General features: G+C 46.9%; 8 protein-coding genes, 2 long non-coding RNA genes and 1 other non-coding gene across 14 annotated transcripts; 3 read left to right on the forward strand and 8 right to left on the reverse strand.

The window, feature by feature from the left end:
* The first annotated feature begins 18,062 nt into the window (after positions 1-18,062).
* SNTA1 (syntrophin alpha 1) lies at positions 18,063-45,885 on the forward strand. The gene is made up of 8 exons (XM_045444877.1): positions 18,063-18,945; positions 22,897-23,082; positions 38,286-38,490; positions 41,359-41,566; positions 41,710-41,840; positions 43,862-44,058; positions 44,996-45,183; positions 45,268-45,885. The coding sequence occupies exons 1-8, from the start codon at positions 18,636-18,638 to the stop codon at positions 45,358-45,360; spliced, it is 1,518 nt and encodes a 505-aa protein (XP_045300833.1). The 5' UTR covers positions 18,063-18,635; the 3' UTR covers positions 45,361-45,885.
* Positions 45,886-50,503: 4,618 nt separating this feature from the next.
* CDK5RAP1 (CDK5 regulatory subunit associated protein 1) lies at positions 50,504-134,293 on the forward strand. 2 transcript variants are annotated; one of them, XR_006703238.1, is made up of 16 exons: positions 50,517-50,628; positions 53,443-53,757; positions 56,805-56,908; positions 57,665-57,699; positions 58,613-58,713; positions 61,290-61,500; positions 63,188-63,308; positions 67,874-68,104; positions 69,761-69,858; positions 71,254-71,309; positions 73,121-73,251; positions 75,916-76,065; positions 84,636-84,776; positions 87,616-87,776; positions 134,025-134,099; positions 134,198-134,293. XR_006703238.1 is itself a non-coding variant. In XM_045444878.1 (14 exons), exons 2-14 carry the CDS (start codon positions 53,466-53,468, stop codon positions 87,694-87,696), a joined length of 1,752 nt encoding a protein of 583 aa, XP_045300834.1. In that variant the 5' UTR covers positions 50,504-50,628; positions 53,443-53,465; the 3' UTR covers positions 87,697-87,894. The 2 variants fall into 2 exon arrangements, 1 of the variants encoding a protein (XP_045300834.1); XM_045444878.1 differs by lacking the exons at positions 134,025-134,099; positions 134,198-134,293 and having other exon boundaries at positions 50,504-50,628; positions 87,616-87,894.
* LOC123581778 lies at positions 81,631-81,767 on the reverse strand. Its single transcript, XR_006704008.1, has one exon. It is a non-coding gene; the product is annotated as a small nucleolar RNA SNORA42/SNORA80 family (small nucleolar RNA).
* Positions 99,226-111,374, reverse strand: LOC123580302 (vomeromodulin-like). The gene is made up of 13 exons (XM_045444879.1): positions 111,116-111,374; positions 110,689-110,790; positions 109,050-109,205; positions 108,062-108,140; positions 107,671-107,728; positions 106,900-106,970; positions 106,312-106,458; positions 105,330-105,452; positions 104,699-104,766; positions 104,384-104,414; positions 102,739-102,799; positions 101,510-101,589; positions 99,226-100,238 (listed from the first exon to the last, which is right to left on the reverse strand). Exons 2-13 carry the CDS (start codon positions 110,757-110,759, stop codon positions 100,215-100,217), a joined length of 969 nt encoding a protein of 322 aa, XP_045300835.1. The 5' UTR covers positions 110,760-110,790; positions 111,116-111,374; the 3' UTR covers positions 99,226-100,214.
* LOC123580303 lies at positions 111,488-117,595 on the reverse strand. The gene is made up of 3 exons (XR_006703239.1): positions 117,486-117,595; positions 113,878-114,154; positions 111,488-111,599 (listed from the first exon to the last, which is right to left on the reverse strand). It is a non-coding gene; the product is annotated as an uncharacterized LOC123580303 (long non-coding RNA).
* Positions 134,294-151,712: 17,419 nt separating the features above from the next.
* Positions 151,713-172,184, reverse strand: BPIFB1 (BPI fold containing family B member 1). Its single transcript, XM_045444880.1, has 15 exons — positions 171,293-172,184; positions 170,098-170,239; positions 169,384-169,491; positions 168,094-168,243; positions 167,257-167,338; positions 164,239-164,302; positions 162,382-162,467; positions 161,208-161,387; positions 160,225-160,278; positions 159,551-159,709; positions 157,664-157,731; positions 156,886-156,931; positions 155,964-156,027; positions 154,951-155,027; positions 151,713-151,814 (listed from the first exon to the last, which is right to left on the reverse strand). Exons 1-15 carry the CDS (start codon positions 171,405-171,407, stop codon positions 151,782-151,784), a joined length of 1,428 nt encoding a protein of 475 aa, XP_045300836.1. The 5' UTR covers positions 171,408-172,184; the 3' UTR covers positions 151,713-151,781.
* Positions 172,185-200,287: 28,103 nt separating this feature from the next.
* BPIFA1 (BPI fold containing family A member 1) lies at positions 200,288-205,189 on the reverse strand. The gene is made up of 5 exons (XM_045444881.1): positions 203,733-205,189; positions 203,396-203,555; positions 201,814-201,921; positions 201,522-201,671; positions 200,288-200,665 (listed from the first exon to the last, which is right to left on the reverse strand). Exons 1-5 carry the CDS (start codon positions 203,890-203,892, stop codon positions 200,569-200,571), a joined length of 675 nt encoding a protein of 224 aa, XP_045300837.1. The 5' UTR covers positions 203,893-205,189; the 3' UTR covers positions 200,288-200,568.
* A 6,991-nt stretch (positions 205,190-212,180) lies between these two features.
* BPIFA3 (BPI fold containing family A member 3) lies at positions 212,181-220,803 on the reverse strand. Its single transcript, XM_045444883.1, has 7 exons — positions 220,487-220,803; positions 217,431-217,581; positions 215,489-215,596; positions 214,704-214,853; positions 213,377-213,461; positions 212,897-212,960; positions 212,181-212,399 (listed from the first exon to the last, which is right to left on the reverse strand). Exons 1-7 carry the CDS (start codon positions 220,599-220,601, stop codon positions 212,365-212,367), a joined length of 708 nt encoding a protein of 235 aa, XP_045300839.1. The 5' UTR covers positions 220,602-220,803; the 3' UTR covers positions 212,181-212,364.
* LOC123580309 lies at positions 219,919-280,025 on the forward strand. Of its 3 annotated transcripts, XR_006703242.1 has the most exons (7): positions 220,876-220,941; positions 236,752-236,996; positions 239,161-239,279; positions 239,453-239,587; positions 243,822-243,996; positions 274,945-275,044; positions 278,724-280,025. It is a non-coding gene; the product is annotated as an uncharacterized LOC123580309 (long non-coding RNA). The 3 variants fall into 3 exon arrangements; XR_006703241.1 differs by lacking the exons at positions 220,876-220,941; positions 274,945-275,044; positions 278,724-280,025 and adding exons at positions 219,919-220,420; positions 246,590-247,842; XR_006703240.1 differs by lacking the exons at positions 274,945-275,044; positions 278,724-280,025 and adding an exon at positions 246,590-247,842.
* Positions 235,119-243,392, reverse strand: LOC123580307 (latherin-like). The gene is made up of 7 exons (XM_045444884.1): positions 243,293-243,392; positions 241,979-242,108; positions 240,274-240,378; positions 239,226-239,375; positions 237,011-237,092; positions 236,314-236,377; positions 235,119-235,174 (listed from the first exon to the last, which is right to left on the reverse strand). Exons 1-7 carry the CDS (start codon positions 243,390-243,392, stop codon positions 235,119-235,121), a joined length of 687 nt encoding a protein of 228 aa, XP_045300840.1.
* Positions 256,050-266,216, reverse strand: BPIFA2 (BPI fold containing family A member 2). The gene is made up of 8 exons (XM_045444885.1): positions 265,448-266,216; positions 263,357-263,501; positions 262,588-262,695; positions 261,267-261,419; positions 258,832-258,913; positions 257,708-257,771; positions 256,794-256,874; positions 256,050-256,238 (listed from the first exon to the last, which is right to left on the reverse strand). The coding sequence occupies exons 1-7, from the start codon at positions 265,602-265,604 to the stop codon at positions 256,834-256,836; spliced, it is 750 nt and encodes a 249-aa protein (XP_045300841.1). The 5' UTR covers positions 265,605-266,216; the 3' UTR covers positions 256,050-256,238; positions 256,794-256,833.
* Positions 280,026-282,866: the final 2,841 nt, after the last annotated feature.

A 282,866-nucleotide genomic window follows, 5' to 3' on the forward strand; every position in this document is an offset into this window, starting at 1 on the left:
GGGTGGCTCAGTCGGTGAAGTGCCTGACTTTGGCTCAGGTCATGATCTCCTGGTTTGTGAGTTCAAGCCCTGTGTCGGGCTCTATGCTGAGCAGATTATGCTTCAGATCCTCTGTCCCCCTCTTTCTCTGCCTCTCCTCTGCTCATGCAACTGCTCTCTCTCAAAAATAAATAAAGTTTAAAAAAAGAAGTAAGAAGAACTGAATCGGTACTATGCATTTATTCAATGAGACACTGTGCTAAGCACTTTCAAGTTATTCATTTCACCCTTACAAATCCCGTCATGGGTAGGGACCACTGTGATCCCAGTATTTTGGATAGGAAACTGAGGAACAGAAAGGCTAAATGCCTGAGACCCCACAGCTAGACAGCTGTGGTGGTGGAGCCAGTCTTCAGATACTGGAATTTTGCTTCCTGTCTCATTCCAGCCTGCTTTGGTAAACCTGAGGAGGGTGGTTAGTGACCTGAGTGAGCAGTGAAGACTGCTCAGGGGAGAAATAACTTTAGGGGAGCCCAGCACTTCTTTGATTTTAAATTTACTGAGCATTTACTATGTGCATTTGCCGTGTATTGTCACATTAAAATTTTTTTTATTGTTTATTTATTTTTTTTTTTTAATTTTTTTTTCCACGTTTTTATTTATTTTTGGGACAGAGAGAGACAGAGCATGAACGGGGGAGGGGCAGAGAGAGAGGGAGACACAGAATCGGAAACAGGCTCCAGGCTCTGAGCCCTCAGCCCAGAGCCTGACGCGGGGCTCGAACTCACGGACCGCGAGATCGTGACCTGGCTGAAGTCGGACGCTTAACCGACTGCGCCACCCAGGCGCCCCATTTATTGTTTATTTTTGAGAGAGAGAGAGAGAGAGACAGCGCGAGTGGTGGAGGGGGCAGAGAGAGGGAGACACAGAACCCGAAGCAGGCTCCAGGCTCTGAGCTATCTCACAAAGTCGGACATGGGGCTCAGACTCACAAACTGCAAGACCAAGAACTGAGCCGAAGTCGGATGCTTAACTGACTGAGCTACCTGGATGCCCCTGTATTGTCACATTTAAATGTCACTTTGTGGAGGGTGCTGACTGGCTCAGTCGGAAGAGCATGTGACTCTTGATCTCTGGGTCGTGAGTTCAAGCCCTACATGGGGTGTAGAGATAACTTAAATAAATAAAACTTAACAAAAATAAATAGGGGTGCCTGAGTGGCTCAGTGGGTTAAGTGTCCGACTTCGGCTCGGGTCATGACCTCACGGTTTGTGAGTTCAAGTCCCCCGTCAGTCTTTGTGCTGACAGCTCAGAGCCTGGAGCCCGCTTTGGATTCTGTGTCTCCCTCTCTCTCTGCCCCTTCCCCACTCTCACTTTGCCTCTCTCTCAAAAATAAATAAACATCAAAAAAAATTTTTTTAAACAAATAAATAAATGTCATTCTGATCCTCTAGGTACCACAACTATCCCTATTTTATAGATGATGCAATGAGGCTCAGAAACAGGATCAGCTGCCCAAGGTCACATAGTGAGTGGCCCAAGAAAAATTTCAAGCAAGGCAGCAGGAATTTGGAATCCTAGCTCTTAATCCAGATAGGCAAACCCTAGACTTGGTGGGGACCCACCCTCATAGAGAGGTGCTTTTACTGCTTCCTGTCCATTTGGGACACCCACCCTGTGTCCCCAAGCTCCCAGGATAGGACCACGTACAGAGTACGCACAGAATGAACGTCTGTCAAGTGCCATTAATAACATTTGTCTAAATAGAACAGTCTAGGGGCACCTGGGTGGCTCAGTCGGTTAAGCGTCCGACTTCAGCTCAGGTCACGATCTCGCTGTCCGTGAGTTCAAGCGCCGCATCTGGCTCTGGGCTGATGGCTCGGAGCCTGGAGCCTGCTTCCGATTCTGTGTCTCCCTCTCTCTCTGCCCCTCCCCCGTTCATGCTCTGTCTCTCTCTGTCTCAAAAATAAATAAATGTTAAAAAAAAAAAAATAGAACAGTCTATGGAAACCAGAAGAAGGAATTAAAATTTAAGGAGGCTTTCCCATGTGGCAGGCACCTTATACAGGGCCATTTCATTCTCTCAGAGCCCTTTAGCCTTTTGTTTTATTATCCCCATTTTACAGATGAGGAAAGTAGGACCCAGAGAAGTGATGTGTTTGAGGTCACACGATGTTAGTGGAAGAGCCAGGGTTTGAGGCCAAGTCTGCCTGACCCCCAAACGGGTTCTTTTTCTATTGGCTGGGTCAGTGACTGAGAGGTAGGGGTGCAGAGATGGGATGGGCTCAAAAAATGGTGGATGGTATAATAATGGTAACAATTATTATTATCACCCTGTGTGAAATTGATGTATAATCCTCACATGAGGAGGGGCGCCTGGGTGGTTCAGTCAGTTAAGTGGCCGACTTCAGTTTAGGTCATGAGTTTGAGCCGTCTGTGGGTTCGAGCCCCACACCAGGCTCTGTGTGGACAGCTCAGAATCTGGAGCCTGCTTCTCTTTCTCTGCCCCTCCCTTGCTCACACACTCTCTCTCTCTCTCTCCAAAATAAATAAACATTAAAAAAAAATTTTTTTTAATCCTCACATGAGAAAGGGAAGAAAGTACTTGCCCCATTCTAGACTCCCATCTTTCTTCTGCCAGGGCTGGGGGGTCAGCCTGCCTAAGACCCTGCAGCCCTGGCTCTCTGCTGCCCTCTGCTGGCATCAGTCAGATGTGGTAGCCATGTGGAAACCATGTGGCCCCAGCATCATTAGTTGGCCTCCAGCTCATCAACAGTGTGGTTTTTGTTTTTGTTTTTGTTTTTGCCAGTGACCAATACTGGGCTGGTGGGGAACAGGGCTAGTGAGGCTCTCTAGGGACTCTGTGGGGGGCCCAGGACTGGTGAGGCTCTTAAGGGCCTCTGGTTCCTCCCTTGTGAAATGCTAAATTTGGGACTAAAAGCTCTCAGACGCGACTTTGACTCTGACTCTGTCTTCTGCCAAGTGTGACACCTTCCTGGTTCCTCATTATCTCGAGGAAGAAAGCCAAACCTGTTGCCCTGGTTCCTTTCCCTTTTACTTCCAGCCTCTGAAACCTTCTTGCTACTCACCTGAGCATTATCAAAACCCAGTTTGAACCATTATCATCCCCCTTCAAGTTTTATTTTTTTGCTGGGGGGCTAGAATTAGAGCCCCAGGACGCTTGTCTGGTTTAAGAGTAAAAACCCTCTCTTAATCCCCACTCAACAAAACACATCCAACAGCAAATGTCCTTCTCCCTGAGATGGTTGTTTAATCTTGCTCTCTCCTCTTCTGCTTGATTTCTATGTCAGGGCTCAGACCTTGGCTCATTTTTCTTCTATCTCTGTTCTCTTCCTAGGTTATCTTCCATCATCACACACTTTCAACTGCTGTTGACTCTCTCTGACCTCCTGCACCTAAGACTTTAGCAAGTCTTATCCATCTTTCCTCCTCAATACTTCTTATTTAGATTTATTCCTCTCCATCACCACTGTAGCCACTCCCTAGACCCAGTAGCCACCATCTGCCATATGGCAACTACAACAGCCTCTGTGCAGATTGGATTTTCCAAAGATGATCATCATAATAGCTCCCATCCCATGTACTCTTCTAGAATCTTCTCATTCTTCCATCAAGAGGTGGAGTCAAATTCCCCTCCTCTTAAATTTGGGAGGACACTTGTGACTGTCTTGACCAATAGAGCACAACAGAAATGATGTTATGTAACTTTACAGCCTAGATCATAAGAACACCATGACCTTCCACCTTGCTTCCTTGGGACACATGATCTTGCACCCCAACCACCATGCTGTGGGGAAGCCCAACAGCGCTTGAAGAGGAACAGAAGCCCCTAGGCCCCAGCCCCATCTGGCCTCCCAGCCAAGAGTCCATATCAATTGGCTAGGCATGTGAATGAGCTGTCTTGAAAATAGATCTTCCACTCTCCAGAAAAGCCACTGCATCTATGCTATGTGAGATAGAGATGAGCAGTCCGCACTGAGCTCTGCCTCAGTTGCGGAGACTAACACAATTGACTGCCACTGTTTTAAGCCTCTGAGTGGGGTTGTGTTTTACACAGTAATATATAGTTTTTTAAATGGTCTCCTTGCAGGGCGCCTGCGTGGCTCAGTTAAGCGTCCGACTTTGGCTCAGGTCATGATCTTATAGTTCATGGGTTTGAGCCCCGTGTCAGGCTCTGTGCTGACAGCTCAGAGCCTGGACCCTGCTTCGGATTCTGTGTCTTCCTCTCTCTGCCCATCCCCCAGTCACACTCTGGCTTTCTTTCTTGCTCAAAAATAATAAACATTTTTTAAAATTAAAAAAAATACATAAGTAAAATGAAAATCTAACTAAACCATGGTGATAGTTATATAAGTCTGTAAGTATATTAAAACCAGGCTTTCAGCACAGATCCTGACCCATGACTTGAACCCATAACTCCAAGGTTACAACCTGAGCCAAAATTTCACACTTAACTGACTGAGCCACCCAAGTACCCCTATATTTTCTTTTTTTAAAAGAATTAAAAAAAATGTAATGTTTATGCATTTTTAAGAGAGAGAGTGAGAGACAGAGTGTGAGCAGAGGAGGGGCAGAGAGAGAGGGAGACACAGAATCTGAAGCAGGCTCCAGGCTCTGAGCTATCAGCACAGAGACAGATGCGAGGCTCGAACTCACGAACGGCGAGATCATAACCTGAGCTGAAGTCCAATGCTTAACTGACTGAGCCACCCAGATGCCTCTCTCTTTTTTTAAATATTTTATTTTTAAATAATCTCTACACCCAACATGTGGCTTGAACTCACAGCCCTGACATCAAGAGTCACGCGCTCTACCAACTAAGGCAGCCAGGCACCCCTCGCTTTATATTTTCATCATCTCTAAAAGGAACTCTTTACCACTTGGCAATCCTTCTCCCCTCCTCCCCGTCCATTCCCTAGGCAACCACTCGTCTATCTTCTATGTCTGTAGATTTGCCTATTCCATACATTTGCCTATTCCTTTCATATAAGTGCAATCACGCAATATGTGATCTTTTGGGATTCACTTCTTTCACTTAACATAATGTTTTTGAGGTTTATCCATGTTGTAGCATGTATCAGTACTTCATTCTTTCTTATTACTTAATAATAATCTATTGTGTGATTAGACCACATTTTTTAGACCACATTTTAAAAAAATTTATTTATTTTGAGAGAGAGAGAGAGAGAGAGCATAGGTGGGGGGAGGAGCAGAGAGAGAGAGGGACAGAGAGAGAATCCCAAGCAGGCTCTGCACTGCCAGCTCAGAGTCCAATGTGGGGCTAAAAACCGTGAGATCTTGACCTGAGCCAAAGTCAGATGCATAACCAACTGAGCCATCCGTCCAGGTGCTCCTATTTTTGTTTTTATCTTTGGAAAAAATGTTTTTTTCTTTTTATATAGAGAGAAAGTGGGTGAGGGAGGGGCAGAAAAAGAGGGAGAGAGAGAATCTGTTAAATTTTTTTTTAATGTTGGGGCGCCTGGGTGGTTCAGTTGGTTAAGTGTCAGACTTCCGCTCACGTCATGATCTCTCAGTTCCTGAGTTCGGCCTCCATTTAAAAAAAATTTTTTTTTTTTTTTAACATTTATTTATTTTTGAGACAGAGAGAGACAGAGAATGAACAGGGGGAGGGGCAGAGAGAGAGGGAGACACAGAATCCGAAACAGGCTCCAGGCTCTGAGCTGTCAGCACAGAGTCCGACGCGGGGCTCAAACTCACGGACCGTGAGATCATGACCTGAGCCGAAGTCGGACGCTTAACCAACCAAGCCACCCAGGCGCCCCCCCCCCCAAATTTTTTTTAATGTTTAAAAGAGAGAGAGAGAGAGTGCACATATGTGCGCAAGAGGGGGAAGGGCAGAGAGAGAGAAGGAGAGAGAGAATCCCGAGTAGGCCCCTTGCTGTTAGCACAGAGCCTGATGTGGGCTCCATCTGACAAACCATGAGATCATGAGCTGAAATCAAGAGTTGGATGCTTAACTGACTGAGCCCCCCAAGTGCCCCTGTTTTGTTTTGTTTTTTTAAGTAGGCTCCATGCCCAACATGGGGCTTGAACTCACAACCCTGTGATTAAGAGTTCCTTTCTGTACCAACTGAGCCAGCCAGCCACCCTGGATAGACCACATTTTGGTTATCCATTCATCAGTTGAGGGACATTTGGGTTGTTTCCACCTTTTGGCAATAATAATAATCATTGTCATAATAATAATGCTGTGAACAATTGTGTATAAATTTTTGTGAGGTCAAATATTTTCATTTCTCTCAGGTATATACCTAAGAGTAGAATAACTGGGTCCTTTGATAACCCTATATTTAACATTTAAGGAGCTGCCTAACTATAAAACTAGAATCACTTGTTTAAAAATTTTTTTTCTCAGAAATAAAATAAAATAAAATAAAATATTTTTCAGGGCGGTGTTGCCTGGGTGGCTCAGTCAGTTGAGCATCCAACTCTTGCTTTTGGCTCAGGTCATGATCTCCTGGTTTGTGGGTTCAAGCCCCACATCGGGCTTTGTGCTGACAGCTTGGAGACTGTTTCCAATTCTCTGTCTCCCTCTCTCTTCCCCTCCCCTGCTTGCACTCTCTATCAAAAATAAACATTAAAAATTTTTTTAAGGGGCGCCTGGGTGGCTCAGTCGGTTGAGCGTCCGACTTTGCTCAGGTCACGATCTCACGGTCCGTGAGTTCGAGCCCCGCATCAGGCTCTGTGCTGACAGCTCAGAGCCTGGAGCCTGCTTCCGATTCTGTGTCTCCCTCTCTCTCTGGCCCTCCCCCCGTTTATGCTCTGTCTCTCTCTGTCTCAAAAATAAATAAATGTTAAAAAAAAATAAAAAAAATAAAAAAATAAAATTTTTTTAAGTAATAAAAAATTTAAAAAAAATTTTTAAAGTAAACTCTACCCTCAACACGGTGCTCAAACTTATAACCCCAAGATCCAGAGTTCTGCGCTCTTCTGACTGAGCCAGCCAGGTGCCCCACACATGGCTCTTTTCTTTCTTTCTTTCTTTTGTTTGTTCGTTCTTTCTTTCTTTCTTTTTTTGTTTATTTTGAGAGAGAGGAAGTATGCACGTGAGCAGGGGAGAGCAGAGATAGGGAGAGAGACAGAGAGCGAGGGCTCTGCACTGCCAGCATAGAGCTCGACATGGGGTTTGAACCCACAAACTGTGAGATCATGACCTGAGCCAAAGTCGGACACTTAACCGACTGAGCCACCCAAGCCTCCAGGTGAATAGGTTTTTTTTCTTTTCTTTTTTTAAAATTTTATTTATTTTGAGAGTGTAAGAGAGAGCCCAAGTAGGGGAGGGGCAGAGAGAGAGAGCAAGAGCAAGAATGAGAGAGAGAGAGAGAGAGAGAGCGAGTGCACTGTCAGCTTGGAGCCCGATGTCGGGCTTGAATCCATGAACCGTGAGATCATGACCTGAGCCAAAACCAAAAGTTAGACGTTTAACCAACCACACAACCCAGGCACCCCTCTTTTTTTCTTTTTTTAAATTTAAGTACAATAAAACCTTGGTTTGCGAGCATAATTTGTTCCAGAAACATGCTTGTAATCCAAAGCAATTTTATATCAACCGAATTCCCCCATAAGAAATAATGGAAACTCAGATGATTCATTTCACAACCCAAAAATATTCATATAAAAATGATTACCATACTATAATATAATACAAAATAATAAAGAAAATACAAACTGTAAAGAAAAATAAACAAATTAACCTGCACTTACCTTTGAAAAACTTTGTGGCTGGTGTGAGGGAGATGAGAGAGGAGGCTTACTGTGTAGGACGACTTTCACTATCACTGACAGAATCACTGCTCTCTGTTGGCTTAACGGAATCTTTTTCTTTTCGTGCAACTTTAAAAAGGAACTTATCCAATGACACTTGCTTTTGCTTCCTTTTGAGGATTTCTGGGAAATGTGACATAGCATTGATGATCACCCACAATCCTACAGCGAGAGAGGGGGAGAGAGAGAGAGAGAGAGAGAGAGAGAGAGAGAGAGAAGAACCATTGGCTCAGTTATGATCATGTGACGTTTGACATCACACAGGTACAACTCGTCTTGCAAGACATCGTTTGTCAAGTTAAAATTTATTAGAAGTGATTGCTCATCTTGTGGAACGCACACAGAAGAAGTCACTTGACATCCAAGGTTTTACTGTAATCTCTATGCCCAAGGTGGGGCTGGAATTCACAGCCCTGAGATCAAGAGTTGCCTGCTCTACTGGCTGAGCCAGCCAGGGCCCCCAAACTTTTAATGATTAAAACAGTTTTAAATTTACCAAAAATAATGAGAATATTACAGAGAGTTCCCATACATTTCACGTCAAGTTTTCCTTATTAACAATATCTTATATTAGTATGGTACATTTGTCACAATTAACCAATGTTGATACATTATTAGTATCTAAAGTTCATACTTTATTCAGATTTCCTTAGTTTTTGCCTAATGTCTTTTTCTGTTCCATCATCCTCCAGGATACTACACTACATTTAGTTGTCATGTCTCTTTAGGCTCCTCTTGGGTGTGGCAGTTTCTCAGACTTTCCTTATTTTTGATGACCTTGACAGTTTTGAGAACTAGTTATGTATTTTGTAGAATGTCACTCTATTAGGATTTGTCTGATGTTTTTCTCATGATTAGACTTAGGTTATAGTCTTTTTTGTTGTTTTATTTTATTTTTTTGTTTTTAATGTTTATATATTTTTGAGACAGAGAGAGAGAGAGACAGAGTATGAGTGAGGGAGGGGCAGAGAGAGAGGGAGACACAGAACCTGAATCAGGCTCCAGGCTCTGAGCTGTCAGCACAGAGCCTGACTCAGGGCTCATACCCATGAGCTGTGAGATCATGACCTGAGCCAAAATAGGTTGCTTAATCAACTGAACCACCCAGACACCCCAGATTATAGATTTTTTAAAGAAAGACCAAAAGACAGATTATCTACAAAAGGAAGGAGTATTTGACTGACAGCAAACCTGTCAATGGCTTCAATGGAAGACCGAGAAGACAGGGCTGAGGGAACATGCTGAGGGAAAATCTGCCAACCGAGAATTCCCACTCGGTGAGATTATTTTTCAAGAACAGCATAAAATAAAAACACTTTCAGGTAAAGAAAAGCAGAGATTTTCGTGTCTTTGGCGCTTTCCTTTCTTCTCCCCTTTGGGCTGTGCCTCATCCAGTGCCAGCTGGTCTGGGAATCCCGGTTTGCTACTGTGTGTGGTTAGTGGGATCAAAGGATACAGTATGGATTTTGGAGGAGGGCATCGCTGCTGGGCCTCAAAGAGAACCCAGGTAGACATCTACAGCCTTGGGTCTCTTCATCTGTATGATTTACTGTTGGCAGAAAGCAGATTTTGAGTGGACCGGGAGTGGTAAAGGGCTGGTGGGGAGCACTGTGAGCCACAGGGCAGTAGGTACATTGACTGCAGCCTGATCTGCCTGGTCTGTCCTGTACCAGGAGTTTCTCAACTACGGAGCTGGATACAGGCTTCTTGAAAACCATTGACCCTGTGCTTTCTTGAGAAAGGGGAATTAATAGTTTTTGTTGAATCAGTCTCACGAGGCTTTTATGTAACTTGAGGACTGTCTAGAGACCTGTGCCTGTTTTGAAGAATCAAGGATTACTGTTGTTTGTTTTTTTTTTTTTAATTTTTAAATGTTTATGTATTCTTGTGAGAGAGAGACAGAGCACGAGTGGGGGAGGGCCAGAGAGAGAGGGAGACAGAATCTGAGGCAGGCTCCAGGCTCTGACCTGTCAGCACAGAGTCTGATGCAGGGCTTGAACCCACGAACCATGAGATCATGACCTGAGCTGAAGTCAGACGTTTAGCTGACTGAGCTACCCAGGAGCCCCAAGGATTATTGTCAAACTTTGGTAAAATTTCTAGCTTGTATCTTTCCTATCTGGAGAAAGAAAATAAAATTCTTTAAATCTAAAAAGGGAGAGAGAGACAAAAAGAAACTTTACCATTAGTCTGCCCTTTTTCACTGTGGAAAATTCTAAAGGATATAATTCAGAGAGAAGGAAAATAATCCCAGAAGAAAGTTCTGAGATGTAAGAAAGAGCAAAAAGCAGAGAAAACACGTAGGTAACTCTGAAAGAATGTTCACTGTGTAAGGCAATGATGATATCTAATTTGTGGGATTAAGGGGAAAAAAATGAGCACCAAAATGCTAGATAAATGCAACAAATAATTTGGGAGAGAGTCATAGAAACAATAGAGTTAATACAATGAGAGAATATAACTTCCAATAGTAGAAAGAGAAGAGTCCATTTGTAAGATGTTTAAAAAATAGCAAATATAAACAATAGCTTGTTTAAGATTCATACATACACATTACCACTGCAATAAAATACAAGGACGTGAGTATAACAGAATTCATTAGTGGTAGTCACTGGATGTGGGAAGGGGGAATGTGATCAGGGAGGGGGGTCAGAGGCCTCAGATGAATTGATCGTGTTCTGTTCTTTATTTTAGTATGTATGTATATATGCACATATTTATTTATGATCATGTTCTATTCTTTATTATTTATTTATTTATTTAAAAAAAATTTTTTTTTCAACGTTTATTTTATTTTTGGGACAGAGAGAGACAGAGCATGAACGGGGGAGGGGCAGAGAGAGAGGGAGACACAGAATCGGAAACAGGCTCCAGGCTCTGAGCCATCAGCCCAGAGCCTGACGCGGGGCTCGAACTCACGGACCGCGAGATCGTGACCTGGCTGAAGTCAGACGCTTAACCGACTGCGCCACCCAGGCGCCCCATCATATTCTATTCTTTAAACTGCATGCTGGGTGCATGATTATTTTCTTCCTATTCTTTGTACATTAGCAAGATGTTTTAATTACTTTAAATTTATTTATTTATTTATTTATTTAATGTTTATTATTTTTGAGAGAGAAAGTGCGAGTGGGGGAGGGGCAGGGAGAGAGAGGGACAGAAGATCTGAAGCCGGCTCTGCACTGACAGAAGAGAGCCCGAGCGGGGCTTGAACCCACAAACCACAAGATGGTGACCTGAGCCGAAGTCAGACACTTAACCAAATGAGCCACCTAGGCGCCCCTCAATATTTTTAATACTTAAGAAAATTAAATGTAATCCTATCAAACCAACCGTGTTAGTTCTCCACTGAAACCCTCCAGTATCCTCTAGCTTGGAATAAAATCTCGGTGTATTTCCTTGTCTCAGAGGATCTGCATTGTTTGGCTCCTGTGACCTCTCCGCACCTTCTCCCTTGGTTTTAAGCTAGAGCCATCCAACGAAGCCAAGGTCTTTCCTACCTGAAGACCTTCGCACGGACCCTTTCCTCCAGGCATAATTGGTTCCTTGTCAATTTTTAGGTTTTAGATTGAATATACCTCCTTCCCTGACTACCTCCCAGAAGGTTGTCTTGCCTCTTGTTATCCTCTATTATTGTCCTCTGTTTATTTGTTTTCTTCAGGCACACATCAGTTTGATAATTATTTTATTTATTTCGTTTGTTTGTTTAAGAAAGACTCCCCCATTAGACCATGTATTCCACTAGGGCAGGACTGTATACATCTTATTTATTTATTTAGAATGAGTGGGGAAGAGGGGCAGAGAAAGAGAGAGAGAGAGAGGGAGAGACTCTCAGGTAGGTCTCGATCCCACAACCCTGGGATCATGACGTGAGCTGGAATCAAGAGTTGGATACTCATGTGACTGAGCCACCCAAACGCCCCTATTTATTTTTAAGTAGACTCCACACCCAGTGTGGGACTTGAATTCATGACCCTGAGATTAACAATCACATACTGTACTGACTGAGTCAGCCAGGTGCCCTAGGACTGTACATATCTTGTCCATGGTCTATCCCCAATACATAGCATAGCACCTGCCTTAGAGTTGGGACTGAGTAAATATTTTTGAATGAATAAATAAATGAATTGATGTCAGATTGAGAGAGGAGGCCCAGGAAGTGTTTGTTTTATTAGAAAGTATGTGATTTTCCAGGGTGCATGGTTGCGTCAGTCCATTAAGCTATTGACTCTTGATTTCGGCTGAGGTCATGATCTCGTAGTTGTGAGACGAAGCCCCACGTTGAACCCTGCATGGGCTCTGTGCTGAGTGTGGAGCTTGCTTGGGATTCTCTCTCTGTGTCCTTCCCCTGCTTGAGTGGGCGCTCTCTCTCTTAAAAATAAGTAAATAAACTTAAAAAAAAAAACAGAGGGGCGCCTGGGTGGCTCAGTCGGTTAAGCATCCAACTTTAGCTCAAGTCATGATCTTGCTGTCTGTGAGTTCAAGCCCTGTGTCGGGCTCTGTGCTGACAGCTCAGAGCCTGGAGCCTGCTTCAGATTCTGTGTCTCCCTCTCTCCCTCTGACCCTTCCTCACTCATGCTCTGTCTCTCAAAAATGAATAAATGTTAAAAAAAAAAAAAGATGTGATTTTCCACACCTACCCTAGCCCCACTAAACAAAATTTGTTGAATAAGTTAAAGTAAGATGCAAAGAGGGGCACCTGGGTGGCTCAGTCAGTTAAGTGTCTGACTTCTGCTCGGGTCATGATCTCATTGTCTGAGTTCGAGCCCTGCGTTGGGCTCTGTGCTGACAGCTGAGAGCCTGGGGCCTGCTTCAGATTCTGTGTCTCCCTCTCTCTCTGCCCCTCCCCGTTCTCTCTCTCTCTCTCTCTCTCTCTCAAAAATAAACAAAAAAATTAAACTAAAGTAAGAAAGAAAGAATTCCAGCTGTGGATGGCATTCTTTTAAGTAGAAACCAGAACTCTGTTCTGCTGTATCATTCATTCATCAAACATTACTGGACTTTTACTCTTTACAGGTCTTGTTCTGGGGGTTTAATGGTGGGCAGTGCAGGGCCTGCCCTAACAGTGGCAGATCACTGGGTCCTGCCTAAAGACATGAGGTGCTGAATTCAGCTCTTCTCCCAGACTTCAGCCTGGAAGACCATCTCTCTATCTTGCAGGGACCTAAGCTTCTTTTCCTCTCCCTCACCAAGCGTTCATTCATTCACTCACTAATTCATTCATTTACTTAAGAGATATTTATAGTGCCAGGCACTATGCTAGGTGCTGGGATTATAGCAATAAACCAGGTAGATAGAGTTCCTGCCCTCACTGGGTGTCCAGTCTAGTGAAGAGACAGGTGATAGTCCGGTAAACAAACGCGTGAAGCATGGAGTACAAATTGTTATGAGTGCCATGAAGAAAATGAACAGGATGGTTGTGGGAGAATTACATTTTTTCTCAGCTTTAATTTGAACAAGCATTTTAAGGAGGCAGACGGAGTCTCCTGCACTGAGACAGGAAGATTAAAAAGTGTGTGAGTTCCCTCTCCCTACCTTGGCATGGGTGGTGGGTGTGGCCTTTTACCTGGAATGGGCTGCCTTGTGGAGAGGTGAGGTCCCCATTAGTGGAGGCATCCAAGCTCAGGCTAGAGGCAGAGCTCTCAGGGATACTCTAAAGGGGCTTCTTGCTTAGGGTAGGGTGGGGGAATTGGAGTTGGTGACATCTGATGGGTCCTCCTTTTTTTTTAATGTTTATTTATTTATTTAAAAAATTTTCTTTAATGTTTATTTTTTAGAGAGACAGAGAGCAAGCAGGGGAGGGGCAGAGAGAAAGAGAGAAAAAGAGAGAAAGAGGGGGAGACACAGAATCTGAAGCAGGCTCCAGGCACTGAGCTGTCAGCCAGAGTCTGATGCAGCACTCGAACTCATGAATTGTGAGATCATGACCTGAGCCGAAGTTGGACACTTAACCAACTGAGCCACCAAGGCACCCCAGATGGATCCTCCTTCTAATCACCAAGACTCGAAGATACTAACATACATTTGCCCTAAGTTCCACATGCCTACATTCTGTGCATCTGACTTTGACTAGGATCCTAGGTAGCTCAGTAGAAAGGGCCAAAGCTTTGGAATTAGAAATAACTTGGTTCATATTCAGGTTCTGCTGTTTATTTAGCTGTATGACTTTGGACAAATCCTGTTCCCTCTCTGAGCCTTGGTTTTTCCCTCTGCAAAATGGAGATGATAATGCCTGTCTTAGAAGGCTGCGTTGTAGATTATAAGGGAAGCACTTGGTTTGGTTTCCATCCCACAGGGCTCCATGGACTCTTAGACATTGGAAGCCTTTCAACCTCCAATAAGCTCCAAACCTATCCTGGGGTCCAGTATGGTGTCACAGTGAACCCTGGGGCCAGACTGACTGAGCTTATCACTTTATGTTCCTGAGCCTCAGTTTCCTCATCTGCCTAATGGGGATAACAACAGGACCTACTTCCTAGGTTGTCTTGAAGATTGAAGGAGATGATCTATGGAAAGCAGTTACGTTAAGCAGTGGGTCATGTAAACTTGCATTATTGCTGCCATCATTGGGTCTGCTTCCTGCCTTGGAGCCCGTGCATAGAGACCTCTCTACTTGACTAGGACCCCAGACTCTAGGTCCAAGGGGTTGAGCCTGCAGGGCCTTCAGTGGTAACTTGAGACTAGTAAACTGGGCAACTCCCCTTCCTCTTTCCTTTGCCCTTTCTCCTCTCATCCCTTGGGGCTGAACTGGTTTCCTCTGGGAGCTCTGCCCTGGGGTTTGGTGGGGAGCCAGGCTTGTGTGTGTGTGTGTGTGTGTGTGTGTGTGTGTGTGTGTGTGTGTTTGGAAGGATAATTTCTGAGCCACAGCAGCAGAGAGACATCAGCTGACCACAGTGGTATTCCTCCAGGGAATTGGTACAGGGTTCCTGGGGGCAGGCTGACTGGGTCACAGCTGATCGGCATTGCCCATACTTTGTGATCACAGACACACAGACACACAGACACACACACACACACACACACACACACACACACTCACACATATGCACATAAAACACCTATGCACATACTCATATATATACACACACACATACACATGTACATATACACATGCATACATCACTCTTTTTTTCTGGCTCTACATCCTCTTCCTTCTCTGCTAGCCTCCTTTTATTCTGTACACATTCACCCTTCTTCCTCCCTTTCCATTATAACCATTGAAAATAGTCCCCTAGGGGAGGAATTCTGTATTAGGGCTCTTTCTCACCAAGTTTGTCTGGGGCTCATTAAGTCTTTTTTAAGCAGGGCAATACGTGGGGGGACTTTTAAGGATCTGGCTCCAGGCTTTGGTCCTGGGAGAGGAGTCTGGTCTCTTGCCTCCTGCTTGATCCCTCCTCCTCTCCCTCCCTACCTTCTGAGTGAAGCTTCCAAAGGCCAAGTAAGATGTAGTTCTCATTTATCATAAGTGTTTACTTTTGTCAGTAACTTACTTTTGTAAGTGTCCCTAATTTTCTCAGGTGGTTTCATCATCTTTAGAGCATAAAAGTCATACTTAAAAAAATTTTTTTTTAAATTTATTTTGAGAGAGAGAGAGCATGAGCAGGGGAGGGGCAGAGAGAGAGGGAGAGAGAAGATCCTAAGCAGACTCTGAGCTATCAGTGCAGAGCCCCACATAGGGCTTGAACCCATGAACCATTGAGAGCATGACCTGAGCTGAAATCAAGAGTCAGATGCTTAACCGACTGAGCCACCCAGGTGCCCCTAAAAGTCATACTTTTAAAATAGCGATGCGTAGGGGCACTTGGCTGGCTCAGTTGGAGGAGCATGTGACTCTTGATCTCGGGGTTGTGAGTTTAAGCCCCACATTGGGTGCAGAGATTGCTAAAAAAAATAAACTTAAAAAAATATCAGTGCATAACACTATATTTCCTTCTTTCTTCCTCCCATCCTTTCTTCCTCTCACTTTGTTTGTTTTTCATATTTATTGAATATCATACATATGTCAGACCCTGTGTGTGTGTGTGTGTGTGTGTGTGTGTGTGTTAGTTGTGTCTTTTCTTTTTTAAAAGAAAATTTCAAAGTTTATGTATCTTTGAGAAAGAGCGAGAAAGAGCAGAGGAGGGGCAGAAAGAGAGAGAGAGAGAATCCCAAGCAGGCACTGAACCATTAGTGCCAAGCCTGATGAAGGGCTCAAACTCAGGAACAGTGAGTTCATGACCCGTGTGGAAATCGAAAGTTGGCTGTTTAACCAATTGAGCCACCCGGTGACCCTAGTTGTGTGTCTTTCTGTTTTGATACTTATCACTCTAAATTAAAGCTATTTGATGCCTGTTTTCTAAGATAATTATAACTCATTTTTTGAATGCTTACTATGTACAGGAATTGTGCTAAGCAGTTTGCTGGCATTATTTATTTATCCCTTATAATAATCCCAAGGATAGTAATTTTAATATTATCATTTTACAGATTATGAAATGGAAAGCTAAGGGGGTTAAACAAGTTATTTAGGACCATAGAGATAGAAAATGGAAAAGTTCTTCACCACCTTGGGATCCTGCCTCTCAGTGGGCTGTGTGTCCTGTGAGGTGAGCCCCTGTCTATCTTGTTTACAACTACCTGTTTACAACTATCTTGTTGTAACTTAGTGCTTGTATACCTAGCACTATGTCTAGCATATAGGGGGTATTCAATAAGTATTGTTGAATGAATGAATTGTAAGCTTGTTCTTTGCTGCTATGTGGCTGTGGGAGTGAATGGGTTTGGAAACCAGACAGAGTCAAGTTGGAATAGATGTCTATTCTTACTAGTGCTGTGTCTCAATTTCCTCATCTATAAAATGGGAATAATATACACGGCTGTGCAGGATGTGTGAGATTTAAATAACAAAGTCTATAAATCAGCTAGCTCATATGCCAATGTACAGCAAGCTGAATAAATGACATCTATGTATTATATGTACGTGTATATATAATACATATGTATTATGTATGTGGCCTCAGTGGGTTTTCAGTGGTATGGAGCCATTCCCTTATAGTTGGGACAGTTGGGTTGGTCTATAGTTATTTGCAAACATAAATTTTCTGTGGACAACTTGTGTATGTACCTGTTTTCTTGTGAGTTTCCTTTTTCCCTTGATCGTATCTACCTGAAGGTGCAGAGAGTCTATATTATGATGTGGCCCTAAGGATTTATTGCCCAACACGTCCCTGCTAGGAGTGAAAGCTGGAGATGAGGGGCAGATATGAAGGCTGGGTGAGGTGTGTGATTTAGGAGGGGGGATTTTTCTGGTAATGATCCCACTTCACCTCTGTATTTGGCAGCTGTTTGGCAGTGGTTCACGGCCTAGTCTCTGGTGTCAACAAGTCAAGGTTTGAGTCCCAGCTCTGCCCTACTCACAAATGTGTGACGGGGGGCCAGTTAGACCTTCTAAATCCAAGTTTTCCCTTCTGTGTAATGGGAGTGTCCTTGACTGTAGCTACTCCGCGAGGCTGCTGTGATGTTGGGATAACACAGGAACATACTCGGATAGACCTGGCCAATGGTAAAGCGTTCAGTAAATAAAAACTGCCATATTGATTGCGCAGAAGCCACAGTTTACAATGCATTTTCGCATTGATTTAATCCTGACACAAACTCCATGAGGTAGGGATTATTGGGACCCCCATTTCAAAGATAAAGACACTGAAGCCCAGAGAAGTGAAGTGACGAGATCAAAGTTGACATAGAGCTAACAGAGCGATGTCCAAACCCAGAGCCCCACCTTCCAGCCCTGTTTCCTCACATCAGGAATTCTGGGTTCTCCTCCAACCAGGTCTCTCAGTGTGGGACTTCAGGCTTTTCTCTATTCGACTTTTTTTTTTTTTTAACATTTATTTATTATTGAGAGAGAGACACAGAGCGTGAGCAGGGGAGGGGTAGAGAGAGGGGAAGACACAGAATCTGAAATAGGCTCCAGGCTCTGAGCTGTCAGCACAGAGCCCGACGCGGGGCTTGAACTCACAGACAGTGAGATCATGACCTGAACCGAAGTCGGTCGCCCAACCAACTGAGCCACCCAGGCGCCCCAACCCTATTCGACTCTTAACAGAACAAGGGGTTAATCTCTTAAACTCCCAATTTCGACGTGCGGACCCTGTCCACCACCTCCCCAAGACCTAAGCAGAGACTGCAGCGTGCTCATCCCGGTGGGCGGGACCCGTCAGCTTTAGAAGCCACGCCCCAGACAAGCCACGCCCACAGACCAAAGCCCCAGCTGGGAAACCAGCTCATTCCAAACCCCAACTGAGAAGTCCCTGAGGGCTTGATGCCAGCCTTTTAAACGCAAGCCGTGTCCCTGGAAAGCACCTCTCCGCCATACATAGCTCTGCCCCGACGCCCAAAGCCTCGCGCACCAGGATCCATGGTTCTCATCCACGTCGGAGAGCTACAGTCCTGCCTCGACGTCCTTGCCCAGCTAAGAGTCTCCTCGGCGGGATCCTGCTCCGGACACGAAGCACCGCCCCCGTATAGCCCCGCCCATCTCCCCACTCAACTTCTTCTCTCCTTACCTTTTGACCCCTACCCCACCCTGCATCCTTACGACCGCAACCCCGAAGTAGTCCCACACTGCATCCTTTAGATGCAGGGTGCAGCCCCAGTCCTCCAGCCAGCATGCCTGCGGCCCCGCCCCTCGCCGGTAGCCACACCCCCTGACCAGCCCCGCCCCCGAGGCTCCACCCCCAGCGGCCGGGGGTAGGGTGGCGGCTGGCCCAGCCGGGCCCCCGCTGCCCTCTGCCCTAGGCGCTCGGTCGGAGCGGGCCGGGCACTGCGGGGCTAGGCGAGCTCGGCGGCCCGGGGGCTCGGAGGCGAAGATGGCGTCAGGCAGGCGCTCCCCGCGCACCGGGCTGCTGGAACTGCGCGCCGGGGCTGGCTCGGGGGCTGGCGCCGAGAGGTGGCAGCGGGTGCTGCTCAGTCTGGCGGAGGACGCGCTGACCGTGAGCCCCGCCGACGGCGAGGTCGGCCCGGAGCCCGGCGCCCCGCGGGAGCCGGAGCCCGCGCAGCTCAACGGCGCCGCCGAGCCCGGCGCGGCGCCCCCGCAACTGCCCGAGGCGCTGCTGCTCCAGCGGCGCCGCGTGACGGTGCGCAAGGCCGACGCCGGCGGGCTGGGCATCAGCATCAAAGGTGGGCGCAGGGGCACCGGGGGCACCGAGGGCACGGGGTCGCGGTGTCTGTGGGGCCGCCGAGGGCGCAGAGGTCGCGGGGGCTGGCAGCGTACGGAGGACATAGAGTTGGAAGATTTCTGTCTGGGGGCAAGGAGGGTGTCTGAGGGGACAGAGGGAACGAGGACACCTGAGCACCAAGGTCGGAGGGGTTTTGGGAGTCGGAGGCCTCCTCCGGAAAGCACAGGTGGAGGGGGTTGGGGAGCACCGAGGACAGGTGGGTGGGGAGTTCTGTGTGGGGGCATAGAGATGTCAGGGGTTGCATGGACATGAAGGATAAGAGGAGCCCCAGGGGAGCAAAGGATGGAGAAAGGGGATTGAGGCCTGGGAAGCTCCTAGGCAAGGAGGAGGAAGTCCCTGGGACACAACCAAGGTGGAGGGGAGGGGTAAGGCCCCGAGTTCAGAGCACAAGGGTGGTTTGGAGACCTGGGTAGACAGGCTGGGCTCACAGACCCGGGTCCAGAAAGGATCTAGAAATCTGAGGGTCCGGGGCCCTGTGTACCTAGGTGGAGAGTCCTGACAACTGGGTTTGAGTTTCCTGATCCGGCCATCTCCACCTGGCCCAGAATTGAGAGGGGGTGACCATAGAGTTGCCTCTCTGAGAAATCTCAGCCCCAATACAGAGAGCTTTCTTTAGGTTGCAACCAGGTTATGTTTGAGTCCTGGATCCATATGAACTTAGACAATCACTTCCCATCTCTGAACTTTAGTTTCCTTACTATATAATGAGGATGATGATAGAGTTGTAATGATTCTCTGAGAACAGGAGTCTGAAGTACTCACCCTGCCAACACATAGTAGGTTCCTGGTTAATTTTTGGTGTTAGATGAGAGGAAAAACAGAACCCAGGAAAGACTCCCAAAGCAACTAACCATAGTGCTTAAAATCTCTGCATACTCCCAGCCGCTGGGTTTACCATTCCTACCCATCTGCTTCTCAGGTTGCTATCTGTCTTGGGAAGGGGTGTCAGCCCTTGTATCATCTTGGATATGCACTGGTCTCTCTCCCTGGTGCTGGGTCTTATTCATTGGTGTCTCCAGACCCTTTGGCCTGGGTATCTCCAGACCCTTGGCTGGGGATGGTAGTGACTCAGCTACCACTGTGTGCTGAAGGCTGTGCCCAATACTCTAGGTTTATGATCCGTTTCATCCCAGCAAGAAATGGTAACAAGTGGGGAGCATAATCTCCATTTTGCAGGTGAAGAAAGTGAGACTCACAAAAGTAAAACAATTTTCCCACACTCACCCAGTGAGTGACAGTGCTGGGATTTGAACTTCAATTATCAGGCCTCTTAAGTGCCGAGGGGTTTTGGTTCTTCCCCGCGGAAGGGCAGATTCCTAGGCAGCCAACCAAAGGAATCTAAAAGGGAGAAATGGGGAAGACAGAGAGTGGGCACCAGTCTTGTCCCTAAATTCCAGAATGGGAAAGGGCAACAGATAAATCCAGAAATTGCACACTCAATATGTCAAAGGAGGGAAGAACTTAGAGTTAATACAGAGTTCTATTTTATAGATAGACTAGCTGAGACTTGGAGAGAACGTGGACTTTCCAAGGTCAGGTAAAGTTACGCCCTAGCTCCATAGTTCTAGGTGGGAAGGTACTTTTAGGAGGGGTCAAGGGAATAAAAAAAAAAGAGGGGTCAGGGAAAGTGTCAGCTCCATTCAGTTCTTCCTTGGTAGAGACTGAGCTCCTGTTGCCATGATAACCTCCCTTCCAGGGTCCAGACCAGCCTGGGGCAGCCTAGAATGATCATAGCTTCAAACTGGACTGAAGTCCCTAGTTTCAGGTGGAGAAGAGCAGGTATAAATAGAAACCCATTCCTTTCTAGGTTTCAAGCTCTGTGCAGTGCAGTGAGCCTGTGTGGGGGTCAGGAGAGGCATTCTAGTCCTACCTTTGCCATCAATTTGTTGTGTGACCTTGAAATAATGACCTTCTTTCTATGGGCAACTAGTTCCTCATCTTCAATATTTTGGGATGGACCAGTGATATGATATTTGAGGGCCTGCCTTGCAGTCCACCATAGGGTTAAGAGTGTTGGTTCTGGAGCCAGGAGACCTGGGTTCAAGTACTGCTCTGCAGCCACTAACTAGCTGGATGACCTTGGGCTTCTCTCCATACCTCATTTTTCCTGATAGGAAACTGAGCATGCATGTGTCATTGGGGTGTTGTAAAGATGCAGTGAGACAACAGTGAAAGCATTTAGCACAGTGCTTGGCACTTGGTATGTGGAACAAATGTGAACTATTATGACGATTCATATTTTATTTATTTATTTTTTTTCAACGTTTATTTATTTTTAGGACAGAGAGAGACAGAGCATGAACGGGGGAGGGGCAGAGAGAGAGGGAGACACAGAATCGGAAACAGGCTCCAGGCTCTGAGCCATCAGCCCAGAGCCCGACGCGGGGCTCGAACTCACGGACCGCGAGATCATGACCTGGCTGAAGTCGGACGCTTAACCGACTGCGCCACCCAGGCGCCCCGACGATTCATATTTTAAAATGATATTCAAGGGGCGCCTGGGTGGCTCAGTCGGTTAAGTGTCCGACTTCAGCTCAGGTTTCTCACAGTTTGTGGGTTCAAGCCCCACATTGGGCTCTGTGCTGACAGCTCAGGAGCCTGGACCCTGCTTCGATTCTGTGTCTCCCTCTCTCTCTGCCCCTCCTCTGCTCACACTCCGTCTCTCTCTCTCAAAACTAAATAAACATTAAAAAAAAATTAAAAAAAAAATAAAATGATATTCAAGAATTTATCATTCAGTAAGATGTATTAGCTTTCTTTGCACCAGAGATGCAATTTGGATAGGCTTTTGAAATCTAGACTTAAAAATTTTTATTTTATTTTATTTTATTTTAGAGAGAAAGGGGCGCCTGGGTGGCTTAGTTGGTTAAGCATCCAACTTCGGCTCAGGTCATGAACCTTGTGACTTTGAGCCCCACATCAGGCTCTGTGCTGACAACTCAGAGCCTGGAGCCTGCCTCAGAGTCTGTGTCTCCCTCTCTGTCTGCCCCTCTCCCACTGGCGCTTTGTCTCTCTTTCTCAAAAATAAACATTAAAAATTTTTTTAGAGAAAAGAGAGAGTGGGCGGGGGAGAGGGGCAGAAGGAGAAAATCTTAAGACATGCTGAGCGTGGAGACTGACGTAGGGCTCAATCCTACGAGCCTGGGATCATGACCTGAGCTGTAATCAAGAGTCATATGCTCAACCAAATGAGCCATCCAGGCATTCCTGAAATCTAGACTTTAAGGCCTTAGTTTTCAGCTGGGTCCTAGATTGTCAAACTTTCTGATTGCTAAAGAGGACCTTGGGGGCCATAGCAATAACTGACTTCTATCTTTATTCCAGATTAAGGAGTATCAGTGGGTTCCCCCATTATAGGAAAATTACTTAAAATCTAAAATACTTAAGAAAAAACTATTGAAGCACTTTGTAAGTTACTCAAACACTGGCAAACACCCAGAGCACCAGTGACCAAACTACATTATGAATTTAGAAAATGATTTATTAGTGTTCCAGACTTCTAAGACTAATTTCTGAGATTCTCTTAACTCTCCCATCACCACCTTCTTGGCACTGGGCTGGGCACTGAGGTAGGCCTTCAGAGGGAATTCTGCTTTGGGGCACCTAGGTGGCTCAGTCGGTTAAGCAGTTGGCTCTTGGTTTTGGCTCAGGTCATGATCTCACGGCTCACGGGTTTGAGCCCTGCATTGGGCTGTGCGCTGACAGCATGAAGCCTGCTTGGGATTCTTTCCCTCCCTCTCTCTGCCGCTCCCCTACTCATGCTCTCTGTCTCTCTCTCCAAATAAATAAACTTAAAAAAAAAAAAAAAGGAAAAGAAAGAATTTTGCTTTCGTGTGACTCTCAAGCATTGGAGCATCTGCCTCAGTTTTTTCCTCTTGCTGTGCCTGTGCAGGGGGCCGAGAGAACAAGATGCCTATTCTCATTTCCAAGATCTTCAAGGGCCTGGCAGCCGACCAGACTGAGGCCCTCTTCGTGGGGGATGCCATCTTGTCTGTAAATGGGGAGGATCTCTCCTCTGCTACCCATGATGAGGCGGTGCAGGTCCTGAAGAAGACGGGCAAAGAGGTGGTGCTGGAGGGTAAGCACTGGGGACCCCAAGGATGTTCACTTCTTTCCTATTTCCCCCAGGCTTCAAGTGGCCGCAGCCCAGCAGTGGGGGCTGGGAGGTGGGCAGAGACGAAAACAGAGACAGAACTTGGGGACCTGCCTTGAGACAGTATGGCATGGTGGTGGGAGAGCCGGCCCAGAGCCAGACAGACCTAGTTTTCATTTTCTCTCTGCTGTTCATTAGCTTTGTGGACTTGGACAAGTCGTTTCATTTCCCTGAGCTTTAGTTTCCTCACCTGTAAAACAGAGATTTAACTTCTGGGTTATTTCTGTAACCCTTGCTGGGTTGTGTGACCAGGACAAAAGGTACATGGCAGGATCCTCCACCCAGTGAGTGAATCAGGGAAGGAGGGGGCAGGGCCTGGGGAGGAGGCAGCTAATATTCTTTCTTGAGGAAACTGGAGAGCTCCCAGCTCTAGGGTCCTTAAAACCCTGAGACCCATCCTCCCTTGGGAGAGGACTTGGCCTTTACGTTGCAGGACATGAGATCCTTCCAGCAAGGATCAGAGAGAAGTTTTGGAAGAGGGACCTTGGTGGTTCCTCTCCACTATCCCCGCACTCTGTGGTCTTGGATGAGACCTTTGTCTTCTCTGGGCCTCAGTTTCCCCATCAGTTGTTGTAAGTCTCTTGCTGTGACTGTCCCATATCTGCCTTTTGCCATCTCACTCAGGAGGTTTCTGTTCTGCTCAGCCCTTTCTTCAAACTCCCCTCTGTCAGTTCCGGAAGCTGTGGGGGCCTGAGGAATGTGTGTTTGGCTCTTGGCCCAGAACAGGCACAGGGAGATGGCGGGGGTTGATGGAGAATGCCATGGCTAGCAAAGCTGCTGAGCTGAGCCCCAAGCCTGAATCCTGATAGGTGGCCCTTGTTTTCCCAAACAGGTCTCCAAGAGGCCACAGAAACAAACAGGCTCTGGGTGATCTTTGGCATTCTTGTGGCCCTGACCTCAGTTCTTTCTCACTTTTGTTTTTATTTTTACATTTTCGATGTATCTATTTAAATGCCACTGGTGCATTTTTTAAATGTACACTTTAAAAAAGTCAAGTCTGGGGGCGCCTGGGTGGCTCAGTTGGTTAAGCCTCCAACTTCAGCTTGGGTCACGATCTCACGGTCCGTGAGTTCGAGCCCCGCGTTGGGCTCTGGGCTGATGGCTCGGAGCCTGGAGCCTGCTTCCGATTCTGTGTCTCCCTGTCTCTCTGCCCCTCCCCCGTTCATGCTCTTTCTCTGTCTCAAAAATAAATAAACGTTAAAAAAAAAAAAAAAGTCAAGTCTGCAGTATTGGCCCTTGAAGCTTAAGTATAACAGTCATAGTTTAACAGCAAGGTTAAATAACAAGATCACTCATAAATGATATGGGTATAAAAGACTCAGCTACCCTATGCCTCATTACTTTGGTATTTATAGCCAGTAATGCAGTTGAAACTCATCAAAATGTCATTCTTTGGTTGACTTGAGGAGCTCTTTTAGTTTCTGCTATTTGAAAGTTTAATCTGTAGATGGTAAAATTTCTACTGCAGACACATTTCTAATCCACGCTGAGGTCCTCCTCCTGCTTTCATCTTTGGGGTGAGAATGTCTATCTGGGCTCTCAGCATGAGTCATTCTGAGAAGGTAACATCTTTGAGTGTTAGAAGCTTGAGGTATCTCCTGGCTTCAGGAGCTAATACCCAAGCCTTCTGTATAATTCTTGTACTCCATTCCTGCCTTACTAAGCCAAGAAACATTTATAGACACCTACTGTGTACCTGGTGTGCAGAGCACTGGGTCAGAAGCTAAATCAGACCCAGGTTTTCTCCTGCAGGAGCTCACTATCTGGTGGAGGAGATAAAACATAAACACTGTCTCATTCATACAAATATTTATTTATTTATTTATTTATTTATTTATTTATTTATTTATTTATAGTTTACTTATTTATTTTGAGAGAGAGAGAGAGAGAGAGAGAGAGCGTGCAAGTGGGGAAGGGGCAGAGAGAGAGGGAGAAAGGGAATTATAAGCAGGTTCTGCACAGGTTCCGTGCTGTCAGTGCAGAACCTGATGCGGGGCTTGAACTCACAAACCATGAGATCATGACCTGAGTCAAAATCAAGAGTTGGATGCTTAACTGACTGAGCCACCCAGGGGCCCCTCATAGAAACTATTTAAAAATCAGTTTCTAAAATTCTCTCTGGGTGATAGGTACTAAGGAGGGCACTTGTTATAATGAGCACTGGGTATTATATGTAAGTGATGAATCACTAAATTCTACTCCTGAGACCAATATTACACTATATGCTAACTAATTAGAATTTAAATACAAATTTGAAAAAAAATAATAAAAATGAAAAAAAATCTGTCCGCTCTGTGATGAATCTCTGGCCTTGGGTAAGACCCTTGTTTTCTCTGGCCCTCAGTTTCCCTATCAGTTGGGATTAGACCAGATCAGAGATGATCAGTAGCTTTCATTTTGAGTGCCATCTTCCCTGGTGGCTAGTGGGAGTCACGTATTTGGAAGGATTGGGACGTCTTGTCTGGGCTCAGCAGAAAGGAGCTGGAAGTGATTAACAATGTCTATCATGGATACAGTAGGGAAGAGAAGTGTACCATTCCAAGACTGGGAGTCCTCAGCTGTTAACGTTTTTTGAGACTTTTCCCAGGGTAAGATCTTTCCTTGGCAAATCTTGCCCCAGGCCTCTGGCTGGAGCTTGGCCTATCTCTTGCCCCAAATAGGATGTGGCACATAGTAGGCACTCAATAAATGTTAGTAATTACCCTCCTGTCCCATCACATTTATAGAGAATTGATATTATTTCTTCATGGAATGTTTGGTAGTATTCTCCAGGGAAGCCATCTTTATGGAAAGGTTTTTAACTGCATTTCCCATGTTCTTAATAGGGCAATTTTGATGATCTGTTTTTTCTTGAGTGAGCTTTGGTAGTTTGTGTCTTTTAAAAAATTTGTCCATTTCATCTAAGTTGTCAAATTTGTTGGCATAAATTGTTTATAATCTTCCCATATTATTCCTCCCTTTTGGATGAGAGTGTTCTCTGCTTTCTCTTTCCTTCTCCTTTTATACTAGTCTACTCAGTGGTTTTGAGGGGAATCTCAGTCTAGTGGGGTGGGGGGACAGCTGAGCAAAAATGCTAGATTACCAACGTGTCACAGGTGCTGAGATGGGAATCTGTCCATGGATCAGAGGAGACAGTGGTTACTTCTCTCTGGATAGTCAGGAAAGACTTCCTGGAGGGGCGGGGGAGTGCTGGCACTTTATGAACCATAAGCAGATGTGGGTATGGGGTTGGGAAAGGACATTCCAGGCAGGGGAGCTGTGTGAACAAGGCCTCAGGTCTTGTCAAGTCAATGACTCGACTTACCTGGGGAGCTGCCTGGGAAGTAATTAGCTTTATCCTGAGCCTAGGGTATAAGGAAGGGAGTGGAGAAAGAGGAGAGTATCCAGACTGAGAGACTTCAGAGCCTTGAATGCCAGGCTAAAGGCATTTGGACTTCCTCTGGAAGGAAACAGAGAGCCATTAAAGGGGATTCAGCAGGAGCAGCACATGGGCAGATCTGGGTTTTAGCAGCACCAGCCTGGCACTCCCTTTGGAGGGAGGCAGAAATGGATGCAGAAAGGCAGTGAGGAAGCTGGGGCCGTGAACAGGAAGGAGATGGTGATGGTTTCACCTAAGCAGGCTTGGATAAGAGGAAGAGTCTGGAGGTTGTGGCCTTCTTGTTGTTTTTTTTCCAGCTTTTTCTTATTTGAAGTCTCTTTTAAGGTGCTCTCCTAGTGCAGCATATTTGTGGAAGGATAATTCCACCCAAGGCAGAAAAGGCGTGGGGGCAGGCACTGGGGTCAAGAGTCTGAATTGCAGGGGTGACCTGAGAAGCCTGGAGGACATGAGGCAGCCAGGATGCTGGCATGTGGTTGGTCCTTGAGATCTGATGGAGCTTATGGAGAAGGTAAGGGTCTGGTAGCTTCACCAGTCTGGACTCAGGGTTCCTGGGACCCTCTCTGGGCCTATGTTCCATCTTGGAGCCTAATTACTAGCCACATCGTTCAAAACTTTCCCACCCCCATTCCAGTCCTGGGGCCACTTCCAAGGGGCCATGGAAAGATGGCTTTTCCTTTGGATGTGAACCTGGCGGGGCAGCTGGGCATCTTTCCTGAGGCCTGGGGTTCAATGGGTACAGAGTCCCCAGAGAATGTCCTAGAAGGACAGATATCACTAGCAAACTCTGGGTGCCAGACTTACTTCTCCGACCTAAGTCAGGGGTTCAGCTAGGCCTCGGTAACCCTAGCCTGCCTTGTAGACCTTTTCCCCTGCTAGTTCAGGGGTTTGCACAATGTCTTCATCTTATTCTCAGCCACAGGGATGTGTTCGCAATCGGAATCTGGGCCCAAGCTGGCAGCCAACTGTCTGCTGCTTAGAGAGGCCCATTGTGTCCACGGACCTGGAGCCTGGGAGACAGGCCTGGGAGCAAAGGGAGAGAAAGCCAAATGCCTCCCCTCCCTCCGCCCACAGTGTGTCTGGCATGATGGGGACAACAGTGACCCTGTGATGCCTTAAAAAATAATACTAAACGACAGGGGTGTCTGGCTGGCTCAGTTGGTAGAGCATATGACTTTTGATTTTGGGGTTGTGAGTTGGGTGTAGAAATTACTTAAATATAGGGGCACTTGGGTGGCTCAGTTGGTTGGTTAAGCATCCGACTTCGGCTCAGGTCATAATCTCACAGCTCATGGGTTTGAGCCCCACATCCAGCTCTGTGCTGACAGCTCTGAGCCTGGAGCCAGCTTTGGATTCTGTCTCTTCATCTCTTTCTTCCCCTCTCCAGCTCATGCTCTGTCTCTCTGTCTCTCTCTCTCTCTCTCAAGAAAGAAAGAAAGACATTACCTAAAAATAATTTTTTTAATAAGAGGTTTTTTAAAAAATTAATTTATTTATTTTGAGAAAGAGAGAGAGAGCAAGCAGGGGAGGGGCAGAGAGAGAGGGAGGGAGAGAATCCTAAGTAGGCTCCGTGCTGTCAGCACAGATCCTGACTCAGGCCTCGATCTCATGAACTGTGAGATCATGACCTGAGCTAAAATCAAGAGTCAAATGCTTAATTGACTGACCCACCCAGACATCCCAAAAATCAAATCTTTAAAAAATAATAATACCAGAGGATAGTAAAAATTAAAGTCAGTTTCAGTACTTTGTACAAAGTAGGGAAGGTACATTCCACATAACGATCGAGTTTTAAAAGATAACAGGTGTAGGAGCCCCTGGGTGGCTTAGTTAGTTGGCATCCGACTCTTGATTTCGGCTCAGATCATGATGTCATGGCTTGTGAGATGGAGCCCTGTGTTGGGCTGTGTGCTGACAGCGTGGAGCCTTCTTGGGATCCTCTCTCACCCTCTCTCTTTGCCCCTCCTCTACTCTCTTTCTCTCTCTCTCTCTCTCTCTCTCTCTCTCAGAAATAATGAATTTAAAAAAGAATAACAGGCAGAGAGTAGCATGTCCATAAATATTCATGATAAAAGGCAGTATAGAGTGATAGGAATTGCTATAATTCCCATTTTACAGACAAGGTCACCAAGGTTTGTTGAGAATAAATAACTTTCTTCAGGTCGTACGACTAAGAAATTGACAGAATTCAAACTGAGCTCTGTCTGGTTGCAGAGGCCAATATTGTTTCAGCCTTGGGTAATACCTGCCTTGCATGATTATTTGCAAGATTAAAAAATAAAACACCAAGGGCAGTGCTCATAGTTGGTATTTGATTATTTAGTTTATTTGCTATTTTTAAGGATGAGACAATGCATTTGGAGTGTGTAGCACAATGTCTTTCACATGCAAACATTTAGTGAATGTCAGCCTTTATCATCTTTATATCAGCAGCAGCCATCATTACTCTTTTCTCCAGTATACTTGAAGGTCTTTCAGGGCAGGACTCATGTGTAGTTTGTCTCAGAGCCCTATGCCTGGCACACGTTAGCTTTTGGCCAGTAGGGAATGATCTGTGGGGTACATCTCTGACCCTTTCTACTTTACCTTAACCATGTCAGTTTCAGTTGACTTTCCTAAATGTTTAAGATGGGGCTCAAGGCTCAAGCTGGGCTTGACTAAGTCCTGAGAGTATTGGTTATAAGTCCTTGGAACTCCTGCTGGGTCCTCCCCTGGCAGATGGGGACTTCCAAGTGTCCTGCCCCAAATTTGGCTTAATATATCACTACCGTTAAAAGAGGGATGTAATTAATGGATGCAACTAATATGAAGCTATCCTGCTTGGCTTAGCCAAATGATGCTGTGCCCCTGAGGTGCCTGAGAGATTTCTGACCTGGGAACACAGTCACGAATGGAGCCCCCGCCTAGTCCTCCCATGGCCACAAACACCTATTGTTCCAATCATTGTTCTCAAGGAAACATTTATTTGGACACACACACACACACACACACACACACACATGCACACACACGGCTTTGGGCCATGTGACTCCCTATAGATAAAACTTGGCTTAATCTCTGCCTGGATCTTGATTAAAATGCCAGTGGGGCTCTGGAGACAGGTTCTGGCCCCAATTAACTGCATGAGTCTGGCTGCTGATGGTGGTGGAAGAAATAATAATGATAATAATAGTGATGATGGTGTCTGCTTTTTATTGAGCACCTACAGTGTGCTAGGCACTGTGCTAAGTACCTTCCATATATTTTCTCATCAAATCCCCAAAACGACCTCTATGAATTAGGTTTGTTATTCATCCCACTCTGCAGATGAGAGCACTGAAACTCAGAGAGATAAAGCTGTTTTCCCGAGGTCAGACAGAGATGGAATTTGAGCTCAGATCTGTTAGATGCAAAAACTTATGTTCTTAAATATTTATACTGCACTGCAAGTCATGTTACATAAGGATCCAGACCCTTCTCATTGAACTGTTGCAGTTAGGTGAAGATGTTTTTGTGAGGGTCAAGTTTGGTGGTTGGTCCACAGTGGGCACTCAGTAAGTGCTTCTTTCTCCCACTACTAAGGTCCTGAAACCCTTTGCTTATTGAGTTGATGAGGGCTTCAACTCTGAATCCTTCTTAGATGGTTTGGGATGAGGTGCTATGTATTTTTCTTTAAAAAAATTTTTTTTTAATTTATTTTTGAGAGAGAGTGAGAGAGGGTGAGCAGGGAAGGGGCAGAGAGAGAGGGAGACACAGGATCTGAAGCAGGCTCTGCGCTGTCAGAACAAAGCCTGATATGGGGCTCGAACTCATGAATGGCAAGATCACGATCTGAGCCGAAATCAAGAGTCGGACGCTTAACCGACTGAGCCCCCCAGGCGTCCTGAGGTGGTATATTTTTTGAAGTAAACTAGATTTTTAAAAAATATAAAAAGTGGGGCGCCTCAGGGGCTCAGTCGGTTAAGTGTCCGACTTCGGCTCAGGTCATGATCTCACGGTCTGTGTGTTTGAGCCCTGCGTTGGGCTCTGTGCTGACAGATCGGAGCCTGGAGCCTCCTTCGGATTCTGTGTCTCCCTCTCTCTCTGTCCCTTTCCCACTCACTCTCTGACTCTGTCTCTCTCTCTCTCTCTCAAAAATAAATAAACATTAAAAAATTATAAAAAATATAAAAAGCAATATATGCTTAAAAAAAACCCAGGAGAATGTAAAGCAATTCTCTTTTCAAAGAGATAACCATAGTTGATATTTTCACACTTTCAGAAAGTTTCCATATTTGTTTTTATCATTTAACAAGTTGAGGAGGACATATTTCCAACTCAGTACATGTAGCTCTATCTCATTCTTTTTCTTCTTTTTCTTTCTTTCTTTCTTTCTTTCTTTCTTTCTTTCTTTCTTTCTTTCTTTCTTTTGAGAGAGAGAGAGGGAGTGAGGGAGGGAGGGAGGAAGAGAGAGAGAGAAGGAGCAGGGAGGGTCAGAGGGAGAGGGAGAGAGAGAATCCCAAGCAGGCTCCATACCCAATGTGGAGCCTGACATGGTGCTTGATCCCATGAGCCAAAATCAGGAGCCGGACGGTCAACTGACTGAGCCACCCAGGCACCCCTCTGTCTCATTCTTTTTAATGATTGGGTAATATCCCATTATTGGGATTCATATATTTATTTAGCAATTTTTTTTTTTTTAAGTAGGCTCCATATCCAGTGTAGGGCTTGAACTCATGAACCTGAGATCAAGAGTTGCATGCTCTACTGACTGAACCAGCCATGCACCCCCATTTAACAAGTATTTACTGAACCTCTGCTCTGTGCCAGGACTCGATGGAGGCACCATGGATATAGCCATGCACAAGACTGAGCGGTCTGCTGATCAGGGAGCTCACGTCTTGTATTTAGCCACCCCTGCTCATGGACATTCAAGTTGTTCTTACCCTTTTGCCCCCAGACAGCGGTGCTGTAAGCCCTCTGTGCACCCGTGAGCATTCATATGAAGCGGGGCTCCTGCAAAGGATATTGTTAAGTCAAAGGGTTCACATGCCTTTAGGATCTTGAGAGATGGTATCCCCTGTACTGCACAAGGATGCATTAAGGGGAGGTTTTTATGCCCCAGAGTATAGCAACTCAGGCTCTGTTGGTCAGCCCTAATGCAGGGCCTGCCAGGGGCTGGGAACTATTTATAACCTAGCCTTGCTAGACCAGCAGGACCTTAAAGGTCACTCCTTCCAGAGCCTGTTGGAACCCCATGTCCTCTCCACACCATCTTTGGTGGGCTAGTGGGCAGCCTGGACACTAATCCCCATAATACCTTACTCTGAGAGTTGTTGCATCAGTGCCCATTATATAGGTAAGGAAAATGAGGCTCAGAGAGACCTTGGGACTCGCCAATGCCACATAGCAAGTGACAGGGCCCAGATTAAAATCTTTGCCTATCATGCTTCCTGTGCCCTTCCCCTTATACAGTCATACTGAGAACAGCCGCGGAAATAATAACCACACTGCTGTTCATTGAAGACTTACTCTATGCTAAGCAGGGCAAAGTGCTTTGCAGGTATTGAGTCTCAATACCCTGGGAGGTAGGTATATTTTACTCCTATTATAATGATGAAGAAATGGAAGATCTTGGATATCAAGTCACTTGTCCAGGGTCACAGAGCAACGAAGTTCAACCCAAGCCTCACTTCAGAGCCCGCATTCAATGTTTTCTTTCCAGGATGAGAAGCCTCAGGCCTGTCTATATTCATTCATTTAACAAATCTCATACTTCCTGATTACCTGGTACTATATGTCAGTACCTGATTACCTGGTACTATACTAGATTTTGAGGATCCTCTAGTGAACAAGAAAATAGGTCCCTGCTCTCATGGAACTGACATTTTGGTTGGAGGAGAGAGTATAGCCTAGTAAACAATTGGATAGGCCGTGTACTTTCTGGTAGGGGCAAGTAAGTGACCACCCACTGAACAGACAAGGAACAGCTTGAGCTTAGATGGCAGGCTTCAGCCAAGACTCATAGCCAGCACATTCAGTCACAAACATTTATTGAGCACTGGGATACGTGCTGGGAATACTATGTTGAGCCAAAACAGATGTATCCCTGAAGCACATATGTTCCCTCCCAATTGTACTGGGCCAGGTGAATGGTCCTGCCCTGTCTCAGTTCCTTGTGTTTCTAGTAGAATCTTTTGGGGCCAGGGCTGGGGCCTGTCTTTTGTTGGCAGAGCAGGAAGTCCCTGGGAACTGGGGCCTCTGCAAGGAGCAGGGTGTTCTATGTATGTCTTAGCTTTCTTGGGGAGGAAAAGCCCATGTGTCACTGCTTTACCAGACTCCTGGGGCTCCTGGGCCAGGAGCTTGGCTGGGGAGGGTGTAGATACCAGCTGGGCTTATCTTTGGAGTCTCAAGAATGCTGACCACAGGGCCATCAGCTCTCAGGCCACTGCTTTTGGATAGCCCCACCCTGCCTGGTCGGGTGACTCAGACAGAAATCAGAGCAGGGAGGAGGCCTCAGAGCTGGGCTATTTATGGCCATACTCTGGGGCCCCCAGCACCCCACCCCCAACTCTGGGACAAGCCAATTAGTTTGTGAAACCCAAGCCTTGTTTTGGGCACCGGCTGGTAGGCTGTCCATTTATAGTATGTTTCTGTGGGAAAGGAGAAGGAGGACCCAGTTCTGGGATGGCCCAGACGGGTGAGCAGGGGCTCTAGCAGTTTCTCTGGCTTCAAAGTTGACAAATGTTCATCTGCTGAACACGTAGCATAGGAGATCCCTGCTGGATTCTGGGGACACAGAGATAAGTCAGATGAGGTCCCTGCCCTCACAGTGCTCCCAGCCTGGTGGGGCCCACAAACTCCCACACAGACACATAGCGGAGTGTGGTCTAGGGGTCTGCAGAGTGATGGGTGTGGTGGATCCAGAGTGGGCATCTGGAAAGGCTTCCTAGTGGGGTGACAGGACTGGGCTGGGCTGGGCTGTGGCACCTTCTCCCTCTTGAATGAACCTGTCCGGCCTGGCATTCGTTTCTCCATTCATAGAACATTAACTCTGGGTTCAAATCAAGTCCAGCTTCTGTCCTCTAGGAGCTTCCATTTTGGTGAGAGAGATAGTCCCAACCCACAAAATCACAGCAGAGTTCTACGAAGGGCAGGGGTAGCTAATAGGTAAGAAACTCATGTTTCTTGAGTCCCCGACTTGTGCCACATGTTTTATGGCATCTCATTTAATTCTAACATCTCTCTGAAGTAGACATGGTTATTCCTCTGTTATTAACTTGCAGACAACTGAATTTCCTTGTCCGTGGTCACACAGCTAGACAGTGCTGGAGCTGGAATGCAAACTCAAGAGTGCCTGTCTCTAAACTACGTACTAAGGGCATTCTGTGCAAAGGGAACTGCATTTTGAAAGGTGTGGACCTTTGGAAATTCATACAGTTTCTTTGAGCTCTGAGAAGGCCAGGATGATTAGACTAGAGAGTGAGATTTGGGATGTGGCAGGAGGTAAAGCCAGGTGTAGGAAAGGCCCAGGTCCTGAAGAGTCTTGGATTTTGATGATGGGAGCCAGGGCAGGACTTTGGTCAGGGGAGGGATGTGGCTGGTTACAGCAGGGGGATATATCAGTTGTAGCCTCCCCATGTGGTGTAGGGGGCGGGAAGACTGTATCAATCAGGGTGCTTTTCTCTGCAAGTAACAGGACTCAATTCAAAGAGGTTTAAACATTGAAGGAAACGAGTTTTCTTCCAGAATACCTAAAAGCAGCATGTCCGTAGGGTAAATTAATTTAACACCTCACCATTCTTAGTGTGTTTAAGCATGCTTGTACTTAAAAAGTGACTATTGGGGCACCTAAGTGGCTCAGTTGGTTGAACGTCTGACTCTTGATTTCGGCTCAGGTCATGATCTCATGGTTTGTGAGTTCGAGCCCCATATCGGGCTCTGAGCTGACAGTGTGGACCCTGCTTGGGATTCTCTCTCTCCCCACCCCTCTCTCTGTGTCTCTCTCAAAATAAATAAAATAGTAAATTTAAAAAATTAAAAAAAAAGTGACTATCATTGCTTTGGGACCAACTTCCCTCCCAGCAACTTTTAAAGGCTAGAGGAGAGGAAGGGCAGGGAATACACTTTCCCTCACTTCTCATTGGCCAGAATTGTATCATCTGCCTCTATCTAAACCAATCACAAGCAAGAGGGATGGAAAGATCATGATTAACTTTGACCAATCATGATTTTCTTCCTTGTTTGGGGAGAAGCCCAATCTGTAGGGCTCAGAATTCTGTTAGCAAAGAAAGGGGGAAATGGTTTGGCTGTCAGATAGGCTGTGATGTGTCCCAGCTCTATCACCCCTTGAGACATAATCCAGTAGTCAGTCCTGGGGTAAGTCACTGCTGTAATGATGAGGATGAGTCATTGAGTCAATTTTAGTCCTAGTTCCCAACTTTCAGACCTAGTCTTGGTTCTCTCAAAAAAAAAAAAAAAAAAAAATCCTGCACTTATTTTCAACTTAACTGCTCTTCCAACCCCAATAGGGTTTGTAACTCCCTTTCATTCTCACTGCTATTTGTCTTGGATCCTGTCTGAACCTGAGGGACAGTCTTCCGTGATAGAAATAGCTTCTTATCTGTTTTTTCCAGGGAGCTGGGCCAAGAGCTGCTTCCTCACCCCTTCTTGGCTTGTCTGCTCTCAGGCAGAGCATACTGGCTGGGCTTTGACTGCAGAAGTCAGATGGCTAGCAAGTCAGATGGCCATGAGGGCATAGTAGTTGAGGGGAGAGTAAGGGAGGCTTCCCAAGGGCTAGCAGGCATAGGCACCTCTTAGTGGATGAGGAGACTGCTACTCATCAGAATTGGGAAAGTGGTGTCTGGGTTGCTCAGTCTGTTGAGTGGCCGACTCTTGGTTTTGGCTTAGGTCTTGGTCTCATGGTTTGTGGGTTCAGGCCCCACATCAGGCTCTGTGCTGACAGTGTGGAGCCTGCTTGGGATTCTCTCTCCTTCTCTCTCTGCCCCTCCCCTGCTTGGTCTCTCTCTCTCAAAATAAATAAATAAACTTAAAAAAATTTGGAACAGTCCAGATAGTAGGGCAAATCTACCAACTATTTCCCCTTCTTCCTTGCTAATAGAAGCCTGATTTTATTGGGTGGAAATATGCTCAGCTCCTGAGGCTGAATTGTGATTGGTCTAAGTCATGACTATTCCCTTTTACTAATGATTGTGCTAGAAGTGGGCATGGAGCCCAGTCAGGCCAATGAGATAAAAGGCTTCATGGGAATATTTACCTCTCTGATAAGGGAGTTGTGAGGAGAAAACCTTTTACTGCCTGTCTTCCCCCTTCCTGCTTTGGGTTTTGTCATGTAAGGAATGATTGGCTTGAGCTGTGGCAGCCATCTTGTGGTCATGAGGGGAAGGCCAAGAGAATGGCACAGAGGTCTACCCTGCTTTCAATTTAATTGAGTCACTGAACCAATCCTAGATTGCCTTCCTCTAGATTTTTTTAAATAGCATTTTATTTAATTTTTAATTATTTGTATTTTAGTAGACTCCACACCCAACATGGGGCTTGAACTCACAACCCTGAGATCAAGAGTTGAATGTTCTACCAACTGGGCCAGCCAAGTGCCCCTAGATTTCTTGTTATGTGAAATTATAAATATCTTTATTTCTTAAGGCACTTTTATCATATATTCTATTATTTGCAGCCCAACTCATCTAATAAATATAACAAGAATGACCAAAATATTTTATTACCAATTAGCCTTGATGGATTGGTAATGGCTGCCATAAAGCACTATGATTGATTTATGGTGTCTTCCATGAGCAAGGGACAAAGAAAGGGTAGCGCAAGTGCATATGTTTACCATTCCAGTCCTACCTAGGGCCAGTCCAATACCTGGCACATGGTAGGTATTCAAGAAAACTGACTTGTTTCTGAATCTGTACTCCCACAGGCTCTTCTTAGATCAACCTTCTCATCATGTTGCCTTTCACTTGTAGCTGCATTGTTAGCGAGATCTGCCTTTTCTAAAAAGGCATTGGTCGAGGCCCCAATCAAGACTCTTTTGGTTGCAAATATCACAACTCCTGTTGGGATGGAAGTTTGACATTCTAAAGGATGAGTATCAGAAACAAGAGCGTTAACCAGTGATTGGCAGGGCCTTCCCTCTGTCTCTCAACATGCATATCCACTAATTTTCTCTCTTATAAACCAGCTTTCTCCTCTTCACAGCAGAAGGTGGTTGCCCCCATAGCATTCAAGTTTGTTCAAGATACCAGCCGAGGATCTCTCCTACTCTCAATTTGGGTATACTAGTGTGGGTCAGGTGTTCACTCTGGTCCAGGTAGCATATCCAGAAGGGCAGGATCACATATCCGAACGTGAATTTCTGGGTTCGTTGGGCAGAGAAGTAGATCAAAGCTGTTATCCTAGAACTCTGCTGTCCAGTGTGGCCACCATTAGTCCCAAATGGCTATTCGAATTTAATTTTAAACTAAGATTAAATAAAAGTAAAAATTTAGTTCCTCACCTGTACTAGCCACATTTCAAGTGCTCAATAGCCACATGTGGCTAGTGGCTACTGTATTGGACAGTGTATATATGGAACATTAACATAATCACAGAAAAATCTGTTGGACGATGCTATTTAATTTTTTTTTTTAACATTTATTTATTTTTGAGACAGAAAGAGACAGAGCATGAATGGGGGAGGGTCAGAGAGAGGGAGACACAGAATCTGAAACAGGCTCCAGGCTCTGAGCTGTCAGCACAGAGTCCAACGCGGGGCTCGAACTCACGGACCATGAGATCATGACCTGAGCCGAAGTCGGCCACTTAACCGACTGAGCCACCCAGGCGCCCCTGGACGATGCTATTTTAGAAGGTGTCTACTATACTTACTCAATGATGTTTGGTCAGAGCTAAGAGCACCTATATTGGTTAGGGTACAAGTTATGCTGCTTGTTTCTTATGCTATGTTTCTTAGGTAACAGTCCAAGTCTGACATGGCATCTCCAAGGGCCAGCATCCATTTGTTTCTGTTTTGTGGTCAGCCTCCCTTAGACTGTGGCTCATGTCCTCATGGTCAAGATGGTGCTTCACCAGTCTGTGTCCCAGCTAGCTCAACTCTGTCAGGGGAAAAGAGGAGGAAAGGAAGGGTATGCCCCTTTCTTTAATAGGCAGAATGTGGTAGCAGCACACATCCCTTCTGCTCTCATTCTATTGGCCAGACTAGACCACATGAGCACGTATAGCTATAAAGGAGCCTGGAAAATGAAGTCTTAAGCTGGGAGGCTATTGCTATATCAGATGACAATTGCCAGCCTGTCCCACAGGACTATCTCATTCAATGCCTCCTCTTTGCAGATGAGCAGGCTAAAGAAATAGAAGCAAACAAGGGGCCTGTGGCAGAGCAGTCACATCTCCTGACTCCTGTTCAGTGCTCTTTCACTGCCTTGTTGTAGCTGTTGTCCATTCCCTTTAGGCAGTCATCCCCCAAATCCACACGCTCCTGCTTACTTGGTTAGATTTAGTCACATGGCCACACCTAACTGCAAAGGAGGCTGGGAACTGTGGTCTTTCTTCCAGGTGGCATGGATCTATAAACCAGGGGAAACATGAGAGCTTGGATGTTGGCATGCATCCAGTATTTTCTACCACACTGCTCTGTCAGAGACTTTGGCCTAGAGAAGGATAGTGATATTGGACATAAATTAAACCCTTATGAATTACTGACAGTTGTGATATGTGCCACATGGGAGCCCATGTCACAACAGTAACTACTGACCTGTGCTCTGACCAGTCAAGTACATGAAAGAGGTCTCACCGTATTTCAAGAACTCTGCCGGCGGGACTTCGGTTGGCTGGGACTCGCCTCCTGCTTCACCCCTTCAGCGACAGCTGTCTTCCCCTGGCCCCCCACCCCGGGACATCAGTGATGCCAAACACATATCCTTGAAGATGGCATATGTCTCGAGGAGGTGCACCCCCACTGACCCGGAGCCCAGGTAAATCTGGGGTGGGGAGCAGCTCAGACGGATACGCCTTGGTGTTAAGTGGTGGGGCCAAGGGAAAGATAGCCCTGTGTTGCAAGTGGGCAGTACAAAGTCTGAACATAGTGGGGCTTGAGAAATGTTTGTTGAATGGATGTAAGAGTGAAGTTAAGGGGATGATGGTATGCTTTGCTTCCCTCTTCTTCCTCTGAGCAGTTCACATCTGAGAAGGAGCTTGGTCTGCGGAAGAACCCTGGGCTCCAGTCCTGGTTTTCCGTGGACTAGTCCCTTTTCCTCACTGACCTGTAGCTTCCTCACTGGGAAATAAAGTTTTCAGACCCAGTGGTCCCTTCAAGTCTCTTCTAACTCTGCTGAGGTTCTTAGATGTCTAGTAACATTCGTGTCAGGGCCATGGAAAATACCATCCTTCACATATGAGCAGCCCTTAACAGGTCACTGATGGTAAGATTGGTAACAACCAACAATATTGAGTGTTTACCATGCACATTTTAATTCAACTCTCACAGCGACCCTATGAGCAAAGTCCTATTATTTCACCCCCATTTTGTAGATGAGAACAGAGAGAGGAAGTAACCTGCCCAAGATCACACAACCAGGAAGGGATGGAACTTGCCTCATTCCAGGTAGCCCTCTCTGCTTTAGAAATTGTAGGTGCCTGAGTGATGGTGGTGGGTGAATGGAATATATGTTGATCAAGTGGGGTATGCAGTATTGGGGGTAGTGTGTATATGGCATGAGCATAAAAGGCTTGTGCTGTGGGTCCTAGTTACAGCCGGGGTCAAGGCCAGACAGATGCCCAACATTGACCTGGAGGTTCAGCTCCAAATCTTTTAGCACTACTCGATGCCCCAGCCCCAGACTGCCCCCATGAAGCAAGAACTGGTGATTCACAGGTCACTTAAGGTGTTCCACCAAAGGGGCCTTTTGTATTGAGTGAAGGTAAGGTGGTATTCGTCCTTCCTGAGACTTACTTACATGATTAGGTTAATCGTGGTTTCCAGCCTGATCCCAGATATCACACATTTCTGTGTGTGCACATGTAGTTGACGTGTAAACGCAAAAACTTTGTGTGTATATGTACGCATTTGCATGGCTATGGGTGTAGATTTGTGCATACGTGTTGGTGCATGTTTGTGTTAATATTCATATGTGTATGTGCATGTATGCACACGTGCTCGACCACGTGCACACATGTAACGTGTGTAACATGAATATAACTGTGGTTCCATATTGACACAATGTTCCAGTCAAAGGAACACAATCTGGTAACCAAAATAAAAATGAAAAATATTTCAAGCTTTTACTAAGTTTTAGGATTATGTCGGGCTACAAGTATCAGAAATGCGAATCTGCAATGACTTAAATAAATGAGGGATTTATTTTTCCACATGTTTAAGAAACATGTGCAAGAATGCCTTTGAGGAACCAGCCTTCCAGCTTCTTCCTCTGCCATTTTTATTGTGTATTTTCTTCTTGGAGGCAGAATGGTGGCTGCATGCCCAAACATGTGCCCATGTTCCAGATGGGAAGAAGGCAAAAGGCAAAGGAAATTTTCTCCTTGCATTTTGTTCTTTTGCTGCATAACAGACCATCCAAAAATTGAGTGGCTTAGAAGATAGCGGTTTATTATTTCTTACAATTCTGTAACCCGGGCTGGCTCGGCTGGCCAGTTCTTCCGCTCTATGTGGCACCTGCTGGGGCTGGAAGTACAAGATGGCCGCTTTGCCCCCATGTCTGCTGCCTCAGCTGGAACGGTTGGAACAGCTAGGGGCTGGCTGAGCATTCCTCTTTCCAGAAGTCCTTTCCACATGCCTTGTTTGTTCTATCTGGGTAGTTGGTCCCTGGGTACTTGGATTTCGTGGTGGCTCAGGAATGCCAGAATGTCACTTCTGCCACATTGTATTTGTCAAACCATGTTACAAGGTCAAGGAGAAGAGAAATAAGCTTCACCTCTTGATGAGAAGAGTGGACTGGATGTTCAGAGAGGGATGGATTTGGTGGAGGCCATCTTTGGAGAGTAACCACCACATCTAGGGAAGCTTTACCTTCCCTTGGGAGGGGGCACCCTCCCCAGAGACTTCTGGCTGTATCTCATGGTCAGACCTGGGTCCCCTGGCCAGCCCTGGTTGCAAGGGAGGTGGGAATTCAAGTATCTTGCTTCCTCACTCTGCAGTGGAGGGAGGCAAAGGTGAAGGGGGTTGGGTATTGTGTGAGCCATCTTTCAGATTCTGCCCTGCTTCATCTGTTACAGAAAGGCCAAAGAGGAGCGAATCTTTAATATTCCACATAACATTTTAAAATCCTTTCCCTGTCACTAGTCCTCTTGGTACCTCCCTGAAACTCTTCCCCCACACTTGTCCACAATCCCTCCTCCCTTCTTCCTCCTTCACTCCTCCAGCTCTAGCTCTTTCTGTGTAGACTGACTTGGCCTCTCAAGGCTCTCCAGTTTCTGTGCTCCCCGCCCCCCTTGCAGTATATCACTTTGGTCCTGTGCCACAAAGGAAAAGCTGGGAGCTGGGAGCTGGTCTAGCAGGAGAATCCTTCTCCTTAGAAACCAGGAGAAAAGAGTAAGATCACGAATCCTCACACAGTGATTTTGGCTCCTATCACACATGTTTGAGTATGTGTTTAATTCGTATGTGTATGGTTCTGTGTATGTGTGTCATAGTCTCTTGTCCCTAGACCCCATGAAGCCCCAGTTTGGGCTGGAGCCCCAGCAGTGAGTATCGCTCCCGACTGTCTCGTGGACACCCTGTGGTTTCTCCTGGTCTTGCAGCGAATGGGGTTTCGGGCCAGATTTCAAGGTTGGGCAGCTGCAGCCTAATGGACTTGTCCTCCCCTCCGTTCTATTTGTGCCTGCAGGTATTTGGAGATCTGTTCAGCAGATGGCCAAGACACCCTCTTCCTGAGGGCCAAGGATGAGGCTAGCGCAAAGTCGTGGGCAGCTGCCATCCAGGCCCAAGTCAACGCTCTGATGCCTTGGGTCAAGGACGAGCTGCAGGCACTGCTGGCAGCCACCAGCACAGCTGGGAGCCAGGACATCAAGCAGATCGGCTGGCTGACTGAGCAGGTGCCTGCTGGGCCAGGCATCTGTCCGCTACCTCTATCCCCTCCCCTGGAGCTAACCCCATTCCCATTTATCATCTCACTCCACCCTGGCCCTCTGACCTCTCCCCTCCCTGCCCCACCTCACTGTTGCCTTGCCCCCTGCAGCTGCCCGGTGGGGGCACGGCACCTACCCTGGCCTTGCTGACCGAGAAGGAGCTGCTTCTCTACTGCCATCTACCCCAGACCCGGGAGGCTCTGAGCCAGCCAGCCCGTACTGCCCCACTCATTGCCACCAGGTATCCATGGGCAGGCAGGGGTGTATGTCTCACCCAGAGGTTGGGGGATGATGCTCTCGACGGGCCTCAGAGGTGGGGGACCCCAGCCCCACTCTACCCTGAGTTATTTCCCACGTGACCTGAAGCAAACCTCTATCTTGTCTGGGCCTCAGTTTCTTCATCTGTAAGATGGCGGTTTGCAAGAGAAGGATGTGAGGTCCCACCAGTCACTCACTGATTGACACCTACTCTGCCCAACCTAGTGGAGCATAGTTCAGGGGACAGGGAGCTGATCCCAACAGTCTGCCCTCAGGGAGTATCCAGTCTGGTGGGGGAGGCTGACAGCCTTCAAGCGTGGAGGTGAAGGAACCACTTAACTCTGCCTGGCCTGATGGGGAAGGCTTTAGCTGGAGGTGATATTGAGCTGGACTTTGATGGTTGAATAGAAGTTTGCTCTTTAAGAGAGCACCGAATCCTAACCACTAGACCACCAGGGAAGTTTGCTCTTTAAGAAAGAGTGGAAGGTCATCTCACACAGAACAACATGGTCAAAAGTACAGAAGTATTAAGGGCTGGTGCATGTTCATAGATCTTTGAGTGTGCTATAGCTAGTATGTAGAATCTGTACAAGAAATGGAGAGAAATGAAACCAAGAGTTGTCAGGGCCTGATCTTACAGAACCTCTAGTCCCTGGTTAAGGAATGCTAGTTCTATCTTAAGAGCTGTGGCGGAGTGGAAGGGTTTTAGCCTGGGAGTGAGGTGACTTGGGTTGTGTTTTAGAAGACTCTCTGTGGTTGCCATGTGGAAAATTCAGTGGAGGGGGCAGGATGGAAGCTGGGAGGCTGGTGCAGTCATGCAGGAGAGATGGTGGAGGTGGGTGGAGGCAGCAGATGGAGAAGAAAGGCCGCATTTGCATTGGAAGACACATGGGTGGTAAAATTAACTGGGCTTAGTGTTTGCCAGATGGGGAGGGTGAGGGAGGTGGACAGGATGAATGGATGAATGGGGGGGGGTTGAAGTTGGGGTCCGGTGGGCAGTGGGACTAGGGGTGAGAGTGCAAAGTGGGGAGGCTGGAGCAAGATGCTCCAGTGTGTTGGGGACAGAGAGGGGCTTAGATAGGAATCTTGGGGACTTGTGGGTTTATAGTTCTGGGCTGGAAGATGGAAAACTGGGTGTCAGCAGCAGCTCTGGGGGGAGCTGAAGCTACAAGAGAGAGTGTGTGTGGAATGAGGAACTGAAGAGGGCTAAGGGCCAGAACTCTGAGGCTGTTGCCCAGAGAGGGGCAGTAAGCTGCCCAAGGTTACACAGCAAATGGGAATGAAACTGAAGGCCCAGGCCTTTGCTGCTCATGCCTTTTCCTCTGGGTGGGGCTCTGGCCTATGTGTTAGGAGCTGCCTGTCTGCCAAGGACAAGCAGGTCATGGATTGCCAAACTAATCAAGTGACTCATGAATTCAGGTCACAAGAGTTTATTTAAGATCTACTATATGCCCAGCATTGGTTTAATTGCTGAAAATAGAGTGGTGAACAAATAAGACAAAAATTCGTATCCTAGAAGATATTCTAGTGAAAGAGACAATCAGAAACCAATGGAAACAAATAAAGAATAAGTATAATTTCTGGTATCATGATGAAAAGTAAGGCTAGTGAGTGCCAGGGGTACTATTTTAGACAGGAAGATCAGGGAGGGCTTCTCAGAGGAGACGGCATTTGAGCAAAGATCTGAAAGAAGTGAGGGAGTGAGTCGTGCGGATAATCGGGGAAGAGCGTACTTGATGGAGGGAACAGCATATGCAGAAGTGCTGAGGCAAGAATGTGCTGGGTGTGTCTGAAGACACTAGTATGGCTGGAGCAGAGGGATCAAGGGGGAGGGTGGCAAGAGGTGGGCTCTTGTGAGTCAATCGGGGCCCTTCTGGAAGTCCTGTTCCCTGATTATATGGTAAAGGAGTCACAGGTCCCTTCCCAGGTCACCACCCCCTTGGCTCAGAACTATTTCCTGACTGTCTGAGGCCTTATACTTAGCCCTCTGCCCCCTGCCCCTAGGCTGGTGCACTCAGGCCCCTCCAAGGGTTCGGTGCCCTATGATGCAGAGCTCTCTTTTGCCTTGCGCACGGGCACACGTCACGGTGTGGACACTCACCTGTTCAGCGTGGAGTCACCACAGGAGCTGGCTGCCTGGACCCGCCAACTGGTGGATGGCTGTCACCGGGCTGCCGAGGGTGTGCAGGAGGTGTCTACAGGTGGGCTGGGTGGACCTGGGAGTGCCTCTCTGGTAATGAGCCTCTTACCCCCAGAGGCATTCAAACTTTCTTCTTCAGGTGCTTCAGGAGGGGCATATAAAGTGGGGTTTGGGGTCTCCGGTCTCTTTTGTTTGGCTGTGCAGGTGCCCCAGTGGGTAGTGAGACCCTTTTCCCTGGGTTTTCTTGCCCTGGCTTTGTGATTACAGTGGTGAAGTTGTGAGAGATTGTGCCTGGAGTAGGGTTGCCAAATAAAATATAGGACGCCACTTAAATGTGAATTTCAGATAAACAACAAACACCTTTTTAGCATAAGTATGTCCCAATTATCCATTGTTTATCTGAAATTCACATTTAATGGGGCAATTCTACAGGTCTCTAAGGTCTTCAAGGGCCATGCTTGGTGGGTCTACTGATACATTTACAGGGAGGGAGGGAATGGGCCTTCTGTACATGGCAGAGTTTAAACTTTCCACTTTTTTTTTAAAGTTTATTTATTTATTTTGAGAGAGAGAGAGCAAGCGCAAGTGGGGGAGGGGCAGAGAGAGGAGAGAGAGAATCCCAAGCAGGCCCCACGCTGTCAGCACAGAGCCTGACGTGGGGCTCAAACCCACAAACCATGAGCTCATGACCTGAGCCGAAATCAAAAGTCCGATGCTTAGCCGACTGAGCCACCCAGGTGCTTCTTTCTGGTTCCACTTTTGTTGTTGCTGAAAGTGGGACTAGAAGTGGGGTATTGTTTCTCTGAGGGCCCATTTTCTGTATTTTAGGGTGGGGGCAACTCCATGCAGGGTGAATATACAGATGACATAATAGGCAGTGAGCTTCCCATCCCTGGTGGTATTGAAGCCCCATTTTCGGAGTTGCTGGTGAGGGTTGGAGGTGGGGCTTATGGTCCCTGAGGTGCTGGCTGTGCCTGTGCCCACATGCCTCCCTGCAGCCTGCACGTGGAATGGCCGTCCCTGTACCCTCTCTGTGCACATCGACAAGGGCTTCACGCTGTGGGCGGCTGAGCCCGGTGCGGCCCGAGCTGTGCTGCTCCGGCAGCCCTTTGAGAAGCTGCAGATGTCCTCAGATGATGGTGCCAGCCTCCTTTTCCTGGACTTCGGGGGTGCTGAAGGAGAGATTGTGAGTAGAGGGGGTGGGGGGCTTTGCTCTCCTGGAGGCCAGGCCGGATGGGGCTCCTGACCCTTCTTTCCATCCACCCTGCAGCAGCTGGACCTGCATTCGTGCCCCAAAACCATGGTCTTCATCATCCACTCCTTCCTCTCGGCAAAAGTCACCCGCCTGGGGCTTTTGGCCTAGAGATCACCGGATGCACTAGCCCTGAAGAGAGGGTATCTACCACATGGCCTGACCTGGCCCTCCGCTGACTGCCTGCTCACCACTGGGCTGAGGGAAGGGAGAGGAAAGGAACAAGAGTGCAGAGTCCCAGCTTCTAAGGGAGGCTGGGATAGTCTTGGGACTGGGACCCAGACTCAGGACACAGTGGATCCTGCCTGTGATGGGGTAGCCTCCCAGGTGCCCCATCATCCCCACACCAGTGCCTTTTGCAGAGAGATATTTTGTGTACACAAAAGCCATTCCGAGCCTGGGACCTGCCCCTGTGGGGATCCTGACCCCAGACAACAACTGCCAGGCCTCCTAGAGGCCCCTAAGCCACCCTCAGAGGCCTCATCTGAAGGGAGTTCCCTGGGGTCCATGGCAAGAGAAAGAGGAGGAACCTTTCTGTTCATTTCTCCCCTCAGCTCCACCACCTTGGGGCATCTGGTTTTTCTCTTCATCCTCTCTCCTCCTTACTCTTGGATAAATAAACAGCCTGTGAGTACATAGGCAGCCTGGCCTAGTGTTTGTGGTTTGTGCCTTGGCCTCTGGACTCTTTGGTGGCTCCCACAGTCCCAAGATGGACCAGACCCAGGAGTGGGACTCCTTTCTCTGGAGGAGAGCAGACTTTAACCACAGGGCCATAAAGAAAGTCTATTTGTTATCTGTTATTGTGTGACAAATGACCCCCAAATCTAACAGCTTAAAACAGTGAATGTTTATTATTTTTCAGGTTCTGTGGATCAGGAATATGTGAAAGGCTAAGCTGGGATGTTCTTGACTCAGGGGCTTTTACGAGGTTGCAATCAAGGTATTGGCTGGGGCTGCACTCATGTGACAGCTTGACTGGGGCTACAGGACCCATTTCTGACAATGCTCACACATGTGGCTGTGGGAAGGCAGCCCCAGTTCCTCACCACCTGGGCCTAACCATAGGGCTGCTTGAGTGTGCTTATGACAATTAAATTAGCTGTATATCAAGTGCTCAGTAGCCAGGTGTGGCTGGTGGCTATTGTGTTGGACTAAGCAGTTAAGACTGACAGGTCCCCATGCACAGGCAACAGAAATTCAGTAGGATCTCCCACAATCAAATGTGTGATTCAGATTGGGCAGACGTGGAAATAACAGAGGGGCCAGCGGGGACCTGACCTACTCTAGGGGTTTACAGGAGGTTTCTCTCGCCAAGAGACACGGAAGCTGGTGTTAATCTAAAGGAATATGCTAAAATTCAGCTCTTGTTGCAATAATGCTGTGGAAAAAAATACCCAGCCTCAGGGGCCACAGCCACAAGCATTTATTTTCATGCTCCTGGGGCTGCATGCTCACTGAAGTTTGACTATTATAAGCTGGGCTTGGCTGGGGGTGTCACCAGGGAAGGATAAAGGTCATTGTCCACCCGTGGCAGTGTGAAGGCTTCCTCTCTCAAAAGAACTCACACTGGGATATAGACGCTGCCACCATGGTGGGGCTCTGTGTGGCACCGGTGCCCCTGTGTCCCCTGCTCCATGGCCATATTAGGACAGGACATCTTCCCTTTGCAACTTGACAGTAAACCTGAATATTTTTCTAACTGGAGTATTTAGATCCCAGAGTATCCAGGGACTTGTCTGTAGAGTTTAAGCATTTTCCAGGAATTCTGGTATACTTTCATAACACTGATAGTTACCCCAAATGATCAGATCACATTCTAGGTTATTTGGAGAACCACAGTCAAAATCAAGAACCATGATACGGTTTTCAGCCTGTGTTTGCCTTTGTATTTTTGACTGAATTGGTAGCCAGCAGTCATCTAAGTAGACAGTGTGAGCTTAATTCCAGTATATCCCAAACTCCTGAAATCCAGGTTTGTTTCCATCATCCTCACCGCCCAAGACAGCACGATGGTCCGAGACTCCAGTCTTTGGGCAACTGCCACAGCCTCCTAAATGCTCTCCTTATTTGCCTCTTCATCCTCTTACCCCCAAAGCAGTGTATTCTCTACATGGCAGCCACTTAATAGGCAAAGAAACTGGGAATCAGCAGGGATGACTAACTTGGCCTTGACTATCATGGTAAGTGTCAGAACCTCAATGGGAACCCAGCCAGTCTGACTTTCACTTAGTCAGTCAGTGGTAAGAATAGCATTTTGGGATCAGCCCGGCCTGTGGGTGGATCCCAGTTCTGCTGTGCAGTAGTTGTGTGAGCTTCAGCATGTGATCACCTTTTGTATTTTCACTTTTCTTGCCTTAAAGTGCGCTAATAATAACCTCATAGAGTTCGAGTGAGGAGTTAGAGAAGTCATTGCAGCGGGGGCTGTCAGGGCCCCCAGAGCCTTACAGTTCGGAGTGTTGGGGCCAGTGCCTTATCGACACAGGACTTTCTTCCAAACCACAGATCTCCTTGCCCAGACAGAGCTGAAGTGCTGAGGAACTAATATACATAGGAGCATCTTTCTACCATGACTGCTGGCATATAACTAGTCTAGCTTCCTCTCCTCTTGGGTGTAATAATTCTGAGGTATGTGTGCTACACGGTTTCCCAGAACTCCCCAACAGAATTAAGCCCCAGATGGCCACCATGGTAACATTCTTTATTGGCCATCTCCCCTACCCTGTCTCCTTCCCTGACTACCCTGTCAATGTTTCCTGAGACCTCCTACCTGCATTCAAATCCTTGTCTCAGGGTCTGTTTTTGGAGAACCCCGACTAAAACACAACGCAATCATTTATTCATTTAACAACTATTTATTAAGCTCTTCCATGAGTTAGACTCTCTGCTAGATCTTGGGGATGTTGCAACGGACAAGACAGAATGTATCCCTGCTCTCAGGCAATGGCAAGTAAATAAATAATGCCATCATTTTGGATAGTGACAAGTACCGTGAAGAAAATGATGGGATAGTGATGGGAGCAGGTTATATGGAGTGGTCAGGGAGGGCCTCTCTGAAGAGCTGATATTTAAGCTGAGACCTGAAGAATGAGAAGGGACCAGCCAAGAAACAATTTTGGGAAAAAGCATTCCAGAAAGATAATTGTTAAGTAGACTCTGACATAAACATGTGCTTGGAGTATTTATTGAAAGGAGCAAAATAAAGTTACAGAGTTGAGATGTAGTCAACTAGAGAGAACATGTTAGAAGTAAGTTGGGGAAGTAAAAGTAAGCAGAGGCCAGGTCATGCAGGCCCTAGGACATGGTAGGAAATCTGGATTTTATTGCAATGGCAATGACAAGCTACCCAGAGTTTTCAGCAGAGGAATGGCATGATCTTAGCCAATAAAACACAAACAAACCAACAAATTCTGTTAGGCTCGGTATGGGAAATAGTCTGTAGGCGACAAAGGCAAGGGCAGAAGCAAGGAAACTTTGCTGGCTATTGCAGTAGTTTCTGATGAGATGTTGGTGGCCTGGGCTAGAGTTGTAGCACAGGAAGTGGGTAAATTTTAGACATTTTTAAAATGTTTATTTATTTTTGAGAGTGAGAGAGTATGAGCAGGGGAGGAGAAGAAAGTGAGGCAGACACAGAATCCGAAGCAGGTTCCAGGCTCTGAGCTGTCAGCACAGAGCCTGATGTGGGGCTGGAACTCACAGTAAGATCATGACCTGAGCCAAAGTCAGACGCCCAACCCACTGAGCCACCCAGGTGCCCTGAGACATTTTTGAGTTAGAGCTGGCAGGACTTGCTGACGGATTGAATCTGGAGGTTGAGGGAGAGGAAACAAAAATGGCCCATTTCAATTTCTCCTAGTACAACTGGGAGGATGGTTGGGTCATGTACTGAGATGGGCTACCCTGGCAAGGAACAAGTTTTGGGTGAGGATGTGAGTGTGGAAATGAAGAGTTCTGTATTAAGGTAGAGTCGGTCATTAGATACCCAAGAGGACGTGTCCCTGTAGGCAGCCGAACTATGGATCTGTAACCACCCTCTCAGGGTGGGGGTTCAGGCTGGAATGGCAATGGGAAGTCTTTAACCTCTAGCACAGCGCTGTCCAATAGAAAGAGTATGTGGGCCATGTATACAAATTATTCTTTAAACATTTATTATTTTTTAAAAATATTAATTTTGGGGGAGAGTGTAAGCGGGAGAGGGGCAGACAGAGGGGGACAGAGGATCTGAAGTGGGCTCTGCCCTGACAGGCTGATGGCAGTGAGCCTGATGTGGGGCTTGAACTCACAAACTGTGAGATCACGACCTAAGTGTAAGTTGGAGGCTCAACTATTTATTTATTTTTGGGAGAAAGAGGGAGTGGGAGAGAGCGAGAGGGAGAGAGAGAGGAGGGGCAGGAGGGGAAGACAGACGGGGACAGAGGATCTGAAGCAGGTTCTGCACTGACAGCAGCAAACCCACAAACCATGAGATCATGACCTGCGCGGAAGTTAGTCGCTTAACGGACTGAGCCAATATACAATTTAAAACTTCCCAGTAGCCACAGTAAAAAAGTAAAAAGAGGGGCGCCTGGGTGGTTCAGCCGGTTAAAGGCCAGACTGTCTCAGGTCAAGTCATGATCTCACAGTTCCTGAGACTGAGGACTGCGTGGGGTCTGCGCTAACAGCGCGGAGGCTGCTTGGTATTCTGTCTCTCCCTCTCTCCCCCAAAATAAATAAATAAACTTAAAAAAGTAAAAAGAAACAATTTAAATTATGTTTATTTAGCCCAGTATATCCCAAATATTATTTTAACACGTAATCAACATAAAAATGGTTGATATTTTGCAGTCTTTCTTCCACACCCGCTGTGTATTTTTTTAAAAAAAGTTTATTTATTTTAAGGGGTGGGGGGGGGGCAGAGAGAGAGAGACAGAGAGAATCCCAAGCAGAGGCTATGACAGCGCAGAGCCCCATGCCGAGCTCCATCTCATCCATAGAGAGATCGTGACCTGAGCCAAAATCAAGGGTCGTATGTTTAACCCAGCGAGCCACCCAGGCGCCCCTCCGGTGTATATTTTACATTTAGGGCACATTAACTCGCACTCACTCCATTCCAAGCGCTGGGTTACCGCAGGCCAACTAGGGGCAAGCAGACAGGTCAGCACCGCAGCGGTTCCCCAAGGCGGGGGGCGGGGATGTGGGGAGCCGGGAGCCGGGAGCCGGGAGCCGGGAACCACCCGGCCAGCACAGGAGGAGGCGCTTCCGGTGCACCGTCTGGGACGGAAGCCGAGGCGGACCGGAAGTCGCTTGTGCGCGCGCTCCGCGGCGGCGGAAGGCGGAGGTGGGGGTCCAGGCCGCCTGAGGGCAGCTCCTGTTGCCGGTTGCTGGGTTTTCGGGCTGCGGGAGGTGAGCGGCCGGGGCGGCGGAGGTGGCCAGTGTTTGGGGCAGGAGGGCGGCGGGGCCCCGCAGGTGCGCGGCGTTCAAAGGGAGATGGCGCGGGCCCTGGAGTCAGGCTGTCGGGGTTCGCGCCCCAGCTCCGCTGCCTGCTCGCCTGTGACCTTGGGCAAGTCACCCCTCCTTGCCCCCAAGCGTTAGCCTCTTCACCTGTGAAGCGGGGATGATAGAACCTGCTCTACGCTGCTGCTGTGAGGATTAAATACTGTAATCCATGGGAAGGGCTAAGCACCGCGCCCGAAGCCTGGTAACCACACAAGAAAATGTTTGGGATGTTTATCGTTTATGTTCACTTTTGTTGAAGTGAGGTTGCCGTCTTAACGTTATTGGCGACTACCAGTTTTTGAGCCCCGCCCCCCCCAGCCCCTACATTGTGTTCTGCAGACATTTTGCTTACGTTATCACATTTGATCCCCCCAGCATTCGCAGAGATGGGTGCTATTGAGAAATGGAAGCCCTCCGAGTTTAAGAAGCACCCCAGGTGCCCAAGGTTACCTGGCTAGGCAGCATGTGGGTCAGACTACGACTCCAGAGCTCATGCTTTTAACTGTATTGCTCTGTACCTCCCAGGAAAGGGAGTGTGGGCTGCAAATGTGCAGTTATTGAAGACTTACTGTAAGCCAAGTTGGGTTTTTAATATTTCTTTAATTGTCACAACACCTCTGGGACACAGGTACTGCTTTGAATCCTTATTTTACAGATGTGGAATTGGCAGCTCAGAGATGGGAATTTGACTTGCCCAAGGTCACACAACAAGTAAGGGGCAGAAAAGAGTGACTTTACAGCTCTCTCTAAAAGACTGCTGTTCTCTGATACTTGAATGTAGCTTAGCATTGCTCCTGCCTGAAGTGCGGGTAGCCTATATGGCAGGTGATCAAGTGAGAGAGGTCATCGGCCACATCTGCTCATTTTACACGTACGGCTCCTGCCAGGAGTCAGTTACTGAATGGGAGATGCTGAGAATGTAGAAATGAATGAGATTTGTTCCCTGCTTTTAGGAACCTGTCTGCCTGTAAGGGATGGCAGAAGTGTAAGTAGTAACTAACAGCAGAGTGTGATGAGTCTTGAGATAGAGATTAGAAGGAGGCTTCGGGAACCCAGAGGAGGACCCCAGCCTAGACTTTGAGGATACAGGCTTCTAGGAGGAAACAGATCTAAAAGCATAGGAGTTGGCTCAGTAAATATATAGAAGATATACTGGGCAGAGAGAACAGTGTGTATAAAAGCCTAGAAGCTAGTGAAGATCAGTACAGAAATGTCTGGTATGACTGGAGTGAGGCAGTCAGGCTGGAGACCCTGAAGGGGTCTGAAGTCCGTTAAGGACATGTGGTAGAAAGAATGTCTCCATCTCATACTTTGAGTCATCTAGGTTACTTCTGGGAGGCATCCACTGTTTCTTTAAAAAAAAAAAATTTTTTTTTTAATGTTTATTTATTTTTGAAGGAAAGAGAGCGAATGGGGGAGGGACAGAGAGAGACGGAGACACAGAATCCAAAGCAGGCTCCACGCTCTGAGCTGTCAGCACAGAGCCTGACCCAGGGCTCGAACTCACGGACAGTGAGATCATGACCTGAGCCGAAATCAGACACTCGACCAACTGAGCCCCCCAGGTGCCCGCAACCACTGTTTCTTATGCATTCTGTAGATACTATGTTCATTTATAAGTGTGTACCTTAATATTGCCTTCCTTCCCCCACAGATTAAAGTACAGCATATTATAGGTACTATTGAACACTGTGCTTCCTTGTTTTTGTCATGTATGGATTCAGCCTTACTTTCCAACAGTTGCATTTTATTCCATTGTAAGGATGTACCATGTCTTATTTAACTAGTTCCCTTTTGATGGCATTTAGATCTTTTCCATTCCTTTGCTATTAGAAACACTGCTGCATTGAATATCTTTATACATGGGGCATTTTGTACATGTAAGACTGTATCTGTAGGATAAATATCTAGGAATGGAACTGCATCTGTAGGATAAATATCTAGGAATGGAACTGCTTGGTCAAAGTGTTTGTGTAATTTTCATGGAAAGTGGCAAATCACCCTGTATAAAGATTTGCAATATTCCATCCCCCCAGCTGTGTGTGAGAGGGCCTGGGTAGGAACTTTGAAGGCAGCAATTTGAGATTCTTGGAGGGTGGGAGGAGTCACTGATCAGACATGGTGCCTCATGTTAGATACTTACCATTTGAAGGAACTCAAAGGAAGATGCCTTTAGACAGTGGTTTTCATAGAAACAGGCATTGTAGCAAGGTGGCTAGGAGCGCCGGCTTTGTAGTCCTATAGACCTTCATTTGAGTCCTGGCTCTGTTGCTTAGGTGGAGCTTAGGTAAGTTCCTTAGCCTCTCTATGTCTGTTTCCTCATCTCTGAATGGGGTAACAATGGTGTCTATTGTCTATTTTGCCAAGGATTGCTGTGAAGATTTAATGCATTATTACATGGAAAGCCCTTGAAACTGTTCCTAGCACAAGGTGCTACTTTGTTATTTTGTCACACCATCTCCTCTCTCTACCACCCTTTTGTTTTGAAAATTGCCTGGATTTGTATCTTATCTCTGGCATCCCTTTGTGTGATCTTGGGTAAGTTGCCCCAGTTTTTTTGTTTTGTTTTGTTTTTTGTTTTTAACCTGTAAAATAGGGATAATATTAAGAGTATCTTCTTGGGTTTTTGTGTATTAAATGTATTAATACACTGGAAGTGCTTATAGCGTTGCCCTATATGTCATGTTAGTAAACATTGGCGATACTGTTCTTCTTTTGCAGGCTTTGGCTGTTGGTTTAGTGCCATGCATCCTTTACAATGTGTCCTGCAAGCACAGAGATGGGGCCCCTTGGCTTCTGTGACCTGGCTGCTGCTCAGGACCTGCAGGGCACAGAGTAGTGTCCACGGCACCACATGTCCCAGTCCAGAGAGGCAGCAGGAAAATGGAGTTCGGAAGGATTTCAGCTCTAGGCTGGCTGCTGGCCCGACTTTTCAGCATTTTTTAACAAGTGCTTTAGATCCTCAAGAGAAGCCTGATGTGGAGGACCCACCCCCCTATCTCACAGTGGATGAACTTTCTGGGAGGCAGAGAAAAGGTTGGTTTTATTTTTCTTTTCTCTTTGGACTTCTGCTGTGCTCCTTTCCAACATTCCTGATTCTTAATTGTTCTTTTATTGCAGACCTGGCTCTGCAGGGTTAATAGTATGGGAAGGCTGCTGGCTTATGGAATTGTCAGACTTTATCAAGTAACATTAATATAAAGAAACATACTTTTGGTCCATGTGACTAGGGGTGGAAGTCCTGGGGAGTCCTCTCTTTGGTTACTCTTGGAAACCCTATAGTCTCTGTTCTGATTTTTAGATCGTCTTAAGTCATAAGGCACCTTTCGCTATTGGTGCTGTAGAAATTCACTTTTTATGCTTCAATAAAGGTTTTCTGAGAAACACTATACAGTCAGTTAAAATACCTTTTCCTTTTTTCTTTTTCTTTTTTCTAAAGTTTATTGGGAGAGACAGAGAGACAGAGAGACAGGGAGAGAGAGAACTAGTCGGGGAGGGGCAGAGAGAGAGGGAGACAGAGGATCCAAAGCTGGCTCTTTGCTGACCAGAGAGCCTGATGCAGGGCTTGAACTCACAAACCGCGAGATCATAACCTGAGTAGAAGTCAGACGCTTAACCAACTGAGCCACCCAGGTGTCCCAAAATGCCTTTTAAAAAAAAAGTTTGAAAAAATAAAAAACAAGTTTGAAGAGACATTGAAGGGCAACCAGATCTCTCCCCCTTTGCTCTGTTTCAAAAAAAATATTTCCTTCTATAATTCTTTTTTTTCCAAATGTTTAACTGTTTGTTTGCTTGTTTATTTTGAGAGAGAGAGAGAGAGAGAGAGAGAGAGAGGGAGAAAGTGTGTGTGCGTGAACAGGGCAGGGGCAGAGAGAGAGAGGGAAAGAGAGAATCTCAAGCAGGCTCCATGCTGTTAGTGCAGAGCTGGATGGGGGGCTCTGTCCCACAAACTGCGAGATCATGACCTGAGCCAAATCAAGAGCTGGATGCTTAACTGAGCCACCCAGGTGCCCCTCCTTCCATAATTCTTAAAAGATTTGGTTGCAATCATATAGCACAAATCATTTGTAACTTGATGTTTTCATTTGACACTTTTGTAAATACTGCAGTCTTCATAATCAAATTTTTAAAAATTGGTACAAAATACTACATTGTGCTGTACTATGATGTACCTGTTCCCTATAGTAGGACATTAGGTTGTTTCAAAAGTTTTTATAAGTAATGCTATAATATGTATCTTTGTATATATACACACACACATATACATATAAGTGGGTGTATATATTCTAAGACCTTTTTTTTCAGAGTAAATATCAAGGAGTTGAATTAGTAAATCAAGGAGTGTGTACATCTTATGACTCCTGCTAGGTATTTTGTAGTCTCTTTTTTTTTTTTTTTCTTTTTAAATGTTTACTGATTTTTGAGAGAGCGAGCACAAGTGGGGGAGGGGCAGAGAGAGAGGGAGACAGAGGATCTGAAGCAGGCTCCAAGCTGTCAACACGCAGCCCAATGTAGCTCAAACCCAGGAACTGTGAGATCATGACCTGAGCCAAAGTCAGGTCATGACCTGAGCCTCAACCTGCTGAGCCACCCACACACCCACTAGTCCTCTTTTTTTAGACAAGGAAAGTGAGCCAAAGAGCATTAAAAAAAACCCAAAACCTGATGTTTCTTTCTTTTATAAATTACTGCTGTTTTCTGTTGGTTTTCATAGGATTTTTTGTCATCAACTTTTAACTTCATTTTGACTTTATTTGGGTCTGTGGATTAAAGATTGCCGGTGGAGGCAGGGGTTGATAGAGGAATTTAGTTTGAAAGGGCTTGCCAGAGTGTGAAATTGATGTTCCTATTTTTTTTTTTTTAAGTTTATTTATTTATTTTGAGAGAGAGAGAGTGCAGCCAGGGGAGGGGTGGAGAGGGAGGAAGAGAGAGAGAATCCCAAGCAGGCCCCATGCTATCTCATGAACCATGAAATCATTACCTAAGCCGAAACCAAGGGTCTGACGCTTAACCGCTTAATGGACTGAGCCACCCAGGCACCCTTTGATGTTGTGAAAGCTTTGGGTGGCTCAGTTGGTTAAGCATCCCACTCATGATTCCAGCTCAGGTCATGATTTCATGGTTCGCGAGTTTGGGACCTGTGTTGGACCCTGTGTTCACAGTGCAGAGCCTGCTTTGGATTCTCCCTCTCCCTTTTTCTCTCTGCCTCTCCTGCACACTTGCTCACATGCTTTCTGTCTCTCAAATAAATAAACATTAAAAAAGAAGCTTTATGCAAATGTGTTTTATGTCATAATACAGCCATACTTTTTTTTTTTTTTTTTAAAGGTTTTATTTTTAAGTAATCTCTACTTCATCGTGGGCTCTACTTCAACCTGGGGCTCAAACTTACACCTGGAGATCAAGAGTCCCATGCTCTGCTGACTGAGCCAGCCAGGTGCCACAATGCTTGCTTTCATTTGAGATGTATGTTTGTAGTTTGTAGTTTGTTTGTAGTAGGAAGTTACCTCATTTTTATTTTGTGGCTTTGTGTATCCTCCTGCCATTGTTGTTATTTTCAGAGGTTGGAGAACCTTGTTTTGAGAAGGAGGAGTGTAATGGATTTAAATTTATTTTTGGGGCGCCTGGGCGGTTCACTTGGTTTAGCCTCTGACTCTTGATCTCAGCTCAGGTGTTGATCTCCGGGTTGTGAGTTCAAGCCCTGTGTTGGGCTCCACACTGGGCATAGAGCCTACTTAAAAAAAAATTTTTTCCCCCTAAGTTGATAATCAACACTATCAGCTAGTCCTCCCTTTTCTGTTTTTATAACCACGTTGCCTTGATTCTCAGGTGCATGTTTCCCCTGTATTTTAAATGACATGGCCTGTAATTATGTATGTATGTATTGCAGTATTTCTTTTGTTCTGAAAGGCTGTTGTTAATTTGGCAGTACCTCTGGCAGTTAATGGTATCTTAGAATTGAGGCAACAGGGGACTTGGATAACTGGTTGCCTCAGATGTTTCTGGGGCATTTGGGAAAGAGACCTTTTGAGACATACGGTCCCTTTTAGTCTGCCTACTGTGGAATCCTCCTCTCATTGCAGTCTACCTGGAGACCTATGGCTGTCAGATGAATGTGAATGACACAGAGATAGCCTGGTCTGTCTTACAGAAGAGTGGCTACCTGCGCACCAGGAACCTCCAAGAGGTACGTGGGGTTTCTGCTTCCCTTGTTTCCTGGGCCTGGATGAGACTCTGCATTTGTGCCAGGACTTATTTTTTTAATTTTTATTTTTTTAATGTTTATTTATTTTTGAGACAGAGAGAGACAGAGCATGAACGGGGGAGGGTCAGAGAGAGAGGGAGACACAGAATCCGAAGCAGGCTCCAGGCTCTGAGCTGTCAGCACAGAGCCCGACGCGGGGCTTGAACTCACGGACCGTGAGATCATGACCTGAGCTGAAGTCGGTCGCCCAACCAACTGAGCCACCCAGGCGCCCCTGTGCCAGGACTTAGATACAGCTTTAGAAACAGGGTATGGCCTGGTGAGAGTGGGTTTCCTTGAGTAAAGTGTGTAGCATGGGACTAAGGTGTATTTTTGTTCTGGTTATTTTTGAAACTTTTATGGTGGTGCTCATTTTTAGGCAAGGATCTAGGTTAAAAATGGGCTGTGAGGTGGAGGGGAACGGAGGAGTTAGTGTTTAATCTCTGAACCCAACAGAGGAGATTTAGTTGGGGAATATGAAATGATTCTGGAGCTTGATGGTGGTAATGATTGCACAATAGTGTGAATGTACTTAATGTTCCTGAACTGTACACTTAAAAATGGTTAAAATGGTAAATTTTATGTATGTTTTTACCACAGTAGTAGGAATAATAGGAAAGAAAAAGCTGTGGGTAGTGATTCTACAAGGCAGATTTCAGAGATTGTAATTTTCCCTTTTTTTCCTATTTTTCCACTCAGGCTGATGTGATCCTCCTTGTCACATGTTCTATCAGGTGGGAGTTTGTTCTTTACCTAGAGAGCGAACGTGTTTTGATGGAACTGGGCTGACATTTGCCGAGCACGTGCTGTGTATCCTGTCTCGTGCTGAGCACTATACATACACTGATTTAATTCTCACAACCACCCTATGGGGTAGGTGCTATAATCAAACCCATTTTATAGATGAGGAGTATGTTGAGGCACCCAGCTTTTCCTAAGGTTTCTCATGCAGGTAATGGCACTTGTTTAGGATGTAGCATCATGAGGGTTAGGGTGCAGTCAGTGGCCGGGGACAGGGTTCTTCTGAACGGAGATGGGTGGCATCCATCGGAAGTAAACATATTCTGTTTCTTACTTTGTTTCTGTGTACAAGGCACATTTGTGTTAGTGTTTCCTTAGTGTTAATGGAATCCAGCATTTTTGTTGGGGGTGTTTCTGCTGTAAGACACTGAACTAGATGGCTTTGGGAGATTCAGAAATGAACCCTCCTCCATGGAGCCTTGCTTTAAGGAGCTTAGTCTGATATGGGAACTAAAGCAGAGACACAAATAGCTCTAACATCTGGCAGAAAGCACTATATAAAAAATCAAACAATAAAAGAGAAGTTGCTAAGTATAGGGCAAAGTATAGTTATAAGGCAGTTAAAGGGCGGACAGACTCTACGAGGCTTTGTGAAGTAGATTCTGAGTTTGACATAAAGGCTTGTCAGGTGTGGAGATATGCAGGAAGGGTGTCATTGTGGGAATGGTGAATTGTAGCAAGTGGTGCTTCTTCAGTTGGCTCCCTGCCTGTCTTCCCTTAACTTAAAAGGTAGATATTCATTTAAAGGGTTGAAGTTTCTTTTGATTTTATTTCCGTTGCCCCACTCTTTTAGCTTGTGGTATAGTTGATTTTCAGGTTCAGTTATACCTCTTTTGATCTTTGTAGGGAGAAGGCTGAACAGACCATCTGGAATCGTTTACATCAGCTTAAAGCCCTGAAGACAAAACGGCTCCGCTCCCGAGTGCCTCTGAGGATTGGGATTCTAGGTATCCGGTAATTTGGAGATTTTGTGTTTTGATACTTGGGCTCCATGAAAATTAAAAAAAAATTTTTTTTTTTTATGTTTATTGATTTTTGGGGAGAGAAAGAGAGACAGTATGCAAGCAGGGGAAAGACAGAGAGAGACAGAGACACAGAATCTGAAGCAGGCTCCAGGGTCTGGGCTGTCAGCACAAAAGCCCGATGCAAGGCTTGAACTCACAAGCTGTGAGATCATGACCTGAGCTGAAGTCAGATGCATAACCAACTGAGCCACCCAGGTGCCCTGAAATTTTTTTTTTTAAGTTTATTTGTTTATTTTGAGAGAGAGAGTGCATACACGTGCAAATTGGGGAGGGGCAGAGAGGGGGAGGGGGAGAGAGAATCCCAAGCAGGCTCTGTGTTGTCAATGCAGAGCCTGATGTTGGGCTTGATCCCATGAACCTTGAGATCATGACCTGAGCTGAGATCAAGAGTCGGATGCTCAAGTGACGAGCACCCAGGTGCCCCTTCATGTAGCTTTGTATGCTAGGGTTTCCGTTAGATGCTGGATTCCCAGCGTTTGAAGAAATGTCATGCGTCCCATGTAACTTTTGTATTTGTTGTCAAAGGCTGTAGCATGAAATAAGCTAAAGCTCATAAAAAGGGCTTTCCATAGTGCCTTGAAGTCATGGGTACTCAGAATATATGGTCTGTCCTTGTTAGAGTTTAATGGGGCTGATGGTGGCAGAGTTATGGATAGGAGAGAGTTTGGCGTCTGAAGGAACAAAATGAATTTAAAGTGTAGGCACCTTTCGTCTTGACTCCTGAAGTAGAGCCAAGTGAGGATCTAGATCTGCACTGACCAGTATGGTAGCCGCTAGCCACATGTGGTTATTTAAATTTAGCTAAAATTAAATAATATTAAAATTTACTGTTTCACTCTCACTAGCCACATATTGACTTCTCAGTAGTCACACTTGACTCGTGGCTACCATTTTGGACAGCACAGATAAAGAATATTTCTATCATTTGAGGAAGTTCTGTTGGACAGCTCTGATCTAGCTGAAATGTTTTGTTTCTTTTTTTATTTTTTATTTTTTAATGTTTATGTATTTTTGAGAGACAGAGAGAGACTGAGTGTGAGCTGGGGAGGGACAGAGAAAGAAGGTGGCACAGAATCCCAGATAGGCTCCAGGCTCTGAGCTGTCAGCATAGAACCCGATGCGGGGCTCAAACCCACGAACTGAGAGATCATGACCTGAGCTGAAGTTGGACGCTGATCTAACTAAGCCCATCCAGGTGCCCCTGAAATGTTTTGTTTCATTTCAGTTCCTTCATTATAGAAGCCCCTGGCTATATCTTTGTTAGGAATTTCAGAAATCCCCCCAATACTTTGTTTTTTTTATTGTGGTAAAATATAGGTAACATGAAATTTATCATTTGAGCTCTTTTTTATTTTTTTTTAATTTTTTTTTTTTCAACGTTTTTTATTTTGTTTTTGGGACAGAGAGAGACAGAGCATGAATGGGGGAGGGGCAGAGAGAGCGGGAGACACAGAATCGGAAACAGGCTCCAGGCTCCGAGCCATCAGCCCAGAGCCTGACGCGGGGCTCGAACTCACGGACTGCGAGATCGTGACCTGGCTGAAGTCGGACGCTTAACCGACTGCGCCACCCAGGCGCCCCTGAGCTCTTTTTTAAAATGTACAGTTCAGTGGCTTCAAGTTTATTCATATTGTTGTACATCCATCGCCACCATCCATTTCCAGAACTTTTTCATCTTCCCCAACTGCAACTCTCTACCCATTAAATAACTTCCCATTTCCCTTCTCACCTTAGCTCCTGGCAACTTACCATTGTACTTTCTGCCTCTATGAATTTGATTATTCTCGGTAACTCATACAAGTGGAATCATGGAATATCTGTCCTTTTGTGAGTGGCTTATTTCATTTAGCACAATGTCTTCAAGATTCATCCATATTGTAGCATATATCAGAATTTCCTTCCTTTTTTAAGGCTGAATAATATTCCATTTTATGTATACACCATATCTGTTGATGGACACTAGGGTTGCTTCTACCTTTTGGCTATTGTGAATGATACTGCTATGAACATAGGTGTATAACCAAGAATAGGTTTTTTTGTTTTTTTTGTTTAATGTTTATTTTTGAGAGAGGGAGAGAGGGAGGGGCAGATTGATGGAGGACAGAAGATCTAAAGCGGGCTCTGTGCTGACAGCAGTGAGCCCAATGAGAGGCTCAAACTCATGAAACCATGAGATCATGACTTCAACCGAAGAAATCAAGAGTCAGACCCTTAACTGACTGAGCCACCCAGGTGCCCCTGGATGATGGCTTAATTTTTTTCTGAGCATTTAATTGATTTCTTTAGTTGCTTGCTTCCTTTGGTTTTCTCATATAGGAAGATGCAGGTTCCAGTGCTATGGAAGAATTGGGCAAATTTGGGGAATGATGATGCTAAACTCTTAGAGAAGTTTCTGTGCCCTGGTCTCTGAATGTAGCTGGAGGTAATGTGTACTGAGAAGAAACCACGAGACCAGATGCATTTGTGAATGGGTACTTAATTTTGTTTTCCTTCCTCAGGCTGCATGGCTGAGAGATTGAAGGAGGAGATCCTCAACAAGGAGAAAATGGTGGATATTTTGGCTGGTCCAGATGCCTATCGGGACCTTCCTCGGCTGCTGGCTGTTGCCGAGTCAGGTCAACAAGCTGCCAATGTGCTGCTCTCTCTAGATGAGACCTATGCTGATGTCATGCCAGTCCAGACAAGCCCCAGTGCTACATCAGCCTTCGTGTAAGACACTGCCCAAGAGACAGGGAGTGAACTTCTCCTTTCTCACTCTTAAAATAATGTTAATTTTGCTACACTAAAGCAAATTAATACATGCATATAGGACAAAACATAAAAAACAAAAAACTGATAAAGTCAGACTCCTTCACATCTCTTCTCCCCGGTCTTGTAGGCCACCTCAGAGGCAGCCATGTTAGTAGTTTCTTGTATAGTCCTTTTAGGAGTGTTCTTTCCATATCCATTCATACATGTAATATGGGATCTTTCCTACCATTCTTTCTGTATTCTAATTTTTTACTTAGGAAAATATCTTCAGCTTTCTTATTCCTTTTTTTCTTCCCCTGAACTTTAACTGAAATAAAGTAGTAAAATCTGGTGACAAAATAGTTCATATTTGTTGAAGAATACGTGGAAAAGATAAAAAAAAAAAAACATAAAGAGGAAAGTAAGAGTCACCTATATTCCAACCACCTAATGATGAACACTGGTATCATTTTGCTATATTACTCCTGTCCTTTCCTGTGTGTGTATGCTTTGTACCTGTGTTTAGTTGTAAAAATGGGCTCTTGATATACTTGGTTTTATAACCTTACTTTAAATGGTGAAATATTTTAATTTTATGTAATTAAATTTTCTATAACAGAGATTGACAAATAGGCAAAAAAAAAATTACAGCCTGTGTTTTGTAAATGAAGTTACTGAAATAGAGCCTTACCATTTGTTTATATATTATCTGTGGCTGGTTTTGCCATTACAGTAGCAGAATTGAGTAATCGTGACACAGACCGTGTGGTCTGCGAAGCCTGAAATATTTACTGTCTGTTTCTTATAGAAAGTTTGTCAACCTCTGTCATTTTAATGGCTATACCACACTTCTTGGAAAGCTTAATAAAAACAATAGCTAACATTTATTTAACAGTTCTTCAGTGAACATCTTTGATATTCATAATTATTTTCTTAAGGTAAATTAATGTTTTCATATACAGGATGCAAATGGAAGAGAGTGATTTAACTTAGAAACCTAATAATTGGATCAGGAATGAGTGAGAACTATGAATTCCTGTTTTAAATCTGAAGTTTCTCAGGGGCGCCTGGGTGGCTCAGTCGGTTGAGTGTCTAACTTCGGCTCAGGTCATGATCTCGCTGTCCATGAGTTCAAGCCCCATGTCAGGCTCTGTGCTGACAGCTCAGAACCTGGAGCCTGCTTTGGATTCTGTGTCTCCCTCTCTCTCTGCCCCTCCCCTACTTGTGCTCTTTCTCTCTCTCTCTCTCTCTTTCTCTCTCTCTCTCTGCAAAAATAAAAAAAAAAAATAAAAAAGAAATCTGAAGTTTTTCCTCCCCATACACACTTCATAATATATATATTTTTCTGGTGTAGATGTAAGAAGTTCAAACGTTTTCTATTTATGGGGTATACTCCTGGTACATCTGCACCCTTTTCCTCACCACTGTGCTTCCTCTGGGTAACTGCTCTATCTACCAGTTGCAATGTGGTTTATATCATGTGCTTAGATACTAGTTTTTAAAGATAAAAAATGTCTGCCTTAAAAATGTCTCAGATTGGTCCAGTGTGAATATGGTGCCAAGAGGATTCAGAGCCAAAGGATAACGTCTAGGGAACTCTGACCTGCTCCTTGGGTGGGAGCAGGTGTCCCATTCCTCTTACTAAGTTTTGGTGCTTTTCCCCCAGGTCTATCATGCGAGGCTGTGACAATATGTGCAGCTACTGCATCGTCCCTTTCACTCGTGGCCGGGAGAGGAGTCGGCCTGTTGCTTCCATTCTAGAGGAAGTGAGGAAGCTTTCTGAGCAGGTGAAAAGTTCTGTTGGCTTTCATCTTAAAAGTGTGTTTTTAGGAGAATGAGGACAACCTTTCTAGTTTTGCTTCCTGTGCTGTCTCCGAGCTGTAGAAGTTTAGAACCATACCTGGCCAGGAAGAAATACTTGGCTGAACATCTTTGATTTGCTGCCCATGTGAAGTTTGCTTCAGAGGCAGCACAATGGAATGCAGAGAGCATGAGTTTACAGTCAGATGACTGAGTGTGAATTCTGGCTGCACCATTCTCTGGTTTAGTGCCCTGGCACAGGTCATGTAACTATCTTCTTTTAGTTATTTATGAAAAAAAATTTCTTCTTAAGTTTTGTTCATTTATTTTGAGAGAGAGAGAAACAGAGTGTGAGCAGGGGAGAGGCAGAGAAAGGGAGAGAGAGAGAATCCCAAGCAGGCTCCACACTGTCAGTGCAGAGCCTGATGCCAGGCTCAGACTCACAAACTATGAGATCATGACCTGAGACGAAATCAGGAGTCAGATGCTTAATCCACTGAGCCACCCAGGCACTCCCTAACTATCTTCTTTTAAACACAGTTTCTTAATCTATGAAAAGAAGATAAAATAGTAACTTCCATTCTGGGTTATTGGAAGGATTGTCCTAATTTAAATGGTTTTTTGTTTTGTTTTTAATTTTTTTTTTTTTTTAACATTTATTTATTTTTGAGACAGAGAGAGACAGAGCATGAACAGGGGAGGGGCAGAGAGAGAGAGGGAGACACAGAATCCGAAGCAGGCTCCAGGCTCTAAGCTGTCAGCACAGAGCCCGACGCAGGGCTTGAACCCATGGACCGTGAGATCATGACCTGAGCTGAAGTCGGACGCTTAACCGACCAAGCCACCCAGGCGCCCCAGTTTTGTTTTGTTTTTAAAGTAATCTCCATACCCAGCATGGGGCTCAAACTCCCAACCCCAAGATCAAGAGTCACATTTTTGGGGCGCCTAGGTGGTTCAGTCGGTTAAACATCAGACTCTTGATTTTGGCTCAGGTCATGATCCCAGGGTTGTGGGATTGAGTCCCTCACATTGGGCTCCATGCTGGGCATGGAGACTGCTTAAGATTCTCTCTCTCTCTCTCTCTCTCTCTCTCTCTCTCTCTGTCTCTCTGTCACTCTCACTCTCAAATTAGAAAAGTCACATGCTCTACTGACTGAGCCCCCCCATAGTTAAAAACTTTTTTAATGTTTGTTTACTTATGTTGAGAGGGAGAGAGAGAGAACGAGAGCACACACGCACCCAAGAGGGCGTGGGGGAGGGGCAGAGAGAGAAAGGGAGAGAGAGAATCCCAAGCAGGCTCTGGGCTGTTGGCGCAGAGCCCCACATGGGGCTCAATCTCATGAATTGTGAGATCATGACCTGAGTTAAAATCAAGAGTTAAACGCTTAACTGACTGAGCCACCCAGACACCCCAGTTTAAATGCTTTTAAACTACCTGGCACTCAGTAAATTTTCAGAGAATGCTTTATCTGTCCATTCTAGGAAACCTCCCATATCTCTTGTTCATTTTATCACAGAGCCAGCTCACTAGTTGAGGGACAGAGAACAGATGAGGGTAGTGAATCCCATCAGAGGCCAGAGGGGAGATAATTGCTATTTTCCTGCTATTGGGAGCTTGTCTCTCCCCCAACTCTAGGCCTGGATCTGCTAGCCCTGAAAAAGAGGACAGTAGGTGGGAATATGGAGCTTTTCTTTCATTAGAGTCTCCCTGTTTCCTTGCTTGGCTCGGGAACTGTGGGAGGCTAGCCTCTGCTCCAGTTTTTAGTCAGCAGTTTCTTCTTACAGTCTGGCAGTGCTCTCTTCTCATCTCCATCCCTTAGTTCTCGATTCCCTGTTTGGTCCCTGGCTGCTCTCCATACCCCACCTCTGCAAGTGCTTCCTGGTCTCCAGTTGTCTCCTTCTCCCCTTCCACCTCTCCCACCATAGCAGAACTCTTCAGGATAGAGACATTCTGTTTATTTATTTTATTTATTTATTTTTCAAATTTGTTTATTTATTTTGAGAGAGACAGAGTGTGTGAGCAGGGAAGGCAGAGAGAGAGGGAGAGAGAATCCCAAGCAGGCTCCACGTCATCAGCACAGAGCCTGACATGGGACTCGAACTCATGAACCTCGAGATCACGACCTGAGCCGAAACCAAGAGTTGGATGCTTAACAGACTGAACCACCCAGGCGCCCTTAATATCTTTTTATATGTGTGTGTATTTTCCTTAGTTTTATATATATATATATTTTTATAATATAATATTAATATGTAATATTAATGTTAATTGTTTATATATAAATATATAATACATATAATATTGTTATATATTATATATGTAATATATATAATATACATAATATAATGTATTATACATAATATATACACATAATATATATAACAATATAACATAATATATAATATATAGTATTAATATATAATATTAATATATAATATTATTGTTTAGTCACCTCTAATATTAAGGCACTCCCTTAGTCATGCCATTGTTAAACCAAATTAAAGAAAGTTACAAAGGACATTATTTGGACCGTTGTTAAAAATTTGATTTATAGTATGTGGATATTTAGGGGCAAAAGAGCATGTTGTTTGTAACTTGTTCTCAGAAGGCTCAGAAAAATATGTGCTTGCATGTGTATGTGCAGAGAGAGGGTGTATCTGAGTGTGAGCATGTGAATGATAAGCAGATGGTGTGCAGTGTTAACCGTGAACCTGGGCAAAGAGTATATGGGAGTTCTTTTTACTATTCTTGTAATTTTTCTGTAAGTTTGAAATTGCATCAAAATAAAGTTAAAAAAATAGTCTATTTATAGCAACTTTTTTTTCTTAGTGAAGTTTTATAATGCAAGTTTTCAAACAGATAATTTGAAAGTCTAGTACAGTAAGCACAGTTGATAAACTTGTCATATTTGCTTTATCTTCCTGTCTTTATATATGCATAAATACATGTTTTCTTGAAACATTTCAAGGCTGAATTGTAGATATCAGGCTTCTTAACCCTGTATATTTCAGTATGCATCTTCTCAGAATAAGAGTTTTTCCATTCATAATACCATTATTACATGTAGAAAATTGAACAACTAATATTATATGATATGTAACTCATATTCAGAATTTCTCTTTTTTAAAGTTTATTTGTTTATTTTTAAGTAATCTCTTCACCTAATGTGGGGCTTGAACTCACAATCCTGAGATCAAGAGTCACATGCTCTTATAACTCAGCCAACCAGATGCCCCTCAAAATTTCTTAATTGTCCAAAAATATGTATGTATGTATGTATTTATTTTTAGAGAGTATGAGTGGTAGAGGGAGGGAGAGAGAGTCTTAAGCAGGCTCCAGTGTGGAGCCAGACATGGGGCTTAATCTCATAACCTTGAGATCATGACCTGAGCCAAAATCAAGAGTTGGATGCTTAATCTACAGAGCCCTCCAGGCACCCCAAGAATATCTTACTGCTTTTTTATTTTCAAACTAAGATCCAGTCAAACTTTGTGGTTTTATTTGTTTTATTTTTATTTTTATTTTTTTTTTAATTTTTTTTTCAACGTTTATTTATTTTTGGGACAGAGAGAGACAGAACATGAACGGGGGAGGGGCAGAGAGAGAGGGAGACACAGAATCGGAAACAGGCTCCAGGCTCTGAGCCATCAGCCCTGAGCCCGACGCGGGGCTCGAACTCACGGACCGCGAGATCGTGACCTGGCTGAAGTCGGACGCTTAACCGACTGCGCCACCCAGGCGCCCCTTATTTGTTGTTTTTTATATTTTTTCATTCTCTCTTAATTTAATTTCATTTTTTTTTTTGTTTGCTTTAAATGATACATTAGGTATTTGAAGAGATCAGATACATCTGGATTTGTCTGATTGCTTCTTAATGTTGTCATTTAAAATATTCCTCTGAATTCTGATAAACTGGAAGTTAAATGTAAAAGCTTAATTCAATTTAGACTAAATACTTTGGGAAGAATACTTTATGGGCAGTGATTATATAATATTCAACTGGCAGAATGGTGTCATAATTTGATTTATAGTGTTATAGATTAACCATTATTACTGAACATTGAATTTCATCCAGGTTTTTGCTATTCTGAAAAATGCTTTGGAGATTAATTTTTATGTAAGGTTTTATTTTTCTAAAAATTAAAAAGTTCTTTTAAGGTTTATTTATTTTTGAGAGAGAGAGAGAGAGACAGTGCAAGCAGGGGAGGGGCAGAGAGAGAGGGAGACACAGAATCCGAAATAGGCTTCAGGCTCTGAGCTGTCAGCACAGAGCCTGACGCAAGGCTCGAGCCCACGAACCATGAGATCATGACCTGAGCCGTTGTTGGATGCTTAACTGATTGAGCCACCCAGGTGCTCTTGTAAAGTTTTATTCTGAAGTTCAGTTCTTCAGACAAGATGCCCAAATACGAAATTACTGGGTTAAAATACAGAGTAGAATACATTTATGAATGGCTCTAGGTGGGTTGAACTAATATCAATTAGTGATTTGGCATGAAACTACCAAAAAAGTTTTAAATTGCTTCCAATATATTCACTTTCCTTTCTCAGGGGCTGAAAGAAGTGACACTCCTTGGTCAGAATGTTAATAGTTTTCGGGACAGTTCAGAGGTCCAGTTCAACAATGCAGTGTCTACCAACCTCAGCCGTGGCTTCTCCACCAACTATAAACCCAAGCAAGGAGGCCTTCGATTTGCTCACCTTCTGGATCACGTCTCCAGAGTAGATCCTGAAATGAGGATCCGTTTCACTTCTCCCCACCCCAAAGACTTTCCTGATGAGGTGAGTATCAACAGTGAACCGTGCCAAGCTGTTATCAGTATGTGTAAGGTTGCCAAAGGCTGGACCCAGTGGGATACAGCAGTCCTTGAATCTTGCTCAGGGGATCTTGTGGTGTATTGCCCTTTGATTCCCCCAGAGTTAAAGTCCACCAGTGTTGGGGCAGAGATAGGACTGATATATTTAAAAAAAAAAAAAAAAAATTATTTTTTTTTTGGGATTGATGTATAGTTGACACACTATATGTATATGATGTATAGTTTCAGGTGTACAACATAGTGATTTTGGCAAGTTTTATGTTATGCTGTGCTCGCCACAAGTATAGAGATAGGACTGATATTCTGGGAAGTTAAGGTCACCTGGGACCATGAGGACTCTGCGGAGAGAGGTTTTATTACAAGATTTTATGGGAAGGACAGAAAGGGAGGCGATATGTTGGAGTGGGAAACAGTCCAGACTTTGGCCTGTGACAAGACGTGAGTTAAATTAAATCCTAGCTCTTCCATTGCTTTATTAGTAGGTATGACTGTTTCATCTTGTCCTCTTCGTCTGTAAAATGAGGTTAATAATAACCTCCTGCTTTTTGGGGGGGTTGAGAAATAGGTATATTGTATGGAAGGTATTTACCAAGTGCTTTAATAAAGCATAGACTGTATAGCCTACATGTGAAACCTTTCTTTAAAGTTTTTAAAAAATTAAAAAACTTTTTTTTTTTTTAAATAATGTTTATTTATTTTTGAGATACAGAGAGACAGAGCACAAGTCGGGGAGGGGCAGAGAGAGAGGGAGACACAGAATCCGAAATAGGCTCCAGGCTCTCAGCTGTCAGCACAGAGCCTGATGTGGGGCTTGAACTCAGGAACCACGAGTTCATGACCCGAGCCAGAGTCAGACGCCCGACTGACTGAGCCACCCGGCGGCGCCCCTTAAAGTTTTTTTGATTTGGTGAAACATCTGTCTTTTTGCCCCACTGCTACTTTTTTCTCAACTGGATTGTCTTCTTACTGAGTTGTAAAACTTTTTTTATGTATTCTTGGTACAAATCCTTTGTCAGTGTATTTTTTCAAATATGTTTTCCTCGTTCCAGTTTCTTGATGGTGTCTTTTAAAGTAGCTAATTAGTTTGGAAGTTAGATGAAACAAATACCAGTTTTCCTTTTTGTCCATGTCAGCCCATGGCTTGAATCTGACCTCTGCTTGCTTGCTTCACTTTTTGAAAGCGGAGATGCCATCAGGGGAAATGTCTGGGACAGACAACATGGCTTGAGCAAAAGTAAAGGATTTGGGTAATTCATGTGTTTGGTTTAATCAGCCTGTTAAGAGGGGCACCTGGGTGGCTTAGTCGGTTGACCATCTGACTTCAGCTCGTGTCATGATCTCACGGTTCGTGAGTTTGAGCCCCACGTTGGGCTCTGTGCTGACTGCTCAGAGCCTGGAGTCTGCTTTGGGTTCTGTGTCTCTGTCTCTCCTGGCCCCGCCACTGCTCACACTTTGTCTCTTTCTCCCTCAAAAATAACTAAATGTTAAAAAAAAAAGAAAGCGTGAAAGTTCTTTAAAAAAAAAAAATGTCAGCCTATTAAGAAACAGTGGGGGTGGTATTCCTTTATGCAGGATTCTTTGGTGAGACTGTGATGACCTTTAATGTGTTCTGTTGGATCAGGTTCTGCAGCTGATTCATGAGAGAGACAACATCTGTAAACAGATCCACCTACCAGCCCAGAGTGGAAGCAGCCGTGTATTGGAGGCCATGCGGAGGGGGTCAGACTTGCTTGGGGGAGGGAGCATCCTGCACCTTTCCATGTTTTCTTAAGGACCACAGAGTGTCTAAGAACCAGCATAGTGTATAGCACATAGTAGCTGCTCAGTCAATATTTGTTATGTGAATAAACCCATGGACATTATAGCCTGTTTCTATTTACTCACTAAGTATAGACTAAGGACTGGATCACTCATTTCATTTGTTTAGCATGTTTTTTATTAAGTATTTACTGTGTGGCATACTCTTTGAAATATTAATCCTGAGCCTGGGGGGCTCAGTCATTTAAGCTTCTGACTTAGGCTCAGGTCATGATCTCACGGTTCGTGAGTTTGAGCACCCCATCAGGGTCTGCACTGGTGGTTGGAGCCTGCTTGGGATTCTTTCTCTTCGTCTCTCTCTGCCCCTTCCCCACTTGCGTGTTTGCTCTCTCTCTCAAAATAAATAAATAAACTTAAAAAAAGTTTTTTTTAAGTGTTAGAATTTAAACGCATCTCTGGTTCACTTACTTTGGGACTAATACGTACTGTAGAGATAAGACTAAAAGGATAAGGTGACAAATGGCAGGCTGTGTGGAACTAGTGCTTTGCCTTGTTTTCCACATTGGCAATTTTAGAGATCCTTTTTTTTTTTTTTTTTAAAGTTTATTTATTTTGAGAGAGTGAGTGCGTGCGCTCGGGCATGGGATGGACAAAAGGAGAGAGAGAGAGAGAGAGAGAGAATGAGAATCCCAAGCAGGCTCCAGGCTCCATGCTGTTAGTGCAGAGCCCCACACAGGACTTGATATCATGAACTATGAGATCATGACCTGAGCCCAAACCAAGAATCAGACACTTAACCAACTGAGCCACCCAGGTGCCCCTAGAGATCCTCTTAAATATTTAATCTGTCTTCACTTATTAAATCAAAGGCTATTGGGGCGCCCAGGTGGCTCACTCAGTGAAGTGTCCAATTTCAGCTCAGGTCATGATCTCACGTTTTGTGGGTTCAAGCCCCACTTCACGCTCTATGCTGACAGCTCAGAGCCTGGAGCCTGTTTCAAATTCTGTGTCTTCCTCTCTTTCTGCCCCGCCCCTGCTCGCGCGCGCATTCTCTCTCTCTCTTTCTCTTTCTCAAAAATAAATAAACCTTAAAAATAAAAGGCTATTTATTTATATTTTTAAAAAGGCTATTTAAAATAATGTATGTTCTTGAACTAAAGAATCATAGGCTCTAGATTAGGTTACACTACAGGATTAGCATCAAAAGGACTGTTCTGGATACTTTAACCTACACCTGTACTGTCCTATGTGGATAAGAAGTGATTATATGTGGTAATGCATAATGTTCTCTTTTTACAGCATTCATTTAAAGAAGATTGGTTCATCTAAGCCTTTTCTTTTTGTTCCTTCTTGCAGATATTCAAGAGAAGCTTATGTGGAGTTAGTTCATCATATCAGAGAATCTATTCCAGGTACATTTAAGAAATGTATTCTGCTGAGCACATTATTGTACCAGTGACCACAATGCTTTTTTCAGATGCAGGCAATGCCTGTGGTACTACCTTAATGAAAAAAAGGGACTACCTTTTATACTTCCGTTCCTCCTCTTCATTTTTCTCTTTCTTTTATTTTACTCTTTTTTGTTTTTTTAATGGCTTGGTCTTGCTAGATATACTCAAAGGTGTCAGCCTGTGGCCTCAATGCTAAAGAGATTTCTCTCTCTTTTTTTATTTATTTTTATTTTATTAAAATTTTTTTTTAAATGTTTATTTATTTTTGAGAGAGAGCGAGCAGGGGAGGGTCAGAGGGAGAGGGAGACAGAATCCCAAGCAGGCTCCGGGCTATCAGCACAAAGCCTGATGTGGGGCTTGAACCCACGAACTGTGAGATCATGACCTGAGCCTAAACCAAGAATCAGACACTTAACCAACTGAGCCACCCAGGCGCTCCTATTTTTTTATTTTGAGAGAGAGAGAGACTGTGTGCAAGCAGGGGAAGGAGAGAAAGAGAGACTCCCAAGCAAGGCTGCATACTGTCAGCACAGAGCCCAATGCGGGGCTCGATCTTACGAACCGTGAGATCACGACCTGAGCCGAAATCGTGAGTCTGACACCAACCAACTGAACCACCCAGATCTCCCAGAGATTTCTTTTCTACAGTATTTGTGTTTCTGAACATATGGGAGAGACCTTGTTCCTTCTTTGTTAGCTGGCAGGTATGGTCTACATTAGTTCTGATTTGGGGACAGTTGATATCTTTAAAACTGTCCTTAGAGGTAATTCCTTTCCTATTATCATAACTTTTTCTCTTTTCCCTTCTAATAGTAGTCTTTTAATTTAGATTTGGTTGACAATGTTTACATTTGTTTCCAACTTTCTAATTATTGTTAATTTGTATTATGCATAAATACTTTTCATTTTGGAGGGGCAGGATAGCGTGGAGGCTTTCTGGGCTGCAGTTTCCTCATCTATCAAACAAAGTTAATAAGGGGTGCCTGTCTGCCTCATTCGGTAGAGTAAGTGACTCTTGATCTTGGGGGTCTTGAATTCAAGCCTCATGTGTGGTGTGGAGTTTACTTAAAAAAAAAATAGAGTTGATAGTATGTTATTGGATTGTTGGAATAATTAAATATATTAAATAGAAAAATATAGCACTTAGTACTGTTTAGTAACTAGTAGTTATTGTTTATATGGTCTTTTAAAAAAAATTTTTTTTTTAAGTTTATTCATTTATTTTGAGAGAGAGACAGCGTGAGCAGGGGAGGGGAAGAGAGAGAGAGGCCCAAGCAGGCTCTGCACTGTCGGAGCCTGATGCAGGGCTCCAACTCATGAAACCGGGAGATTATGACCTGAACTGAAACGGAGAGTCGGACGCTTAACCGACTGAGCCACCCAGGTTCCCCTCTATGGTCTTAAATAAACTTTGTGTTAAACTAGCTTCAAAAGTATATGTTTATATGAGATATTGCAAAGTTTTCACCATTAAAAGCAGGACCAGTTTGAAAATGTGGAGTTCCTGCTGTGTCCCTAAATCCAACATGTGAAGTAAAAATATCTTTTCTTGTGCTGAGGGGAATATAGACTGAGAAGCCAGGCTTTGGCATGGTAACATTCTAGATAAGCACGCCTTGCTCCATAATGACTGTTCTGTCACTTGCATATGGACTGTCACTTTGTACTCCAAGGAAGGTGTACCATTGCTGTCTCTCTCTGTAACCCACAAGTGAAAGGCTCCTCTTGAACATAAGCTGCAGTGACATGTTGTCTTTTGTCATGTGTTGCAGGTGTGAGCCTCAGCAGCGATTTCATTGCTGGCTTTTGTGGCGAGACAGAGGAAGATCACCTCCAGACGGTGTCTTTGCTTCGGGAAGTTCAGTATAACATGGGCTTCCTCTTTGCCTACAGTATGAGACAGGTCAGCCCTGGGATGAGGGAGAAGCTACTTCTGTGCTGGCACTGACAGAATTCCTGACCGGTGTCTGGTTGATTGTAGACAACTGGGAAGAAAAGAAAGTGGCAGCAGAGCAGTCCTTGAGAAGCTACAAGGATCTTACCACTCATTCTTTTTTTTTTCTAGTCAGCCTATTTTATATAATTCAGCAACTTGAGATGAAAGTGGATCAGTTGTGACAATATTTGTCTTCATTAAAATATTTTAAATTATGTTTAGATCGTCTAGAATTTTAATATGAAGGGAGGGATGCCATTGTGGAGGGGGGACGCTGTTCTCTTTATAAGGGTAAAATAATTTCTCAACATGCAGAACGTTTTTGACTTACAGATGTGATTTGTCTTACAGATGCATTTTGTTGCCCTCCTAGCCATCCTCAGCTATTTTTAGTTTTCATTTTTTTAGGCCAAGTGAACCTACTGATACCACTTTAGAGTTTTTCCTGTAACACAGATTTCCAGGAAGACAAAGCAGAAGGATATAAGGAAGGAATGGGAGAGTAATGTGTATTTCTTGCAGACAGGGGATAGTTCCATTCTGCTGCCATTTTCTTGATGGTAGGGATGAATTTCCATGGGTCATTCCTCATCCCTCCAGTCAGCTCAGGGGTGTCTTTCCTTGTGTTTGGGCTGGAGGCTGAGGAGGATGGCCGATCAGGAGGGCTGATTGATGAATGATGGAACTCATGATCTTCGCCACCACTGTCATTCAGCTGCCATCAGCCAACCTAATTCATGTCTTTTATTTATTTTTTATTTAAAAAAAAAATTTTTTTTTTAACGTTTATTTATTTTTGAGACAGAGACAGAGCATGAACGGGGGAGGGTCAGAGAGAGGGAGACACAGAATCCGAAACAGGCTCCAGGCTCTGAGCTGTCAGCACAGAGCCCGACACGGGGCTCGAACTCACAGACCGCGAGATCATGACCTGAGCCAAAGTCGGCCGCCCAACCGACTGAGCCACCCAGGCGCCCCCTAATTCATGTCTTTTAAAGCCCACTGCCTAGTGTTCTGTAGGCAGTGTAAGTAGGCCATTGTATATATTTAGGTCTCTTACATAATTATTTCAGAGATGAAGCTTCAGAGTAGATGTTGGGTTCCATTTTGTTACTCTTCCATGGACATAAATATGTAAGATAAATTTTTTGTAATGCTAGAGTTGGGAAATGGGTTTTCATTGTGTGGTGGAAGCATATCTTATGGGCATTGAATACGAATGTTTACTTTGGGATCTAATTTCTAGGTTAGGATTAAGGTTATAAAGATTGAAGTCGTCTAGTGGATGAGAGCAAGCACTCAAATTGTACCTTTCTCACTTAATAACTGTGTGATCTTGAGAAAGGTCCTTGGTCTTTTCACCTGTGGAATGAGAATAGTGCTTGGTAATGGTAAATGCACAATAGGGGCAAGTTGTTGTTAATAAGACAAAATAGAGTAAACCCATTCGCCATTTTCCTCTGTGGATTTGGTAGTTGTCTCAAAGGCCAGTTGGTTTAAATGTCCACACTTGGATGTATAGGTTTTCCTCTTATTCCATACTTTTATCTAGCTCAGTGGTTCTCCCAACTGTGTTATATAAGCTTGTGTACGTAAAACCTTAAAAAAAAAAATAGGTGTATACACACACATATACACACATGTATGCATGCCATGATTTTAAACAATTTAAAGGCTTTTCAAGGATAAATTTCCTTTTTTTTATAGGTACTTTTTTTTTTTTTTTGAAATTTATTTATTTTGAGAAAGAGAGAGGAAGAGAACCAGTCAGGGAGGGGCAGAGAGAGAGGGAGACAGAGGGTCTGAAGCAGGCTCTGTGTTGTGAGATGATGACCTGAGCTGAAGTTGGATGGTCAACTGACTGAGCCACCCAGGCGCCCTTAGGATAAATTTCCTTTTAAAAAATGTTTTGGACTAGGTAATATGAGCTCATTTTAAAAAATTCAAAATAGTATGCAATGAAAAGTTCTTGTTCTTCCTTCTTCCTAGGTTGCCTGGTTTTTCATTTCCTTCCCTCAAGGCCATCACTCTTAGGAATTTCTTCTGTAAACTTCCAGAGATATTTCATATATTTATAAACATATTTATATGTTGATCTGTATCTTATTTTTTTTAAGAGTATGTTTTGGAAAGCAATCATATCAATACATATGGAATTATCACAGTCTTTTTACAGTAATGCAGTATTCTGTTGTGTGGATAAAGCATAATTCATTTACTAACAACCTATCGGTAAACGTTTAGGTTGCTTTGCATCTTGTGTCTTATCTATAAACAGTGCTGCTGAGTAACCTGGTACATGAGTTATTTAGTATATGTTAACATTTGTCTAAAGCTTATATTTGTATCCTATAAATACATCAAGATCAATTTTGAGTCTACAATTTTCATGTGCTAAATTTAGAATTTAACCCTTACAAAAATGTGACTTTATTGCATAGTAAACTTCTTGTCTTAGAATGCTCTTAGAGCTAGAGTACCCTCCTGGTGTGGCTTGGGTTCTTGTACATATGTCTGTAACTTACAAGTGGAATGAACCTGGTCCTCTGTACCTTAGAATGGATTCAGTGGGGGGAAAAAAAGGATTCTGTGAGTCCTTGGTGACCTCCATCTCTCTTTTTACTTTTATAGAAGACCAGGGCATATCACAGGTTGAAAGATGATGTTCCAGAAGAGGTGAAATTAAGGCGTTTGGAGGAACTTATTACTGTCTTTCGAGAAGAAGCAACAAAAGCCAACATGGCCTCTGTGGGTTGTACCCAGCTAGTGCTGGTGGAGGGGGTAAGGTCATATGTATATACATATATATTTTTGTGTTTTGTTTTTTAAAGTTTATTTTTACACTTGATCTTAGCCAAAAGGCCGAGAAGCGATTAAAGTTTATTTTTGAGAGAGAAAGAAAGAAAGAGTGCATGCAGGGGAGTGGCAGAGAGAGAGAGGGAGAGAGAATCCCAAGCAGGCTCCACGCTGTCAGTGCAGGGCCGGATGCTGAGCTTGAACCATGGCCTGAGCCCCGATCAAGAGGCACACCAATGTTTTTTGTTTTAAAACACAATATGTCTCCCTTTTATTTAGATCATCTTTGATTTATCAGAGTTTTTGTAATTTTCAGTGTACAGGTCCTATATGTATGTATTTTGTTAGATTTATACCTAAGTGTCTTTTTTTTTTTTTTAAGCTATTTGCTCCAATAGCAAATAGCTAGTTGCTATTGTATTTTTAATTTCAGATGTTCATTATATTGTACAGAAATAATTGAATTTTGTATGTTTATCTTGTATTCTGTGACCTTGCTGAACTCAATAGTTCTAGGAGTTGTTTTGGCAGTTTCTTTGGGGTTTTCTACATAGGTAATCATGTTTTTATGTTTTTTTTTTCCTTCCTGATATTCCAAGCTTCCTTCTTTTATCTTTTCCTGTCTGTTTAGACAGCTTTTAGACACTCTGGCAGCAGATTCTCTGTTTTTCTTCATCTTAGAATGTCTTGATTTTTCCTTCATTCTGTTTTTTTTTTTTTTTTAATGTTTATTTTTGAGAGAGAGTGAGAGAGTGTGGGGGAGGGACAGAAAGAGAGAGGGGGACAGAGGATCCAAAGCGGGCTCTGTGCTAACAGTAGAGATGTGGGGCTCAAACTCATGAACCGTGAGATCGTGACCTGAGCTGAAGTTGCCACTTAACCGACTGAGCCACCCGGGCACCTCTCTCCTTCATTCTTTTTTTTTTTTTTATTTAAAAAAAAATTTTTTTTTTTTTTCAACGTTTATTTATTTTTGGGACAGAGAGAGACAGAGCATGAACGGGGGAGGGTCAGAGAGAGAGAGGGAGACACAGAATCGGAAACAGGCTCCAGGCTCTGAGCCATCATGAGCCATCAGCCCAGAGCCCGACGCGGGGCTCGAACTCACGGACCGTGAGATCGTGACCTGGCTTAAGTCGGATGCTTAACCAACTGCGCCACCCAGGCGCCCCTCTCCTTCATTCTTAAAAGATATTTGGGGGCGCCTGGGTGGCGCAGTCGGTTAAGCGTCCGACTTCAGCCAGGTCACGATCTCGCGGTCCGGGAGTTCGAGCCCCGCGTCGGGCTCTGGGCTGATGGCTCAGAGCCTGGAGCCTGTTTCCGATTCTGTGTCTCCCTCTCTCTCTGCCCCTCCCCCGTTCATGCTCTGTCTCTCTCTGTCCCAAAAATAAATAAACGTTGAAAAAAAAAATTAAAAAAAAAAAAAAAAAAGATATTTGTGCTTAGCAGCAGAAAGATTAAGGAAAAGTATGTCTGCTCTATCTTTCTGGAAGCAGTATCATATGTATGTTTTCAGAATCAGTTTGTCTGTAATCCTTCTTTTTTAATTTTTTAAAATGTTTATTTATTTATTTTGAGAGAGAGAGTGTGTGTGCATGCATGCATGTGAGTGGGGAAGACAGAGAGAGAGAGAGGGAGGGAGAGAATCCCAAGCAGGCTCTGCACGGTCAGCACAGAGCCTGATGTGGGGCTCAATCTTAAAAACCATGAGATCATGACTTGAGCTGAAATCAAGAGTCAGATGCTTAAGCAACTGAACCATCCAGGTGCCCCAAGATCTTATTTATTTATTTATTTATTTATTTTTTAAGTAATCTCTACACCCAACGTGGGGCTCACCCACAACCCTGAGATCAAAAAGTTGTATGCTCTACCAACAGAGCCAGCCAGGTGGCCTTTCAATCCTTTTTTAAAATCACATTTTCTTAGAAGTGTACTGTATTTCAGAAAGTTTGGGGTTCCTACAGGCATCTGTGGTCAACCTGGGGAACCTAACCGTCAGAGCACTAAACACATGGAATAAGGGGTAAGTTTGGGAGCTGACCTTTTATGAAGCTACATGCTGCAGCCATTGGAGAGGAAGGGAAGGAGAGAGATGGGCCCTTTCTGTGACTCCTAAGTCCTGGATTGAGAAGAGAGAGTCCTGTTTCATGCCTTAGGATATGGTAGCATCAAAGCCACCAGTTACCTGGTATCTGTGTTTGTTAGGACTCTTTAGTAGTGAGTAACAGAAATTTCTTTAAGCCATTCAGCCTAAGCCAAAAAGAAATCTTCTTTTGTATAAGACTTCAGGGGTGTCTTGTGGAGCCCAAGGGCAGGAATACTGTAGGTGTCTAGAAAGGACTGTACCCAGTCTGGGAAGCCCTTCCGGCTTTCTTGTCTACTTAGAGCAGCTTTTCCTGCTTCCTCATCTTTGTTGCAGAGTGAGTACAGCAGCTGTGTAGTTCCTATGTTTACATGTTACGGTTCTCGTTATTCATGGGTCACAGTTATGTCTCTCAGCCCCAGCTCAGATTTCCAGGACGGGTACTTGGTCAGCTCATCTTGGGCTAGGGGATCTTCTTGTGGTCTAGACCAGCAGTTGGCTGATTGGTGATGCTGAGCTAGTGTAATACCCCAAAAGGTTTTTGCCTCACTAAATACCTTGTGATTTAGGGTGTCAGCTGTGATTCTGGAGATAATGTACATGTCTATTAGCAGTCTACATTTTATCCAGTAAGAATTAGGTCTTGTTGTATTCCCAGCTCTCTTCACGGAGTCTGGCACAGAATAGCGTACTTATCTTTTGAATGAATGAATAAGTACTCAAAGTTTACTATTCTGTGTCCCTGACTTCATTAGCCTTGCAGCAAACCTGTCGTAACTAAATAAATCAAAACAAGATTCTTTCTTATGCATCCAGCATAAGCCATGACTCGGGGTTAGAGAATAAATGGATTTTTCAGGGCTAGCAGTTGGGAGTCTTTACTTTCTCTTAGAGGAGACTTTCTGTCCTCTAGTCCTGGCTGGTTTAAAACATCAGGTTGCTATCTCCAGAGTGGCAGAGAAGTTGATGATAACTCATGTATACTGAGCATTTACTGTCTGCCAGGAACTGTGCACTTTATGTCGTTGGTACATTGAGTCCTACCACGGTTTTGGAGGTAGTGCTAATTATTAGTCCTTTTATGAGATGAAGAAACAGAGACTCAGAGAAGTGGAATAACTTTCTGAAGGTCATACAGCTTGTGTGGCAGAGCCAGAATTTGACTCAGGGCTATTTTGTTCCAGAACCTCTAAACAACAGCCTTCCCCCTTTTTTAATTATGGGGAATTTAAAACATATATGGGTATAGAGAGAACAGTATAATGAATGCCCACATACCCATTAACCAACCTCAACAACTGTCAATACAGTGTTAATTAATCATGGCTAATCTTTTTTCATCTTTACTGTCCCCATTGGATTGTTATTTTCTTTTAAACCTTTTGCTTTTATTTATTTTTGTTTATTTACCTATTTGGACAGAGAAAGTGTGTGTGAGCAGGGGAGGGGCAGAGACAGAGGGAGAGAGAGAGAATTTAGCCACCCAGGTGCGCGGATTTTTTTTTTTAAGTTTATTTATTTATTTACTTAGCCCAACTGTGAGTTGGGGAAGGGCAGAGAGAGAGGGAGTGAGAGAATCCCCAAGCAGGCTCTGTGCTGTTGATGCAGAGCCTGACGTGGGGCTTGAACCCACGAACCATGAAATCACCACAATCAAGAGTCTGAGGTCTAACCAACTGAGCCACCCAGGTGCTCCCCTTTCCCCCAATTTGGATTGTTTTGAAGCAAGTACCTTATACTTATACATCATGTTATACATATACATTGTGTTTTGTCAGTAAATATTTCAGTATATATCTCTCTAAAAGAGAAGGACTCTAAGAAAAAAACTCAACATTAGGATTAGGCTATTATCCATATCTGAAATAATCGATAATTGTTTGTTAATATTGTCAAATATTTAGTCAGTGTTCCAATTTCCCTTTTTGTTTCATAAATGTTCTTTTATGGTTGGTTCAAATCATGGAATCATGCCGTCTTTTTAAAAATTTATTATAAAACAATCATAAGCTTGCAGAAAAGTTGCAATACAGTACCAAGAATTTTTTTTCCTTGACTCATTTGAGAGTTAGTTGCTGACCTGATGATGCCCTCACCTCCCCTCTAATACTGTAATATATATGTCTCTCTTATAAACAGGGACATTCTCCTACATAACTATAGTGCAACCACCAGATCAGGAAATTTACCTTGTTAGATTTCTGCGATCCAGTCCCCCCACCCTGTTTAAGTTTCTCCAGTTGTCACAGAACTGCCCTTTATAGGAAAAAGAGTTTGTTCGGTATCATATGTTGCATTAATTTCATGTCTGTCTGGTCTCCTTCAGTCTAGAAAAGTTCCTCAGTCTTTCTTTGACTTTCACAATCTTGACACTTGATGATTATAAGCCAGTTATTTATTTACTTAAGTTTTTAAATTTATTTTGAGAGAGAGAGCGAGAGTGTGTATGCTCACATGAGCAGAGGAGGGGCAGAGAGAGAGGGAGAGAGAGAGAATCCCAAGCAGGCTCTGTATTGTCAGCATGGAGCCCAATGTGGGGCCCAAACTCACGAACTGTGAGATGATGTCCTGAGCTGAAACCAAGAGTTTGACGCTCAACCCACTGAGGCACCCGGGTGCCCCTATGGGCCAGTTATTTTGTAGAATATTCCTTAATTTGAGTTTGTCTGAAGTTTCCCTGTGGTAAGATTGAGGTTATGTATTTTTAGGCCGGAAGGTTAGAGAAATGTGTTCTTATTTGTGTCCTGGGTGGTGTACGGTTTTGCTGGTCTCATTGCTGGTGATGTTAATTTTAAGCATCTCATTTTGAGCGTTTTGTTAAGGTTGTGTCTGCTGGGCTTGTTGACTGTAAAGGTGCTCGTTTTCCTTTTGTAACTAGTAAGTGTTTTGTAGGGAGATAGTGGGAAATCTTTTTAAATCTTACCTGACTGCCGTTTCCCTAAAGTAGTAATTAGTTTAAGAACTAAACTCCTTCCTCTGTCTTTGGTTACTGAAGAATATAGCATGACGTTGGAGCTTGATTTTCTAAGAACAGATTACCTTTTGGATTGTCTCTGGCCAATTGTTTTTTTTTTTTTTTTTTTAATTTTTTTTTTTTTCAACGTTTATTTATTTTTGGGACAGAGAGAGACAGAGCATGAACGAGGGAGGGGCAGAGAGAGAGGGAGACACAGAATCGGAAACAGGCTCCAGGCTCTGAGCCATCAGCCCAGAGCCTGATGCGGGGCTCGAACTCACGGACCGCGAGATCGTGACCTGGCTGAAGTCGGACGCTTAACCGACTGCGCCACCCAGGCGCCCCTGGCCAATTGTTTTAACCCCAGACAGGGCATCACCTCGCATGTATAATGTAAGACCCTTAAAATAATATACTTCTATCCTTTTTTTCCCCTTTTGTGCTATCGTTGTCATAGATTTTTACTTCTGTGTCCCAAAACATGTTGATATTTTTGCTTTGAATAATCAACTGTAGAGCCCCCGTCAGTGTTCACAGCCCATCAGTCAGGAGGCAGGGCAGTGGTTCAGGGCTGCACACTCCTCTGGCGCGGGTACGCTGTGAGAGGCCCACAGAGAAGGGCCCGCCATCAGTCCATCACCGTGTACAATACTCAGTTGCTTTAAAAAAAAACTTTTTTAAAAACAAGAAAAAACTCTTTCCTGCGTCCCCACTTATTTATTGCTTCTGTCGTTCTGCATTCCTTGTGTACATTCAGGTTTCTGTCTGGTATCATTATCTTTATGCTTGACAAACTTCTTTGAACATTTCTTGTAATGCAGATCTTTTTGTGATGAATCCTCTCAGCTGTCTTTTGTCTGAAAAAAATGTCTTTTCACTTTAAAAAATATTTTTTCATTAGGTATGAAATTTTAAGTTGATGTTTTTAAAAGTATCATTCTGTTGCTTTCTGACTTACTTGGTTCTGACAAGAGGTTTGCAATCATCCTTCTCTTTCTTCCTGTGTACATAAAATTCCTTTTTTCTCTGGCTGCTTTTTTTTTTTTTTTTTTTTTTTTTATTTTTTTATTTTTTTTTTTCAACGTTTATTTTTTGGGACAGAGAGAGACAGAGCATGAACGGGGGAGGGGCAGAGAGAGAGGGAGACACAGAATCGGAAACAGGCTCCAGGCTCTGAGCCATCAGCCCAGAGCCCGATGCGGGGCTCGAACTCCCGGACCGCGAGATCGTGACCTGGCTGAAGTCGGACGCTTAACCGACTGCGCCACCCAGGCGCCCCTCTCTGGCTGCTTTTTAAAGATATTTACTTTATCACTGTTTTTAGAAATTTGATGTGTCTTGGCATGGCTTTCTTTGTGTTTATCCCTTTGTGTTTTCTTTAGGATTTGTTGAGGCTTCTTAGTTTGTGAATTTATAATTTTCATCAAATTTGGAAAATTTTCATCTATTATCTTTCAGATATATATCTTTTTAAGTTTATTTATTTTGAGAGGGGAGGGGGAGCAGAGAGAGAGAGGGAGAAAGAGAATCCCAAGCAGGCTCTGTGCTGTCAGGGCAGAGCCCAACGTGGGGCTCGATCCCACAAACCATGAGATCGTGACCGGAGTCGAAATCAAGAGTCGAATGCCTAACCAGCTGAGCCACCCAGGTGCTCCTTCACATATTTTTTCTGTACTCCTCCTGCTTCCTGCCACCCACCCCCCACTGCTTCTCCTCTCCTTCCATGACTCCAGTTACATATATGGCCAACCACTTATAAAAAGGTTTTTCTGTAGGTCATTGAGGTGGTTCATTTTTTTCTGCTTTTTATACCTTTGTGCTTTGTTTTGGATAGTTTCTTTGGCTCTGTCTTCAGGTTCACTATTTTTTCCTTGGGCAGTGTGTAATCTGCTATTACCTATTGAATTTTTAATTTTAGATATTATATTTTTGGTCTGTATAAGGTCCATTTAGTTCTTTTCAAATACCTTCTATTTGTCTCCTGTATTCTTGTTTTCCTTTGAAACTTAATTTCCTTTGAATGTAATCATAAAAACTGGTTTATTATTTTTGTGATAATTCCATCATTGCTATCATTTCTTGGTCTGTTTCTTTTGATAAACTTTTCTCCTATTATAGGTAACATTTTTTGCTTCTGGGCATATCCACTGATTTTTGATGGGACATTTAACATCGTGATACTAATTTTTAAGGTCTGGATTTTGTGTTGGGCTTTGTTCTGATAGGTGATTATGTTACCTGCAGTTCAGTTTGATCCTGTCAAGGCTCGATTTCAGGTTTTGTTAGGAAAGCTTTTTTATCCCAGGAATAGTTTAGCCTCATTGCTAAGAGGTGGCTTTCTGGAATTAGTACTGCATGTCCCAAGGAATCAATGAGGACTGTCATTAATTGTGATTGTGGTAAGTTGTGATTCCCAGCCCTGCATGAGCTCTGGAAACACATCTGCTGACAGTTCCCCAGTTACTTTTTTTGCCTGACTTTGTGGAGTTTCACTGTGATAAACATTCAGCAAAGACTCAAGGGATCCCTGTGCATGTTTCTATAGCTCTTTTTCTGCTTAGCTCCCTCGTCTTTAGGACTTGCTCCACAATTCCTATCTATTGGAGGCTCCCTGAACTCTGATGTCTTTTTCCTAAATCCAGAGAGAACCACTATGGTGTGCATCAAGATCTTCCTGCCTGCTTGGCATGCCCTGGTCTGACACATGCCTTCTGGCAAAACACAAGGGTGATTGGAGGGCTCATCTCATTTGTTTTCCTTTTCTTGGCTTCACAGTCTTGCACAGTCTGTTGTTCAGTATCTGAAAATAGCGATTTCATATATTTTGTCCAGTTTCTGTTTAAGGCCAGGAATAAATTTGATTCTTGACATTTCATCATGGCTGGAAGAGAAAAACTTGTATGTATTCTAGAAGTTAGTACCATCATACTGGTTTTATTATTGTCCTGACCCTGTCTTCTGTATGTTGTGATGGAGACTCTGGCTTCATGTCTGCCTGTTCATTAACGGCAAGTAACCTAGGCCAAACAACCCCAGAACATTCCTGAGTGGTTACTATGAGACTGGATAAAGTGAAAGTCAGTTTGTTAAGTGTATCACCCATGTGTTCTTGCTTTTAGGACTATTGGAAGTCCATTCCTAAGGAAGGTAATTCTGCAATGAAAGACTGATTGAGTCATTTATTAACAGATAGTTAGCAAAATTTATGGAGTCTCTCTAGTGTGCCATGTGCTGTCCTTGTTGCTGAGCAGCAGTAAACATGTAATCTTTTTTTTTTTAAAGTAATCTCTACATTCAACATGGGGTTCGAACTCAGAACCCCGAGATCAAGAGTTGCATATTCCACTAACTGAGCCAGCCAGGTGCCCCTTTGTAGTCTTAAGTGATTCTTTGATTAAGGAATGCTCTTTGAGTAAAACCCTTAGGGTTCTGAGACAGAGAAGGTATAATTTCTGCCGTTTGAGAACTGATAACTGAGACAGATTCAGAAACTCTCTTCTCTTCTTTTTGCAGCACAGTAAACGCTCTGCCACTGACCTGTGTGGCCGGAATGATGGAAACCTTAAAGTGATCTTCCCTAATGTAGAGATGGAGGATGTTTCTAACTCTGGGGTCAGGGTTAGAGCTCAGCCTGGGGACTATGTGCTGGTGAAGGTAAGGTGTCCTTTTGGGCTTTTGGCCTGCATTGTGAGATGGATGCTGGGTTGGATAATTTGGGGGAGTGAAATTTCTTCCAGGAGAAATTTTTTTTTTTTGTGAGAGAGTGCAAGTGAGCAAGGGGCAGAAAGAGAGAAAGAGAATCCCAGGAGGGAGAGAGAGGGGGAGAGAGAGAGAGAGAGAAAGAAGCAGGGCTCACCCGAAGCGGGGCTGGAACTCACGAACTGTGTGATCGTGACCTGAACCAAAGTCAGATGCCTAACTGAGCCATGCAGGCACTCCCAGGAGAAATTCTTTAGTAAAATAAAAATCTCTTCTCAGTCTGAACATCGAAAGGGCACCTTGAGTTGAATAAAAAAAAAAAAAAAATTTTTTTTAGTGTTTTTTTATTTATTTTTGAGACAGAGCATGAGCAGGGGAGGGGCAGAGAGAGAGGGAGACACAGAATCTGAAGCAGGCTCCAGGCTCTGAGCAGGCTGTTGGCACAGAGCCGGATGTGGAGCTCGAACCCATGAACCATGGAGCTGAAGTCGGATGCTCAACTGACTGAGCCACCCAGGCGCCCTTGGAATGAATTCGTTACTACACCTTTCTTCTTTTCAAGCCCTTCCCATCCCAGTAAATGGCACACTCAGTTGCTCAAGCCAAAAATACAGGACATGTCCTAGATACTCAACTTTCCTGTACATCTGTTTCAGCTCACTTCTGGAATATATCTTAGACCTACCCATTTCTTTCCATCTCCAAGCCACCATCATTTCTTGGCTGGGAGATTTCAGTAGGCTTCTTATGATTTTTTGCTTCTGTATTTTAAAGATGAATTATTTTATTGAAGCATGTCATAAATGTAGAAAATTGCCCATATTATATACTTGATGAATTATCACAAAGTGACCCTATCCATGTAACTACCACCCAGATCAAGAAATAGAATATTTTCAGAACTTCACTCATGTTCCTACTAGTTACTTCTCTTCCCTACATTCTAATTTCCGATACCATTGTTCAGCTTTGCCTATTTTTTTTTAATTTTTAAAAAATATTTATTTATTTTTGGGAGACAGTACAAGCAGGGGCGGGGCAGAGGGAGAAGGAGACACAGAATCTGAAGCAGGCTCCAGGCTCTGTCTGAGCTCCGAGCTGTCAGCACAGAGGCTGATGCAAGGCTTGAACCGATGAAGCGTGGGATCATGACCTGGGCCAAAGTTGGACGTTTAACCAACTGAGCTGTCCAGACGCCCCTGCCTATTTTTAATTGTTATAAAATTGAATCATACAGCATGTAGTTTTGGTGCTTGTCTTCTTTTCCTCAGTCTTATGTTGTGCAGTACATTTGTGATTATATATATCCATGTTGTATGAATGTACCCACAATTTGCTTATGCATTGTACTGTTGATGGTCATTTTGGTTGTTTCCATTTTAGAGCTGTTAGGAATCGAATTGCTGAGAATATTTCTGTACATGTGTTTTTGTGCACATATGTATTCATTTCTGTTGGGTATATGGCTTAGAATTGCTGGGTCATAGGGTGTATGATAGAACTAGCCAAAAGTAATTGTACCCTATTGCACTCCCACCAGCAGTGCATGAGAATTCCTAAGGCTTTAGATTCCCCACTTCCATTCTTTTTTTTTTTTTTTTTTTTAATTTTTTTTAATGTTTATTTTATTTTTAAGAGAGAGACAGAGACAGAGTACGAGACAGAGTGCACGAGCAGGGGAGGGGCAGAGAGCCCCTCTGGGCACACTCAGTTGCTCAAGCCAAAAATACAAGCCCACTGTGGGGCTCGAACTCACAAACCTTGAGACCATGACCTGAGCCAAACTCGGATGGTCAACCAACTGAGCCACCCAGGCTCCCCTCCCCACTTGCATTCTTGCCCTCCTCTAGTCTGTCTGCACTACGGTAGTCATGGTCGCTGGGGTCTTTCTAAATCAGATCACTCATTCCTCTGCTTAAGCCCTCTAGTGGCTTCTCATCAGAGCCAGCATGAAATACACCATGTCTAAGGCTTTATATGATCTGTCCCACCCACCTTTCTAACCTCATGTCCCCTCCACTCTTCTTACTCCTCTCTTCTCCAGCCTTGGTGTCCTCTTTTTTGCCCTTCAGACTAAGTTCTAGTGAGAGGCTTTGCACATGTTGTGTTATTTGGGAGACTCTTGATTTTTACATGACTGCCATCTTTTTAACTTTCAGTTTCTCTCTGAACTGTCACCTCCTTGAGAGGCCTTCTCCTTAGGGAAGCTAAAGCAGGTTCCCTCTGCTTGCTCTTGTCATTATTTATTACATTAGCCCATTTTATCATCATAACACTTTTCAGTGTCTGTTGTCATCTTTGTTTACATATTTGTTTTCAGTCTTCTCTTGAAATCTCCTTTGGGGCCACATGCATTCAGCTCCCAGGGAGGAAAACAGCTTTTCTCACCAAATTTGGGCCATAAATATCTTAAGGAAGAATTTGCCTGGTAAGCCTGGATCAAAGCTTTTCCCTGGGGTTAGTTAGGAGGACAGGATCTGTGATGGGCAGCCCACACCAGAAACTCATGGTTGCTGCTGGAGAAGAGCCATCTATCTCCCAAGAGAAAAGGGAGAAGTAGCAGTTTGGACCTGAACTAATTTAGACTTCTTCAATGATACATATTACCATTGCATTAGATGTTAGATATCTCTTCCTTCCAGGATTGGGGGCACATGGGAACCATGCAGTCTCTGTTGGCCTGATACCACCTCCATTAGATCTCTATTGGCGTCCTCTCCTCTGGAGGCTCCACATTAAGTCTCTCAAGTGCAGTCCTGCTTACTTTGTCTTCTCCTGACTGATTATCTTTCAGATTACGTCCACCAGCTCTCAGACACTTAAAGGACATGTTCTCTGCCGGACCACCCTGAAGGATTCCTCAGCATATTGCTGACCTGAGTGGATGGCCTTAGAGTTGACATGGGCTGTCCTTCCTGACAGGAAGGGAGATAGGACTGGTCACTAAAGAAAGAGGTAATGACGCTCTGGAGACAAGCTGCAAGTGGTGAAGCAACTTCATGTCAAATGGAAAATGTGTCTCTTTGCTGTTATGTGAACAGCTCTTATAGTCATTAAATTTACCGCAAGTAAAGTGGTTCCTTTGTCTCTCTTCTTTTACTTCACTTTTGTCTTGGTTAGTGTTTCTGGGATTTTCCCTACAGTCTGTTCTGTGTTAGGTGTTTCCCAACCCAGTTCTTGCTGTGGATACTGCTAACCTCTCTGATTTTGTACCCTGGGCCCTAGGAGTTAGAGACTGAAGGGGGGGAAGATGGAGGGAACTCTTCAGGAAAAACTGCTCTAGATCTTTCTAATATTTCGGTTTAATGAATTGACTCAGCTGCCTGTGTCCTTACTTTATTCTCATATTTTACCTGAGGATTTCCCTCATGGACCTTTTTTTTCTGCCTGTCAGTTCATTCTTTGCCCTTAGGTCTGGCATCACTTGGGTTGTTTTTGTTTTCTGATTTTTTATAGTATGGTTTTATTTTATTATTTTATTATTTATTTCTTTTTGTTTTTATGTTATTTTATGTTTTTGTTTTAATTCCGTTTAGTTAACTGTTATATATAACTAATATGTTAGTTTCAGGTGTACAATATAATGAATCAACACTTACATACATTGTTCTGTGTTCATCACAAGTGTACTCCTTAATCTCCATCACCTTTTTAATCCATCCCCCTACTGCTTCCCCTCTGGTAGCCATCAGTTCTCTATAATTAAGAGTCCTTTTTTTTTTTTTTTTGATATGTCTCTCTCTTATTTTATTCCCTTTACTTGTTTTGTTCCTTAAATTCTGCCTATGAATGAAATCATACAGTGTTTGTCTTTCTTTGACTGACTTATTTCACTGAGCGTAATACTTTCTAGCTCCATCCATCTCGTTGCAAATGGCAAGATTTTATTCTTTTTTATGGCTGAACAATATTCCATTGTATGTGTATGCGTGTATATATATACACACATACACATACCACATCTTCTTTATCCACTTATCAATCAATGGATGCTTGGGCTGCTTCTGTATCTTGGCTATTGTAAATAATGCTGCCATAAACATAGGGGTGTATATACCCCTTTGAATTACTGTTCTTGTATTCTTTGGGTAAATACCTAGTAGTATAATTTATAATTGCTGGATCATAAGGTAGTTATGCTTTTTAAAAGTTTTTATTTATTTATTTTGAGAGAGAAAGCACGAGCAGGGGAGGGGAAGAAAGAGAGGAGAGAGCAAGAATCCCAAGCAGGCTCCACACTGCCAGCATGTAGCCTGATGCAGGGCTCAGACTCCTGAACCATGAGATCATGACCCGATCTGAAGTTGGACGCTTAACCAACTGAGCCACCATGCTCAGGTAGTTATATTTTTAACCCTTTTTTTAAAAGTTTATTTATTTTGAGAGAGAGCACAAGTGGAAGAGAGGCAGAGAGAGAGGGAGAGAGAATCCTCAACAGGCTCTGTGCTGTGAACATGGAGCCCGATGTGGGGCTTGATCTCACGAACTGTGAGATCATGACCTGAGCCGAAATCAAGAGTCAGATGATTAACCAACTAAGCCCTGTTTTTAACTTTCTGAGGAACCTCCATACTCTTGTCCACAGTGGCTGCACCAGTTTGTATTCCCACCAACAGTACATGAGTGTTCCTTTTTTTCCACATCTTCACCAACACCTGTTTCTTGATTTTAGCCATTCTGACAGTCGTGAGGTGACATTTGATTATAGTTTTGATTTGCATTTCTCTGATGATAAGTGCTGATGAACATCTTGTGTCCATTGGTCATCTGTATGTCTTCTTTGGAAAAATGTCTATTCATGTCTTCTACCCATTTAAAAAAAATTTTTTTTTTCAACGTTTATTTTTTTTGGGACAGAGAGAGACAGAGCATGAACGGGGGAGGGGCAGAGAGAGAGGGAGACGCAGAATCGGAAACAGGCTCCAGGCTCTGAGCCATCAGCCCAGAGCCCGACGCAGGGCTCGAACTCACGGACCGCGAGATCGTGACCTGGCTGAAGTCGGACGCTTAACCGACTGCGCCACCCAGGCGCCCCTGTACCATTTTTTAATTGGATTATTTGTTTTTTTGAGTGTTGAGTTTTATAAATTATTTATGTATTATGGATACTAACCCTTTATGTGTATGTCATTTGCAAATACCTTCTTTGATTCTCTAGATTGCCTTTTAGTTTTGTTGATTGTTTTCTTTGCTATGCAGAGGCTTTTTATTTTGATGTAGCCCCAATAGTTTATTTTTGATTTTGTTTCCCTTGCTTCAGGAGATATATCTAGAAAGAAGTTGCTACAGATGATGTCAAAGAAGACTGCCTGTGTTCTCTTTTAGGATTTTTATGGTTTCGAACCTCACATTTAGGTCTTTTCATCCATTAAAAAAGCACAGCACAGAGCCTGACGTGGGGTTCAAATACACGAACCATGAGATCATGACTTGAGCCAAAGTCAGATGCTTAACCAACTGAGCCACCAAGGCGCCCCATCATCCATTGTGAATTTATATTTGTGTGTGATGTATGAAAGTGGTCCACTTTCATTCTTTTGCATGCTGCTGTCCAGCTTTCCCAGCACCATTTGTTGAAGACACTGTCTTTTTTCCCATTGGTTGTTCTTCCTGCTTTGTCAAAGATTAATTGACCATATAGTTGTGTAGTTGTGGGTTCATTTCTGGATTTCCTATTCAGTTCTATTGATCTATGTGTCTATTTTTGTGCCAGTACTGTACTGTTTTGATTACTGCGGCTTTGTAATATAACTTGAAGCCCAGAATTGTGATGCCTCCAGCTTTGTTTTCTTTTTCAAGGTTGCTTTGGCTATTTGGGTTGGTTGGTGGTTCCCTGCAAATTTTAGGAGTGTTTGTTTTAGCTCCGTAAAAAAAAAAATGATGTTGATGTTTTTTTTCCTTTTGAATTTTTTTTTCTTTTAGAGTTTACTTTCTATAATTTTTTTTATAATTTACATCCAAGTTAGTTAGCACATGGTGCAACGATGATTTCAGGAATAGATTCCTTAAGCCTCTTACCCATTTAGCTCATCCCTGCTCCCACAACCCCTCCAGCAACCCTCTGTTTGTACTCTATATTTAAGAGTCTCTTATGTTTTGTCCCCCTCCCTGTTTTTATATTATTTTTGCTTCCCTTCTGTTCATCTGTTTTGTATCTTAAAGTCCTCACATAAGTGAAGTCATATTTGTCTTTCTGACTAATTTCGCTTAGCGTAATACCCTCCAGTTCTATGCACGTAGTTGTGAATGGCAAGATTTCATTCTTTTTGATTGCCGAGTAATACTCCATTGTATGTATATACCACATCTTCTTTATCCGTTCATCCATCGATGGACATTTGGGCTCTTTCCATGCTTTGGCTGGTGTTGATAGTGCTGCTATAAACATTGGGGTGCATGTTTCCCTTGGAAACAGCATACCTGTATCCCTTGGATAAATACCTAATAGTGCAATTGCTGGGTTGTAGGGTAGTTCTATTTTCAATTTTTTGAGGAACCTCCATACTATTTTCCAGAATGGCTGCCCCAGTTTGCATTCCCACCAACAATGCAAAAGAGATCCTCTTTCTCTGCATCCTCGCCAACATCTGTTGTTGCCTGAGTTGTTAATGTTAGCCATTCTGACATGTGTGAGGTGGTATTTCATTGTGGTTTTGATTTGTATTTCCCTGATGATGAGTGATATTGAGCATGTTTTCATGCATCAGTTGGCCATCTGGATGTCTTCTTTGGAGAGGTGTCTATTCATGTCTTTTGCCCATTTCTTCACTGGATTATTTGTTTTGGGTATTGAGTTTGATAAGTTCTTTATAGATTTTGGATACTAACCCTTTATCTGATATATCGTTTGCAAATATCTTCTCCCATTCTGTCACTTGCCTTTTAGTTTTGCTGATTGTTTCCTACGCTGTGAAGAAGCTTTTTATTTTGATGAGGTCCCAATAGTTCGTTTTTGCTTTGGTTTTCCTTGCCTCTGGAGATGTGTTGAGTAAGAAGTTGCTGCAGCAGAAGTCAAAGAGGTTTTTGCCTGCTTTCTCCTCGAGGATTTTGATGACTTCTGTCTTAGGTTTAGGTCTTTCATCCGTTTTGAGTTTATTTTTGTGTATGGTGTAAGAAAGTGGTCCAGGGTCCTTTTTCTGCATGTCGCTGTCCAGTTTTCCCAGCACCATTTGCTGAAGAGACTGTCTTTATTCCATTGGATATTCTTTCCTGCTTTGTCAAAGATTAGTTGGCCATATGTTTCTGGGTCCATTTCTGGGTTCTCTGTTCTGTTCCATTGATCTGAGTGTCTGTTTTTGTGCCACTGTTGGTGTTTTGACAGGGATTGCTTATGTATAGAGTGCTTAGGGTAGTAGAGACATTTAACAATCTTTGTTCTTCCAAGCCATGAACATGGAATGTCTTTCCATTTCTTTGTGTCATTCAGTTTCTTTCATCAGTGTTTTACAGTTTTCAGAGTATAGGTCTTTCACCTCTTTGGTTAGGTTTATTTCTAGGTATCTTATATTGTTTTGGTGCATTTGTAAATGGGATTGATTCCTTAATTTCTCTTTCTCCTGCTTTGTTATTGGTGTATAGAAATGCAACAGATTTCTGTATGTTGATTTTATATCTTGCAACTTTACTGAATGCGTTCATCAGTTCTAGCAGTTTTTTGGTGGAATCTTTGGGGTTTTCTATATAGAGTATCATGTCATCTGCAAATAGTGAGAGTTTTATTTCTTACTGATGTAGATACCTTTATTTCTTCTTGTTGTCTGTTTGCTGTGGCTAGGACTTCCAGAAGTATGTTGAATAAAAGTGGCAAGAATAGATATCCTTGTCTAATTCCTGACCTCAGGGGAAAAGCTCTCAGTTTTTCCCCATTAAGGATGATATTAGCTGTGGGTTTTTCATATATGGCCTTTATTATGTCGAGGTATGTTCCCTCTAAACCTACTTTGTTAATGCTTTAATGCTTTGTGTAATGTACTTTGTCAAATGCTTTTTCTACATCTATTGAAAGGATTACATGGTTCTTAACCTTTCTCTGATTGATCTGATATGTCATATTGATTGATTTGCAAATAGTCAATCATCCTGGAAGCCCAGGAATAAATTCCACCTGATTGTGATGGATGATTTGCTTCAGGTATTGTTGAATTCAGTTTGCTAGTATTTTGTTGAGAATTTTTGCACCTGTATTCATCAGGGATATTGGCCTGTAGTTCTTTTTTTTTTTAATTTTTTTAATGTTTACTCTTTGAGAGAGAAAGAGAACACGAGCAGGGGAGGAGCAGAGAGACGGAGACACAGAATCTGAAGCAGGCTCCAGGCTCTGAGCTGTCAGCACAGAGCCCGACACCGGGCTCGAACTCAGGAACCATGAGATCACGACCTGAGCCGAAGTTGGATGCTTAACCAACCGAGCCGCCCAGGCACCTCTGTAGTTCTCTTTTTTAATGGTGTTTTTATCTGGTTTTGGTTTCAAAGTGATAATGCTGGCCTCATAGAATGAATTTGGATGTTTTCCTTCCTTTTCTGTTTTGGAATGGTTTGAGAAGAATAGGTATTAACTCTTCTTCAAATGTTTGGTAGAATTTGCCTATGAAGCCATCTAGTCCAGGGCTTTGGTTTGTTGGGTTTTTTGATTACTGGGTCAGTTATTACTTGGAGTTTTTGAAATGTCATTACCTATTAGTAGGCACTGAGCAGTCATTCTTGGACCATTCACTACCAACATTATGTCATTCTGTGGGTATCATGAAAAAAAACCTAAAAGATGTTAACATAGAATATTGGAGTCAGTCAAAGTAACTTGAGTAGTTATTCTTTTTTTTTTTAAGTTTATTTTTTTATTTTGAGAGAGACAGAGCAGGGAAGGGGCAGAGAGAGAAAAAGGGAAAGAGAGAATCCCAAGCAGGTTCCATGTGCAATCAGCGTGTAGAGCCTGACACAGGGCTCAAATCCTGAAATCGTGAGATCATGACCTAGCTGAATCAAGAGTCAGTTGCTCAACCGACTGAGCCACCCAGGTGCCCCTTATTCTTCTGTGCCTTGGTTTTCTCATGTGATGTAAGGCTAAAAAATGCTTATCTCAAATGAAGTTCAGTGAGATTATAACTTGTGAGGGGGTTTAGCACTGCCTATGAAATAGTGACTACTTATTACATGGGAATGATCATTGGAAGATTTTGCTTCTAAAAAAGACTGTATATTAGGGTATGTTGAGGCTTTTATTGCATGTCTGGCCATGATCTCATTTAGACCCTTTCCACTCACCTGCGTGACAGCCTTTGGGAACTCTTCCTCAGATGCTGGTTCCGCCCAGGAAGATTGGTTTCTGCTCGTAAGGTCCATTTATGGAGGAAAACATTTGTTATGGCTCTTCACCTCAGTTCTTTATTCAAAAGGCACTTTTTAAAAAGTTTTGAAATTTGAAATTTGACATGTGAAGAAGTAAAATATACATAACGATAAGTAATTCAAACAATACAATAGGTATCTATAATTGGTCAGCTTCCCTCCTGTCACTTTCTCCTAATCTAGATCCTTTTATGAAGGCCAGCACTGTCAGAAGGTAGAGGAGGGACACTAAAGTATCTTCCAAACTGAGAAGGCATTTTGACACTGGAAAATGAAGCAGGCCACTCTATACAGTTAACACCAAGTTTTATTCAGGGTAACTTACTGATGGGATTGGGCAGGTGACAGTCTAGGTATCGCATGGCTATTCTCTGCAAAGCCTGGACTTTAGCCCACAGATTTTATAGAGCGAGGGTTTGTGCAGAAGGCATCGTGATGAGGTCAAAGTGTCTGACACTTAACAGACCTCGTGGTGCCACCTGTGTGCCAGAAAGTGGGGGAAGAAACTGCGTTATCTCTACTAGTTATATAAACAATTTTAGGGAAGACCAGAACCAGCCTTGTCACGTTCCAGTCCGGGCATAGATTAACCTCTAAGGGGCCTGGGAACATGCAGCCTTCAGGGAGGTCATCACGCAGACAGGAACAAGATAGGGGCCAAAGATGGAGTCAGTATTGTCAGCACTCCTAAAAGCACTTTTTTCATTTCCTATTAAGTCTTTTCAGAAATAGTCTCTGTATATACAGTGATTAGTGTCTCTTTGTTTTTACACAATGTTTACATATAACACTATTGATAGCTTTATTGAGATAGGTGTAATTAACATACAACTGATATGCACATGTTGAATGTGTACAATTTTTTTAGTGTGTTTATTTTTGAGAGAGTGTGTGTGTGCACGCATGCACGTATGAGCAGGTGAGGGGCAGAGAGAGAGGGAGACAGAGGATCTGAAGACGGCTCTGTGCTGACAGCAGAGAGCCTGATGCATGACTCAAACTCACAAACTGTGAGATCATGACCTGAGCTGAAGTCGGACGTTTAACCGACTGAGCCACCCAGGAGCCCCTGAAAGGGTACAATTTGATAAGTTTTAACGTATACACCCATGAAACCATCCCTAAATCAAGAGAGTATATCCATCACCTCTGAAATTTTCTCATATTTCTTTGTGGTCTGTCTCTCCAGCAATCCCTTATTCCCAAGCTACCATGGAATTTCTTCCATGTATTTTGACATGTTATATTTTTATTTCCATTAATTTCAAAATACTTTCCAATTTCCCTTTTGATTTCTTCTTTGACCCATGGGTTATTTAGAATAAGCTTCATTTACAGGGTGCCTGGGTGGCTCGGTCGGTTAAGTGTCTGACTTTGGCTCAGGTCATGATCTCACAGTTAATGGGTTTGAGCCCCATGTTGGGCTCTGCGGTGACAGCTCAGAGCCTGGAGCCTGCTTCAGATTCTGTGTCTCCCTTTCTCTCTGCCCTCCCCCGCTCGTGCTCTGTCTCTCTCTGTCAAAAATAAATAAACGTTAAAAAAAAAAAAAAAAAGATTAAGTTTCATTTCCACATATTTGGGGGTTTTCCTGAGATCTTTATGTTGCTGATATGTAATTGAATTCCATTGTGGTCAGAGAATATACTTTGTCTTTAATCATTTGAATTTATTGAGATTTATTTAGTAGCTCAGAAGATGATCTGTCTTGGTAAATGTTCACTGTACACTGGAGAAGAATATTCTATTGTTGGGTGTAGAGTTCTATAAATTTCAGTCAGTTTAGGTTGTTATTCAAGTCTATAATATCCTTGCTTGCTTCTATCCAGTTCTTCTATCAACTGTGGAGAAGAAGGTATTGACATTTTTGAAAATAATTATGTATTTCTCTTTTTTCCCCTTGTAATTCTGCCATTTTTTGCCTCATATATTTTGAAGCTCTATCAATAGGTGAATAAACATCAAGGATTTTTATGTTCCTTTGACTAATTGACTCCTTTATCATTATGAAATGATCTTCTTTATCCTTGGTAATTTTTTTTTTTTTTTTTAAGATTTTAATCTTACCTAATCTCTACACGCAGTGTGGGGCTCAAACTCACAATCCTAAGGTCAGGAGCTGCACGCTGCCCTGACTGAGCCAGCTAGACACCCCTCCCTGGTAATATTTTTTGCTTTAAAATCTACATTGTCTAATATTACCATAACCACTTTGGCTGATTTCCTCCCTTTCTCCCTTTTTTATTGAGATGTAATTCACATCCCATTAATTTCACCATTTTAAAGTATACGGTTCATTGGTTTTTAGTATATTCATAATTGTGACCATTTTTCATACTTTACTTATTACTGATGACCTTGACAGTTTTGAGCAGAACTGGTCAGATGCTTTATAGAGTGCCCCTCAGTTGGTTTGTCACATGCTTTTCTCATGATTAGACTGCAGTTACATGTTTGGGGGAGGAAGACTACAGAGATAAAGTACCATTCTCGTCACATCATAAGTGTACATTCTGTTAATATGACTTAACACTGTTCATGTTAACCTTGATCACTGGCTTGAGGTAGTGTTTGTCAGGTTTCTTCATTGCAAAATTGCTCTCCTCCCTTTCCACACTGTGCTCTTGGGACAAATGTCACTGTGCAGCTGAAACTTAACTAGTGGGAAGCTCTGCTCCACCTCCATGAGGGTGAAATAGCTATGTAAACCAGTTAGGGATTTTCTGCAGAGGAGATTGTCTGTTCTCCCCCCATTTATTTACTAAATTTATTTTTATCGGTATAGACTGCTGGATATTCATTTTGTACTTTGGGTTATAATCCAGTACCACTTTATTTTGTCGGTCCCATTGTTTCAGCTTTGGCAGCTCTTCCAGTTGCCCCTGTAACCCTTTGACATACTCCCATCATTGTGGTTTTCTTGAGCACTTTCTTACTTTCAGTAATTAATAAGATGCTCCGGAGTCATCTTTTATATTTTCTTTCTAGTCCTTTCTAGTCTCTAGATATTAGCCATTTCTCCCAGGGGTCCTGATTACTTTTATAGAGAATGGTATTAGAAACCAACATCTGGGTGGTTAGTTGCTATTGTGGCTGGGAAGGTTTTTATTTTGTATGACCTCCCAGCTCTTCTAGAGCTGAGCCTGCTGATTTTTATAGTTCTAGGTCTTAAACTCCTCTGATGGTAAGAACTCGTCAAAATCAGCCCCTCTGGTTTTCATAGCCAAATATTATTGGGATTTGTCTTCCTAGTCTCCCTGTGTGGATTCCCCGTGCCTGGGATGCCTGGTGCGAGGGTCTGTTTCTCTCCCCTCTCAGCACCCACACCTTCGTCATCCCTCCCTCCCATGGACAGTCCTGCAGGTCCATTTATCTCTCCACCATTTCTCTTCCCTTCCTACCCTCCTCATTGTGGCCTCTTCTCTGCATTTAGTTGTGGAGAGTCATTCTTCCACGTCTTCGGGTCATTTTCTGGGTTATTTACACTGATGTGGGTGTTACCTAGTTGTATCTGTGGGATGAGGTAAGCTTAGGGTTCTCCCACTCTGCCATCTTCCCTGGAAGTCTCTGTTTTGTTTAGTTTCTGTTTAGAACTCTCTGTTCTATTTTATTTTTTTTAACGTTTACTTTCAGAGAGAGAGAGAGACAGCACGTGCGTGAGCGTAGCACGCAGATGCCCGAGTGGGTGAGGGGCAGAGAGAGCGGGAGAGAGGGAGAATCTCAAACAGCCTCTGTGCTTTCCGCACAGAGCTCACGAGATTGTGCCCTGAGCTGAAATCAAGAGTCCAGCACCCCACCACCTGAGCCACCTAGGCATCTCTAGAAGTCTTTGTTTCAGATGGAGGTGTGGCATTTAGTACATTCACAGTTTTGTGCAACCTCTGTCTAGTTCCACAATATTTCCATCACTCCAAAATAAAACCCCATATCCGTTAGGCAGTTATGCTCCTCAGCCACTCCCTGCCTTCCTGGTAACTACCATTTTGCATTCTGTTTCTGTGGATTTACCTACTTTAAATATTTCACATATACTGAATTGTACAATATATGATGTTTTGTGCCTGGCTTTGTTCACTAAGCATAATCTTTTCAAGGTTGATCCACATTGTAGCATGTATGAATACTTCATTCCTTTTTATGACTGAAGCATATTCCTTTGTGTGTGCATGCATCTGCGTGTGAGTGTGTGTATGTGTATACATACCACATTTGTTTATCCATTCATCTATAGATGAACATTTGAACATCTAAAATGTTGAGGGGCGCCTGGGTGGCTCAGTCGGTTAAGCGTCCGACTTCGGCTCAGGTCATGATCTCACAGCTCGTGAGTTCGAGCCCCGCGTCGGGCTCTGTGCTGACAGCTCAGAGCCTGGAGCCTGTTTCAGATTCTGTGTCTCCCTCTGTCTCTCTGACCCTCCCCCATTCATGCTCTGTCTCTGTCTCAAAAGTAAATGTTAAAAAAAAAAAAAAAATTAAAAAAATTAATAAAATGTTGAGTTGTTCAGATGTTTTGGCCATTGTGAACAGTGGTGCCATGAACAGTCGTGTACAACATTTGTTTGAATACCTGTTTTCATTTCTTTTGGACATATACCTAAGAGTGGAATTACTGAGTATATGTAAATTTTATGTTTAACTTTTTAAGGAACAGCCAACCTGTTTTCCATAGAGATTGAACCATTCCTACTTGTAATGCATGAGGGTTACGATTTCTCCATATACTCACCAGTGGTTGAAAGGTTTTTAAGTAGGGAGCGTGTGTTTTATAAAGATACTCACTATCTTATAATTTCATTGTTGTTTTATAAAGAGCACTCTGGCTGCCAGTTGGGGAATGGATTGTGGGTGGCAAGGGCTGAAGCAGGGAGACCAGTTGCCCTGGTGAAAGATGATGATGATGACTTGGACCAGGATGGTGGTAGAAGCAAACAGATGAGAGGTGTTCTTGAGGCAGAATCTATAGGACTTGGTCTGTTGGTGAAAGAGAGAGGAATCAAAAATGATTCCACGTGTCTGACTAGGGAACCTGAGTGGATCATATTGCCATTTACCGAGATGGGATTGACTGTGGGAAGTATGGCCTGGGGAGAAATCAAGACCTAAGGTTTGGGCAAAAGGCTGAAGGTAATAATGTGATTTGGCCTTTATTTTATGGGGTGCTGCTCCTTGCTGTGAGGTGAGTCCTGAATCTGGCCCTGCTTCCCCTATCTGTCTTTGTGTCCACAATCTGAGTTCTTTTGGTTCCAGAACAGACACTGAGCACAAGCCATAGTCTTTGCCTGGTGTAGAGATCACAGTGATGTTTCTCAGTATCCTTCTTCTTTACTTTTCTGGCATTCTTTGTACTTACTGGTCTCCTTAAAAGGAGCTTGGCTTAGCTTTCCTCTCACAGCCACTTGGCATGGTCTATAGTTACCGAGCTGGGATCTAGATCATTTGCTGCCCTGTTCGTGGTATTGCCAGGCTCTTACCTGCTCTTTGCCATCCAACTTTTAGCATTTGGACTGTGCCTCTCACTGTTTAGCATGTGATGATGGGGGAAGTTGGATTCTAGCCCCTGTGTAATTTTCATGTTGGGCCATTAGGCAAAAAAAGCATTTGGAGTTGGAGAGGGGAGGGCAGAGATACAGGAAGAAAAGTCATTGTCAGGATTGTCCCTTAGTGCACTAGATAAATGAAGTCTGCGTTTTGTTGCCTCATCATTCATACCGTTAACTTTTATGTTCCTGGTAAGTAGTTCTTTTACTAATTCTAAGCATAAGACGAAATTCCTATTTGTATGAATTGAAGACAAGTCATTTTTTTTTGCACGAAAACAGGTTAATTATTAAAGAAGTGATTACAGAATACCAAAAATCCCTGGATTCTTGCTTTTCTTGCGCTTGTTAATTCAAGGTATTGTTGGTGAGATTCCAAAGAATAGTTGACATGTTCAGAACACTATTCTACGTGGCTCCTTAATGATAAATAAGGATGTCCTTGGCTCAATATTTCTTAGAGAAGTTTTAGAATGCTTTCATTCTGGAAAATTCTCTGGCATCAAGTGCTGGGTTAGTTTGCTGCCTGAAGATCGTTCTGTGAGGAGATAAGAGACAACTAGTTATATACTTTTAAATACACAAGCTGGCTGTGGGCCCAGACTGAGCTACTGGTGCACTCCATCCCCCTGCCCATAGTGCTTGCTTCAAGGATGGAGATATGGAACAAGTCAGGTTAGTGGGAGCCCCAGAGGTTATTTCTGGGTCATTGTTTGAGCTATTCCAGAAAGAAATGGAGAGTGAAGCTCCTGGTAGGTAGAGACCTCCATGTACAGCCCAAACAGAGCCCACCCAGAAATAGTAGAGGCAAGAGATAGATTCTGGTGTCATCGTTTAGGCCCTGCATCAGGCCACTGCTGAAGCTAGTCTCATCCCTGGATGTTCACCACTTATAATTTTATCGTTGTTGCATAAACCAGTTCTGGTTGGGCTATCATTTGTAGCTGGAACACAGTTGACATTCATCTAATCCAATCCTTTGACTCAAGACTGACTTTGGGACACTAAGTGGTATGTCGAAGGCCACTCAGAGCCATGGAGTGTAAGAGCAGGAGGTGGAAAACCAACACTGAGGCAAATGCTGATTTACTTCACTTAGTACTCTAATAATTGATTTGGCCACAGATTCGGGGAAATTTGGAGGTTAAGTAAAAACCTGAATATATAACTTCTGAGGTTTGAGCCAAAATAGAAGAATTTTCCTTGGTTAGATTATGTACTCAATAAGCATGTTTATCATGAATGGAGTATCTAAGGGTGATGGAGATTCTAAACTTCTTTACTCTCATATATCTTCCCTAGTTCCACCGTCATAATTTAACATTTTCCTGGTGACAAGTTTAAATAAAAATCCCATTCTTTTACATGTTTCTTAGGAAGCAAGTCCTCTTTGAAAATTTCTCTGGGTTTAGGGTTAGATAGATGGGAAGAAGGGGGAAATTTGAGTCAGGATGACAAAGAATGAGAGGCTCTAGCACACAGAAGGTGACAGTGTGGATGAAATGGGCATGTATGGTGGAGATGTTTCCAAAGAAATGTTTGAGGCATATTCAGAAAAGTATGAGAGTCCTCATGGGGACAGTGGATAGATTATTTGATTATATATAACCAAGAGTATCTCAGTGTTAGGACTTGTGACTAAAGTAGGCAATGAATCCGCCTAGGGAAGAGTGGGGAGATTAGTTGGAGTCAGTAGGGCGGCCTGGAACAGACTGAGGCTGAGGCCTACTGGCCCCCTTCATTCCTGTGAAGATTGAAGTGCACAGTAGGCCTTTGTGCAAAAGAAAAATATTGGTATTTCTCTCTTACCAATTTAAGTACTTTAACCTTGGCATTGGTTAGAGGATTTGAGGTTAGTCCTGGAGGAACATTCCATGCACTTGTCAGTTCTGAAATAAAGAGAGAAAATGTGATATGAGTTGAAAGAAACAATGGCCAGGCTGGGTTGTTTTAGCCACAGCCAGCTGGAGGGATCTCTGGTTAGTGCACGGCTCTAGGAGAAATCTCTCCCTTGCCCATCCAATGGACAGATTTCAGACATAGTCTCTTAGTCTTGTGTGTGTATGAGGGTGAGTTTACAAAGATCAGAAAAGACCTTAGAATGAACTGGAAACCAAGTGGGTATTCTATGTACAGAGAATTGATATTAAGAGACATATAGGCATGTCTGCCTTTACTAGCTGAAGAAGAAGACCCTCCTGTTTTGGTGTCATTTGCACTATTTTGAACCCCTTTAGAGTTCACCACAAATATGTACAGATAGCATTTTGTACCATCATCTCTTGGTGGTTATGAAGTTTATGATCTCAGTCTCAAGTTTCTCAAACTCCAGCATCTGTGTGACTAGGTGATCCAGGTCCATTTTCCTCCAAGTGGTAAGATGACCCCTACTGAGCTAGATTTCATTAGGACCCATAGAAGAGGCATTTAGATTTAATTTTCATGTTTTGCCACCTCAAGATGCTGAAGTCCCTACCTGAAAACTAAGAAGTGATTTTCAGTCCAGATGGTGATTGGATGATACTGTGCTCAGTGCCATGGAATGTTCTGTAATGTGGTTTCGCACCCTTGTCCCTTTCTTATGACTCTTCTCAGTGTTTACATTATTGTTTTTTTAATAGATATTTTTAATTTTTTTTAATGTTTATTTCTTTTGAGACAGAGTGCATGCAAGTGGAGGGAGGGGCAGAGAGAGGAGAGGCTCTGCGCTGATGGCATGGGGCTCAATCTCATGAACCGTGAGATCATGACATAAGCCAAAAACAAGAGTTGGACACCCAACCGACTGAGCTACCCAGGCACCCTTTAACTAATTAATTAATTTTATTTTTTGAGAGTGTGCAAGTGGGGGAAGAGCTCAGGTAGAGGGAGGGAGAGAATCTTAAGCAGGCTCCACACACAGCACAGAGCCTGACGTGGGGTTTGATCTCACGACTGTGTGAGATCATGACCTGAGCTGAAATCAGGAGTTGGGCGCTTAACCAACCGACTGAGCCACCCAGGTGCTCCTAAGTGTTTAAATTATTAATTCCACATACCATTAAGGGCAGACAAAAATTTCTTCAGAACCTCAAGCAATATATCTTGCACTTCTGCTTCCTGGAAGAGATGGGAGGAGCATTTTTATCAGTACGTCTTGGGTGCCTCTCATATGTGGGTTTTTTCCTAGTGTAAGAAATCTATTACTGGACAAGGCTATATGGGGAGGTGGATGTTGGTCAATCTCTCAGGCTTCTTCGTTGGGGGTTTTCCAAAGCCCTTCAGTAGGTTTTGATGCCTTAGGTGGCTCCTTGAACAAATGTTTATGGGGTCATATTACGTTCTAGACACTGCTGTAGGTAGGCTCAGTGGTGCAGCTGCATACTTTCAAGACAAAGGTTGAATTCAGTATTGGGAAGGACTGGTTGTTGCCGAGCCTGTCTCCTTTGCATTCCCTCCAAGGGCCTCCCAGATCTGCTTGTCTCTGCTGGCACTCTGCTTACCTTTCCCCTCTTCAAAAGGCCTATGATTCTGTGATGCCTGCCTTTGGCACATTCTGTTTCCTCTATCCCGTACACACTTTGGGTCTGTGCTAACTTCTGCTCCTTCTTCAAGGCTAAGTTCAGGCATCTTCTCAGGGAACCTACTGTCTGCCTTCTAGTTGGTGCTCTCTCTACTCTGTCATTTTTATGCTACACTGACAACTTTCTGCATAAATGTCTGTGACCCCTGTCAGGTGCGTAGTTACATGAGGCTAGGGACCATGCCTTCTACGTTCCTTCCCCTGCATGGAACCTGGCATGCTACATAGCAGCCCAGAGGTAAAGATGAGATGAAGAATCACTGGACTTGCGATACCTCCCAGAGTCTGCCTCTCAACTGACTCCTTATTGTCTCAGGGCTGACATGACATGCAGACGGTCCCCGTAGTCACCCATAGTCATAAGGTTGCTCACTTCAGGGTGCCCATTGTATGCCTCCACCCAGTGTGTGGCTCCTAGGCTCTTAATGATTTAGCTGATTTATTTGTGATTTTCAGCTGTCTCTGTTTTCCTACTTAAATTTGAGGGTCACTCTTAGAATCAGGGATCTCATCACTATTTCATGTTGTATTCTAGGGCTGGGGACATTGTGGTGTTCCCTGAACATTTGTTGAATGAAGGCATGAACATGTACAAGAACAAATATCTTAAATGAGGGCGTGGTTGGTGAACCTCCTGGGAATTTCCTGGAACCTGTTCCCTGGGCCCTGCCCTCTCTCTCCCCCCTTCTCACTTCCCAGGCTCTCGTCTGGTGATTCCTGTGCTCACTCGGGATTACTGATGGGAACTACCAATGGGAAGGTGAGGCTGGGTATATTTGTGAGCAACTCTCATGAACCCAGGCAAGATTAGAATCTAGATCACCTTTTCATTCTTCCAGTGGACTCCAGGACTTCCTTGTGTGTCAGAATCACCCACAAAACTAAAAAATCAGGGATTTAGGCCTTCCTTAAGTCACTGACTGAATGTGGGATTCTAGTCATGGCTTTGGGAACTAGCTTGAAGAACTCTCCAGAGAGGGTAAAGGTTTGGAACCTACTCCACATTGCATCTGTGATCTAGTCTGTGTGACCTTTTCCTTTCCAGAGTCCCTGTGTCACTGAGCATCTGGCATTAAAATAATTTCTCACATACAGATATTTTGAAAATTGAATTGACTTACAGCCTCAGAGGGTGTCACCTTGTCTTCAGAGCTGTCAGGAAACAAGTACAAGGAAAAATTATTTTCACATAAAAAATATTAACCAATTCTAGAGTTTAGGTATTAGTTCACTTCTCAAAGCCACTTATAAAATGTCAAATACAGAGGATAAAGCAATTTTAAGGTGAGTAAAACTCCATTTTAGCTTCCCTGTAATTATGCAGGTATTTCCCAAGGGCCTTTTCTGTTATTTTTCTCGTGTGATTTGAATTGGGTTCTTGATATTTATTTTTATACTGACAAATGTCAAGAGGACTTTGTAGTTATGGACAGTACCTCATAATCTTGAAGTCTGGTATCAATTTGTCTTTTGAAATCTTGCTGTCATGGGAGATGATTGAGGTCTGCATTAATATAAAACAAATATGCATTAAAAATAATACCTTGAGGGGGATCTGTGTGGCTCAGTTGGTTAAGCATCCGACTTCGGCTCAGGTCATGATCTCGTGGTCTGTGAGTTCGAGCCCCGTGTCGGGCTCTGTGCTGACAGCTCAGAGCCTGGAGCCTGCTTCAGATTCTGTGTCTCCCTCTTTCTGCCCCTCCCCCACTTGTGCTCTGTCTCTCTCGGTCTCTCAAAAATGAATAAATGTAAAAAAAAAAAAAAAATTAAAAAAAAAACAAAACAACCTTGACCTGATTAGTCAGCGAATGTATCACATTGTGATATGGCCAATAAGATCACAGGTAAGGACTGGAGTGGAGACTCCCTGGTTGCAGGAGACAGCCTGTTTATCTCTTCTGCCCTAGGGGCTGAGCCCACCAGCTGCCCTTGTCATAGGGGTACCCAGGCACTTGGGCCCTTGGGGATTTGGCCCCCTCCACTCCAGACCACTCTTCTTTCCGTGTAACTTGTGCTCCTATTAGTTCCTCCTCACAGCTCAGTCCTGATTTGTTACTCAGTACTCACCCTTTCCACGGTAGTAAAATTCTCACCATCCTTTTCCACGGTAATCCACAAGGTGACTTGGAGTTGGTTGCCTGACTTGAAGGAGTAGGCTATTTTGGTGATGCTTGCAGCCAGGTTATTCATCTGTTGTGAAGAAGTCATCATTTAGAGTATGGAGAAGAAGGAGGACTGCAGAATGGTGCCTTATGAGATACCTGTGCATCATTCAGTTCATTTATTCAGATATTTATTGGCTCTCTAGTATGAGTCGATCACCTAGGTCGGTACTGGCACAGTGGGTGTGACCACAGCAGATAGGGTCTAATTCCAGATATTTTCCTATATCTCATTTCCTTTCTCAGAAGGACAGTAGGTCATTTAACACATAAAATTTTGCTTTTCTGTTACCCCTCATCCAGCTTAAACCCATTTCTTTCTATGCTCTTTTGGCAGACCACTCTGCACTTAATCATTTTGGAGACCCTGTTAAGGAAACATTGTACATTGCTGAAACAGAGCCTGGCCCATAGGAAGTTCTCCATGATTATTATTTTCTTGTTATTATTGCCTCTATTCCTTCTATCACCCTTGGGGCCAGAAGCAAATGAATACCTCAGATGTCGATAAATCCACTCTCTTGCTCATACTGTGACTGTTGGTAAAGTACTTCTCTCACTTTGGTTTTCTGTAAAATGGGCACAAGAATCCCTACCTCCTGGTGCCATTGTCAGGATGAAATGACACCTGGCTTTGTACTTGGTTTGAAGCAGGAACTCAGAAGACATTTATCCTCCTCTGCCCCTGCTCTCTGCTCTCCTTTGGTGTCAACAAATATCCATTTAAATGATCATCATTAAGGGTAAAGCTGTATCCCACAGCATTTCCTCTTATTTACCTCTGGAAGAATGTTCTGGAACCCACTGCATTTTTACCTTTCTCTCAAGAGTTTGACAGACTAAGCTTCAGCAAAGAGGAGAATGGTGTCAGGGTAGATGAGGCTTACCTTGGTGGAACTCTGCTTGACACTCAGTGTGATGATAACGGTGAGTAATTTATGGGACAGAGTTAGGGAAATGTTGGCATTTCTAGGATCTGGTGGAAGGGGACTTCCAGGTACAGGGACTATATATTTGTTAAAGAAGGCTTTAGCCTAGAGAAAGAAAAGCAGAAAAATCCCTGTTGTCATGTAAGACTAACATCAGTTTCTATGTCTTTGGAGCCTGGCTGAGATGTTGAGGAGTGAGGTGGCCCCCATGAGGACTGCAGTGGACAAGCATGATGACAGACAGCAGTAGACACCCCCCCACCCCAGCCTCCGTGTTGGGGGTCTCTAGGAAGTGGTGGGGTTTGTGGAGATTAGAGAGTAGAAACCTTTTGTAAAGGAGGAAGCACTGCTCTTGTCCAGCTGATTAGCCCTGATGCAGTCCAACTTAAGGCCATCAGACCTCTGATTGTCTAAAAGAAGCCATAAGTCCTCATTTTTGAGGTGAATTCCCCCATTTAAGTGTTCTTGAAGTAGCATATATTTCATGAATTCAGGGATGTCTGCAGCCCTCCTATGGAATCCATTGTAAGCACAAAGAACACTTACACAGTAGAAGACTGAAAGACCTTGTGCAGAAGTCCTGGAACTTTTAACATTGTACTTGAACAAGTCAGTAGCTGCAGGTGAGAGGAAAGAGAACATCTGGAGACCCCCGTAACCCCCGGGCTCTTGGTGGCTCTGCCCTCCAGATGGGGGACCAGTGTGGACACCTCCCTCTTTCTCAGTCTTAGGCAGAAAGCTGCTGCCCTACTGTGTTTTCCAGTTTCGGGGAGGAAGGCAGCATGAGGGCTTGGCCCTCTCCTTGTTGTGCCAAAACCGCAAATGAGAGAGAGAAGCTTGCTGCCAAGGTGCCAGTTTCATCTACTCTGGGACTGGAGAAATGTTACCAGTTTCCTGCTTTGGCTGTCCTGGCAGCTGCTGTCCCACTATGTCCTATCATTCCTGTCTCCCGGATATGTTTGAGGACATTGGAGGGAATTTTTGCTTCTCAGCTTCCTTGGCATGAGGCCTGGAATCCTCCTTGCTCCGACTCTGCACACATGTGCGCTTGGCAAACCATTTAGGTGGCGGGCTGCCACAGAGACCTCTAAGGGGCTCTTCGCCCTGCTCTGTCCTGGAGAATGTGTCATAGTGGTTTAGGGAAGCCAGTAAGTTACCACATGTTCTCTCTTGAGGTGCTGAGGAGGGTCTGTGTGCCTGGAGGCTCAAGGTATTGTAGCTCACAGCCGCCCACTCTCCTGTCTGTCATCTGGTGAGATCCCCAAGGAGTCCTCCATTGACCCATGACCCCCAGGGAGCTCTGGTGTTTGTACTCACAGTTCTTGCATTTGCTGAAATCACTGAGATCAATGTCACACGATTCTACTTCTTGAAGCTGTGAAATCACCACCAATGAGCTTTGCTAAGGAAGTGCAGCAGGCCTGTCCTCCTCCCCTTCAGCCCAGCTCATCTTCCGCTCCTCCCCATCCTCTTCCCCTTCTCCCTGTTTCTTGGGCTTCTCTATGGCAGAACTTATACTCTCCCTCTCCCAGTGTGAGGCATTATCCTGTCCTGCTGCTGGGGTCTTTTGGGCCAGAATGGCTCTAAACTTGGGACTCCTGAAGGCCTGATGTCTCCTTTTGGAGTCTCGCCCAGCATCAGGACCAAATCGCTTTCCCCCAGTGACCTAGACCTCTGAGGTGGTGCCCTCCTTTTTCCCAACACTTACCTTCTCTTTCATAGCTACTGTCAACACTTGAGAAACGATTTGGTCCAAAGGCAGAGGCACTGGCAAAGTATTTGTGACCCTGGGAAAGATATGTGGAGGACTATGTGATTCTTGCATTTCTGGATTTTGCCCAGGCATTGGAGAAAACCCATCTATTCATGAAACAGCTGCATGATGTTCTGCTTCTTAATTTGTACCAACACCCGAGCGCTTTTGTCTACAGTTTCAGTCATTAAGGAAGATACTACAAGGATCCCTGGGAAAATTACCAATGCCTGACATCTGACCCAGCAATCCCATGTAGAGGGATTTATTCTTCAGACACCTGTTCATGTTAGTGAACAGACCTGTCTGGGACCTTACTAGTTGGAGTTGGGTACAAAAGTTAACAGTTGAAAAACACAACTATTCCTTGATAAGGGACTATTAAATTACAGTGCATCTTCATAATGGAATACTAGGCCATAAAAAATGAAGAAGCTATTTATATATTGATGCAACAGATTCCAAGCTATTTTTTAAGTGAGGCAATCAGAGTCCAGAAAGGTGTATATGGTATTCACCCCTTTCTGTGTGTGTATACACACACACAACTGTGCACATGCAAATAGTGTCTCTGAAAGCCAATGGAAGAGACTAGATCCTTTAGTTGCTTCCAGGGAGGAGTATTAGCCAGCTGGTATACATGGGTGGGAGGAAGACTTTTCATTGTATGGCTTTTTGTATCTTTTGGATTTTGATTTAGGTGAATGTATTGCTTAAGCAAAAAGAACAAAATACAAAGAGTATGCTTAGCAGAATGCAGGCAGAGTGAGAGAAGGTTGTTTTCAAATGTGCTGGGCGTTCCCAAGCAAAGACCCCTGACTGGGACTCCCAATTACTGATCATTCAAACCATTGGGTTGGCCAAACTCCACCCTAAGGGTGGTATCAACGGGGACATTCTGGCACATATGGATATAGAAAATGAGAAAAATGGTCTCACGTACGTTTCCACTACTTGAAGGGTCACTTTCTTGAACTTGATGTCCTTGTCCTGGACTTGGAGGTTGATGCATTGGGTATTGTTTGTGGAAATGCCAATTTTCAGAGTTACATCGCTGTGTACTTGATATCCCAGTAGGCTGACTACAGGTCCTGCTAGGCTGTAGAGAATAAGATGTAGGTGAAACCAGGCCTAGCTCCAGGATTTCAGGAGCCAAGCAATAGGCATTTTGGGAGTAAGCCTTATGTGTTTGTCTAGATTATTTGAGAGAGGGAAAGTTTGGTGCTCTTCAAGTGAGCATGCCTCAAGGTTGGCCTTCTCTTACACAGGATTTAGATCCTGGTTCACGGGAGGCATTTATAAAATCACTCTCCTCACCAGCCTTCAAGAAGTCTTCTTTTGGGGCATCTGGGTGGCTTAGTCCTTGAAGCGTTTGACTTTGGCTCAGGCCATGATCTCGCAGTTCATGGGTTCGAGCCCTACATCAGACTCTGTGCTGACAGCTCAGAGCCTGGAGACTACTTCAGATTCTGTGTCTCCCTCTCTTTCTGCCCCTCCCCTACTCTGTCTGTCTGTCTCTCTCTCTCAAAAATAAACATTAAAAAAAAAAATGAAGTCTTTTGTTGGTGGCATGAGGCCGACTTGTAATGAGAAGCTCATTACAAGTTCACTTTTGTGCCCAGCATCCCCAGCTGTGTGTTGTGTGGGTTACAGCATAAGAAAAACCCACCATTTACCAAAACCAGGCCTCATTAAAGTCAGATGTTCTCGAGAAGACAAATGGCCCTTCCTGCTACTGCTAACTGTAGTGGTCACAAACATGGGCTCTGGAGGCAAAATGCCTGGATTTGAACCCTGTCAGCTGTATGTAACTGGTTTTGGTAGTCTAAACTGGTTTCCTAGTGTAGAAATAGGACTGCTTTTCTGATGAGGTTGTCAGGAGGGTTCAGTGAGTTCAGAGCGCCTCAGTTAAGTGCTTGGCTGGAGTTTGCTTGGTGAAAGGTTTTAGTGCCATGTGTGTGATAGTCCAGGAAGCTGCCTTCTCCCCAGTGTAGATTGCCTGTCCTCATGTCTTCCTGTGTGCCTTGGACCTACACTGCTAACCTGTCCTCCCCCACCTGTTGATGTTCACTGAGGACAGGGACTGCCATTACTCCTGTGCCCAGCACAACATCTGGTATAGAGATGTGTATTAATTACCCATTAGGTGGATGACTGATGCATGCATTTTAATAATCTATGTCCACCCCCCCCCCCCAAATGCCTGGGACAGTGTTTGTAGAGTGGGCTGATTCTTCTTGGAGGGTCCAGATTATTTGGAGCCTTCATTTCCCGTAATACCAGTGTATATGTCATTTTCTGAGGTTTTTCTCTTCACTGCCCATGTATAAAATTGTGCAGATTTCACATGGAGATCTGGATTTCTGGCTGTGCTTACACTATTTGAGGATGGGGCTTCATGGGGTCATTCTCCTGCATTGGTCCTTTGGGGCAGAAGAGACAGGCAGCTATTCCTGGTGCCCAGTTTGCCCCACCCTCAATCATCCAACCTTATTCTGTGTTGCCTCTGCCTGGCCCTTGGACTCTGGCTCTTAAGTCCCCAGGCTAACTGTCTTGGCTGACTGATTTGGAAACAGGCTCACCCTTTTCCACCTATGAAGGCGGTAGTTGTGGTAGAGACGAGGATCCCATCACCTGTCATGGTTGATGTCATACTCTCCACAGTCACTTCTTGAACATTTAATCTGCAAAGTGACAGCATCATGGGTCAGTCCTGGCTCCACAAATCAGCCTGGGCAGCAGGAGAGGTACCCCTGAAGCAGCCATTTAACAATTTACCAACCCATCTATTCCCAGGACTCCCTGGCTCCCTTACCCACTCTGCTCTTTAAGCTGAAGAAATCTTGGTCGTATTTCCCTCTGAAAGGGCACCCTTTCAGCACAGAACTAGAATATTGCTTCATGAAAATGTGGTTGTCCCTTTCCATGGTATTGTTGGAGGTTGAACTTCGTGTCCCCAAACAGCAGCTCTCTTCTTGTGTCAGACCTTAGGATCAAGGAAGCACTTACCCCAGTAAGAGTTCTGCTAGGTCAGCATTTCTCAGCAGGCCTGTGACTGCATCACTAACACCTACTGGCACTAGACTGTTCAGCACACCCTCGGTGGATTCTGTGAGCTTGCCGGCTTGGTTAACGATATCATTCAGAGGCTGGGGGAGATTTGGGAGGTCAAGGGTGTTGACAAGTCCTTTTACAGGATTCTTCTCTGCACCAGTGGGTAGTAGTCTGCCCAGAGTCTCTTGGATATTGAGGGCATCAGTGGCTGTTGAGAGCAATGACAGTGGGAGCTTTGGGGACTGGCCACCACTTTCCTTGCCCAGGATACCACCAAGAACATCACTTCCAGGTATGTTGAGGGATGAAGTGAGGTCTAACACAGACAGTAGGTTGGAGTTAGACAATGTAGATATCACTGTCCCAAGCACACCAGCTAGATCTATCTCCTCACACATCAGCATCTTCTCGATCTGTGGGGGCAGCGTGGCGTTCAGATCTGAAAAGGGTCAAGAGACATGATCTTGCTGTTGGGTGTCCAACTGATTCAACCAGAGGAACCTTCCCAGCTGGAGAGCCAGCACCTCTGAATTGTTAGGCCCTTAGCTACTGTATATCATGCCTTCTGGATATATCACTCCCTCCCACTGCCCACCACAGGACAGCCTGGTGATACAGAGATAACCTGTCCCCTGTTAAGAGTTAACATTTGTTAGCCACCTACCTGAGGCCAGCCTAGTGTTGAGTATGTTACTCTAAAGTGGTTTGAGCATGGAATGAAAGAATTTAGTTTAGCTCTGGAGCCCAGTAGCCCCAAGTATATAAGGTCTAGACACTTCCTTGAAGTCCAAGTGGCCTGGGGCAGAGTATTCTCTTTCCTGAGCCTCAGTCTCTGCACCTGTCTAGGAGTGATAGAACCTGCAGCACGGGTTGTTGGGCACAGGACAAATGTTGAGCTGGTTTTAAGTACTCAGTAAGGTTGAGGTGGCTAGCGAAGAGGTAGTGGAGCTCACAGACCTGGGCTCCTCTGTTCTCCATCTGTGTGACTCTGTGTGAGTCTCTTCTCTTCTCTAGGCCTCGTTTTCCCCTTGTGGGTCATCGGGAGGTCTTGCCGCCTTTGACAAGCTGCCCATACTAAGAGACCTCCTGCATCAGCACTGATCCTCCAGCATTTTTATCATCAGGGTGGAGGAGATGCTCACCATGTCTTTGCCTTCACACTGGAGACAAGCAGGGCAGGGAGAAGTGGAATCCCAGAAGATGGTGGGGAAGGAGAGAGGGTCAAGAGCCAACTTGGAGAACTGTGAAGTCACAGGGGTCCTATCCTATCCTGCTCTCAGTGGCCTGAGAAAGGAACTCAGAAGAGGAGCTATTACATCTGGCTGGTGGTCAGCCCTGTCTACCTCAGCAAAGAGCTTAATTGGGCCAAAGGACAACATTCCTATTCCAGAATAGGAATAGCCGCATGTCACGACATAAGAGAAGTGGCGAGGGAAAAATAATCAGGCCAGAGGTCTCCTCCAGGGGGAGGAGGAGAAAGGGGGAGAGGGAGGCAGCCCTGCAGGAGCCTTGGGGCCCTCAGCCCTATGGCCGGGTTTTATTCCTTAAACTCAGTTGTGAGTACAAGAGTATTTGCTATATATATATGTGTGTGTGTGTGTGTGTGTGTGTGTGTGTGTGTGTATATATATGTATGTATATATATATGTATGTATATATACATATATACATATATATGTGTGTGTGTGTGTGTGTATATATATATATATATATTTTTTATGTCTGACAAAATTAACAACCACCACCACCACCACCACCAAATCACTGTTTGTTGGGTATACAACTGTTATTTTTTTCTTTTTTACCACTGTCTGAACTTTTCTATATATTTCAACTATTTTGTCATAAGGCAGAGTGGTGGGCAGAGTGGAGGAAGTGTTCCTAAAGAGGCAAAGCAGTGGATGTGTGAGCTGTGGGGCTGGGTACCATGATCACTAGGCAGCCACCAATTTTCCCTCTGTCACCCTGTCCTTTCATCCTGGAAGGCTGGCTGCAGAAGGCTGTTGCAGGGAGCTTTGTGGACTTGCCTATTGGCCTTCATTTGCTCAAGAGTCCTACTCCCTTCTTGGTCCCCAAAGAGAGTCACTTCTTTGCCAAGCCTTGTAATTCCTGAGCTCCTCTGCTCTCTGGCCCTAAGAGACTGCCAGAGGACAGAATTCCACATCTCTTTAAGGAGGAGGCTGAGACTCAAGAAGGGTGTGAGAAGGGCGTTTGGAAAGAGCAAATCTGGTCAGGGTGTTTGGTACTGGATTTGGATCTCCCATTTCTTGGCTCTTTGTCAACCAGGTTGATGCTTTAAGTACGTGTGGGTGTTTGGGATGAGCTGTGGGGCCCAGCATTGGGAAGCCATGAGAGGTCCTGGCAGTGTGCAGGTGATAAGGGTCACATAAAAGGCAGGTAGCCATTTGACTGGATCCAAGAGTTCCCTTCTCCAGGGTTGCTTTGACCAGTCCTTCCCCATGTGTGGACTATAGACAAGTAGCTTCAACATCATCTTGGAGCTTATTAGAAAACCAGATTTTCATGCCCTCTGCAGTATTGCTGTATCACAATGTGTGGGAGTGGAGCCCAGGCAGCTGTTTTGTTAACAAACTCCCAAGGTGATTTTGATGCCTTCTCCTTATTGAAGGTGTAATCAGCTTTTGGGCTTGGAAATGAGAAGTGTGTGTGAGTGGGTGGAAAGTCAAAGGTGAGCAGGTGAAACAAGTTTTACTTACATTCTTCGAGTTTGCTGCTAGACATGAAGTACCTGGCCACTGGTAGACACCTGCCTCCTGGGGTCCTAGTTGGATGTTTCTTAGATGGAGAATCTTTTGGGGCACTTCTGAACAGTGGTCTGGGTGGCAGATTGAGAGGGGCTTTTTTGGTGACCTCAAGGGCTAATTGAGGGAGATTTCCCAGCAGCAAAGATGGATTCTGCAGGTCAAGTGCTCTTGCCTGGACCGTCAGCATGAAGACCAGGGCCCAGAGGGTCAGCATCTTGGTGACTGATATCTGCAAAAGCAAGTTCTTTTAGAGACCACGCTCCCAATGGATCATAGGGGTGCCACTATGTTTGTATTAGACATGCACCTGCAGGGGCCCTCGCTCTTGTGGAAAGGTTCCACTCACATTGTTGACATTCTAGTCTGTATATTGTATTCATCAGACAGTGTTCCATCATATGGCAAAGTCTTGTTTTCTTCTACTTCTTTTTCAGCTCTGCATGAAGATATCCACAGGCTGGTGGCAGTCTTTGAGTACAGGCCAAGCCCTGCCAATAGCCTTACCTCTATGGTCCACATCCTCCTGCCAGGTTTCCTTTTCTCAAATGCCCTTGGAGCCATCTCAGTTACCAACTGGGGAATTCAAGAAGTTTGAATGATCCAGCTACAAAGGTTATTGCTCTAATGGTGGTCAAGGTCTCTCCCAGCTTTTGGTCAACTAATATAAAGCACTGTCCTTGTTGGTATGAGCTTTCCATGTGCCAGTCCCTTTGTGGAGAGTAAGCGGACATTAGCTGCTCTAAGCTCTCTACACAACCCTGAGAAGGAGGGTCTATCTTTATTTTATAGATGGTGAAACTTGTGGTACAGAGCAGGCAATATGCTTGCCTGTGCCCACTGGCCAGCTTCCAGCTGCTAGTTTTGCCCAATCAGAATGAAATCACCCAATGAATCAGACCCGAGCTTGGTACCTTCCACCCATTTGGTCATTGGGCTGTCCTGGCATTTCAGCTCAGTGTGCAGAGGCCAGAACCATCCTTATGTCAGTATGACCATCTCAGGCCCTCTCTTGTCTTTTTAAAGCCTGTTCCCATGTTCTGGGAGAGCATTAGTGTGGTCTAGTGGTGGCATTGGACCATCCTCATTATTGTGTTGGTGGCTGGCACACAGGAGGCTCCTCTGTGTGTGGATCAATGATCAAGTTAACCCATTTCCCACTTTCTGTAGCCTCTTCTATTGTAGGGCACTGGGTGGTCCTAACGACCATGGGGCATGTGGCTTCTTTTTCTTGGCCAGGGTTGAGCAGCCATAACTGTTGTGAATGTGTAAACTTATAAGTCCTGACTTTACCTCTCTTTGTTGGGATGTATCCATACATATCTACGTATAGAGTACTGGTCTGTGTGCTAATTATTTCATCCACAACATCTTTTATAATTTTCGCAGCAAATCTAGACACTCGATAATATTATTACCCCATTTCCAGCTGAGGGGCCTTAGCTTCAGCAAGAAGGCAGAGAGCTGGGTCCACCCAGGCAGAAAACCCATGTTTGACTCTTGAGCTCAGTTGTGTGACCCAGTGGTGATTGTTTCCCTTCTCTGGCTGTCACATTCCTCCCTTACAATGATTCTCTCAAGTCTTTCTCTCTCTAATGTTTAAGGTAATACAGAGGTTTGTGTCTTGGGGTATGTTCTGTCAGTAAAGCCAGTAGACTCTGGGGTTCCTCTCTGCATTTCTTACCTAATCAAGTTTTATAAAATAAGGCTTATCAACCTCTGCTCTTGCCATGCATAGGCATTGTCCAAATCAAGTTGCCTGCCATTTATCAAGACTGAGGAGAATTGGGCACCTGGGTGGCTTAGTCGGTTAAGCGTCTTGACTCTTGATTTCGGCTCAGGTCATGATCTCACAGTTTGTGAGATTGAGCCCTGTATTGGGGTCTGTGCTGACAGCATGGAGCCTACCTACTTGGGATTCTCTCTCTCCCTCTTTCTCTGCCCCTCCCCTGCTTGCACTCTCTCCCCTCCTCTCTCAAAATAAAGAAATAAACTTAAAAAAAGAAAAAAAAATAACTGAGAAGAACTGCTATTGATGAAACGTTGGGAAAGACATAATGGGAAGCCAGTGACATCTTTCATATGGGACAAGTTAGACTTTAGGAGAAAACTCATCACATTTTCATTACTTTTCTCATTTTACCCTTACCTGTGAGAAATTGGAATTTAGTGTAAAGGTGACTTTAAGTGTTCTGTGAGGGAAAAAATAACAAAATTCTCTGCCTGTGACTGAATTTGTGGCAGCATTATTAGATGCTGTCTTGAATGGAATCATTAAAAGAATCTCAGGAAAGATCCCCCATTTTAAAAATTAATTAATTAGTTAATTTTTAAATTTATATCCAAGTTAGCATATCGTGAAGCAATGATTTCAGGAGTAGATTCCTTAATGCCCCTTACCCATTTAGCCCATTCCCCCCTCCCACAACCCCTCCAGTAACCCTCAGTTTGTTCTCCATATTTATTAATCTCTTCTGGTTTGTCCCCCTCCCTGTTTTTATATTATTTTTGTTTCCCTTCCCTTCTGTTCATCTGTTTTGTATCTTAAAGCCCTCATATGAGTGAAGTCATATGATATTTGTCTTTCTCTGACTGACTAATTTTGCTTAGCACAATACCCTCTAGTTCCATCCACATACTTGGAAAGGGCAAGATTCTTTTTGATTGCTGAGTAATACTCCATTATGTGTATGTATGTATGTATGTGTATGTATGTGTGTGTGTATACACACACACATACATACATACATACATGCATGTCATCTTTATCCATTCATCTGTTGATGGACATTTAAGATCCTCCCTTTTTTAAAAAAGATTTTATTTTTAAGTAATCTCTATACCCAATGTGGGACTTAAACTCACAACTCCAAGAACTGAGCCAGCCAGGTACCCCAAGAGATCCCCATTTTTAAAAAAATTTTTTTTTTTCAACGTTTATTTATTTTTGGGACAGAGAGAGACAGAGCATGAATGGGGGAGGTGCAGAGAGAGAGGGAGACACAGAATCGGAAACAGGCTCCAGGCTCCGAGCCATCAGCCCAGAGCCTGATGCGGGGCTCGAACTCACGGACCGCGAGATCGTGACCTGGCTGAAGTCGGACGCTTAACCGACTGCGCCACCCAGGCGCCCCGAGATCCCCATTTTTAAAAGAAGTTACATACCAGGAAATTGTTAATGCCTACCACTCTAGGTACAGTGCTGTGCATTTCAGTAGGGAGAGGCATTGCTAAAGAGATTCTAAATGCAAAACCCTAAGTAGGTCTCTTTTCTTGAACTGTCCTATGCTTGTTTCTGTCTCAGAGTTTTGAATTTCTCTTTCATGAAGTTTTAAAACTATTTATTTTGAGAGAGCGAGTGAGAGCCGGAAGGACAGAGACAGAGAGAGAGAAAGAGAGAGAATTCTAAGCAGGTTCCTCACTGTCAATGCAGAGCTGGACGTGGGGCTCCATCCCACGAACCATGAGATCATGACATGAGCTGAAATCAAGAGTTGGACACGTAACCAACTGAGCCACCCAGGCACCCCTCTTTCGTGAATTTTGATGTAGCAGGTTCTTACCTTGTCCAACGCTGATGGGTCGATGTTGATGGGAGAACGTTTTTGGAAGCTGCCTCCCCTCCTGCTCTTGCTTGTGAACTGTCAGAGGAAAGCTACATCTCATTTTATAGACCAGTGTCTCTCGCAGAAGTTGTCAGACATGCAGGGACGTGATCCAAGTGTGCTGATAAGGGTGGCATGATATAGGCTGACTTCCAAGATCAACACCTGCTAATGGTTGTGACATTTGTCAGCGTCTTTCTGAGAGATGTTCAAGGTGCTTGGAACTTTTTTGGAGATGCAGCCAGGCCAAGTATCTGTCCCTTCCTTATTTTAAACCTTCACAAGCCTGTTATCTTTGAGTCAGGTGGGTACTGGGTGAATGGCAAGAGTAGAGGGGTGTTTAAGGCTGGCAGGTGCCAACCCAGTGAGAGTCCTTTATGGTGCCAGTGCCATGCCCTGGCCATGGTTGGCACTTAGCATTGACCAGTGCTAGGGTGGGGATCTGAGGGAGAGGGGATGGGATCCCTCCGGAAAGGGTGTTTACGGACAGACTTCTGGTCAAGTGACATTTTATATGAGATGTGTGCAGTTAGAAGCATCCAAATTTGCCAAGATTTCAGGGAGAAGTGATGGAAGTAGGAAGGTTGGAATATATACAGTGTCTGCAGTGGGTGAGAGCATGAAGGCATGTCTGGGGGATTTTAGGCATGGGAGTTATAAAATTTGCTCAGTCCCCTTTCCTTTCCCTAATCGCACTTGGAATGAAACTTGAATAGTGGTGCTCATTTGTATTCAAGAATTCTAGGCTCTTTCTCATCTGTCATCTCATTTAATGGCTCCTAAAACTTTAGAGACTGTTCTCTGGGCCTCTGGCCTCTATTTCAGAGAAAGCCTAGTCATCTGTTAGGTTCCTACCACTTGAAATTTTGTGATTTTGTACATCCTATATGATCAGCCTGTGGTGTTACTACAGCTTTACAGTGCAAGAATATGGGAGAGGGAGATAATTTTGACTAAGGGGTTGGTTAGTCAGAATCATCTCTTACCTCTGTCTACCTGAAGCTTAGTCCAGAATTATTCCGGATCCCTGCCCTGAAGCAAGCTCAGCATGTTTGCTGTAGCTGTAGGGTCCTCTTCAACCCCATGGGAGTTCCCATACTGTGAATCTCAGCTATGGTTTCATTTGCCAAATGTTCCATTTGGGGCTTTGCTGAAATGTCAGATGCAAAGAACAAATGACAGTTGACCTTTTCTCAAAAGGCAGAACATAGAGTTTTATATATGATAAGTAGAAGACAAAACTCAGCTGCCTTGGGTCTTATTTTTCTTGGGCATCTGAGGGAAATTGAGTCATCTTTTAGGCAAAAATTGTGACATCGGTTGGTGGATGTGGCCCTTGCTTTTACTTCCTCTAGTGGTTCTCTGGACCCAATGAATGACTCCAACTCCAGGGGTTAGGAAAGGGCACATCCCGGATGCAGCCCCTGATGGCCCTTGGGGCCTCCCCATTCTTTGTCTTTCTCTCCTTCAGCCTTTGGAGGTGGGGCAGTCATTGGATTCTGCTAATCCACAATCTATGGGAAGCTCTTTCACTCACAGTGGCTTATCACACTGGGCAAAGGGCCTGCTTCTTCCCAAGCCCTAAGTGATTTGACCTGCTGACTCTTGAAAGAGAGGACCCTTTCAAGGCTGGCCAAGGCTTGGCTGAGATCACAATTGCAGATGATAAGGCAGGTACTAATTCTTAATGGCCTCTGTGTGAGAATGTCTTCATAGATGTGGCTGAGCTGTGCATGTCCTGCTGACGGGCATCAGGATTTTGACCTTTCACAGGTGTTTCTTTAGTGATATACACACACCTGTGCACACATTTATATGCTTGTCTATGTTTTTCTGATCCCTGGAACTCAGTGGTCTTGTCTTGCCTCAGTTTCCTGCTCTGGTATAATCAATCTCAGATCTTGGCCAATAACAGGAATTCACAGGGACCTCCTGCAGGGAACTTGTATCCCTGCATACTCTTAAATCGCTTGTAAAATTTGGGTCAGTTTTCATTTCTTAGGATACATGTCTCTTATGAGATTTTCAGTGGGCTTTGTGAGTTATCAAAGGCAAAGAATCATTGTTTTAGGAGGCGACAAGGTTTTTGTGTACAGGCTTTGGGTGTGAGTCGTGGTGCAGCTACCTACTGGTGTTTGGTCCAACTTTTCTGTGTCTTAGTTTCCTCATCCATAAAGTAGGGATAGTATTATACCTATATAGGATTGTCATGAGGGTTAAGCGAGATGAAATATGTTACAAGATTAGCATCAAACTTAGCATATGTGAGTATTCCATAATTTACTATCATCACCATCATCATGACTTTTTTACTATTGCATCGGCCATTTTCAGTTTTTTTCACCCACCTCTCTCTCAGGTTTTATATAATTTCCCTAGATTTCCCCTAGATTTTGGCAACTATTCATACCTTGTTTGCAACAAGAAAATGTGTATTTTTTTTATTGTTTCTTTACAAAAAAAAAAAAAAAAAGATCCTTTATAGTGCTTTTACCAAAATAAGGGCAGATATAGAGATGTTTTAATGTTACTCTGAGTTTTCATTTTTTGGTGGAAGGATAGAGTTTTCTTGATACGTTCTACTGCAACTGTATTTGTGAATATACCTTGTCACAAATGCATAAGAGGTTTCAAAAGACTAAGTATTTACCTCCAGGACACATTTGCTAATGACTGTGTGTCGACTCTGTTCTTTGTTTTACCCAGTTGCTCCACAGGTGGCACTGTCCAGTGTCAGGCCTGTGGTCTCCACTTTGTAGGCCAGAGTTGAGTGTATCTATGCTGAGAGGAGCTTTTCACTATCCCCAGGGGGGCAAGTAGCTGACAGGCACCTTGTCTTTGCTGCTCTCCCTCTGAGCACCTGTCACGACTTTGCCATCACTGGCTATACATTGCTGCTAGTAGGCATCCTATTCTGGAAGTGCAATAATTTGACTCCACATATAGCTGCAGGTGTCACTATGGTGACATTTGCCCATGGATTCAGCCAGCTTGGGTTTTACACTGGGGGGCATTAGGTTGGCCTGAGAAAGAGAAGGGTCATGCCATGGAAATCACACTGAACCTTGAGTCATAGGCTGTGACCACAACCACCAAACCCCTAACTAGTGCGCACTCAGAAAATACTTTCTGCCCTTACGACGACCTGTTACCGCCATCATCAACAGCAGCATCACCGCCATCACCCATGTCTCCATTTAGAGATGAAGAAACTGTGGCTCAGAAGTTAAGTGACTTTTCCACAGAAGTGACAGGTTGGGCTTCAAGCCCAGGATGTGCCTGAAGCCAAAGCCTTGACTTAGGACATGTCATTTATCTTCTTTTCCCTCAGCCCATGAGATTCTTGAGGGCTGGGGCACGTCTTACTTACCTTGTACATTTTTGTCTCCACTCAGTGGGTAGTAAATGTTGGACAAATTGGGGCGCCTGGGTGGCGCAGTCGGTTGGGCGTCCGACTTCAGCCAGGTCACGATCTCGCGGTCCGTTGAGTTCGAGCCCCGCGTCAGGCTCTGGGCTGATGGCTCAGAGCCTGGAGCCTGTTTCCGATTCTGTGTCTCCCTCTCTCTCTGCCCCTCCCCCGTTCATGCTCTGTCTCTCTCTGTCCCAAAAATAAATAAAAAAATGTTGGACAAATTAATGAATGAACAAATGAATGGGCCAACTTCTCAGTTTCTCTGTTTGTCAAATAGGCTAACATGTCCTTGCCTTCGGTTATGTAATGGCTATAGGAATCAGATTAGAAAGTGGCTCTGAGTGTTTAAAGTGACAGCCATACATGAGGCCAGAGTTCCTTCTGTCTTCAGCCCTCCTTTCTCCTATCTCTACTCCTTTTCAGACTGGCGTTGGGCAGATATGGGCTCCCTCAGGTGGTCAATTTGGATGGGCTCAGGATGAATCCTCTGACTTCTCATGCTAAAACAGTCGCTGGATTTAGCTGGATTTCCTCCCGAGGCTCTGTGGATCTGTAGCTTTGAAGCTCTGGTTCAGTCTCTTTTTTTCTTAAAAATATATGATGTAATTCAGATCACATAGCTCTCTTGCTTAATACTCATCAATAATTCACTGTTGCACATTGTAACACCTTTATTTTTGGCCCTGGTTTGGCTCCTGTCCGCCTCTGTCTGGTTTGACTCCTGTCTGCCTCTCTAACACTTCTTGCTACTCCCTTTAGCTACACTGGCTTTCTTTCAGTTTCTTGGGTGTACCTAGCTTGTTCCCATCTCAGGACCTTTGTACATTCTGGTCCCATGGCCTAGATCCCTTTCCTCCACATTTTGCTTAACTTACTCATCCTGCAGGTCTCAGTTCATATATCTTCTCCAAGAAGCCTTCCCTGACACCTCATTGAAATCAGACTGCCCCGGCATTATGCTCTCTCCTAGTACCCCCCTGTAGGTTTCCTCTTAGCCATAACTGGAATTTGCAGTTATGTGTCTCTTTGTTGGCTGAATTGTTGAATGTCATCTCTCTCACAAGTGTCATGAGGCATAAACCATTCTTGCTTTGTTTTGCTCACATGGCTGAGTAGATGCTTGATACCCTATTTATTGAATGAATGTGAACATTTTTTCCCCTAATGATAAAAGTCAACCATGTTCATCATAAAACGTTTGGAAAAGATATTAAGAAGAAAATGAAAATCATTTGCAATCCTACCAACTCAAGCCATCTGAAAATCACAACCAACATTTTGAATTACTTTATATATATTCACATCTGGGATCTAAATGTTCTTGTGAGCATATTTTTTTGACACCAGATGCTCTTTAAAAGCATGAATTTAGGGGCTTCTGGCATCCAACTTCAGCTCAGGTCATGATCTCACGGTTTGTGAGTTTGAGCCCCACATTGGGCTCTCTGTTGTCAACACAGAGCCTTCTTTGGATCCTCTGTCTCCCTCTCTCTCTGCACCTCCCCCAGTCATGTTCTCAATCTCTCTAAAAAATAAATAAACATAAAAAAAATAAAAGTGTGACTTTAATGGCTATGCAATATTTCTTACTAAGAATTCATCATAAAAAATAAAAAAAGAGATCACATAGCTCTATTGTTGGACATGTAGCCTGTTCCCAAAATTTCATCACAAAACCAGTGCTGTGGCAACAAGTCTTGCCCTTAAATCTTTCTCTGAATCTCTGAGGATTTCTTTAGAAAATCTCCAGAAGTGGGAATTTATCATATGCATTTCAAAGAATATGAATATTTTCAAGTTTCCTGATCCATGAGAGATCTGGCTTGCTCTTGCCAAACTCAAACATTTGGGTTTCTTGTGGGGGGACGGTGAGTGTCATTTAGTGAAATATCTGAATTATAAATGTACACTAGAATGAAGAGCAGTTTGACTCCATCTACCATCTCAAACTAGGTTTTGTTTGCTTAAGGCATCACCTAGAAGAGCTCTTTGCTCTAACACATAAGGATTATTTCTCCATGGAATATATCTTTATGCAAATGGAAATCTGAAGTCCTTGGCCCTACCTTCTGTCTGGTTTCCAGCAGTGGTGTGTCCTCAGATGTGAGCAGGGTCTGGGTTAGTACTGATGGGTTCATTCATCTACCACACATCCTTCCTTTCCTTCCCTCCTCTCTCCTCCTTCCTTCCTTCCCTCCCTCCCTCCTTTCCTTCCTTCATTCCTTCCTTCCTTCCTCCCTTCCTTCCATCCATCCATCCATCCATCCATCCTTCCATGTATTCCTCAAATATTTGTTAAGCACCTACTATGTACCAAGCTCAGGAATGCATCAACAAGCCATGGTCTCTCGCCTTATAATTTGTAGTTGGAGAGACAGACACAGAACAAGCAAACAGACCATTCAATTAAATAATGACAAGTTGTGTTAAGTGTTTTGAAAGAAATGAAGGTTTGAGATGGGAGTGGTGGAGGGCCTCTCAGATGAGATGATTTCTAAGTTGATCTAAAGGATGAGAAGAAACTATCCCATGCAGGGTGGGGTGAAGATGGAGAGAGAATGGCTTGCGCAAGTCTGTGGTAGGGAGCAATCTGGTGGGGAGCAAGTCAAGGCCAGTGTGACTGACTAGGGAGGGGTGGGGGCGGCGGGAAGACAACTGGAGACCACCGGAGGCAGAGGCTGGGGGCTGTGGTGAAGACAATGGATGGGAGGCTGTTAGAGGGTTTTAACCAGGGAGTGACATGATTCGGGTTATCTTCTGAAGTCTCTTCTGGCTGCTACGTGGGGTCTAGCCTGGAGGCACAGAGTGGAAGCAGAGAGACCAGGGAGAAGGCAGTTGGAATTATCCAGGTGAGAGATGGTGGATGCCTTATCCAGTGTGGTATTGCAGGTGGATTTGAGAGTGATTTACAAAGTAGGACAACAGGACCGGACTGGGTGTTGGATTATGTGTGGAGCAGGCAGAGCCCCCACCTGGGGGATAGTGCTGACTCTTTGCAGGTGGGGAAGTGTGAGAGCCTTTTGTGTCCTTCCTTCTGGGCCCCTTTATTTCTTCTGATGAATTTCCCTGCATTCATTTTGTTAAGTAATCTCTACACCCAACATGGAGCTCGAACTCACAACCTGGAGATCTAGAGGGGAGCAGCGGAGACGCAAGCTCAACCACTTCAGCCAGCTTGATGCCCCTCCCCCATCCTTTTGGTTACTATCCTAGCTGTCAAAACCCATCCATCCTGTGTTCAGTTCTCTTAGCGCTCTGCTCCTTGGTTTTGTTTTTTGGTTTTTCTGTTTGTTTGTTTGTTTGTTTGTTTGTTTTCTGCTCCTTGTTTTTTGATGGCTCATGCACTGGGGCCTCCCTCCTGGGTAACTCAGTGCCTTAACTCCACGGAGCATAGTTTCCTTAGAGGTGCCTGCTGTTAGAAGGTAGAACTAGAGGGCCAGAACTTTAGCCCCAGCCTCATTCTAATCAGAGCACCTCTCTTGTCATCTGTCTTATGTGTCAGGTAAACTTTTATTTGAGGAATAAAATAAGGAAACTTATTTTCTTAAAAAAGATCTTCAGGAGTGATGCTACTGGGGAAGACTTTAGTCCACCAGAGCAGGTGAATGAGAGAGGTAGGTTTTTTTTTTTTTTAAGTTTATTTATTTATTTTGAGACAGAGAGAGAGAGAGAGAGAGTGCACTCGGAAGAGGCAGAGAAAGCGGGAGAGAGAGAATCTCAAGCAGGCTCCACTGTCAGCCCAGAGCCCCACGGCATGGCACTCAGTCTCACCAACCATGCGATCATGACCTGATCCAAAATCAAAGTCGGATGCTTAACCGACCTAACCAGCCAGACGCCCCTTGGGGAGAGGTGTTTTGGGCTGTTTGCTCTCCAGCTGAGCTAAGAGGCTTGGGGTGGAGGTGTGGGCAAGGAGAGACCATCTGGGGTGGAGGGAGAAGGATGGTGGTCTTTGGAGCCAGTGCACTGACTTCCAGCACCAGAAATGGTGTGGGCAACCCTGCCTGGGCAAAGGCAGGTACTTGCACCCCCCATCTGGTGCCACTCAATGTGATTGTAAGAATCTAATGGGATAATAGTTGTCTGTGACTGCAAGACCATAAAATGAGATGCACCTGTTAAGGTCATGGGAGAGGAATGAGGGGCTTCCATGGTAGGACAGGCTCTCTCATGCCTCTCCTGCCTGGATTGCTCCTTCTGCCTAGCTTTCTTCAAGGTCCTGAGGATGTCTCCATTCCATCATTTTGTACCTACTATGTATGTGCCATGCACCAGGCAGTGTGCTCACACACAGGTGGGAAATTCTGGCCTTAGGATTCAACTGTCCTCTGGGAAAGTGTCTCCCAGCCTCTACCTTATCTTAAGTTATCCTATATACACCAAGGGCTGGGAGACTTTGCAAGGCCACAGTGCAGGGCGGTCCTGCCATCTTGCCCAAGGACTTGTCTGAGGGATGTTTTTGGGAGCCTTATTTCCTTCAAGGCTGGGCTTGTGGTTCATATTTGTAAAACAGGTGGGGAGTTAGGTAAGGAACTCACAGCAAGGTTTGGTCTGGGCTCCATCCTCCCACCACAGGACAGGGATCCTGCACCTGACCCACAAGGCCTGCTCAATGGTTTGGGATGTAGGCAGAGAACTGGCCTCCAGGAGGGCCTCCCCACCGGCCATCCAGTTGCCAGAGGCCAGCTGAGGTTACTGGGCTGCTGGTCACTTGTTTCCTCCCAAGACAGAGACCTGCCTGTGATGGGGATTTTATCACAATCCAAAGTTTCTCCTCGTCTGCCTTTGTCTGGGGGCAGGCTTAACTCACCATGGGCTTTGGCAGGTGCCCAGGTGTGAGAAGAGGCCTCTTCCCGCTTTGTGACTCTTGGCAACCATGGAACTATTCACATTTCTGACTGCAAAGCCCTCTGGTACCCAGGCTTTCTCTGCTCACCACCCTGCCCTGCCTGGGCCACATGGAACTGGATGTTGATGGGGAGGGTTCTCCTCACTCTCTCCCTCGATGGCACTGCTCTTGGGCACATGTCAGCCACTCTCCTGCCTGTCACACCTTTCAGGGCCAGGGGAGCTCTGCGGTATCATAATCAGCCACCCGGATCTGGCTCTACCCTTAGGGGTCTGGCTTCTTCCCTTAACCCCTTGCCTCCACACTCAGGGCCTCCCAAATATCTCTGGGCTCCTGGAGTCCCCTCTTTCTTAGGGACATCACAACTTCTGCTTCCTTCCTCTTCTTCCCTCTCGAGCAAGGAACCCTTGTATGTGAAAATTCCCTGTGCTCTATGTCCCATTGTCTCAGGGCGTGGGCTCTTGAAGCTCAGGCCCTCTCTGTTTTCTGAGGAGCCTCTCTTCCCTGAGATGCTGAATACAGAATTCAGAATCTCTTTCTGAGGGGCCAAGGGAACATAGGAACTATCAGGGAAAAAAACCTTTCCATTAAGCATTTCAGGGGGGGGCCTTGCCATCTCCTAGAACCCCATAGCAAACTCAGAACCAGACTTTTTCTCAAGCAAGAATCATCTTTATTGCAGATGAGATTTTCCATTGTGACAGCAGCCATTCTTGTAACTTCAAGGGTCCAGGGCACTTGTGGCTGAGGAGAGGGACTGGCCCTCGGTAAGAACCGGCTATTCATCTGGAACAGTCAGCAGCACATAACCCTGTGGGTAGAAGCAGGGAGGGGTATCCTACCTGTCCTCACTGCCCGGCTCTCCCTGAGGTGGCAGGGGAGGGGTTCTATGTATCCTAAGGACACAACTTTCCCTGTTGGCAAGAAGGCAGAGTCAGGGACAGACTGGACAAGGGGTTCGAGCAGAGGGGATGAACGGTCTTGGGAATGTTTGTGAAGGAAGGAACAGATAGATCACTCTTTGGAGCTCTTCTGAAACCTATGTATCAAGATGCCTCTAATGTTTCTGATGCATTGGGGTTCATCCTGCTGGGTCACCCTGAGGTGGGTCTCTCATCCAGCTAGAGCCCTCCACCTGCTCCCACCCACTATGCCCAACCCATGCTGCTGGAATCCATCTGCTCCTGCATCTGTTTTTCCACCAGAAGGGGAGCTCCTGAAGGTTTCAGGGACGGGATATGACTCATAGCTTTGTCTTGGCATCATCCAGCACATGGCCAGGCACAGAGCAGCCGGTGATGTATATTAATGGAGTGAATTAGTGATAGCGAATGAATGAGGGAGCGGTCAGGGCAGCTATGTAAGGATGTGCAGATTGTGCACTGTCCCACTTCAGGTGCTGTCGTTCATATAAGCTACTGTATGAGTGGTGCATCTTGGAGTTGTGTAATATGTAACTGGCACAACAGTGCAAGGCAGCCTAGAAGTGAATTGACAAGTTAACCCATGAGCCCACCTGCTGCCCCGACCCCCACCTTGTCTCCATAGGTCTGGTTATGTGAGAGCTGCTGGGCTGTGCTTGCACTTTGCCATTTTTGGCATTCAGAACTACAGAGGGGCCCCTGCTGTCCTGGCCCTCCTTGCCCAGAGTCGTGGCATCATTTCTGGAGCAGCTCCAGCCCCTGGATTACCTGAAGTAGGTCTTCCAGCCTCGACCTAGGGTCGTCCTGGGCTCACCCTTCCTACCAGGGCCACCCTGGCTTGGGTGGGGTCTAGGGGAGGGGTCTGAGGATGGAATGGGGGAGTAGCACAGTCCAGGGGCTGGGGTTTTAGGAGACAAACTGCTGCTGTCTCCTCCTACCCTCCTGCACAGTAACATCTGGTTCTTGAAAGCAGATTTCTAGTGTCTGCTGAATGTCAGGACCGGAAATTAGGCGTCCTGGGTCCAGAACTGGGCATAAGTTGAGGGTCCTGAAGCTCAAACTTTATGTCTGGGGTGGTGGGTCACGCTCTGTCAACGGTCAGAGTAGGGCTGGGTGAAATCAGTGATCCTAATAGTTCTCGTGTTTCTGAAGGGAACCTTGATTTCCAGCGCATATCTTTATCTCCATTTGACAGACGGAGACAGCAGGCTGAGAGAGGGGCAGTGGCTTGCCTGACGCCACATGGCCAGGAGGTTCCATGTGTTCTCTCTCTGCTTTGCCCCTAGAGCCCCTTTCTGCACTGCTATTTAAGAGTGGGAATCTTGTTAAGGTGGGAAACAAAGAAATGGAGGGCATCTCTGAGCTCTACCCCTTCCCACCAACCCCATCTGCCTCTTCTCAGGTTCACCTTCCAGAGGGAAGGGGCGAGTGCCAAGGAGGCAGGGTGACCCCTGGGGCAGACTCAGAGCTGGCAACCCCCCTCGGCAGCACGTCCGTGGTTCCTCTGCTGGTTTTCTCAGCCCTCTGGTCTGTGGCCCCATCTTACCTCCCTGGCATTTAGCCAGTCTCGTGCCGGCCCAGGTTCCCACCCTCTGGCAGTTCACAGAGAGCAGGTGCCAGAGGCAACAGCCCTTTTCTGGGGGTTAGGCCACCTGAGCTCTAGGGTGGTAGGTGGTCCTGGCTAAGGGTAAAGGCTTTGAAATCAGATAAACCCTGGTTGGAACCCTGGCTCTCCCGCCCCAGGCAAGTTTTTTTTTGCCTTTCTGAGCTTTAGCTCCCTCTCTTGTAAAATGGGAGAAATCATAGCATCGACTTGATGGAACTAATTGTGAAGGCCACCTATGTGAGGCATTGAAGCTCTCAGGATGCCTAGGGCTTGGCTCCCTGAGGGATTCATGGAACCCCTTGGGGCCTCAGTTTCCTCATCTGTATATGGGGCATCACATCCAGGATGGCTATGAGACGGTGAGATAAGGGAGGTAGAAGGCTTGCCTCATTGAGTGCCTCCTCTGCCTGAGCCTCAGCTTCTGCCCCTGCAGGATGGGGACAAAGCACCAGTAGGGCTCCAAGACCCTTCTAGCTCCGACCTCCCCCGGCTGTCTCAGGAAGCTCTTTTTCTCAGCATTTACCTTGGAGGGCTCCACTTGGGCCTGGTCGAAGGAGATGCCCTTGACGTTGGGCAGCGGGAGGTCTTGTTCTCTGAGCAGCTCTGTGAGAGGTATGGGTAGGGGAGCTCAGTGCCCTGGCAAGCAGAGGTATCTGTGGGTGCAGGGCAAGGGCGGGGAGGGCCTGGGCCAGCTGACCCCTGGCTGCTCCACTGTTCAGAACAGGAAAAGGACTTGGCGTATCCCCTTTCTCCTCTCCTTCCTCAGGGGACATCATCCTCTCTCAGGCAACCCCACTCTAGAAAACCGGGTCCCTAAACAGCTTTCCTACCCATTCATTAAAAATCTATCTTGAGAGAATTTCTTCTGGAATATATTCAGGAACTATGAACACATTCTTATGAAGATAGGCTTCTTAGCAGCATTTTAAGGAATGTGCGGTTTGTTGAAGGCATCTTAGGAACGTCTTAGTGAATTTCATTCTTGTTTAATTGAGGGACATTGCTGAAACAATGTTTGTCCTCCTAAAAATGCTAAAATGTTGGCAGAAACAGAAAATGTCTCAGAAAAAGGTTAGAAATAAGTCAGTAAAAACTGAAAAATCAATCTTAAAACACTAGGGATTTGGTTGTATGATAAGAAAATATCCATTAAATATATCAAAGAAAATATTCATGAATATACTCATTTATTAAATATATGAAAGGTAGTCCTTAGAGTAAGTTTTTGGTAAGTTGGTAAATGGTAAAGTTGGAGAATTTTGCAAATTGAGTTTCAAAGAACTAACCATTTGGCCTGTTGAGTTTCTGAGCTTCTGACTTGAGAGCCTGGCGTGGGCCCCTCCTTCCCCCTCCTTTGTACTGACCAGCCCTTATCTCATCTCAGCCCCCCATCATCACTCTGGGGCCCTTGCTGGCCCAATGTGTATTCCAGCCCAGTTAGGTGGGGAGCAGGATGGAGGAAGAGGGACAGGTGCCTCTGGTGTCCTTTCTGTTCCCTGATCTGCAGATGCCTTCTCATCAGCCTCCCAGCTCCCAGCCTCTGGACGCCTCCTCATTTCAATCCTGTCTGTGTTGGGACCAGATGATCCTGATTGCGGCACAGGCTTTTGTGAATCTTTCCTCTGCCAATTCTCTTATCCTCAGGCTGCTTCTTGCAGCCAGTTTTCCTGTATTTCCTGAGTGGGTTTGGCCCTGCTCCTTTTTGCCTTGTGGGGGAGGTTTGGACAGGACCCCAGTGTGAATGGCACCCCTGGCATTGTGCAAAACACAGGTCTGGATGTTCAGACTCTGCAAGACTATATAGGCTTCTTGAACCAGACTTAGCTCCTGGGTCATCTTGATGCTCGCCATAGGTCTCTTTGGTCCAGGACGAAGATACACTTATTGAATAAACTGCCGGTGGTAGGCACTGGCTAGGTGAGGTTGCATCCTTGCCCACCCGGACCCTTTTTTCTGCCTGCCTTGCCGGGCCTTTCATCACTGCTAATAGGTCTCCCTTCTTGAGCACAGATTTACTCACTTTATGCCCAGAACTTTCCCTGGCTATCACAGGTCACAGAATGATGCGAAACCCTTCAGCCCAGCCAGCATTTGAGCTCCTCTAGCCTCGCCCTCTAGCCTCACTCTGGAGTCCTGACATAACTCCTCAAGTTGGAGCATAGAGAGAAGCCCCTGGAAAGGAGATGAAATGCCAGAGTTCTGGGCTCAGCTCTGCCAGACACTTGCTGTGTGACCTTGGGAAAGTCATTTTACTCTACTGAACCCAAATGCAAAAAAGGAGGCTGAGCCGGGTGATTTCTCAGAAGTGCGTAAGGTCCGAACTGGTTACCTTGCATGTACTAGCAGGGTCCACGCAAGGTACACTAGCTGGCAGAGAATGGGGGGGAGCACACCCGGGCCCTTTCCGTCACCCCCATTGGCCACACTCCAAATTTCAGTCTCTACCCTGCCTCCATCTGCCTTGCCCAAGCACAGTTCTTAGCCAACCCCAGGGGACAAGGCAGAAGCCAGCTGTCTGCGCAGAGTTCTAGACACAGGTGATGCAGCTCCAGGCTGCATGGTATATGGGCATGAGAAGAAACCCAGTGGGGCTCACCGTTGTGATGGGGCAAAAATACCCTGTTCAGAAGCTCTAAGAGAAAGGCCTCCATACGTTTTTCCTACAACAGATGAAAAAGAAACAGGAAGGTCACTTCGGCTGGGCTGGCAGATTCTGACCATGGGAATGGGGCACCTCCAGTGTACAGGTGCCCACAAGAGATCAGGAGTAGTCCAGGGGACTCCATTTTTAAAGGGCACTGGGGCCAGATGACCAGATAGTGAAGGGCCTAGGGAAAGTTGAGGGGCCTGAAAAAGAGTTACCCTCATCCTAGGTCACTGGGACTGTCTTCATATCTCTGCAGGGTAGCCCAGGGGAAGAGGAAATAGGTTGAGCCAGAGGAAACCCACAGCCAGAGCTTCACAAGTACCAACTTTGGGTCCATCCAAAGAGGAGCTCTCCAATGCTGAGACCTGTCTGGTGATGGGGCAGGAATTGTCTCACTGAGATAGCAAACCTCCTGTTACTAGGGATGCTCATGCAGTTCAAGAGGTTGATCAGAGCTGCTCCAACCCATTTGGAGAGATTGGAAAAGGACTCCCTTTCTTTAAGACTCTTTCCCCATGTATTGGGACACTGTTATAAACATATTCATAATTATCTATGATGTGGGTGGCTTGTACACTGCACAACCTGTGCAACCATACACAGCAGCCCTGGTCTGGATAACTGCCCTCTGATGATGTCACAGAAGGGATCCCTGACCTGGGAAGATGATCTTCAGGACCCTTCAAGGCTGGGATTCTATGCAAGTAAGGCCAGAGCAAGGCCTAATATAGCAGGGCTAATCATTCTGAAGTGTTTCCCGACACATGTTCAGCCCTTTCATTTTGTTGTTTTTCCATCTTGCAGCCTTCCCCCATTAAGGGCTGGCCCATGAGGTTCACAGTCTTGTGGAAGCGAAGGATGGTGGAACCAGTGCCCCAAGGCTAGGGAGGGCCCAGACACGTCACACTATAGCAGAAACCCCTCACTACTACATGGGGACCCAGGTGGCACAGGTGGCTCAGGACGCTATGCTGGGAATCCCAGGGGAGTAGAAACCCAGAGAGGAGACACACAGCCATGTTGGGGGTGCAAACGGAATGTTCTCCCAAAGGAGGCTGTTTTCAACCTATAGAGGAGGAGGTGCGCTTAAAAATCTGGGCATCATCCTGGATACCTCTCTCATTCCTTTCCCACATCTACTCCAGCAGGAAGTCCTATCGGGAATATGTCCTGCACCCGGCCAGTCCCCTGACTGCCACCTGCCTCATCAAGCCTCTGCATTGTTCTACCAGCCTGCTCAATGGCCTGCCTGCCTTCACTCCAGGCCCCTCCAGACTGCTCCTTCTGTGTTTCATCAGCTTTTATCTCACTCTGGAAGAGTCAGCTTCCCACTAGTACTCACTTTACAACCTCCCCTCGATCCCTCTGATCCAGCTACCCTGGCCCCCTCGTTGTTCCCTGAACCATGGGCACACCCCTCTCTGCCTTGGGGCCTTGGGGCCCCTCTTTCCCATGTCCCCACAGTGCTCTCCCTCACCTCCTCCAGTCTTTTCTCAAACACTTACCTTCTCAGTGAGGCCTTCCCCAACCTTCCTTTTTAGTTTTACCTTCACCTGCACTCCTGATGCACAGCCCCTCTTCCTACTTTTTCTTTTCCACAGTATGATCACTTGCGTACATACTCTACAGTTTTACTGTGCTCATTGCTTCTTATCTGACCTCACCCTGCTCGAATGTATGTTCCATGAGGGCAGGGTCCTTTGCTTTGTTCACTGACATATCCCAAGTACCTAAGTCAAGTCTGGGCACATCATAGGTGCTCAGTAGGTATTTGTTAAGTGTTTGAAAGAATGAAGTGGACAAGTTTAAGTTCTGGGGGCTCCCCTGACCCCAGGGGGTGTGGGGACTCCAGGGCAAGATGAGATCAGTGATAGAAAGCGAGTGAGGCTTTCAACTTCCTACATCAGTGACTCAGGGCCTTTTTCTGGGCCTGCTGATGGGTCCTTCAGGACCATGGAGAGGCCAAAGTTTAGGAGAGACTCACCTGCTTTGCAAGGCCGGCGGGATAAGGGCCCAGGGTGACTGTGGTGCTACCAGAGAAAAGAGATCACTCTTTCAGATCACAGCAGCTGCTTGGGGGTGCAGTGGTCAGTGAGCTCCAGTTACAATACCCCCTCCCTCCTTTCCTCCCTCCTTTCCTCCCTCCCTCTTATCCACTACTCCGTGTGCTGACAGCAGCAGGCATGGAAATGCACCCCTTGACCACCCCCCCCCCGCCCCCGCCTACTTCTCTGTCAGTCATTCTTATTTCTTCTGAACATGCAAAACCAAAAAAACATTACCTGCTTGGAGTGAACTGGAGTTTTAATTCCTGATTTCTCGAGGAAAACACAGCCTTTGAAAGGAGATTCTATGGGAGTTGAAATTAGGTCAGAAGAGGAGAGGAAATTATGTTCCAGCCAGAGGGATACCCTTCACCCCAACTCCCGTGAATGCTTGTCCAGTGCTGGCCCCTCTCACCGGTCCTTTCCCTGCTGCCCCAGATGCTGGTCATGTGTGTTCAGACATGTGTGTGGGTGGTGCTGTGGGAGAGGGCACTCATGGTGTCAGGTCTTCCTGGAGGCCAGGGGAGGCTGGGGCTGGGCACAACGCAGGGAGGCTCAGCCCAGGGAAGGGAAAGCCTTTTGCAATGAGTCATTTGGCCATTGAATCACTGTTGCTGGAAGCCAGAGGACTCCTTGGTTTTGAGGGGGTTGTCTATTGGCCTTCGTAAGTCACACAGTCACCTTATAGACCGGAAATAGTTCTTCTCACTACCAGTCAGAGATGACAGATTTCTTGACCACAGAGTCATGCCAACTAAGATTCTAGGGTCCTGTGTGTGTATTGGATGCTGCTGGGCTTGCCTATTGTGGGGGGGGGTGGTCCCCCACCCCCCATATCTGAGGTACCTTCCCAATTTTAAGGTCTGTGGAATTGGAAATAGGAATCCCAAGGGGGCTCAGAAGAGAGAAGTTGAAACTTTGGGGGAAGCTGTGTTTCCCCAGAAATAGAGTAGACAACACAGATATGTTTAGCCTCTTATGAACTGTTTTTCTGATCTTTCTCCTGGTTTTGCAGACAAGGGCTTTCGAGGCAGCCATGTCCAGGGAAGGCAGAAGACTTAACAACTACCTACAAGGCACTGAGCAGAAGGTATTGGAGGCAAAACCCTTTAGTTGTTGAGGAGGTCTTTGGGGAGCACTGGAAGCCACACAGGGGAGCAAGTGTTAATTGTAATGTTTTGACAACAGGTGCATCTATTTGGGTGCGGACCAATCGAATATTAGCAGGCGACACAATGGTGAGTTTTGCAGCTGCCTCAGTCACCCGGTCCCGGAGGGGCCCCCAAGTGGACCCAGGCCCCCTGAGGAACAAATAATTTCAAGGCTTACTCACCCAGGAAAGTGAGACAGAGGAGGTGTTGCTGGTCCCCAGCAGGACCAGCGAGCCCGGCTGGGTGACGGTGGCTGTGTGGCCGTCAATGTGGACGGTGGGAGGGTCGGGGGTACTGATGGTCAATCTCACACTTCCTCCGGACTGCTTGGAAGTCTGAATGAGGTTAAAGCAGAAAAGGTGCAGGCAGGTACAGAGAATGGAGTTCCTTAGTTCCTGGCTTAGAAGAATGGGAACAAGATCGTCTTAGGAGCCAGGGTGTCTGAAGTTTCATTCTAGCTCTGCAGCAACTTGCTGCATGACCTTGACCTTGGGAAGTTTACTTAACCTCCTTGAGCTCCTTTAAGGTGAGATTACATCCTCTGCTTCCTGGGCGTGCATGGCAGGTAAGAACATAAATGTTGGAGCGAGAATCCCAGCTCCACCGCTTGTAAGCTGTGTGGCCTGAGACAAGCCTCTTAATCTCTCTGTTTTCCTAGTTGGTAAATGAGAATAATCGTTCCTACTCTACAAGGTTGTTGTGGGGATTAGATGAATTCATTCATGTGGAGTACTTGGAATAGAGCCCAGCACCTAGGAATGCTGTTGTTTTCTATTACTGTTTGTTCATCCGATGCCATGTTCTAAGAGCCTTTGGAGAAAGGACACTGAGCATGGATTTTGGAGTCCAGGACTGGCTTCAAATCCTGCTTCTGCCACTGACTGAGTGATAGGAGCTTGAGCAACTGGATTCACCTTTCTGTGCCTCAGTTTGCTCACATAGGAAAGTGGGCTTAAGTGCGGGGTATCTGAGGATTTTGTTGACGCAGGTGGAGGAGCCTGGCACATAGTCAGTGCTCGCTGTTGTCTCCGTGTGCACATCTGGCTGCCTTAGCAGGGGCAGGGGCCCGTTCAGTAGTGAGTCATAACGCCAGTCTCCTGGCCATGGGCACCTGGGCGGGGCGATGAGCTAAGTGCCTTACTTGAACCAATCCCCCCAACCCTCACAGCACCAGTGGAATAGGTGCAGTGGTTTTTGGAGTCCACAGTAGGAAACTCTGGCCAGATGGAACATGCTTACGTGGCCCAATCCTGCCCCCATCCCAGACTCTTTCCTGAGATCCTGGCCCTGGTGCGGGAGGGGAAGCTGGTGACACACCCACCTTGGGCTCCCGCTCCAGCTCTCTCAGTGACAACAGTTCAATGAGGTCGGCCGCCTGGAAAAAGGGCAAACCGCGTGTTGGCCTTTAGAATCCCGTAGCTCTGTTCTGAGCAGTTTCAGGGGTGTCATTGGGGTTCATTGAGGTGTAATTGCTTCCAGCTGAATGCACTTCCTGCACGTAGTCGACGTCGACATCGGAGGAGACTTCCACCTGGTTTCTCACCATGATTTATCCGGAAAGGTTAACTTTATTGTTTCAGTGATTTTCCCTTTCCATGTTTTACTGTGAAAATTTCCGCACATGCAGCAGAGTTGAAAGAATTTCAACATTTGTATACTTATCACCTAGATTCTTCAGTTAACATTTTCCTATACTTGCTTCATTATATTTTTATCCATCTAGCCATACTCCATTGGTTCCTGAAAATCATAAATCATGATGGAAAGCAGTACAAAAATGTATAAAGGGGACAAGTCTATACCAACACCTCTTCCCCTTTTCCTCCAAATCCTATTTTCAGGGGTAACCACTGTTGGCATTTGGGAGTACATCCTGTTTTCTACACACATATAAACATGCATAGTAGAGAATATTCTCACCATGCAGTCCTGCACCTTATTTTTTTTTCTCTCAGTATCAGTACATATAGAACCAACCCCATTCTTTTTTTCCCCCTGAATTCTTTACTTGTGTTTTTATTTTTTAATTTACATCTAAGTTAGCATATAGTGCAATAATGATTTCAGGAATAGAATAGTGATTCATCCCCTACGTATAACACCCAAGGCTCATCCCAACAAGTGTGTTCCTTAATGCCCCTTGCCCATTTAGCCCATCCCGCCCCACAACCCCTCCAGCAACCCTCAGTTCGTTCTCTATATTTAAGAGTCTCTTATGTTTTGTCTCCCCTCCTGTTTTTATATTATTTTTGCTTCCTTTCCCTTGTGTTCATCTGTTTTGTATCTTAAATTCCACATATGAGTGAAGTCATAGGATATTTGTCTTTTTCTGACTAATTTCGCTTAGCATAATACCTCTGGTTCTATCCACGTAGTTGCAAATAGCAAGATTTCATCCTTTTTGATTGCCGAGTAATACTCCATTGTATATATATACCACATCTTCTTTAACCATTCATCTGTCGATGGACACTTGGGCCCTTTCCATACTTTGGCTATTGTCAACAGCACTGCTATAAACATTGGGGTGGATGTGCCCCTTTGAAGCGGCACACTGTATTCTTTGGATAAATACCTAGTAGTGCAATTGCTGGGTCATAGGATAGTTCTATTTTTAATTTTTTGAGGAACCTCCATACTGTTTTCCAGAGTGGCTGCCCCAGTTTGCATTCCACCAACGCCATTCTTTTTGACAGCTGCATAGTATTCCACCCTGTATGACCATAACCAGACTCCTTTTTACCAATTTGTCATTGATGAACACCTAGGTTAACTTTATTTTTTGCCCTATCCCAAGTAAAGCTACAAAGGGCACCCTTGCATATGTACCCTTGCCCACTGGGGTAAGATTTCCTGCGGGCATGGAATTACAATGCTCACCTACAATTGTTTCAGTGCTCACTTACAACTGTCTCCCCAGCGTGGGGACACCTGGCTCTACTCCTGATCCCACTGCTGGGTCATCTTGGGCAAGTCTCTCCCTATCTGGGCTCTGGTTTCCTCATGTAAAAAAATGGAGCAGTAGCATTAGATCTCTTCTAGACACAGATCTTAGGGTTTTGTGTTTCAGTGTTTATGGAGCACCCACTGCATGCTGTAGACATGTTCACCATCTGTAGTCCGTGTCCTCGAATGGGGGAGGCAGTGCACACACAAAGTTAAATAAATAAACACATGTGTGTGTATTTGTCAACATATGACTTTGCATATGTAACTTTACTCATACACATGCCCAGTGTGATCAGCGTTTTGAAGGGAAAAGCACAGAAAGAGAGGGGAAGTGGGGCGAGGAGGGGGAAGGCCTATTCTGCATATTTAGATGTGGTGGTCAAGGAGGGGCTCTCTGAGGAGATGACATTTGCACTGAGGCCAACAGTGGAAGGAAGAATGTTCCAGGCAGCGAGCCCAGCAGGTGCAAAGGCCCTGAGGTGGGCACCAGCTCAGCCAGTGTGGTTGGAGTGGAGTAGGTAAGGGGACAGAGCTGGAGAAATGGGCAGGGGGTTGCAGAGAAGTGACTGGATGTTATTCAGAGTGTGCTGAGTTGCTGCTCAGGGCTTTTAAGCAGTGATGTATCTGGATTTCCCCCTCATTGGTCTCCTCATTGACCCTGGCCATTTGCTCTTATTGCAGATCTCTATGTGTATGCCTCCTTGTCACCATTTGGGCCACCTCCTCATAGATGTCTTTACTGACTAGAGTGTCCAGGGTAGCCCTGTCATTTCCACTAGTCGCTTGCTGACCCAGTGCTCTTATTATAAACAAGATAAATTATTTTATTTATCTGACTGTTTTCTTGTTCAGTTTCTATTCTCCCACTTGACTTTGAGCTTTATAAGGCCAGGGATGCTGGGTGCACAGGGCCTAGCACATAGTAGGCCTTCAAGAGCGATTTGTGGCATGAGTGAATGGATAAGTGTTATGAAGAGAGGAGCAATAAAGGGACCTGGGTGTTCAAGGAAGTCTTCCTAGAGGAGGGGATTTCCATGCTGGGTTCTGAGGGCTGAAGAGGAGTTCTCCAGGGAGGTCCAGAGAGAGGAAGTGACTTACCTAGGTCCCCCAGAAAGGCACTTCTGCCAGCTGGATCTTGGTTTCTTCATGTGAAAAGCAAAGCAATAAAGTTATATACTCCCCTTTCTTGAGCACTCACTTTGGAGTCCTGGGGGTCCACGTGGATCTCCTTGCTGGTGTAGAGGCAGGACAGGATGTCATTGTAGACTTCTAGCCCAAAAGCGAGGTCTGCCATGCTGCCTTGGGCTAATTTTGGAAGGGGTTGGGGGGTCAGGTGGTCAGGCCTTTGGGGTCTCTGGCCTGGGCTGCAGGGCGTCACAAGCTTCAGAAAAAGGAAGGAGGAAGGAGAAATTCAGTGCGAACAGCTTCTCTGGCCAACAACCGATTATAGCTGTAACCGATACCAAGGGCTCACTATGTGCTAGGCAGTGCTGAACACTTATGTGCACAATCTCATTTCGACCTTACAGCGGTGCCGTGAGATGGGAACTATTACTGTCCCCATTAGACAGGTGGGGAAACTGAAGCCCAGAGGGGTGAAATGACTTACTCAATGTCCTACAGACGGTAGGTAGAGCTACATTTTGAACACATGAGCTCCTATTTTTCGCTTCTCCCTCTTCCGACCCCATTCCCTTCTCTGTGCCTTTGTTAACAGCACCTCCTTCCTATCCACTCAAATCCTTCCTGTCCACCTGACCTACCTCTGACAGGCCCTTCTCTGGGCCTCGGTTTCCCCATCTGAGGGATCTCTTCCAGCTGGGTGTTGCATATAATTCTGCACCCACGAACTGCCCCACTTACCCTTTTGTTGGAGTCTCATCCCCGCTCACAGCACCTGTAGCCTCATGGCCTCTCTTGCTCTCCAGGGTTCAAGTGGGCCTCAGCACAAGCTCCCGAGGGCAGGGGTCCACCAGCTCTCCCCTTCTTTCTCCCTCCTTCCCTCTCCTTCTCCTCTTTTGCCTACCACCCTTACCTGTGGCCTCTCTGTATGCCTCCCATCCAGAGAAGGCCATCTCACTTTCCTCTTTGCCCATCCTCCCCTAGGCCAGTGGGTGTCCCGGGAGGGTCTGCCCTAGCCAGGGTGCTGGCTCGCCTGGACTTTCATCAGGATGGCCTCCTCCGTGAACTCCGTGGTGGTGACAGAGTACTGGAAGTCTTCTGGGCCTGAGATGGTCGGGGCTGCAATGGGAAAATGAAAGTAGGACCCCGCTTGCCCTGCGGGAGGGTGAAACGGTGTGGAGAGGCAGTGAAGCAGGCAGAAATTGAACTTCTCTGCTCAGCTTTAAGTTCTTGTGGGCTAGGCCTGTGCCTCTTGTAACAATGAACATTTATTGAGCGGTAACTTTGTGCCGGGTTATATGTATTATTGCAGCAGTCCACTCTGTGGGTCTAGGATTAGTCCCACTTTACAGGTTGGGAAACTGAGGCTCTGGGGGAAAATGACTTGCCCAGGTCATGAGGCACAGTGCCCTTTTTCTCCCCCACTGAAAAGTAGGCTCCCTGCAGCTAGGCTTTGTTTGGTTTCCTGTCCTGTTCTCAGAGCCCAGAACGGTTCCTGGCACACAGTTAGGGGGATGGAAGTTAAGCCGCTTTCTCGGCCACTCTACGTACGCAGAGTGAGGTGTAGCAGGTCTTCCAGCAGTGAGTTGAGCAGGGTCGTGGCCAGGGGGCACACCTGCAGGGAAGGCACGATGGGGTCCTTGTCAAGTTGAGAGGCTCTCTCTTGGGGTCACACCCCTCTCCCAGGAGGCAGACGAGGGCGAACAACTTACTATCTTCTGTAGGAGGAAGGGCAGTGCCTTATCTAGGGTACTCGTCACCAACTCCAGAGCTCCGTTCGCCAGGAGGGGGTCCATTCTAGTGGTGGGGGAGAGCAGGTGGGATCTGAGACACCATGGAAGGGGAGACTGAGGCCAGAGGCGGGAATCCAGGGCAGGGCCGATGGGCTTGTGTAACATGGAGTGTAACATAGAGTGGCTGCCTCCTTCCCCACTTGGTGTCTCTCTTCTCCTTCCCCAACCCCACCCTTTCTTTTTCTGTTTTATCCCTCTCTTGCCTTCTTGCTTTCTCTCTCCATGACTTCCTCGTCTTTACTTTTTCCTTATTGTCCCTCTCTGCCTCTGTCTCTTCATTTCCTCTCTGATAAAGGTCTCTGGGATTTTTGAGGAGGGAGAGTCATGGAAAACTTCCTGGAGGAGGTGGTTTTGTGCTAAGGTTACCTCAGCACATAGATCAGCTCATGTTTTCCTCACCCCCACCCCCTGCTGGCTGGATTCTGTGGACAATTTCATTTTACTGGTGAGGAAACAGGCTCTAAAAGTCATATAGCTTGTTCAGGGTCCCCGAGTTAGGAAGCAGCCAAGCTGAGGTTTGACCTGGTTGGATGCCCGCTCTCAGCCATGACATTCAGTGTGGAGAGAGGAAATGCTGATGGATGGTGTGTGCAGCTCGGAGCCTTGCAGATGACCCTGTTCCTGATGCCCTTGGTCACCCAGAGAACTAGGCTGGGGAAAAGCAGCCCCCACAGGGAGTCTGCATGAAGGGCGGGAAGTCCTGGCACTCCCACCTGGCCAGTGGTAGTGCAGGTGTGGGGAGGTACTCACTGCTCCAGAACCTTGATGCTGAGGTATCCTGGTGGGGTGTGGCACTCCTCGAAGGCCACCTTGGTCTCGTTCCCCATCTGTTCCAGCCGTATCCCAATGCGGATGTTCTTGATGACTTTGAGCCGCAGTATCCTGTAGGGGCAGCAGGTCTAGGCAGGTGCCAAGCCACCACCTGACGTGGAGGCCGGAAGTCACAGGCTGGTGGCCTGCTGCTGCCTGCGGGGCTCAAATGAAAAACTAGGAGACGTCATTAAACATATGGATCTCTCACTTCGGAAAACCTGAAAGATTCAAAAACACCAGCCAGCAGGACAATCACCTGGGGCTGAAGGTGACTTTGACATGGGCCACAGGTGCTCCAAGTGCTACAGTCCCCACGAGGCCAAGAGTTAGGTTGTGTTTTTACTGCACATCACTATAAGGGCGATGATACGTTTATTGTATAGGAGAGAAATATTTCTCTGTGCCCACTTCTCTACCAAAGAAACATTCCTCTGTGCTCACTTCTCTATTAAAAAGGGAAGGTAGACCAAGAAGGCCATATTTTAAAGAAAACCAACAGTGGACATGTTCCTAAGGGGCTTTTAAGAATATTTGTTTTGGGGATCCTGGGTGGCTGAGTCAGCTGAGCATCTGATTCTAGATTTTGGCTCAGGTCATGATCCCAGGGTTGTGGGATCGAGCCCCATGTCTGGCTCTGCCCTGACAGTGTGGAGACTGCTTGGGATTCTCTCTCTCTCTCTCTCTCTCTCTCTTTTTCTCTCTCTCTTACTCTGCCCCTCTCCCTCTCTCCTGTGCTCTCTCTCTCTCTGGAAAAAAAAAAAAGGAATATTTGTTTCACGTGCAGATACCACCCGTAGCACTCCCTCTGTTGCCCACGGTTTGCAACCCCAGGTCGGCATGATCACCCACACCTTAGTGAGATATCCAAGCTCTCAGGTCGGCAGTGAACTCTCACAACAGCCAAGGGTAGGAGCATACTTGATCATACCCGTCTTGTAGATGAGGAAACTGAGGCCCAGGGAACAGATGCCCTTGCTCAAGTTGCTTAGATGGTGAGTAGGAGTGGAGTGCAGTTACGCCATACTCTGGAGGTGAGGGTGGCGGGGCTTGAATCAGACCCTCCTCAGATCATGCTGTCAATGCATCTGCATTTTACTCAGATGGGACACATATTCCCTGACTTGGCAGTCCAAGGGTTTTATTTCGGTCTCTGCTTCTGACTCACTGTGTTATCCTGGGTCGGTCCCTCTGCCACTCTGTGCCTCAGTTTCCCCATCAGTGAAAATGGCTTTGAAACAAGCCCGAGTGGAAAGGATTATTATGAGGCTTATGGCGGCAGAGGCAGGAGGCCTTTGTTAGCCCTGCATGGCTGCCTCTTGAGTCATAGCAATGAGGGGTTGGCCTGCCTGGCACTGAGGGGGGTGGGGAGGAAGTGCCCGGTGTACTTACTGCTGGAGCGAGAGGTACAGTTTGGTTCGCAACGTGACCTGCAGCAGGCTGTCGCTCAGGATTTGCAGGGTGATCTCTGGTCCTACGGCATCTTCTATGACCAACCTGTGAGAGGTTTGGGGGGTGTTGGTATGGTCTGCTAAGGCCACCGTGGTTCTGTAGAGTGTGTGTATCTGGGTTGGCTGGAATAGGGATGGACCCCAGGAGGAGCAGGGGCAGGTTTGGGACACCCCCGTCCCTGATCCCAGTCCAGCTGGAGAACAATGGGGCTGTAGTTCCAGCCTCCACGTCTTGAAGACCTGGTTGAGTCTCTTCCCTTCTGTGGGCCTCAGTATCACCCTCTACAAAATGGGGAGAATGCAGTGGAGGGGCTGTCTATGTGCAGTGAGGCTGCCTGAGTTCAAGTATAAGCATTCTGCAAAAGGGAAGCAAGCAGGCAAGACTCAGAAAGCAAGATGGCGGGTGATCTCGCCACCATCCACTGAGGGACCATCTGCCCTGCTGAGCATTCAGGAGGGAGGACATGAGCCTTCTTCTCCCCTCAGTGACATCAGGTCCCAGCATCTCCCTGAGCTGAGAAGGGCCCAGAGTACTTTATAAACATCAGATACAAGTTAGTGACTCATCTGGTGCCCACTGGAATCGTCAGCAAACCACCCAGACTGGGAGAGAGGCGTGGAAAAGAGATCCTCACGGCCCTTAGAAGGAAGCAGCTGTGTCCACACCTTCAGTTTGGACTTCCAGCCTCCAGGACTGTGACACAACAAATTCCTGTTGTTTAAGCCACAGCTTGTGGTCCTTTGTTACAGCAGTCCTAACAAACCATACAATCAGAAAACCTTGATTTTGATTAAAACCCTCTTGATTTTTAAATATTGGCAATTCATTACAACATTTTTAACTTTTTAAAGTTAAGATATTTAAAAAAAAAACACCATGCAAATTTGCAGTACCCAGGTGTAGGCTGAATGTGGGGGTCTGGAGGGCTGCTAGGTGGAGATCCTTGATTTAGACCCTGCTTTGGACGATTCTAGGTAGCTTGGAGAGATTTAGAACAATAAAGGTGCACTTGCTGTGCATTTTCCAGGCTATAAGGAGCCTCCGGGCCTCCCACCTGCCCAGTCCTCTTCTTGGTACAGGAGAACATTATGGCTCAGGGGCGGAGGCTGAAGGGGGAAGAAAGGCCAGAGGCAGCTTCTGCGGACTCACCCGCCCACCTGGAGCAGCTTCTCCAGCAGTGGGAGGTGCTTCCCCGAGAGCAGGTCCCCGACCATTGACAGATCAAGCCCACTGCTCTTCTTGGAGAGGCCTTCTCTTACAAAGGGCAGGTGGTCCAGGATGGTGACGCCTTCACCTGCAGCCCCCGTCACAGGAATCCCGGCCACGCGGTCCAAGATGTGGTGCTCCGAGAACAGGCCTGAAATGTCTGAGGAGACAAGCCCCTTCTCAAGGTGGGGCTCACCCTTCATTCAGTCATTCAGCAAATGCCCAGCAGCATCTGCTCAGAGCCAGTGATTCAATGGTCATTTAGCTCTTCCCCACTCGCACTGTCAGTCTGTCTTTCTCAAAATAAAAAAGCATTAAAAAAATTTATAAAAAAGGGGCGCCTGGGTGGCTCAGTCTGTTGAGCGTCCGACTCCGGCTCAGGTCATGATCTCACAGTGGGTGAGTTCGAGCCCCACATCCAGCTCTGTGCTAACGGCTCAGAGCCTGGAGGCTGCTTTGGATTCTGCGGCTCCCTCTCGCTGTCCCTTCCCCACTCGCACTCTGTCGGTCTGTCTCTCTCTCTCAAAATAAATAAGCGTTAAAAAAAAATTGAGATGGTCATTTAGCAGCAAGTGCTTACTTTTTTTTTTTTTTTTAGAATTTTTTATTTTTAAGTAACCACTACACCCAGCGTGGGGCTTGATCTCACAACCCTGAGATCAAGAGTCGCACACTCCACCAACTGAGCCAGCCAGGTGCCCCTAGCAGCAAGTACTTATTAAGTGTGCACTCTCTCTGGGTTCAGGGAACAGGGGCAGTGTGCATTCTAGTATACATTCTAGTGGGAGAGATAGACAACAGCCAAATACTCAGATAAGCAAACAAGGCAATTTTTGAAAGTAAGTGCTACAAAGAAAAAAAAAAAAAACAACGGAGTAGAGTTGGAGCATGACTGGGGTGAATGAAGGTCTATTTTAGACAGAGTGGTCAAGGAAAGCCTCCTTAAGGAGGAGGCATTTGAGCTGAGACCTGAACGAAGTGAAGGGAATCCATTATTGCAAGGTCTAGGAGGAGAGCAATGTAGGCTGAGGGAACAGCTTGTACAAAGGCCCTGAGGTGGTAAGGAGTCTAGTGAATTTATGAAACCAAAAGATGGGTGAGGATAGACGGCGGTAAGTAGGGGAGGAGGTGGATGGGCAGTAAGGAGCTCATGGTCAAGACAAGAGAGACAAACAGACACATAGACAGGATAAGTGTCATACATCAGGAAAATGCCATAGATGAGGTTTCACCAAAGGGTTGTGGGAGCCCAGAGGAAAGAGAGTCCTTCTGCCTGGGGAAACTGGGGGTGTGGGGGCGGGATTCCCATCAGAGGGACTGTTAGAGCTTTTGCCTTACAGGATGAGTCAGAATTCAGCAGGTTGGGAAGGAGGGAAAGAGAATTGTAGAGAGAAGAAATAGCCCAGGAAGGGAAGGAGGCTGTGAAGTCTATGGGGGTGGTCAGGACAGGTGGCAGTGGAAGAGGCTGGGGATGCAGAGTCTTGAATGCCAAGATGAGGAGCTTGGAGCTTCTCCTGAGGCATGAGGGAGCCACGGCAAGTGTTAGAGCAGGGGAAGGATGAGGTCAGGTATGGGTGAAAGAATACCCATTCTGCTGCTGGCCATGGGGAGGCTAGATGGTGGTACCGCCTCCCACCCCCGCCCTTCCCTGAGCTCTTGCCTCCCAAAGCCCACCCCTTAAATTTACCTGTTTTCAGCTGATCTTTGCTGATTCGCAGGAGGATCTGATGCCGGGCCTCCCCTTGAGCCTGGGGCAGCAGCCCCCAGCATAGCAGTGACCCCCAGAACAGCAGCATCCTCCCAGTCAGGACCTGTGGACATAGAACTGGAAACCCCAGTGGCCACCTCCATGTCTGCACTGGGGACCCATTGTCTAGGGTCTCCCAGCCCTGTCTCCCTTGAAACCTCTCTACAGCTTCCCTTTCCTTGTCTTTCCCCCTCGTTCCGGATCCGCTAGTCCTTGAACACACCCTGCACTTCTCACCACCTCACACTAGTGCTTTTGTTTTCTTCTTCCTGGAGTGCCCTTCCCCATCATGTGGACCGCCTTCAAATCTAGGCTCTGCTACTTCCTGACTGTGTGACCCTGAGCAACTTACTGGACCTCTCTGTGCCTCAGTGTTCTCATCTGTGGAATGGGGATAAACATAAGTTGTTGTGAGGAATACACTCAACAATATGTGCAAAGCACTTGGCAAGCAGTGTGCTCAACAGCTGTTCATGTGGCCGGCTGACATTGTGAGATGTTAGAAGATGGAGAGCTCCCTTTGAACCATGGAGATTTCTGGATCTTGAAGCGATGAGGGTCCTGCGAGAGGTCTTATACTGGCTGGGGTGGGCAGCGGGGGGAGGGGCTTGAAGCCACACTTCCTCACCAGATAAGAGGGAAATATTTCAATATTTCAACCAGTGTGTTTGTAACAGGTGAACTTTGGCCCTGCCTGGTGGCCAAAGGGCAGAGTTGGGACCCCAGAGCCCGCAGGCGGGAGGCGCTCTGGGTGGGCTATGGTGTGCCACCAGGAGATGCAGCCTCTGGAACTGCCAGGCAGGGACTGGCTGGGATGCAGACATCTCCAGTGTAGGCAGGCCCGCCGAGGCGCCAATGAAGGAGCCCCCCAGAGGGTAGACACTGCCCGCCCTGCCAAGGCACTGAGCCTGCTCTGAGGTAGCTGAGAAAATCCCGGCGATGCCTTGAATTAGCAGCAGTCAGTTTTTGGTTGCTTGGGGGCATAGGAACTCCAAACAACGATTACACTGAATAATAAAAAACGTATCCGTTCCCTTGCGTATGCGGGTTTGGGGCTGGAAAATTTGTACTCATGGCATTAGCTATTCGTATTTTGGTTCCAGGCTGATGTGAAACCCCCCGCTGTTCAGCCCACCAGAGTTTAGTCAGCCTCTACGTGGGCACTTTTCTCAATCAGTTCACCCAAGTCGGGTCTCCCCTCCCTTCCTGCCCTTCACACATTACACTGTCTTCCAGCTCTCTCCAACTCTTGCCTTCAATCATCCCTACCAGCCCCAACTTCGAGTTGAGTTGTTACCAAGGGGCAGGCACCATGCCAAGGACTTTGTAAAGAGAGCTTCATTACATCCCCGAGTCCTCACCACATGGTCTGGGATCACTGATAGCAAGTCCAATGTACAGATGACAAAACTGAGGCTCGGAGAGGAAAAATGAATCACCCCAAGGTCACACAGGTGGCAGAGCGTGGATTCGAACCACTAAGAATCTGTGCACCTCTGCACATTATTGTAGGTGCTCAAGAAACATTTGAGAAGTGCCCTCCTTGTCCTTACCTCTCCAATAACAGGACGGCCCGGAATCTCCCTGGCCTCGTCTCCAGCCTCCCAGAAAGACACAACTTTTATAACCTGAGCTCTGAAGCCCGGGTGGGTGGGGCGGGACTTGTGCCCAGAGGAGCTCTTCAGCGGAGAAAGGGGTCCTCCTGGCACCAGGTGGCAAGGGGCTACTGGCCAAAACCGATAGGGCTCATCACTGAGGCCTGAAGGCACAGGCACTGGGCCCCTGGCCAACAGACCTCAGGGAGGAAGGGGGTGGGGGCTCTGTGGTTTTGGGGGTGGGGCCTTCCCCTTCGGAGTGACATCAGAGCTGCGGAGCCTGGGGCAGAGCCTTCAGCTCTCAGGAGGGCCCTGAAGAAGCTCCCAATACAGGATGCGGCAGACCCAGAACTGAGTCAGAGCGTGTGTTGGGGGTGTATGGAGGACAGCGGGGGCGTGGTAGAGCCAGCCCTTTTCCACACATGTTTTCTGTGCCATGCCTCTGCGGCCACACAGACCTGGGTTCAAATCCCCACCATCGCTCAGTAGCTGTGTAGCTGTGGGCAGGTTACTTTTTCTTTTTTTCTTGTTTTAATTTTTTTGTTTTTTCTTTTTTTAATGAAATTTATTGTCAAATTGGTTTCCATACAACACCCAGTGCTCATCCCAACAGGTGCCCTCCTCAGTGCCCATCACCTACCCTCCTCTCCCTCCCACCTCCATCAACCCTCAGTTTATTCTCAATTTTTAAGAGTCTCTTATGGTTTGGCTCCCTCCCTCTCTGTAACTTTTTCCCCCCTTCCCCTCCCCCATGGCCATCTGTTAAGTTTCTCAGGATCACATAAGAGTGAAAACATATGGTATCTGTCTTTCTCTGTGTGACTTATTTCACTTAGCATAATACCCTCCAGTTCCATCCACGTTGCTACGAAAGGCCATATTTCATTCTTTCTCATTGCCACGTAGTATTCCATTGTGTATATAAACCACAATTTCTTTCTCCATTCCTCAGTTGATGGACATTTAGGCTCTTTCCATAATTTGGCTATTGTTGAAGGTGCTGCTATAAACATTGGGGTACAAGTGCCCCTGTGCATCAGCACTCCTGTATCCCTTGGGTAAATTCCTAGCAGTGCTATTGCTGGGTCATGGGGTAGGTCTATTTTTAACTTTTTGAGGAACCTCCACACTGTTTTCCAGAGCGACTGCACCAGTTTGCATTCCCACCAACAGTGCAAGGGGGTTCCCGTTTCTCCACATCCTCTCCAGCATCTGTAGTCTCCTGATTTGTTCATTTTGGCCACTCGGACTGTTGTGAGGTGATAGCTGAGTGTGGTTTTGATTTGTATTTCCCTGAAGAGGAGTGACGTTGAGCATCTTTTCATGTGCCTGTTGGCCATCCGGATGTCTTCTTTAGAGAAGTGTCTATTCATGTTTTGGGCAGGTTACTTTTTCTTCTGAGCCTCACTTGTCATGTCTGAAAAAATGGGCATAATAAATAAATAATAAATCCATCTCTGTCTTTTCGGTATTTGTGAGGATTGTGAAGTAACTCATATAGATGTCAGCACAGGGCCTGATCCATAGGAAGCGTTCCAAAAAAGTCACTTATTTTAATTTCTATCTTATAGAGAAAAGAATTGTGGCTGAAAGACGTTGGATGATTTACTCAAGGTCACACAGCATGTCCACTGTGGCAAAAGTGGGATTTGAAATCCGGGCCCAGAGAGGGGACTGGCTACCCAGCAAAAGGGAAATTCGGTGGGCAAAGGTCCTCTTTGGGAATGTCCCTTTTTGGGAATCCCGGTGCCACCATTGTGAGTGTGCACAGCTGTCAGTGTCAGCATGAACTCCATTAACTGCTGCCCATGGTCATGTGAATGGCACTTGTATTCATCTCTAGGTGGCTTTTAGATTTTCTAAGGGTTCTCCCCATGATTAACTATTTTCCCATTCACAACACAGAGGCGTGGTCAGGGTAGGTATTAAGCTCCATTCTTCGGCTGGACACACAGGGCAGAGGGGCTGATGGTGGGCGAGTGGGTTCTGGGAGGCAGCAGCTGCCCAGGAAATGCAAGGTCGATGTTCAATGTTAGGTAGTTCTCAAGTTCTCACTCTGGTTAATGTCAAAAGCAAATGGCTGATGTTAGTATGATTCAGTAAAGTGTTTTTGATGGGGATGTACTTATTCTAGAATCTCAGAGTCATAAAATCATGGACTTTTTGGTTGGAAGATGCTCTAAAACTTGCTGGATCCTCCTCATTCCTATCTGTCGATAGGGTCTCAACATTACTGCCAAGTGCTGTCCTCCTTCTGTCTGGAGCACAGAAAGGCTCTGGGGTTAATGTCCTCAACTGAGTTACTGGGGACTGGAGTAGGATGTTGGCGGAAGCTTGCAGATCTTTCCCTTCCCAAATGTGTCCTCTCTAAACCAGGCAGGAGGGACGGATTTGACTGGAGCCCTATGGATTCTGTCTGTTCCCCTCATTGACTAATCTCTGCTGAGAGATGGGGAATTTTCTGGGGGTCTCCTTCATGAAAGGGAAGCCCTGGGAAGGACTTATTGTCTGTCCCTGAGCCTCAGTTTATGGATCTATAAAATGGGAATGTTAATCTCACAGGAAGTGCTTAGTCCTGTCTGGGGACTGAGCGGCCCCCATGGACTAGAGGCTGTTTAGCTGTCACTGTTATTTTGAGGAATAAGAATACTGGGTCATTGTCCTGACGTGATTCAGGTGGGAGGCTTGGGTTCCCATCAACTCACTGACTGTGTATTACCTGTTCTCTCATCTGTAAGACAAAGAGAGTAGTACTTCCTGTGAGGCAGGGTAATTTACTGAGGAATCACTGGTGTTTTTTTATTTGCTGTTGCTGCTAAGCCTTGGAAGGAAGCAGAGTTTTCGCTTCCCTGGCCAAGGAAGGCGGTGGAGTCTTGGAGCTCCAGGTCTGGGGGTTCCTGCCTCAGAGGTGCATGGAGGGTGGTTTTGCTTTGGGGCCCCAAACAGAAGGAGGCTGGCACAGAAGACAACCCTTCTCCTTCTTTACGGGAAGTAGAGACCGAAGGTGGAGAGGCAGAGATGAAGGCACAGAGTGGAGGCAGGCAGTGTGGGGTAATGGTTAGGGGCTGCTTGGTAGTCATGGTGAGTGTTCAGAGTCTCAGTCTCTTCATTTGTCAAGTGGGGCTGCCAGAGGCCGTGGGGAAGGCCGGGTGAGACCCTTAGTGTGATACCTGTAGAGCAAATGCTTATCTTGGTTTGGGTTCCCCAGAAGCAGACCCTGAGAGCAGGGTTTGAGTGCAGGTGGCCGATTTGAGAGGTGATCCCAGGAGTTGCTGGTAGAGGGGGAAAGAGAGGTGGAGAAGGAGCTGGCCCAGAAAGGTGTGTTTGAGCAAGTGACCCCCATGGGCACCTGAGCTCGGACCTGTGGGGTGCTGTGTGGGGTTGGAGTTGCCCCCTGCCCCAGGTGGTGAGGAAGCGGGTTATTTATCCATCAACCTCCAGGAAGCCCCTTCTCCAGAAAGAGGTCATGGGTGGCTGGAACCCGGGAGCCATGGCTATTTTGGAGAAGTGCCTCAGACTAGGCGTTGGAGCCACTGTCCTCTGAAGGGTCGTGGGTGGGACAGGGATCCCATCATTGGAACCAGATGGGACCAAAGACCAGAGAGAGGCCCTACCCCATCTTCCAGGCTCCTCGAAGCCCCCCTTCCCCTCAGATCCTTGCACGACCCTAGGGAACCAGGAGGGACCTGCCCCAGACAAGATGGAGGTTGACTTTCTCATCTTCCTGGTCAGAGATGGTTCAAACCTCAGACTCAGTACGATTTAGAGAAACAGTGGAATGTGATGTGTGGAGAACAGATGGCAAAGTTGTGTCTGGGAGTTGGGGGTGTATGTGGAAGCTGCGGAGCCTGGCACTCAGCAATTGCCCAGCAAGTGTTTGCTGACCCTGTGTAAGTGTGTCGAGCAGGGTCTTGTCCTGTCCCCTGGTGTCCCTCTTGGTCTCGCCCATGTCTTGTAGATAGGAGAAGTTCCTTCCTGGCTGCCTTCCCAGGCTGTCACCATTCCCCTGCCTGTTTACACCCTGAAGTTGGTAATGCCTTTTCCTGAAATACCCAATGTCCCATCCTCTGAGGTCCTTTGTGTAACTGAAGACCTCTGTGTCCTGGGGCAAGCCTGAGTCTAGAGAACAGGGGCCCTATTGTCTGTCTTGAACCTGCTAACATCAGGGAGACAATGGCAGTCACACACTGCCCAAGTGGGAGGGGCCTTTAGTGATAAGGCCCAACATCCTGAAGTCCAGGTAACAATAGTGATGATGACATCACCCACAGATGACATTGTCTGAGTACCTTCCATGTGCCAGGAACACTTCTCTCTCATTTCATCCTCATGATAGCCATTCAAGGTGGGGACTACAATTCTCCTCATTTTGTAGAGAGGGAAACTGAGGCCCATAGAGGGGAAGCCACATCCCAAGGGTCAAACTACTGTTGAGGGGTCATGCCAGAATTCAAACCCTAGTTCATTTCTCTCCAGAGTCACACTGTTCAGAGAGCCCTCAATCCATCACACTGTCTACATCAACAAAACATGTGTCCCCCACCAAAGAGATGGTCCCACCATAGGTGTTATTGAGGCTGACACAGAAGGAAGGAGGGCACAAATGACTGCCTTATTCCTGAAACCCAGGGAAGCAGCCATGATCTTGGATGTTATCTTTATATAGTCCACGTATGGCCCAGGCATAGCTCGGGCATAGGCCAGATTGGCTGAGATGTGCCTAAACATGACTCTGATGTGGCTTGGATGTTCAGTTCCCAAACCTGCAAATGACTCCTGAGTTGGGACAAAGATACACTCCACGCTGTAGGAGTCACAGACAAGTATTTATTTATTGCAGAGAGAGACAGTCTACAGAGCTGGCTTCCATACTCCTACTGGGACCCAGCCTGCCCTGGATGGCCATCATCCAAGTCTTCACGGGAGACAAGAGGGTGGTCCGGGGCTCTACTGGGAGGCCGGGGTGATCACAAGAGAATCCTTGAGTTGGAGGAGAAAAACCAATTCAGCGTTTTACCCCCTAACTTGTTGTGGTTTATGCTGGTGTATCTTCCACAAGGTGACCACTGGCTTTGGGAATCATGACCCTGGACTCACACAGAATTCTTGGAAGGGTCAGAGGAGTAGGGTCTGTCTGTGAACAGTGATGCTGTGCAGGGGTCTGGAGCACAGGTAAAGTGTCTGCATGCAAAGTATGGGATTGTGTAGGACTGTCATCCCCGAGCCCAGGTGATCACCAAAACTCCCCAAGAAGTTTCATAAAATGCAGATACTTAGGTGTATTCACTAGGTCCAGGCAAGCTAACTTTTTAACAATGCTCTCTCTTTTTTTTTAAACTAAATGTGATGGAAGGAACTTAACCTATTAGATTTCCCCCAATATTTTATTATGATAATTATTAAACAGAGCAAAGTGGAAAGAATTTTCCAGTGAACACTTGTATACTTAGCACCTAGTTTCTGTCATTAGCTTTTTCTAAACCATACTTGCTTTATCTCATATCTATCTACTTATTCATTCCTCCGGCTAGCTTTAAAAACATATACACATCTATGGGGCGCCTGGGTGGCGCAGTCGGTTAAGCGTCCGACTTCAGCCAGGTCACGATCTCGCGGTCCGTGAGTTCGAGCCCTGCGTCGGGCTCTGGGCTGATGGCTCAGAGCCTGGAGCCTGTTTCCGATTCTGTGTCTCCCTCTCTCTCTGCCCCTCCCCCGTTCATGCTCTGTCTCTCTCTGTCCCAAAAATAAATAAACGTTGAAAAAAAAAATTAAAAAAAAACAACAACAACATATACACGTCTATAAAAAGGAAATCGATGGACTGCTATCTCAAAACAAATGAATAGAGCAAAACAGGAAACTTGGAAACAGACCCAAAGAATGAAATGATACCTTTCCAACCCAAAGTACAAATGATGGACCATGCAGTGCAAGTTGATTTAAAAAAAAAAAAAAATAGAGGAAAGTAGCTAAATGCCTCCTAAGAAGAGATATGTGAAATAAACCAAGCTCTAGCCATTTAGTTGTATGGACACTGCTGTTCATCCAACATGGGTTGAGTGTAGCATGTATTTTAGATAAACTGCTTATATTTTAACTGGATCATTGCAATGTAGTCCATTAGAGTAACGCCTGTGTATTCATACATCTGCTGGGTTTTATGGTTGAGAAAGCTGGGCTCAGGCTGAAGGACCTGCCTGAGGTCCATGGCTAGAGAGGGGCAGAGCCGGGATTGAAATGGCCCTCTGGTTTCTGAGTCTAGACTTTCAGCCTCTCTCTGTACTATCCACAGCGCTGTCCTTGTTTTTGTCCATCGCAGCCAGCTGAAGGGTAGACACAGATTTTGGGGGTGGGCAGCTGGTAGTAAGTCATCCACAACTTGCCTTGGAAGCTAGTTAACAAAGCCTCGTACCCTGCCACGAATGTGATCTCGTGGCATATGGGGAGGCATTTCTGAGACTTCTTTCCTTTGTGAATTTCTCCAGAACTTAATAATTCAGGAATTCACTGATACCAATCCACAACTTTAGGAAAATCAGGACTAATAGGAGTTTGGCCTTCTGGCCTTAGGTTGGACACCTTGGCCATGGAAGGGTGGGCAGTCACCTGTGGATTTTCTTTTCTTTTTTTAATTTTCTTTTTATTTATTTATTTAAAAAATTTTAATGTTTTATTTATTTTTGAGAGAGAGAGAGAGACAGAGAGGCAGAGCACGAGCAGGGGAGGGGCAGAGAGAGGGAGACACAGAATCTGAAACAGGCTCCAGGCTCTGAATTGTCAGCACAGAGCCCGACGCGGGGCTCGAACTCACAGACCGGGAGATCATGACCGGAGTCAAAGTCAGACACTTAACTGACTGAGCCACCCAGGTGCCCCTCTTTTTCTTTTGTTTTAAAAATCTTATTTATTTTGAAAGAGGGAGAGAGAGACCAAGAGAGAGAGCATCCCAAGCAGGCTCCATGCTGCTTAACAGAGACTGATGCAGGGCTTGATCTCTCATGAACTGCGTGATCATGACCTCAGCTGAAATCAAGAGTTGGACATTCAACCGACTGAGCCACCCAACCTCCCTGGATTTTCTTAATTCTTAATAATTCTGCTTTCAGGGCACCTGGGTAGCTCAGTTGGTTAAGCATCCTATTCTTGGTTTTAGTTCAGGTCATGATCTCACGGTTTTGTGGGTTCGGGCCCTGCATCAGGCTCCGCATCAGTGCGGAGCCTGCTTGAGATTCTCGGTCTCTCTGTCTCTCTCTCTCTGCCCCTCCCCAACTCATGCTGTCTCTGTCCCTCTCAAAATAAGTAAATAAACTAAAAAAAAAAAAAAATCTGCTTTCAATGTCTCCCCCACCTAGAGCGGACTAGAAACTCCAAGAAGGCAGGGGTTTCTGTCTGTTTTGTTCACTGTTGTGATCAGTGCCTGGTACACAGTAAGTGCTTAATAAATGCCTGCTGACTGGCTGGCTGACTGAGAGGAGCCCACCTCACTGTCATTGGCTCTTGCAGAAGTTGGGGACCAAAGCAGGTGTTATGAGGGCAGGTGCAGAGTGCAAATCCCAACTTTGCCACCTATTGTGTGTGTCCTTGGAAATGGATTTGTCATTCACGAGTCTCAGTTTCTCTGTCTGCAAAATGGGGATATATGACATAGGGTGAGTGTGAAGACTGAACAAGACGCTGTTGAATGGCACAGAGTGATTATGGGCTATTAAATATTGTTAATGATAATATATGGGGGTGGGAGTGATGCTGTGATAGCCTCACTCCCTAGTAGGTGTCAAGGGGACGTTGCTCAGCGAGCATCTATTGAGCATTTACTGTGTGCCAAGCCTTACTGAATGAATGAACAAATGAATGAATGAGTAAATGAATGAATGAATGAATGAATGAATGAATAACAGAACAGAAAGAGCCGGAGACAAATGCACCCCAGGCTAGGACAGTCGCACTCTTACACTTATAGATGAAGAAGTGAGGCCACGAGAAAAGAAGGGACTTGTCCAAGGCCCCCCATGAGTGACCAGTGGGGTCAGCATTGGAGCGCGGGCCCTACCTCCCAGCTCAGGGCTCCCCCCAGCAACTGTGCCCTCCCTGGGGCAGGATGTTTAATCCCACTCACCTTGGTAAGAAAGCTCGAAGCTTCCTCGAATCCCAAGGCCTTCACTATCGGTATCGAGATCCCGGATCTTAGTTTGCCTGAAATAACGAATGTGGTCAGAGACTGGGGTGGGATAGAGCAGCCATGGGCAGGGAACTCGGGACCTGGCACACCCAATTCGGACTGTGCCTCATGCTTCTTGCCTGTTCTCTGGCCCCAGCATCCACCCAGCCTCATCTCCCCTCCCCGTGCTTCCAGCACAGTAGCTGGTAGCTCCAAAGGGCACTCTTCACCTCCTCCCACACCTCTGCTAAAGAACAGCCAGAATGACTGTTCTGTCATAAAGAATGACCTCCCTGTCATTCACAAGGGAGGTGCCTGTACGTTGAGATTTCCTACTCTAATAAAATAATGGAAAAGATGTCGTTGGCATAGGTTAGTAATTCACCTCTCCCTCCCCAACTTGGGGCTTAAGTAGAGTAATTCCACCTTTTCTCTTGACTTCCACCTCTAGTAACACAAATAACAATGCAAACATCAGGAATAGTTAAGAGACGTTGAGACCCAACTGTGCCAGGCACCTCCTTCAGCCCCTTAAAATCATCGTCTCCTTTATGTGCCTGAGCAAGGTACTTTTATTTTCCCATTTTACAGATGGAGAAACTGAGTTAGGATGATAAGGCAGCTTGCTCAAGGCCAGGTAGCCAACAAGAAGGGGAATTGGGACTTGAACCCAGGTCTACCTGAGGCACCTTGAGCGTGTCCTAGTTGTCTGTTTACACCTCTGTCTCTCTGCCATCAGCCCTGTGAGGCGGAAGCATTGCCTGGTTTGTCTTTGCATGCCTATGTACTGGCACTAGTAAAGGAACTGGGCTGGAAAGTTGGAGATGGGAGAGGTCATTTCTAGTTGGGTGACCAGGAAGGCTTCCTGGAGGAGGTGGAATTTGACAGAAAGTGAGATGCAGGCAGGCGGAGTGAAGCATCCACCCTCAAAGCCCTAGGGAGTGGGGGGGATGGACGGCAAAGGGACGCACCATTCTGGTTTGGCAGTAGGACGGAGTTGAGGATCTCAGTGGTGACGTTTTTCAGAAGTTCAGGCTGTGAGAGAGAGGGGCATTGTTACCATGGCTGAGGATCCAGAGTCCCCCCCCCCAGCTATTCCTAGAATGGGTATGGCCCAGCCCCAGGAACAGGGCAGCCAGGAGACATACTGGAATCCCAGGCCTCTGCCAGTGAGAGCTGTGAGGGATCCAGGGGACCAGACATACTGCGGGCAGTACAAACCCATCTGGGGGATTGGGGAATATTAGAGGGATGCAGTCCCTGCCCTCAGGGGCTCCACTGCTCTGTTCTAGCTGAATTTGCCCTGAGGGAATTTCACCCTGTTTCCCAACTTTTGACTTCTCTGGTGAAGCCAGAAGTTCTGATTTTCATGTGAGAACCTCCCCACTTAAAAATTAGCCAAAAAAAAAAAAAAAAAAATTAAAAAACAAAACAAAACATGAGGACCAAAAAACAAAACAAAATGAAACCATGGCAGGAGACAGGAAGCAGCCAGTTTGAGATCCCTGATCCACTCGGTCTCAGCTGGGGAAACAGAGGACCTCAGGGAAGGGGCTGTCCAGGGTCACTGAGATGAGTCTACATGAGCAAAATGAGATTGCAAAAAGAAGGGATTTGTTTTCTCATTTAGGACCAAAATGTTACAGAAGAAAAGTAAATATGTATCTGTGAGCATTTAGCACGTTCTCAGCTGCGTCCGGCATGCAGCAGGTGCTCAGTAAACACCAGAGCCAGGAGGTTGGACTTTGTGGCTTATAACGCGGAGGCTGGCCAGCCCACCATGGGGCTGCCTATGGGGACCTTGTTCGAAGCAGATCCTGGTCAATGTCTGTCTTTGAAATGGACCATCCCGGGCTGTCCCCTGTGCCCCAGGGACAATCTATTAATACTCACGTTGAACAGGCCAATGCCTGAGTTCATCAAGTGGATTCGATCAGAACTGCCAACAGAAGATGCCAGTGAGAATGGCCCCTCAGAGGCTCATTCATTCACTCATTCATTCACTCATTCAACAACTATTTATGGAGCACCTACTATGTAGAGCTTCACTTGTTCCAGCAGGCTCTAGTTTGCAACCCCTGAACTCCCTTTGGGGCAACAGGAGGGCTATGGGGTGTGGGGAGAAGTACAAGAGGCAGTTGGAGCCCTGTGCTTCTGGGCTTGGGGTCAGCATCTGGGCTTGACTGTCAAAGCCGCTGTCCTGGAGGTGTTTAGAATGAGCTGAGGGGGGGGCGCCTGGGTGGCGCAGTTGGTTAAGCGTCCGACTTCAGCCAGGTCACGATCTCGCGGTCCGGGAGTTCGAGCCCCGCGTCGGGCTCTGGGCTGATGGCTCAGAGCCTGGAGCCTGTTTCCGATTCTGTGTCTCCCTCTCTCTCTGCCCCTCCCCCATTCATGCTCTGTCTCTCTCTGTCCCAAAAATAAATAAACATTGAAAAAAAAAATTTTTAGAATGAGCTGAGGGGATGGTGCTGGGCAGGCTGTTCCCATGGCTGCTGCAAGGCCACTTTCCCTTCTTTCCCTTTCTCTGACATTTGGTCCCCAAAGCGGGATAGTCCAGGCAAGGTCGCCTTTCTGCCCATCTAGGAGTAGCCTTTATTCCACCCATGCTCACACCCCAGAGATTCGAAACATCCCACTGGTCACAGGGTGAGACACTGATTTACATGTTTACCTGATTTCGTTAAAGCTGAGCATAAGTCGGTCATCTCTGGTGTAAAACTGAGCTTCTGAGCTGGCTTCCTGCAATGAGAGAAGCCCAGGCCCCATTTCTTTCAGGAGTTGCATCAAGCATGGGCTGTGAGTTATGGAAGGAGGATCTGGGGTCAGGTCGACACTGTCTAGATCTCAGCTACTGGCTCTGACTTTGGGAAAGGGTTTGGCCTCTCTGGGCCTCGCTTTCCTCTTCTATTAAATGAGACAGTGTTTGTACCCACCGTCTGCTGACCAGAATTACAACATGGGGTTGTTGTGGGCAATGATGATGATGATTACAGCTGCCGATATGCACAGAGCCCTCATTGTGTGTCAGGCAGTGTTTTAGTAACTTTATCTGATTATCTCCTTTGATCCTCACAACCCCGTGAAGCGGCTCCTATTATTACCCCATTGTAAAGGTGAGGAAACTGAGGGACAAAGAAGACCAGTAAGCCTCCAGTAAATGTTAACCATTGTTATTATTGGAAGGTCAGTAGCTAGCAAGGTCTCCAATATGGGTGTCAAAGATATACATCAACTTGACCTGTGGGCTGGGTGAGCCTGAGGGCAGAGCCAGGCTCCAGCTCCAGGTCGGATGCACCCAGAGGCCAGACTTGTCCTGCAGGCCTGGGCTTGGTGGCCTTTTGAAAAGTGTCTGCCATTAGCCAAGGAGGGGCCAAGTCAATAAAGAGAGAGGCTGGCATGGGCAGTGCCTTCCTCCTGCTGGTTGCGGGGTCAGAATATCCTTTAATATAGGAAGCCAGGGCACTGTGCATCCTGTATTCTTTGTGAACAGTACCCCCTGACAGCGTGGGTGAACAACCTGCACAACTGTACGCAGCAACCGTGCTGTAAGGAGAGTGTCAACTTTAGTCTACCAACAGCCGGATACTTCCAGACTCCTTGGTTAAGCATGGTTCCAGTGCCCAAACACGAATCCTGCCTTGTCTTTTCCCTTTGCCCTTTGCCCTCTGTCGTGGATGTGGTTGGGGCCCCACTCAGATCTCCTCTATGGGACTCTCTGGCAGCTCTCCCCGATAAATTACTTTTGTAAGAATCCTTCTCTTAGGCTCTGTTTCTAGGGCCCGACCCTAAGATACCATACTATTGGGATTATCCTTTGGGGACCCCCCCACCTCTATACCTTTACCCACAGAGTCCCCCTGCTAAATGGAAACTCTGAGATGTGACCTGCTGGGGTTACTGAGAAAATCAATCAAGAACTTACTTGGAGCTGATTTAGTTCTGCTCATACTTCAGAAGAGGAATTACCCTTCTCCCCCTCAGTCTGTGTGGTTTGGATACAGCCAAACTCCCAACTCAGGTGTATTTTTCTAGCCACACTGATTGGTTCAATAATGGGCACATGACCCAAGCTCATCCAATGAGAGTTAGCTTTGGGACTTTTGCTGCAACTACCCAGAGGAAAAGAGGCTGGTTCAGCTGATGTTGCCAACCTAATATCTTGATACAGCTTCGGGCACTTCCATGAGAAGATAATCTGTCTGAGGATGAAGGCAGCACATAGGAAAACACAGCTTCCAGGTGGGAAGAGAAGAATGAAGATGCCATTGTTTGAGCACCTGCATCCAGCTATTTCTGAAGCTAGACCGTCTGGACTTTTCAGTTATATGAACTAGTACAATTCCTTCTGTGCATGTGAATTAAGTTTCTACCTAAAGATCCTAACTAATAAAGTCATAGGACCAGAGTTGGACCAAAACTCCTGGTTCTTGATTCAGAACTCCCCCTCCCCCATCCCTGCCAAGAGTGCTGGAAACAGCAAAGCAAGAGGGGGTGAATAAGACCAGTGAGTAGGAAGGTCCCCCAGGTTGCTGCTCGTGCCATAGACAATTGGACTCACAATGCCCAGGGTGAAGAAGGGGCGGTGGGCTTCATTGGTGGCAAATACTTCCAGCACGATCAATTGGGCCACCTTGGCAGTACCCTGGTCCAGAAGGAGATCTGGGGTCTCTTGAGTTAGGATCTTCACCATCTGTGTGGGCCCCAGCTGATCCGCAGCCTGGAAAGATATGAGATCCGCATGAGGCCTCCCAAGTGCCTCCCCATGGCTCACAGGCCCCATGTAGCCCCTGTGACCTGGCTCCTGTCCACCTTTCTGGCCTCCCTACTTCCTTTCTGTACTTCAGCCACTGTCCTTCTCTCAGAGCCTGGAACGAATTCGTGTTCTCCCCATCTCACAGCCCTTGGTCTTGCTTCTCCCTGTTTGGAATAACCTTCTCTTCAGAGAAGCCCTCTCTAATTTCCTGGATTATATCAGGTGTCCCAGTAATGCCCTCATAACCCCTAGAATCTATCCCTTGTCACCACACTTGTAACTGAAATATTATCTGTGTAATATTGATGCAGGTCACACTGCCTTGTTAGAATGAAACTCTGTGAGGACAGGGACCCGGTCTGCTGCAGACACTAGGGCTGGAAGGAAACAGAACAGTCCTACATGTATTTTACTCCTCAGAGGACAGTGCACAGATCACAGCAAGCACCCATCAAACTGCAGACAGCGAATGGACCAACCTTGGTACTGATCACCTTGATGCTTGACTTCAACTGGCGAGCCAGCTCAGGAAGCTGAGGACGAGGGGAAGGCAGAGTGGGTCAGCTGGAGGGGAAAGGGAGGCACACCTCCAGCAGCCCCATTGCCCAGATCCCCAGGCCCCCAGAAAACCTGGTGGGTCTGATGGTCCAGGCCCCATGACTGTCACTGGTGGAAAACAGCCCCTATGTCAGCTGCTGTGGGGCATGGGGTTCTCACTGGCCTGGTGTTTTACTGTGAGTTGGTGGTTCTGGGTCTTGGGCAGCTCCCTGCTCCCTGAGGACATAGAGAAGTGACCCAATTCTTACTATTGTCATGAATGTGGTTGCCAGTGACCATTCCTCTTTTCTCATCGTTTTGGTCCCTTACTCTTGAGTTCTAATCTCCAAGACCTTGGTTATCTGTTGCCTGTCAGCTGACCTGAACTCCTGCCACCCTCCCATAGCTTTGGGCCTCAGTTTCCCCATTGGTCATTCGAGAGGAGGTGACACACTCCAGCTGATGGGTGGTGATTGTCTGCTATGCCGGGTTAATATAAGGATTCTGGGGCCGTGTCGGCATCTAGGCTCAATTGTAAGGAGGACCCTGATTGATTAGTGATGTCTGCCGTGGGCTCCATAGTGGACAGCAGGGGCACGATTGCTGTCCCAGGACCACTCAATATCTAAGATGCCCTTTGGCTTGACAGGACTCTTATTTGGTAGAGGAAGCAGCTGTATCATGTTCCAGAGGACAGAACTGGGTCTGGCGCTGGATGTTACAAGGAAAGTTGCAGCTTTAGAGCCATATGTCAGAGTCAGGGTCTGTTTGAGGAGGGGGTGAGCTCTTCATTACTGGAGGGATTTAAACTGAGCCTGACAGGGGATTACTGCTCAGAGGCTTAGGGCAGTCCTTGAGGCCCCTTGATTCAGGAAATTCCCATGATGTAGCAGTGGGGGCCCCGTCCTCTCATGCCAAGACTTACCACATAGTCCAACAGGACTACGAGTTCTTCTTGAGGGAGCAAGGCAGCTACAGCAGCATTCACCACATCCTGCCTCACAGTGAGGCTGAAAGGGGTGTTGTCCAGGGCGGGCACCGTTAGGGAAACTGCAGACTCTTTGAACCACTTGGTCACATTTCCTTGAGAGTTCACCAACTTGGCCTAAAGAGACACAAAGCAGAGAGTTGGCTGGGAACCTTAACTCCAAAGTCTTAGCCAATAGCAACCTAGAAGAAAATGACACCATTCATCCTGTTTCCCTTTTTGCATTTGCTGACCGGAAGCTTAGCCTGGAATTCAGTATCTTGCCCGAGGTGATGAGTTATCTAAGGTGGCCAGCAACCTCTACTCCTCTAGCACCCCTCAGTTAATCTCTGTTTTTAAAACCTAGATACCTTATTTAGCATTTAGGTTTTAAGTTCTCAGATATCTCAGAAACCCTTTGGGTGAAGGGAAAATTCAAAACTGCAACAAAATCGATAAAAATGTTTGATTGTGACAGCTTCCCAAAAGATCCATGAAAACTGGCCTGGGATTCAGGCTTTCCAGGTTGGCCGGGTCCCTCAGGGACTCCAGCCCCAGTGTGAGTGCATGGCCTCACATTTTACAGACAGCTGACAGTTACTGGCCCCCTCTGCCTGCCACTTAATCTTCTTGGTGACTTTATTGTCTACATTTTACTGATGGGGAAACTGAGCCTCAGCGAGGTGACAAAACTTGCCCAAAGTCACACAGCCAGGGAGTTGTGGAGCTGGGAGAGAAACTTAGGTCTGTGTGATCCCCAGTGATGGGTCTTGGTCCTGGGCTCTCGTTTCAAAGTCGTCAGATATTTGGGGTTTGGCAGGGCTTGCCTGAGAGGAAGGCCAAGAGCACCGGTGCGTACTCTGGCCTCTGAGTGGGGAAACCGGGGTCGGAGGACAGATCACTGGGGCTGACGTTCTGCGTGTAGCCCTTGGGTTCCACCTGCTGGCGTTCCTCCATCAAGATGGTGTGCGTGGGACACGTTCGGCCCGTGGAGATTTTTCTAAATCAGCCTGCGTGTCCTAACCCTGAGCGGTATCTTCTCCCCTGAAACAGACCCGTGGTGTCTGATCTTTGGCGGTGAGAGAAGGGCAGTGATGTCCCTGCTGTACTTTTGAGGCCCCATGACACTCACCCCCAGCTTCAGCTGGATAACATTACCCTTGATGGCAGGAGACAGAGGGTCAAACTCCAGGTGGTTAGAGCCGAGGGAAATGGGCGCTGCTTGGGACAAGAAGAAAGTTCTGTGAGGGAGGAGGGCAGTATTGGACAGGGCGCTTTGGGGGCTGCATTCGGCCGGTTGGGCTTTCTGTTTGTAGGGAGGAGCAGGAATAGCAGTGTTGATAATGATGATGGGAATGACATTTACTGAGCGTATGTCAAGCACCGCAGGCTGTGCTAAACCTTTACACTTACACTCATTTGGTCTTTGCAGTAACCTTAGCAAGTAGGGCCTATTATTACCCCCATTTTACAGATGGGAAAACTGAGGCTCAGAAGAGCAAAATGACTTGCTCAAGGTCATACTGTGAAAGGATTTGAACCCAGTCGGTCCTGTGCCAGAGTCCTGGTTTGGAACAAGACTGAACTATTGCTTATAACTCTCCACCTCCTCCAGGGAATGGTGATCTGCATGCATCCCCCTCCTGGGACAGAGTACCTGGTGCTCGCCCATCTATGCAAAGGATTGCTTGTGTTTGCCTCAGGATTCCCCACTTGGCCGCCAGGTGGCAGTGGTGTCTCATCTGCCCTGGCTGTTGGGCCCGGGAATGGGCGGGGCTGAAGAGAGGTTCAGGGACAGGCTCGGGCAGTGAATTCTTGGATCCCCTGCTCCCCTGGAGAGACCTCCTGCCGTGCTCCTGAGGAACAGAGGAGCCAGACAGACTTCCCTTTGAGCCTCAGTAGCCTTGGCTAGTCTGTTCCTACCTCTGAACCTCAATTTTCTCTTCTTAAAATGGGGGTAGATATAACAGTAATACGTGCTTCGTAGGTTTACAGGACTGGTACCTATTTAAGTTGGCCCATATATGAAGGACTCCAGACTTGGAACTTGCAGAATTGAGTTCAAACCTTCCTCATCCCTAATTTCCTCTGTGAACTTGGACAAATGACTTAATTTCTCTGAGCCTCAGTTTTCTTATCTGTGAAGTGGGGTAATGATGGCCACTTCATGGAACTATCTGAGGAGTCACTGAGGCAGTGTATATAAAACACCCAGCCCAGTAGGTACTTTGTGGGTGTTCAATGTGTACTAATTCCATTCTTCTCTCCCCCCCTCCTCCCTGGTCACCCTTTGAGTGAGCTTATTCAGATCCTGAAACAGTGGATGGTAGAATTTTCTTCTTCCCGCTAATCCCCACTCTGAGACCTCTGAGGACAGTACAGTTGTGACATAGGGACAGAAGCCTGGGTCCTCCCATCTTTGCTACTCTTGGGAAGGGAGAAACGACTTCCTTCCTGAGCACACATTTTGTCTTTTCCCTTGTTTTCTCTCCTCAATAAGCCCACAGTAATTGCTATAGCATCTGTTCATTCATTCATTCACTCATTCATCCATTCAGCTCACATTTGCAAACTCTTCTCTGTGCCAGGCAGAGCACCTGCCGTGTGCCTGGGACTTTCCTGTAAACTTGTAATCCTCACTAACAATCTTGTGAGGTAGGGATGTATGAGCCCCATTTTACAGATGAGGAAAGTGAGGATAAGGAAGTGGAGTGGCTTTCCCAAAGTGATAGAACAAGTCAGTGGCAGACCTGGGATTTGAACTTGGAAATCTGGCTCACATAAACCTGCACATGGTAGGTACTTGTGAGGTCACAGCTGTGGTGAATTCCTGTCTGCTTATCTTTGGGAGGGATCCATGGATGCTCATTCACTTGCTGCTGGGCCAAGTTGCTGTGCAGATGTGACATGGGAGGCCTCTTCTGGGCAGAGCCAGAGCGTGGAGGCCAGCTCGGCAGCAAAGGAAAAAGGTGGGAGGGAGCTCACCTACCCCTCACCAGGCTCAGGAGGTCCACATGCATGTCCTCAAAGGCCTCCTTGATCACAGGACACAGCTGCAACAGCACAAATGCAGAGGCTCCGTTACTGAGGCGCCGGACCCTAACCCCATAGTGATCCATGTCTGGCCCACCCAGCCTGAGCCCATGTGTCCATGAACATAGAGGTTTTTGCCTATGGGATTGAGGATTTGGTGTTGTGTCCACTCCGCCAGCTATCCGTGCCGTCCGGAGCCCTCCCCAGCCCCTGGTGTTGCCTGGGATCTTTTGCAGTGGTTTGTCCCTTCCCCTATGTCCACGGTGTGCCTGGCCAGCCAGCTGCCCTCCCCATCAGACTCTTTGTCCTGTTCACAGGAGCCCATGTTTTCCATAAGAGGGAAATGGAGAATTCATTTCTTCATTCACTTACTTATTCAACCACTGTTTACTGAGTTCCTTCTGCATGTCAGACTCTAGAACGGGGGCGGGCAAGGCAGACCCAGCCAGACTCATGAACAATCTCTGTGCCTTTTGTGGGTTTCTAGCTCCAACACGTCCCTTTGCCCAGTGAGCTCTTCTTCCCCTAAAACTGCTAGCAGTTCTCAGCAGGGGGCTGATTTTGTTGCCTAGGAGATATTTGGAAATTTCTGGAGACATTTTTAGTTGTCACAACTGGGGGGAGGGCTTATCGACGTCTAGTGGATAGAGGCCAGGGATGCCACTAAACACCCCCACAGAGTGTGGGACAGCTCCCACAACAAAGAATTACATGACTCAACTGTCAGTAATGCTGAAGGTAAGAAGCTCTGGTCTAACCTAATCCTGGCCTCACCTATTTTGCTTAAGGAGGAGGTTAAACCTTTCACTCACTTGCTCATGGGACTCCAGAGCCTTGTTCTCTGCTCTAGGCAGCACATTTTCTAGGGCAGTGCACTGAGATTTTGTCACTTTGTCTTAGATGCAATATCCCTGGTGGAAGAATCTTCTGCTTGACCACCCATTGCCACTCTTGAGAGAGGACAGTGCACTTTGAGAAACTTTTCCTATGAAAGTTTTTTATGAACAGTTAACTTTTTCTGTGAAAAACCCATTCCCTACCCCCAGCTGCTTTGCCAACCCAGAACCCAGGGAGGATGAGGGGCTTGGGCTCGGAGACCCACTCACCTGCCAGGGACCAGCCTGTTCCTCATGGGAAGGGTGTCGCTGGCAATCATCTCTCACAACTCTCTTTCTTTCATTTCCACCAGTGGCTCTCAATCCTAACTACCCATTAGAATCGTCCGGGATACCAGCTAGAACCCTCTAGGATACTAGGGCGCCACCCACACCCATGACATTGGAGTATCTATCAGTATTTTAAAAAGCTATCCCAGGTTGTTCTGATGTGCAGCTGGGGCTGGGGCCCACACATTTACACTGGAAAGGGCTTCAGCATTTTCTAGATGGGCTCCTGTCAGATTTAAGCATGCCGTGCCTTTTCTCTTCGTTTCAGGCAAAATTTTCACATGACCATTGAATCAAATCCACTGAGTCACAGTGGGGAAACGATAGTGATTAACAAAATGCCAATTTTCTCGAATCATTCATTATACTTAACTTTCACCCTTAAAAAGAGATATTATGCAAAGAACATTTTTATGCCATATTTTCTAGTGGAAAATACATTTTTATCTGGTGAAGTATGATGCCAGTTAAAATATGATTTTGTTGGAGACTGGGAAAAAATTTCTAGCTTGGTCCTACTTTAAGAAACTCCTACCTCTAAGCAGAAATAAAATCTTAAAAGAAAAAAACATCTCATGTAAGAAGAGACAAATTTTACAAAATTCTTCATTTTCAGATTCTTTTTAGAAGTCTCTCTGCATGGTTTAGTAAAGTATTAAGTATGATGCAGCTATTACAATAATTATGAATGTTATATAGTGGCATAGAACCTGCGTATAGCTTAAGGACTATTAAATTATATTGATGCTGAGAAGAGCCACATAAAACTATGAATGCGTATGGATGGAGATTGGAAGGCAATATATACACAAAAGAGAGAATAGGTGCCAAGTTAAGGTAGAAGGATTATGGGCACTTTCCCCCCAAGTCATTTCAGTTATTATATCACCTTTTCAATTCAAAAAAGTTTTATTATAAAGAACATCAGTTATCTGACAAGGTGTTTGGATCTCCAGGAGGCCCACTGTGGTGAACCCATCTTGAAATTTACAGTGGAAATCAATGGTCAAAGTGAATGAATCCAACTTACAGTTATAATTCACTGTATATGTGCCCTATAAGGGACATATACACTGAGATTAACGTATGTTTATTGCCTCAGAAAAATAGATCCAGCAGGGCCTGGTGGGGGACAGACCCCTGAAGACCACAGGTTGATCAGGTTGATAGGAGACTCATGTATGCTAGAACCAGCCTGGACCACTTTGCAAGGGCCAAGTGTTAAGTTTTCAGGAATTTCTGAGCCATGTGCTAAACCCAGACGTTATTAAAAATTAAATTCTAAATAAATAACTAAATAAAACTAAATAAAATAAATAAAAGCAAAGCTCATGAGAATTCAAAACTCATCAGTTCCTGATTACTTTGTTATATTTTACTCTTATCTATTGCTCTTGAGGTTATTTACGTCTCTTGTATCCGTGTGGCAGAAATACCATACAATAGTGTGCTCCTGTGCCATTCTTCCCAACTCTGCTCAGTGACATCACATTAGTAGCTTGAAATTGGCCTCAGAGGAAGTGTTTATACCAGAGAAATCAGCAAGTGCTTCAAATCAGGCTTCCTTTCCCCTCAACCTCTCGAGAGTCGGTTGTTAATAATTTATCAGCACATTGCTGTTCAAGGCCTCCTGGGTGACTTCTGGCAGTTCTGTTACCTTTGCCTCAACGAGCCACTGAAAGAATGGTCAGGCCCAGAGTTTTCCTAACTCAAGGAGACACGGGGCCCTTAGCACCAGCTTGCAGTTCCATCCCAGACCCACAGGGGGGGCAATCTTTGCAGGCCAGAGAGGCCGTGATTCCACTTACCTGGGTTTTCACCAGTTTGGGCAGGGCTGGCACCAGGAGGCTCATGACCGTGTTGGCTAAGGAGTTGACCAGAAAGGAGAGCCTTGCGGAGAGGAGAAGGGGAGAGAGATTAGGAAGGGCCAGAGATGACGCTGTTTTATAGAAGGGAACACAGAGCCCAGGGGAAGAAGACACTTGCTCATGGTCACACAGCACGGAGTGTGGAGTAGACCCCCAGCCAGATGTAGATGGTGGCAGAGACTTCTCACGAACTAGGGGCTGGGGGTTGTCTTTAGAAATGTTTGCTGGAGACTGGGATGATGGCATTGGCATTTGTCCCCATTCTCCTGATAAGAAGTGGAGGAAAGCACGTTTTTGAGCACCGGCTGTTTGCCATGCACTGTGGGGAATGCTTATGGCTGCAGCCCGATCTCGTCCTGTCACTGTGGCCTGGAAGCGGAGGCATAGGGATGCACCTTGCCAGCATTGCACAGACAGTAAATGAAGACGATGCATTTGCCTGACTCCAAAGTGTGTTTTTACCCAATGCTTCACTCAAGGCTGCCTGAGGTGGTTTGAGGCACCCTACGAATGTGGCTCCTCTCTGCCTTCAAATGTTTGCCCCACTTCCTGGCATGATGCCTGAAATCCCACCATCCTTGTTTCTGCTCTTGATGTCTTGAACTTGAACTTGGCATCACAGATTCCCTGGAAGGAGCTTCAGCCAAGAGTCAGGAGGGATATAAGTCCCTTTCTTCCTCTGGGCTTCAGTGTTCTCCATCTGTAAAATGGGGCAAGGCCACCACCTGGTCCCCTCCCGGGCATGGTGGGAACCCAGAGGCAGGTGGCCACACTCACTTTTGCAGCAGGCTGATGCGCAGGCTCCCATGGCTATTGGAGCAGTCCTTGAGGACGAGGTGGGTGTGGCCCCTCTCACTGGCGTTCACTGTGATGATGGCTTGGACCTCTGTCTGCATGTGCATCTCCACGATGGTCTTGACCAGGGGCCTGGGAGTGGAGGTGTCCGTGCTGTCTCAGCCCCAGGTCCGGGCAAACATGCCGTCTGTCTCTCTCACCTCCCAGCTCAAGCGCCTCTGCTGATTCTCTGCATCTCCCCCAGTTTCCACCCCACCATGTCCCAGGCTCAGGGTTTGGATCCCTCTCCTGGTTTAAATCCTCTGCATATATCAACAGCTCCCAAACTGATACCCAACTCCGTACCCAGATGTCTGACAGGTGCTGCAAATTTAACATGTACAAAATTGAACTCCAGCTCCTTCCCCAAACCTGCTCCTCTCATGATTGTTCCCGTCTTGGTTGCTGACCACTCCGTCCTGCCAGTTGCACAGGCAAAATCCCTGGGGACAGTCTTGACCTCTCTCAATCTCTCTCTCTCTCTCTCTCTCTCTCTCTCTCTCTCTCTGACATTCTGTCCATCAGAAAATCCTGTTGCTTCTACCTACCTCTGAAACATATTCAGAGTCTGATCACTGCTCACCACCTTCCTGCCTCCAAACCCTGGTCCAAGCCATCGCTGGCTCCTCCTGAATGTAACAGTAGCTTCTGGACGCCCTCCCTGCCTCCAAACACACAGCCAGAGGGATTCTTTAAAAGTTAAATCATGTCGGGGCGCCTGGGTGGCGCAGTCGGTGAAGCGTCCGACTTCAGCCAGGTCACGATCTCGCGGTCCGTGAGTTCGAGCCCCGCGTCGGGCTCTGGGCTGATGGCTCGGAGCCTGGAGCCTGTTTCCGATTCTGTGTCTCCCTCTCTCTCTGCCCCTCCCCCGTTCATGCTCTGTCTCTCTCTGTCCCAAAAATAAATAAACAATGAAAAAAAAATTAAAAAAAAAAAAAGTTAAATCATGTCTTGTCCCTCCTCTGCTCAGAACCCTCCATGGTTCCCATTTCACTCAGTAAAAGCCAAGTCTTCACCTTGACCCACAAGGCGCCACAAAGCCCTCACCTCCCACCATTCTCCCCCCCCCCCCACTCTCTTTGCCATTCTTTGGACAAAGCAGGTGCCTCAGGATCTTTGCACTTGCTCTTCCCTCTGCTTGGGACTCTCTTTACCAGATACCTGCCTGGAGAAAAGGGGCGATGTGTAAATGAACCTGTCAGGCCTGCTGTGTCTGACTGAGGAGACACTCACGTGTTGAGTCCAGCCACCATGTCTAGGGGGATCTTGACCGCCAGCCCTTGGCCTTCATCTGAGGGTTGCACCAGCAGTTGGAGGATGTTGGCTGAGGTGACTTTCAGCCTAGGTGGGACATGGGACACATGAGATTCATGCCTTATGCTCAGCTGAGTATCATCCCCAAACCTGCCCACTGCATCTTTCCTGTCTCCCCTGGTGGCCAGCCAGGGGTTTCTGCCCAGCAGCTGGACCTAAGTCCTGTTCCCTGACTCCTCGCCAGGATGGCCTGGCCCCCTCCCTCCCTGTCACCACTGCTCAAAATGCTCCCATGATTCCTCCATGTTGGAGACTAATCCCAGTTCCTTGGGCTGATTTGGAAGACTCTTTGTGACGTGGCCCCGCTGACCTCCGTCCTCACCTTGGGGGCTTGAGTGCCAGCTCTTCTGACGGACTCTCACCCGTCTGTGCCTTTGCCCGGGCTGGTCCCACTGCCTGGAATGCCATTTTCTTCTTGTCGTCTGGTGAGCACGGAGTCATTCGCTCACCTGTTCCCTCCACTGAGAAGTGTCACTCTATTCCTTCACTCACCTACCCCAGGGGACCTTCCTCTGGGGTCACCCTGTTAGGGTACCTGTGTCACCCTCTTATGGTCATCGGTAACTCCTCTGGGAGCTTCTGAAGGAGGTGTGGGGAACGAGCTAGCGCCTAGGTCTGTCCCGCTCCACTCACCAGATGATATGGTTCAGGATGGAGTTCACCAGGTTGCCGAGTATGGGGATGCCCCCGGCTGGCTTCTCCCGTATGGTGCTGAGCAGTGGCAGCTGCTGGAGGATGTTGACGGCGTCGTGATCCTTCAGCTCCTGTGTCAGCCCTGGAGGCAGATCCTAGAGATCAGGGTCCAGCAGAAGGGGCAAGACGGACGGCATGGCAGTGGCTTCAGGCTGGGAGGGGGCATCGCTCAGGGCTACCTGGACCCGGACGTAAGGGCAAGGGGATGGATGACCGTCTGCTGTGGAGACGTGGCTTTGAGGATGATGGTCTAGATGAGCCGTTTTCACATAAAGACGAAGGTAGGGGCATAGGTGGGACCATTCACGCTCCGAGCATTGCCAGCCTCTGCGTTAACACTGGCCAGGATACCGGCGTATGGACCTGCATCCCTCCCGCCAGCCGGCATCAAGCTCTGGAGCCAAGAGGCAGGGAACCCACAAGACCGTGTTGGGGCTGGTTTTGCTGCCAAAACACACTTGCTAACAATTCTCTGGCACCCACATCATATGGGCCTGTTGTCCAAAGAGCCTCAGGTGCCGAGCTGAGATAGGAGAAGCCGGGAGTCCTGGGTTCTGGTCCCTGCTGGACTTTCCCCCCGCGGCCAGAGCCCATTTGGCTTGTATGAAGAGCAGGTCAGAAGTTCCAGCTGCTCCAGAGGCAGCTCCAGAAGCAGCCCTCAGCCCATGACTGATGGGAATCATGGTATAAATACCCCAGCTCCTTCAGCCTGCAGGCAGGATGACCCAGGTGTGTGTCCCCCACTGTGTCCCAGAGTCCCTGTGTGTTACTGCTTCTCGGCAACAAAGCCAGCTTTTTGTCTGCTCCGTGACGATGGAGGTGGACCCTGTAAATATTCCTCCTCTGCCAGCTGGCAAAATGTGGAGCCTTGTCCATGGAGGTTCTGGAGGGACGTAAAGAAGGAAGGGGCCCAGTGGAATCATGGAATTTAAGGGAGGATCTTGGAATCGTGGACTCTTGAGGTCATAGACACTCCTAATCTTTATAACTCATCCTCTCGAGTCTCACCCTGGACCTGAGATCGCAGCTGTGCCTTGCACACCCCCAGTGATGGGGGACTCCCTCCCTCCTTCGGAGGGCCACTCCACCTGCCCTCTTGCCTTATGGCGGTGAGGCATGGGCAGTGGAGACTTACTCTCTTTGATGACTTCACGGCCGAGGCTAAGAACCGCAGGGGGGCGGAGGGTGGTTTCAGCCAAAGTCACTGCCAGCAAACCACAGAGGAGGGTGAAGGTTAATGGGCCAGCCATCTTTCTGGGGATCGGTGAGCAGCGCGTGATAGGTGAAGGAACCTGGGGTGAGCACACAAGGCCCTGTTAGCTGGGCAGAGAGGTCAAGGACAGGCCCACCATGCCTGGTGACTTGGGGCATAAAGTCCAGAAGAGGCTGTTTAATGAAGTGGTTAAGAGTGTGGGCTCTGGAGCCCGACTTTTGGGTCTGTGTCCTGCCTCTGCCACTAGGTGCTAGTTGTGTGGCCCTAGATAATCAGTTTAGCCTCTCTGCCTCAGTTTTCTCATCTAGCAAATGGGCCTAATGAAATAGTACCTACCTTCATAGAGTCTGGCACTTAAAACCCTCTACAATCCAACCTTGGCCAGCTTCACCTCCTGCTTATTCCCCTCTTGCTCTATAAAGTTCCAGTCATTCCAAACTGCTCGAAGTTCCCAGAATATAACCCCATTCTCTCCTGTTTCTGTGCCTTTGTTCTAATGCTTCCTGCTTCCGGTAGTGTGTTTTCCCTTCCTTAGCTGCCTGCTGAACTCTTATTCATCCTTTAAACTCTGCTCACATTTCCCTTTCTCTGTAAAGTTTTTCCCTTCCTGCAGTCAGAGGCCCTGGACTATGCTTGGAGAAATGCTGCCTTGGGGGCTGCTGTGTGCCCAGGACAGGAAGTTTGGAGAAAGGAGGGCAATGGTTATTCAGGTAGGACGCAAAGTGGGCAGGAAATTTGCTTGATTGATACGAAGGGGCCTGAGAAGGGATAGGTGGCTGCTTGAACCCAGGGAGAGAAGGGCAGAGAGAGGGAGGAAGAGGCCCGTGGGTGCCTCCTGGCAGAGGGACTTGGCTGCTCCTTGGCTGCTCTGTGCCCTCCATGGGCAGAGCATCAGCCCCTGGAAGCTGGTCCTGAGCCCTCCAGCCTGCACCCTGGCTCAGTCTCCAAGCCCCCAGGCAAACTTCTGCCTCCTGCTTGGAGGGAGGGAAGATGCTGACCTGGAGATCCAAGCCCTTGCTTGGCTCAGCATGTGGGTTTCTTGCTGCCAAAGACAAGCATGGCATCTGGATGGCATGTGTCTCTCAGCTAGAGCAACATGAGCTCTCCGAGACACTTGCTATAATGGTTCGACATCTGTCTCCCAGACTGGGCTGTGAGCTCTGGGAGGAGTGTTGGGTCTACCTGTTCCCCATTGTGTCCCAAGCACCTGGCATTGTGTCCCAAACACTTGTGGGTGTCTAATAAATAAATGGTTGCTGAATGAATGAATGGCCTCGGGAGCCTTGGGAAAACGGGGAATCTGAGCCAGCCCAACCGAGCAGGTCTGGGCCATCAAGATTGAGAGTGGAGGAGAAATATCATGGGCCTCAGGGCCAGATAGACCCGAGCTGGAGGCCTGCTGCTACCACTTGCTGTGTGATCTTGGGCAAATGACTTACCCTCTCTAGAGCCTCAGTTTTCCATCTGTAAAAATAAGGGGGTAATTATAGTACTTGTATCACAGCGTTGTTGGGAAGATTGAATGAGCCACAAGTGTTCATGAGTATTGGCTGTTTTTATGATGATGGTAGCATAACTAATACTGGGGTCAGAAGGAACCACCTTGGAATCAAAGCCAGAAGGTAAGAGAGGTGGTGCCCGGCACCCTGCTCTTCTGCCCAGGAAGCCCCCACCCCACTCCATAATCTTTTTCTTTCAAGCACCCTGACCCTATTTCCCTTCATTATCTTTGCACACCACCCTGTCCTCTGATCAGAGTGCTCAGGGAGCCAATAGTATGGTAGCATCCCCTCCTGTGGAAAAGTGTCTCCTCCCCAGATCCAAGCACCATACCCACACCCGCCACATCATGCCTCACCTCCTGGCCTTTGCTTATGCGGTTCCCTCTACAATGGATGCCTTTCTCTCTTCCTTTGTCCAGCCAACTTCTGCTTGGCTTCTTAAGTGACATGCCACCTCTTCCAGGAAGCCTTTCTTGACTGCTCTTTACCACAATGTCCCTGGTCTTTCCTTGAGTATAGCATGTATCACACTGGCCCATGTTGGGAATTACTTGAGGGCCCGGTTAGTCTGATACTTCTCTTTGTCCCCAGAATCACTCCAGCATAGAGCTGGGCACAGAATAATTGGTGTGTGCAGGGTGGGTTTATGTCATTGGGATCAGGCCAAGGAAAGACTCAGCCAGTCCAATTCCTTCATCACTGCTCTTTGGTCTTCTGGGCAAGGGAGCTGAGAGCTGAGAGCCTCTACCCTCTACTAGGAGGGTCCTAGTGGACTAAGGGAGCTTACCTCCAGGCCAGGCCTCCCTCCTGGTCTTGACCTGACTGCAACAGGTGTCTCCAGCTTAGAACCTTTCTGGTGCCCTAGGCTTTCAGGCCGTTTCCTACACCTTTACCTGGACACACCGGAGTCCTCAGTCTTCTCTCCTCGGACACTGGGTCTGGAAGTCTAACCTTATATCTTACACACCCCAGTCTGGGAAGTCACCCTTTGCATTTGGGCTGAGACCTTGGGCTGGGCTGAGGTCTCCAAGGTAAATATTTGTGGCTGCTGGTGAACCACATCCCTGCCTGGAGGCAGCCTTGGGACTCCAGCTTCCCAGGATTTGGAGAGAGGAGGGTCTGGGCCGCCATGAGGGGTGGGCGGGGCGCTGGGGCACCTGGCAGAGGAACTGAATCAGGCACAGTGTGGCCTGTGAAAGGGGCTCCCTGCCTTCTGGACAGTCACTCCCACGGGGACAATGATGAGAACGGTAGCAGTGACGATGTATTAAGCGCCTACAACATGGCAGGTGCCACCCTAGGCTTTACATTGGTCATGTCAATGGAGCCTCGTCCCCACCAGGATCAGTACCATTATCACAACGTCACCACGGAGGAACCTGCCTCACACAGTCAACAAATGGCAGAGCCAGGATTCAGCCAGAACTCTGACTTCAAAACCTATTTGGGGATGTCTCTACAGCTTGGCAGATATAAAAGGTCCTGAGGACAGTCTGGGTCCGAGTCCTAGCTCCGCCATTTCCATGATATATGACTTGGGGGACATCCCCTAACTTCTCCAAGTCTCAGCTTTTCATCTGTGAAATGGGAACAATAGTAGCACCCACGTACTAGTATGCTGAGAGGAGCACAGTGGACATGACTCAGAGCGTAGGTCCTGGCACAGAGTACGTGCTCAATAAATGTGAGTGGTTGTTGTTATGTTATCACTGCTTGTAATAGGATGGGCCTTTCTTTGCTGTGTGACCCTGGGGAAAGTACTTCACCTCTCTGGGCCTCAGTGTCCTCATCGATAAGGTGGGGATGATATAGTAGCACCTCCCGCACAGGCTGCTGAGAGCGTGAACTGAGGTGCATGCTCACGTAGCGCTTAGCAAGTACTTTCAGTGATTCACTGGGCAATGATTATACCCACTGTGCCTTGCGTCCGCCTTCAGGAATCTCTGCGAACGTGTGTGGAACGAATGAGTAATGAGGCATGCCTGCGAACCGAGGGAAAAAGGCATGGTCCCACAGGACCCCTATCACCCACCGCCTGGGTACAAACCTTGCCTCATTTAACCTGCGGGCACTCAGACGGGTGTCGGCAGCCCCGGGCTCACCAAGGGCACCTGAGGCTCAGGGAGGTGGGTGACTTGCTCCAGGTCCCACGGCCAGGGCTGCCAGAGCTGGGACTGGAGTCCAGTCTACCAAGTCCAGACCACAAGCTCTTTGCCACCCACTGTCCTTTCCCCAGGTGACTCCAGGCCAGTGTCGGGAGGGCGGGATGTGAACACGGCCTTTTGACGTGATCTGGGGAGGCATCCTTGCTGCCCTGCTTCGGTTTGTGGCTTGTGGCTCAGAGCTGAGAGGGCCATTGCTGAATCTTGCAGGGGGACAAGAGGGCGGCAGTCAATGCCCCGAGGCCCCTCAGTGTGTGGGTGGCCTGGCCCTGGCCCCTCTCCCCCTCCTGGAGTTGTCAAGGCGAAAAAGGCAAGAGCATTTGCCATCCTGCTGTGTGTGCAAATGTGCCAAACACCCAAAGACGAGACGCTTTGGGAGTCAGGGAGGCCTCCTGGAGGGGTCTTGCCAGTCCCTTGGGCGCGTCTCCAGAGAGCCAAGTGCTGCCTCTTGTGCTCCTCGGCTGGTCATGCCTGCTGCCTGTGAACAATGCCCCTCTGTGGGAGGCCTGCGTCCAGTGCCAGGGCCTGGGCCTGCCTTAGCTCCTGCTTCCTGCCTCTTGGCCCTGATACACTCGCTGGAGTCACCATGCACGACTCCTCTCTGTTGGCCTGACACACCTTGGAGCCCAGGGCCGGCATGGCCCTGTCCTCAGTGCCGCTCAGCGCTCCCATCAGACTGCTGACGGCCTTTCTGTCCCGCTCTCACCTCTTTCCAGCTCCCAGGCCTTTGCTTGTGCTGTGTCCTGTTCCTGGAATGCCTGGTCCATTCCCTCAAAGGTCCATCTTGCCCCATCTGGGCAGCAGGACAGGGGAAAGCCTTTGGAGTCTGACAGATGTGGTTCAATCCTTGCTCTTGGGTTCATCAACTATGAGGCCACAGGAAAATTGCTTCCCTCTGTGAGCCTCTGTTTCCTCAGTTGTAAATTAGGACTGTTTTGACAGTCACATAAGATAATGTGAAATTCTTGGAACATCAGAAAATTCAGTGAATGGTAAATGCTGTTATTATTGTTGGAATATTAACGTCACTGATCTTCAAGGCCTAATTCAGAAGGCAAGATCTGCATAGAGCTGCCCGACTTGCCCCACCTGGACCGATATCCTCCCGGGAGCCCCCAAAGTACCAGTTATTTACTCTCTTGGGATTTGGATGCTCTTCTGCCTTGAGGGATGTCCACTTTATCCGTCCACCCATCCATGCATTCACTAATTCATTCCAGTCTCCTCTCTGGTCTCCCTCTTCCCACCCTTAGTCCCCACCCCCCCACCCCCCCAAAATCCAATTTCCACCCAGCAGCCTGAGTTAGCTTTTAAAAAATTACTCAGATTTTGCCACATCTGTGCTTATTAACAGCTCCCCACCCCCCGCCAAAGGCCTCCGTGGCTCTTACAAGAAAATCCAAGCTTGACAAGGTCCTGCCTGGTTGGCTGCAGCCCGCCCCTCAGGGCTCATCGCTCATCACTTTGCTTCTCTCTCCTCTCACTCCTACCTCAGGGCCTTTGCACATGCTGAGCCCTCTCCCAGGAGTGCTCTTCTCCCAGCTTGGCTCCCTCTCATTCCCCAAGCCTCAGGTTCAGTGTCCCCTCCTTGGAAAGGCCTCCTTACGTGGCCACCCTTGCTAAGGTAGGGGTCTTCTTCCTCTTCTCTCTCACTGCTCACTGATGGGTGTCCCCACCGGCACTCAGGTCTGCAAACTAGCACCATGGTTCCACGGATGATGCCATATACTAAGAAAAGGGGCCAGAACACAGTGCAAGCCGATAGCCAAGAACCGGTCGCACCACCCTTGGTTCTGCCGTGTGGAGGCTTCTGACCCAGATCAGGGTGATAAAGAAACATGAGGGCAAAGAAGGAAGGTCTGTGAGGGTATTTCTTTTTTTTTTTTTATTCAAAAAATTTTTTCTAAATGTTTTTATTTATTTATTTTTGAGACAGAGAGAGACAGAGCATGAGCAGGGGAGGGGCAGAGAGAGAGCGAGGCACAGAATCCGAAGCAGGCTCCAGGCTCTGGGCTGTCAGCACAGAGCCCGACGCGGGGCTTGAACTCACAGACGGCGAGATCATGACCTGAGCCAAAGTCGGACGCTCAACCGACTGAGCCACCCAGGCACCCTGTGAGAGTATTTCTTTCTTTTTTTTTTCTTTAATTTTAATTTTTTATTTTTTAAAATTTCCACCGAAATTAGTTAGCATATAGTGCAACAGTGATTTCTGGAGTAGATTCCTTAGTGCCCCTTACCCATTTAGCCCATCCCCCCCTCCCACAACCCCTCCAGTAACCCCCAGTTTGATCTCCATATTTATGAGTCTGTGAGGGTATTTCTTATGAGACAGCTACAGCTGTGGTCCCTCTTCCCACTCTCCCGGTGAGGAGAGAGGGGCATCTGCCCCTATTGCGGGCCCAGAGGGAGGGGGCTTTCCAGGGACCAGGTAGGGGTCTAGGGGACATGCAGTGGCCTGGTTTCTATCTTCTGCCTGAGAGAAAGAGGCTGTGAGCTGCTGTCACAGTGGGCAGAGTGGCTTCTGAGGAAAATTCTGGCTCTGGACAGAGTCAAAGCTTGTGTGCATGCTTTTCCAAGGACCCTGCAGGACAGCGGTCTAGTTTGGGGTTGGTTTAAGTCCTTCGCAACACCGTCTCCTGGACAGGTACGGAAAGGATTCTAGAGAGCCAGGGGCTGGGGGTGGCATGCAGGGTGGTCAGCCACTGGCGGGGCTCTGCCCTTGTCTGGGGTTGCAGCTCAAGAGGCCTGGCAGGGAGTCTTGAAAATGCCCTCAAGAAGGTGCCCATGAGAGCTCGAAACATTTTTTGCCTCCCTAGAGATGAGAGAGCCATCTTGCAGTACTAACAGCCAAGGGAAACCTGCCCCCTTTTCCTCTCTTTTCTGACTGTGCTCCATCCCTGGATGGAGCCAGAGAGAAAGGGAACAGGTGTGTGTGTGTGTGTGTGTGTGTGTGTGTGTGTGTGTGTGTGTCTGAGAGAGAGAGAGAGAGAGAGAGAGAGAGAGAGCGAGAGCACATGAGCCTCTCTCCCCTGTCTGTACCAAGCCAGTCCATAGAAGCCTTGGTTTAGGGGTGGGGAGAGAGTATGAAATCAAAGATACTGAAAGTTGGACACACAGCCACAGCAAAGTGTCAAAGTAGAAAAGACCACTTCCATTCTATAGATCACCAAACTGAGACCCAGAAAGGATAACACCCAGGGGATTAACACCTCCATTTTCCAGACGAGTGAGGTCCTTGGAGAAGGGAAGTGACGTGCCCAGGGTCCCACAGCCATAAATTGTGGACCCAGGATTTGGACCCAGTTCTGTGTGACTCTGGAGCCTATGACATGTCCCTTTGTCCCAGCTGACCCCATCATCTCCAGCTGGGACAGGGACATCCTTTTCTGAGGAGTCCATGGTCCTGTGGAGAACCAGAGTCTGTGAGGACATGGCTGGGATGGACAGATGAAAATCCGGAGGACTTACACACTGTTACCATCTTGGAAGGCAAGATGGAAGTCTCCTTCAAAGCTCTCCCGACTGGGCTCGGGTCCTCAATTTAAAAGGGCTTTGTTGGCACCAAAGGTACCATGAGAGTGGCAGAAAGATTTCACCTCTTGCGCCCATCCCATTGCCTGGTAACGGCTGTTGGAGTCCTCGGGGGTCTGGACTCAGTGGAAGAGCGTGATGATGGATTCGCAGTGTGGCCACGAGCCATATCGACGTGTTGCTCTTGCCGAGTGCCACCTGCGTTCTGGTTGAAGATTTTGCGGTTCCTTATAGAACACAAGGAGATAACAGAGCAGAGAGAAAACATGCAGACAACATGGAGTTTGCTGATGCTTTTGGACATGTCAGTTCTTCTCTCTGGGCCTTAGCCTCCCCAGCTGTCAGGTGAGGACGCTGGGCTTCTTGATGCTGGAGGTCAGACTGGCTCAGACAACCTTTGCTTATGGCAGAGGGGGTTCAGTGAATAAGCAGGGAGGAACGGCCTGTTCCGGAGGACACGTCTGTTCTCAGGAAGGCTCACTCCCGTTGACCCAGGGCCAGTGTGGGTTCTGTCTGAGGGACCTGTCCAGTGGCGTGGGCCAAAGGAACTGTTAGGCGGCCCAGCACAGCATTATGTACAACAGCCCTAAGGGGGGACCAGCCTAAATGTCCAGCAACAGGGGACTTATCAAATAAATTGTTTATTTTAGAAAGTTACTTCTGTTTTTTAGAAAAAAATTTTTTTTTTCATCTAGAAAAAATACTGGAAGGAAACTCACCAAAATGGTAACAGTGTTCATTTCTTGGAAGTGTCATCACAGGTGACTTGTACCACCTTCCTTGTGTTTTCAGAATTGAGAACATTTTCACACTGAATACATTTTTTTGGATCAGCAAACAGCCCCATGAAATGGCTTGAAAATGAGTAAATAAAGGTTGGGTGGAGAACAGGGGAGTGGAGGAAGTCTCATTCCTTTCCCAGCATCACCCACAGCCCCCACCGCCCAGGATTTCAGGGAGACACGGGTGGCAGACGGGCCGGCAGATAGACAGATGGATAGATAGCCGTTCCAACAAAAGCCCAGTCACGCCAGTCCCGGAACCACCACTGAAACTTCACGGGCGTAATCCCTCTTTTGTGGGACGGGAATAGATTCAGTGCAAACAAGCATTGGCTAAGCCAGACTTCTAACTCTTCCCAGGGAGACAAAGACCAGATATGCCCTGCCCTTGTAGGGCTCACAGTCAAGGTTGGGGTCCACACAAGGTGGGGGACACACAGTGGGTGTGTCCCACAGGGACAGAGAGGTCAGGCTTTGGGTCATGATCAGGGTCAATGCAGGCAGAGGGGTAAGCGTGGTGACTTTCCCCAACTCGGGCAGCGTGGGACAGGGTAGAGGTCAGCTAGGTGTTGGTAAGTGCCCTTAGAAGGGGAAGCCCACGGTGATAGTGCAGTAACTGAGGTGAGACCAGGCCCACTGCACCGGGTGCTGTGATGGAGGTCAGCACAGGACTTGTCATCAGGGCCAGAGTGTGGGGCACAGGCAAAGGGTGTCAAAGGGTAGAGGAGGGAGGTGATCAGCGCTGTGAGGGGGCTCCACGTGCACCTAGAATGTGACAGTTGCCAACAGCTCAGAGGGCATGTGCTGCCTGACTGGGGACGAGGGTAGATCAGAGAAGGCTTCACGGAAGGGGTAACATTTGATCTGGGCTTCGGGGATAATGGTAAGAGGCTGATAATGAGGGCTAGGAGAGGAGGGCTTTCCAGGAGGAGGGGCAAACGAAGGAGGTGGGTTTTGGAAAGAGAGATTCTGGGGGTCTCATCTAAGTCTTGTGACGGAACAGAGTAGGTGGTAGGGAAGCAGGCTGGGCCATCTGCACCAGAAACTAGACCACAGGTTGGAGGTGAAGTGGGGCTGGGGTCCTGGTCGCCCCTTGGCACACCCTGGAGCCTCCCTCGGGCAGGGGCCAGTCTGGTGTGACCTCCGAAACCAGGCCTCCAGGACCCTGCTTGTCTGAACACCCTGGCCTCAGCTGTCTTGAGGCCTCTCTCTCTCTGTCACACACAAGCTGGTTTCTGTACATTTTGGCCTCTTTTTTTCTGTCCTCTTTCCTCTGCCTCTCTCTGTCCCTGTCTCTGTCCATCTCTTGCCACCTCAGAGGCCCAGGAGGGAGCTGGGGAGCCCTGTGGAGAGCACAGGTGTTGGCACTTTGAGAGGCGATCCCCCACCGACCCCCTCCCCCTCCCGCCAGCTACCCACGGGTGGCCTTGGCCAAAGTGCCGCCAGGAGGGGCTGGAGCCCTGCCCTCGTCCCTGAGCAATGACTGACTTGCTGGCTCAGTTGTGGACCTTGAAAGGAACCACCCAAGCATATGAGCACTCGCTCCCTGTCCAGGCCCTGTTCTGGCACCCCGTTAACTCTTTTACACGCAGACGACAGTGGCTGTGGCAAGTGCTTCCTTAAAGCTTAGGCGGGGCTGCGTGAGGGTGCTCTTAATATGAAGATTTCTGTGAAGATTATTTTAGTCGTTATTGTTGACATTGTGTAGCTGTAAGTGGAAAAACTAAGTGGTTTTACAAGCTGGGAGTTGTTATGAGGACTGTCCTTTGGAGTCTGTCTTTAGAAACAGTGTCTGGGTGTGTGATATGTGTGCGAGCTGGAAAGTGGGGGTTTCCCTGGGAGATGGTGGTTCCTGGATCAGGCCTCTGAGAGCAGCTGAGGCTCCAAGTGGGGAGCCTCAGTTTCAGGGCCTCAGAGGTTCAGCCTCATGACCTCCCAAATGGTCACCCTTAGAGGCAGCCTCTCAGGGGTGACCAGGTCAGGAGGTGGGAAGGCCCCCCTGGGCAGACCTGGGGAGGTACCTGGGAGCTGGAGACTTGTTATGTGTGTGTGGGCCTGTGCAGGTTAGGGGTCTATCTGCAATATTTCTTCCTGACTCCCTCATTCTCTCTCTTTAAAAAGTTTTTAAATGTCTATTTTTGAGAGAGAGAGAAAGAGAGAGACAGAGACAGAGCATGAGCAGGGGAGGGGCAGAGAGAGGGAGACACGGAATCTGAAACAGGCTCCAGGCTCTGAGCTGTCAGCACAGAGCCTGATGCGGGGCCTGAACCCACGAACTGTGAGATCATGGCCCAAGCCAAAGTCAGACACAACCAACTGAGCCACCCAGGTGCCCCTCCCTCATTCTCTTTAGTAGCTCAGGACTGGTGGGACAGACAGACACAGTCAGCCAGCAGGTCAGTGGGCTGGTCAGCTAGTTGTATTTCACACCCTTTGTGTGTAGACACAATTCTGGGTGCTTTGGACGAAGCAGGGAGCAAACAGACTGTGCCCCCTGCCTTCCCGGGCTCACATTCTCCTGGGGAGAGAGAGAGAGTGAGCCGGAAATGGACAAGGAAATATAAAAACACAGCACTCACTTGTCTCAGTCGTGAGGACAGAGATCAAAAATAAGGAACAGGTATGGAATGCTCAAACCGTCAGAGCTGCAGGAGGGTTTGAGTGGTTTTAGCCCCTCGGGGAACTAGATGCCCTCCCCTAACACCACACACACACACACACACACACACACACACACACACACACACTAGGCAAATTTCCCCTTGTTCTGCTTCTGAATTTCACACGTTTCCTTTCTTTGCAATGCAATTTTGGGGGCTGATTATGTATGGAAGGAGGGCTTGTCTGAGGTACAGAATAGGAATGGCCCTACCATTTCTGAGTGCTTACTGCCTGCCAGACTGAGCCTCCGGCCAGCCAGTTCACTCTCCTCCCCTCGTTGTACAGATAAGGGACTGGAGGTGCGGAAAGGAGGGTTGACTTGCTTAAGGTCACACAGCTCCCCGGATAAGAGGCCAGGATCTGAACTCTGGTCCATCTGACTCCGAAACTGGCACTCAGTCTTTTAGCCACCACCTCCCGCACACCTGTTGTTGGGGTGCTGTCCTTACCTGCCTGCCACATCTGCCTTTACGGTTTGCAATGTCTGCCAATGCCTGGGATCACTATGTACTCAATGTGCATTCAGGTAAGTGGAGTCACGTTTGAAAACTTAAATACATTTGATTTTCTATTTCTTACATAAATTGCATAACATTACCCAAAGTGAGAAAACAATACTGCTTCCCATAAATCAGAGGTGACAACACGACCTTAGCGGTCACAGTGGGTATTAGAGGCTATAACTAAGCTTAGTGAGCACTTACGCGCCCTTTGCTTGCGTTATTAAATGGGACCATTTAACCCCATGCTGATGCCTGGAGGTGGGCACTGTTTTATCCTTATTTTTCAGATAAGGTTTGGATGAGTCCCTTTACGAGAGGCCAGATATTTTTTCTAAGGTCACGGTGAAAACAAGCAGAAACACATGGTTGAACTCTGGCTAGCCATGTTGCCCGCTCGAGGCACCTGGAGAGAATCCAGTGTTTGGAGAGGTGTTGAACTAGTGTTCTGCTGAGCCCTTTGTATTGGAAGGGTGGAGAAAGAATAGGAAGGTGAAACACTTTCTCATCCTCGCTGATGGTGTGAGAGGCAGCTTCACTTCTGGAAAAGCTGCGCCAGGTTATCTATCACGTATCAAAGAGTGCTTTGGAGCACTTTCTGAGTGTGCATGAGCCAGATCACAAATGTCTTACCCCTGTGAGGCAGTTATGTCCACTGGCACTAGCAGAGGCTCTAACACCCAGATAAAGTGAGTTCTTTGCACCTTTTCTGGCCTTGCAATCTCTGTGGATTGACAGCATCTTGTGCTTTGCTTATCTTGACTTCCCGGCGCCTGGGAGGGGAGCAGGGGGACCCATGCAGGCACCTCACTCGAAGTCACCCATGTGGATTGGGTTCCTGTGCTAACATTTACTACTAAGTCATCCAGTCCTCCAGGAGACAAGAGAGGCGAACCAGCAGACCCATCTGAAGTGGGGGGGGGGGGGGCATCGCAGAGCTGCATTTCCTGTCTGCACGGTACACATAGCCAGACCCATCGTCCCTCCCCACAACGTTTGTGCCAGTTTCCATTTGTACCCGCAGAGTATGAGCGCTCTTATCCCTCCACTCTGGCACCGACATATGGTGGTGTCTCTTCCTTTCAATTTTAGTCTTTCTGGTGGGTGTGCTGATGCCGTCTTTCCGTGAAGTGTGCCCCTGGCTCCGTATGGCGCTCAGGAGGAAGTCCAGCTCTCAGCCTTGGCTCTGCGTCCTCCAAGGTCCAGCCCTTCTCTGTCCAGCCTCCCCTTTAACTTTCCTACCATATTCACCTGAGCGTGTGTTTTCCCTTCACGCATCCGGTCAGTTCATTCTTTCTCTGCTTTTTTCACGGCTGGTTCTTCAGCCTAGAATGTGCTCCTGCCCTTGCTCATCTGACCACCTCCCAGTGATCTTTTTAGACTCACCATACGTGTCAACTCAGAGGAAGTCATTTCCTCCTTAGTGCCATGAAGGTCCTTTCCAGCTATTTCTCCTGCAGCTTTGATTACCCCGCTCTGTACCTGCCTCACCCTCTAGACTGGGAACTCCCTGAGCAGAGACACCCGTCTGACCCATTGACGTGTTTCCAGCACCCAGCACAGAGTCCGCACATACTAGGAGCTCGGGACACATTTCACGGCATTGACAGAGGCGGCCGTGGTAACGGCACGGCTGCTGACAGTTGCCACATGCTCACCTGTGCTGGGCACATCGACTCCCTCATTTAATCCTCACCACTCCCCTGTGGGAGGGAGAGGTGTTACCATCCCCGTGACACAGGCGAGAAATGTGGGGCCTAGAGAGATGAGGAGACCTGCTCCGGAAAACAGCCACGATGCGTCAAAGCTGGAAAATGTCTGCGCACCTTCTTACCGCTTGGGCATCTGCTCAGATGTCCCCTCCTTGGACAGGTCTTCTTGCATTTTCTTCCTGCACTGCCCACCCACAGCCCCAATCTCTCTCCATCACAGACCCTCACTTTCTGGCCTTCTTAGCCCCCATCACAGCCATCAATGGTCCTTTTTACTTATTCATTGATGTGCTTCTTGTCTGTCCCCCCAACCCTGGACAGTGAGCTCATGGGAACTGTGACTTTGTCACGGCCACCACGTCGCCCCAGCAGACTGCCACACTGTGTGGTAGACAGTAGGGGCTCAATACGCGCTGACTGGAAGCAGATCAACGGGTACCCATACTCTTTTTTAAAAAGTTTAAGAAACGGGTATAAAGAAGATATGTAGATAGACTTAAGGATTTGTGCATTTCAAGCTGTATAATTTTTATCTTAAAGTTAAAAACCATAAGCAAATATTGAACTCTGTAGTTAAAGAAATGAGTCCTGAAGTGTCTAGAGGTAAAGTGAACTGCTATCTGCAGTTTACTCTGAAATGCATCAAAAAACAAGATTCTTGGATGGATGAAACGATGGATAGACACGCGATAGGGCAAGCATAGAAAACCATTAATTATTGAAACCAGGTAGTAGGGCTAGAGGTGCTTATTATGCAATTATTTCAAATTTCCTGTATGTTTGAATATTTTTATAACAATGAAATGTTGAGGGACAAGTCATACATGAATGGGATGATATTCCACCAGTACAAAGGATACCGAGTGAAACACAGACAAATAGTCTCCTCACCCTCAACCCACTATACTGCCTGGAGGGTTTCTTTTTCTTTTTCTTTTTCATTTTTAGAGAGAGTGAGAGACAGCTGGGAAGAGGGGCAGAGGGAGAGAGAGAGAGAGAATCTTAGGCAGGTTCCAAGCTCAGCATAGAGCTCGATGTGTGGCTCTATCCCACGACCCTGGGATTATGACCTGAGCTGAAATCAAGAGTCAGATGCTCAACTGACTGAGCCCCCCAGGTGCCCCTGCCTGGAGTTTTAATATTTTTTAAAATGTTTATTTATTTTTGAGAGAGAGAGAGAGAGGCAGAGAGGCAGAGGCAGAGTGTGAGCAGGGGAGGGGCAGAGAGAGAGGGAGACACAGAATCCGAAACAGGTTCCAGGATCTGAGCTGTCAGCACAGAGCCCGACACAGGGCTTGAACTCATAAACCACGAGATCGTGACCTGAGCCGAAGTCAGACGCTTAACCAACTGAGCCACCGAGGCGCCCCCTGCCTGTTGTAATCACTAGAAACACTTCCTTGTCTGTGCTTCCAGAAAGGACCTCTCCTTTTACAACAATCACAAAGTACATTGCGTTTGCACCTTGTTCCCCTCATCCCTCATTAACGTGCGTTGGAGATTTTTGCACATCAACACATAACAGTTTTAGTATTTCATCTCATAGGGTGTATCATTCCATAGCTTTCCCCCCCTTATCTCCAGCCATGGGCGTCTCACCCACACTCCCTCGTCACTGCCTCCATGGCCCCTTCCAGCTATTTCTACTGCAGCTGTGCTTGCCCTTAGGAAAGGAGGCATAAAGCACACTGCTGAGCTGTTCCACCTTGAGGCCCAGGGGCTGGCCTTTTTGACCCTCGTATCAGTCATTGGCCGCTCCTGTCTGAAGGCAATTCTCTAGAGAAGGGGGCACTGTCAGTAGCCAACCCCGACAGTGACTGGGGGTTGGCGCCCTGTAAAGAGGATCCGGGCGGGGCCGTGCTAGTGTCCACAGCCCACCCCGTGCACTGCTCAGTTTGCTACGCTTGTCATTCTATGTTCACTGTATCCACGCACAGCTGCTCCAGAATTCTGGGTGATCATTGTTATGGGCTGAAATGTGTGCCCCCTATTCATGTGTTGAAGCTCTACCCCCAAGTACCTCAGACTGTGATCATATCTGGAGATGGTGCCTTTAGACAGGTGATTAAGTTAAAACGAGGCCATAGGGTGGCCCCGACCCAGTCTCACTGGTGTCCTTATAGAAAGAGGTGATTAGGACACGCACAGGGGTCAGGGGCACGTGTGCACAGAGGGATGACCGAGTGAGGCTGCGGCAAGAGGGCAGCCCTCTGCAAGTCATGGGGAGAGGCCTAAGGGGAAACCAATCCTGCCGGCACCTTGATCTTGGACTCCCAGAACCGTGAGAAGATGAATTTTGTAGTTTAAGCCACCAAGTCTGTACTATTTTGTTATGGTTGCTCTAGCAAACTGATGTATCACGACTCATGGGAAACTCACAACACTAACCAGACATAGTTGACTATGGGGCCTTAACTGATACTCATTATCCCCCTCCTCTACTGTCCGTTCGAAATTACCCCAATCTGCCCCACTTCTGCTGGTCCAAGTGGTGGGCTGGTCACCTGAATGGATGGCACCATATCAGGAACGCAGTGTTGGTCCCTGTTGTTAGCAGGTTGTATATTCAGTGGCAGTTAACTAGATCCGCCTTGGTGTCCCCAATCTTTACATCTTTATCTCTTCCAGGTCCCTGACTAAACTATTAAGTCACTTGCTTCAGCCCGTGACACTAAATATTCGGTCATTTCTCTCTTTTCTCAAAGTGGATGACAAAGTGCGCTGCCTGAAGCTTAGCCTGCTGAGAGGATTTCCTCTCATTGCTCTTCCAAGGTCACCCCTGAACGAGGCTATGGTGAGCGCTGGGTTTTCTCTCCTCCATCAGCTGGTTATGAGGAATGCCTGCTATGGCCTCCCATGGCCATCGGTGTGAACTGAGGGAGGAGTGTCAGCGCAGTACTAGGAGGTGACGTAGGTGACATGGAGGGTCTGGGTCATGCTGCTTACTTATTCCTGCTGGATCTTCTGAAGCCCAAACTAGACATACTGCTTCTATCTGGTCATGGATCGCTGCTGGTCCTGCCTGACTTTATGACTTGGTGGATAACGTGCCTAGTGCATGTTCAGTTCTGGTCTCATAGTCAATTGATGCCCTACGGTCAGGTGCTTCTTTTCTACCAGCGCTCAGTTACATGTCAGGAGCTGTTTTTCTTTTCTCCTCTCCTCTCCTCTCCTCTCCTCTCCTCTCCTCTCCTCTCCTTCCCTTTCCCTTTCCCTTTCCCTTTCCCTTTCCCTTTCCCTTTCCCTTTCCCTTTCCCTTTCCCTTCCCTTCCCTTCCCTTCCCTTCCCTTCCCTTCCCTTCCCTTCTCTCTTCTATTTATTTTGAGAGAGAGTGTGTAAGTGGGGAACGGACAGAGAGAGAGAGAGAGAGAGAGAGAGAGAGAGAGAGAAAATCCCAAGCAGGCCCCCACACCACCAGCACAGAGTCCGATGTGGGGCTCGAGCCCACGAACTGCGAGATCATGACCTGAGCCTAAGTCAGATGCTTAATCGACCGAACCACTTGGGCGCCCCCAGGAGCCACTTTTTCAATAGTATACGGATCACAGCTGAGGATGGCATGGCCTTGACCCGGAATTCTAGCAGGCTTCCCTGTGACTCCCTTACTGGGATGTGTCAGACACTCCACATGGTTTCTTTCTCTATCACAGATACTTCTAGTACCATGAGGTCAGCCTGGTCACATGGTTCCAGCAACAGCACTGCAGAGCCTTTTTATTGCTCCAGACCCCACTCCAAACTAGCATAGTAGATGCTCAATAAATATTCCCCTCTGTGGGGGAAGAAGTACAGGGCAGGAGTTATAAATGCAAATACCAGTAGGGCAAGGTTGCCAGAAAAAAATATAAGCAGTCATTTAATTATTTTGGCCAGAAAATATGCAGGAAGCTTACTTAAATTTGAACTTTAGATGAATAATGTATCAGTTTAAGTATATTTCTTGCCATATTTGGGACATACTTACACTAAAAATTATTCATTGTTTACTGAAATTCAAAGTTAACTGGGTGTCCGGTGCTTTTATTTATTTAAAAAAAATTTTATTTTAACTTACATCCAAGTTAGTTAGCATATAGTGCAACAATGATCTCAGGAGTAGATTCCTTAGTTCCCCTTACCCATTTAGCCCATCCCCCCTCCCACAACCCCTCCAGTAACCCTCAGTTTGTTCTCCATATTTATGAGTCTCTTCTATTTTGCCCCCTCCCTGTTTTTGTATTATTTTTGCTTCCCTTCCCTTATGTTTATCTGTTTTGTATCTTAAAGTCCTCATATGAGTGAAGTCATAGGATATTTGTCTTTCTCTGACTGACTAATTTCACTTAGCATAATACCCTCCAGTTCCATCCATGTAGTTGCAAATGGCAAGATTTCATTCTTTTTGATTGCCGAGTAATACTCTATTGTATAGCTATACCACATCTTCTTTATCCATTCATCCATCGATGGACATTTGGGCTCTTTCCATCCTTTGGCTATTGTTGATAGTGCTGCTATAAACATGGGGGTGCATGTGTCCCTTGGAAACAGCATGCTGTATTCTTTGGATAAATACCTAGTAGTGCAATTGCTGGGTCGTAGGGTAATTCTATTTTTAATTTTATGAGGAACCTCCATACCGTTTCCCAGAGTGGCTGTACCAGCATGCATTCCTACCAGCAATGCAAAAGAGATCCTCTTTCTCTGCATCCTTGCCAACATCTGTTGTTGCCTGAGTTGTTAATGTTAGCCATTCTGACAGGTGTGAGGTGGTATCTCATTGTGGTTTTGATTTGTATTTCCCTGATGATGAGTGATATCGAGCATGTTTTCATGTGTCAGTTGGCCATCTGGATATCTTCTTTGGAGAAGTGTCTATTCATGTCTTTTGCCCATTTCTTCACTGGATTATTTTTTTTTGGGGTGTTGAGTTTGATAAGTTCTTTATAGATTTTGGATACTAACCCTTTATCTGATATATCATTTGCAAATATCTTCTCCCATTCTGTCGGTTGCCTTTTAGTTTTGCTGATTGTTTCCTTCACTGTGAAGAAAGAAGCTTTTTATTTTGATGAGGTCCCAATAGTTCATTTTTGCTTTGGTTTCCCTTGCCTCCGGAGACGTGTTGAGTAAGAAGTTGCTGAGGCCAAGGTCAAAGAAGTTTTTGCCTGCTTTCTCCTTGAGGATTTTGATGGCTTCCTGTCTTAAGTTTAGGTCTTTCATCCACTTTGAGTTTATTTTTGTGTAGGGTGTAAGAAAGTGGTCCAGGTTCATTTTTCTGCATGTCGCTGTCCAGTTTCCCCAGCACCACTTGCTGAAAAGACTGTCTTTATTCCATTGACTATTCTTTCCTGCTTTGTCAAAGATTAGTTGGCCATATGTTTGTGGGTCCATTTCTGGATTTTCTATTCTGTTCCATGGATCTGAGTGTCTGTTTTTCTGCCATGTCCAGTGCTTTTATTGGTAAATCTGGCAACCGTACTTTAGGGACTAAGCATTTAATAGCATAGGACAGTTTGGTGTGAAGGGTTCGGGGAAATAGTGAATACATTTACAGTCACACCCAATTGGAAAAAAAAATCAGTATTTAAAATAATTTAAAGTAAAAATGACAAACAACGTACCAGATTTGGCCAGAGGCTCATGAATTGGTAACCCCTGGCAAAGAGCTTGGGCTCTAGAGGTTGACTGCTGGGATTCGAATCCTGGATCCACTGCTCACAAGCTGTATGACCTTGAGCCTCAGAGGCTTCCTCTCTGTGAGGATTAAATAAGATCTGGCTTTGAAAGGGCTTAGCAAGTTGCTGGGCTCCTCGTTACTGCTAAACAAATGTTAATCTTCAAGATGACTGCTGGGTTGTCTTGCAACAGCGCCATCTAGTGGGCACAGGATGGGCATGCGAGTGCGAGCTGGTGCAAGGCTAGGATCCTGGGGGCTTTAGGGGGATCCAGTAGCCAGGCTAGTAACGCACTGGAATACGGGTCCCCAAGCTCCTTAGGTTATAGTCACTCACATATCAAATCCCCTCCACAGCTTCTGCCACACACCAGCCACCATAACCTTTATTTATTTAATATTCTCCTTCAAATTGTCTCCCTATTTTTAAAGAAATCTATTCTAATAGGAAACGTTACAATTTTTAGTTAAATGCCCTAGCATCAACTTTCAGAAATAAAAGGCAGCCACATGGTGGCTTCACAAGGGAAACAGAAAAATGAAAACATTTTGGGTTTTCCTGGACAATGTGGCAAAAAGACGAACTGGAGCATCTCTCTGTCTCTCTCTCAACAGAGAGCTTGCCACAACAACACCCCAAGTATTAAAGACGGGCTAGCTCCCTGCTGAGACTTTGTTCTGGCTGCCATCAGAAGAGGGGGGAAAGAATGAAAAAGGGAACAAGGACGTTCCCCCTTCGTGATTCAGCACCGCCTTCTCTGTGCAGAGTCTTACACAGCAGGGGCAGCACCTGTCGACACTGGAGGAGACACTCACGGGGGCAGATGTGTTGAAACTGGGCCCTTCGTCTCCACTTTGACTAGAACATTCCTTTTTTTTTAAGTTTGTTTATTTATTTTGAGAGAGAGACAGTGAGGGGAGGAGGAGCAGAGAGAGGGAGACACAGAATCCCGAGCAAGCTCTGTGCTCTCAGCGCAGACCCTGATGTGGGGCTTGAACTCACAAACGGTGCAATCATGACCTGTGCTGAGATTAAGAGTCGGAGGCTCAACTGACTGAGCCACCCAGGCACCTCTTCACTAGAGCACTTCTGCTTTTATGTGGTTTGAATGCAGTGAAAAGGAAAATTGCTATTAAACAGTCAAAACAACAGTACAAAATCCATACCTTGCATTGCAGCCATTTCTACTTCCTGTGGAGGCTGAAGAATTTATCCGAGGAGAAAAGACTCGTTTGCTCAGGAAAATGGGCCTTTGGACCTTGAAGGCAATGCCCCTGGCATGGAGAGGGACATAGTGGTTTTAAAACGTGTCCACAAATTCTTTAAGCCCCCTTTAAGAAGGGGGACTACTTAGTGATTCACTTTTTTTTTAATCTTTATTTATTTTTGAGAGACAGAGAGAGAGAGAGAGACAAAGCATGAGTGGGGGAGGGGCAGAGAGAGAGAGAGAGAGAGAGAGAGAGGGAGACACAGGATCCAAAGCAGGCTCCAGGCTCTGAGCTGTTAGCACAGAGCCCGACGTGGGGCTCGAACTCACGAACTGTGAGATCATGACCTGAGCCAAAGTCGGCTGCTTAACCGACTGAGCCACCCAGGTGCCCCCTTAGTGACTCACTTCTAATGAAGAGATTATGACAGAAAATGAAGGTGTGTGATTTTTAAGACCAGCTCATAAAACCTGCAGCTTCCCTCTTTCCTCCTCTCTCAGATGGCTTGTTTCAGGAGAGGCCGCTGGCATGTTGAGAGGTTGCTCAGCAGCCCAACGGAGAGATCTGGGTGGTGAGGACCGGAGGCTTCCAGCCGACCGCCATGTGTGTGAATCATCTCGGGAGAGGATTGTCCAGCTCTGGTCAAGCCTTTGGGAGATGCAGTGTTGGAAAACATCTTAACTGTAACCTCATGAGACACCTTGAGCCAGAAGACCCTAGCTAAGCCTTTTCTATATATTCTTGACCCACAGAAACTATGTGATAATAAATGTTTTTAAGCCACAAAGTTACGGGATAGTTTGTTAGACAGCAACAGATAACTAATACAAGGGGGAAACAGAGGGAGCCAAGTGTAGCTATAGTGCAAATAAAACAATGTCCTTTTTGGGGAAAGGGTTTTCATCTGAGACAAGGACTCAACAGCTGAACTCTGGACTCTCCCATTTCACACTTTAGAAGATTGAGTCGCAAAGAAGAGGATGCCATGCATTGAGCTCCGGGTCACGTTGCTGTTAATCCTCAAGAGGGCTGTGGGATCTTGAGCTGTCCTCAAGAGGAGGCTATTTTGCCTCCATCCAAGATCACGTGCAAGTGGGCGCTGGGTCTGGACCAGTGCTTGGCCTCTGGCTCCTACTCCACTGCCTTATCAAGTGCCCGGGCTCTCACCAGAGGAGCAGGAACCCTCCTCTGCACCCCTGCGTCCTTGGACTTGGAGGCTTGGAGGTGGGGAGACACGGATGCACGTTCCAGTTTGTCTTTGCGTCCCCCCACGTCACAGCCATCTTCTGTTCCTGTCTGTCTGCCCTGCTGACTTCAGCTCCAGCTCCAGACACAAAGACAACAGCCTAGCAGAGCCCATTTAAGCCACTCCCACGGTTCTGTGAGTTGTAGGGATAAGGGGTCCCTACAAAGACCCCCTCATATACATCACTCCTAGTGGTTCTGTACGGATCAAACCCTGATTGACCCTGATACTCATTCTCCTTGTTTCCACTCTTGGATCCTGGTTGATTTGCTCTGAAACCAATGATTTCTTACGAAAGATCTTGAAGCTAGCTAACTCAGGGCAGCAACGTTTCCTGAGCCAGGTCTTGTACACATCATTTTGTGTTTACAGTACTGATGCACTGGTACTGTTAGGCCCCTCTCCCCTCTTTTCCAGTGATGAAGTGAGGCTCAAATAATTTGCTTGAGATGCTCTTCCAGGAAATCGTTGGCATGAATGATAATAATAGTTTATGTTTCTTTTTTAAATTTATTTTTATTTTTATTATTTTTTGATTTTTTTTAATGTTTATTTTTGAGAGAGAGAGAGAGAGGACGGAAAGTGAGCAGGGGAGGGGCAGAGAGAGAGGGAGACACAGAATCTGAAGCAGGCTCCAGCATCTGTGCTGTCAGCACAGAGCCCAATGCAGGGTTCGAACCTACAAACAGTGAGATCATGACCGGAACTGAAGTCAGATGCTTAACTGACTGAGCCACCCAGGCTCCCCATTAATAGCTTATGTTAAGCCCTGACTAACTACATGCCAGGCATAGTGCTAGGTACGTGTGTTACATGCAGTGGCTGATTGGATCCTCACAAAACCCCTCTGAGATGGAGGTTTTGCAGATAAGGACACTGGGGCTCTGAATGTCTGGCCAGTGGAACATGAAGGAAGTGACCCACACCACTTTCAGCCGAGTCTTTAGTGATATCCGGCCCCTCTGCCCACCCTCACTGCCCCATCCTGGTGACGGCGGGGGTCGTGCACTGTAGATGGGGTGGCCCTGAAATGGAATATGAAGTGAATGTCTGAATGAAGAATCAGACTTCCTGTGTCGGGCTCATTGAAGTGTCAGGCTCCTTTGTTACAGAAGCACTGCCTTGATTTGTTGTAACAAATACTGTGAAAATTTAGATTCCAATTTTGATGGAGTGAGCAATTTCTGAGATGTGACTATGGAGGATAATTAGTAAAAGAAGGAAAAGGGGTGTTGGGAATAGAAAGGGAATGAAAGCAGGTGGCAGAGAAACTGTTGAGGTTTTATGATGAAGACATGAGAGAGAAGGGGTCTGAGAGGCAGTAGACCCAGGCCCTCGTGAGGGAGTCGGGGAAGGGAAAGTGAGAGAACAAGTCAGATTGCTGAAATCTGAAATTAATGGGGGCGCCTGGGTGGCTCGAGTCAGTTAAGTGTCTGACTCTTGATTGCAGCTCAGGTCATGAACTCCCAGTTCGTGAGTTTAAGCCCTGCATCCGGCTCTGCACTGACAGTGTGGCACCTGCTTGGGATTCTCTCTCTTCCCCTGTCTCTGCCCTCCACCCCCTTCAAAAAAAAAAAAAAAACTAAAAAAAAATCTGAAATTAATCATCAAACAGAGACTGGTCTGTGTTGTAAGGGCAGGGACTCAAGCCCGTTTCCTCCTCCCCACTGGCTGACATTTAAGGCAGGCGTGCCTCTGAATAGCTGGTCACTGTGAATGGCCTGCCTCCCTCCTTTCCTCCTGAGAACATCTCCACTGGGTAGGACCCCGGGCTTCACGGGGCCAGTTCCTGCCCCCTAGTGGTTCAGAGCCTTCATGGTTTTGGTGAGACCTGCAGTCTTCACTCCCCCTGGTAGGTCAACTCCAGCTCACTGGCAATCTTTGACAGGCTGAAGGGCAAGGGCTGTGGGCGAATTTATCAGAGACGAGACAGCCCACAGAGCCAGACAGCCTGGCTTTGAATCCTGGCTCCACACTCACCAGTGCGTGTCCCCGGGCAAGTGAGTCCATCTCTCTGTGCCTCAGGCTCTGCATCTGGGAGGTGGGGCAGTAACAACACAACCCTCCAGGGCTATTGGATTCATGAGATTAAGCTACCAAAAGCCTAGAGCAGAGCCTGGCGCAGAGTAGGGGCAAAATAGGAGTCTGCTGTTGTTCCTCCTGCCTCTCCTTGCAATGCCTGTGAGGGCCGTGGGATCGTGTTGGGGAGCAGAGTGGGGTGTGGGAGGGGGAGGCCCAGGAGGAATGAGCGACAGCTCCTCTGATCTCCCTTCTGTGGGTCTGGTTGCCTCGCTCCTGCCCCAGCCCCACCTGCCCTGGCTGGTGACTTCAGGGATCTGACTCAACTTCTCTGTGCCTCTGCAAAGGGGGGCCAGTCACAACAGTACCTACCTCAGAGGGCTGTGCGCAGGATTAAAGAAGCGATTACAAGTTAAACCTGCGATTGCAGAGAATATGAGCCAGAACTTCACCGAGTCTTCCTGAATTTCTGACCCACAGAAACCACAGAGCGTCACGAAATGAGTATTATTGTTTAAGCCACTTAATTTGGGGGTGGCATGGTACACAGAAATAGTAGCTAGGACATGAACATGAGAGGACCCCTTCAGAATTTATCTTGTGACAGAGAGCAGGAGCAAAATTGAACGTGTGCCGTGGTCTATCCCAAGTGAATGCAAATTGCTTCTGAAGTCATTATCTGATGAGGACTGAGAAGAACACCTTTTCCAGATAGATAACTGCACACCAAGCACCAGAGGCTGCATTTAGCCGTTCTAGTAGGATGCTACGACCGGGAGGGTACTTGATTAAGTTACTGGTAGTCCGCCATCATCTGCCATAAGCCATTGGGTTTTGCAGATTGGAGAGTTGAGATGGATGGAGTAAGTTGACCCTACCTTGTCCTTCCTACAGAATGAAACTAAAATGCTGGACACAGTGAATGAAGTAGCTCTCTGGGGATTCTGAAAGATAAATGGTGGCAGGTGGACCGCAGAAGGAAGTCATAACTGAAAGAATGAATGATCCAAAGCTGAGTTTCCTGAGTTTTTATTCCTCTTGTATCTTTCCTCCCGGACTCAAAGGCAGTGTGAGTCATGACACTGTGTGCAGGTGTGAATACAAAAAGCTTCAGAGAAGTCCTCTCCTTCTGATCCAAGAACCAGGAAGGGGGGTGCCCTACAAGTAGAGACATTGGAGGAAATCCCTTGTTTGAGAACACAGCCCACAGAAGGCAGGTTGGAACTTGAAACTAACTGGCTTAGGCTGAATCTCACTGGGTCAGTTGCTAAACCAAACAGCCCTGCCCCCCAACATTCTCCACAGGATTTAAACAGGACCCAGAGTCTCGTAACATTGTGCTAAAAATGTCTAGGGGCACCTGGGGGGCTCAGTCGGTTAAGCGTCTGACTCTTGATTTTGGCTCAGGTCGTGATTTCATGGTTTCTGAGTTCAAGCCCCACATCGGGCTCTACGCTGACAGCATGGGGCCTATTTGGAATTTTCTCTCTCCCTCTCTCTGTCCCTCTCCCACTCCCACTCTCTCTGTCTCTCGAAATAAACAAATAACCATTAAAAAAAAACTTAAAACAATAAAAATGCCTACTACAACAACACATTGGAGATGGATCCAATCTGAATAAGAGGAAGAAAGAAAGCGGAAAGGAACAAGCAGAGCCTCAGTAGAGCCTGTGTAGATCATCACAAAAGATCTGCATTCATGTCATGAGAGACTCAGGATGACAGAAGAATGGTGCAGAAAAGAAATTTGAAGAAGTAATGGTTAACAACGTTCAGTGAAGTCTCACTTTCCGGATGGCGGTATGAGGAGGCTTGGGGGCCCATCCTCCCGTGAAACAAACATAACTAGTGAAAACTATAGACCCAGACTGCTCATCTCAGTGCCAACATGTGAAGAGCTCGGAAGTTGTCATTCCCACCTTCACGGTAAGAAAAGAGCTCAATACAGACAATCAGTAACTCTCTCAGGCCTGTCATAGGGCAAACTGCCATCCCCAGATCTGGAGAGACAGGTGAACACATAAAATTACAGCCGAGGTCAGCTTACCTGAAGCAGAGGCTGCTGGGGAGGAACACTTAAAATGTAATTGTGACAAATTGTCAAAGCCTGAGTGTGGACTAGCTTGAGAGTTAGAAACCCCCAGTCTTCACATCTGTCTACCATCTTGACAAAGGTCCTTGGAGGAAAGGCTGTTGAAACTAGATGAACTCTGAGTCAAGTCAAGTCAAGACAGCCTTGAGAGTGGGATCTTGCAGGGAACTAACAAGGCAGATCAAATAATGACCATTTTATGGGAATGAGGCTTTGAAGTTATTTCAGTTCTGTTCTGCCTGTCTCCAGTGGCTTCTAGGCTACTGATATTCACCAAGATTGTGGGCATTTGGTTTTCAAGTCTTCTGTGAAGTCGGAGAGTGGGAGATGGGACCAGGGTCAACTAAAATGCCCCAGAGCTCGCTGTCCTTACCAAGATTCAGCAATTTTAATTGAATAAGCACACCCCAGATTGCTGCAAACCTTTGGTTAATTCAAAGAGTTCTGAAAAAGCTGGTTCTGCCAATTTTTTTTTTTTTTTTTTGCCAGCTTTCTCATGGCTTTTCCATAGGAGAGAATTTTTAGAGGTCTTCAATCTGCCATTGTCACTGACATCCTTTTGAGAGAGCTTTTAAAATGTGAAAATGTTATCACTATTTAAAAGTCATGAACGTGTTCTGATTGACCTGGCTGCCCGTCAGACTATTGTGTATCCAGGGCAGTCTTAGACTAGTTAGTTAGGAATTGAAGTTGTTAGCAGAGGGAAAGACCCATCTGTGGGCTATAGAAAGAAGTCCAAGGGAACACTGGGAAAATAGTATTCAGAGATGGGCAGTGGATGTATGTTCAGATAGGAATGCAATTTGGTGCCATGGCCAGAGGGATGGACCAGTGCTGATGGTACCAGGTGTGTGTGCCTGTCCTTATTCAGGTTGATTCTTGGGACCTCAGCCAAGGGGGACACTCAGTATTGACTTCATGCCTACCCAAAAAGGGACTTGAAAGTAACTAATGCCTGGACTCTCCTCAAACCCAGTCAGGTCCTGATTGCTGGTTTCCAGTCTGGAAGGTTCTTCCGTACTTTAGGGCACTGACTAGGTAGACAGATGTTCACAATGATCATTTATCTGCTTATAAAATTCAAAGATCTACTTCTGTGAAGGTGGAAGATGTTTCCTTCCTTACGTCCTCACCAGAAGACACCTGCTGGTTTCCTACAATAAACCTTGAAGTTCCGAACTATGTGACTATCTTCCCATGATGCCATGTTGGTTAGTGACAACAGTAGGTGGGTATGGTGGTAGGTCTGGACTTGATGAAAGATGTCTGGCAGGGGTTGAGAAACACCAGCCTGAATGTGGTCATTCTCACAAGGTCAGTGGGGTCTCCCAAAGCACAAAGGACAAGGTTTTTTGTGACGTCTTGAGTTTGCCTTTTTGTCATTCTGTGACCTGTGCAAGTCATCCACATATCCCCATGGCCTCCGTGCCCTCATCTGTGGAGTAAGACAGTTGGGCTAGTCCTCTAAGGACCTCAAACAATGGTTGCAAAATTAGTTTTTATTTGAGGGGACAACCTTTCCCAGCCTGGGTAGCCCTGTTCTTCATTCTTGCCTCCAATTTTTCATATATTGTATCTGCATTCACTCTCAACTTCCTTTCATCTCTTCCTCTTCTTGGTTCCTAAAATCCAGGCGTCTTCCTCCAAAAATAAGACTCTTATGGCATCAATAATCTTTTCATATGCATCTCCAATGACTCTCCTCTATGCCCGTGAACCATGAGCACTTGGGACCAGTTTATCTTTCCTCCTATACTTCCTCCTTGTCATCCTGATCACCCTCTTGCTGAGAAAACAGAAAAGAAGTTAGTTTAACTGGATGCCAGTGAGCAAAGAGGAGTGGCATATAACTTGTGATCCACCAGATTCCTGGATATCTCCCTCAGGGTCTCCCAGGCACTTCCACGCAGCATGCCCAAAGCTAAAGGCATGATCTTCCTGCTGGAGTCTACTCCTCTCACATCCCTAGTTCCCTTCAGGCTCCCCAACCTGGTACATGGGCAGCAACCTGTACCTCACCTGGTCCCTCACCTACCCTCTCAGGTCCACCTCCTGAACATCTCTCAAATATACCATTTCACTTCTTGTATGGCAAACTTGTGCGTCATCATCTATGCCTGGAGTGTTACGTTTATCCCCAACCACTTGTCCACACATCCTAAGGACCCCAGAGCAGTCGCTCTGAAATCCACACTCATCTGAACATCTCTCTGTCTAGCTGAAAACCATAAAGTTCTATAGTGTAAAGTCCAGACTCTGTTCTATGGCTCCAACCACCCAGGCCGGGGTTCTTTCCAATATACTAGCTCTCAGATGATGGTGAAGAATGACAAGGGCCCCCGTGCAGAGAAAGAGCAACTTTATTTGGTGAGGAACATGGGCTGTAACACGTGCCTTTGGGAAAGGAGGGAGAGAAGTTTCCTTGGAGAGAAGGCTGCTCTGGTCCCCACATAGTGGCCGTGTCATTGTCCAGGACAGGGGTCAGCCTTCTGTGAGCCCTCGGAAGCTGGGCAGGGAGTGGATTGAACAGCAGGAAGTGGTTCTGTTGGGAGAAGCCCCCAGTCAGAATGGAGACTGGCGGTCACTGACTTTTGTTGGTATTGGCCCATCATCAAACTTACCCTCCAGAGGAAGGGGAGGGGGCTGAGAACCTCAGGCTAGTGTCTGGGGCCTGGGGCCAAGGGGACTCCTTGTGCATTTGTTTGAGTGCATTGGTATCCATGTGTACCTATGTGTGTTGTGTGTGTGTATCCATAGCCGTGTGTATTTCTCTTTGTGGCTGTGTTGTGGTGCTGTCTGTGTCTCTCCACCTCTGTCAGCATTTCTGTGGACTTCTCTGTGCATCTGTGTGTACCTCTGTGTGGCTGTTTTTCTCCCTTTAGAGATAGTCACTGTCCCAATAGAGTCACTGTCCCAAGCCCCCCGCTGTCCCTTGCCAGGAGAAGAGCAGCAGCACCCAAATCCTGGGGATTGGAGAATAGCACTCACCAGTTTGACAGAGGCTGGGCCCCTTCCCGGAAGGCTTAGACCTTGATGACAAATTCCAGCCCATGGATCAGCATGTCTGGAAAATGAAAGAACAACCACTGCAGACCAGGGTGATGATCCCAGTGTGAAGGAGTTCAGAGATATCCCATACTCCCCGGAGGCCTGGGGACAGGCACTGGGAACTCTGGTGATCCCACTAAGCTCGGGTGAAGCTTGGCAGGGCTAACACCTCCTTCCACCAATCAGCTCAGCTGTTTTCAGTGTCGGGCTGCTGGGGGGCGGGGTGGGGGGGAAGCAAGGCCTATCCATTGACATTATCTGGATAATTAAAGGCAAAAAAAAAAAAAAAAAAAAACAAAAACCCGCAATGGGGAGAGCTGAGGCTGGAAGGATCTGGCTCTCTCCTATGGTGTGCAGGGATGGGGCTCCTTGGGGGAAAATCACTGTTCTGGAAAGGGAGAGAGGCCTTAGAAGTGGGTACTTACCAGCAATGGAATGCACCAGGGTGACGTCCAAGTGGCTGAGAACCTCATTGACCAGAGGGCACACCTGACCCAGGGGCAGAGAGAGGCGTTAGGCAAAGTGGCACCTGTAGGGAGGCCATGGGTGCAGCAGTATCCCGAGGATGGATTCTCTGGGGGGAGATTTTCTATCATTTTTCCGTGTCTGAGAGTGTTTGGTTCTAAGCAGCCTCACAGATGAATGCTTACACATTCACACGGGCAGAGGGAGAAAAGGGAGGCGTGTACGTGAAGCGCCCAATCACATGAGCCAGTGTTCACCGTGTGATAGGACACCTGCTTCTAACTAGAGCTTCTCTGGGAGGGGTGAGTTTCTGGTTATAGGAGGCACCCTAGCATAGGCTGGAAGAGTGCTTGCCTACAGCTCTGGTGAGGGTGGCCTGGGAGCTTCCCTGGGCAGGGGCCAATCCATTTCAGCTGTAGTGTGGACGTGCCCAGGGCCTGGCCCCCAGCAGGAACCAATCAATGCATTTTGAAGGGTGGAAAGAAGAAACACAGACAGATGGATCAGCGGACAGGGAGACATATCAAACTGAGGGGTTCAGAAAACCTCGCTCCAGGGGCTTCTTTCATCCTGAGAAGCCCTATGACCTAAGAATCAGGAGCTGCCACTTTTATTCACTTACCTTGCCCTGTACCAGCTCAGGAAGGACTTCATTCAAGATGCCGCTGAGACTGTCGACAAGGCTTTGAACGGGGAGGGGAGCAAATCTGAAAGAGAAAATCCAGGGGGCAGTGCAGAGGCCTGGGGTTGGTATGGAGAAGGCTTCAGAGGGGCTACTGTGCCCGTGTCGGTCTCAGTACTCCATGACTAAAACGGGGCCTTGTCCACTCACACCCTCATGCAGGTGAACACTGGGGGGTCCAGCCAAAAGGAGTGGCACCCTACACAGCAGTACATACAGTAGGTATGAATAGAATAAGCACACAGTTCCAGCATACAGTAGGTATTCAGTGAGACCTTGTAGAATCCATAAATGGATGAACAGTGCTTAGTACATTGTTGTCATGAGAATTCAACGAGATATGTGTGAAATACAACATATGTGCTCAGTGAATGTTAACCATGATGAGGACGACTTCTGCACATTATGCATGACTCAGTCTCCCCTGTGACAGGTAACTGAAATAAGGAAACCAGGTCGGCTGCATAGCTGTTTTACCTCATACTGGGACAAAGCATTTTCGCATCTGTTGTCTTAGTGGATTCAATCAAGAGCCCCAAAGTGCCTCTGTAGTACGGTGATCTGAGTACGCTGAGACTCTAACTGGGGAGGCACTGTCCACGTTCACACAAGAATCCCTCTACTTCTGCACATGCCCCTCTGGTAGGTGGGCTTGAACTCAGATTTTTGATTGCTTGATCTAGCATAAAACTGGTCAGCCCCACCAAAGAAAAGATAAGTGGCTATTTACCCATCCATCCATCCATCCATCCATCCATCCATCTTCTCACCCTTCCACCCTCCCACTCATCCATACTCCCATTGTTCTGTCTTCCCAGCCATCTGTCCATCATCTCATCAATATTGTTTCTGGGCAGGAGAAGCCACCCCTCTGGCCTCACCCATCAAGCAGGGAGATTTGCAGTCTCCCAGGGGAGTGAGTGCAGTCACCAAGAACCAGGTGGATCTTCCCCTGTTCATTTTTCACAGCTAAAATTTCTGCAGTGATGTTTAGCTTCACAGCCAGCTTTAACAGACTTCCGACCAGGGGCCTGCAGAGGAAACAGTTTGCTGCATCTGTAACTGAGTTGAAAACTCATATCTATTAGACTCCAACACCCCTTTATGGCTATGCATTGCATCAGGGTCTCCTTTGGTGAGCCACCCTCCCCTTCCCCCTTGGGGTCCACTCACGTATTCACATTGAGGATCATGCCCAAAGGGATGGTGACATAGAGACGATGGCCATCAGGGCTCTGCACAAGGCCTAGTTCCAGGAGCTGGGGATTAGTGATCTTCAGACTGTCAAAGAAGCAACATTGGAGGGAGGAATATTAGCTCCTTCAGCCCCAAATCTGGAAACCACCTTTAATCCAAACTGTACCCATCCCAGAGGAGGAGCTACTCGAGATGGGATGGGGGAGAAAAGAGGGGAGTCTTGCAGCAAAGGCCACGTGAGTTCTGAGTCACACATCAGTGTTCCCCAGCCTCTGCACTGGGTCAGATCCTAACACACCATGTCCCTCTCCGCATCTCATGTCTATGAGGTATTCCAGGGTGGAGGCTGTGTCTGGATTATATTTGCATCCTGTATACCAGCTCAGAGTCTTACAAAGAAGGGGCCTACTCCATATTGGCTGACTTTGTGGATTGATGAATGGGTGGGAGGATGCATGGGAGAGTAGCTGGTTAGATGGTAGAGAGAATGGACAAATGGATGGATAGATGAGTGGATGAGTGGATGAGAGTACGTGGAGTAAGTCCCTCACAAACATTTATGGGTTAGAAGCACTTACTGCTTCTGGTTCCTGCCATAACCTTCAGTGTCGGGTCAATCAACAATGGTCACGATCAGATCAAGGAGCAGGAAGTCAGGGAGAACGGAGAGAGGATGGAAGCAAGACTCTCTTCTGAGATGATCTTACAACCAGTGTGCCAGGTGATTACATCTCTCCCAATCTCCCTGACAGTTTTTCTCTGTGGGTACTATGATCTCATCTTACAGATGGAGAAACCAAGCCCAGAGAGACTGCGTGCCTTGGTTTCCTGTCACCCGGCAAGCATATGGTGCATTTGGAAATCAAACTCAAGGCTATCTGTCTGTCTTCAAGTCAGGGCAAGCGCCTGGGTTGGTAGGAATCTTGGAAATGGCTTTGATCCAGCCCTGTCAAGGACCCAGGATTTGCCACCTCCCTGGCATCAAACTTCCCATTATTGCCGCTTGCTTAGAGAGCTCTCGGGTGTCTCGTGGGAACCCCACATCAGACTGCTCAGTGGACATCCACTGATGACATAATTGAGGAGAGTTGCGTCCACTTTCTTGCTTACATCAAGGGCCACCTGTGTTCTGAAGAATCCCACAGGTGAGGAGAACAGAATTACCACTGTGTGGTGGGAAAGCCTTGGCTTTGGACTTAAGTAAATTAGAGTTAGAGCTCTTGCTTAGCATCACTCTAGTTGTGTAAGCACAGGCAACTTTCCGTGCTTCAGTTTTTCCATCTGTAAACTGGAGATTGTTACTTCGACCTGAAAGGGTTGTGAGGGTTATAGATGATGCTGGGGACTCAAGATATGCATCAGGACTGGGGGCAATCCCCGGTTCAGGAGGGCTGGTGTTCCTCACCAGACTGTGAGAAGGCTGTCATGAGTCCTGGCCTCATGTTCAGACCACCCTCCCCCCACCTCCTCCTCCAGGGCCACTGCCTGGGGCTCCCAGATCTCCATGGAGGTTGTCTGGTGGGGGTGGGGACCAAGCCCCTATTTTATGACTACTCACTCAATGATGTTGTTCAGGACAGGGACCAATGAAGTCACTTTCCCAAGCAGGCCCCCAAGCAGGCCCCCAGAAGTGTCTCCTCTAGTCTTCAGGATGTCCAAGAGTGGAAGGTTTTGTAGAATGCCCAACAGACCCCCAGAGAGCAGGCCACTGCTGAGACCTGGAAATGGGTGTAGGGGTAGGTCCTTGGGGGGTCAAATCTGACAATTCCAGATCCTCAGCCCCTCTCTCCCAATCATCCTTGCCTCCCTCCCCACACTGAACAGTTGGACACACACACACACACACACACACACACACACACACACACCCCTGAAAGAGGTTGTCACAGACTCACCACTTGTTAAGCTTCCAGCAAGATCTGTGGGATGTGGGGCCTGGGGTGGAGTCCCAGCCAAAAGCAGGTTCTGGTCCAGGGGCAAGGGCAGGACTTCCATCTGGGCTGTGGTATGGGCCAGCAGCCCACAGAGGACAATGAGGCCCCCAGTTTGAAACATCTTCTGTCTTGGTATCTGTGGATAGAACAATGGGTCTAACGTAGCCCAGATACCAGAGAGGAATTACCCACCATCTGCCTCCTGGCTCTCGAACACCAGGAAGTGAATGGCAATAGCTAACAACACTACTCAGCGTTTCCTCTGGCCCAGGCATCAGGGTAGGCACTCCAGACCTGGTAACTGATTTCATCTTAACCATCCCCTAAGATGTGGGAGCATATTACCTGCACTGTACACATGAGCAGAGGGAGGTCTTGTGAGTGTAGGTAACTTCCCCCAAGGTTTCAAGCACACAGTAGGGGTGGGATTTGAAGCCAGATCTGTCTGACCCAAAGGCCTTAAGTTAAGTGACCATCAGATTTACTCTCCAATTGGGCTTGCTTGCAGTGGCCTGCCCCTAGTTCTTGCTGTCCAGACAAGAGAATGGAAAGGCTGAGGGGCTGAACTGCTTTGCTATTATCCCCAGGAAGTCTTTTGGCCCAGGTCCAGCTTGCGATGGTTGGAAACCCTTTGAAATCACAGAGGTCATGTGGCCATGGCCATCATCTCATCCAGTGCTGGGGAAATCCTGGGGCCATTCAGAGTCCTCATTGCATAAGGAGAATCAAGGGACCAGAGAGGGGTAGTGACTTTCCCAAGGTCACACAGCAACTTGATAGCAGAGTTGTAGTTGGAGATAGGTTTCCGAGCCCCCATCCCCCAAACATACACACTATCTTTTCTACACCTTTCTCTTCTCCCTCAAGCTAACCTGAACAAAATTTGGAGGCAGTCCCTGACATCTGGCTGCCTTTTGGACTGTCCCCTCCCAGATATCACCAACCCCGTCACAGAGCTATTTGGCAGCCAGCAAAGGTGTCAAAAGCTGCTTTGGGCAAAATTCCATCAATTGGCTGATGCGGCCAAAGCACCCTCATTGCTGTGGCTGGCTGGAATAGAAAATGCTTTTTGATCCCAAGAGCCACTTGTGGCTCTCAAACTTAGATCGCATTCTCTGAACTCTTTTGGGAAACAGACCTTTTATGAATCCAGAGGAAGCTAAGGATCCTAGCTAAGGATGCTGGTCTGAACCCACAATGGCAACCTCAAGTTAACACTCCTGCCGTAGAGATTTTGATTTAGGGTATGAAGAGCATGCTCCTGAGCGAAGCCTATCATGGGATTTCGGCAGTGTGCAATGGCAGCTGCAGCCATACGCTCCCCATCGCCATCAAATTCTCTTTACATTTCCACATTCAAACCTTGCATCGATGTTACTGCCCTCTCAGGGAAGCAGAGTGAATGGCCATTCCCATTCCCCCGAGTGATCCTAAGTGCAGCCAGCCGGTGCCCACCCCACAGGGAGTGGGACGGGCGTGGGACAGGCAGGTCTCACCTGGGCTTCTCAGAGGTCCTGGTGGCTCTCCCTGCTCTCCTCTCCCCTCGCCTGCTTGCTCCTGCCGAGGAGGTAGCGTCTTTTATAGTGTGCGAATCAGGAAATGTGCGATCAGATGATGGGTTTCTAGATAATTCAGAATTCTGCGATCCGGTGGTGTCTTTCAGGGCTCTCCAAAGTAAATAATTGCCAATCACATTAGTAGGTGGGACACTTAAGCCACTTGATGGACAAGTTAAACAGAGAAAAACTTGAGATGGGGATGTTACTCAAGACTTCATGGTTTCATGCGCAGGGCTGAGGCTGGGGGCCCACACGCCCAGGTGGCAGATCACATTTGGAACTCTCGAGAGGCAGCCAGCTGGGGCTCGGGAAGAAGCCTCTCCTAATGAGGCTCTTTTCCATTCCTGGTCCAGTTCTTCTCCATTTGGAGGATTCTTGCTCCCAAAGTGTCAGAAGTTTCAAACTGCCTCTGACTTTCCTACATCTGGGGTCTCCTGTTTTCTGGGTCCCTGTTGCACGACGTGCCGGGGGCTACACATCCTTGCCAGAACCCTGGGAGGGAGAGGATGCCGCCCTGCTCCTTTGCACAGTGGGACAAGTGCCCAGACACAGTGAAGAATCCTCCCAGGGTGTGGGCTGGGAAGGAGTAGCCCTGTTTTACCAGGGGAGAACCGAGGCTTGGAGTGTGAGTGGACACGTCCAGATTTGCACGGCGGGCACGGGGCCGAGGCCTTCACACTCCAGCCTGTCCTCGGAGTCACTGTGCTGAGGCACGAAGACACCTTCCTCACATTCACTTGTGCATTTTGCTTTCCCACATCTCATGCTCTTATGAAATTTCACTTTTATATCCTGGAAGAGTCTTTCCAGGTTCCCAGGCCTGAAGGATGCTGTGGTATCCTGGTCTCTGCCTTTACCCTTTCTTCTTCCCTCCCCCAAATGAAGTAATAAGGCATCTGTCCCCACCGCTTGGGCCTTTGAATCCATTTTGAAGATGAAACAGCTGAGTCGTGGAGAGGTCAAGGTCGCAGACTGGTGAGAGCAGCTCTTGTCCTGCAAAACCTAACATCTTAAGAGCAAAAGTAAAAGAGGAGGAGGAAATGCATATTTATTGAGCACTTACTATGTGCCAGGTGCTCTCCCCACCTGAACCTCTTCTTCATCAGCATTGGTAGGTATTGTTGCCCCTCAAATGTCAGATAAGGAGACTGAGGTTCAGAGAGGGGGACTACTTCCCAGGGACACACAGCGAGTGAGTGGTGGAGTCAGGATTCGGCCCTGTGAGCCATGCTGCCTTCCTCCAGGCCAGGCCCTCCCTGAATCTGCTCTCACTTCCTGTCAGAGTCTGACTGATGCCTCCAAGGGGCTAGGACCCTGGCTCTGGACTGACATATCCAATGAAACACTTTCTAGACTCTTCCCACAGCTTCTATGTTGTCAGTCATCCTCAAAGTACCGTTTTTTGTTATCTTGGTACAACTCTTATGGGTTGGGTCAGGTTGTTGCTATCTTTGTGGGAAAACTGAGGCAGATAAGTCGAGGGACTGATTTAAGTTTGTGCAGCTAGTTACTGGACAGCTAACAGCCTCTGGTGTGGATCCAGGAGGCTACATATATTTTATGGCAGAGAGGGGATGGGTCTGGGTGCAGATTGCCCTGATTCAAATCTTGTGACTCCGGGCAAATCACTTTAATCCCTTGAACTTCAGTTTTCTCATCTGCAAAGTGGGAGGATAATATCTACCTCTCAGGGCTGTGGGAGATGATGTCTGGGGAGTTGGCATGAATCTCGGTTCATAAACTCACATGTCTGTGTTTTTCTTTCTAATGTATCTACAGCTTAGTTACCATTTCAAATGTCAGTTTGCTGGGTAGCAGAAACTTCGCCATTTTCCTCTGGAGTTTTATTTCTGTTCCAGGGGTTTCATTTGTATCAAGTCCTCTAAAGGAGGCTGCCTTGTCCCTATTTTGACTGGAAATGGAGAGATATCCACATGCCATCTGGTCCCCCCTAATTGCCAGGAAAGCTATGCTTCCCTCCCGCCCAGAAGCCCCCCACCCCCTAGATTTAGCATTTACTTCTCACTCCTTGTCAAACACTCAGCATAGTTCTGCTTCTCAATTCTTTGGGTCTCAGGCAGAACTGTGGGAGTCCACCCCAGACCATCTGCCAAGACCCACCTAGACCCTCTCTGGATAATCTTCTTTCCCTGGGGTCCCGTCACCTCTCATGGCTCTGGAAGGGCACAGATGTCCTCTGTTCTTGAATCCAGCACACTGACTGGGGGTTGCTGTTGTCCCTCCTCCAATGCCAAGTTTTGCCTGGGGAGTAGCAAGGGAATTACTTCTTAGAACCCACTAGAACTGTGTTCTCTTCAATTTCTCTTGGGCTTTCACACTCCCCCAACCTGACATGGAGAATTTTCTAGTCTTGGAGGCAGGAAACCGTGCCTCAATTCATTACATATGTGCGATTCTATGCCTTGAGTTTCAAAATTAAAAAACCCAGGCTTGGGATGCCCGGGTGGCTTGGTGGGTTAAGTGTCCGACTTTGGCTCAGGTCATGATTTCACGGTTCGTGAGTTCCAGCCTGGCATCAGGCTCTGTGTTGTCGGTGTGGAGCCCACTTGGGATCCTCTGCCCCAGTCTCTGCTCCTCCCTCGCTCACACACACACTCTCTCTCTCACTCAAAAATAAATAAACATTAGGAAAAAGCCCAGGATTAAATTTTATTTTATGCATTTTTTCTTTTTCTTTTAATTTAAATTTTTTTAAATTTACATCCAAATTAGTTAGCATATGGTGCAACAATGATTTCAGGAGTAGATTCCTTAATGCTCCTTACCCATTTAGCCCATCCCCCCTCACACAACCCCTCCAGCAACCCTCAGTTTGTTCTCCATATTTATGAGTCTCTTCTGTTTTGCCCCCCCTCCCTGTTTTTATATTATTTTTGTTTCCCTTCCCTTATGTTCATCTGTTCTGTGTCTTGAAGTGCTCATATGAGTGAAGTCATATGATTTTTGTCTTTCTCTGACTACTTTCACTTAGCCTAATACCCTCTAGTTCCATCCACGTAATGGCAAATGGCAAGATTTCATTCTGTTTGATTGCCGAGTGATACTCCATTGTATATATATACCACATCTTCTTTAACCATTCATCTGGTGATGGACTCTTTCCATACTTTGGCTGTTGTTGATAGTGCTGCTATAAACATTGGGGTGCATGTGTAAAATTTTAAAAACATTAACCTACAGTAAAATTGGCTTTTTCTCCTTTTGGTGTATAGTTCTATGAATCTTAACGCATGTAGAGTTTTATGTAGCCACCGTAACAATCAGGACAAAGAAGAGCTCCATCGTTCCCCAAGCACCCTCCAGCTGCCCTTGTAGTGTCACACCCTCCCCCCCACCGGTTGGCAACCACTGCTTTGTTCTCTGTCTCTACCTTTTCATCAAAGTCCCAGGCTTTGGAAACTCACAGCCTTCTCTTTGCTTCTGTTGGAGTTGCCCTTCCTTGAAGCCACAGGAGCTGCATGTCCCACTGCCCTGGGGAGGGCAAGGGGTGTAGGGCATCAGAAACGTGGAAGGTCATGCTGCTAACATTTCAAGACAGTGTTTACCACGTTGGTGATGTCAGTGCCTTCCCAAAGTGTTTCTCAGAAACTGTAGGTGGTGCCCTTTGCTTCCCACAAATCAGGGGGGTGCTGGTTCTGTGGCTCAGGAGCAAGATCAGGTTGGAGGCTGGGTTCAAGGGAGATCTTCAGGTGGCCTTGGAAACCCCAGTGGTTTTGTTGAGGGGCAGTGGCATAAAGGGTTCACAGGGAGCTGGGGGCCCCCACTGTGGTGAGAAAACTATATTTGGTTCAGCAGAGTTTGCTTTAAGTTCCACTTACTGTGGAGATTAATTTCCCACCTACCTTTGCAGTTAATGATAATAACTGTTTTTTATGAGAGCCTAGAGCACTACATCATCTCTATACCATCCAGAACAACCCTGTGGGGGCACTGAGGCTCAGAGAACACAGTGACCTGGCTAAGGCCAGCCTAGCTGGGAAGACGTGAAGTCAGACTGTCGTCCTGGGCTGTCCAGCTTCAGTGCTCTTAACTTTGAGGGCAAGTTTGTGTCCCAGAATCTTCAGAAAAATTCTTGTTCGTGTTCTCTGGAGCCTTCCCACTCTTGAGAAGTCAGACTGCACTGAGTGCCGAGCCCGGCTTGGCTGATGACTCTGGGCAAGATGCTTTCCCTCTGGCCGCCTTGGTTTCCTCATCTAGAATACATGGCTGACGACGCCCACCTCCCGGAGCTGTGAGAGGGTTAAATGGGGGAAACAAATGTAGCTTGCAGCCCAGTGTGTGGCGCAGAGTCAGAACTCTGTAATGAAAGGGCGTGAAAATTACAAGGCACAGATAGGCAGGACTTGGAGCAAGCTTTTGGCCACTTGGGGCTGAATTTCTGCATAAATCCCCTCAGACCCCATGATCATAATAGAGGCGCATTGTGCAACAAGCTGCCGGCAGAAAACATGATGAGTCGGTGGCTCTATGAACCTTAAAACAAAAAGAAAACAGAATCTGAGAAACCCAAGGAAGCCGCTGGAGGAAGGAGGCCCCTGAGCCACCCCGGAGGGGTCAGGAGGAAGGCAGACAAAAGCTGCCTTCACCAAGAGACCGGGCACCCTCACTGGAGGATGGGGCCCAGCCCTCTGTTTGCTCTTTGAATCATGAGCAGGAACCCGCCCCCCCCCCAGACTTGAGGCTGTCAAGGGGAATCCTCTGTGTGAATGAACATGGGCGTTTAGGGTTGCAAATCCCCAACGAAGCATTTCGGATTAAGCAGTCTGAATTGAAAGAAGGAGACCTGAGGCTCCCTCACCCTATTCTCATCTCTGAGCTGTTGACACTTCCTTGTTTGAGCTTGTCAATCCAGCCGAACTCCTGTTTCATCATTTTTCCCTCAGTGTGTGTGTGTGTGTGTGTGTGTGTGTGTGTGTGTGTGTGTTGGGGGGGAGTGGTGTTAAGAGGAAGGGAGGGAGAACTGGAGGGGGAGCCACAGTGGTCAAGCGTGGAGTCTGGCTCTAGAGTCTGGCTGCCTGAGCACAGTCGACTTGATCATTTCCTTGCTGTGTGATCTTGGGCAAGTGGCTTTCTCTCTCTGAGCCGCAGGGTCTTCACGCATGGATTTGCTGTGATGATTTGATGAGACGCTGAATATAAACTCTGAGTACCAAGCTTGGCACATGACAAGTACTTAATATATGTGGGCTACTATTATTAATATGTGTGTGTTATTTCCCCTTGATTTCTTTCCCTCCCCTTGGGAGGAGGGCGGGAATCAATATTTCAGAAATGAATAGTCATTAATCAAATAATTAATGAGATAAATGGATAAATGACTTGTTTTTAAAATTTTTAATGTTTATTTTTGAGAGAGAGAGAGAGAGAGATAGCACGAGTGGGGTAGGGACAGAGAGAGAGAGGGAGACACAGAATCCGAAGCAGGCTCCAGGCTCTGAGCTGTCAGCACAGATCCCGACTCAGGGCTCAAACTCAGGAACTGTGAGATCATGACCTGAGCCAAAGTTGGACGCTCAACCAACTGAGCCACCCAGGAACCCCATGAGCTAAATGACTTTTAATAAGCATTTCCCGTGGACCTAGCACATGCTAAACATATTGCAAATGCTTTTTCACATGCTCCCATAAATGTCCTGCATGGTAAATATTTTCTATTTTAAAAATGTTTGTTAAAGTCTAACATACGTAAGAAAAGCGCACATAAGTGAATAGCTCAGTGAATTTTCACAAACTAAACAGCCTCCCCATAAGTAGCATCCAGATCAAGAAACAGACATTACCAGGGCTCCAGAAGTCCCCCTTGAACCCCTCCCAGTCACTAACACTCCCCTCACGGGTAACCACTATCTTGATCTCTGACAGCATGGGTTCGTTTTGCTGTTTTTGAACTTCATATAAATGGGAGACGTAACATGTGCTCTTTGGTGCCTGGCTTTGTTATGTGCACAAGATCCACCCATGTGATTGTGCATAGTTGTAGGTCATTTTCATTACTGTAGAGAATTCCACTGGGAGACTATCCCACGATATTTACCCACTCTTCTGATGGGTGTTCAGGGCTTTTCCTCAGGGACTATTATGACCATTGCTGCTATAAGCAGTCTCGTGCACGTCTTGTGGCATCCACACATGTGTGTTTCTGGCACAGGGCAGGTCTATGTTGTGCTTCTGTAGCAACCGCCACCTGGGTTTATAACGAGGTGGTGCAATTTACCTCCCACCAGCAGTGCCCAGGCTCCTGTTGCCCCACATCCTGTAAGACTTCTATCCCTACTTTGCAGGTGAGGGAGGCCTGAAGGTAAAGTGCTTTGTCCCAAACACAGCGAGTGGGTCCTGAAACCAGATTCATCCACCACTTAACCACATATATTTGCTGGGCTCACACTCTGTGCCAGCCCTACGCTGGTGGCCAGTGAGGAAGGGGGTATCCATCACTCTGATGCACATGGTTCATACCCACGTGGAACTTCTCATTTGGCTGAATTGAATTCGGAACTCAGATCCGTTTGGTGCCGATGTTTATGATTTTCCACTGTGTCAGCCTTTCTCTCCACTCCGTTGGAGCCTGGCAAAGTGCTTGGCACATAGTAGGCACTCAACAAATATGGCTCGAGTGAGTGATAGAATGGGAAATCTCAACAGGGCCCTCCCTGCATTGATAAGTAAATCTCCAGATGGGCTTTTGGCTGCAAATTACAGGAAAAGAAAGTGATTTCTCTGCTATTTCTGGGCTCATGAGCAAACCCAGGCATATTTAGTCTCAGGATGGACCTTCATCAAGTCTGACTTGTGGAACTCTAACCTCAGGACCCAGGAAGGGGAACCTCTGTACCCGTCAGAGCTAGAGTTTATTAGGGACAGGACAGGACTCTGCAGGGCCTGTGGTAAAGGATTTTGGGGCCGTGGAAGCCCCACTCTGAGGGAGGCTTAAGATCTCAACATGTGGAATCTCCTGATTATCAGTAGGTAGCTGGAGGACGCTCCAAGTCTGGCACATGGAAGCTTGGCTGGACTCACAGTTGGTTGAATTTATGAGCAACAGCCTGTTCTGTAAGGAGAAGAGACAAGATCAGTCACCAGGGTGACTGCCTGTTCAACCCCCGAATGGGACTCCCATCCATCCAAGCCGAGCAAGGGCCAGTGCCTGAGGCATTTGCGTTAAAACTCTTTCCAAATGGTACGTAGTTAGGCGCTTCTTGTTGGCTTCCTGGGGACTGTGTCTGTCTGTCTACAGATGGAGGGTGGTCTCAGGTTTGGGGTGGGGCCAGCGGTCCCTGAAGGACTGAGTGGAGATCTTGGGAGGAGTTACAGTTTCTGGTGGTCTGGAGATTCTGGTGACTTGGCAGGGCCCAGTCTTCTTGGTAGGGATGCCCTCTGCTGTCCTAGCTCTCTCGGGAGATAACGGTCACTATCATATGGTCATTTCTAAGTGTCCTCAGGGCACATGCAGACACCCCCCAGCAGGCCTCCCTGGGAGCTCCCCCCTGGGCGCCTCTCTACATGCCCACCCTGAGTCCTCCTCCCTGGACAGACGCAGACACTCACCCATGAGGCTTTTTAACAGTTTCACGTCCAACTGTCTGAGGATTTCGCTGATCAGAGGACACACCTGGGCCACCAGCATAGAGACAAGGGTCAGGCTGGGGGCTAGGAGAAGAAAGCTAGAGAGCCTGTGGCTGGAGCCTTAGACTCCACTGGATTTCCACAAGGAATCATGGCAGCAAGGGCAGCTCCCTTGTGCTGAGCGCCAACTAGAGGCCACGCACAGCACTTAGAAGTGTGCCTGAATCCTCATGATGACTCCATGAGATGGGGACTGTGATGGTTCCCATGCTACAGATGGGGAAACTGAGGTGTGGGGAGGCTAAGTCACTTGCCAAGGACACACAGCCAGTAGATGACAAAACTGAGATGTTTCAGGTTCTGAAGCCCAAGATTTGAAACTCTTTTCTGAATTGCCAATATATACGTCCTGACCCTCAGACTCAAAGATACCCAAGGGGAAAATATTTTTCTCAAACTTACCTGACTTTCTACCAGGTGCGGGGTCACTTTTACCAGGTTCTCCCTGAAGTGGCGGAGAAAATGTTTCATCTTTGGTGAGATATCTCTGGAAAGAGAGGTAGATGTGTAGAACAGAACAGAGAAATCTCTGCAGTACCGGTGCTGGGACTGACTGCTTGAGTACACCCTACACAGACATTTAATCATCGGCCAGCCCTCTACAAGAAGCATCACTGTTAGCAGTAGTTGAGGGGGCAACACAGAGAGGTGATGTGACTTGCCCAAGGTCACACAGCTAGTTGGTGCTGACTGGATTAGAACCAGGTCACGAGAGCACCAGAGTTCAGTCCTTCCCCTGCACTGTCCTAGCCATGAATGCCCTGCATGATTTAGGCATTCAGTGAATGTCTGATGAATAAATGAATGAACACCCGCTGACGACCTGGTTGCTTTCAGCATTCTGGAATTACAGAGAGAAGTCACACCCACATATTGCCCTCAAGGGACTCATAGTCTGCTGAGGTTGACAGAGTTGGTCAGCCAGTATATAGGTCTATTATACACTCTATTAATAGATGCACCATATAAATAGCTCTATTTTTTTTTCTCTGTCTGGTTCCCTACTGTATGGCTAACATCAAGTATGCCATGTCTGGCACCTAGTAAGTTCTCAGTAAATATTTGTTGAGTGAATAAGTGATGAGGAGGAGTTCTTGAGAGAAGGGAAGGGCATTCCAGGTGAAAGGATCAGCATGTGCAAAGGCAGGGTGGTATGCAAATATAGGGCATGTTGATGGAGAGGTGGGGCCTTCATTGACACGAGAGGGCAAAGGGCTGCAGAGTGGGGCAGGCGAGAGCAGGAGGAGGGCCCTGACTGACATCTAGGGGTCTGTTCTTCATTCAGAGGGCTTTGGAGAACACCTGGAGGGTTTGGAGCAGGGGCACATTTCTGTGCTAGAAAGTTATTTCTGCTGCAGGGGCAGAATGCAGTGAAGGAGGGTGAGGTCTGAGTCAGGGAGTGTCAGAGTGGCTCCTGCAGGGGTCCAGGAAGTGGTCTATGAGCGGGAGCAGTGGCTGAGGGATGGAGAGAGAGGGAGCAAGCAGGGGCTGCCAGAAGGTCATTGATGGGAGCCAGGGAGGATGGGCTGCGGGGTGTGGGGAAAGAGGAAAGGTCCCTCCTGGAGGGTGGCCACGCCATCACTGGGATGCTGGCTCAGGAAGAGAAGTCGATCCTAGGGAAATGGTGAGATCTATTTTGGGCTCACCCAGGAGGTGTTGGAGACATGTGGTCGCACCTAGGGGGGGTTGGAGAGGGGCCCGGCCTTGGGGAGGGCAGCTGGGACCTTACTCAGTTAGAACTGTTGTGTAGATGCTGCTTTGCTCCACACCGCAACTGCCTATCACCAGATCCCTCCGGCCAAATTCGTCTTTCTCCAGCCAGAACTCCATAACGAGGTTCATGCATACGTGTATCTTTATGATCTTGTTATTGAAGGACCTGGGGACAAGAGAGAGGAGGAGAAGAGAAAGGGCCAGGGACGGAGGAGGAGGTGGAACAGCCAACACCAAGAGAAGAGTGACCCTTTCAACAACTTTTTCAACAACTACTCCTGCGGCCGGCGACAAAGGAGAAAATGCTGTCAGACAGAGTGGCTTCTGAAAATTCTTTAACTCGACCGGCTTAGGGGCCTTTGGAAATTCAGAAGTTGAGAGTTAGTCTTATTAAAAAAAAAATCTTTACCATTTAGCTGTGCCCTCCCTTTTCTTGGGGGCAGCTGATGTTAAAGGATAGTCTGACAGACGGAGGGAGGGGTGATGATAGAAATAAAATGTTCCTCTCTTTTCTTTCGAATCAGTGTCATGAACTCACATAGGTTTAAATGAGCAAATGACATGCCTCCACTGACCAGGAATTGCCATCCACATTTCAGCTGAAGAAACCAAGGCTCAGAGATGTGAGGTGACTTACCCCAGGTCACACAGCAAGTGAGTTCAGAAACCAGGATTTGAACCAGGTTGAAGTCAGAAAGATCTGGGTTCCCTAGGTTGCCAAATTCCACCCTCCCCCACCAGCTCCCAGATTCCTGCTGGGGAGGAACAGCGCCCCACTGCCCCTGCTGAGGTATGACTCACAGTCTCAAGTCAATGTCAAATTCAAGTGAGATGTTGGCCGAGAACCACTCCTTGTGGAAAGACATCCGGATCCCACCATAGTCCAGCTGAATGTTGGTGACGTTGGCGCTACACAAGGAGAGAGCAGAGGCCCTTCAAGGGTAAGGAAATCTGGACATCAGGACCTTAGGCTGACAAACAGTGGGCTTTGGAGTCAGATCCTTTTAAAGATGGTTGGAGGCCAAGAGCCACCTGTAGGAGCCCTGGCCTGCAAGCTGTCCCTGAGGGCCCTCAACAGTTCCACACAACAAATGTGTACGACTCACAGCCAACTGCAGATCCAAATCCTGGGACTGTTCTCAGACCCAGCAGCTGCCTCCCAGCACAGGGCCCCGCTGTCTGCCCAGGTGCCCAGGCCCAAGGCCTGGGAGCCGCCTCTGCCTTCCCTCCATCTCTCACCTTCACCTTCAACTCATCTGTGAATCACACTGGCTCTGCTTACAAAATATACCTGGGATCTGGCAACTTCTCATTACTTCTGTCCCTTTCCTCTGGTCCAGGTCACCATCACTTCTTGCCTGGAGATGCTCTAGTTTCTGAGTTCCTTGCCATGAACTGGGCCTCTCTATGAACTCTTCTCCACACGGCAGCCAATAGGCAGCCCTGTTACTTAACATTCTGCCTGGGTTTCTCACTGCTCTTGGAATAAAACCCGAACTCCATACCATGGCCTCTAAGACCTGCAGGGTCTGGCCCCACCTGCCTCCACAGCCACATTTTCTACCTGCCCCCCCCTCCCCACCTTGCTCACCCACCACACAGGACTTTTTCTCTTCTTCTGACACACCAGTCTCTTTCCTTCCTCAGGACCTTTGCACTTACTGCCATATCCTTCATGTCGCTTGCTTCCTTCTCTTCATTCTTCCTAAGGATTATCTCTTGAGAAAGGTCTTCCTGATCAACCGCTCACTGTCACCACTTACCTTGCTGAAGTTGTCTTCCTAACATTCCGTCTCCCTGAAATTAGCTATTTCCTTTTGTGCCTCATCTCACTAACTAGGATGTAGGATCCAAAAAGGCAGTGACCATGTGTCTTGTTTATGGCCATATTGCAAGCACCCAGCCCAGGTCCTGGTACATGGTAGGTGCTCAATGAATTCTTGTAACAACTAGGAAGGGAATGAAAGAAGGGAGGTGGCTGTGGACACACATCAGGGGAAACCCTGCTGGCTCCTTACAATGGCGAGAGTGAGGGACTGAGTCAGGGAGACAGGGGCTCAGGGGCCCAGCCAGCTGGAACCGCTGTGGAGCGGCTGGGAGCCTGGGAGGCTGAGGAGGCCGCGTCCCTCGAGAGGAAGGAGGGAAACTGCAGGTTAGCAGCCCAGGCCGGCTCTGCTGGGTTAATCGGAGGGCCTGCTGCCTCTGCATCCACTATGTGGGGCAGAGAAGGCTCCCAGCTCCTGAGGCAGGGACAGTTATTATGCCCATTTCACTGATGAGGGCTTAAGGCTGCAGCTCAGAGACCTCAAACACCTTGCCAAGAGTCACACAGCTGTCAACAGTAGAGTGGGGTTCAAATGTCTGACTCTAGACCTGGGTTCCTTTGGCACCCCAGATGTTTGTCCAGGCTGTGCTCTGGGTACCCACATTATAGATGAGGCTGGAGTGGTCCCACAATTTCCCTAAGGTTGGTGGCAGCCCCAGGATTTAAACGCAGAAGCTTTTATTCCTGAAACTTTGCTTTCATTATCCTGCTTTAATTATGCTCCCTCCCCAGTGGTTCCTCATAGTGCCCTCCCCCCCCCCCCCCCCCTCCCCGTTCCTTGTATTGGACCTTTTATCCCCTCCTTCCAATCTTCCTTCTTTCCCTCTTCACAGCCTTGTGCTTTCATCCCCTCGGCTCTGCCCTCTGACCCAGAGTTTTCTAGAGTCCCAGGGCCAGGGGCGGGGTTCAGGGCCTCACCTGCTTTCTTGCTGTTGCTGGAGGCTCATGCTGCTGATTAGCCAGCCCACCATCCCTGGGGCCATCTGCCCCGAGGCATTCAGACTTTCCATGAGGCGGATGTTCTGGATTCGGCCCTCTGCGTTGTGCTTCATGAGGCCCTGGGCAATAACTGGAAATGGACAAGGGACCAGTGACACTGCAAGTTAAGGGGCCTACGTTGCAGGCTGCGGCATCCACTTCTTGCTGAGTGATCAGTGCTTGTCACCCTCCAACTCCACTCTCCACACTGAAATCCATACTCCTCATCTGGGAACCTGTGCTTTGCAGGGTTGATGGGACACACATGCAGTGGGTCTGACAGGTAATAGCTGCTCTGACGAGATGATAGTAGTTGAAAGTTCGCCCAGTGTTCTATCTCTGAATCTGGAACAGAGAGCCTGACGTACGGGATGTACATCACAGCAAATATTGGTTGAAGAGAAAAATAGGTGGGTAAATAAGAAGAGACTAAATGTAATTTCTCCCACACTGTGTCCAGAACAAGATGCAGGACTATGTGGAGCTACCAGCAGAAAAAAATGAATTCCAAAAAGGAAGGGGGTTTTAAAAGTGATGGGCATGCTTCAGTCCTGCCTGTCAGCGCTAGACCCTCCTGCCCAGGATTGGGCCCAGCTCTGATGAACCTCAGAGGGTACACAGGACACCTTTATTTCACTTGCCTGACCCTCCCTGTGGTCAGAACCCACACTGCAGAGCAGCAGAAACCATGGTTCCACCTCACTCTCCTCCCTCCAGCTCCCAGACCCCCTTTCAGTATCCCATGTTTCTGTTGTCGCCTGCAAAGAGAAAGTGTGTTTGGAGTCATAGATCTGGGTTCAAATCCTGGGTCTGTCACCTTCCTGAGTCCTGATTTCCTCACTGGTATAACAGAGGCAGTAATAATACCCATCTCACAGGATTCTTGTAAGGAATATTGAGATAATTTATCCAAACAAGAATATTATTGAGCATCTATTGGGTATCAGGCCTTGCGGTACATAATAAAGACACAAACCAGTTTTCTGTCTAATAAGAAAGACATACATTGACCACATAGTTTCAAAGATAGAGTGATAGTATAGGTATGCCTAGAACTCTTATCAGTTCTTGGTTAATGATGATGGCAACACTTGGAAATTTGTGACCAGTACACATTAGTAGTCACCAGTCCAATATCCATCCATCCGTCCATCCTCCATCTAGCCATCTGTCCAATATCCACCCATCTATTCATCTATCCATCCTCCCATTCATCTATCCTATCATTCTCATCTGAACCTTGTTCAGATTCATGCTCTCTCTCCAATTCCTGATCCAGATTAAAGCCTTTGATTATCTGAACCATCATTGCCTGGTAACTCTTTCAGGTTTAAAGTGGGCATATCACCCAAGTTGGCCCTATCAATCAGACTAAACAGAAGATCTTATGTTTCCTGTTAGAGGGGAAGTTTCTTTCCTTGTCTCCTATTGGAAGGGAGCAAGGCAGGCTGTAGCTCTGATGGCCACTGGCCACCATTTTCCTGCCACACTGGGAACTAGTGGCCTGAGGATGAAACTATGCTGATAGCAGAGCTACAAAAAAAAAAAAAAAAAAAAAATTGGACAAAATCCAGTTCTGAATGGCACCTTTGAGTTGCTGATTGAATCATACCTGGAGCTTGTCCTACCTATGATTTTTGGTTCTGTGACATTTTTTTCATTGTTTCGGCCATATTGAGTTGGGTTTTCTATTATGTGCAGCTAAATACTCTGATAGAAGAGGTGGTTATAGTGATAAATATATTCACAGTTGAAAAAGCACTTGGCACGTGCTTTCCTTTGTTTAAATCTCAAAAGCAGCCCCATGAAATACCATTCTAACTGCACCCATTGTAACCATGATGATGCCTAGGCCCACAAATACACGTGGTATATATTTCCTAATGTAATGAAATGGATACATTTGTGGCAATCCAGAAAATACCAAGTTGTGATGAGGGAAATGGGAAATACTGATTATCTGGAACCATCAGGAAATAGAAATAGTAGTTGAAGATTTCATTCCCCAAAAGTTTTTGATCTGGATGGTTTTGGGGAAGAGTTTTACCGAACTCTGTAAAGAGATAATTGTGAAAGAAAACAGAAAAAGAAGATGCAAAATTCATTTTATGAGGCTAGTACAAGTTGCCTACCTTCAAGAAAAGCACCAGGAAAGAAAGTTACACAACACTTTCATGTATGAAAACTTTGCTAACATCCTGTAAAATTATTAGCTAATAAATCAGATAGCTAGTAGTACATTAGCTCTCTATAACTACATTACATTACATTATAAAGTATATTTTTAGTATGATACATTATAATACATTCTATTACATTATAAAAAATAGTACAGGATAAATATATCATTATGGTAAATTATAAAAAATATCATAATTATTCCAGAAATGGGTATATCCCAGAGAAATTCTTCCACAGCTCCTAACAGGGACACATGCATGAGCACATGAACAAGGATGTTCATCTCACTGTAGTTTAAAACAGTGGGGAGTTAGAGACAAGTCAAGTGTCCATCCCTAGGGAAATGGCCGACTGATGGTGAAGTGGATGAATCTCATGGACTTGTAAATACCAGCATGAAGCAACAGATGTCAACAGCACAGCATCCAGTGAAAGCAATAAAGAACAACAAGATCTACATGGCAGTACCATTTATGCAAATCAAAACACTGCACGTTTTATAAGGACATGAGCATAGGTAAACAAATATTAAACACACCGCAGAGCCTGCCAAGGAAGAGGGGATGGGAGTGAGAATAAGAGGTAAAGGGGAAAATGACAAAATAAAACACAAGAGGACCTTCATAGCAACAATGATGTGCTATGAACTGGCATATGATCAACTGAACCTCAGTTTTCTGTACTTAAAGGTCTAAGAGAAAAAGGAAGAAAAGAGGATGACTGACCCGAGGTCACCCAGCAAGTCAGTGGTGGGACCCAGATGACGCCTCCCCCACCCACCCTGTGACAGTAGGCAGAGCATGGGTTGAACTTACTTCTTGCCAGAGCTGGTTTGCTGTCCACATGGGCTTTGGCCAGGCCCTGCTTGTGCAGTGCTGAGGGCAAAGACAGCAAGCTGAGGAGAACTAGGAGCCTCCAGATTGGGCACATCTCAGGTTCTGGGACTTGTGGGTGTCAAGAAGGGTCAGAAGGTACCCAGATGGGTGGCTGTGGGGGTGGCTGCCTGAATGAGTGGACTCATGGTTTCCTGTGGAAAGATGACACCAGAGTTATCCCTGAGCATGCCGTGGGGAGGTCTTGTGATGGGCTCTGGCAGCTGCCACTGGGATTTGCTCCCATGGTGAGGGCAGAAGGTGGAACCCTGTGGGGAGGGCCAGAGATCCAGAGGGGGACCTTGTTGCTTGGATACACCCAGGAGAGCCCACTGTTGGGTCATCCAGCAGGAGTTGTCTCCCAGACCCTGTGCAGGCTGGATCTTGGGGATTCTACAGTAAGTGAATGAATGAATGAGTGACTGAGGATGACTAATTTCAGGCTTTCCAATTGGACTAGGACTTATTTTAGTGTTTATTTATTAATTTTGAGAGAGAGAGAGAGAGAGGGAGAGAGAGAGTGAGCATGAGTCGGGGAGGAGCAGAGAGAGAGAGTCCTAAGCAGGCTCGGCACTGTCAGTGCAGAGCCAGAGACGGGGCTTGATCCCATGAACTGTGAGATAATGACCTGAGCTGAAATCAAGAGTCAGATGCTTAACCAACTGAACCACCCAGGCTCCCCTGGACTAGAACTTTCTCAAGGGCAAGATCATTCACGATGCCTACCATGATGCTTGCTTGCTAGGAATTGAGGGTTAACGAATGTTTGTTGAGTGACTGAATGACTAAATACATGAATGAGTGAGAATGGCTGATCTTTAAACCCCCTACCAAGTTATAAAGGCAGGGTGTGAGTCCAATGCCTCCCATGTTTACCGCATGGTAGTTACTAATGTTTGTTAAATGATAAAAATGAATGAATGATTGGATGGATGGATGGATGGATGGATGGATGGATGGATGGCTTATGGATAAGATTTATAGGAGAGGGACAGAGAGCCTCTCTCTTATTTCATTGTTCTGAAGTTGGGAGTCAGAGAGAATTCAGCACAAATCCTCCTGTCCTCAACATCTCAAGAAATGGCACCATAATCCATCCAGTTGCTCTGGCCCCAGCCCTTGGAGTCCCTCTTAACTAATCTTTCCTCATGACCCACTATCCATCTGTCCTGTCAACACTTCCAGAATCTGACCACATCTAATAACTCCTTCTCAGCCACCATTACATTGGCCTGGATTATCGCATGGGGATCCCTACCTGATTTCGTGGCTTTTTTCCTTGCCCACCTACAATCTGTTTTGCACACAGCAGCCTGCCTAACCATTTCAAGACATTAATCAGATCACAGCCCTCCTCTGCTCAAAACTTCTAAAGCTTCCCACTGCTCACAGAGCAAATGTCAAACTCCATACAATGCCTCCCAGGTCCTGCAGGGTCCCCTGGTGTTTGTTCTCTCTGACCTTACCTCTTAACACTCTGTCCCTCATCTGCTCCCACTCCTGGCAGCCACACAGGCCTGGGGGAGGGGGGGCATGGTCTGGGTCCCACAGTTCAGCTGCTGTGAAATCCCAAGACAATGGTACTCTTGACTTCCTGTGCTCCACCCCCCCCCCCCCCCCACCCCCGCCGAGAATGTTCAGGGTCCTTTGCAAATCTCATGAAGCCCTGGGGCCATCCTTGGGCACTTCACATCCAGTTTTGTAAGAGATCATAACTAAAGCATTCGTTCAGGGTGATGGCTTTCCGGAATTGATGTCCTCTTGCAGGGCTCACACTCCCCTTGGGGATGTTTGTAGAATATCAGTTACCTCAAAATGTACTTTTCCAGTCTTCCTGATCTTGTGTAACCAGTTGGGATTTTGTTATTTTTTTTGTCAAGAAAATTGGAGAAAAGTGGGCACCGTTGGGAGGAACAAACCTGTTGTCCTTGGCTCTTTGAAGGTCTGAACTTGGGAGTGGGGAGGGCTGTCAGTCCTGCCCCATTGCAGGATGTGGTGCTCAGGGCCCCTGAGTCTAAAGAAATGAGCAGGTGAAGGATGTAGACTTTCCAAGCCTGGTGCATGACAAGGGAGCAGAAAGGCACCGCTCTGGGACGAGCCCTGGATTTCCTTGTCCTCGTGGTGCTCCCATACCTGGCGGGATGTGGGGGGTGGGGACACCAGACAAGTGGGGAGGGGGGTTATCAGAAAAACGACCTCCCTGAGGAGACAGAGTGGAATTTAAGGGAAAGCCTATAAGTTAGCTGGTGTCGTGTTTCCTCTTCCCCCACGGCCTGCCTTCCTGCCCCAGGCAGCTACCTCTAGGGATGGTGCCGCTGACGTTTATTTGGTGGGCCTCATTCACTGTGCTAAGCCTGCTCCATGTGTGATCTCATTCCACACGTGAGGGGTTGGGGACATAGAGAAACCCAGAGGCCTACAGAGCTCTGGGCTGGGACCAGGACGAGCTGCCACCCGGCAGGCTCTCTGGCTCTCTGTCCCTGCCCAGAGGAGTAAGAGGTTTCCTTTGGAAGGTGGAGCTGCTGGCTGCCCCAAACCTCATCTAGTAGCCCTTTCCTTTACTATTTCAAATAACTTGCTTTAGAACAAGCTTCTTTACCTTTTTGGGGGGCATTTTCTTTTTTTTTTTTTTTTTTTTTTTTTTAAAGAATACCAAGCAGCCTTGGTCTTTTTTTTTTTCAACGTTTATTCATTTTTGGGACAGAGAGAGACAGAGCATGAACGGGGGAGGGGCAGAGAGAGAGGGAGACACAGAATCGGAAACAGGCTCCAGGCTCTGAGCCATCAGCCCAGAGCCTGATGTGGGGCTCGAACTCGCGGACCGCGAGATGGTGACCTGGCTGAAGTCGGACGCTTAACCGACTGCGCCACCCAGGCGCCCCGGGGGGCATTTTCAAAATGTGATGACAACTTTGGTTTGTCCAGAAAAAATAATGTAAAAACTGGTTAAAAAATGTTGCTGATAGTAGCAGGATTTCCATCACCCTCTTAAGCCGTGACCATTGACACAAGTTAAAACCCCTGCTCTCCTGGTAACTGGCTTTCAAGGAGTTTGACTTGGATAAAATTTATGTATTCAGTCAACCATTGCTTCCTGTGGGCCTACAATGTGCCAGGAACTGTGCTTGGCTCTAGGCAATAACAGACACACAGCTTCTCTAGAGACTTATACTCTGGGGAGAGAATCAGAATAAGACAAAATAAACAATACATGGAATAATTACAAATTGTATACCAAGGGGGGAAATTTGGGTGAGATTGAGAATAGGAGGGAGGCCACTTTGAGCAATGGGTAGGGAAGGTCTCTCAAGAAGGTGACATTTGAGCTGAGTCCAGGAGGAGACAGAGCCTGCATTGGGTGTAGATGGAGGAACGACACATTTGGCAGATAGTACTGTAAGGTCAAAGGGCCTGAGATGGGAAAGGGCTCAGCAGATTGGAGGAACAAAGGAAAATGGGTGTGGCTGGGTCTACTGGGTTAGAAATTGGTGTCCAGGTGCCCAGGCTCACGTCCATGGCTCTAGGGAGGGGGTGTCCAGCATGACAAGGAGGCAGGAGTTTCCCCTGGCTGAACCAAGGGCCAAGCAGGCTTTTGCACGTGAGCGCCCTCCTATAGCTGGGTAAAGACATCCCCCTCCCTGCCAACTCCAGACTCCTCCCACAGCTGCTCTCTGGGCTCAAAGGCAGCTCCAGGTCCCCAGCCAAAGGCAGAATTCCTGAAACTCCAGGGGGCAGTAGAATGGGTGGAAGCAGAACGGTGGAAGTTTCCTGTACCTAACGAAGCAGGGTGGACTGGTTTGGTTTATTTTTTGGGAATCATTCTTCTGTGGAATGGAATTCACTATTCATGTAGGCATTCATTTATTCCACTTTTTGTAGAAATATGTATTTTTAACATTCATAGAGGTCTACGACTGGAACTTTAACCCAAAGACAAATTTACTTGAAAAGGGTGTGGAAGGTAGGCAGGGAGTGTGGTGCCATCTGAATAGAACATCGGGAATGAGGGGCGCCTGGGTGGCGCAGTCGGTTAAGCGTCCGACTTCAGCCAGGTCACGATCTCGCGGTCCGTGAGTTCGAGCCCCGCGTCGGGCTCTGGGCTGATGGCTCAGAGCCTGGAGCCTGTTTCCGATTCTGTGTCTCCCTCTCTCTCTGCCCCTCCCCCGTTCATGCTCTGTCTCTCTCTGTCCCAAAAATAAATAAACGTTGAAAAAAAAAAAAAAAAAAAAAGAACATCGGGAATGAAAAAGGATGATGAGGATGTCTCTTCTGGGTTCTGGGGTGGCGCGAAGTAGGGAAGGTGGAAAAGCTGGCGTTTCTGGTGCATTGCAGTGCTTTTGAGAGGACAAATGGGACTTGTAAAAATGCAGACTCCTGGGCCACCCCTGAGCAACTGAGTCAGCCTCTGGAGGTGGGACCTGGGAATAAGCTTCTGGGAGATTCTGCTGTACATGGTGCCTGAGAACCACTGAGCTGAAATAAGAATGATGATGCCATTTGCTGAGAGCTGACTGTGCTCAAGGGGCAGTCGAAGTGCTTTCCTTTAATCGCTTCTTTAATCCCCCGCACAGCCCTCTGAGGTGGGTACTGTTGTGATTGGCCCCCCTTTGCAGAGGCACAGAGAAGTTGAGTCAGATCCCTGGAGTCACCAGCCAGGGCAGGTGGGGCTGGGGCAGGAGCGAGGCAACCAGACCCACAGAAGGGAGATCAGAGGAGCTGTCGCTCATTCCTCCTGGGCCTCCCCCTCCCACACCCCACTCTGCTCCCCAACACGATCCCACGGCCCTCACAGGCATTGCAAGGAGAGGGAGGAGGAACAGCAGCAGACTCCTATTTTGCCCCTACTCTGCGCCAGGCTCTGCTCTAGGCTTTTGGTAGCTTTAATCTCATGAATCCAATAGCCCTGGAGGGTTGTGTTGTTACTGCCCCACCTCCCAGATGCAGAGCCTGAGGCACAGAGAGATGGACTCACTTGCCCGGGGACACGCACTGGTGAGTGTGGAGCCAGGATTCAAAGCCAGGCTGTCTGGCTCTGTGGGCTGTCTCGTCTCTGATAAATTCGCCCAAAGCCCTTGCCCTTCAGCCTGTCAAAGATTGCCAGTGAGCTGGAGTTGACCTACCAGGGGGAGTGAAGACTGCAGGTCTCACCAAAACCATGAAGGCTCTGAACCACTAGGGGGCAGGAACTGGCCCCGTGAAGCCTGGGGTCCTACCCAGTGGAGATGTTCTCAGGAGGAAAGGAGGGAGGCAGGCCATTCACAGTGACCAGCTATTCAGAGGCACGCCTGCCTTAAATGTCAGCCAGTGGGGAGGAGGAAATGGGCTTGAGTCCTTCTTAAAGTGCACGTCCAACCTCAGTATCCATTGTAAGAAATTTGATCAGAAGGAGTCAACTAAAAACAAAGCAAGCAGAAGCAAGGAAGTGATAAAGGTTAGAATGGAAATTAATGAAATAAAAAAAAAAAAACATTAGAGACAATCAGTGAAATCAGAAGCTGTTTCTTCCAGAAGATTAATACAATTGATAAAACTCTAATCAGGTAGATTCAGAAGAAGAGAGAGAAGATGCAAATGACTAGCATCAGGAATGAGAGGAATGACAGCATTCCAGACTTTACAGGAATTAAAAGGAAATAAGGAAATATTATGAATAACTTTATCTCAATTGATACTACAACATTTGGAGATGTGAATTGTGAGAACAGCAAAGGAAATTGGAAAAGAGGGAGGCATATATTTCCTAGGGCTTTCCTGCAGTCCTGCTGGACCAGCTGACTGGGGTCTGGGGTCTCTTTGGACCAGTTGTGATGGAAGGCCAATCCTGTTTACTTTATACATCTCTGCACTGTGTGTTTTCATTTTTGTCTGCTTGTTTTTCCTTTTTTCCTCCATTCACCACACACTCACCACGCCGAGCTCCTTGTGTTGAATGAAACCTCTGAGCCAAGATCAGTTGAATTTTTTTTCTTGCAGCTTCTAGGAACTTTTTTTTTTTTTTAAATAAATACACTCTAGAGGGTTTATAAGAGGTTTTAGGTTTATACATACACACACATATATATGTATATGTGATACACTCTAGAGGGTTTATAAGAGGTTTTAGGTTTATACATACACACACGTATATATGTATACATATATACACATACATATATATGTACACACACACATATATAAGTATATATATATTTGGGTTCATTCAGGAAAACTGAACTTGGAAAAGCACAAACTACTAAAGCTTCTCAAGAAGAAATAAATATGGGAATGCAAGCTGGTGTAGCCACTCTGGAAAACAGTGTGGAATTTCTCAAAAAACTAAAAATAGAACTACTCTATGACCCAGAAATTTCACTACTAGGTATTTATCCAAGGGATACAGGTGTGCTGTTTCAAAGGGACACATGCACCCCCATGTTTATAGCAGCACTATCAACAATAGCCAAAGTATGGAAAGAGCCCAAATGTCCATCGATGGATGAATAGATAAAGAAGATGTGGCATATCTTTCAATGGAGTATTACTCAGTAGCCAAAAAGAATGAAATCTTGCCATTTGCAGCTACGTGGATGGAACTAGAGGGTATGCTGCTAAGCGGAATTAGTCAGAGAAAGACAAATATCATATGACTTCACTCATATGAGGACTTTAAGAGACAAACAGATGAACATAAGGGAAGGGAAACAAAAATAATATTAAAAACAGGGAGGGGGACAAAACAGAAGAGACTCATAAATCTGGAGAACAAACTGAGGGTTACTGGATGGGTTGTGGGAGGGGGGATGGGCTAAATGGGTAAGGGGCACTAAGGAATCTACTCCTGAAATCATTGTTGCACTATATGCTAACTAATTTGGATGGAAATTTTAAAAAATAAAAAAATAAAACAAGTTAAAAAAAAAGAAAAAAAAAAAGAAGAAGAAGAAATAAATAACCTGAGAAGCCCTGTATCTATTAAAGATATTGAATTTGTGGCTAAAAACCTTAGGACACAGAAACTCTAGGCCGAGATTGCTCCATACCAAACACCACATTATACCCAGCTATTCCAGAAAATTGAAGAGGAGGGCGTACTTATTAAGTCCTTCTATGAAGGCAGCCTTACCCTAATACCAAACACAGACTAAGATCAATACTACAGACCAACATTTGTTATGACATAGAGACAGAAATCCTCAATAACATATTAGTGACTTCAACAGATTTAAATGTATAGAAAGGGTAATACATCATGACTATGTGGGGCTTTATCTCAAGAAATCAAGGTTGGTTTAGCATTTGACAATCAATGTAATACATCATATTAACAAACTTGATAGATCAGATTACATGTAGTCAATGAAGGATATCTAAGATTGCATGGTTATTTGATATCCCATGCTAAGGTATTCATCTCTACCAGGACTCAGTAGCAAGACAGGAGCTATTTTTCAAAGTTAAAGCAGTTATCTGCAGACTAGGATAGGGCATTTATCCAAAGCCCTAGAGATCTGTGCTGTGTTTCTCCTATTAGAGCTGCCAGTACATCCAGAAACATCCTCACTTGCCATAGATACTTTGAAAGTATAATTGGTTCTGCCTAGGTCATAAGGACAAAGTGGTAGAGAAGTTTGCACTGCTTGCTGGAAAGCCTTTTCTTGTTCTGATTCCTACTCAAACTGGTCCCTTAAGAGTTACTCAGTAAATGCATCAGAATAATACTTTTAATTGTGGTATATATTACCTTAAAAGTTTAAAAAAAATTAAAATTTTTAATTAAATTAAAATTAATTAAATAAATTTTTATTAATTAATTAAATAAATTTAATTAATTAAATAAATTTTAATTAATTAATTAATTAAATTTAATTAAATTAAAATTAAAAATTAAAACAAACTTTGTGTTGTTTTGTAAGAATAAGCATTGCCATGGCACAGCAACTTATTTTTAATCTTGGAAGGGATACCCTGGCATGCTCCAAACCATTGTACTTGCAGAAACTTCATCAAAGTGGTGGGAATGTGGGCTTTTATGAGATTGCATCTCATCTTCTTGCTTGTGTGTATTTTACTGATGCCTTTAAATTCTTGCTAATTCCTACTCAAGTTTATCAGCATAATGTTAATAATGTATTGGACATATGTGATGTTCTGTGATGTCAATATGACCAAGATTTTTGTAAACTATATTATGGTAGAGAGCAGGATTGCTGAATAGCACTGAGAAAAACTATGAAGGTGTGCTGATAGCCCTGCCAGGTAAGGCAAGCCAATTCTGATGGCCCCTACATCTTGCAATAGAAGGAAAAATGTTTCCAAGGGCAATAGTGAATCCCAGGTGTCAGAGGCTGGATTGACTTTAAAGACAGTGAACAGTCTTGTTAAATGAGGATGGGATAAGTATTGTGAGTTTTTTTTTTCCTAGTGTGTCCAATTGGTTAGGCTACAGTCTCCAGTTATTTAATCAGATGCTAACCTAGGTGTTTCTCTGAAGGGAGTTTTCAGTCCATAATGAAATGACTTAATGTAAGGGAGAGTATCCTAGATAATGCAGGTAGGATTAATTCAGTTAGTTGAGAGGACTTAAAAGCAATGCTGAGGGCAGAGAAGGAGAAAGGGAGAGAGAGAAGAGGGAGGAAGAGGAGGAGGAGGAAGGGAAAAAGAAGGAATATTTCCTGTGGACAGCAGCTTCAGTGCTTGATTTTCCCTTCCTGATAGCTTGACCTATGGATTTTGGTCTGGCTTAGTCAACCCCCATATTCATGTAAGTCGATTCCTTCTCATCCCTCTCTTTGTCTCTCTCTCTCTCTGCATTAATCCTGACTGATACAACTATCAGCATCTTTTTGACTCTCAAACTAAAACGATGGTCTCTGTCTCTCCAGTTCCCCAGTGGTGTAGTATTGCTTTGGTTTATTATCCTGTTACAAGAGAAAGCTCCAGGAGTTTCCACTTGGCCTTTCCTCTCCCGAAAGCTCTCCCTCCATGGATCACAGAGCCAAGTGGGGATTCTGCCAGTTGCTAATTATTTCTATTCCAATTAGACATTAAAGAATTGGAGAAATAATCACAGACTGGGTCTGTGTAATTATCAGGCCCATTCTGAATCAAACTTATGCCCAAACTCCACTTATCATTTGACAAACACAAACCTGCTTTGCTGGACCATAAAGGTATTTTGGGTTCCTGGAAAATAGCATAAATTCAGAGATCCAGTATCTCGTATCCCCAAAAGTTCCGGGTATTTTTCCCCAGTGCACTATGATTCTACTAAATGTCAACAGGCCAGTTTGGGAAATACTTGAAGGAAGATTTACAGCATATGCTGTGGCAATATTCCAGGATCCCTTGCCTCCCCTTCAATCAAGGGGTTCTTGATTCTGAACTGGCTTTTAACTGCAAATTGGGTGAAAGGCTCTGACTTTCAATTTTGGCAACCCAAGTCAAGTTTCTGGATTCCAAACCGGGAGATCCTCTTAATTAACATTTAGCAGGTGAACGATTTCCTTTCTAGGAAAACTGTGATCAATTAGCAATTGCCAAATATTCTGATTACCAATTCATCCTTGCTACCCATTACAATAAGCATGCCCTCTTGTTTCTGCCAGTTAAGCTCCACCACTTGCTGTCTGTTACTTGTATATCTCACTGTCCCCATTGAAATCAGGGAATCCTTTTCAATGGCAGCGTCTCCCAGATGTGGTGGCTCCCAGAAAACAGCCACCACAGATCTTTTCAAGGATGTGGGTACCCTTAACTAATGTAATTTTCAATATCTTAGTGAAGATATTGTCCTTTGGACCCTCTCAGGAGATGTAATTTGGGACATATGTGTTGGCAAAAGATCAATCCACTCCAACAGTCCAATCTCCCCAAGCCTTTAGATTAGTTACTTATATTGTACCTAGAAAGTTCTCAACCTTATTCAATGAAGGCCATTTTTTAAATGTTTTATTTTATATTTGAGAGAGAGAGAGAGAGAGAGAGAGAGAGAGAGAGAGAGAATCAGAAGCAGACTCCAGGCTCCCAGCAGTCAGCACAGAGCCTGATGGGGGGCTTGAACTCATGAGCAGTGAGATTATGACCTGAGCCGAAGTCAGACACTAAATCAACTTAGCAACCTAGTCGCCCTGAATGAAGATCATTATTGAGTTCAATTTCCAATAACCAACACGGTAAACTATCAAAGCTATTTTTAACTATGTGATCTAATATTAAACCCAGAATCTTTTTTTTTTAATGTTTATTTATTTTTGAGACAGAGACAGAGCATGAATGGGGGAGGGGCAGAGAGAGAGGGAGACACAGAATCGGAAGCAGGCTCCAGGCTCTGAGCCATCAGCCCAGAGCCTGACCCGGGGCTCGAACTCACGGACCGTGAGATCGTGACCTGAGCTGAAGTCGGACGCTCAACCGACTGAGCCACCCAGGTGCCTCTAAACCCAGAATCTTTGATAAAAGCACTCATCAATTAATTAGGAACAACCCAGTGTTATATTCTATCTTCCTTGGTCTAACATATTTAGAATCAATTGCTATACATATTCCTTATGTCTGCTGATATAAATCGGCAAAAAAGGTAATTATTTTGAGTATATAAGTTATTTTATCCTCTATTCTTGCTCCCCTGGAGCATGCTGAGGTTTGAACCTAGTTATGGGTCTAGTGACAACAAAGGGTGGTTGGGATGAGTTTTAAAGATCTTGGAGGAGAAACCCCATGGAACTGGGAAACAGACTTCTGAAGAAGGGACTCTTGTTGGCTGGTGCAATATTATGAGGAAAATAATAAAGCTGGTTTGGAAGCATTAAACAAACAAACAAAGAAACAAACAGACAAACAACTTGTACACTGAATCCACCTTTCCCTGATTGGATGAAAAACCATTGCTGGGTGATGGTTAGAGGAACAGGAAGCAAACAGAAGAGAGGAGATTTCTTTTCTCCTCTTTCAGCCTTGCAATCTCCCTCTAGTAAAGGATACTAACAAGGAGCAAGCCAGTAAAAAAGATAGGTGGTTTTCAGAGTCCCAGACCCAGCATTGCAAATCAGAGTACAGAAAGATAGATTTGTAACCAAGAGCTAAAAGCATAATAAAAACACAATTTATTTAAGAGCAAATGATGTAATGTATGTACGCACAGAAGAGTGCCAGGCATGAATCAAGGTAGTGATAAGGAAAAAAAAAAAAAAAAAGGAGCAGAAGCGGGTGGGGAGTAGATTGGAGTGATCATCCAAAATTAATTTGTAATGACTTGAGGAACATGAACACTGAATAAGGGTTCACTGGTGTTGTCCATGAAGGAAGTTATAAATGACCTAAAGTAAGTTATTTTGAGTTGGGGTAATAAGCCAGATTATCCAAAATTGAGCACTAGATAAAGGTGAGAAGTTTGAAAGAATGAATAGCAATATGTCTCTTGAGAAGTTTGGTGATATAGGGAAGAAAAATGGAGTTACCAGGGCCAAGATATGTTTTCTTCCATAAGCCACAACTTTGTAGGTTGCCTGAAGGACTTACTGGATAAGACCAAAATTCTCACTTCACAGTGGAGAGATTGTGGCCCAAAAAGGGGAGGTACCTAAGGTCACGGAATCTTCCAGAAAACATCTCAGACAAGACAGGAAGACTTATTCCTTAGTTTTTGGGAATCTCCAGACCAGAGTGTTGAAGTATTTCTGATATAAAGATTAAATTAACCTAGGCATCCTCTTCCACTGTGCAAATTTTTGTCATCACGATCAGACCCACCACCATCTCTGGCTATCTGTGCCCCTGTCCACATTGCACTATGGAGGCAGGACGGCCCACAGCTCAGAGCTGCAAAAAAAATTTTTATTGTGAAGATATTACAGGGAATCAGCACATGGATTCTGGTGAGAAGTTACAGGGAAATAGCCTCCATACCCAGAGAAGTAGGGATCCTTGGTCCAGGGTGGGTAATGAAATTCCAGGTAGCAGCTGAATAATCAACATGAACATCTAGGATCATCGCCATACAGGTGATGGTCTGAAGTGTGGAGGATATTCCAAAGAGATCAGCAAGCATTACCTGATTCTGTGTGAGGTAATCAAGATATTAGTCAATTGCATACCCTCCTTTTTTTGAGAGAAGGGGAAGGGCAGAGGGAGAGGATCTCAAGCAGGGTCCTCGCTGTCAGCGCAGAGCCCCATGGGGGAGGTGGGTGGGGCTTGAACCCACTAACCATCAGATCATGACCTTAGTTGAAATCAAGAGTTGAATGCTTACTCTACTGAGCCACCCAGGCGCCTTTTTTCTACCCCCTTTTAGGGAGGCTGTAAACCAGAGCTGAGAGCCTCTTCTCCCGGATCTCACTTCCCTCTGGTACTGCTGTCCACTCTCCATGGTGCTGAACCATATTCCAGTCTGGACATCCATCCACTGCCTATCCCTGGATAAAAAAATTTGCTGTGTTCCTTGTACTCTCTCTCGTCAGATAAGATGAATCTTCCTTCTCACCTTGCCTTACTTCATGACACAAGGATGTAAAATATTGTCAGATGTCCTGCTTGATCAAAAGATATATTTCTTACTTTTAATATTGACAACATAGTCACATTTACAAAATACTTTCTAGGTTGAACCAAATATGTCTGTCGACTGAATATAACATGGGGGCACAGTTGGAGCTGCTGTGTTAGATGGCAGCCTAGATGTTTTTGTGGGTACAAATGAAATGCTCTAGGCTTTTCAAAGTTTTGCAACTGGCAGCAAGTTAGTTAGAACTGCACTGTCCAATATGGCAGCCACTAGCCATACATGGATGTTGAGTACTTCAGTTGCAGCTAGTCCAAATTGAAATGTGTTATAATTAAGAAATGCACACCAGATATCAAAGAGTTAGCACAAAAAAGGAATGTAAAACATTTCATTAATAATAATCTGTTTCCTTTTCCTGTAAAAATTTCATCTCTAGAAAACTCCAAGCTACATGTGTGTTTTGTGTTATATTTCTATTTGGACAAGATTACTTTAGAATCTTACATAACTAAGCTATCAGCCCAAAGACATAGATTCCATTATGGTATTGGCCATTCAGTTTTTTATGCCCCCTTTCATGGATTTCACCTTCTTCTCGGTGGCTCACTCCATCATGTGAACCTTTATTTTTAGAAAGCATATGTATAGTTCACTATACACTTCTCCTTGGCCCTCAGAGGAGGATGCCTCCATCCTCCATGACTCCTATGACCAGTCACCTAAAGCTTCTTCCCATTGTTTAGAGCATCAGGTTCTTTCCTACTCCTGTATATTTGCACATCATGTATCCTCTTCTTTTAATGCATTTTCCCATAAAAAACTCTCAACCATTCTTCAACATCAAGTTTAAATGCTGTGTTCTCTTTGAAGTCTTCTTGGAAGTCCTCAGGCAGTGCTACTGGTTCTTGCCTCCTTACTTCCAGAGAACTCCAACCAGAACACCTTACTGCATATGAAATTGCCTATTTATTTGTCTTATCCTTTACTAGACTTGGGACTCTTGAAGTCAGGGACATGTCTAATTCATTTTTTGTAATCCTGGCACCTGGGATAAAACAAGGAATAGAAAAAGTCCTTGCTGGGGTGCCTGGGTGACTCAGTCAGTTAAGCATCTGACTTCAGCTCGGATCATGATCTCATGGCTTGTGAGTTCAAGCTCCATGTTGGACTTTGTGCTGACAGCTCAGAGCCTAGAGTCTGCTTCAGATTCTGTGTCTCCCTCTCTCTCTGTCCTTCCCCCACTCATGCTCTCTCTCTCTCCCTCAAAAATAAATAAGAATTAAAAAAAAGAAAAAGTCCTTGCTTTCATGAAATATATATTCTGGTAGGGGAGACAGAAAAGAAACACATAATATAGTAAAAAGTCAGATAATAATGAATTTTATGAAGAAAAATAAGCAAGGAAAAGAGTGGCAGATATGCTTTTTTTTTTTTTTTGAGAGATCTAAGAGGGTGATATTGAGCAGAGTGTATTCAGCACAGAATAGTTGTAAATAAATACATGATGCATGAATAATAATATCTTCTTTTACAGAAACCTTGAAGGATATCTCCTATAACTGAGCCCCTTCCACATCTCAGCCACATTGCTCCCCTTTCTTGCTTCCAAAAGGAAGACTCATTCCTGTCTCAGGGCTTTTGCACATGCTTATCTTCCTGTCTGTGATCTTGGCACAACTGGGTCTTGGCACAACTTCTGCCTTATCATTCAGGGCTCAGCTGAAAGATCTCAAAGAGCCCTCTGCCTGACTATACTCTCTTAATGTGATGCCTCCCTCTCTGCCCCCACCCATCACTCTCTCTCACACCCCACTTTGTTTTCTGCATAGTACCCACCACCCTCTGGAATTTAGCTGACTATACATTTATTTCTTAGTTCATTGTCAGCACACCCAACTAGGATACAAACTTCAGGAAAGCAGAGTCTTTGTGTTATTCATGGCCATATTCCTAGCAGTTAGCATATAGTAGATGCTTAATTGAAATTTTATGAATGAACAAATGACATATTTATAATGACCCTAAAGGCCAAGTGTCATCACTAAGGAATGGAAATATGCTCTGATCTCTCACCAGATTGGTGCAAACATGGCTCCTTTACTTTGCGGATATTTCAACTGTGGCTTGGTACGTGCCGTGCTGCAGCAGCAGACCTAGAAGGCAAACAGATACCTTAGACAGTGGGAGTAAAGGAGGACCAGAGAGGCCAAAGAAGCTTTCTCCTGCTCCAAATGGGGGCAGAGCAGGGTCAGGGAATGAATCAAATGCTTGGAGTCACAAGGCTGGGCCTGGAGGCTATGCTTAGTTGCTGCTATCTCTGATCACCTCAGTGACAGTTCTGGACCTTGGTTTCCTCATCTGTAAATTGGGAACAGCTACTCCCTTCCAAACTAATAACTGAAGATCTGTACATTGAAATGAGATGGTGGGGGAAGTTGGCATTATAGCAGCTGGATCCCCATTTGTCTGGTCACCTCTCCAGAATGCTAGCCCAATATCAGTATTGGTTGAGCTGCCCCACTCACATTTACTTTGGGAGAATCTGGGAACCAAACTTTGGGAGCTTTAATACTCATCCAGATTAACTGCCTCAAACTTCCTACTTCATAAATAGTGAGCTCCCTGTCAATGGAGGTATGTGAGGAGAGGCCAGAAAACCGCTTGTCAGGAGAGACATTTAAAGGAACTTTAGAAACTCCAGCATCTAGCACTTGGTAAAGACTAGTGAATCTTCAGTGAATGAAGGGGGAGTCCTTTCAACCCAGAAATTCTGTTGGTTTTCAGATTCCTGCTGGGGGCTTCAGCTGTCTGTTTTAGCTTCTGGCAGACATGGAAACTTTGGGTGCCTGGAGATAGAGACTATTGGAAGGAAGCAGTCTTTGGGTTGAAACCAGGTCAGTTTTCTGCTCATAATGTAGCATCATCTAATCTAGGAGGAAAGTTAAGAGGAATCAGGCAGCTTTTCTCCCCCAGAGTAGCTTCCATTTATGTCTCATTTTCTCTAGGCTTTTGGGACCAGAATAGAATTGAAACCACCATGTTCTTGGCTAGTGGTGGAGTTTCAATGGCTAGTGAAGGCAAAGTGCTTAACCCTGGGAATAGCGCACAGGACTTCCTCAGTAAATGACAGCTGAGTTAATGAGGATTGTTATTAGTAGGGACCATTCTGCTTCATCAGGGATGGGATGTTTTGTCTGGGGGAAGGGTTAGGGGAGAGGAGATTAAAAGAGTGAAGGAGGGGTCTGAGCTTTCTCCTTGGGTGTTCCTATGTCTTCTCACCACCAGCACTTACTAATCAGTTGGTTAGTCACTTGCGGATTCAGGTTATAAAGCCATGAGTTAATGAAGGGACACATCTGAAAGACAAGGAAATATGCAAGAGTCAGAAGGAGGACTCTACCAATGGTGTCTGAATATTCAGGGGGCAATCAAGGCAAACTCTCCTTCTAAGCCAACCTAGTCTAGAGAACGACCAGGTAGGGGAGTTTGGGTGACAGACTGCCTTGGGGTCACATGTCAGCTGAGCTATTTGGCAGCTATGTGACTTAGATAAGTCATTGGCCATCTCTGGAACTTTTTCTTAAATCTGGCAAATGGAAAGAATATTGTTATTTAGAGTATGAGACTGTTTGTAGGGTAAGAAAATTCATGTAAGATCCTTAGCACAGTGCCTGTGTGCTTCACGAATATTAGCTGTTAATTTTTATGATTACTTATACTTATTTTACAGATAAGGAAACTGAGTCTTGAAGAGGCTTATCAACTTATCTCCAGTCGCACAGATGCTGATTTTGACTTGAAGAATTAACTAATATCCGTAAAGCACTTCACCAGTGCTGGCTGCAGAATGGGAGCTTCATAAATGCCACTTCCTCTCTCCCTAACTCTCCTTCCTGGAAGATTTCCTTCCAGTTTATTAAGAAGACACAATCCGCCAAGCTCTGAGTCTCAGAGTTGAAAACTTAAGGAGTCTGGGTTTGTATACTTACTTTTGCTCCAAAATTATGGATTATCACGTTTCCCAAGGCTCTCTCTATGTTTTCCACAATAAAGTTTTTCATTGGGGTGATGCTAAATGAAGAATGAAAGTAGAACAGATTAAATTCTCCAAAACCTTCCTTTCTTTTTTTTAGAAAGTATTTATTTATTTATTTATTTATTTATTTATTTATTTATTTAGAGGGAGGGAGGGAGCCAGTTGGGGAGGGACAGAGAGAGGGAGAGAGAGAATCCCAAGCAGGCTTCGTGCTGTCAGGCAGAACCTGATGCGAGGTTTGAACTCACGAACCATGAGATCATGACCTGAGCCAAAGTCAAGAGTCAGATACTTAACTGAGCCACCTAGACACCCCACTAAACCCTCCTTTCTTTACATCACTTATGTATTTAGTTCACCCCACATTATTTAAACTCCTTGTTTCCATGGCGCTCCATACCTAGGCTTGCCCTTCTGCTCCAACCTACCTCTTAGGACTCCTTAAAATTAATCTTTTAATTTGTTTATTTTCTAATTTATTTATTATTTATTTTAGAGAAAGAGAGAGCACGAATAGGGGAGAGGGGCAGAGGGAGAGTGAGAGAGAGCAAGAGAGAATCTTAAGCAGGCTCCATGCTCAGCATGAAGCCTGACATGGGGCTCAGTCCCACGATCCTGGTATCATGAGAGCCGAAATCAAGAGTTGGGCACTCAACCGACTCAGCCACCCAGGTGTCCCTGAAATTAATCTTTCAATTTAAATCACCTTGCCCTCATCATTGTTCCCCATCACCTCCCTCTCCTTGCCTATTTCATTCTTCTCTTCTGGAATGCTTTCAGCTTCTACCACCCTTTTAGATCGTGATCACTCTCTTTCTGGCACGCTTTCCCATTCTTCTGATTATCTATGTTCCAATAGAACTTATCTCCTTAGCCTGATAGTTATGCTTTAATGGAAGGAATAGTGTAATATCATTCTTTAGTTGGGGGGATGAGAAAAAATCAGGAAACAGCAGTGTAAATGTGTCTTCATGTTCCTGGCTCAGTTTGTAATCCTTACAAGTGAGGGTAAATCTCATTCTCAGGCAAAGTGTTTGTGTCTTTATTCTATAAAACGCTTACATAAAAATCAGCTGATCTATCACTTCCAGCCTGAAGACTCAGATTTCCCTCAAAGGAAAAACTGGTTTTCTTCAACATATCAAAAGATATGGAGCCACACTGACAGAGTTGGGCAGAATGGCTGTGAGTCAAGGACACTGTATCTGGAACAGAACAGGAGGACATTACCAGACTTGTAAGAGCTCAGAAAAGATTCCACACTCAGATCTTTCTTAAAACAGTGAGCAACTGTGAAATGAATCAAAATAAAATTCATGAATGAAAAAGACACAATAGGTGTACAATAGGTTGGTGATGACTATTGGATTCAGTTAATCATGGGGGGTATAGCTCAGTGGTAGAGCATTTGACTGCAGTTAATCATAGATGTGAGCCTAAATTTTAAAAAATCTTACAAAGAATATTGTAAAAAAGAGATTACAAATGTAGAAGGTAACTTAGTAAAAGGCCAAACCTCTGAAAACAGTTACTCTGAAGAGGAGAGGTCACAGACTAATACACAAATGATGACATCCTTGCTCTACTGATAGTCAAGAGAATGGCACCCATGGGATTTTCTGCTGAAATTTCCTACTGAAGAGAAAAGTTGTAAACATGAGAGTAATTGGTCCAGATTGGCTATAGGGTGAAAGTGACCAATGCCAGCCAGAAACACCTCACTTCAGTTCTATTGGCGAGGTATTTGGTAAGTGATGTGGAATGCCTTAAAACTATTATATACCTTCAAATTTGAAAGTCATAAAACTGTTTATACTTTTTCAATCATTTCACGAATCTATAATTTCCTGCACTAAAAGGTTCCGGATTATTTATAATAGCAAAAAATTCAGAAATAACCTAAATGTCAACCAATAATCAAGTGAGCCTGCTTTGTTTGTCCTTGGTGCTATTATTCAGTGAACCTCTTTTCATGTCAGTGAAAATATTATTTTCATAATAAAAAAATTTTTTAATTCTATGAAGTTCTATTTGTAGGACATACATCCCCATATGCACAAAAGACTCATTCGGAAGGTATGCTTTGGTGTTGACGTGTTTCAGGTGAAGGCTCCTTGGGACTTCATCACAACCAGTTGGATGCAGAGAGAGAAAAATGGAGAACTCACAAATTTCCGGATTGGATCCATACAGTCTCAGGAACAATCCTGCAATGCCCAAAGGTGAGTTGGTATCTGTTGTCTACATCCTTCTCCAAGTAAAGTTGGACTTTCATATCTGTCCGTACATGGAATATGTAGGGATTAAGAGCCGGAAACCTGTGGGAGGGAAGTATTAAGGCTGGTGGGAGAGAACCTCAGAGCTTATTTTACTCCCATTTGTTTCCAAAATGAAGGTTCCCCTGGTTTGCACAGGACTCTCAAAATCACCCTGTTGAGATCATTTCCTCATCTTTCAAAAGAGATAATTCAGGACTGGAGAATGGGAATGGCTTTCTCCAAGTCGGCCATCCAGCCAGTGGATAAGCCAGGTAGTTCTGCATTCGGGGTGTATACCTAATACCCACTATCTCTGGCTTGGGGGACAGTTAGAAAGGAAAAGGTTGATTGTAAGTATGGCATCTTATCAAAACTGAGAGACTGAATTTGGAAAGTACTCTTCTAGAGGTCACCAACTCCACTGCCTCCAGGACCAGGCTTGATATGGAAATGAATCAGATAGAGCAGGGGCTGGTTTCACAGGGAGAGGCGACAGCTGTGGTGACCTGAGGAATGTCCGGTCTCTCTGAAGACACCAGTGCAGACCAAACAAAACACATCTGTGGACAATCTCTAGGCAATGGTGCCAAGGGGCATTGCCATCTAGAGCACATTCTGTGTTCTTATCTTAAGTTGTATTCAGTCAGGGCTGAGTGGGCTCATGAAGTCCAAATAAATGAAGGTGGGGTTCTCTGGATAAAGCAGGGAAAGGAATCTGCTCAACCTTCCCTGCTTTCCCTAGAGGGACCCCAGCTTGGAAGCATTCAGTTATTCTGCAGCCTCCAAATTCTACCCATAGAGTGACCCAGGCCTGGAGAGGGAGGGTGTTTTACCCCAACCACACAATGAGCCTTGCTAAGGTTATACTGGACACCCTTTAGTTATGACTGCTTCCCAAACCCCCACACATCTGTGCAAAAGTACAGAATTGAACCAGTGACTTGCAGCTGTTACTTACTTTATTTGTATGGAAAACGCCAATGGCATCCGTAAATCAATCCCCTTGAAGTCAGGGGAGGTCTCAATGAAGACCTGAAAAAGTCGAAGGTCTTTCATCTGTACCCTGTGTGAGAAAAGCAGGGAAGGTTGTGGCTCTAGCCACTGGGGGCCCCACTTTGTGCAAAGGCAGGTCCCCTACAGAGCAGAGGCTGAATGTATGCAAAGATAGTTACTGACTCATTAATCATGTTATTTATTGTACAGCTGCCATGTGAGGTAAGCACTGAGAATATAGCCCTGAACAAAAAAACCTCTTGCCTTAATGCATCACAGAATGGTCATCATGTCTAGCCCTTTGGCCAGCACCAAGCAGACTGGAATATGAATAAAGTAGAAGACTGAAAGCTATAGACAGCTCATGCTTGGGCAGAGTGTGTGTGTGTAAAACAATAAATCCAGTAAGTGAATGCATACAGAACGTGTCGGGTGATGGGTGCTGTGAAGAAAAAGCCTGGTGGGATCAGGTGAAGAGGGTAACACTGGGAATAGTGACATTTTAGACAGAGTGTCAGGGAAGGCTTCTTACAGGAAGTGACACTAGGGCAGAGTCATGAATGAGTGAGGGTACAGGTAGATCATAAAGATGGCCAGAGGAAGAAAGGACCAGGGAGAAGACAAAGTGCATAGGCCCTGAGGCTGGATCAGCAACAGGCTCAGCATGGCAGGTGGCAGGTGGGCAGGGGGAAAGGGAGAGGGAAGTCAAGACCAGGTCACAGGGGGCCTTGTGGGACAATGGTAAGACTTTTGGGTTTGGTTCTAAGAGTAACTAGAAGACATTGGAGGGTTTGAGCAAGGGAGTTACAGTGTCTGGCCTACTTCTCAGAAAGATGCTTCTGGATACTGGTGGAAGGAATGGGGGAGGGTGCTTGAAGTGGAAACAGTGGAATCTGGGACCACAAGTCAGAGGAAGATGCTGGTGGTTCACACCAGATGAGGTGGAGAAAATGGTCAGACCCCTGGGTGTGTTTTGAAGGTAGAGCTGATGGAGTTTGCAGACAGGCTGCATGGGGGTGTGAGTGAAGAGAGGGGTGTTGGACGATGTCAGGAGTTTTGGCCAGAGCAGCAGGATGGATGGAGCTTCATTAGCTAAAATGGGCTGGGCTGGAGGAGAAGCAGGCTGGGAGGCTGGGAATCATCAGTAGTTTTGAACGTGCTAAGACAAGGGACCTGCATCTTCTACACTCTGGTTGTCAGATAGCATTGATTACTATGATTACCACATCGTTATTTGTAGAGGTTGTTGTAATTGGTTCTGCTGACTGGGGGCTTGCTGAGGACAGGAAGCTGTGTAAGCATGGTTCATGTGTTGTTTCATTTAATATTCACAACAGTCCTGTAGGGTTGGATGCTATAGTTCCCCATTTAATAGGGGCAGAAGTTGAGACTCAGATAGGGGAAGACACTGGTGGTGCTCTCACAGCTGGTGAGCAGCCATTCTCTTCCCAGACAAAGAGTTTGGACCCCTGTCTTTAGCACCTCCCTAGCTTCTGCCTCTGCTCCCAGTGGGAATTTCTCCCAACCAGGGGTTCTTAGTCCATTAGAGTTGGAAAGGCTGTTAGTTGATGGAAGGGGCTCTGTAGAGTCAAGAAAATGCCAGAAGGCTGCTAATAAACCAACAAATCAGGACAGTCTGATATGGGGGTTTGTGATCAAAGGCCACTCACATAAAATTGGCTTCCCCATTGGTGAGCTGGTGGCCCAGGACAAGGCTGAAGATATCCTTCAATGGCCCCTGGAAGTCAATTGTCTGCAGGGTGGGAAGAAAGTTCATACCAAGGAGTCCTTGTGTCAAAGCTGAAAAACATATCCCCCCCCCCACTCCCCATTAGACATTTAGATGCCAAAGATTCTCGGACACAACCTTGACCTCTGAGAAGGTCCCACATGTGGTGCTTATTCTTCATTCACCTAGTTTCCCTGGTCTGCTTGGTGCCGGGCCAAGTTCCCAACACAATCATTCAGCAAATATTTTTAGAGGCCTACTATGTACCAGGGCCATTCCAGGCTGTACCAGTGAGAATAGGCAGCATTCTTTGCCCTTGTGGAGCCAGCATTCTGGTGGGGATGAGGGGAGAGAGATGATAAAGTAGTGAATAAAGGGACATGTGTGAGTCAAGTGCAGATAAGTGCCATGAGGGGGCTGGTTTCAAAATATTCAACAACCAGTTGGGCATAGGCACCAACCAACCAGAGAGGACGTCAACCATAGTTCTGTAGCCTGGTTCTGTGGCTCCCGGACTGTGCCAGGTCTTGACTCATTAGATTTTGGTTGGTGAGAAGCCTGGAGTCCTGGGATTAAGGTAGGATGGTTGGGGTGATGAGAGGGGGCCACCTAGGGAATCTCTGAGCAGGGGCTACTTTCCAAGGAGCTTAGAAAAAATTTTTCAGTATTTTAACCACTGCAGCCATACTGTGCATTCTACTGAAGCTATTTCTGTCATGAGGGAAAGATAAAAGGCGGAGTGAGGAATTGAGAATATTGAGTGAGGGTGGTAATTCATGCAAGGAGGTCAAGAAATGTCTTCTGCAAATGCAACATTTTTAGCAGAGACTTGAAAGAAGGGAAGGGAGACTTGATACCAGAAGAGTGTTCCAGGCAGAGGGACCAGCAAGTGCTAAGGTCCTGGGATGTGCTTTATGTGTTGAGGAGGCTACTGTGGCAGAAGGGGAGCCAGTGATTGGTGGCGGGGAGGGTGGTAGGAGAAGTGAACAGGAGCCAGTCCAGGTAGGGCTGGGTCTTTTGATGGTGGGTTTTAATAGATAAATCAGGGCAAGGAGACAGGAAAGAGGGAATCTTGGGAACACAGGATTAAATATAGTAATGTGATGATCAGAGCAGCTAATGATTCATTATGTTAACTGTGTCCCAGACACTATGCTAATTAGAACTTAACCCACATTGGCTGACGGTCTAGAATTTTAGGAGAGGCCTATGGGTTTGATCAGTCCAGGTATGACCCAAGGCAAGACAATCTCACCATCAGTGATGTGGGAAGAAACTCTGGAGAGGACCTCTTGAGCAGAGGATGAAGCAAGCAGCCCACAGAGGAGAATGAAGAGGCTGGAGACCTTTAGCATCTTGGGTCAGGTACCTGTAGGGAAGCAGGCAGAGAGGGTCAGCTATGGGGTCATTCTCTGAGGGGGTCTCCCCAGAGTTTGGGTCTATGGTGGCTACAGAACTCATGTGGACCTACTTTACAGATGGGGCCAGTGAATTTCAGAGAGGAGACATGCTTTTCCACATAGTATAGAGCAAGAAATGAAAGGTACAAGAGATGAAGTCAGCTCCCCAAGGCCAATGGAGCTGGATATGCAGCTTTTCCTGCAGGGATACAGTCTTCCCCAGTAGAGCTGCCCTCTGCCGCTGTGAGAGACTGCACAATGTTATAGTTGCAAGAACAGTCTCTGAAGCCCTCCACTCCTTACCAGATGTGGGACTGTGGGATTTAGGGCAAGTTGCTTCACCACATGACATTGTATGGAGGACATATTATCCTCATTTTACAGGAGGCATTGGTGGTGATGTGCACTGGCTTCAGAGACAGACAGGCCTGGGATGGAATCCCAGCTCTGCCACCTACTACTTGCTGGACAATCTGGGCAATGCAGAGTTTTGGAGGCTCAATTTCCTCATCTGGAAAATGTGGATGATACACACCCATACCTTCCTCTCAGCCTTGTCGTAAGTACTGAGCACAGCACTCTGCATATTGGAAGTGCTCCATAAATGGTCACCATTATGCTGATGAGTTTTATGATTATAATGATTCTCATTTGGGATTCAACTCTTCCTGAGTTGGCAGGAAACAATACGTTCGATGGCATGGACATGGTCTAGAGTATGTGGAGGGCGTGCTTCTGGGTTGGAACTTTCTGCTTATATGGCATGGGCTGGGATAGGTCTTCAGGACGTTGACACTTACCTCACACCCCCTTATGGGTCAAAAACATTCATGCAAATGTTGATGGGACTTTTTGGGGCTTCAACCAAATGACAGTGCAAATGGCCCCTTTTGGGACCTGAGACTAACAGGCAGATGCTGGTAGGGCCCAATCCTCCCTTTAGACACCTGACAGATTCAGGAAAGAGTCTGAGGCCAGTTCTGGTTACCAATCCCATGTAAAGTAGCCCATTTGGTTTAATTTTAATTTTGATGATCTGTTTTCAGACCAGTAGAAAAATTAGAAAAAGATATATACAAAGAAAGAAAAAAGTAAATAAAAATAAATTCTCAGAGATTAAATTCTGTTTCTACTTTCAAAACTTTTTCTTTACACACTTGCATGTACATACACGCACATACATTCATGTAATATTATGAAAAACCAAGATTGTCCTGCCATGCTTCTATAGAATCACTTGATCAAATAATGTCACATCATGACTGTCTTTCTACCTCCTTATCTGCAGAATATTCTAATGTATGGGTTGACCAATGTTTATTTAATCAGTCTCCTCCTTTTGGCCATTTTTGTATTCAAATCCCAACAGCCCTGGGATGAACATACTTGGATTTTTTTTTTTTTTTTTTTTTTTTGGCTCACTTGCCATATTATATCCCATAAAACATTTTCTTGAAATAACCAATCTTGAAGTTGTTTTTGGAAGGTTGCAGCATTTCCTGTGTTGAACCTTCTCCCCCTGAGCCCTAAATGGGTGGTTACAATGTTCCAGTGAGATATAAGGTCAAATTCTAGCTGCAGAGTTCTGGTTTTGGTCATGACAGAGTTACTAGACTAAACTTCCCAGTAAATTGAAACTATATAAGATAGAAATATATAAAACAGTGCTTCGAGGGTATCGATGAAAAATTACGCAGGTATAATATGAGAGCCTGTGATTCTTTAGAAAAGGGTGTCATTCAAGGTGAGCTCCACATTTACCCCAAATTCTGCCTAAGGTCATTTCCCAATTTGCCATATGGGGGAGTAGAGTCCAAACAAAAGGACCAGTCTTACTGGGCTGAGGAGGCAGAAGTTGGACTAGGAGCTTTCAGAGTAGATGGTACTTGAGGAACAAAATCCCACAGAGGGAGGTACTACAGGGAAAGAAACCTGAAATTGGTGCACACATTTCCCTCAACTCACTGGACTTAAGCTCACCTGTGCAGTGTGACACTTGTGATATTATGATTTATAATAAGAAACAAATATTTGGTTTTTGTCCAGTTTCTGGCACAGAGCTCCTAAAACCTTTGGAATTTCCTAAGTAATGAGAGCAATAAAGGTGTCTTTTGTTATGTTAATGAGGTGACTTTTGGAAAGCACCTAAGGATGTGGGCTGGTTGCCAGAGGAACCAGCCAGGTGATTAGAGGGTTGGACCTTTCAGTCTTCTGGGGAGAGGAAAGGGGCTGAAGATTGAGTTGAGTCATTAGTGACCAGTGATTTAATCAGTCATGCTTGTGTAATGAAACCTCCATAAAAACCCAAAAGGATGGGGTCCAGAGAGCTTCCAGGTTGGTGGGCATGTGGGGATTCAAGGAGAGTGATGCAGCCAGAGAGAGCATGGAAGCTCCATGATTCTTTCCTCACACCTTGCCCTACGAATCTCTTTTACCTAGCTATTCCTATTACTAGGTTTTATAGTAAACCAGTAATCTAGGAGGTAAAATGTTCCTCTGAGTTTTGTGAGCCACTCTAGCAAAGTAATCAAACCCAAGGAAGGGGTTAGGCAAACCTTTGACTTATAGCCAGTTAATCAGAAACACAGGTAACCAACATGGACTTGCACGTGGCATATGAAGTGAGGGCAGTCTCATGGGACTGAGCTCTTAAGCTGCGGACTCTAATGCCATCTCTGGGTAGAGTGTGTCAGAATTGAGGTGAACTGTAGGACACTCAGCTAGTGTCAGAGAAATTTCTTGGTGGTGTGGGAGGAAAGGGAACATTTTTAAATATAGAAATGCATAAATGTGTATAAATGCACATTATATTTGGTGTGAAAATCATTAGACTTTGAGACATCAGCAGAAAATAGCAGCTGAAAGTTAAGAAGCTGAGCAGATTTCAGCACCTCCCCATGTGGTGCTGGGGAGACACTGGTTTGAATTCAAGCCTTATTAAGATGGAGTGCCCTTAATGGACACCTTGGTCTTTTAGTTAAGACTCAGAAGACAATTCTGTAGGAGAAAGAGACATGCCCTAGAAATAAAGGCTCCCCTGAAGAGTAAGAGCAAAATCAAAACATTTCCACCCTCATAAAACATAAATCTGAGCTTCAGCAGAATCAAAGCAATCCACTTATATTCTATCTCTATAGACTATCTTCTTTCAGTTGGCTTTGGAAAAAGATGACATCGTTTAGAACCTCTATAATTTGTATCATGATGTCCAGCATCTAATGAAAAATTACAAGGCATACACACATGCACAAAAGGACAAATGGACTGAAATCCAAGAAATTAAAATATACAATATAACAGACTCACACATCATTCAAGTATTCAAATATTGAGCAGACAACAGGGCAAGCAGCCTATAGAGGATGAGAAGGAGATCTGAGACTTTCAGCATCTTGGGGCAGTACCTGTGGGGATCCCAGGTAAGTAGAGTCAGTTTCAGGACCACTCTGATGCCCTGGGTCTCCGTCAGTTGAATCCTGATGGCTCTGCGGTAGGGCAGACTTTATAAATGGCGAATGGCCCCATTGCTGGGAAGACGTGGCACTAGGAAACTGATGAGAAGTCCTCAATCTCACCACGTCCATCCAATACCTCCAAAGCAAACATTCCTGCATAGAAGTCCTAGAAGATTAAGGAGATAGAGACTCACTTAAGACATTTGATGGAAGTGTCAAAAACATATTTCAAACTGCACATCACGAATGTCAGCAAATGCAGAGGTGTAGAGAATGTTGGGAGCCCTGAGAGAGTCTGGAGGCTGCGTTCATGACTCTCACTCATGGCCCTATCCTCTGGTTTCCTCATTTGTGCCATGAGTGCGGTGGACCTAAAGGACTGTGAAGGAGGAAGCCACTCAGTCTACTCTGAGTGGAGTCAAGGGGGGATGTATCCTGGCTTCAGTTCAGGGAGGCTTGAGTTTTAGCCTGGCTCTACCTATGCCTTGCTCTTTGATACTGGTCAGGCCTCATGCCCTTTCTTGGCCTCAGTTCCCCCATCTATTATAATTCCAGCACTGATAGGCAATTTTCACAAATGCTTGTGGAATCCTCATAGCAACCTTACCATGTAAAAACTATTATTAGCCCCAGTTTACAGAAAAGGAAACCAAGACTCGAGAGGAAAATTTTGCCCAAGGTCATAGAGCTAGTCTATAGTAGAATCAGGTTGTGAATCTAGTTCTGCCTTATGCCCAAGCTTGTAACTTTGACACCACATCTCAAATTCCTCCTTTTAGAGCAGAGCTGAGGCCTTCTTATTGGGTAGGAGGAACAGTTCTCTGTTACACTGAGAAGGCTTGTTCCTCCAGGCCTGAAGGACAGATATGCTTCATCATTTGCTCCAAAAACTGGGACCCCACTCAAGCTTTAATTTCAAAAATATATTAAAACATATATTTCAGATTATTTACATGATCCCTGTTTACAAGGAAATGTTTGTTTGTTTGTTTATTATTTTTTAATGTTTGTGTGTGTGTGTGTGGGGGGGTAGGGACAGAAAGAGAGGGAGCCACAGAATCTGAAGCAGGCTCCAGGCTCTGAACTGTCAGTCAGCACAGAGCCCAATATGGGGCTTGAACTCACGAACTGCGAGATCATGACCTGAGTCGAAGTCAGATGCTTAACTGACTGAGCCACCCAGGTGCCCCACAAGGGAACATTTTTAAATATAGAAATGCATAAAGAAAACAATATCTCTATTTAGAGATAACCTCTACTAGCACTTTGGCTCATTGCTCTCTAGTCTTCGTTCTGTGCAACTGGACATACACATAGATATGGAGAATAACCAGCCAGCTAACCTCTTTGTGGCAGGTCTCCTTGAAGGGACAGCTGAACAGTACTTTCTTGTCTGCCACACTAAGTCATTTAACCATTCTGGCAAAGATCAGACAGTTCCACAAAGTCCAAGCTGTGGGGACCTTATGCTGATCTCTCACCAACCATCCCTAAATGCAGCCTATGTCCAGTGCTGCCTACACATTGTTTCCCTGCTATGCCCTGCCCCTCCTACCTCAGGACCTTTGTTCGAACTATTCCTGTGTTCCTGGAAAGTAGCAAATACTCCATAGATCTGTGTGAAAAGAATGAATGAATTAAGGAGCCATTCTTTGAAGCCTTGTTCTAATCTCACTCACCCTTACCAAGAAGGTGTTACAGATTTCCCTGGTAGAACTTAATCTCTCTCTGGCTCCAAAGCTGGAACCATTTGTCCCCCTGTTCAGTTCCAAGTTTGAGGATTTCAGTTTCTGCTGCTAATGTGTCAGCTTTTAGGGGCTGTGTCTAAGTTCTTCTGCCTCCCTAGGCCTTGCACCACATGCTTTGCATACCTCACTCATTTCGTCCTCTCCAAACCCTACGAGGGGTTGATGCTCTAACACTCACATTACTGGCAAAGAGGCTGTGCTCCAAGAAGCTGAGTGGTGTGCTTCCAGCCCTGGAAGAGCCAAGATCCACACCCAGGAGGTAGATCCTAGAGCCAAGGTCTTAATCACGACTCACTTTCATCCAGTATGTTTTCTGCCGATGGATACATGTTAGAGCCAGAAGGCCATGTGGGTCATTTGAGAGCTCCTGGCCACCCACCAAAACATCACTGCATGCCTCCTCTTTGTAGAACATGGGCCAGGAAGCCCAGGAGAGGAGGCAGAAAGGCAGTCAGGGGTCAGGTTCTAAGGGAATCACAATGCCAGGCTTGGAACCTCCACCTTGAAGGGTTTTTTTGTTTGTTTGTTTTGAATAGACTTTTTCTGAGTACTTTTAGATTCACAGCAGATTTGAGCAGAGTGTGCGGAGACTTCTGGTATACCTCCTGGTCCTGTGCATGCACAGCCTCCATGATCAGCATCCCCCACCAGAGTGGGCTGTTGTTATGACGATGAGCCTGCACTGACACATCATTATCACTCAACGCCCACAGTTTACATTAGGGCTCGCCCTGGGGGTTGTACATTCAGTAGGTTTGGACAGATGTGTAATGATGTGTACCTACTTCTACAGTATACAGAACAGTTGCGTTGCCCTAAAAATTCTCTGTGCTCTGCCAATTCATCCCTCCCTCCTTCCAAGCCCCTGACAATACTGATTTTTTTATACTGTCTCTGTAGTTTTGCCCTTTCCAGAATTTCATATAGTTGAAATCATCCAGTATGCAGCCTTTTCACTTAGTAGACTTCTTTTACTGAGTAATATGAACTTAAGTTTCCTCTGTGTCTTTTCATGACCTGATAGCTCATTCCTTTCTTTTTAAAAATTGTTTAATGTTTATTTATTTATTGAGAGAGAGAGAGAGAGAGAGAGAGAGAGAGAGGAGAGCACAGGGGAGGGTCAGAGAGAGGGAGAGAGAATCCCAAGCAGGCTCCACTGTCAGTGTGGAGCCCAACTCAGAGCTTGATCTCACAAACCACGAGATCATGACCTGAGCAGAAACCAAGAGTTGGGTGCTCAAGTGACTGAGCCACCAGGAGCCCCATAGCTCATTTATTTTTAGTGCTGCATCATATTCTACTGTCTGGATGTGCCACAGTCTATTTATCCATTCACCTGTTGAAGGGCATCTTGGTTCCTCCAAGCTGGGGAAGTTATGAATAAATCTGCTAAAATCTCCAAGTGCAGGTTTTTGTGTGGACACATCTTTTCAATTCCTTTGGGTAAATACCAAGGGGTGTGATTGTGGCATGGTGTGGTGAGACACTCTGGAAGCTTCGATCAAGGTTGTGAAATGTAGGTCCACGGATACCATTGTCAGTACAGCTGCTCCAGTTAGCAGTTGTGCCTGTAGGCAGAGGGTCGTTGGATGGGCAAGTGCTTGCAGGACAACAGGGACAAATGCGACTTTGCCTACTGACCTTGGATATGAGATAAAGAGAATCAGAACCAAAGGTGAGGTCTAGTGCCTTCCTGCAACACTCTCTCCTTCCTAAGCTGAGGACGGTGGGATGTAGGCTCCTGAGCCATTAGCTCTGGGCCCAGAGCCTAGTCTGGGGGGCCCAGGATAGCAAAGGCTCAGCATGATTGAGTTGCAGGATGAACTTCCCTAGCTGTACCTCTCTCATGGGCACCTCCTCCCTGGAAGCCACCCTCTCTCTCTGTCCACAGCCCAGCTCTCCACCCCAACAGCTCCTGCCCTGGGTGGGACCTGGACCAGCCGTGGCCTTTGCCTCTTTTCAACCCACCCAACATATCAACCTGTTAGAGGAAACTTCCTGAAACTGATTGCTGAGATTGTCTCTCTCCTGTCTGGAAACTTTCCATGGCTTCCTAGTAACTAGCCCAGTGGTTCTCAAAGTGTAGTCTGGGGGCCCCCAACAAACTTCCAGGAGGTCTGCGAGGTCCAAAAAAATTTTGAATTAATATGAAGACATTATTTGCCTCTTCTCTCTCATTTATCTTACAAGTGTAGAGCAGATTTTTCTGAGAACTCCATGACATGTGATATTGGAACTGACTGGAGGCAGAGCAGATGCGAGGATCCAGCTGTCTTCTGTTAAACCAGTCGTTATGGAGATTTTTAAAAAATGTTTACTTATTTATTTATTTGTGTGTGTGTGTGTGTGTGTGTGTGTGTGTGTGTGTGTGAGAGAGAGAGAGAGAGAGAGAGAGAGAGGAGACTGAGAGAGGGGAGGGGCAGAGAGAGAAAAAGAGAATCCCAAGCAGGCTCCATGCTGTCAGCACAGAGCCCCATGCAGGGCTTGAACTCCTGAACGGTGAGGTCATGACCTGAGCCAAAATCAAGAGTTGAATGCTTAACTGATTAGTCACCCAGGCGCCCCGCGAGATTAAAAAAAAAGGAAGAAAGAAAGAAAGTAAAACAGAGCCACTCCTCTCACTTTTGATGTTTTCTGGAACATGGGGTTATTTTTCATAAAATATGTCATTTTGTTAAAATGCGATGCCCCTCAGCCCCAGGCTGGGCCAGAAGCCCCTCCTCCGAGTCTTTCTCTCACCCCCACCTCCCAGGGGGGCTATGAGCCTGAGTCCTGCCCTCTTCACTCCCAGCCCCTGCCGTGGACTTGGAGCTTTGCAGGATCCCCTCGAGGCGGCTGCGCTCAGGTGCAGGGGGTCCTGTTTCTGTCACCAGGCACAGAGCCTGGCTTAGCTAGGTGTTCAACAACCCTCTTCCTTTTGGAAAATCCATGTTATTTCTTGAACTAACATTAACACAGAAGTGAGTCACCCCAACAAATGAAATTTATCAAATTTCAGCATCCCCGTTCAGTTCCCCCACCCAGTCCCAGTTTCTTGCATCATTGTGACACCAGCTCAGCACAGTTCTCAGAGCTGTATTTTCATTCAGCTGTAAAACACAGTATTTCCCCAAATTAAAAAAAAAAAAAAGGTTGAGAAAATAGTCTGTTGAGTTGATGGAATAATTGACTCTCCTAACTTGGGACCTTCAGCTCTTCCAGGGCAATGAAGTTTATTCCACTCCCATTCAAAGAACAAATATTTAAAATAAAAGTGTCTATCTGCTGGCAAATATACGGTGAAACGTATATACTCCCTCATCCTAGCGTAAATAGAAAGATCCGGGTTGGTAAGTTCTATGATGTGTTCCTGGCATCCTAAAATGTTCCAAGGCATAAAGTAAATAATTTTGATCCTGAGATGTTATCCTGAAGGGATGGTGCAAACATTGGAAAGATCCAGCATTTATTTAACTGAATGAAACCTTTAAAAGAGACTGCACGACAGTTTTGCTCTCTGTTTTCTGGCTGATTCGGGGTCCAGTCAGGTCTTGCCTTCTTTCTTCCCATATATTCCCTCAGGCCAGTTCTTCCCTCTCCTCCTCCGTATGGCCTCTTTGTCCCCAAAGCCTCCTTCATGAGGTGTCACCGTCTCCAGGAAGCCCTCACCCCTCTTTGAGGTCTGAGCCAGAGCTGGTAGCAGGGGTGCCAGGCTGACAACAGAGCCCTCGTCACTTCTGCACCCTCTTTCCTTTCACCTCCATTGCCCACGTTAGTCACCGGTGGGGCCATGTGGCCTTGGCCCCACCCACCCCATGTTCTGGCTTCAATTACCTAGGAGCCCCGCATTTGGTCCTAGTCCATCACTTATGTCCTCAAGTCCCAGGTATCTGGCCCTGATTGACAGAAAATGATGACAAGTCTCCTATACCCCCAGTTCTGGCTTGCTAGAAATTTCCTGTGCACCTACCCACTCAGGTGTCCTGGAGATGGTGTCTGATTGTATACAGACAGAAGAGATTCATTCGTTCATTCATTCATTCACTCACTCATTCAACATTTGTTAGTGCTTGTACTGTATCTGGTCCTTTTCTGCACGCTGGGGCTGTTGAGAGGAGCGAGGTACCTGCCTTCAAGGAGCTCATGGGCTCATGGGGGCAGACTGATGAATAGGAAAGGTGAAAACCGGGGCGCCTGGCGGCTCAGTGGGTTAAGCATCCGACTTCAGCTCAGGTCATGATCTCGAGGCTCACTGGTTGGCGGCCCCCATCGGGTGGAGCCTGCTTCAGATCTTTTGTTCCCCTCTCTTTGCCCCTCCCCCTCTCTCAAAAATAAATGTTAAAAAAAAAAAGAAGGGAAAAACCATACTAACCAGAGTTGACACTCTTTCTTCCTTTTTTTTAATGTTTATTTATTTTTGAGAGAGAGAGAGAGAGGGAGGGGGAGCAGGGGAGGGGCAAAGAGAGAAGACAGAGGATCCAAAGTGGGTTTGAGGCTGACAGCAGAAAGCCCCATGTGGGACTCAAACTCATGAATCATAAAATCATGACCTGAGCCGAAGTCGGACACTTAAACGACTGAGCCACCCAGGCGCCCCTGAGCAAAGTTTTAAGGCTGAGCAGGATTTAGCCAGCTGGGGAGGGAGGAGGAATGGTGTCCCCAGTAGACATAACAGCATGGACAAAGGCTTGGCAATGACTCCAGTTGGTTACTGCCCAAAGAAGCCCTGAATTTTGAGACCTCCTTTGTGTATTTTTTGTGGGAGGAGGGGTTGTCACAAAACAGCGAGAAAGGAAAACTCACCCTTCTTCCCCCGCCAGAAGGGAAGCACCGGCTCTGGAGGAGGGTGACTTTGGATTAAATCCAGCTTTGCCCCTGACCAGCTGTGTGGCCTTGGGCAAGTCACTTCACCTCTCTGAGCCTTACTTAGTTGCCACATCTTCCCCCCAAGACCCATTCACTGCATCCCTCAGAAAAAAACGGAATTCCATGAGATAATGTGCATAAAGGTTTAATACAGGAATTCTCAACACTATTGACATTTTGGCCTGGATGATTCTTTTTTGTGAGAGGCTGTCCTGTGTATTGTAGAATGCTAAGTGACAATCCCCGGCCTCTACTCACGACCTGCCAGTAGCATCTGCAACAATCTGTGACAATTAAAATGTCTCCAGACATTGCCAATGCCCCTGGCGGGCAAAGAATCACCAGTCTAATACAGTGCCTGGCATGTGGTAGGGACTTTATTCTCTTTCCCATTCAAGTCTGGAGGGAGCACTAACTTTTGTCCTGTTGGAACAGGAAGGGCCTTTAGGGATCTCTGTGCAAATAAGAAAACAGGGCTCAGAGAGAAGTTAGCAGGCTAATGTCACACAGCACGTTATTGGCAGAAGGAGGCAGGTGGAATAGAGACAAAGTAGCCTTGACAAGGAGACCCCAAAACACACTGGTTTAAATAAGCTAGCTCATTCTTTTACTGCCATGGAGCCCAGAGGTGGGTGGTCAGGGGCTTTAGGAGCAGCTCTGCTGGCTCAGTACACAGCTTCCACCTCTAGGTCTCAGGCAGTTCTGCTCATTCCCATTTCTAACTTGATAGAAGGAAGAAAGTAGAGGGACCCCCCTTCTTTTTTTTTTTTTTTTAAAGCTCAGTTCCCAATGTGGGACTTGAATTCACAACCCAAGATCATGAATCACATGCTCCACACACTGAGCCAGCCAGCCAGGAACTCCTTCCTTTCAAACACATCATTTCTGCGGATATGCCATTGGTCAGACTTTAATCGCATGGCTACTGCAAGGGAGGCTGGGAAATGTAGTCTCTGGCTGGGGACGATGTGCCCAGTTAAAATCTGGGGAGGGGAGAGAATGACCACTGGGAGACCATTGGCAGTGTTGTGATAAAGACGGGGTGAAAACCCAAGATCTCCCAGGACCGTGGTTTTCTCTACCACATCAGGGCTGTTAGCAGTCAATCAACAAACACTAGGGTGGTTGTGATAGCAATTTCAGCGTGTAGAGGGGACGCAATAGCTATCAGGCCCTAGTTAAACACTTCCCATCCTTGCAACAGCCTAGTGACCGAGGTTTTACTGTTAATTCCCTACAGGGGAGAAACTCCAGATTCTGAGAGGCTAAGTAAAATACCCAAGATTTCAGACCTAGAAAGTGGCAGGGGCCATCTTGAGCTCAGATGTGCCTAACTCCCTGGCCCTCGCCCTGTGCCCAGCAGCCCCTTGGCACATCTGAACTGAGGTCCTCACGGGATCACTCAGGAGAGCTGGTCCGAGGCCCCTCCAGGCCACTCCAGGGACTCAAGAGTCCCTTGAGGTGACTGGACCCCATGCGGCAGTCCCTTTTGGATGGGGTGGCATCCTCCTCCCTGCAGGGCAAAGGGGAAACTGAGGCCTGCATGTAGGGAGGAAGAGCAGCCTCGAGAGGCTCTCATGTGTCCGGGGCAGAAGAAAGCAGTGCCTGCTGGGGGCCGAGGAGGCAGCCAAAGTGCCTGGGTGATGGGATGTCACTTCTCTGAGCAAAGGCTCTCATAGTTGTGTGTTCAAATCCAGATTTGCCACTTGCTTACTGTGTGACCTTGATGAGTCACTTTCCCTCCGTGAGCCTTAGTTTCCTCATGTGTCAAATGGGGACAAGAACAGTGTTTCCTGGCTGTTGTTAAGAATTGGTGAGGTCACATGTGGCCAGCAAAGGCAGCTCCCCAGGATGGCAGTGGTGGTAACATAAGCAGAGAGATGCTGACTCAACCATGGCCTGGCACAGCCTGGGGTGAGCTGAGCTCTGGAGTGTGGAAGAAGGGACCTCGGCTGGAGACAGCAGCTGGTCTCCAAGGGACCCTTGGCTTCACCAGGCTGGCTGGGCCTCTGTGCAGCCTGGCAGGTGGGCGCACAGGCTCTCAGGCTGGCAGTTGGAGGGGAGATGAGCCCTGGAGTCTGGGGACCATGGGTGTTCTCAGGGGCTGCTTGAATTGATCTCAGCTCCAGCCCTTCAGGGGGCACGGAGGGGCAGGCTGGGATGTGGCCTAGGCCCCTGACCCTACGTCATTCTGCTCTGTACTCCTGAGCCCATGGATCAGATGTCCCTGGTCCTCCACAAGGCCTCTCGGAGTCCCTGGAGGGCAGGGGACGAAAGCACTAGGTGGGGTCACCCATAATGTGACTGTCCCATTCCCACTGCCTGCCTGGTCCACAGTAGGGACTCACGAAATACCTGCCGAACGTGTGAATGGATGAATCAAGGGGTCTGCCACTGCCACCGACTGGCTGTGTGACCCTGGGTCAGTCTCTTGCCCTCTCTGTGCCTTGTGAAACAAGATGGATAGTCCCAAATATCCCTTCCAGATCCCACCCAGGTCTCTACCGCCCCAGTTGCCCCCTCCCCATCCCAATGGAGGGAATAAAAGGGGCCACACAGGAGGGTGCAGAAATTGTTTTTTATTGCAGGGGGTGGAGGGCGGTGAGCACAGAGGCTGCTGTCCCAACCATGAGGAGAAGGATCTGCTAGGGCTCCTTCTGGCTGAACTTAGGCTGTCACTCTGGTTGGATGGTGGCTGTACCTTACCAGATGGAGATGCTACGTGGGGCACAGTCAAGCCACTGGGAACTGAGCTGGAATGAGACCGCAAGGGCTTAGGGCACTGACCGCAGTGGGGTTGTTGTGGGTCCCTGTCAGCCACCAGACCCTGCTGCCCGAACTCTTTTCCACAATATCCTACAGAGTCTCACGTCTTGGAGAAGGGACTGGCACCTGTGGTTTGGGGTTTGTCTCTGGCACCTGACACGGACCTATCCTCCTCCCCTCACCCTTCTCTCCCCTCACCTTAGGAGCAATGGCAGATGTGAAAAGACTGATCAGAGGCCAAGACTAGAGCCAGGGTTCAGGGCTCGGTATATGACCAGGATCGTGGATCAGTCTGAGATCAAGGTCAGGGCTCAGTCTGTGACTAGGATCCAGGCTCATTCTGGGTGTCGGAATAAGGCTCAAGGTGCAGAGTGTGACCAGGTCAGGATTCAGGCTGGGGCCAGGGTCACAGCTCAGTCTATGACCAAAATTAGGGCTCAGCCTGCTGCTAAAAAGAGAGAAGGCAAGCCTTGCTTTGGCTTCACCACAGGTGCCTGTGGAGGGGCCTCATCCCCTGAATGGGGCACAGAGCCACCCCTTACCTTTGGTTGGGCATCACAGCAGCCCTCCTCATGCCCCTCTTCAGGCAGCAGCTTGCGGTTTGCTGTCCTTTGGAAGTTTATCTGAAGGGACAAAATAAATAGCAGGTCTCATTCTCCAATAGAAACCAGACCCCAATGGCTGCTGCTCTCCAGCGGGTCAGTCTGACAGCCATGGGACCTCAGGCATGTCAGTCCACTTCTCTGAGCCTCAGTTTGTTCATCTGTAAAATGGGTATAATGACAGCACCCACCCCGCAGGGTTGTGGCGAGGCTCCAATGGGATGGTGTATGCAGAGTGTAGAGAGATCGCCCAAGGAACTGACCTGTGGCTGTTTCCATAGAAGGGCCACCTCCAGGATCCTGATACCTTCACCTACCCACTTCTACTGCTCGGCAACCCCAGCCACGCCTGGAGACCCAGAGAACAAAGAAAGCCGCTCTCCCACCCCCCGTGGCTGGAGGAGAAGCCACGGCTTTTCACAAGGAGGGAAAGAGGCCAGCTTTTCCTCTGAATCCACTCATCAGCCTCCGGTGTTTACAATCTTGGTTCACCCGGGAGGAAACCCAGGCTCAGAGAGGCAGACCCACTTGAACAAGGCCCCATAGCTGCTAAATAGCAGAGCCAGGATTTGAACCCAGATATGGCCGCTCTTCTTTCTCACATCTCACAGGCAGGTTCTGTGGGTTTAAAGAGGGATGATAGAGAGCTCTCAGAGGCCCACAGAACCGCCTGAGTTCTGCAAAGACTCCATCCAGCCACACTCCCCCAGCTTGCTCAGACGTTGGGTCCTCCTGCTTCTCCAGGGTCCCCTGGCCAGACCTACCGTGGGGTGGGTGCAGGGTTCGTGCTTAACCTTAGAAGGCTGCAGAGGGAAAAGCTCCCCCCCTGCCACCGTCCCCAGGCTGTGACTTACCAATGATGTCATGTAAAATATGTTCATCCACGGTGGAGACCAAGAGGTGGATCAATGGGCACACCTGTGGGGCGGGAGGGGGGGCGGAGAAACAGGGCAGAAGGGAAGGAAGGAGGGGGAGGAGGGCCAGGAACAGGAAGGAGGACAAATCATTATCAGCTGGGGAGAAACTGCCAGCTGCCCAGGAGTATCTCAGAACCTTTGGCCCTTAGGATTCTAGAACAACAGAAACTTAGAAGTCTAAAACTAGAGAATGATAGGATGTTAGAATTCTAAAACCTTAGAACATTGGAACCCTAGAACCTTGAGAATCTAGAATGTTCACATCCCAGAACCCTACACTCTTGGAAACCTTGAACCTTGGCACCCTGGAATTTTAAGGAATCAGATGGGGCCCTGGGAACCATAGAGCAGAGTTTCTCACCATTCTGTGTGCACAATCCCCTGAGGATCTCACTAAAATGCAAATTCTGACTCAGCACGTCTGGGGTGGTGGTGGGGCAGGGGGGCGGGCTGAGAGCCTGCATTTCTAGTAAGCTCCCTGGTGAGGGTCCATGCTGCTGGTGAGTAGTGAGGCTCCCGTTCAGTGAATCACAGAGCCACGTGGAGGATTTTTCTTTCACAAACCCAGATTCCCAGCCCCCTTCCAGAATGACTGATTCAGAATCTCTGGAACTTTGTGTGTACATATGTGTGTACGTATGAAAATGATGAAAATACCTATTTTTACAGGTTGGTGTTTATTGCTTTAATTAATTATCTAAGTGATATTAATTTCTAATTATGGTGGAGATATAGTTTTCCTTTAAGATAAATATATTTAAATAAGTTTAAGTAAAATTGCATTGTTTAAAGGAACACATTAGCTAAAAAGGCCAGGTAGATATGGCCAGTGGCTCAAGTTTGGGACCCAATGATTTCAGCTACTGTCAGGCCCTGCTCCTCTCTCCTGCTCCCCAGGCTGAGTAAAGGGGTGCAGGTTCCAGCTGACAGCCCAAGGAGAAGTTTGCACCTTGGAAGAAAAGGTGCCAGAGAATACGATCAGGCCTGTGAATGGTACACCTGCCTCCCTTCTCCCCCCCGTCCCCCTCATGTCTCTGGGCCCCCAGGAGTGGAGGACTCACATCCTTCTCTATTAGGTGGGACACAGTCTTTTCCAGGATGCTGGTCATGGAGTTCAGGACCTTGTTGATCAGTTGACTGTGGCTGGAAAAGAGAGGCAACTGATAAAGCCAGGCAAGTGGGGAGAACTGCCACATAGCAGCGGGGAGGAGGGTGGGAGATGATGTAGCACCTTGAAGTCACATAGACCCAGGGACACTGTGACGCCTTTCTAACCACAGAGTGCTGTTCAGGGGCACCCCACGTCTGACCAGAGGCTCACCTCAACCTGTGAGAGTCTCCTCACAACCTTAAGACTTCATTCATTCATTTATTCATTCAACACATATTTACAGATCACCACCTACATGCCAGGCACTAAGCTGGGCTGGGGCCACGGGGAGGAGCAAAACACAAGCACCATGCCTCCTGGTACCTAAGCATGAAACAAGTCTTGCTAAGTCTCGCTCCTTTCCACCTTCAGCTCTCAGCATGACCGACACCTCCTCAAAGCAGCCTTCCCTGACTGCTCGCCTAAGAGAGTGCTTTGCATCAGACCGCTATGTGTCTGACATTATAATCTGACGTTTTCTTTGAGGGCTCTTTACAGATGGACTGGAAGCTTGTCTGCCTGCCTTTCCCTCAGGACAATAAACTCCAGGAACACAGGGTCCTTGTCTGTTGTCATCAAAAATTCTCCAGAGTTCAGAGCCTATCTGGGACATAGCAGATGTTCAAGCATTTTTGGCTAAAAGAAGCAATGAAGTAAATATAGAATTAAATATGTAAGGACAACTTGGGACAAGTACTCTGAAGAGCTAGAGTAGACTATTTCGAGGGAGAATAGAAGGAAACTTTTTAAAATCTTTTTTTTAAGTTTATTTATTTATTTTGAGAGATAGAGAGCGAGAGCACGTGTGCAAGCAGAGGAGGGGCAAAGAGAGAGGGAGAGAGAGAATCCCAAGCAGGCTCGGCACTGTCAGCACAGAGCTCGATGTGGGGCTTGAACTCACAAACCATGAGATCATGACCTGAGCTGAAATCAAGAGTCAGACGCTTAACCGACTAAGCCACCCAGGCGCCCCAGGAGGAAGCATTGCTAGAACCTGAAGGTTAAGAAGAACATGGAGGTGGAGGGGCAAGGTGTTCTAGGAGGCCTGAACAAGGACAGGTCTAGAGGTGAGAGAGAGCTTCTCTGAGCCCAGAGTAAGGGCCAGGGTGCCTGGAACACAGTGAGTGATGGCAAGAGCACAGTGATCTGAGGGTGGGGCCAGCTCATACTGAGCCCAGACAGCTGTGGGGAGCACTTGGGGTGAGCAGGCTGGGGGCAGTAGAGAGGAATGCCATTTCACAGATGTGGACACTGAGACCAAAAGTGACAGGATGAATTCCCTGGGACCTGCAGACAAGGCCGTATCCAGCAGGGCTCAGGTCTGTCACTTTGTATCCCAGCCTTCCCAAATAACATCAGGCAGGAGAGCCTTTCTTTGGTTTGGGCGGGGGGAGGGAACTTCAGGCAACCTGCGGTCATATCCCTCGAGAGGGGTATGGTAGAGTGACCTCTGCTCATAGCCCTCACGGCTGACAGCTGAGAAGCCAGCCTTGTTTCCTCCCAAAGCCAACCTGCCCCAGCCCTCAGCTTCCAGCCTTTCCTCCTCCATGAGCCACCTCCAGGGTCACCCTTCCTCTCCCAATCCTCTTTCCCCACCAAACGTGCCCTTTCAAGCACAGTTTAAGGCATAGGTTTTGTGGATTAACAGGGATCGATGATTTTAATGGAGAGGATTGAGTTTTCAAGATCTCATTTTGGGAATTTTCCAGTGGGTGGAGGCGTCTCTGGGGGCAGTCGGAAATTAGAGCCCATGGTAAGCACTGACTTCTCTTCTCCCCTCACCCCCACATGGAGGCAAGAAGGTGAATACAGTTTGTTGTTGTTGTTATTACGGGATATAACATAATGATAGAGGGGTCCATTTTGCAAGAAAAAGTAACAATCCTAAATGTGCACATGCACAAAACAACAGAGCTTCAAAAAGAAGGAAGCAGAATCCTGGCAGCACCGTAAGGTGGAACGAACAGATTCGTGCTCAGAGGTCAACACTCTGGTCTCGGTAACGGAGAGAACAAGGAGACAGAGTCCGCATGGGTATTATGATCCCTGAGAGCTTAGTGTGTGCCAGGCTGGGTGCCAAACACTTGTGTCTTTCCATCTGGTCAGCTCGGCAACTGAGGAGCAGGCATTATTATCGCCTTCACTGAAGGGAAAACTGAGGCTCGGAGGGGCTAAGTTGGTCACAATGTTACAAGCTGGTAGCAGAGCCAAGGTCTGTCTGACTCCAGAGCCGAAACTCCTTTTCGCCACATGGTGCTGCCTCGTGGGTATAGGAATAGGGCTGAGATTAGGGGTCCTCAACTCCCCCGAGAGCCCAGCTCTGCTGAGGTGGAACAAGGGCCTTACCCGTCCAGCAAGGTGATGGAGATGCTGTCTGAGTCACTGAGGCATTCTCCCACGACCACTTTGGGGATGCCAGTCTGGGCATCGGTTTCAAGTCTGAGGCTAGTCAGGAGGTCCAAAGAAACCTTCAGGTTGACCTTCTTGCCAATGAGAGGCCTGTAGGAAATAAGATTCCCAGTGAATGCAAGTCGAGAAGGCCTGCTAAGCTTCCTCCACTGTGGGTACGCACTACCCAGGATGTCTATGGCTGATGTCAGTGTCATCTATATTCCTTATGAGACTGACATATTTATGTTAGGGGCGTCTTTGCCTGGCCACATGGATATGGCTCATATGACATTTTTATATAGCACCACTGTAATAATTAAAATAATAACAATAGTTAACAGTTATCGAGGGCCAATTATATGCCAGGCATTTCTAAAATGCCTGGATTAATCCATGTCATCACACAAACACCATGAGGGAAAAGCACTATTATCTCTATTTTCAAAATGGGGAAATACTGGTACGGACAGGCTAAGCAACCATCCCAAGATCTCATTGCCAATGAATGATGGAGCCCCCGTGTCCTCCATTTATCTGCTTCCACACATGCTCATTCTCCTATCTATCTTTCTTAAAATCATTAATATACTTTAAAATTGTATTTGTCACACACGCCCTTCATTATATACTGTACAATACTATATGCATTAGGCACAGTGGTCCCTGCTATTCAAAGAGAGTCTCAAGAAAGCAGATAATGCTGGAGGAAATTTTGCCAAAGAGTTGTGAATGCTCATGTTTTCTCAATTTTTCAAATTTTACAATTAGATTGTAAAATTTACAAATTTTACAATCGTACACATGTTACGATTTCAGAAATATTGAATGGAAGGTTCTTTTTTAAAATTTTTTTTTAACGTTTATTTATTTTTGGGACAGAGAGAGACAGAGCATGAACGGGGGAGGGGCAGAGAGAGAGGGAGACACAGAATCAGAAACAGGCTCCAGGCTCTGAGCCATCAGCCCAGAGCCCGACGCGGGGCTCGAACTCACGGACCGCGAGATCGTGACCTGAGCTGAAGTCGGACGCTTAACCGACTGAGCCACCCAGGCGCCCCTGGAAGGTTCTTTTAAAAGAGACCTGGTGATGGCCAAAGTTCATCAGAACATGTTAAGGGCTCAGATCTTAGAGCTGGAAAGGCCCCCTCATTTACAGATTGGGAGACTGAGGCCCAAGGCCACATAGCAGCATGGAAAAGTGCCTGGTTCCAATTTGGGAATCCCCAGGCCATGCTGCACTGCCACTCCCCAATCCCAGATTCGAATGCATACTCACAGAGCCAGGGTGACATTAGCGGTGACGGGGACCCTTATATTAATGCCTTCGCCATCAGGAGTCAGTTCAATTCTGATATTCAGGATGCGGGAGTTAAGGATGTTCAAGCTGTGCAAAAACCACGGTTTGCCTTTGTTATTCCTCGTGACAGCCATGCTTCCCTGATGCCAGCATCACGCTGAGCATTTGGGCCTCACCACCCCTGCCTTCTTTGGCCTTCACGGTCGCCCTGTTCGGAAGTTTGATCCTCTCCGTGTTGGGGCGTAGCAAAAACGGGCACTCAGACGGATGTCATTTCCCCCACAGATTCCGGGGAGCAGTAAGTGTCAGCATCAGAACTTGAACCCAGAACCGTCTGACTCCGAAACTCTATGTGTGGAGCCAGCTATGTGGTATGAATTCCAGTTTTCTCTCTCCTGAGGGGATCCAGACTTTTACCCTCAGCTATATTTGGAGAAGAAAGGTCTTATTCCTTGGAAGAGGGACTTCAGGCACCAGCAAGCAGGTGGGGGTGAGGATTAAAGGGACCTTCACCGGGATCCCAAAATTACAGAATGTGGAAGCCCAAACCCATGAGCTGCTCGGACTGGCCCCCGGCCCTGCTTCTAATTTGCCCAAGCCCTGATGAACCTGGCCTCAGACGGCCTCAGCTCTATGAGGAGGAGCAAGGTTTATCCACCTTTCTGTCTTTGATCTTAAACTCACCTCCCCAAAGATGTGTGTTCCCTTTTCCTGAAGCAAAGCTCTCCACCTTGAAGCATGAACTCACCTCAAAGTCCCGTTCTTAAGTGAGAGGACCTTCGAAAGAGCATCGTTCACCAACTTCTCAGCTTCCTGCAGCTTCTGCTTGGCCAGCTGCCAAACCTTGGAATCCTGAAGCACCGCCACGTCAGCCTTCAGTTTCTGAAGGATAGCTGACAAAAACAATTGCCACTGAGAGTTGTGTGCCATTTATGGAGCAGTGACCATGTACGAGGCGCTAGGTAAGACCATTTGCCTATGTTATTTTATTTACTCTTCCTAACAACCCAAATGAGGTAGATATTGTTATTATCTGCATTTTCAGATGAGGAAATAAAGGACCGAAAGGTTAAGAAATGTGCCTAAAGTCGTGCGGCTGGGGAGCCTTTTTTCCTTCCGTGCTGCCTTCGTACTAATACATACTCATCATTCGTACCCAGAGCAATCGATCAACGAACGAGGCAATTGATATCGATTGTACACCAGCTTCTAGTTGAGGTGGGGTGGGGGGGGGGTGGTCTATTGCTTTGAATGACATGTTCACACAAGTTTCAGAAACTAGGTCAAACAAAATGAAGGGAATAAACTAAGGAATGGAAAATCCAGAATCAAGGGAAAAGTATGGCTCCAACTCATAAAAGTGGCAAATGGGAGTTCGAGGATGACAGCTTGGCAGCAGGCATTTAGAGGCATTCGTAAAGGGGTGCCTGCGTGCCTCAGTTGGCTAAGGGTCCAACTCTTGTTTTTGGCTCAGGGCATGATCTCACAGTTTGTGAGATTGAGCCCCAAGTTGGGCTCTGCACTGACAGCACAGAGCCTGCTTGGGATTCTCTCTCTCTCCCTCTCTCTCTGCCCCTCCCCAGCTCCCACTCTCCCTCTCTATCTGAAAGTAAATAGACAAACATTTACAAAACAACAACAACAAAAAGAAATCAGAATTAAAAAAAGAGACAAAATTAAATAAATATAAAGCTAGGTAGCTTTAAAGCTACCTAGGCTTAGGGGCGCCTGGGTGGCTCAGGTGGTTAGGCATCTGACTCTTGGTTTTGTCTCGGGTCACGATCTTGCAGTTTGTGGGATCAAGCTCCATTTTGGAGCAGTTAGCATTGCTGTTAGCCCGGAGCCTGCTTGGGATTCTCTCCCTCCTCTCTCTCTGCCCCTTTCCCCCTCCCCACTCAAACGTGTGTGTGTGTGTGTGTGTGTGTGTGTGTGTGCGCGTGTGTGTGTGTGTGTGTGTGTGCTCTCCCTCTCAAAATAAATAAATAAACTTAAAAAAAAAGCTACCTAGGCTTAGGGCTTAAGTATGGCTAATTTCCAATGAACTAATACAAATTAATAAGAACATTGAACAACGTAGCAGAAGAATAGGCTATGAATATGAACAAAATGTGCTAAAATATGTAAACAGCTAATAAAATATGGAAAAAATGAGTGGATTCTTTCATAATTGGAGAAATACAAAGTGAAATGAGTTATAATCTTTTGTCTATGAGATTAGCAAAACACTTAAGTTGCCCATACTAGTGCTGTCAAGGGTGGGGGCGGGGAAGGCGCTCTCCCAAGCCTAACGGAGAGAATGTTAATGTAAGGGATTATTTGTCAACAACGACTGTAATTTAAAATATGCATACCTTTTTTTTATTAAAAAAATTTTTTTTAATGTTTATTTATTTTTGAGATAGAGAGAGACAGAGCATGAATGGGGGGAGGGTCAGAGAGAGAGGGAGACACAGAATCGGAAGCAGGCTCCAGGCTCCGAGCTGTCAGCACAGAGCCCGACGTGGGGCTCGAACTCGTGAACTGCAAGATCATGACCTGAGCCGAAGTCGGATGCTTAACTGACTGAGCCACCCAGGCGCCCCTAAAATGTGCATACCTTTTGAACTTTTGAAATCTCACTTTTAGGAATTTAAACCGATGCGTATATTAGGAAAAGTTTGCCATGATGTAGTGTGTAAAGGGATATTCATTTGAGCATTGCTTATTACTAGAAAAGTAAGTGAATGAACTAGAACTGAATAGCCACCTTTCTCAGCAAACCACTCATAAAGAGCATCCCCTGGTGGCAGCCTCTGGTAATGCGGGCATAGAATTTAGGCCAATCATCTTGATAACTCACATTCAACTGTATTGTCAATGGTCTCAAGTCCTTTCTCAACAGCAGGTTTCAGCTTGTCCACAACATTATTCAGGTCGTTGCTAAGGTCTCCAAGAAGAGATGCTGAGGTCCCAGTGAGCAGGCCGCACAAGAGAACAAGTTTCCAAAGCTGAAGCATCTTGTCTTAACACTTTGACACCAGGAGGAACAAGAGTGAGAATTACCCAGAGAGAAGAGGATCATCTTTGATAAGCACCTGTTACTCTTACACTTAACATTCCTTTAAGGTAGATGTGGTCATCTGCCGTTTTACAGATGGGCAACCCAGATCAGAAAGCTAGAGCAACTTGCCCAGAAACACACAGCCAGTGAGTGGAGGAGCTGGAATTTGGCAAGTCACACTTAGTTCCAAGTCTATACTCTTTACACAAAGGTCCTTTGCACATGCTAGCGCCTCTGCCTCCTTGTCTTTGCAATTTTACCTAAGTTATTTTCTACTGACTCTCCAGCTTCAGTAAGACATCATTCCCTCTGTGAAGCCCACTCTGGCCCCTTCCCAGAGTCAAGGTTAGGGGGCACCCCCCCACACACACCATCTTGCTGTCTTCGTCTTCTAATCAGAGTTCTGGATGTCAATAATAATGCTACACTCAAAATATTAGCTAATCCAAGTGGCCCCATCCTTCTGTCTCTTGCCCCCCAAACATTCTGAAGATCGCCACCAGGGTGGCACCAGGGGTGCCATCAGGGGGAAAGCCCACCACTCACAGGTTTGGAGGAGGATGTCCGCAAATCCTTGCTCCTCTGCACAGTCTCCTGGGATCTGCTAGGGGCTGGTGGCCTTTATGTGGTGGTGACAGGATGGGAGGCTGTGCACAGAAGCAAGCCCTGGTTCCGGGGCCATCCAGAGCGATTCCAAGGAAAATAACCGTTGTCCAGGATGAGCAGAGAGATTTCCAGCCCAAAGGTCACCCAGGATGCTTGAACTGAAATGGATGGACATGCAGAGGACTTTCTGCCAAGACTAAGACCAGGTTCTCATGGAGCATCCAGCTGCCAAGACGGTGGCCATTGTGAGTGGGGGTTGGGGTAAAGACTGAGAATGGATGAAGAGGAGAATGTTCTGGTGGGAGGACCAAGAGTGATCATCCAGCTAATTCTGTCCTCACTTGGGAACTGAGGCACGGAGAGGGGAAGTAACCAATTTGAGGTCACCCAGCAAGACAGGTCCAGAGGTAGGGCTAGAATAATGGCTCACAGAGAGTCAGGGTCAGCGACCAGGGAGGTCATTCTACCCAACCTTCCTCTGGTGTCTGAATGCTCTTCACAAAATCTCGCTTGGTGGAGCCAGCCTCAGTGCGATGCTTGTGCTGACGGAGAGCTGCCTATCCCCCACAGCCTGTTCCATCTAGCTGGTCGGGAGCTCCTCCTGGGAGTGAACAAAATTTGCCCCACATTACCTCCATATATGTGGGCAATAGTGAAGCCCAGAAAAGTCGAGCGTCTCACCTGAGGTTGCACAGCCAGTGTCAGGAGATACGTACCAACAGCCTCATCCCTGGTCTCCCTCTGCCCACTTGCCTCCATTCGCTCTACTCTCAGCACAGCAGCCGGAGGGGTGTTATTCAGCCTACCCCCAGAGCCCTCGCCATGGCTCTCGAAGCCTGTGTCCTCTGTGCTCTGCCTTTTAGAATCATCTCCTACCTCTCCCTCCCCAGCCCCTACTGGCCTTCCTTCTGTTTCAGAAAGGTGCCAACCTCTTTCCTGCCGTGGTCCCTCGCAGAGGCTGTGCTCTCATCCCCAGCTGTCCCCAGCCCTTGACACCCACCTCCCCAGAACCTCCCTGACTGTCCAGCTGAGGGAGCCAGCCGCTCCCACCCTCAGCTCCTTGCCGGTTTCTTTCACAACAAATCATCACAACTGGGTTTTTTTATTTTAACTTGTTTCCTGCCCTCCAGCAAGTTGTTACTGTCCTGTGCTCTGGGCCTTCCTCTCGCATGGGTCCCTAAGACACTGACCTGTCCTTAGAATGTTCCGGGCCTCTCCCTGGAGCACCCTGTAAAGCCAGCCACCCACCTGAGCAGGTGGTGAGGTCCCCATCACCAGAGATGCTCAGAAATTGGACTAGGTGATTGCTGAGGTCCCGTGCAGCTTCATGTGGCTGGAGCTGTGGTTCCAGATCTCCCTGACCTAAGTTTAAAGAGTGATGTTGTGCATTTTCACGATTCTTCCCTTCAGGTTCTCTTTCTGCCTGGGTCCGGCTGCCTTCCTGGGGATGTGGTTTCGTCAGGCTTCCCGCCTCTTTCTTTTTCTCACCTGCCTGGCCCCACTGTGGCCTCCTGGAGCCACCATGGCTGCTGTGGCACCGTTCCTCAGCACAGAGCACATCAGGACAAAACCAGCCTCTCCCCCTGGCATAGCTGCCTCTCACAGCTGAGCTCTGAGGTGATGTTGACTAGAAGCTCCTGTCCCCTGGGGTGCTCCTGGGGTGGCACAGAGACAGGCGAGTGAGTAGTGGGCCCTACACCTCCCCTGTGCAGCCCAAAGGTCCTGCTTCCTAAGGAGCCGTATTCTCCGGATCATTCTCTCCTCTGCTGCTTCACTGGCTCTGCTTACAGGCCCTCGCCACACCCTTAAGGGCTCCCATCTGCTGGAACATTTGGGGGAATCCCCCAAATCTTGTGTAGACCAGGCTAAATCTATCAAAGTGGAGGGAACTCAGGCCCTCTTCTTCCTGGGGCTCTCCAGATCCTACTCCTAACAGTGGTGTGGGACTCTTGAACAAGCACATTTACATACGTGTGCACACATGCACACATATGGGCGTGCGTGTGCACGTGCAAGAACAAGATGGCACAAGCTAGACTCCTCTGAAGAAAACAGATATGTTTCCCTGCCAGCAACGAGGAGAACTTACAGAAGCCTAGAGATCATGTTACCGCAGTTCTGAATGAGAAGAGCTTACTACCCACAAAGCGGGGTTTGGGTCTCCACAGGTTGCCTGGGTCTGTTTTTTCCTTTAAAGACTTTAGATACAGGGGCGCCTGGGTGACTCAGTCGGTTAAGCGTCCGACTTCAGCCCGGGTCATGATCTCACGGTTCGTGGGTTCAGGCCCCACATTGGGCTCTGTGCTGACAGCTCAGAGCCTGGAGCCTGCTTCGGAGTCTGTGTCTCCCTCTCTCTCTGCTCCTCCCCTGCTCGCAGTCTGTCTCTCAAAAATAAGTAAAAAACATTAAAAAAAAAAAAGATGAAAAATAAATAAATAAACAAACAAATAAGGACTTCAGATACAATTATCTGGTGAAGACCACTGGAGAATGAAACCAATACTAAGGAAATGAGAAAGTTTGTCATTTGAGTGTCTAGATCCAACTGTACCTGAAGTCATGTATATCTCTGGACTTTTCGGTTCAAATAAATTTCTTCTTCCATTTTTTTTTTTTTTTTTTTTTTTTTTTTTTTTTGCTTAAGCCCGTGTGAGTGGGATTCCTGCCACTCAAACCCACAGCAGTCCTGACTCACACCTTTGTAGGCTCACGTTGGCCTCCTCCCTTCCGATGGCTACTTGAGGGTTCCACCCTATACTTAAGACACTGCAGACCCTGAAGCCAGAGGGAGCTGAGAGTGCATCAGTTTAACCTCCGTGCTGGGAAGTCTGGGGAGCCTGTGGCCCAGAAAAGGAGAAGGACTGTGCAGTGACCTTGGACCCCTCTTATCTTCCTCTTTTCTTGTATGGCTTTCAGTTTTGTTGGAATTTTCTAATTTGGGCAATAGCCTTAGAAAAAGAAAAGATTAGGGGCGCCTGTGTGGCTCAGTCAGTTAAGCGTCCAATTCTTAATTTTGGCTCAGGTCATGATCTCACGGTGCGTGGGTTCGAGCCTCATGTCAGGCTCTGGGCAGACAGTACGGAGCCTGCTTGGGATTTTCTCTCTCTCCCTCTCTCTCTCAGCCCTTCCCCCACTCATGCTCTCCCTCTCTTTCTCAAAATAAATGAATAAACATAAAAAAAGATTAAACAAAATTACTTAGGAAGCATGTTGAACGTACAGGTACTTGAGTCTCATCCCTAGCTAATTTGGGTCAGGGGTTCCTGGAGCCCCAAGAGGGTCCGTGTCTAGGCCACCCCCGGGGGTGGGGGGCGGTTGACCAGAAACGAAAACACCTGGACTGGATGACTCACTCAGAGGTGCCTTGTACCTTGATTCCTATGGCCTACCTGTGACCCTTCCCCAACCTCTGGAGCCCCAGCTCAGCCCAGACATGACCGGAACAAGCCTATAGCTCATGTGCACAGCACCCTACAGTGTAGTCTCTCTTGCAGAAGCTGGTATGAGACCCATACCAGCAGACGATGGACAGTAACAACTGCCATTTATTGGGCACCTACTTTGTACGGTGCTTTGACTTCATCTGGTTTTGTCCCCCCAGCGGATTTGCGGGGCGTGTTACTGCCCCGTTTCTCGGATGAGGAGCGTGGGGCTGGGGCGGGAAAGACAACTTGCTCGAAGCTGGGGACAGGAGAGGGCAGGGCTGGGAAATGGTAACCCGCCAATTGAGAGCGGCTGTTCCAGGCGCGGCCTCTTGGGAGAAGCAGCGAGTCCCCCTTTTCTGCCCAAGTGCCCTGCACCCGGTAGGGGCAGGGGAGTGTCCGGCAGCTGCTGGGTGCCTGGTGCCGGGCTCGATGCTTTCGGGGCACTTTCCCCAGCTAGTTCTCACGACCACCCTGTGAGGAGGTTTTGGGAGCCCCATTACCAGTTGAGGAAACTGAGGTTCAGAGAAAGGAGGTGGCTTGCCCTGGCCTTACAAAGACAGGAACTGATCATCTGGGTCCCCAGGGAAGATCCCTCCACCCCTGTCACACTGAGGCCAGCTGGCGGGGCGGGAGAGCCCTGGAGCTTGAATATCCTGTTTATCCCTCAGCTTCTGCTGTTTGAGTTGGTTGTAACGCCTGGTGCCCTGGGCCTGTGTCAACCCGGAACAGGCCCCAGGAAACGCCAATGGGTGCCACTTGGCATCAGGCTGGGGAGCCCTGGCAGAGGGCTCAGGAGCATCCTGTGTGTCTCCTCTGTTCCCCCACCTGCCGCTCAGTAAGGACCCGGCGGCCTGTTCTTCAAGCAAACGTGGCCCGGGCGAGGGTGGGATAGGACTGGTGGCTGGGGACCTAGCTCTCCTCACGCTGACCGTGGTGCTACCATTAGAGCATGAGCAGGGTGGCGGCCCAGGTCCCCGAGCCTGGGGCGGGGACCTGGAGAACCCCTCTAATAGAGCTGTGCTGGGTGGCCTTGGGCCAGTCATCAGACCCGCCCCTCGGCTGGCACCTAGTTCTGCCAACGTGGGGCCCCTCTTCCTCTGGCCATGGGGCACAGAGCTGAGGACAGGGCTGAAATCCCTGAAGAGAGTTTTTCCCGCCCCAGGAACACAGCCCAGAAGGCCGAATGTGTCGTAAAGACCTCAAGCCTCGGTTTCCTCGTCTGTAAAATGGGATAAACACCCCCGTGCCTGGATCCCAGGGGCAAAGTGGAAATCAAAAGGGTGCCGAGGGGGCTCTGAGGGTGGTGGTCAGAGCCTGGCTCGGGGCTTGGGCAGGCCTGGCTTCTAATCCCCTGTCTCTGCCTGTTGCTGGCTGAATGACCTGGATAAGGGGTGTCGTCTCTGGAAGCCTCAGGTTCCCAATCTGTGAAATGGGACTAACAGCGGGACTTACCCTCCAGGGGTGTTGTTGAGGATGAGGAGGGTAACCCGTGTGGAAGGGTTAGCACGAGGTAGGCCCTCGACACATGGTAACAGCAGTGACGAGGGTGATTATCGTTATTGCTGGTTTCTGGTCCCTACACTCCTGTCCACCTCGGTTTTCCCATCTCCACACAGCCCTGCCACCACGGGGTTAGTGACAAGGCTAAAGGAGACAGTGCGTCCGATAGGCTTCATGCTCACCTAACGGTGGCTGTGCCTCTTCTTTTTGTGTGCAGTGAGGTCCTGATGAGCTGAAATGGGTTCAGGCCCCCCCGTATACCAGTGCCCACCAGTCCTGGCTCCCTGGGCCGCTGGTGTGTGGCTCGTGCATTTCCTCACTGGGCCTCAGTTTCCCCTCCCGGGCCAATTTAGGGAGGTCTGAGAACTCTGGTCTCGTGCACGACTTTGACTGATCGCAGGGCTCGATGGAACATTCTGCTGAGATGGCCTCTGAGGCAGCTCCGGGGCTTGGAGGGGATGGTTGGCGAGTGATGTCTGCCACCTTTCAGGACGGGCAAGAGGAGCCTGGGTGATCACTAACGGTCCCTCCGGCTTGGCCTGAGCACATCTGCGTTGAGTTGGCCTTGGTTGTGTGTCTCAGTCTTTCCCCTTGTTGACTGTGTGACAGCAGGCCAGTGCCCTAACCTCTCTGAGCCTCTGTTATTTTTAGCATAAAGTGAGAATCAGAATGGTCTCTACCTCAGAAGAGCTGCTAGCGGGGGGCCAGAGGAGGAAATGGCAGTGGAGAGCCCAGCTCAGCTCCTGCTGGAGGTGTTCCGTGGATAACAGTTACCATCTTCGTTATTATTGCTGCAGTAAACAGTAGCAAGGGGTGATGCAGCACAGTGTGTAGGAGCCCAGGGAAATTGGGAGGGTGACAAGGGGCAGTGTGGGAACATGACAAAGGACACAACAGGCCTGGGCTTAAATCCTCCCCCGGCCATTTACCAGCCCTGTGACCTTACCCTCCCAGAGACTCAGCCTTCTCATCTCCTAAGTGGGCACAATAAATGTGCCTACCTCCCAGGACCAGTCTGAAAAGGAGACAAGGTAACATGTGTACAGCCTGTAAGCGCTTTTGAAAGATGTGTGGTTCTCATCCTCCCTCTAGAATGGAAGCTCCAGGAGGCAGGAATTCTTTAAAAAAAACTTTTTTTTTTTTTTTTTTAACATTTATTTTATTTTATTATTTTTTTTTTTTTACAAATTTTTTTTTTAAAATTTTTTTTTTCAACGTTTATTTATTTTGGGGACAGAGAGAGACAGAGCATGAACGGGGGAGGGGCAGAGAGAGAGGGAGACACAGAATCGGAAACAGGCTCCAGGCTCTGAGCCATCAGCCCAGAGCCTGACGCGGGGCTCGAACTCACGGACCGCGAGATCGTGACCTGGCTGAAGTCGGCCGCTTAACCGACTGCGCCACCCAGGCGCCCCTAACATTTATTTTTGAGAGACAGAGTGAGACAGAGTGCAAGCCGGGGAGAGTCAGAGAGGGAAACACAGAATCCGCAGCAGGCTCCAGGCTCTGGGCTGTCAGCACAGCTCAAACTCGCGAACAGCGAGACCATGACCTGAGCTGAAGTCGGACGCTTAACCGACTGAGCCACCCAGGCGCCCCGCTGTTATTATTTCTACACACAGGTCAAGGACTTCGCCCACAGGTGGCTCCCCCAAAGGAAAGCCATGGCTCTCTGTCTGCTAGTACTTTCCACACGTATCTGCCTCTCCCCGGAGGTTATGGCACAACCCACCTCTCCTTTCTCGCTCTGGCCCCTGCTTGCCGACCTGCTTGGTGGCCCTCGGGCTGCAGAGTGGCCTTGAGCATGGGCTTGGCTGGCCAGGCCCGCTTCTCCCCTCAGCTGTGCGGCCTTGGGTCTCCCTGGCCTCTCTGCTCTGGGTGCGTTTCTCCGGTCTGCTGTGATGTCTGAGGATGTCAGTCTGGGGCTGGCACAATGCTGGGGTGCTGTATCAGTGTCCCCTCCCAGCCAAGCAAACGATCTCCAAACCCTCAGGACACGGGTGTGAGGGGGCATGCAAAGGGCCTTTGGTGGTGGCCGGGGAGGTCGGTCCCCTCCGAGGCCACCTGAGGTCCAGGCCGCTCGTCCGAGCCATCCCGGAAACAGAAACAGTGACGGCTCCTCTTGCGTATTCTGTCCCCTCTGTCCCCTCTCCAGGGGACAGGCAGTCTCCACGCATGGCAGGTATTTGCCTTTCGGGGACAAGGGCCCCAGCCTTGAGGGTCGTGGGATGAATTTCTCATTGAAAATCTCCAGTGAGGCATTAAGGATTAGCTGGCTGTCTCAAGCCTGGGACGTGCTACCTCGGTGTGACTACTAATCTCCACCGTGGCAGCTTCCTGGTCCCACTGACCCAACCCTTAACCTCTGAGCTGGTATCTTTTTCCCAACATGGCTCAATTCCCTGGCAAGAAAGGTCCTAAAAGGTCATCCAGCTCACTGAGACCAGACAGGGGGAGCGGTGGGGCTGAGGTTGCAGAGGGGTGGGGCCTGGGGGCTGGGCTGAGGCTCCCCCTCTCCACCCCTTCCTCAGGCGATGATGGCTGCAGAGATGCACACCCACTCATCCACCCAGTGAAATTCCTTTATTTTACCGGAAAAGACTGAAAGGATTGTCCCTTTTCCTTTGAAATCAGTCAGGTGCGAATAATTCATCCAATTTACAATAGGCTCCCAGTTTCCCACACTTGAACTACCCACTCAGGAATTCTTGGCAAACAAGAAGGATCCAAGTGACAAATGTTTTCCCATGTATTGTCATTTTCACGACTGCTAAATGTAACAGTGAACAAAGTTGTCACAGTCTGAAGACCTTTAATTACACATGTTGGGATCCTGGTGTTGGTTTTCTTTTCCTGATTTTAGAGAAAACACATTTTGTTTTTTCAGCTCTCAAACATTTTCCTCATGCGTTCACTCCCTCGTTCGTTCATTCATGTAACAAATGGAAGTTGTTTTGAGCTGGGACCACTCTTCCATTTGATCACCGTTTATTGGGCACCTCCTGAGTACCACACCCTGTGTTGCAGTCAAAGATGAACTTGTTCCAGAGACGGGCCACCCTGTGGGGCAGTAGGTGAGTCCCTGCCATCACTCATGAGTGGCAGGAAATTATAGTGTCATAGGTACTCACTGCCCCCAGACAACCAGAGGCAGGTGCTATTTTGTTCCCATTTTATAGACAAGGAAGCTGAGGCACAGAGAAGCCAAGTGAATAGCTCAGGGTCACTCACAGTGAGTACTTGGGATCAGAGCCCAGGTAGCCTGGTCCCAGAGTCCATGCTCCGAGCCTCTCACACCACACACTCGTTTATACCCTGGTAACTCACACCCCCTTGGCCTGTGGGAGCCCATCACGGGCGGGGGAAGCGCTCGGATTCGTGTCTCTTCCCTAGCACCACCCAGCCCAAGGTCGGTGTCAGAGGAAGCACTCATTAAAATGTGTTAGTTGGAGGAACGTGGACTGGAGCTCCTTCAGGTCACGGCTCATGGCTCATGTCTCCGCCATCTTTGTGCGTCCGGCAGTCAGCTGTGGCCTGGCTTGCAGTGGGTCCCCATAAACACTATAGTGCATTAGAATGCAAAGAACAGGTTAACGGACAGGCTGGCCATCTGGCCGAATAGATAAATGTAGGGGATGAGGTCCAGAGTCCAGCGAGAAGATTCCAGAAACCTATGCCTCCCTCTCCCGTCCATCCTCCCATCCCTTCATCCATTCATTCATCCCATATTTATGGAGCTTCTATTCTGGCCCTGCCCCACACCAGGTGCTGCGCCCCAGAGAGCACTCGTGTGTGCGTCTACCCTCAGACCCCACCAGAGCGTGGAGGCAAACATACCCGCCTGTGATTACTCTCCACGAAGCAGGTAACATACTTGAACATGTTCTGTGCTTTGAAAACCCCTGCAGATGGTCAGAATTTTTCCTCCTGAGGCTTCGCTGCTGTCCCTGACACAGAGCCCGGTCCTGGTGAAGGCCCTTCGTAAACAGAATCGCGTTGAACTGAGCCTTTTGAGACTTGAACGAAATGATAAGACATTATGGTACAGGTGGAGACAGAGAAGACAGAAAACAAACACTGGCATAATCCCCAAGCCTGGGGTGGCTTTGAGTATGTTTATCTTGCAGGGACTTGTAGTAATTGACCAGACCTCAGTTTAAGTCCTAACCCTCCTACTTCCTAGCTGTGTGACCTTAGGCAAGTTACATCACCTCTCTGAGCCTCCAATCCTCATTTGCAAAATAGAAATCACCCGAAGGCCAATTTGCTGACACTGGCGTGAGGATTAGGTGAGGTTTAAGCCCCTCAGCACAGGGCCTGGCACATAGTAAGTGCTCAGTTAAGATAGGTCTGCAATGCCTGTCTGGGAGAAGGGTGGAGGGTCTCTATCCTGACCCTGCTTCTTACCAGCTCTGTGATTTTAGGCAAGGTAAGTCAGTTCTTCGAACCTTCTCTCTAAAACCAGGTGCCGATCCTGGCAAGGAGGGACTGGGGGTACGTTAAGTGAGAGAAGGCAGAGTTCCAGAACACTAGGTAGAGGCCGCCCAGGTAAAAGAGGAGGAGAAAGTATGGAGAAAACAGCGAGCTGCCTGCCTTTCCTCACAGGACCTAGGTCCAGTGGGATCTCCGCTTATCACCATGCTCAGGCTCTCTGTTTCTTCTGGATCATCCCCAAGACTTCCTCTCTGGCCTCCTGAACCTGCTTTGCATCAACTCCTCCCAGTGCCCAGAGCTAGGTCTGAGGATGTCACACCCAGACAGATTCCCCCCCCCCATCCTTCAGGGCACCCCTTCTATGAAGCCCTCACTGGCACACTTAGCTGGCATTTCTCACTCGTAGGTTTTGAACAGGTGTCTTCCTTGCACGCGCGTGCGCGCACACACACACAGACACACACGATTGTCAGCCCGGGGAGGCCAAGGGCTCTGAACAAACCGCAGTGGCTGGGGTGCAGGAACAGGGACTGGCCGGTAGGAACACACCCTGGGGGGGGGGGGAAAGGAGGAAGAGCTGCAACGTTTAGAGGCAGGAGGACTGTGGGGGGTGGCAGGGGCGGGGGGGGATCCAAAGGAAGAACTAATTTCAAGGAGGAGGAAATAGCGTCTGTGTTGGGGCCACGTAGGATGAAGCCGACCAGGGTCCACAGAGTTCCTCCACGTTGAAATTGTTGAGGACACTGTTGGAGCTGGGCTGTGGGGTGACCGATGGAAGCCAGGTGGGGAGGGGGCTGGCCGCGCCCCCCACGCGCCTGCTGCTCAGTGGGTGACACAGGGACCGGCAGCCTCAGCCTCTGCAGGGAGCTTGTGGGAATGCAGACTCTCAGGCCCGGACCAACCCCGCCAGGACCCACAGCTTCACCACAGCCCAGGGAGGCTGCCCGGCTCAGCTCTGGGGAAATTGGCTATGAGGGGGGAGAGGGAGGGAGGGAGGGAGCCGGAGGGGGTGTGGTGTCAATGGAAAGGGCCTCGATTCCTCCCAAGGAGGGGCAGGCTGGGGTGTGTTTGGTTGTGTGCTGTTAACAACGAAAGAAATAATTAACTTTCTGTTCACAAGGTGAAACCTCATTAGTATTTTGCAGGACATGATTCCATGTTTGCATGAATCAGATTCACAGCAAATGTGACCCGACTGTATTTGTTGCCTGAAAGAATAAATGTTCCCGAGAGCTTCCTGCTCCGCTTCCTTTGGCAACTGGAGGCCCCTCCAGGCTTGTTTATTGCTGGACCGAGGACACCAGGTGCCCGGGGGCACAGCAGAGACTTGGGGAGAACGCTGAAGGCCACTCCGCTTCCCCCTCTCTCCCTTCTTTGTCCCTACATCTGGCTCCACGCAGCTCTCCTCCAGGCCCACAGGCGCCTCGTGTGGTTTGCAAATACGGTGCTGGAGAAGGCGGCTGAGAGAATGAATACTGTCATATGTGTTGCTGGGCCAGAATGGCCTTGTGAGCCACACCTGTCAGTGCATCCTCAGGCCATGGGTCCATGTGACATGAGGGAGGCCTCGAGAGGCTTGAGGTCTGGGGTCGCTTTGTGCAGGGTGTGGGGAGACCCGCGGAGACCTGGGGCCCTCCTGTCCCTGGGGGTTCCTATGCTCCAACTCTGGCACCTCCAGAATGGGGTCTCTTGGCTGCCACACTGTGAGTCACAGAACCGGGGGTGGCAAAGGGGCTTGGCTTCATGCATCCCAGTTGCTTGTGCACCAGTGGGGAAACTGAGGCCAGAGCATCAGGGAGATGTAGGCCGGGACAAGAACCTAGGGCATCTCTCTCCTCTGAGGTTTTGGATACCTCCTACTACTCTCTGCCAGGAGACCTGGCTTTGAATTTCACTCTGCCTCCATCTAGCTGGGTGGAAATGGGACAGGCAGCTAGCCTCTCTGAGCCTCAGTTTCTTCATCTGCAAAAAAAGGATATTAATGGCCACCTCCCAAGGTGGTTGTGAGGACCGACCGCATGAAGTGATTCATGTAAGGTGCGGAGCACAGGGCTGGGCACGGAACAAAAACAAATAGCTAAGGTCTATTAAACTATCATAATGTTACTGCTATTATTAGCCCCACTTTTCAGATGGGGAGACTGAGGCACAGACAAGTTAAGTATCTTAGTGGGCTGAAGGAACTGGGATTTGAGCCCAAGTATTATGACTCTCTAGTCCTCACATTTAGTCATGTCACTTCTCCGAGCCTCGGTGTCCCCATATTTAAAATGGAGCTAGTGATACTGATCTTGAGGGATGGCTTTGAAAATTAAGATCATGAAAGGCCCGTGCCCAGCGGGGTGCCTGGCGTCAAAAATGCTGCTTTACATAAGGATCTTCCGGCTTCAGGGTAGGAAGCATGGATTAGCAGGGGCATGGCTCCACCTTGTGGTGTCGTCTGGGGACTGCACCCCCATCACCCGGCTGTCCCGCCAGTCTGTTCTTACTCCTTCCGGAGGTGGAGGGATGGGGGCGAGGGGGCGGCTGAAGCTCATGCAGCTTCCACCCCTGTGATTGCAGGGGCTTCTCTCTGGGGCTCAGGGGTGACGCGGAGGGTTTGACTGCGGGTTCTCACACCCCCTTGAAGTTTTCTATCCACATCTCTGCACGGTTGCTCCGTTGGCCTCATTGGTTTCAGACTGTTATCCGGTGGAGGCAGCTTGCTACGCAGTCCCAGCCTCTGCACTGCCGCTTTCTTCATGAAGTTTTTTAGGGTTACTCTATGAGATAGGGGCTATTCTCACTCCCGTTTTGCAGAAGACAAAACTGAGGTTCAGAGAGTCGGTGGAAGGGCAGGATTTGAACTCAGGTCTAGCTGACTCCAAAGCCTGGCCCCATCACTGTTGCACCATAGAGCTGTGACAGGGGCCGCCCACTCCCTGTCACAGCCTTATGAGGGTCTCATGCAAAGCAAGGGTCAGGGCTTCAGTGATGTGGGACCTACCGGCCTGACATTCCTGCTCCTTCCCACCCATCAGGAAGATCTCAGGTTCCCTCTGACGCCCGGATTCTGACCTTCCAGGATTCTAAACGTGTGTTCTCTTGTTCCTCAATTTAATTTTTTCCAGGCAGATCCTGAAGTGTATCTTAAACCTGAAAAAGTGGCTTTGGAGCAAATTCGTTATACAGGAGAGGAAAGCGGAGGACAGACAAGTGGGAGATGAGGGTACAGAGTCCAAGGGTCCCAGGCAACCTCGCTGGTAGCACCCATTGCCTCTGGGCCCTGGAGGGCTTATAGCTCGTCAGCGGCCTGGTATCGTGCATCTTACGGGAATGCTGTGGCCCTACTTACTGGGCAGAAGATGGCCCCAGCTTCAGCGGCCAGCGACAATGCTCAAACCCTCGGCTATACGGCAGACCTACCTCCTGATGGGGGCGCCATGTTCACAGCCCCGTCTTCCCCCAGTGGAGCTCCATTCCTTTGGTTCAGTTCTTAGAGACTCCCCTGCTATAACCAGCCCATGCTGACCTACCTTCCTGGAGAGGTACTCCGTCTTCCAGCACATCCAAGCCCAAGCCCAACAAAGGGACTGTTGGCAGTTCGGCTGTGGCAGATCATCAAGTGACGGTCTCTCGAGATGGGGCCAGAGTTCCACAGTGACTCTCCGGGGTTTAAACATCCTTACTGGAGTCCCGGCAAGGTGCCATGCTGATCCTGCAGATAGGAGGACCACTGGGCCTCTGCAACTGGCAGCAAAGAGAGACATGAAAAGTTGTCACTGTGAAGCAGGCCTGTAGTAGCACATGGGAGAGGACAAGAGCGGAGGCCGGAGAGGCCCCTGGAAAAACCATGGCCACTACAGGCCTCTCCGGCCTTCGGCCTTGTCCTCTCCCATGTCCCCAACACTCATCGCTGAAGGACAGGCTTTCGGAAACTGTGCATATTTTACAAGTGGGACAGGAGAGGCCCAGAGAGAGGAAAGGTCTGGTATAAGGTCACCTGGAGAGCTAGTAGCTGAACTGTGGCTTGAACTCAGTTCTCAGGATGCCGAGGCCAGGGCTTTCTCTGGCCATCTTCCCTGGCTTTCGCCACAACCACGGAGAAATCCCAGGGAAGCCACTAGAGGCCTCTCAGATGAGTCAGGCCGTCCCTGGCTCTCCAGGGCGACTACAGGCTGCCCCTTCCTGCTTGAAGGGGATCGTGTCTCCTCCCCTGTCTTTTGCTGGGGACCCAGTCTTGGTGAGAAACCTAGAGGAGACGGAGGTGGGCTGAGGCAAGCTATGATGATAGTCCTGAAGTCTGGCCAGGACAGCTCTCCTTTGTCCACTGCTCCTGTCTCCTCCCTTCCTTCCCCCACCCCTCAGCATAGGGGATTTGGGAAATAGAATGAAAACACAATGATGTAATAAAAAAACAAAAACAAACAAACAACAACAACAACAACAAAACCTTCCTGAGGTGCCTGGGTGGCTCAGTCAGTTGAGTGTCCAACTTTTGATTTCAGCTCAGGTCATGATCTCACGGTTCATGGGTTTGAAGCCTGCGTTGGGTTCTGCACTGACGACATGGTGCCTGCTTGGAATATTCTCTCTCCCCCTCTCTCTGCCCTTTCCCTGGTCACTCTTTCTCTCCCTCTCAAAATAAAGAATAAAATAAAACTTAAAAAAAAAAAAACCCTCCTTTAAGACTCAGAGATCACTTGGCTTTATTGGAGAGCTTCTCACAATAGAGTTGTGCAATATCCCGGGAATCTCACCACGATGCTTTTCACCAAAGTGAGACAGCCTGGAAACTTACATATAATACTAAGAACAACCTCACTTTAACACCAAGAGAATGGGCTAGCCCAGAAACCCAACGGTAATACCTTCACTATGGAATGAGATATCCCGATAGCTGACCACAACAGTGAAATATTTGAGGAACCCCATGATAGAAGTCTTCCCTATGGGGTAGGATATTCCAGGAACCCCACAACACTGATCATTATGGAGTAGAGAATTTCAGCAATTTCCCTGAAGTACTATTACAGAGTGAGTGAATTTCTTGACAATACTCTTCACCATGGAGTAGGTTAGTTCAGGAGCTCTATCTCAATGCTGATGCTTGCGGAGTGGGCTATGCCCAGAACTCCACTCCTACATTGATCATTATGGAATGGGCTGCTTCAGGAAAATCTATAACAAGGATCACGATGGAATAGGAGAACCTAGAATTCAAATCTAACATTAATCACTATGGAGCAGTCTATCTCAGGAACCCCACTGGTCACTGTGGCATTGCTTATCCAAAAACCCAGCTTTAGTGCTCCTTATGGATCAAAATATGGATTCTGTGTCAGGGAGGCTGTCCATGGCCCCAGAACCCATGCTTTCAGAGCCCTTGAGAAAGGACTGCTCAACCCTGAAGAAGGCAATGAGGTTGGGAAACAATGGGGGTGGAGATGAGAAGAAAAAACTTACTTTCAATCAGCCAGTTAATGAAAGAGGCCGGGAAGTGTTTGTCCTGGGAAAAACTGGAAAGCCTCCATTAATTGAGCACCATCTGCATGCCAGGCCCCAAGCCTCTCATTTGATCCTTACAACAAACTTGCCATAGAGGGATTATAGACAAGAAAAAGGAGACTTGGAGATGTGAACTGCTTTGCCCAGGTCTTACAGTGAGCTGGTGGCAGAGCTGTTCCTACAATCTGGATTCCCAACTCTGAGTCTGGGCAGTTGAGTGCTGGAAGGCATGGGGGCTGTTGTTCCCAAGGTCCCTGAAGGTCCTACTTTGTGGAACAAATCATATTCCTCATAATCAGAACTTCCCATGAGTCGGGGTGCTGGCTGGACCATGTTCAGGTTTAGAAGAAGCTCAGAAGAGAGGGATGCAGGAGAGGCCACCATGGGCCACTCCCCCAGCACGGACCACTTCTCCACCGTGGACCACTTCTCCAGCCTGGACCCCACATACTGTGATCCTAAGTAACTAACCTGATTGTTTATTTTATGGATATAAATCCAGGGGAAAGGGGAATAAACCACTAAGTTTTGAATCTCTACTCTGTTGGACAAGGAACCAGACATCTTCTCATCTAATCATTGTACTATAGTTCATACATGTCAAAAAACCATAGATTAAGATACACATGATCTTAATGTGCCACTAAGAATTTTTTTTTAATTGCCAACTATGGGATACCATTGAATATAAGACATATGTCAACTTCAGAAATGGTACAATGTGGGGGAAATGTGTGTCTTGGAATTGATGAGCTATGATCACTTCATATGGGTCTGATAATCACTCTCATCTGACAGATGAGAGAACTGAGGCATGGAGAGCTAAGGCCATGTGCCCAAGGTTGCACAGTCAAGCAGCAGCCAAGCCTGCCTCTCTTGACAGGGAAGCTGTGGCACATTTGCCTGACAGAGAAGACCAGTGAGTGATGGGCTGGGGCCACCACCGAGCTAGTCTCAGATGTGAAGGTTTGGCTAATCTCAGAAGATTCTCAGGAGAGAACTTGCTGATTTTACCTGAAAGTCCAGGCAGTAATAAGGCTCAGACGATGTGGGCACTTGGGTGAGAGCAGAGTAAATGTTCCTAAATAACTTGAGTGAGTGGACGTCTGAAGGAGAGAGAGGGACAGAGGTGGCAGTGGGAGGGAGGACAAGAGGAGACAGAAGAGATCAAATTGAAATACAGACTCAGAACCTCCTTTGTCCTTGTCATACACAGACTTATCCAGAAGGGGGAGATAATTCCCAAATTGCTGGAAAATACATCGTAGGCTCAGAGCCCTACCGTCTTCCAGCACAAGAGAGTGGAACATTCTTAACTTGGCACATAACAATCCGTCCATCCATCCCTTTATCTGTCTGTACACCCATCCATTATCCTTCATCTTTCCTGCTTCTCTTATATCCATCCATCATTTTTACAGTCTCCTATTCTTCCATCCATTCACCCATACATCTAAATTCCCTTTCCTTCATTCTTCCTTCTTTCCATTCTTTTTCCGTCGTATTCTGTCCATACCTCCTTTTATTTATCCAGCCACTCATCCATTCTTCTATCCACCCCTACTATCATACATGTTTTCATTTTTCTATTTTACTATTCGTTAATACTTCCACCCCTTGTTCTGTCATCCATCCACATTCTCCCCTTTCATTGCCAGTTCATACTCCAACAAAGTATGTATGGAGTGCCTGCTCTGTGCCCAAGTAGGAGCTATAAGACAAACACAAGAAAGACTACGACAGAGTCCCTCCCCTCAAGGAGCTTT

Source organism: Leopardus geoffroyi, chromosome A3, assembly GCF_018350155.1.
Source record: "Leopardus geoffroyi isolate Oge1 chromosome A3, O.geoffroyi_Oge1_pat1.0, whole genome shotgun sequence".
NCBI classification, from domain to species: Eukaryota; Metazoa; Chordata; class Mammalia; order Carnivora; family Felidae; genus Leopardus; species Leopardus geoffroyi.

What these genes read in the sequence shown, in the direction of transcription:
- BPIFA3 (XM_045444883.1), bottom strand. Translation starts at nt 220,601, where the DNA reads ATGTGCCCAATCTGGAGGCTCCTAGTTCTCCTCAGCTTGCTGTCTTTG. An exon ending in CAAACCAGCTCTGGCAAGAA is followed by an intron (nt 217,582 to 220,486) that starts GTAAGTTCAACC and finishes GTCCATTTCCAG; the next exon opens with TTATTGCCCAGGGCCTCATG. An exon ending in CAGCAACAGCAAGAAAGCAG is followed by an intron (nt 215,597 to 217,430) that starts GTGAGGCCCTGA and finishes CTCCTTGTGTAG; the next exon opens with CGCCAACGTCACCAACATTC.
- LOC123580302 (XM_045444879.1), bottom strand. Translation starts at nt 110,759, where the DNA reads ATGACATCAACCATGACAGGTGATGGGATCCTCGTCTCTACCACAACT. An exon ending in TTTCAGCAAATGCAAGAACT is followed by an intron (nt 106,971 to 107,670) that starts GTGAGTACAAAC and finishes TCTCACCTGCAG; the next exon opens with CTACTGACTTGTTCAAGTAC. An exon ending in ATTTTTGTCTGCCCTTAATG is followed by an intron (nt 101,590 to 102,738) that starts GTATGTGGAATT and finishes TCTTTATTTCAG; the next exon opens with AACTGACAAGTGCATGGAAT.
- BPIFA1 (XM_045444881.1), bottom strand. Translation starts at nt 203,892, where the DNA reads ATGTTTCAAACTGGGGGCCTCATTGTCCTCTGTGGGCTGCTGGCCCAT. An exon ending in GTCCTGAACAACATCATTGA is followed by an intron (nt 201,922 to 203,395) that starts GTGAGTAGTCAT and finishes CTTCTTTGACAG; the next exon opens with TCTGAAGATCACTAATCCCC. An exon ending in CAAATCTCCCTGCTTGATGG is followed by an intron (nt 200,666 to 201,521) that starts GTGAGGCCAGAG and finishes TTTCTCTTTCAG; the next exon opens with ATTTGCTCCCCTCCCCGTTC.
- BPIFA2 (XM_045444885.1), bottom strand. Translation starts at nt 265,604, where the DNA reads ATGCTTCAGCTTTGGAAACTTGTTCTCTTGTGCGGCCTGCTCACTGGG. An exon ending in TCCATCACCTTGCTGGACGG is followed by an intron (nt 258,914 to 261,266) that starts GTAAGGCCCTTG and finishes TCTCTTTTCCAG; the next exon opens with CCACAGTCAACTGATCAACA. An exon ending in CCCACCTAATAGAGAAGGAT is followed by an intron (nt 257,772 to 258,831) that starts GTGAGTCCTCCA and finishes CCCGCCCCACAG; the next exon opens with GTGTGCCCATTGATCCACCT.
- SNTA1 (XM_045444877.1), top strand. Translation starts at nt 18,636, where the DNA reads ATGGCGTCAGGCAGGCGCTCCCCGCGCACCGGGCTGCTGGAACTGCGC. An exon ending in CCCACTGACCCGGAGCCCAG is followed by an intron (nt 38,491 to 41,358) that starts GTAAATCTGGGG and finishes TTGTGCCTGCAG; the next exon opens with GTATTTGGAGATCTGTTCAG. An exon ending in TGTGCAGGAGGTGTCTACAG is followed by an intron (nt 44,059 to 44,995) that starts GTGGGCTGGGTG and finishes GCCTCCCTGCAG; the next exon opens with CCTGCACGTGGAATGGCCGT.
- CDK5RAP1 (XM_045444878.1), top strand. Translation starts at nt 53,466, where the DNA reads ATGCATCCTTTACAATGTGTCCTGCAAGCACAGAGATGGGGCCCCTTG. An exon ending in CTTGTCACATGTTCTATCAG is followed by an intron (nt 57,700 to 58,612) that starts GTGGGAGTTTGT and finishes TGATCTTTGTAG; the next exon opens with GGAGAAGGCTGAACAGACCA. An exon ending in TCTGAGGATTGGGATTCTAG is followed by an intron (nt 58,714 to 61,289) that starts GTATCCGGTAAT and finishes TTCCTTCCTCAG; the next exon opens with GCTGCATGGCTGAGAGATTG.
- LOC123580307 (XM_045444884.1), bottom strand. Translation starts at nt 243,392, where the DNA reads ATGCTAAAGGTCTCCAGCCTCTTCATTCTCCTCTGTGGGCTGCTTGCT. An exon ending in TGGATCCAATCCGGAAATTT is followed by an intron (nt 237,093 to 239,225) that starts GTGAGTTCTCCA and finishes TTCTTCATTTAG; the next exon opens with CATCACCCCAATGAAAAACT. An exon ending in AGTGACTAACCAACTGATTA is followed by an intron (nt 235,175 to 236,313) that starts GTAAGTGCTGGT and finishes TTTGCCTTCTAG; the next exon opens with GTCTGCTGCTGCAGCACGGC.
- BPIFB1 (XM_045444880.1), bottom strand. Translation starts at nt 171,407, where the DNA reads ATGGCTGGCCCATTAACCTTCACCCTCCTCTGTGGTTTGCTGGCAGTG. An exon ending in CCAAACTGGTGAAAACCCAG is followed by an intron (nt 164,303 to 167,256) that starts GTAAGTGGAATC and finishes GTGCTGTTGCAG; the next exon opens with CTGTGTCCTGTGATCAAGGA. An exon ending in CTTCGAGCTTTCTTACCAAG is followed by an intron (nt 151,815 to 154,950) that starts GTGAGTGGGATT and finishes CTCCAACTCAAG; the next exon opens with GATTCTCTTGTGATCACCCC.